Source organism: Mixophyes fleayi, chromosome 2 (assembly GCF_038048845.1).
Source record: "Mixophyes fleayi isolate aMixFle1 chromosome 2, aMixFle1.hap1, whole genome shotgun sequence".
Lineage (NCBI taxonomy): Eukaryota > Metazoa > Chordata > Amphibia > Anura > Limnodynastidae > Mixophyes > Mixophyes fleayi.
The window spans coordinates 360517924-360806281 of NC_134403.1; the positions used below are offsets into that span (position 1 = coordinate 360517924).

Below are 288358 nucleotides of genomic sequence, written 5' to 3' on the forward strand. Positions count from 1 at the left end.
CAGAGGAGAGTCTTATTGTGCAAGGGAGAGAAGTAGAGTGGGTGCAGCCCAAAAAAAGTCCTGTAACTGGGAATGGGAGGATGTAATGAGGGTGGATGAGAGACGCATTGCGCAGAACGGAGTTGCAGAGTTTGGAGATATTTTGAGACAAGAGAGGAGATGTATGTTGGTGCGGCTTTGTTGATGGCCTTGTAGGTTAGTAAAAGTATTTTATATTGGATTCTGTAGAAAACAGGCAACCAGTGTAGAGACATACAGAGTGATTCAGCAGAGGACTAACGATTTGCAAGGAAAATCAATCTTGCCGCTGCGTGCAAAATAGATTGCAGGGGTTTGAGTCTGTTTTCGGGAAGACCAGTAAGGAGGGAATTGCAATAGTCAATGCGGGAGATGAGAAGTGCAAGGTTTTTGCAGTGTCTTGTGTGAGCTATGTGCGAATTCTGGAAATGTTTTTTAGATGTATATAACATGATTTAGATATAGAGTCAATGTGGGGAACAAAGGATAGGTGTGGGTCAAGGATTACACCTAGGCAGCGAGCTTGTGGGGTGGGATTTATGGTCATGTTATCAACAGAAATATAATTGTCAGGTATGCTCTTGTTGGTGGGTGGGAATATTATTAACTGTTTTAGAAAGATTGAGTTTGAGTTGGCGAGAGGACATCCAAGATGAAATGGCAGGCAGACAGTCAGTTACACGGGACAGCACAGATGTCGAGAGATCAGGAGAGGATAGATAAATTTGGGTATTATCCGCATAGAGATGATACTGAAATCCAAAGGAACTTATTAGATTTCCTAGAGAAGCGGTATAGATAGAGAACAGCAGAGGACCTAGCACTGAGCCTTGCAGTACTCCAAATGATAAGGGAAGCGGAGCAGAGGTGGCTCCAGAGAAATTAACACTGAAAGAGCGATTAGAAAGGTAGGATGAGAACCAGGATAGAACAGTGTCTTGAAGTCCTAGGGATTACAGTGTTTGTATGAGAAGAGAGTGGTCAACGGTGTCAAATGCAGCCGAGAGATCCAGGAGAATAAGGAGAGAGTAATGGCGTTTAGTTTTAGCAGTGATCTGATCATTGACAACCTTAGTCAACGCAGTCTCTGTGGAATGTTGAGAATGAAAGCCAGACTGAAGAGGATCCAACAGGTTGTTTGCAGAAAGGAAGTGTGTGAGGCGAGTGTAGGCAATTCTCTGTAGAAGCTTGGAGGGGCATGGGAGCTACAGACTGTACCTTGCTACAGGTCAGATGATTTCCCCGTAATCAATTCCGGACCTTTGAGTAAATCCCTATGCAACAAGACGAGCCTTGTAACGGGCAATCGATCCATCTGTATTTAGCTTTTTACAGAAAACCCATTTGTTTTTAATTGTTTTACGGTGCCTTGGCCTATTGACAACAATCCAGGTTTCTTTTTTTATCTAAAGACGTCATCTCCTTATCTTCAGCTGATTTCCAGAGTAGTGAGGTGAGGCTCCTGCACTGACATTTGGCATGGGAAAACTGTGGTGTGAGACACACTGCTATATGATATAAAGTTTATATATATATGTATGGTTTGTTCATCCTGCAATTGGGATTCAAACACATCAGGGTCAAGTTTTGATTTGCACCTATGTGGCTCAATCTTTAAGCAGATCCCCCATATACCTCCCTGTCACCCATCACTGCTTCTCTCCAGCATGATCTATACTGACTCATGAGGAACTATGCAGTGATCGATCAGCAAATAATCCGATCACCACAGGCTTCCTCCTGCATCAGTTTATTAAGAGCTGTACGGTTAGGGTAGAAAAAGGGTTATTGATGAGATATCATTCTCCACCCTCACTTCTACATATATTTACATGATCCACATAGGCTGATGCAGGAGAAAGGGTGCATTAAAATATCACTGTGTGCTTCCTCCATCACTATAGTCCTCTAATGATAGGCAGCAAATGAGGTGGAATCGATTAAGGCCAGGCGTTGGGACAAATTCCAGCCAAAAAAAAAAAGTTTAAAAACGGAAGAAAAATGTAAAAAAATAAGTTCTGCCCCCTATGGGTTAGGGACAGTGTGGACTGACCCACAGGGTCCTTGGTGGACCCACTGTTGCAGACCACCCCATGGCTGTGGACTATGGATGCATTGTTGAGATGTTATTGTGTTGTTTTTCATCCACAATAATTCAATATCCAGCTACAGTGGAACTACATGTACTAGCATACCATACCAGCGGCTGTTATGGAGCGCTGGGTAATGTATATCTAAGACAAGGACATTTCTTTTACTATATTTTAACTTTTTTAACTCTCCATCCATACAATAATAGTAATCCTATAGTCAGTATTTATAAATTGTATCTATAGCTGCCAATATTTTATCTGAAAATAAATGCATTTTAATCGCTAATCCCAGCTTGTGTGTGCTGACCACACTCCCTCCCCAGACTGATCAAATTCTGCATGCTATTATGTGGGCCCCTGCCATTGGGTACCTTGGTAGCTCTCCATGCCCAATATATAAGAAGACATAGACATTTTGCTGTAACAGGGAAATTTGCCCGTTATAAGTTAAAGGCAGTAAAGGTGGATGTGCTAGGGTGATCAGACGTGAGGCATGGTTCCTGGATTGCTGTTGTGAAAGGTACGTGTGTCTCATAGTTGTCCTCATGATCGGGTGAGTACCTGGGGTGTCGAGAAGGGGTTACGATGTGTGTGTTGCCCTTGTCCCCTAGACCCCATTACAATAGCCGTGCCTTGTTTTCGGTGTCTTAGGCTCAGTTGCTACTTGGCTGGATCCTGGAATGTTGGAGACCTGTTTGGAAAAGACATAGATGCTATTCACCTCCTGGAAAGCCGAACAATAAGTAAACACTCCAGGCCTCCCTCCCCAACATGCCCTAAAATCAAATTAATAGCAGTTTATAAATAAATAGGTCTCCTTCCCCAAAACAGCCCTAAAGTGAAATTAATACCATTAACATTTAATAAATATGCCTATTTCTCCCCAACCATTAAATTATTACTACCCACGTATAATACTTAGGCCTCCTTCCTCCCAATCTGTCCGATATTAAATTAATATTTTTTACGTTTAATATATAAGCCTCTTTCCCCCAACCAGCCCCAAAATTAAATTAAAACCATTTCCATTTAATAATTACACCCATTGTTCCCCATCAACCCTGACATGAAATTAATAGCATTCCTTTGTAATAAAAAAAACTATTCCATGGTTCTCTCCGGAGCAGGGCCGTCATCAGGGGGGTACGGGGGGTACTGTTGTACCGGGCCCGGGCTCACCAGGGGGCCCGGTACAACAGCTCAGCACAGACTTACCTGGGGCCCGCCGCTGGTCTCCGCTATTCTGTCTTCAGCCTGGCTGTAACCGTGACAGCCAGGCACCAGGATCCGATCGCAGGGGTGGAGGATTCATTCCCCCTGAGATCATGTGCTCTGCCTGTGACAGATCACATGATCGCAGGGGGAATGATTCCTTCACCCCTGCGATCGGATCGTGGTGCCTGGCTGTCACGGTGACAGCCAGGCTGAAGACAGAATAGCGGAGACCAGCGGCGGGCCCCCAGGTAAGTATGAAAGTATGTGTTGCTCATGGGGGGGGGGCGCTCATGAGGGGGGGGGGGGGGGGCGGGTGGTGGGCGGGGCCTGGGTGGCACGGGGGGCTCGTACTGGGCCCGATTTTTTCTGCAGGCGGCCCTGCTCCAGAGCCCCCACCCATAAGCAAAACTGTATAGTGTACCAAGGCATTCCACCTGACAATTTAAAAAATATATACACTTTAATAATTTAACACCACCTGCGCCAATCCTTTATATACACAGGAATACACAAGAACGGATAGGACCTAGCTGTGTATTACACATTTTAATGAAATACTAGAAAAAAAAATGAGACGTAATAAAACATTTTGAGATAAAAATCATATAATATCTGGCAGAATTCATGAGCAAAGAAATGGCTCCACTTATCAAAAAAAAGGATCTTTTATTAAATTTACAGAACAATAAAAAGTTAGACCACTGGTAAATGACTAAAACAAAAAAAAAAATGGATAATAAAATGATTTGGGGAGTATGAGAAACTACCGCGAATGTTACACTAGCGGCTGGAGCTCTGCAGCCTCAGACTCATTCATTTTTTCGTCAGCTGGATTCCTGGGCGTTTAATGAATACAGTGGGTCTGTGTGCAACAGTGATGACTGGGCCCCTACACACACCCCAAAAATATCTTGTATGTGTTTCAGTAGACTTGTCTCCAATACTGATGTTCTCTACAGCTGCACTAGTACCTTCTGGAATGTCTCCAGCTCTTCTAGAATCCTTTGGAACTCGGAACTAGGAGAGAGAACACTTCCATTGTCATCAGTATTGCTGTTAAGCTGCCTGGCTGCATCTGTGTTGATGCAAGAGTTTTAGTATGAGGCTTGTAGTTCAGCTAAAATAGAACTTTTTAACGCTAATAAGTAATTGGTTGCCATAGGCTAAAGCCTACAGGTCGGATTCATGTTCAGACATAAGTCCCTTTGTGTGAAACTTTGCATGCTCAGAAACTGACCTTACGCCAATGAACGCAGTTGCATGCAATTCACGCCTAGACACAAGTGATACGGCTGCATTTGACTTGAGAGATGAAACTGGGGTGGGAAGGGATGGCTGAATGTATGCAATGTACACTAAGAGCGTGCAAAAGCAGATGCGGCCAGTACAAGTCCTGGGTTTCTCTAAAGTACAGGTTTTTTTAGCAGCATCATTTGCGCCAGCTACAAGGTAGGTGCAAGTATCGACTGATAGTGATGACTGTCATGGCATCGTCTTTGTATTAAAGACTACATGCATGGATGACTAGATTTGTATGCAGGTAAAAGAGAATATAAAAATGTATTGTATGTACAGTATGGTCTTCCTCTCTCATCGCTCCACATCTGCTACACTGACTATCTGTGTCCTCCATAATCAAATTCAAATTACTCACCCTTACCTACAAAGCCAACAACACTACCCCTGCATACATCTCAAATCTCATATCAAAATACTCTCCCTCCCGCCCTCTTAGATCTAATTCTGACCTGGGCCTTGTCTCCTCTCTGGTAACCACCTCTCACTCCCATCTACAAGACTTCTCCCCTGCTGCTCCCCACTTATGGAATTCCCTACCATGGCCAGTCAGACTTTCCCACAGACTGCAAATCTTTAGACGCTCTTTGAAAACCCATCTCTTCTTTTAGAGGTGACCTTATCCTCAGTAACACTATTGACACGAATGCACCCTCACAACTGTCCCAATCTCCACTCTGAGTCACACTCGCTCCTCTTGTCTCAGCTGTGAGCAGGGTCCTCCACACCCTTTGTTTTCATGTCTGTGAAATACTGAAGAATGCTATTCGCACGTCAATTCCTTGTAGAGATACTGCAACAGACTCAGACTGTATGCTTGCTTGAGCGATTATACTGGAGGGACTGCAGGTGGCGCTGTTCCTTAATATGTTACTGTGCTGTCGCTTTGCTATACAAAGAATGTTCTCAAGTTTGTATTAGTTACACAATGTGTCATGTCTGTATGCAGAGATAAATACACTGATTAATACAAAAGTTATTCCACAAAGAAGTCCCCAGTGTGTGCCTATTGACTGAATGAAAGAAGCATAATCTGCAACATTTCAAACCCTGCAGCAGCACTTGCAGTACTTTCATCATCATCATCTACTTTCTCAGTGTAACGTTAGCAATACATATTGCACCCCCCAACTGTTCTGATTTCAGCAGGACAGTCCCGATTTTAGGGCTCTGCCTTGCTGTCAGGTACATGTTTGTCCCACGGGTGGGAATGTTGGGAGAAAGGAGGTAAGTAATGGGCAGCCTAGCACCTTACAAAGCTAGGCGACCCTCTGGATGCATGGCCACGCCCCCGGCACGCCGTGGCAACACTCTCTTTCAACCTGGCCACGCCCCTGTGCTGCCGCTAGGGACAGACATATAGGACATATACTGTATGTAGTTATAATGTGACATATACATAGAATGGGTTTTGGGCGATGGAAAAAGTAGATTCCCCCATGTGAAATTCTGCGACTGCTCCTGTTGCCTCTGCTCCTTGTAATGTTCCTCTACTTTCAGTTTATTTTTTATTTTTGTGGGCTTTTTTAAGGTTTATAAGCCCCAGCTATCTGTTTATGCAGCCAAAACATGTCCACATATTGAACCCTGACATATGACAATCATTGGTTTTATGCATGTGTAACACCCCCTATGGCATGTTATTCATGCCTCCTGGTGACTGAATGTGTGGTCCCGGCACTATTATCCAGAGGGGACACACTAGGAATGGTTGCTTAGCAACATATGGCTGGTATGAGCTGATCAGAAGTGTGTGGTGAGACCATAGTTGCCAATTCCACTTATAACAAGGGGAATTGGGCTTGTTTTTTTTTTCAGAGTTGCGGGTTTTTCTGGTGGTCGCGGGTTGCAGGTTTATGGGCTTCACATTTTTTATTTTTTATTTAAAACTTTATTGCCTTGTGTATAATAACGCTTTAGTCAGTGTAAGGACGCTGCTGGTCTCTTACGTGGGTGTGACCTCAAGTGTTGGTAGGTAAACTTCAGTGTTGGCACCTCCTGGGGGAGCCTGTCTGTGTTGTACGCAGTAGATATGGAGAGTATATAGACCAGACAGAACATGATGTGTGTAATTATAGTGTAAAGCTCGGCATATATTGTAGTGTACACAGGGGCGCACGGTGGATTCCTAGAGACCTGCCGCTGTATACAATACAGCACCGCCGCGGACGCTTCTTAGACAGCGCCGCGGCTGCTGTATACTACAGTGCCGATATGTAGGGCACTTTTTAGCGGAGGGGGGGTGGGTTCTGAAGACCCAGAAACCCCCCCTGCGTGCGCCACTGGTACAGGGAAAGCAAACCCCCTAAAGTGCAGCTATAACTCCTAAATCTTCATCTTTAGTCACTTTAACTGCAGAAACTGCTGCAGATCCCAGTACTATTAATATTATATTGATAGTTGTTTTGGGCTTGTTTTTCACTTAGCGGTTGCTTGTTTTTCATTCCAGAGTTGGCAACCTTGGGTGAGAGAGTGACAGCCAAGTACCTGGGACAGAGGGGAGGAGGATACACCCCCCCCCCCTCCCCGGCAATCTGTGAAGCAGGTCCTTGGCCTGCTGCCACATGGGGCCAAAGTACATGACAGAGAGAATACAAGTGAAATGGGACAGATTTGAGGGGAAATTATCTTAGAATGTGGCTGTATGGTAGAGAGGAGAGGTCGGTCATGGGGAAAATAATGCATTACCTCAGAATATAACGGTATGACTGAGAGACATAGCATCTGAGTGAGTGAGCCTGGATACATCCTACGGGGATCCCAAGAGCCAGCCAGGGCCGAGGTGAGGGGGTGCATTACCTATCCATGCGCACTCCGTCTTCCATACAGGGTGACAGGGGGTTACACACGCAATGCAAAATAAAATAAATAACAGCCAGCCACATTTATGTTGATGATTTTATTGGTTTAGATAATTGAATTACTTAAATAATAATTAGTACTGCTGTTTTAGACAAAGTTTTATTTTTATTCTCTGAAACATCTAAAAAGCTGCCGTAATTGCAACAAATCTCTGATTAGTGTTAGGTCTCGGTTAAAAACTTAACGAACCCTTGTTACATAGTACGTACAAATGTAGTGGTCCATAAAAACAAAGAAGGTACACTTTGTTTTTTTTTTCAATACACAGTGGGTCTCATTTACAAACCGGGGGGAAAAAAATGCACCCCTGCAGCGCTTTTTATTGAATGTGCCAATTTCTCTGCCTCGCGCACAGGTGAGTTCTCACATATCAGCTTCTGGAATGGGGTAAATGCGCCTGCTTGGTTCACAGAATTCAGGTTCCAGAAATGTGCATGGGGGGAGGAGCAAAAACTTTAAAGCCCGCCCTACTAACACTTTAGGCCCACCCCCTTCTCTAACTTAATATAAATTTTACCATTTTTGTTGGTTTTGCCTCATGTATGTCTTAAATTAACCGTGAGATTGGGATTGCCTTTCTTACATGTGTCACTATGTACATTTCAATACTTTTAATACATTGGTCAAATTGCAGCTAAAATGCACTTTCCGTATAAGTGAGCCTGGGACATTGAAACTATAGGATGAGGCTGAATCTTTGCCACATCCAAAGACATGTAAAAACCAAATTATTTTGTTCTAAGTAATCTAAACAATGAACGGTCTCCTTAAGCTACTTTCCTTGAATCTCTTTTAAATAGTCCCTGCCAAATAAAATAAAATCTTGTTTTTACATGTGATAGCAAAAAAATTTGGAGCGCCATTGTGCCTAGCTTAACCCTGGTGACTCCCATAAAGCCAGACGCGTCAAAAAACATGAAATGCGCTGCGGGCCGCATTTTTGGCGCCTTTGTGAATGAACTTTATTGTGTCCGGGGTGAAAGGCACAAATTCTTTTCATACATTACAATATACAGAAGGAGCATAACTTAGTTGGGCAAATGGCACTATCCGTTTGACCCCGAGATCGAGCTGTAAAACGCGCCAGGTGCAAGGTAAAACGCAAACATTGTGATCGGCACAACACAAGACACCCCATCTCTGTGTACAGCTATCTCTCAGGCTGTCCAACTGATAACACCGGCCAAGTAGGACATAACGTAAGACATTGTGTGAGCTGAGATCCTCATAGGCTTAATGCAATATTGCAATAATTTGGTCCCAACTAGTGGGCTTAAACAATTATACAAAGTAAACGACAATTGCACAAAATTAATTGTTAGTTCAATCATTGATTAAAATGTGTAAAAAGTACTACATATTTGTCCTAGGGATTGGACCTGTTTGGTACTTATTTTACAAACAAGGCAAAAATACATGGTAAACTTATGCTATTCGTTGAACTGTGCGTTGTAAGTTAATTTACATAAAACAAACCATTCACTGTTATTGGGCAGATGTGTTATCGATATATAATGTTATAAGGCTGGTAACAGGAATGGCTTCTGTTATAACAGCTAGCTTTGCACCAAACCATTTCCTCATAATCCCCTAGGAAATATAATTTATAGACATTTGTGACTATCTGGTCCCGTTGTTTAAAATTAAAACAATAATACTAATAAATTCATTAGGATTCATTTCCAAGCATTGCATTTAGGTGCAAAATGTGCACTGATCCGTAGCAGCCAATTAGACGCAAGCTTTCACTGTCTAACTTGCACTAGGCAGATAAAAGCTAATTGCTGATTGGTTGCTGTGGTTCACTGTTAAATTCAGTGTCAGTAATATGAGCACTAATGTGTGTTTTTGTTTTTCTTTCTAAATAACATTTATCTAAAGAAGTAACGTTTAGATTAATTTATACTTTTAAAAACACAGTTTCACCAATCAGTGTAGGGCCGTTTATATAGAATATGTGGGCCATCTGTTGCAACCGGGTTGAAAAATGGATAAAAAGGGATAAAGTAAATGCTGTCAATTACAATTTTTTGGGCATTTGAGAACAATTTGAAGACAAACAATCTTAACCAAGTTACACATTTCGGCCAATGGCTAATCAGAAGCCTTGTTTTTTAAATACCATACCTCCCAACCATCTCAATCAGGACAGCTTTGTCCAGCGGGTGGGAAAGTATCTCCGGTGCGCAATGAAAGTGTTTGGAGCGGAGGGGAAAACGGTACAGATTATCGCTTAAAAAGCGTTAGGCACACCCCCGAGGTGTGGCCACAACCACATAATGGTGTGGTCCCACCCCCGAGGGGCCGTAGCATGCCCCCTGTCCTGAGGTAACCTACCAAAATGCTAGGAGGTATGTAATACTATAATAGTACACCCGTCTTCAAGTTTATACAAACCTTGAAACCCTCAGTGCTTCAAATAAACAAATACTTTTAGTTCCCTTTCTATACAGAGGGAACTTCTATTTACCTATTGAAGCTTCCTATAAATATATAGGAAACATTTTGCCAAAGCTTACTTGTGCTAGGTATTCAAATATGGCTGCCCCATCGTTCTTAATACGTATGAAGACGGAGCCTGAGTTTGGACCTAGAGGTAATGAAAACAATTGTACTTTAGTTTCTTAACTATTTTTGATGAACATGGCTTAACATTTATCTTTGAAATAAATTTATGATATAAGAGAAACGCAACATCAGTTTTGGGGGCTCCTATAATTTGCTAAAAGTGGATTTAGGCAAAAAAAAAAAAAGAGTAAAAAAAAATCTGATCTCAAATACCCAAATGCCACAGATACGTGTTTAAGAGAATTGAGGTGCTAGTCACATATAAAAATGCATAATGCTGACAACTATCTAAATCTGAATTGCCATGCTAGGCCAAGCTTAATGTATTGCATGCAAACTGCATCCTAAGTTCTAATAGTTGATACTGTAAACTTAAAGCATACAGAGTTTAAATTCAAGGCCACAATATGTTTGTTTTCTATTTTTTTTTGTTTCATTTTTTTGTTTTTTTTTTAAATGTCCCTTCTTTGTTTCTGTTGTTTGGCCGAGCTCAACTCGTAGTGTATAAATGCATAAGTTATATAATTATATAAAAATGAAAAATACCATTGACTTGTATACTTCAACCTGACGAACGCACAGCGTTCGCGACTCAAATAAAACTGGCGCCTGCTTATAAGAAAAACACACAGTAGAAAAACCAATAGATTTCAGATTTTTAACAAGGAGGGAACTTATTTTATATTCAATCCAATCTCCCTCTAGTAGATAAAAGCATCGTGTATAAATTCCACCCTGAGAGCATTAGCAGTGAAATTGGAGAAGGCCTCTGTAGGATCCCACCAAGTATTGCTTAAAACATCAGTGCCAGATTAAATTCTTAATGTTGCCATGTGCAACACATTAGAAAATACGGTACACTTAGCAATAGTTCCACGTGAACTATAATACAGCTTTCTTCAGTAAAATTGTATCAAAATTCTGCATTCTATATGAGTATGAATGTGATTGGTCCTAAATATTACATAGATGTATATAAAAAAATGAGATTTAAGATTCCCCCTTCTCTAACATCAGCCACTGCATCTCTGAAGAAAATGTAGGGTGTTGTATACTGCACTTTATAAGTGAGGTCCTGAATATTCCTTTAAATATCAGACAATTCCAGTTTTATATTGTTACAGATAATTATTCTAATCTATACTATATCCCTTTGATCATGGTTTTTCCTTCGATAACACTGGTTGTGATATTATATAATACTGTTAACATATCTCAAGCAAGTCTCATAACATGTTTGTTAATTCCCCGTATTGTCAAATCTTCCATCGTTTCAATAGCTTTTAACGCGAAACAGAACCTTTCTTCTGTGCGCCACACGCGTTTCTCTTTCTGTATTTGCCATCTAAACCTTCCAGTATAAAATTCCTTCCAAACACGTTCTTGGTTCCACAAAATGGCTCAAACTTCTTGTTCAAATACATCAAGGAATGTAGGAAGTTTTCACAGTTTTCCGACAATTTTTTTTCCCCCCACCAAGTGAAATGTTGTCAAATTTTAGCCATGATATTGCGTCATTGACACTATTTATTTTTTCAGTTCAATGATCCTGTTTCTTTGGTTTTTTTATACTTAAATACAGGTAGTTTGTTCTACAAAATATATGCTGGTAGCCTGTGTTGTTTTTGTATATAGTTTTTGTTTTTTTTGTTTCTATAAAAGTTTATTATTCACCACTGTTTTAAGTCATTCCTTCAAAGGCTTCAACTAATAGCCTAAAACACGTATTGGTCCAATGCGTTGATGACATCCTATATTGCATCATTAGCATCTGAACTTCGTTAGTAAATTTTTTTCATCCCTAACCTCTACAAAAAAGTATTTTTTTGGCACATTTCCCTTTTTCATGCACCTATTATAAAAGGCACGGGTAACTCGTCATGATCTCCTAGAAGAGTTGCTTGCAAATGATATTCCATAGTGAAGTCTTTTCTTAAGAGTTAGTAGTAACTTCCAAGATGAGAAGACATATGGCTGGCCGGAAGCCGCGTGTTTGGATAAATACTTCCGGTTGGCGAATTCCAGTAGGGGTTTGGAGCTGCAAAGAAGCTGGATGACGTCACAGGTAAAGCCGGAGGGTGAGGGGCGACAAAGTTCATCTTCTGGGGGTGTGCATGATAAGAACCCATATAGGGAAGTTCAGAGGGGTATTTGTACATTGATGATTCTGGTGGGTGAGGTTGGAGGGCCTGAGCAATCCCGTGAAAGTCAAACTTATAAGCATAGCGCTTGCCATGGACTTTAGTCATAATATTTTTGTCGTAGTAGTAACGCAGTGCACGGCTGAGCTTGTCGTAGTTCATGTTGGGTTTGCTCTTCCTTTCTCCCCAACGTCTCGCTACTTCATCCGGGTCGGTCATCTTAAACTCTCCGTTGGTTCCTTCCCAAGTGATGCAATTAGAGTTTGAACTGTCTGAGAGAAGTTCCAGGAGAAACTGCCAGAGCTGAATTTGTCCACTACCTAAAAAGAGAATGGGTGCACAGTAAAGAAAAAGAAACGTTTGAGATTTTTAAAATTCATGTTAATATTGACCTAAGAGCGGACCTAATGTTGCTTTCATCGAATGAGACATCATGCCAGATGATGTTTTTCATATTTCCCTCCCTCTCAATGTGTAAGGAATTACTTTGATATTTGCACCTCCGACTACTAGAGGTCTCTGCATTGGTAACTTGCCTTTAGATTTGCCCTTATCCAAGATGGCCAGAATAGCATCAAGGGGAAACCATCTTGGATCCTGTTTCCTGTTTGGACCTATAATAGGCACTTCCTGGATCAGACATGTGCTTCAGTATTCTGCCTGCTCAGCTCATTCTACTTGCTGCACTTCCTTGCATTCGGGACTACCCTGCTTGTGTACCAACCTGGCAAACGTCTGACTACCCGCTTGTGTACCACCCTGTCAAACGTCTGACTACCCTGCTTGTGTACCGACCCGACAAAAGTCTGACTACCCTGCTTGTGTACCAACCCAACAAACGTCTGACTACCCTGCTTGTGTACCAACCTAGCAAACGTCTGACTACCCTGCTTGTGTACCGACCCGACAAACGTCTGACTAACCTGCTTGTGTACCGACCTGGCAAACGTCTGACTACCCTGCTTGTGTACCAACTCTGCAAACGTCTGACTACCCTGCTTGTGTACCGACTCTGCAAACGTCTGACTACCCTGCTTGTGTACCGACCCGGCAAACGCCTGACTACCCTCTTGTGTACCGACCTGGCAAACGCCTGACCATCCTCTTGTGTACCGACCCGGCAAATGTCTGACTACCTGCTGGATATCAACTCGGCTATTGGGCTTCAAATAATACCACCAGTATCGTTACACAATGACTGATAGCCCACTTCTATTAGTCAAGCAATGTTAACAATTTCTATTGACATTCTTTTACTGACTCCAAGGCATGTAGAGTTTTGGTTATAGGCTTCGCCATGGGAGAAATGGATATGAGGGAGCTCTTAAACATGGAGTATCCACTCTGAATATCCAACATTGTTGACTGGAGAAATGTATAGGAAATATTTAAATTTATAGTACACTGAATGTTTAGGTAACCAGGAGGGAGGAGGAGCCTGCAGGGATGTACAGGTATAGGATTATGTTTCCAGAGGAACACAAACAGAGTTACGGGAAGAGAGTCAGCTAATATAGATGGAACGTTGTCAGTCTGGAGAAGCACATAGTGTTGCCAAGGAGGTGGGATGGTCAACAGAGTAGAAGGGTACAGGTCTAATAATGAGCCACAGCAGTTGTTATCTGTAGTGAAGCTAGGTGTTGTGATCATTGGGTTGGACATATTATTTGAGGAAGTGGAAACAATGGTAGTGTTTGGAAAGAGACGTGTCAAGCAGCCTATCAGGAAGAATAAGAATTGCAAGGAGAGAGTTGACCAGGCCAGAAAAGGGAGTGTAACACAGGTAAAAGGTAGTAGGCTGTAGTAAAAGAGGGTAGCAGGGTGGCATCATACTGGAGGGGAATGTCCTTAGGGCTACATGACTAGATACAAATGCAGTCTCAGAAAAGTAGATTGCAAAGTAATGTATGAATTGAGGAAGAGGAACGTTGCTTGTGGAGATAGTGGAATGCGGAATCATCACAGAAAGGAGGTATAAGTTTGTGAGGGAGAAGGTAAGTGAGCAGAACAGTGTAGAGAATAGAGTACAGGTACTGATGTGGTAAAGTCCACCTGAGTGAGCAGAGTCTGTGTGTGATTGTAATTGGCCATCAGAGGTTGAGGTTACGAGTGCAAGTAGAGGAGCAAAGGAGAATGATTCTACTGGTGGAGGATGTCAAGGTGAGCACAGGATTGGAGGAATAATGGGTGTAAAATGAAGGTTACCAAGGAAGAAGGTCAGTGAACGTACAGTAGTTTGAGGACTGAGTGTGGAGAAGGCTCACTTAAATGTACAGTGTTTTCCTGAGTTAGTACGAGTATGTTGGAGTGATAAAAGCAAACACACAAACCTAATACATAAAAAATGTCAGAATGCAACATTTACATAAACACAAAATGCAATTATTAAATATATAAAGACATCTAAAGTTTTTAGTAGCTGTATTCTTCAGCTCTTCCATTTCCTTTATAGGCAACTATCCCCGAAATCAGGGAACTAATATATAATACAAGATTTGGGCAGAGGCTGCTCTAGCCTCCTAAAAGCAGCATGGAGCCTCTTCTGAGCATGCAAGGTCCAGAAGATCATCCCACTCTGCTCTTTTGCACCCCCTGCTTCCCCTGTCATACTTGTATAAATGCTCTAGATTTGTTTTGTCTCCTTACCTGGATTTGCAAGACGACTACTTGTTGGCCCGAGAATTTGATAAGGATCTAAAATCAGAAAGAAATAGAATTAATGGATATTTTACTTTATATGGTGGCTCAAGAGCTTGATAAATAATTGTCCTGCACTACAATAAAAAAACAATATCATACAACAACAAAAAAACAGAAAAACATACAGCAACTTCTAATCTAGTCCAAAGGCTACATTGAATAGGATCCAAGGTAGTCACCTGGCTTCTCTGTGTTACCAGTGGTCTATAAGGAGGAACTAATAGAAATGAATTGAGCAAGTGGGGATTGGATGAAATCATTTTAAATGGATTTGAGGTGGTACAAGTACAAAGGAAATAAATCTGAGACTTGAGACTATTGATAGAAAATGCTTTTTAAGATTGTAGATTAACTCTTGTTATCACATATATATATGTTTAAAAGAAGAGAGAATATTTTTGGTTGCTATGGGTTACATTACATGTCCTGGTGACACGTTATTAAATAAACTTTATAATATAGGGCTTTAGACAATTAGAACTGTGTTATTTACTTTCAGTAATTTAAGAAGGAAAACAGGTGGCAAGTTAACATTGCTACAGTGTGGGATTATTTCAATGCAGGGCACTAGATTCTACCTGTATTGACTGTTTCCAGGTGCCCTGGTTTCCTCAAAGACAGGTAGGTCGGTTGGTTCCCGACTATACTCGCCCTTAATGTTTGTGTACCTGGCTTACGGAACTTAAATTGTAAGCTCCACAGGTGCAAGGTCCGATGGCCCTGACTTTGGGGTATATTTACTAAACTGCGGGATTGAAAAAGTGGAGATGTTGCCTATGGCAACCAATCAGATTCTAGCTGTCAATTTGTAGAATGCACTAATTAAATGACAGCTAGAATCTGATTGGTTGCTATAGGCAACATCTCCACTTTTTCAAACCCGCAGTTTAGTAAATCTAGCCTTTTGTCTCACTGTACAGTTCTGAGGACAATGTTGATGATATATAATTTCATATCACATGACAGTGTATACCTACCTAGTTGGGGTCTCGGGTCCTCCGTTTTGGGCACTGCAGTAGGTGGTTGAGAGGCTGAAAGGCATAAATTTTTATTGAATCATAAACAAGTTACCCAAGTAAAATTAATAGTCAGTGAACACCATGAGGTTGTCTGATGAACACATTTTTCTTTCAACTGCATGTGTAAGTACAATGAGAGGAAGGCAGCAATGCTCTTTATGGGAACATCTTACAGGGACACTCTACAAAGCAAATCATTTTTTTTACCTAACAAACCCCTCCATCCCCCATCTAGTAGAACTGTGTAAGTTCAATGTCAATTTCTGGGAGAACTCTCCCTTACCAGGGCTGTGACGGCTTTTCTATAACTAGGAACAGATCTAATGTAAACACACTGGGGCTGGAGCAGGGTCGGTTGCTACGTGGAGTGTTTCCGCATATACAGAGCCGTACACATCTCGAGCATCAGCGGCATATGCGCCTCATTATGACAATCATCAGTGAGTATCTGTGCTGGTGTCCACGATACGCCTCCTGTTTCTGCATGAGCTGCATTAGCGTCAACACGCCTTTATTGTACTCTGCCTGCTTTCGAACACCACTTCTTATCGCCTACTTACTCTCAAGGTGCAACAGGCGGGCGTAAGTGTCAGAATTATGCAAATCTACATAGGCGCACATGTCTGCACCCATTTTCGGGACACGCACAGAACGGTTTAGTGTAAGAAACGCTGAGCAAACTGGCGTATATCCCCCTCTGCACCAGGTCCAGTGTATATAAGAACCGACTGGGCCGAGGTGCAGTTAGTGACTGACACAGCGCTGTATGAACCTCCCATTCTGCTGGTTGTGGATGCAGGGAGACCTCCAAGTTTCTGTTAGTTGGGGGTGGGGGGGCAAACTAGATTTTTTTTTAGACATTTATTCTTCATATTAACAAACATCTAATATAACATTTAATAATATCAAAACAAAAAAGTGATATTTAAAATGGGTGAAGCTGAAAATGACCGTCAGATCTGCCACATTGTGAATACGTTGAACAGTCATATAAGCAGTTTTGTGAGTAAAATTTGTTATTTTTAAAAGAGATGTTGACCTATATTGAATATTTAAAGATAAACCTGCCCCCCTCCCACACTCAACTAACAAGGCTTAGTTTGCCTCCACTTTCTGCTTCCTCCACTTTATTATAGTTCCTCTCTATGAATTGAGATTTATGGTGTATTTAACAGAGTTCTCATACGTGGCTTTCATAGAATGAGCAGACCACATATGAGAGGACAGTCTCACAGCTGGATGATATCACTTACCTTTTGACTGGGGTGTGGGGTGATTTGTCCATGCAGATCTCCTTGTTGGTTCATATGGTAAATCTGCAGAGGGAATATATATTTATATATATTCATTTGAAATTTGTACCAATTATACTGCCAGAAAGCAAAGACTGATACATTGAAAGGATATATCTACAAAGAAAACAGAGAGTGCATCCTATCCATTCACTAGGAACCAGTGACATCACTGAGAATGCAGCCTGTCCATTCACTAGGAACTAGTGACATCACTGGGAATGAAGCCTATTTATTCACTACAAAATAGTGACATCACTTAGAATGCAGCCTATCCATTTACTAGGAACCAGTGACACCACTCAGAATACAGCCTGTCCATTCACTAGGAACCAGTGACATCACTGAGAATGCAGCCTATCCAGTCACTAGGAACCAGTGACATCACTGAGAATGCAGCCTATCCATTCACTAGGAACCAGTGACATCACTGAGAGTGCAGCCTATCCATTCACTAGGAACCAGTGACATCACTGAGAGTGCAGCCTATCCATTCACTAGGAACCAGCGACATCACTGAGAATGCAGCCTATCCAATCACTAGGAACCAGTGACATCACTGAGAAAGCATCCTATCCATTCACTACAAAACAGTGACATCACTGAGAATGCAGCCTATCCATTCACTAGGAACCAGTGACATCACTGAGAATGCAGCCTATCCATTCACTAGGAACCAGTGACATCACCGAGAATGCAGCCTATCCATTTACTAGGAACCAGTGACATCACCGAGAATGCAGCCTATCCATTTACTAGGAACCAGTGACATCACTGAGAATGCAGCCTATCCATTTACTAAGACATCATTAAGAACGCGACCTAACCATTTAGTGGGGACCAGTGACATTATTATTATTATTATTATCCCATATTTATAGGGTGCCACAAGATTTCCGCAATGCCGTACAGAAGACAGACAGTGGACCATACAGGGTAAAACAGTACAGAACAGTAAAAAAAAATGCCAGTATTTCAATAGCTCCAAACTTAGCTTGCACAGTGGAGTTGGAGGAGAACAATAGGTAGAGAGACAGGAGGGAAGAGGGCCCTGGTCGTTAGAGCTTACATCCTAATGGGAGGTCATACAGACAGCAGGCACAAGGGCATCAATCGAAAGAGGAGAGAGAAGCGGGACAGGGGAACAGAGGTGATGAGATCAAGCATAGAGAAAAGGTTAGGTGGATGGCTGGTAGGCTTTGAGGAATGGATGAGTTTTAAGTGCCCTTTGAAGAAGCACAGATTAGGTGACAGTCGGATGCAGCGTGGGAGGTCGTTCCAGTGGAGGGGGGCAGCCAGGGAGAAGTTTTGGATTCTTGAGTGGGATGAGGTGATCAGAGTGGAGGAGAGGCGACGTTCATTGGCCGATCACAGGGAACGGGATGGAGTGTGAATGGAGTGGAGGTCGGAGATATCTGGGGCAGTGGATTGAGAGAGGGTCTTGTAGGAGAGGGTGAGCAGTTTGTAGTGCTAACCACTAAGCACAGTGGCTTAGTGGTTACCACTTCTGCCTCACAGCACCGGGGTCATGAATTTGATTCCTGACCATGGTCTTATCTGTGTGGATTTTGTATATTCTCCTCGTGTTTGCGTTGGTTTCCTCCGGGTGCTCCAGTTTTCTCCCACACTCCAAAAACATACTGGTAGGTTAACTGGCTGCTATCAAATTGACACTAGTCTGTGTGTGTATGTGTTAGGGAATTTAGACTGCACGCTCCAATGGGGCAGGAACTGATGTGAATGAGTTCTCTGTACAGCGCTGCAGAATTTGTGGCGCTACATAAATAGCTGCTGCTGCTAGGGGAAGGGGAGCCAGTGTAAGGTGAGGGAGAAGAGGAGCGGCGGGAGAGAAAGATGAGTCTTACAGCTGCATTGATTATAGACTTGAGGGGGGCAAGTGGGTGAGAGGGAGGCTGGTGAGGAGAAGGTAACAGTATTCAAGTTGGATAATGCATGCATAATGGTTTTAGTGACATTGTGAGATAGGAAGGGCCGAAGGCGAAGTTGTGCAGTTGGAAGCAGAGATTGGGCGAGAGATTGAATGTGGGGGGCAATGGAGAGGGAGGAGTCGAAGGTAATGCCCAGGCAGCAGAGAGACATCACTGAGAATGTAGCCTATCCATTCACTAGGAACAAGTAACATCACTGGGAATGCAGCCTATCCATTCACTAGGAACCAGTGACATCACTGAGAATGCAGCCTATCCATTAACTAGGAACCAATGGCATCACTGAGAATGCAGCCTATCCATTAACTAGGAACCAATGGCATTACTGAGAATGCAGCCTATCCATTCACTAGGAACCAATGGCATCACTGAGAATGCAGCCTGTTCATTCACTAGGAACCAATGGCATCACTGAGAATGCAGCCTATCCATTCACTAGGAACCAGTGACATCACTGAGAATGCAGCCTATCCATTCACTAGGAACCAATGGCATCACTGAGAATGCAGCCTGTTCATTCACTAGGAACCAATGGCATCACTGAGAATGCAGCCTATCCATTTAGTAGGAACCAGTGACATCACTGAGAATACAGCCTATCCATTCACCAGGAACCAATGGCATCACTGAGAATGCAGCCTATCCATTCACTAGGAACCAATGGCATCACTGAGAATGCAGCCTGTTCATTCACTAGGAACCAGTGACATCACTGAGAATGCAGCCTATCCATTTAGTAGGAGCCAGTGACATCACTGAGAATACAGCCTATCAATCCACTCGGAACCAGCAAAATTACTGAGCAAGCAGCCTGCATATTCACAAAATAGAAAACACTACATGTGGCTGCCGGCCAAGATATGTTCTTTAAATTCTGTTGCTGTGATTAATGAAGGCATAAAGTTGTGGGACATATTTATCAGCTAAAATTAGATAGGTCAGAAACAACTTTAATATATATATATATATATATTTTCATTAGAAGGCATCATATGAATTCAAAATACAACATGGAGTTTCCTTGTCAACATTTTTCTTTACAGTCATATATAGAAAAATGTTGACAAGGAAACTCAATGTGGTATTTTGAAATCATAAGATGCCTTTCTAATGAAAAAAAATATATGTTAAAGAAGTTTGTTTGACAGGTTAGTTGTCTTCTGTCAAAGTTGACCGACTCGCGTGTGTTTGTGTGTTAGAGAAATGTGACTGTAGGCTCCACTGTGGCAAGGACTGATGCGAATGATTAAACATAGTGCTGTGTAATATGTTGGCGATATATGAATAGTATTAATAATCTGATATATGTTTGTATAGAAGAGAGTTTGATGTTTACAATAATGCGACTATTTGTTTCTCTGATTGACCTTTTTAAAAACTGTACCATACACAATTCTCATACACCTATAACATAAACATGTAATCCATACCTGGTCTGTTGGTGATCCTCTGGGTGGCTTCAGGATAAACAGATGTGTTTGGGAATATAAAAGTTGCACCTCCTACAGAAAATTACAACATTACCAACATGAGCCATCTACTTTACATGCAACACTGTAGCTTTCAAACAATGTATTGGTTTGCAAAGTCTTATACATATATGTCATTATTTAATCACCATATTATGGGTTTATAGCCGATTCATAATGTGTTTGCCCAAGGAGTCCTAGGATAATATTAATGTATATTGGAAAAACTAATTATGTAGCAAGCTTGTTTTAAGTGGACCTACATTTTATTAACTAACTTATTTACAAAACACAAAAATACTGATAAAGATTTTTTGCAGCCAACGTATGAAATTTACTAACAGACACCATTTTTACTGACAAATGTTTAGAATTTCTTCAAAAGTGAACGCAGTGCCTATATCTAGAGGAGACAAAGGATGAGGGATGGTAAGACAGTATAACAAGATTGATTTATGGATGCGGAAAAATGTAGAATCGCAAAGCCAAGGTCTTCCTATTATGTTAAGCCACGCAGTTACACCAGTTTTATTGGGACGTATGTCCATTGCCGTGGTATGATGGTGTTGATTGCACTTTTCTCCATAGAATGGGAGGATCTGCTATAAATGAGTTAATAGGGACTCTATATGGAAAATGAGTGTTATATGTAGTCAGGATCTGTGCTGAAAGCTCTGGCTCCCCCCGGCCTGTAGTTGGTGCATGTGCGTGAAGCCTCTTGGGCACCGTACGATACATGCTCAAAAGTGGTTTCACTGCGCACGCGAAACTTCCTAATACCACTGTGCTTTTTCCGATGCCTGCTCTGCTACCTACAGGGTAGAGACCTGGTAATTACGATGTCCTCCTGCCGCGTTTACTGGGCTTATCATGTATTGCCGGCCTTGGGTGTATTAATGCATGGGGATTCTGCAGGGAAGGTAGAGACAAGGGGCCTGATTCATTAGTGATTTTATCTTGTGCAAAGGTTAAGATGCTTATTTTAAGAAGAAGCGGGGAGATAAGAGTGAAGTTAAGATGGATTTTCATCTTAACTTAAGAAATTCTTCACTTACGCAGTGGATTTTGCTTCTCATCTCCCTTTTCTGGGCATGCACAGAGTGGATTTGCTTAAGATAAGCAAAAAATGGCAGAAAAGATCACTAATGAATCAGACCCAAGATTTTTGGTGGAGATTGGACGTTGTTAAACCTTTCCTTGTTCAGGAGGTGTGCTGAGAGCCTATTTCATCATACAAAGTAGCCAGACTTCTACACAACCTCAGACAAGGTGGTAATTGGGCAATTTTCTTTCATTTCTTAGCATAAACACTTTGACATTCCTCCCAACATTTAGAATCCGGAAAGCAGGACAAAATAAGCCACAACCCCATTACACCCTAACCCCACCCCTAAAAGTACATATTGTAAAGCTCCACTCACTTTTCTGTTAAGCCCCCACCCCCCTTTGAGGCCAGCAAATCAGGGTGTCCTACCGAAAACAGGCAGTTGGGAATTAGCTTTAATATGTGCATATTAAAAAATTTAAATAATATATTGAAATGTAAAGTTGCTTGAAACAAATGGTACTCCAATGTTCCCTTAATGTATGAGTTATTTAAAATATATAAGGCTCCAATTTGCAGTATTTGTAGGTAAAAAAAAAGTTGCAATAAGGTGACATAATAAAAGTGTTTGTAAACAGTAAACGTTGTGCTCCATATTATATGTTTTGGTGCGGAAGCGATTCCTCTGGAATGTCTCTGTTATTAAATTACCCCATACTTATTTATTTATAATTTTACTTTCAGTGGCATTGCTCCGTTAAAGAGTGCTTTTATTACCACTAAAGAGATTAAAATATACATATTAAGTCAAGAACAATAGGTGTTCACTTCTAACAGAGAATGAAAATATTCAGATATATTTATTGTTAAAAGGAATAGATTAATTTATGACACACTACATTTGGCAATTAAATAAATCATTTCAAAAAAAAGTTATTTTATTATGCCTTTTGATAGTTAAGCAAATGTAAGAGCATTTTTTATTTATTGGTGTCTTGAAATTGTACCAAAATTCAGGCAAAATTTTGAAAACTATGTTTAAATAACACATGAAATTGTAACAGCAACAATGCAACAATTCTAAATTTTCTTTTTTAATCCAACAGACTCACAGAACTGGCGATGGTGCCTGTATTACCTGTATTTCTAGCATGCATTAATCGTGGCGAGTTTTGTAAGGCCTTATCAACATCATCTGAAGTCAAATGTGGAAGAGGAGCTACAAAACAAAACAAAGCAACACCAAATTGAAAAAAAAATGGAAAATTGAGAGGTCTTAAAGGTCAGCTAGAACTTTGAAAAACGATGATTTGTTCTTAGAATTATTTTTTAGGCAGATTTTTAGAGATCATCACTTCAGCCTATGCTATGAATTCTATACTGGGATAGAAAAGTGTTGGAAAATCCAACATATATTACATAGTAAAGAGTTATGTGAATGATATGCTCCTCGAGATTAATAAATCTTAATTATTGCTATTCTCATTATAACATTAGGATAGCTAGAATTTCTCTATACACTATATTATTATTATTATTATTATTATTATTATTATTATTATTATTATTTATATTGTTACTAATATTCACATATTCATGACCATAATAATATAATATAGCTTAGAAAAAATTATTTGTTCACCAAAAATAATTGATACCTTTTATTTATTTTATTATTTTACCTTTGCAATACGGTGACTTTGCAAATTCAGATAATATTAGTTTTTAATACTTGTAATTAATACCTAACAAACTATCTTCAACTTTTAAGAAAATAGATAAATTAATGACATGAAAAATATCCATAATTATCATTGATATAATGATAGTCAATGCCTATATGATATATTACATTATTTACAAAATGTTATTTGAAGACATATTATAGGGACAAAATAACTCAATAATAATCAGTAATCACTAACTACTGTACTGCTATTTAAATATGGCCTTTGTGAAACTAATGCTATAACTTGATTTTTAATTATAAAAAAAAGAAACCTTCTGAGACCTCTGTTCAAAAAATTGTTATTCAACAGCTGAAATCTATATTCACCAAAATAGTGTTGTTTTTCTAAAGTAACATTTTAATGTTTTGCTTCTAGACTCTACAAATAAAATATTTTATTAATTTATTTTTATCAAAAGTTAGCTGATTAATCGGTCTTTGGTATATGCATTGATTTATGTATGCAGATCCTCAACCATTTAAAAGCAAACAACTAATATAATATGGTATTAAATAATGTTACATATAAAAGTTGCACAAAACTACTTACTATTACCAAAACAAAGTCAGAGAAAACATAAAGTACCCAGATAGAATACAATGACATACATGTATTTATAAATATTTTAAAGCATTAAAAAAGTAGTAACTTTGCACCTGGGCAAAACCATGTTGCATTGGAGGGGGGAGGTAAATTTATAATCTGGGGATAGATTTATAGTTGGGGTAGGGGATGTCCTAGATCAGTGATGGCTAACCTGTGACACTCCAGGTGTTGTGAAACTACAAGTCCCAGCATGCTTTGCCAGTAGATAACTAGCTGGTAGCTGGCAAAGCATGCTGGGGCTTGTAGTTTCACAACACCTGGAGTGTCACAGGTTAGCCATCACTGTCCTAGATCAACCTTACATTTCAGTATAAAAATAAAGCTATCAAGTATTTGTGTGCTGGACGAAAAAACAGCCAGTATTTATCTTATGTGCAAAACAATAAACTAATTTGCACCCCTTGCATTGTAACATGGTTTTGTCCAGGATCAAATTCACTCCTTTTTTTGCCTTACTTTCCTGAATGACTCAGGCCCAGTATGGGTATATATATATATATATATATATATATATATATATATATATATATATATAAATTAATATTTATGAAAAGATTATGTAATATAGCAGCAGCTTTTTTATGGTAAATGTAATGTGATACAGTGCGTTACTCCCTTACTTTCTCTGAGGTAGTGTAGATGTGAGAGAAGGATATCTGCATTGTAGCTTGGGGTTAGTCTATGGAAATCCTCTTTGGTCATTTTGCATAGCTCTTTCCCATCAACGTTTTGGAACAGCATTACATCGACATCTGGGAGCCCATACTCTTTTATTGCCCATTCCAGCCACTGCCGTACATGATCCGTGCTCCACAAGGTGGGGTCTAAAATTGAATAAAAAAAATGAGTAATAACACCAATACTTAAGTTAAATGTATCCACTTACTTCCATATAGGGACATGTTTGGCACACATTAGTATGTAATGTTCTGATTGGCTGCAGGGTGATTTAGAACTGTGAATATTCTAATAGGCTTTAGGCTGGGACTGTTGTAAAGCTCTGATTGGCTACAGGCTGGTCTAGCTCTGTGAAGAGTCATTTTCACTGATTGACTATAGGTGGACTTGTGGCCTTTATAATTTCCTAGCTATAGTAAGTATAGCGTTATGAACATTATAATGCATTAATTGGCTGCAGGTTAGTTCTAACTCCACCCAAAATTGCTTACGCCTGAGTGAAAGTTTCCTAAGAATTCATGTAAAGTTTAATAAAATTATACAGTATTCAGTTTAAATACAGAAAATTTTAATGTTAATGGGGCTTTGTTCAATGTTTTTCAATATGTCAAGAGCACCTCCATTCTCTCCTTTGAAAATCTGCAGAGGAAGTCTCATTCTTTCTGGTTTCCTTCAGGACGTCCTGTTACAGAAACATATGTTTTTTTGTTTTTTCTTCTTTAGTTTTCTCTATAGACTAGAATGGCCGGCACATACAGATTAGTTCTCTCATGTTTCTGCCAATAACTCTCCGCAAACTTCCCAGTAATTGTATATTACTGTCATTTCTTATGACATTTGTAAGTTGAGTCTAAAATACCAACATGGACATTATTTGGATCAGCGTTGGCAGGTCTACACCCGATTGTAGCGGCAGGGGGCGAGTGGCTAGACTCATTCTCAGCAGGCACCCTATCACAACTGGAATACCCATATAGTATAAAGTCTGCTCAGTCACCAATGCCCCCCTCCACCTTTGATTTTATTTATAGGAACCTCATTCCATTAATCCAGCAAATCCAGGTCTAACCGGGTGTCCAGATTACAGAAAAATAATTAGTCCAAGTTACAGAATTCTAGTGGCACAAACTGTTTTGATAGCCCTATTCTCAGCAGCTTCAGTTGGTGTCACACTAGTATTTTCAGAAATGGTGGTGTGACACCAGCCTTAGAGAGTGAACTTGCTGTTCCCTTGGATTTTTGTCTAAAAGAACCAGCAACAGTCCCAGATCCATTGCCCAGTCTTCTGACATCCAAACTAACACCCGTATTCTGGACACCCCTGAAGGCCGACCATACTTAGCAGGGTTTGGGGTTAGCCAATCAGTCACTACATCTAGCTACCACTGAATATGTTGAAACTGTCACCAGGACAATTTACAATGTTTAATGTTGCTTAAATAAATGTTGCTTCATTAAAAATGTATTTTATTATGCTTATTAATATGTTGCATTTTTGTTTTTAATTTAACCTGCAAGTGCCACTGTTATTATGACTATCCTTGAAGAGATTTAGCCATTGACTAAAAGCTTTTCCCAGATATGAAAATATTAATAGAGGAAAAGTCTCACAGATAACAAAACTATACATTTATCTAATGAAATAAATATTAGGATTAAAATTATTAGAGTCCTCTACATAAACGCACCCTTGCGCTCCTATGCAAAAATCGAAACACTGTAATTCATAACAGCCAATCAGATGCTAGCAGGGCATGCTTAGATTTGTAGTTGTATTCGCAGCTAGATAGCCTACCACTGGTCTGGTGCAAGGTGGAATAATGTAAGCAAATACATTTTTTGATTAAGTAGCATTGCTTAAATCACATTTAATTTAGCTGCCTTTAGCTAGCAGAGCATCCTGGGACTTATAGTTCCCCAACAGCTGAAGAGCCAGAAGTTGCCTAAGCCTGGTCTTCTGGAAAGCAGTCCAGTGAAAACAAACGTAATCTGTGATATATTGTAATTAGTGACAGCACATTTGTTCTATTCGCAGCCTGTTTTTAAATAAGCCTTATGGTGTTACTATATTATATAATTGCATTCATGGCGCTAAAGATGTTTGCTAAAGCTCTTGCATCTGCAAGTGCTATTTACAGTTCGGGCTAACTTCCTAACTGCCAAACTTCATAATATTGCTCCTGCAGCCTTGAAATGATTAGTTATGTGTATTTACAGAGTTTAGAGACTTTAAAGACAATCTGGACAATTAGCTATTCAGGAAAGTATGCACTTGGCTTTGCCGGTGATCCCGTCCTTTGCTGAGCAAGCAAGTCTAGGCTTCGAACCACTGCAAACTTTAAAACACCTGGACATCAGACAGCTGCCTAGCTGCGCCCAAGTGTTGCTAGAACATTTATCACAAAATGTCCTGTTTTCATTAGCAAAAAAATAAATATCTCTAACACGCTGAAAACCTCCCAGAGCAATAGCATTTCACAACGGTATGTAATAATGTTGGAATCCTTCTCTGTTTTTGACATACAATTAACTTTTATCTTAATTGATAGAACTCTTTCTGGCGCAGTTATACTATACAAACAGAGAAGCCAAAAAGAAGTGCCATAGGCAACTCCCAGCGTGGCGGGTTCCAAGAGGACTGGAGGTAATATAAATTCATCATGAATTCTTCCTGCCAAAGTGTCTGCAAAGCAGCTCGACCTAGAAAAACAATCAAATCCTAAAATATATGTTTACAAAGTTTCTGGGGTCAATATTTTCTACACGGCGAGGTTGTTTAAATCAAAAATCTATTTCTGATTCCTGTTTCTGATTAGGAAAGTATCTGAACACAGAATGCGGCGTTTGGTAGAGGTGAAATGCGTTGGGGGAGAAAAAAAGAGCATTTGCAATTCACTGTCATTACTGTTACTCAGCAACTGGGGTGTCAATGGGATGTCAAGTCTGAGTTCTCCGGCTTCTTATTATATAATGTAAAATGTGTAATAGCTTTGTATAAACTTGTCTATTATATAATTCACACTCCGTTCACACTCCTGCTCGCTCCCTGCGCTCAGCCAATGATCGCCGTCTCCCCTCCACTCTTATCACCTCTTCCCACTCCAGAATCCAAGACTTTTCCCGTGCCGCCCCCCTTCACTGCAATGACCTCCCTCGTTCCATCCGTCTCTCTCCTACTCTGTGCTCCTTCAAACGTGCACTAAAAAACCCAACTCTTCCTTAAAGCCTACCAACCACCCGCATAACCCCTTCATCTGCTCCACTCGCTATCTCCCCTTGCCACATCTGGCTCCCCTTATGCCTGTTCTGTTTTCCCTCCCTTAGGATGTAAGCTCACAGGAGCAGGGCCCTCTTCCCTCCTGTCCCCCTACCTGTTCTTCTGCTCCGTGCTTATTGCATTAACCAGCCTGGTGTTTCTGAAGAACTGGGATTTTTGTTTATTGTTTTGTACTGTTTAACCCTGTATAGTCTACTGTTTGTACAGTGTACGGCGCTGCGGAAACCTTGTTGCGCCTAACAAATAAAGAATAATAATAATAATAATAATACAAATCTTTCTTCAATATTTTATACCAATGCGGGCTTCTTTCCTAACATTTCAAATATTTATGTGTCTTAAGGAACAGAAACATATTCTTTGTACTAGGAAAACCAATGGACATTCCAGAGGGTTTCGTATGCAAGGATCATACATTCAAAGAGCTGATTATTACAACAAGATTTGTCAGAAAGTTCAGTCTATATCAGGTACCCCTTGTGACGGCATTGGAAAAGAATCTGATTTAATTAATGGGAGATCAAAAGATATTTATTGAAATTGCAGGAAGTCTGGAAATATAACACTCCAAACCAAAGTTCTTTATATTTGTACAGTTCTTATATGTAGTTTTTTTTAATGTATTCATATTTAATCCTTTGTTGATAAGCGTATCATGTGTAATTAGATTTTCTTATAAATATAAAGCCGCTTGCAACCTCCTTTTTTTCTACCACTTGTGTTTAATTAACTTAAGAGTACAATATTGATAAGTTGTCAGAGCGCTGTTTAGGTTTTTGTATTTTTGAATTTGTTTTATTTGTAAACACAATGTTCTTATATTGTGAATGTCTCATGCGGGTTCTTTAATGTGGACAAAAGTAGGCCGATTGGTATTAGAGAAAAAAATAAAAACCAACAAAACATATATACACTTGGGTAGCACTGGCTGTGACACAGTGGTTAGCACTGTTGTCTCACAGCGCTGGGGTCATAAGTGGGATTCTTAGCCCTATTTATGTGAAGTTTGAATGTCCTTCCTATGCCTGCGTGCGTTTACTCCCACAGTCCTAAAACATAAGTACTCTTAGGTAAATTGGCTTCTGATAAAATGTACCATAGTCTGCGTGTGGGAGGGAATTTAGATTGTAAGCTCCAATGGGGCAAGGACTGATGTGAATGACTACACACAACATAAAGAGAATTATATTGTACCGTGGCAAATCTTTAGGAGATTTTGATGCTGGGTCCAAATGAGATTGTTTTATTAGTCTGGTGTGCTATAACCAAAGCTTAAGGAATGGAAAACAATAGGTGAACTCCAACCGTCCAACATCTATTAGTATTTCTGAGATGCTGTAACAGTGGAAAGTGGTCTTACCAGCTGGGACAATTACTCTTCGTTCATTGGTTGTCATATTGGGGGGTGGGATATGCTTTTCTTCTATGTAGCTGCTGTAGTTCATTCCAATAGTCTCTGACCCGCTGCCCATTTTTCCTCCTTTGGCGATGCTGCAGTCATCCGGAGAATTCCTAAAACACAACAATTCTTTTTATAGAAGGAATAAGCTTAAGCTCTCTGGCTAAATCCCTGTGTCCAAATTTCTCTGCGCTATCACAGAGCAGGACACAGTGGCACAGGGTAACACACATCACAGGACAGCCCCTAGGTCATCTCAAAAGTGGATATCAAGTTCTTAAAGTTACTGTTCACCATAACTGTTCTTTCTGAGCTAGGTTATCTGGTAGGCGGCTCTACAAAACACAAGCTCCCTTGCTGTGAGCCTAGCAGGTGCTTACTAATCACCCCCAGTATGTGCTCTTTACAAGCTTGAGGAGAAAGTTTTAGTGCTCTGGATTTTAACTCAAGAGGACTGAAACATCGGGGAAAGGCATAGGTGAGAACATTGAATGTGATGCCTGATTGGACAGGTACCACTGACGACCAATCAGCTCCTGCCTTCACTGCAGACACGTCCGGTCCCTAGATTTTATTCCACGTCAACACTGAAATAAGGAGCCCTGCAGCTTTCTCCAAATATGAGGTGGACCAGTGGCGATTATTAGGTAAAAGTGGATGGGCCATCCCTGACCTGCTACACATAGGGTAGGGGCGGAACACTACATCAATGGGACCAATAGCAACATTTGTGGGGGGTTGGCAATGTGGTCCGTTCTCCCGTGGCCTTCGATCTGTTTTTCTGTGCGGCTAGTGGGCACAGGCAGTGGTAGAATTACCGCTATTGTAGCAGGTCAGAGGCTACCTACCTTTAATCCTGACATCTACACAAAGCAACGTGCCCCCCAACATCTGCTACAGTGAGGGGAGGCCGACCTTATTCTTTGCTGTGTTGTCGATGAGGCTACCACGACAGGAGTGCCGAGAGTACCCCATATCTGCCCTGGTCCATTAATGCTCTCCGAACTCCTGCCTTGGCATATACACTTGTTTTGTCCATCGACACTGGCAGCAAGATTGAGCACAGTCTTCCCCAACAGTGGCAGATGGATGGATGGACAGACCCCCAGTAAGTATTATTCTGCACTTATGTTTAACTTATAGAATTCCATCCAAAACTGAATTTGAGAAGAACAAGCCTTTCATGCTTCCTACAGAACTGCTTTTTAAAATGTTATTAAAAGTAATTAGTAATTTGATTATCAAGGTTTACTACGAATCAACATAAGATACAAATTGTCTTATATAAAATTGCTGTTTAGTAACAATCACAGATGTTTATATAAAAATTCAGTAAGAACTGTTTAAAAGTTTAACAGAACTGAAGATATCTGAGATAAAGCTATTTTCCTACACACTGTAGACTGCCTGTCAATAATCACATTGAAGGATTTTGCCTCTTTTAGCCACATTTTGCTGAAAAATAGCTGATAACGGAGAACAACAGCATGCATTCCACTACAAAGTAAAAACAGAATGTCAATCATTTCAAGTTCTGTCCAGGTAAAAACTAACTTATGTTGTTATGTCTCTTTCATAAAGGGCAATTTAATTTGGAGTTCAGTGGTCATTTTAGGAGAGTTACAATATGTTCCCTTCTAAAACAATATTGTCACTCTAAAAAACAACACAGAGCTCAATTGTTTTCAAGAGAAAGCAGCCTATTAAAAGAACACAACATATTGAAGCATGATTTAAGCAAATGTCCTGTGTCAGTTCCGATGTTTGGGCTATGCTCACCCTGAGAACTGGGGTTATATTTACTAAACTGCGGGTTAGAAAAAGTGGAGATGTTGCCTATAGAAACCAATCAGAATCTACTTATCATTTTCTAGAATGTACTAAATAAATGATAGCTGGAATCTTATTGGTTGCTATGGGCAACACCTCCACTTTTCCTTATTAGAAGGTTTGATTAATCCACCCCTTTCCTGAGTGAAGGGAGTATGGGGACCGGTTAAGGCAAAACATACTTTTTTGCATATCTTACCCATCCTCATTAACTAGATAAACAAGTTACTTTTATCTCTATAGAAGCCGAGTTCAGAACATAACGGCCCGGCCCTTTGGCTCCGTCTGTAGCTCCTCGCAGCTCTCCGCCTTGCCAGGTAATAGCAGAAATGTTTTAGTGCCAGTTTGTGGTGAGCAAAGTATATTTAAGCTTATTCATATAAAGAGTTGTAGATTTATGACTTTTCATGCGTTGCTCCTTTTATGTATCAAGTAACATGATGGTGCAGACATATTTTTCTTTCTTCTTGAAATATTTTTGTTGGTGTCATTTCAGAATTTCTAAGCAGGGTGCTCGGAATGTGTAACCGATGCTGCTTGTGTGGAGTTAGCGTGCAAAGTGGAGTCGTCTCAGGAGTGCAAAGCTTAACATGTACTGAGGGTAATTCTTAACTAAATGCAGACGTGTTGCACACATGTTCCTCGTTTTTATCCTACGTGCATAAATTAATTTATTTAAATGAGATTTGAGCATCGTCTTGCCCTGTGAAGTGGGGAGGGGAAAGGGGGGGGGGGGAGTCAGGTGCATTTTACACTTTATATGAGAAATAGGATTTATAGGTTACTACATCCAATGTAAAAAGAAGATGCCGTTTTTTCCTAGATTTAAAAGTTAACGCCAGTTAACTACCAGTAAGTTTTAGGAACTTGCAATTTATAATGTATTTACCGCTACAAAATTAAATCGGGCTGAGGAATCTTACTGTGCCCGGAACACATGGAGAGACTGTCAGTACCCTGCTCGTAAGAGCTTACATCCTAAAGGGAGGGTAAACAGACAGGAAGCACAATGGAAAGTCAGAGGGAATAATCACAAGGGGCATGATTCATTAAGGATCTTAACTTGAGAAACTTCTTATTTCAGTCTCCTGGACAAAACCATGTTACAATGCAAGGGGTGCAAATTAGTATTCTGTTTTGCACATAAGTTAACTACTGACTGTTTTTTCATGTCGCACACAAATACTTGATAGCTTATTTGTACACTGACATTTAAAGTTGATATTTGTGTGCTACATGAACAAACAGTCAGTATTTAACTTATGTGCAAAACAGAATACTAATTTGCACCCCTTGCATTGTAACATGGTTTTGTCCAGGAGACTGAAATAAGAAGTTTCTCAAGTTAAGATCCTAAATGAATCAGGCCCAAGAAGAGCGAGTAGCAGGACAGGGGAGGAGAGGTGCGGGAGAGAAGGTTAGGTGGATGGCTGGAAGGCTTTGAGGAACAGATGAGTTTTAAGTGATCGTTTGAAGTTGCACAGATTAGGGGACAGTTGGATGGAGCGTGGGCGGTCGTTCCAGCGGAGGGGGGCGGCCTGGGGGAAAAATTGGATTATAAACTATTGAACGCCTTAAGAATGTGTCATGTGACTGAAGTGGGAGGTACTAACAAATGACAAAGACAAGTTCAGGCAAGAACAAATGGCGCTAAAACTTAACCATTAAGAACAAAAAGAGAAGATTCAGGAAATAACAAGCGCATAAATGTAGCGTGCACGAAATGAAAGGAGCGTTGTAGCCTGTTCTTAAAATAATGAACGGCACAAGTGAGAAAGACATAATGTTATGAACCAGAGAATGTTAGCAGTATATTACTACATGAATGAGGCATTACTCTTGACTCCCCGTCATAACATTCAGCAGACTTTATCCAGCGTACAGTCGCCTCACAGGTCTTACTTTGACTTATTGCCTGCTCGCCCATAGAAAAACACTTCTTTTCTCTTTTTTTTTTCCTCCACATATCTCATGAATTTTATGCCTTAAATTAGCAGCGATGATTGGCACACGCACAATCTGTCGGCTTTCTTTACCGCCACATCAAACCAGACGTGAATGCCAAGGACAGGAACGTAACTGAGTTCTCTGCTAAATAAAACTACTAAGCCCAGATCAAAGTATGAAAACATTCATATTTACAGCACCTTTTCCACTCCAGTGTTTATTTTACAGCTGAGCAGCCGCTTGACAAAATAAATACCTGGAATGAGAAATGTATGCTGCTAAAACTGGGAACCATGCAGAATTCAGCCTGTGAAACATGGAACGTTCGTATTAAAGGGGACAGTCAGTGCTATGACCTAAAATAACATAGATGATTATATAGTCATTATATGAGTTAGCATGTTCAGTGCTGGATGTTATATTAACTGTGTGTTACAGTTTCTCCTATACAGTTATTATTGTTTATTATTGTTTATTTGTATAATTTATGAACGGGCAAGGCCACGTACCGGCAGAAGCATGCTTAGCTTATTGTGACCTTAGTAAGAAGTGATGAGCTTAAAATCACAGCTTATAACACATGCTCTTGATAGGCTCTGAGTGATCATATGAAATTACACAGCCCACAGGACTGTCCCTACCAAACAGCTTTCTCCAAGTACTTCATCCTAAGTCATTTTGAGGGGCATTGCTCAAGAAGGTGATGAAGAGGGGAATGCAGAGGTGATCACAGAGCTCATCCTTCTACAGTCACCGTGGGAAGTGCTGCTATGTCATGATAACTGAAGTCTTCCTACAGTCACTGTGAGGAGCAGTGCTACACCAGGTAATGAGGAGGGCAATATTATACACACAGAAGTAACCACAGAATTCCTCCTCCTACAGTCACTACAGGTAGTGCTGCTATATAAGGTAATAAGGCAGAGGATGTCACACACACAGACATAATAACTGAGCTCCTCCTACAGTCACTGTGAGGAGCACTGCTACACACGGTAATGAGGAGGGCAATGTAATACATAGACAGGATTGCTGAGCGTCTTCCTCTGGCAGGAGGGAAAGTGTTGTATTTCAAGTCCAACCCCCCCAGTTCATCCTGTTCTCTTACCTGGATCCGTTCACCTGATTGGGGTTACACTCCATCTTGATGGTGACTCTGGATGGAGGTTGCGATAGCCAGTCTTGCTGTGGGACGCGTGGACTCATTTTCGAAGTTTGCCCATACTCACTGGAGGATGAAGCAGTCATCTCCACCTTGGTGAGGTGTGGCGTTCCGTAGGCGCACTCGAATAATGATTGATCGTCACTTACCACTGATAACGCTTCCTGTAAACATACAAGGAGAAGACAAAAGATGACATTATTTATAAGTACAGGAAACCGCGTGTCACAGTAAAATAAACATGTTTTATAGATCCAGATAAAACAATCTCCAAATACACAGTGCATGTTAATCAGGATCCTGGCAATGATATACAGTGTTGGGATTAAATACTGAGGATAAGAAGCAAACTCCGGTCACTCAGCACAATCATAAGGGAACTTTACAATTTTTGATATTAATATTTACTGTTATTGACTTTTCCGCTGGCTTCTGCTACAAAAATAATTAGCTATTACTTGTGAGCTCGAGAATCCATGTGACATATATCAAGAGAGTCTGAAAAGATTGTTGTCTGGTCTCCCATATCCCCCTCCCTTAAATATTCACAGGCAATCACGGCTACTGTTACCTTGTTTTCTTTTGTGGAACAAAGCATTCGATCTCTATATACAATGTAACATTAAGGGGTATATTTATTAAACTGCGGGTTTGAAAAAGTGGAAATGTTGCCTATAGCAACCAGATTCTAACTGTCATTTTGTAGAATTCACTAAATAAATGACAGCTAGAATCTGATTGGTTGCTATAGGCAACATCTCCACTTTTTCAAACCCGCAGTTTAGTAAATCTAGCCCTAAATGTTGTTTTTGAACCATAAAGCAGCAGAACAATGTTTGCAAATCATCATATTCGAAATTGGGTAATATAATTAAACAAAATGTGTGGTCCTTTAGAAAGACAGAAAATATCTTCAGTTTTTTGTTTTCTTCACAAGGATTGGCTTAATGTTTATAGAATAAAAAGAAATGTCCAAATTGCAAAATAACATCACCTCGATGAAGTATGCACTTAAAATCAGCACAATCATTTACAGTACACACAGTTGAACCTAAACGGTCCCCTCTGTGTACACCGATGTGTACACAGAGCTCTCTGCTCTTGGGACGCTGCGTCTAAATAAGGAGAGGCGGAGAAGTCTAAAGTGGCACAATGCGCAAAAGTTTCAACGGCGCAGCAAATAGCCTTATTTTTGTCTTACAGAGTGATAAGACCGTCTGTCTTATTGCCTTTGTTTAAAGCCTTATTTCTATATTGGCCAGAAAGCCTAGAGATGGGCTTCTTCACTGGGGATCCATTATAAGCATAGACCGGATCTCTGCCAACTCACAGCTGGTGCAAATCGGTCGTCCTCTGGCGGAGTGGAAATGGCTGTGCACCCTTCTGCAAACCAATGAACCCCCCTAAATATGCCCCCTCTCCAACCCTTTTATTTTAATAAGCTTGCTCTGTAGAATGAAACGTCCTTTTTTCACTGCTCCGCAAAACTAGGCGCAAGTGCTGTGGCAGAAATTGAAGCACATGGTACTGCCAAGAAGATTGGCAGCTATGACCTTTGCACTTCCTAAATTCAGTCCTCTATAGTTAAAAGGGGTTGTCTATAAACATCAATTAAACATGTCTACTCTATAAAGTAAATAGGGGTACGCTACCAAGGAACCCCAACTTTTAGAATAGTCTTGCACTGCTGCTTTCGGCTCTGGCAGACTAAGTTTGTCCATAACTCTGCAATAGAGGGGTATGGAACCAATTCCATAGAGCTCTATTGAAGAATTCTGGATGTCTTGCTCACTCAGAAAATTAGCAGCATCCGTCACAATGGATGCTGCTAATCTAACCTCCCGTCTTCAGGTAAGTAGGGGATTCCCAGCTGTATGGGGGGTACATGATTTATAACCAACCCTTTTAATAAATTTCAATACCACTGATTTTAGCAGAAATCTATGTTGAGTGTAACAGCTAATACATCAACTTCTGCTGAATTTTGCCCAGTTAATCAAGTGACGGCAACGTAAAATAAAAGCATCAACAATCCATCTAATAATAAAGGCCCTGAAGCAGTAATATATAATCCTGAGGCTTGTTTTTTTATTTATTCAGTAACAGCAATGCAAATCTGATCCGGTTTTGTGAAAGCATCTTCTATTATTCACAAATATTAATGCAAAGCTTTGAATATATTGAAAAACTTGACACGTTTGTCATTGTATTTACATCAGCTTTGCAGCTGGAGTTTGCTTCAATAGACTTAAAAACAGGAAGTTTGATCTGCATAGGAAAAATATAACTCCCCCATGACCAAAATTTTACTTGCAATTAACATGTATTATAATTTGCACAGTGGCTCAGTGGTTAGCACTTCTGCCTGACAGCACTGGGGTGATGAGTTTGCTTCCCGACCATGGCCTTATCTGTGTGGAGTTTGTATGTTCTACCCATGTTTGTGTGGGTTTCCTGCGGCACTCTGGTTTCTTCCCACACACCAAGAACATAATAGTAGGTTAATTGGATGCTATCAAAATTAACACTAGTTTCTGTGTGTGTATGTGTGTGTGTGTATGTTAGGGAATTTAGACTGTAAGCTCCAATGGGGCAGGGACTGATGTTAGTGAGTTCTCTGTACAGCGCTGCGGAATCAGTGGCACTATATAAATAAATGGTGATGATGATTTATGTAGCTAGTAGCTCTATATACTTGTAAGTATTTTCATCTTGAGATAAAAAAAACTTTCGGATGCCAGTAATGGCTTCTTGCCTCAGAAGGACTCGATCCCTTATACAGTAATCACCTGCTCTATTGTCATTTCTACATTCATTTATTGGGAGTACAAGAACTATTGTTGGAGTAAGACAGACAGGCTGCTGAAGACTCGGTACAAGATGAAGATGAATAGATGGAGTTTCTCAATGTGGCCGTCTGTCATATCGTACTTATAAACCACAATCCCTCACATGGCGACACAGCTTTGTGTATTGTGGTTTGTTCCACGGTTTACTAACTTCCCTAATTCCATTTCACCCTCCACAAAGCATATGTTACACAACGACCGATGACCTCCTGTCTCTCTGCAGCCCAAATTACACACGTCCAGCAGCATTATGTCCCTATATAGACCTCCGTGACCTTAAGCATGTTTGTCCCCCCTAGCCCAGCTCCTACCCCCCTTGCTCATTCTCCATACCTCCCTGCTCCATGCTCTTCCCCTGTACACTCTACCCAAAGCTAAGCCACTCATGGCACCCAATCACATCTATATCCTTATTGTCGGGGGCTGGCTGCCAAATTTTACCCCATACTTGCCAAGTCTCCCTGAATGTCAGGGAGACTCCCTGAAATAGGGGTGATCTCTCACTCCCTGAAGAGTCTGGCATTCTCCCTGATGCTGAGCCAGTACAAGACGTGGTTGGCTTCACCATCTGTGGCGTGATGACACAGTTCGGAAATTGTGTCCTATGTCCATGTATTTGATGCCTATGAAGGTGGCCATTTTCATGGAGACCAAGATTTAATCAAAGACTGACAGGTAAGACAACATGACTTCAGTAATGGAGACAGAAATGTAAAAGACACTTCAGTCTCTAGAGATTCATTAGCTGCTTTTCTTTAACGCATAGTTGCCTACTCTCCCAGAATGTCCAGGAGACTCCCGCATTTCTGGGAGACCTCCCGAGCACCCAGGAGAGGAGGGCAACCTCCAGATTCTCGACCCCGCAATAGAAAAGTGGCAGGGGTCGGGGCTTAATGACGTAAATATTGCGTCATCTTAGCCCCGCTCCCTGCTGTAATTCTCCAAAATTGTGACAATTGTTTAGGGGCGGGGCCAAAATGATGCAATTTGTCAAGCCCCCCCACACCCATCTCCCCCAGGATCTCCCTGAAGTCAACGATGGAAAAGTTGTCAAGTATGCTTTACCCCGGGGAGGCAAGACTCAGCTTAGCAGCCTATTAGGAACATTTTAAGAAAATAAAATGCAGATAGCTCAGTGCCCAAAGTAGCCCACGATGGGACTGGCCTAGAGGGCAGATCCCGCCCAGCCCCCCCCCCCCAGTCCCACCCAACCCGTCCCTGCTTATCGTTACAATGATATCAGGATCACCTTTCCCATTTGGCACTTATCACACTTCACCCTTAATTGGCCAATGTTACTGCAGTGCTTATTGGTTCAAGAGTATAAGAGAAGTGGCCTATACAACATTATGACAGTTACATACTATTATTATTTTTATTTCTCAAAACAGTATCCTTCTGCCTTATAAGGATCTCCTGGGCAACTTAAGTTGAGCGAATGATTTTATTAAAAAAAAACAAAAACCCTTTAGTAGCAAGAGATTTATTTTCCAGGTTGCACTGTGCAGCAGATTTGCTGAACAGCATTCCTGAAATCTTGGGGGCAAATTAAATCTTATTTCCAGATCACTGACATAGCAAAAATGGCCCTGGAGGCATTTGCCCCGTGTCTCCCTTGTTGGCCCTCCATTGTGTAGTCATCGATAAGCAGAAAGGAGAGGACACAACTCAATTACTGGGAAAAAATAATATAAGCTAAATAATCAGCAAATATTTCTGTAAAGTTTTCAAGTTGCTGTGCAGAATGTAATTAACAAACTATGTAGAATAGCACATCGTACCCTTACAGAAAACACTGAGCTCGTGGGGAATGTGGATTCAAAGTATTTACATTTTATATAACAGCAGGTCATTTTTTTAAAATATTTTTAAACAAGTCAATCAAAGTACTGAAATCTGCTGATTATAATATTGAGCGTAGGAGGAAAGGAATCTGAGTAGTGTCTGAACCGGTCGGCTGTCTAGGTTCTCAGTGAGGACATTGACAGAGGGGTGTTTTGGAAGGTGTGCGCTCTCACCAGAAATCAGAGGCAACTATAATGATCTGAAACTACTGCCTGGTACTGTCTTCAGATGTGCGGGCAACCGGGCAAATCCCTTCATTGCCCTACGATGCCTCTCAATCTTAAACCAAGTATGTCCATATTGTAGATATGGCGGGTTTATGGGATAAACATGTGTACTAGATAATATATATTACTGGTGGTCCTACAGAGGGACCATGTTACTAATGGGCCCGGCATACATCACTACGGCATTAACTTGACCTAGGTGCTGAAAGTTGCCATCCTTTATCCACCGACCATATTAACATCCAATCCACTATTCACCCCCATTAAACCATAACCCAATTCCTCATTTCCACCTCCATCCATCATTGTCTTCCTTTCTCATGTGTCCTATATGCCCAGATGGGCATCATTATAACTGTCATCATCATCATCACAATCACTATCATCCTCCTCATCATGATCATTCACCATCATCACCTCCACCATCATCATCATCATCATCATAACCATCATCATCATAATCATAGCCTCCATCATCATCATCATCATAGCCTCCATCATCATCATCACCATCATCACCTCCACCATCATCATAACCATCATCATCATCATCACCTCCACCATCATCATCATCATAGCCTCCATCGTCATCATCATCACCATCATCACCTCCACCATCATCATCATCATCATCATCATAGCCTCCATCGTCATCATCATCACCATCATCACCTCCACCATCATAACCATCATCATCATCATCATAACCACCACCATCATCATCATCATCATAACCACCATCATCATCATCATAACCACCATCATCATCATCATCATAACCACCACCATCATCATCATAACCACCATCATCATCCCCATTATCATCATTCGTCATCAACATCATCATAACCACCATCATCACCTCCACCATCATCATCATCATAAGCACCATTATCATCATCATCAACCATCATCACCATTATAACCACCATCATCATCCCCATCATCATCATTCATCATCATCATCATAACCACATCATCATCATTATAACCACCATCATCAACACCATCATCCTCATCATTATCACCATCATCATCATAACCACCAACATCATCATCATCCTCATCATTCACCATCATCATTATCATTATCATCATCACCATCATTCACCATCATCATCATCACCATTATCATCCTCATCATCATAACCATCATCATCATAATCATCATCATCATCACCATTATTCCCATCATCATTCACCATACTCATCATCACCATTATCACCACCATCATCCTCAACAGAATGAGTTCATAAATATGTTTATGCAGAGCCGTGGGCCCCAGTACAGGGAGGTGGGGAGGAGGGAACTGGGGCCCCCGACCCTCTGTATCTACCACGCAGCGGGCCCCATTATCTCCATGGGCCCCGGTGCTCAGCACCTGTCGCCCCAATGGTAGTTCCACCGCTGTGCCCATGGTGTGACTGTGTGGTGTTTCCTATAGTAAATGATGATGGTACAGTAGATTTACACACAATACAAACCTGGTTTATCTTTACAGAAATATGGTCCTTTCACACAGATAAATCAGGAAAATGCCATTGTAAACCATAGAGAACCAATGTCCAGCGTAACCGAGCTTTAACCTATGATGAAGGTTGTTCCCACGGAAGTTCCAGGGTAAGAAGGTTACCTGTTCTGCACAATAAACAACCACTGAGAACCCAGACTAAAGTTCAACACTAGAAAGCAGGAAATTCACAGAAATAAGTAACAAAAGGAAATGTACTTAATGTGACTGTTAGTATAATACACGAGTGATGCTTGTGGCTGTATAAACTGCTGTAAACAAATACTGTACAAACTGTGAGTAGCGATGTCATCATTTCAATATGCCTTACAATTATTTGTGTATTATTACAAATAACATCACTCATATCCCTTAATGGAAATCATAGACCTATCTTTAATTATAGCTGGCGTCAACACAACCTCTCTTCATTGTGAATTCGAGAGGGGACCTGAAAGATGAATTTGTGTCATCAGGTCCTGGCTACATTGTGCAAGACCACAATTCACGTCCCTTGCTGCGTGATGGCCAAAATCACCCACCACTCGGCACTTGTTGGGCATCATGGCATAGATCCGGTCCACTGTGTGTAGGCATCAAACACACTTTAGTCCCCCTATGTGCCTTTTATTATTTTTAGTATACTATTTTTATTTATTTCTTTTCTATGCCACAGCACTGTGCAGTCAGGGCGATACATGTAAATATACAATGAGGAAATGAGGAATTCGGGTGAAACAGAAGGTGAGAGATCACTAATGACATAATTGCTTTATAGGATAGGTGCACTTAGATCGCTACTTAACTCCTTGGTGACTAGAAGCTAGAAGCTCGCACATCATTCAGTCACAGACTAACACAAGCTAAGGGGTATATTTACTAAACTGCGAGTTTGAAAAAGTGGAGAAGTTGCCTATAGCAACCAATCAGATTCTAGTTATCATTTATTTAGTGCATTCTACAAAATGACAGGTAGAATCTGATTGGTTGCTATAGGCAACATCTCCACTTTTTCAAACCCGCAGTTTAGTAAATATACCCTTAACTGTTAAATACAAACATGAGTGACAATAAAATGAAATTATTGCAGCAAATTACACGATATGTGCTACATATTATTCCGCATCATCATCATCATCATCATTTATTTATATAGCGCCACTGATTCCGCAGCGCTGTACAGAGAACTCACTCACATCAGTCCCTGCCCCATTGGAGCTTACAGTCTAAGTTCCCTAACATACACACACAGACGACAGAGAGAGAGACTAGGGTCAATTTTGATAGCAGCCAATTCACCTACCAGTATGTTTTTGGAGTGTGGGAGGAAACCGGAGCACCCGGAGGAAACCCACGCAAACACAGGGAGAACATACAAACTCCAAACAGATAAGGCCATGGTCGGGAATTGAACTCATGACCCCAGTGCTGTAAGGCAGAAATGCTAACCACTTAGCCACCGTGCTGCCCCAGTGGACTGAGTGGACGTATTAATGATACAGTGATTCCTGCACACTCACCTAAAGATCAGGATGAGTTGAGTATGTTATCAAATAATGTTTATTTATTGTGTAATTACAGATCCAAGTATCCCACATTGCTGATAACGTAGATACTGGGACATTACGTTAACGCTGAAGGTCCATTCAAAAGACAATAGTAAGTTGTCAAGGGAATTGAAAGCCACACAATATACCTGGAGGGCCGTATAGCTTGCAGACCACTAGCTGGACAGTCCTGCATTATACAATGTATACGGTACGTCACACATCTCACCAATTACCGTATTTAATGATGAATTACAAGTTCTAAAGCTTAATTTATACCTGTTTGAAAAACCACACATTAAATATTAAACAAACATCAAAATGAAATTCACAATGCAGTATATATATATATATATATATATATATATATATATCAGTAAGCTTCAAGAATATTTTTGGTGCTGTTTGTTACAAATATTTCTATTTACTGAAAATACTTCTCCCTAGTTTTGTGTCCTGCAAGAAAAAGAACAGGACGGTTCCTTAAAAAGAGGAACGGGAAGTTATTTGCACAGAGAAATTCATTCTATCATTCTAAAAATACACCCAGAAAATGTTGTTTCAACAACAGACTGCAGCAAGTCTGTTCTGCTCGAGTGAACACAAAATCATAAACGATTTACTAATTTGTTCATAGCAATACAGTACTGAATGTAGACGCACTTGAGTTCAAATGATGCTTTCTAGCACTGCAAGGAGAATCTAAACTATATTAGAAACACTGATTATATCACAATATAGATGAGATTTTATAGGAGTATTTCTTGCCTGGGTTAAAAGCTTAGATGATGAAACAATAGGACTGTATCAAACAAAGAGGGCTCACAAAAAGGACCAAATCACGTTTTAACTATACTAGGGCTTAAAGGACCATTGGACATTTTTACCTCGAAGTTCTGCCTTTCCCTATGGAACAGTGAGAGGATAAAGCATTCCATCTCAGTAACGGGGGTGGCTTAGGGGAACGGACGGTAACCCTCTTTAAATGTAGGGGGGGGGGATTCACAGCTTGGAGATAAAAAATGTCCATAAGATATGATGATAAAAAAGGAGAAATAGACACTTACATGGGAATAGTCCTCATAAACTGGTATGAACTGTGTTTGTAGCATCTTTCCAGGTTCAATGACGAACAAATTATCATAGCTTTCTTTGGATTCCTTCCAGTAAAAACGTCCAGCAAGAATATATATATATATTTTAAAGACGAGTAATTTCTGGAGTCCAAGTATCGGTGTCTAGTAACCAGTGGCCATAGTTGTATCCCAAGGCATTGTCCACGCTCTAGAAACGTAATTGTCTGGAAGGTCGTCCTTCACAAGCGGAATGTTGGTGAAGAAACAGGCGGGTTCCATAAGTGAGGATCATTCCAGGCTCATATTACTCTATAGACACCAGCAGGCAGCGACTGTTCCTGCCAGGGCCACGGAGATGTGTTCATACCTCCCGGAGATTCTGTGGCTATTGTGTGCAGAGGATATTGTGAAACTCCGTGGGGATGTGTGTATGTCCTAGTGATTGACGTGTCCACATCAGGAGTGTGGGGTTTTGTTTAATCTAATACACAACATCTCAAGTTCCTGTTTTACTTCCTTTGGGCCCCTCTGCTCACTTGTCCCACTCACCCATAAACCATTCATGTCATAGGAGTTAATATAATGCTCTACAACTAGGGGCTATATTCAAGAAGTCAGTTTTTCACCAGTGATAAAGTGCGTTATTGTATTTGTGTACAATCAGCAGTATCACAACGATTATAGTGTGCATAACATGAAAGCAGTGTTGTGTCAACTGGCCATAATATATGAATTTGCATAGATGTGGATCAGGATTGATGGCTTTTTTTTGGGGGGGGGTTATACAATGCTGCAATTTGCTACCTGTTAGGTCTAAAATGGCCTAATGCGGGTTTTACAAGTAAGTTAAAACAAAGTAACAAACCAAATTTGGAACAACATGCCTAAAATATATCAAATTACATTTAACATTTACTCCATCTTTCTCCACACTGCCTATGTATTATTAGGGTTATTTTTTCCCTTTCTGATTTTCAGAAATATCTGTATATTGTGCTTCTGGACAAACGATCCCACGCCTGTAAAAATATGGATTAAACTATGTCCATACATATTAATATGAGAGGTCATAAACCATTATCCCTACCTAACCCTGTCTTAGACCAACTGTACACGCAAGCTGTGCTTGGATTGTGTTCCCCCCCTTTACTAAAACCAACAGTCCCCAGTACCCCCTCTAGTAAAATTGGTACAGTCCAAGATGGAGCAGGTTGCCCTTCTCTGGACTCCTCCTTCTCCCTCTTACTTGAGGGACCACAGTAAGATCCGAGTCGTCTGGACAAATCCATATTAATATTTTTAGAGACAACTGTGTGATTTCGTCTGAGGAAGACAGGTCAACTTTAAAGTGTATCCATCAAAACACACAGTGGAGGCAGCCATTACCTATGACAAAGCAGCCTTTCTGATAAGCAGAGTATAGGTTCAGCTCATAAAATGGCTGCCTCCACTGTGTGGTACATTTCAAAGTGGACCTAGTTTAAAAGAAAACTAGATACTCATAAAGTCTCTCCATGTTCCAGCAGCAGTGGCTCTATGCAATGATTTACTTGTCTTTATTGTGTGTATTAGTCCTTTTTAAGACAACTTAGTTATACGGCAGCTTCACTGTTATTTACTGCAGGATACTCAGCTAATGGTTTTCACATTGAGGTTATATCTCCCTCCTGGCTGCACTTGTACATTTTAACCTTAGCCAACTGGAACTGAATAACAGAGTCTAGCATGGAACGTTCTCGTATAACTTGTGGTCATCAGAGTGCTTTGGAGTTGGCGTATTTTGCAAAAATATTTTGTGCTTCTTTTTTTTCCTCTCTCTCTTTCGTCTTTCTCTTATTTTTCCCCCTTCACCGGCTCAGAGCTGGCATCACTTGGACGACTGACATATTACATTGCCGCATACATGAAAATAATCAAGTTAATCCCTTGATGTAGGCCTATGGCTTTGTTTATTGTTCTAAAATAGAGCAACAGCATGCGGTTTTACTTAGTCTAAAATGTCTCGAGAAGCTCAAAGGATCTCGCTGCACCTATTTTTCTAAAAATGGATCAGGATTCAGCTTTGTGGTCTGTTCCGTCGACGTATTCAGACAGCATGGAAAGTTCCTGGTGTAATTATGTTGGATAGGAAAACATCCACTTATACAATGGTGTATTCAATACTTTAGAGACGTGGGTATCAAACGATGGGTGTGTTTTATCATCATCATCATTTATTTATATAGCGCCACTAATTCCGCAGCGCTGTACAGAGAACTCATTCACATCAGTCCCTGCCCCATTAGAGCTTACAGTCTAAATTCCCTACTATAGACACACACACACACACACACACACACACACACACACACAGACAGACAGACAGAGAGGGAGATACTAGGGTCAATATTATAATATAATATAATAATATTATATTCTGGGCTTGGATGTGGGCTGCTCCCATGGGTAGTTTATTAGTTGCAGTTGGAGTTTCCCTTTAAAATCTCCTCTGACTATTTGAGAATGATTAGGAACACAGTCCACATGCTAAATTTATAGGTTCAAGGCCAGGATTATCTACTGCACAATACCATATTATCGGTGGACCCATCTGTAGGCAGACTTTAATATATCTCAGTTTAGATTACAACACTCCACAGATCTGGAGCAATCCACAGCCGCGTGTCCCCATCACCCAGGGGCCAGATCTCTGTTTTTGCAAACCGATAAATGCTGCAATTTCTGTCCAGTTAAGTTTAAAATGGCCTAATTGGTTGGCAAAATTAGAGCATGTAAAGATAATTTAATCCTACATCTAAAAATGTCTGTCCTAATTTATATGAATCTATATCAACCAATAAATACATTGGGACATATTTCTGTTTTATTGGTGTAATATAGGCATTTTATGCAGCACATGAATGTTAAAAGTGTGTATGCATATGCCCATATATTCATTTTTGCATCTCCATATGGATGGAGAAGAGGACCTGGGGTAAGTCTAGGTCAGGTACATTAAGAGGTTTTTCACATAATTGCTACACAATCAGACATGTGAATGATATATACTATATATGGCAGTGTTTAGCCGCTTCTAATTGGCTGATTGCTTATTGCACACTCCAGCTAATAGTACTTAAACTTACCATTGTGGTTATATTATATAAAATCAAGACCGTCTATTCCCATTACTTGACATTCACGTTTGAACTGCTGAAGAAGATTTCCATTTGATTTTTAAATGAGAAAGGAAATATGTTTTTATTTAATTTAACAACTGTCAAGACAATAATCTCCCTTGTGTACATGTCACTCCATTATATTATTATATCACGTACAAATAGGATAATGTGACTTTAGCATTGCTTGCTCTAGCGCGTGTCTTTTCCTTTGACTCTAAACGGTCACTTTTAGGGGAGAGCAAGTTCAAGACATTTGAAAAACTGCTTCCCATTTCTCACACAGTAGATGACTACTATATGAACCTGTCAGGCAGCAGCTACAGTTGGTTTGTTACTTTGTTGCAACAATGTTGCAGCACTCAGCAGAATGGTGAAAGCTTTGTTCTGCAGAGAAGTTGATAGGTTAAAACGTTGTTTTTTCAAACCACTTCTATGCCCGGCAAAAATCATCTATAACTGTAAGGGGCTTGTTAAAATAACAAACATGATTTAAAAAAAAAAAAACTTATGTCTAAAATATAACTTCTTTTATTTATTTATGTTAAAAAAAAAAAAAGATCAATTGTGACCGTATTTGGCATAGCCTACCCTAATGCAATGCCACAAAACGTGCTTATTTAATTAACATTGGCCACCATGGCATCACAAATGGCAACCTGTGCGCAAATAATTCACTTATATAGAAAGGAAATAGTAACCAACTTTATTACCAAAATAATCTAGGCATGATTATCGAAATAGGAAAAGAAGAAAAAAAAATTGGGTTAAAAATTGCTAAACAAATCAAATCCTTATTTAATCCAAAAGGTTGGTTAGATCCTCAACTAATTATCAATTCCATTACCCTTTGTAAAAATAGTCAAACATCGTCGCCACCTATACTATTACAATTAACTCTTTGTTGGCCGATTATTCGCGGCCCCTTGGCTTGTGTCGACTTTTAAACCTCCGAGCTACAACTCAAAGAGCTAAACGCCGCTTTTCAAAAAGGAAGGAGAAATAACTTTATTATAACCTGGGATATGTGATAAAACAATAATATAAATAGAGGTGTTCCCCTTTAACTATCATTGGGTTTTATAGACATTACAGACAAATCTATTTGCAATGTCCCCTCGGCCTTCAATGCCCCATATGTTAAATAAATCCAATTACAGGGAAAAATAAATAAGTGTCCATTGTCTGAGTGTTTTCTTTAAACAAAGCCCAGTGCTCGCATGCCATTCCCATATCTCCTACACCATGTCCAACTTCCTAGAGGAACAACAGGAAAACAAAGTGCAAACTCAGAATAACTCCGTCCGCAGAACAATACACTCCGTCTGGCCACTGCCAGGGGACTTGATGAACAGAGGAAGGAGTAAACTTGAGAGATTGGCTTGAGGAAGGTTTTGTAGTTGGACTCAGCAAATCGCAGCAGCAGGAACGTGTCAGATCAAGGTCCGAGCTGGAGGTTATCACAAGGAACGTGGAAATAAAGTCTAAGTCAATGTAACAATGTCATGTTTACCCTTATAGTAAATCTATCGTCAAAACACATTGTTTCAAACTTGAACTTTGTAATAGATTTAATAAAAAAAATTTTTAAAAAAAGAGCATCACAATCAGGCGAAGTCACAAACTTCTACTCCTAAAGAATTCTAAAATGTACCCTTAAACTTGTATTCCCGTGATATTCAAAGTTATTTACACTTATATGTAAATTCACGTTTATATAATAAGAGTTTAAAAACAGCACTTTTAGGAAGGAAGTTACATTTGTCAATTTGGGATGTGAATAAAGAATATTCTAATGACCTATTCACAAAAATATTAATTTGAGTAATTTGGCCATGCTCGCTATTAATGAATACATTTCTAAAGATAGATTGGTTATTTGTGATTTTGTTTTGTTTCAAACAAACATGAATACGCACATAATAGCTTTATGAAGTCCAGGATCATTTTCACTATATTAATGATATTTTTTGTTGTGATGAGTCTCCTTTTCAGTAGATCGCTGTTTCAGTAATTGTATTATTGTAAGAGGTTTAAATGTGGCTAAAACTCCATTGCATAAGTATATTGGAATGTAGCCTATCCGTTCACTAGGAACCAACGACATAACTTAGATATGAAGAACAGCTATTGTGTGATATGTATTAATACTAATGAGAATACTGCCCATCTATCCATTCACTAGGAACCAACAACATCCCTTAGACATGAAGTACAGCCATTGTGTGACATGAATCAATACTAATGAGATCACTGCCCATCTATCCATTCACTAGGAACCAACATCACTTAGACATGAAGTACAGCCATTGTGTGATATATATCAATACTAATGAGATCACTGCCCATCTATCCATTCACTAGGAACCAACAACATCCCTTAGACATGAAGTACAGTCATTGTGTGACATGTATCAATACTGATGATAATACTGCCCATCTGTCCATTCACTAGGAACCAACGACATCACTTAGACATGAAGTACAGCCATTGTGTGACATGTATCAATACTGATGATAATACTGCCCATCTGTCCATTCACTAGGAACCAACAATATCACTTAGGTATGAAGTACAGCCATTGTGTGGCATGTATCAATACTGATGATAATACTGCCCATCTGTCCATTCACTAGGAACCAACGACATCACTTAGACATGAAGTACAGTCATTGTGTGACATGTATCAATACTGATGATAATACTGCCCATCTATCCATTCACTAGGAACCAACAACATCCCTTAGACATGAAGTACAGTCATTGTGTGACATGTATCAATACTGATGATAATACTGCCCATCTGTCCATTCACTAGGAACCAACAACATCCCTTAGACATGAAGTACAGTCATTGTGTGACATGTATCAATACTAATGAGATCACTGCCCATCTATCCATTCACTAGGAACCAACAACATCCCTTAGACATGAAGTACAGTCATTGTGTGACATGTATCAATACTGATGATAATACTGCCCATCTGTCCATTCACTAGGAACCAACGACATCACTTAGACATGAAGTACAGCCATTGTGTGACATGTATCAATACTGATGATAATACTGCCCATCTGTCCATTCACTAGGAACCAACAATATCACTTAGGTATGAAGTACAGCCATTGTGTGGCATGTATCAATACTGATGATAATACTGCCCATCTATCCATTCACTAGGAACCAACAACATCCCTTAGACATGAAGTACAGTCATTGTGTGACATGTATCAATACTGATGATAATACTGCCCATCTGTCCATTCACTAGGAACCAACAACATCCCTTAGACATGAAGTACAGTCATTGTGTGACATGTATCAATACTAATGAGATCACTGCCCATCTATCCATTCACTAGGAACCAACATCACTTAGACATGAAGTACAGCCATTGTGTGATATATATCAATACTGATGATAATACTGCCCATCTATCCATTCACTAGGAACCAACAACATCACTTAGACATGAAGTACAGCCATTGTGTGATATATATCAATACTGATGATAATACTGCCCATCTATCCATTCACTAGGAACCAACATCACTTAGACATGAAGTACAGCCATTGTGTGATATATATCAATACTGATGATAATACTGCCCATCTATCCATTCACTAGGAACCAACAACATCACTTAGACATGAAGTACAGCCATTGTGTGACATGTATCAATACTAAGGAGAATACTGCCCATCTATCCATTCACTAGAAACCAACAACAATGAGGCATGATCAGCTATCATTTTGTGAAAGCGCAGCCAATCAAAGCCAAGGTGCCTCATGCCTCACTAGGAACACAAGTTCCTAGTGAATTAGTAGACTGTATTCTCCAAAAAATTGGTACAGCCCACAAAATAGCTGCCTCCACTTTGTTGTAAACGACAGGGTCACTATAGCATATAGCTAATCAAAAACAGTAGATATAATAAGAACTAAATATATCAATTGTTTCTTTAGCATTAAATGAAAAGCATTATTTTAGTTTACTGGATTTGATTTAACATAGAGCAAACTACTAGTTTCCTAACCTTATCTGGTCATACATGTTCTGAGCGCATGAACATAACCATAAAGTCTTAGACACCACTTCCATTCAATCTCGCCAGTAAATAAGATGATCTTATCTTGTTGGAAATCTGCCAAAGCTAGAAGGTGTCTCGACAACACCAGACATCTCCGAATATTGTTAGCATCATGGCCAGGATGTATGAAAATCAACACTGTCCTACACTTAAAACAACAAAGGAAACTTTGAGATATATTCAGTGCTAAAACAACCGTGGACAGTCAAGATAGAGTTTCACCTCCAGCTAGGAGGCAAAGGCAAGAGGTTAGTATAAGGTGATGTTTAGACAGGACTTTGTGGCAAAACACCATAATGAAACAGAAGGGGGCGCTGTTACTGAAAAATGTATTTTGTCTTGTATGCACTTTTTTTGATAGAATAATGTCAAGTAGTCCCTATATTTTTCCTCTGTGTGTCTTTACAAGAGTCCCCTGCCTCAATAGGAGAGATCCACTTAACCATAATCAGCCACCAGCATTCTCAGTATACACAATGGCTTACAAATGTCAACATATTTACCGATATCCATTAAAAAATATACATCTTTTGTCTCTTAGCAACTAAAAAGACCAATCAGTAAAATGATCCTTACATTTCTAAGCTACAACTAACATTCCTGTGAAAAAGTCCCAATTTTTCGCAGGACAGCCAGCATTTTTCTAAGGCCAAAACGGGGTGTGGCATAAAAGAACAGGGTGTGGCCTCTGAGATGGAAGGACCACATTCGTTTTCTCCTAATTTGCTGATTTTTCAATCCATTATGCCAATCATTTTGGCATCAATTGGGTTAAAACTTTATTTATTTTATTTTAATGCTCTAAATTGCTCCTCATTTCAATGAAAAAAATCATAAACTGAACTGATGGTCATTAAAAGTTTATAAAATTGATAGCAAAGAATATTTTTAAGGGTTTGCAATGTTGTAATGTAACTATCTATTGTCCGCATGCAGAAAAGGTACAGAGATATGAACTGCAGTTATTAAGATATTAAATTTAGGAATTTACATGTTTTTACCCACAATTCCTAGAGCTTTGCTAAATCTTCAGTCACTGGCACAGTGAGATAATAATTTTCCCATGGGCGTCAAAATCAGTACAACCTTTACCGTACAACGGGCTCTATACCTCATATACAAAATGAATGGGTTAGTTATTATTATTAATCTTTATTTATAAGGCACCACAAGATTTCCGCAGCGCCGTACAGAAAACAGACAGTGGACCATACAGGGTAAAACAGTACAGAACAGTGAACAAAAATACCACTACTTCAATAGTTCCAAACATAACTAGCACAGTGGAGTTGGAGGAGAAGAATAGGTAGCTAGACTGGAGGGAAGAGGGCCCTGCTTGTCAGAGCTTACACAGGGCCACCTTAACTACTTTATGGGCCCCCGGGCAATGCAGTGTACCGGGCCCCTAAAAAAAAAAAATATATATATATATATATATATATATATATATAAATAGTGTGTGTGTGTAAAAAAAATATATATGTATGTAAAAAAAAACGTGATTATATATATATAATAACTTTTTTTTACATATATATATATATATATATATATATATAGGGGCCCCCTTAACTTATCTTAAGTCCGATCCTCTTCTTTTTTCCGTGCTGCCGAGTCTCTTCTGCCCTCTTCCGTGCTGTGGTTGCAGTGAATGCTGGGCGTGACATCACGCCCAGCATTCACTGCGAGCACAGCACGGAAGAGGGGACCAGGGAGGGAGTCGGATCACCGCTGATGTGACTGCAAGGTAAGTATTTAAAAAAAAAATAAAAAAAAAATACATTTTTTTTTTATTTTTATTAGGATTCGGATGGGCCCCCCTTGCCTGCAGGGCCCCAGGGCACCTGCCCATTGTGCCCAATGGAAGAGACGGCCCTGAGCTTACATCCTAAAGGGAGTGGAAACAGACCAGAGGCACAAAGGGAGTCAGTGGACGGGATCACGCGCAAGAAGTGGCGCTGATCAAAGCAATCGCCCCACCCCTAGCAGCACAAGCATACATTTTAAATTGCCAAGATGCCGATCAAAGAGGGTGGGTCAACTGGGACAAGAGGTGGAGCCAACTGGGACCAGCCAAGCAGAATAAAGGGGGCGTGACTATGCTAAATCACCCCTTCCCCCCCAAAAAATATAGTCTAGGTCCACCCCTGCGCAAAAGAAGAGCTCAAGCATGGAAGAGGGGGGTGAGGAGATCAAGCATGGAGAGGTTAGATGAATGGGTGCTAGGCTTTGATGAACAGATGAGTTTTAAGTGCCCGTTTAAAGGTGCACAAATTAGAGGACAATTAAATGGAGTGAGGGAGGTCGTTCCAGTGAAAGGGGGCAGCAGACGCAAGTTAAGTACGACCTTTTGAGATGCGTCTTATTTCAGGTAACACTTGAAACACGTTCCTTGCCTGTGCCAAGTAAATTCTGCGTTTCCATAATACATTTGTAGTTTTTCGAGTTGTTGATGGTAATGATTGACGCATATTTGCTTAAGTGGAATTGATATGCTAAATTTAAGGCTGCACGTATGTTAAGGTGCAACACAAAATACTGCCCTGTAAATGAACAGAAGCACATTTGTACATACACAAACGGGAACCCTGTACGCTCAACTTTATACCACCCCCAATGCATATAACTTGTTAAGAAAAGAAATAATTGATTGTGGAATTTCTGAATAGAGGTCAGTTATAACAAGATAACTGTATGTCATGTTTCACCGTGATCGTGCAAGGTTTGTCTGCACATCCTGTCAGCCGAGAATACAAAGGAATAAAACGTGACTAAGGATTCCTGCCCTTCCTGAGTTGCTTGTTCAATACATCTATCTTGGAAGAAACAACTCGAAAAAACTCATGTTTTCTTTGTTTGGGAGGAAATAACAACTTGAAATTATTTCCATTATCTCCCATCTTCAGGTGAGCTGAGAGCACACAAATTATATATATATATATTTATTCATTCAATGTATGGAATTGTTTATCCACAGGGTTTACAAACTTATCTTGGGTGAAAACTATGACCTTAACAGATACAAAACGTCAAAACTGTTCCTGAAGTTACCGGATTACAAAACATGACACAAGTTCTCTGAATAATATTTAGAATTGAATCTTTCTACGACAATCAAGCTGTAGAATACAAGCTGTGTTAAATTATAAAGAAAAAAAATAGAGACAGTCCTTTGTTATGTTAACGAATGCATTAGGACCAATCATTAAATGATTAAACATAGGCAGCTTCAATTAACCTTTATAGCTCAATAAAACTAACTTTAAAAGTATGTCCATGCCGATGTTTTCAGAGCCGCTCTTAGGGGCATATTCAATACTCGGCGGAAACGCCGAAAATCTCGCGGTCCGTGCACGATTACCGTCATTACGGTAATCGTGCGCGTAAAAAACGTTAATACGGTAATTTTCTCGCTGGATTTCAGCTCACAGCTCCCTGAACCGCGAGCTGAAATCCAGCTAACTATTACCGTATTAACGGTAATAGTTTTTCCTGCAGCGCGGAGAAAAAAGAATTGAATATGCCCCTTAAAATGCCTTTCCATTCATTGCCTTGCGTGTAATTTTCATATGGGATTTTATTTTCCTTTCACTGAAATATTATTGTCTCTATAGTCTAGAAATCTGGCGTTTATACTACAATAATAAATTAAAAATGTTGTAAAAATGTTGTAAATTTGCTGTAATTTCGCATTTAAAACAGTCTAGTATTCAATATTTCTAATCTGGGTAGGCAGCTCTTTTAATCATTCAAGTCAGTGACTTGGGACGTGGGACATACTTTCACAGAAATGTGGCAGCATAATGTGAGCAACTTCTAGTTGATGTTCTAAACAGAGCTGTACAACTCTTTGGGGTTTAGCTCCACGTAAAGGAGTTGACATTTTATTTTTTGGTACCTCCGTTCCAAAACAAATAGTTAAAAGGTCAGCCTCATTTGTTTTGCAGATCTTTGCACTACAATATCACAATATTTTGCCACATCTTCTTGGGCAAAACATTTCTGAAGTTTTTCAATTCTTATCATTCATTCATTCATCGTGTGGAAAGCTTGAAGGACATACTTTACCCAAATCACAGACATGCACTTTCTTACATTTTCCTCGTCATTCAAACACAACTGTATTAATCTGTTAATTTTTCATACAAAGGATATGACCACCAAACCAACAGATAACCGTATTGTACACCAGAGAGCAGGACCACATGTCAAACAGTTCAGTTGTTCACTGTTCAATTATTTTGTCTGGAAAAAAAGAATCACCCCACACACATGATTTTGTCATTGTGTTTTATTGAGTTGGGTAAAGTCTTAAGTAGCTGGTGACAAAATACACACACACACACACACACACACACACACACACACACACACACACACACACACACACACACACACACACACACACACACTTCCAACAGGAATAACCAAGTATTGTTTGCAGATTTTACACAATAAATGATCTTTTATTGGTTTATGAAACATTTCTTGGCCGAGATGCCAAAAAATTACCGTGACTTACCTAATAAGTGAGGACATTGAATGGAGCTGTATACTGGTCATCAAAAACACTAGAATGACGTTCAGTATACTTGACACTAGAGTGAGCATATATACATTGTATACTGGTCACTAGAATGAGCATCTATGCATTGTATAATGGTAACTAGAATGAGCATCTATACATTGTATAGTGGTTACTAGAATGAGCATCTATACATTGTATACTGGTCACTAGAATGAGCATCTATACATTGTATACTGATCACTAGAATGAGCATCTATACATGGTATACTGGTCACTAGAATGAGCATCTATACATTGTATACTGGTCACTAGAATGAGCATCTATACATTGTATACTGGTCACTAGAATGAGCATCTATGCATTGTATAATGGTAACTAGAATGAGCATCTATACATTGTATACTGGTCACTAGAATGAGCATCTATGAATTGTATACTGGTCACTAGAATGAGCATCTATACATTATATACTGGTCACTAGAATGAGCATCTATACATTGTATACTGGTCACTAGAATGAGCATCTATACATTGTATACTGGTCACTAGAATGAGCATCTATACATTGTATACTGGTCACTAGAATGAGCATCTATACATTGTATACTGGTCACTAGAATGAGCAATTATACATTGTATACTGGTCACTAGAATGAGCATCTATACATTGCATAATGGTCACTAGTATGAGCATCTATGCATTATATACTGGTCACGAGAATGAGAATCTATGCATTGTATATTGGTAACTAGAATGAGCATCCATACATTGTATACTGATCACTAGAATGAGCATCTATACATTGTATACTGGTCACTAGAATGAGCATCTATACATTGTATACTGGTCACTAGAATGAGCATCTATACATTGTATACTGGTCACTAGAATAAGCATCCATACATTGTATAGTGGTCACTAGAATGAGCATCTATACATTGTTTGCTGGTCACTAGAATGAGCATCTATACATTGTTTGCTGGTCACTAGAATGAGCATCTATACATTATATACTGGTCACTAGAATGAGCATCTATGCATTGTATACTGGTCACTAGAATGAGCATCTATACATTATATACTGGTCACTAGAATGAGAATCTATACATTGTATACTGGTCACTATAATGAGCATCTATACATTGTATACTGGTCACTAGAATGAGCATCTATACATTGTATACTGGTCACTAGAATGAGCATCTATACATTGTATACTGGTCACTAGAATGAGCTTCTATACATTGTATACTGGTCACTAGAATGAGCATCTATGCATTGTATACTGCTCACTAGAATGGATCCCTGATGCATTGTATACTGGTCACTAGAATGGATCCCTGATGCATTGTGTATTGGTCACCTACTATACGTAAAACTTCACCTGCAAAGAGAGAACCAAACTCATAACATTTGTCAACGTCTACCAAAAGCCTCCTAAACCATTTGTAATTATCGGCTAACGCGAGACATATCAGATTATAATTATGGTCGCACTATAGTGAAAAATAATTTGTAGGAGCAAGTAAATTTATATAAACAATATCAATAATGCTTCATTGATTTGAACGAGATCTACACTGAGCTGGTCTATTCAATGTAATCCAAAGCTATAATTAGTCTGAAATCTTATACAATAAGTTTGGCTAGTTACAGCTGCTCACTGGCAAAGATTGAGACCTTATTGATCACCACAATTTAAATTACCCTCTGGCAACACAAATTAAACCAGATTAAATTTAATACAATTTGCTCACGTATGGTAGAGCATTTTTGGTTAAACACCGCACAACAATAAATTATGACAATAGTTCTGTTTCGTAACTGACTCAGTATGTCAAGTATGAAATATATATGGGAAGAACGCCACGGAGCGTGATCTGCAAAGCATCTGGGCTTGGCCTGAAGAAACCACAAATGACATGATTTGTACAAACCACAGGACAACAATCCCAACAGAATTTCATACTAAGCACCTGCCATCAACTGTAGGTCTCTGGGTTCAAACAACGTCTTAGATAACTTTAGTTTTAACAAATTAAGCATCAATCCCAAGATAATTTTCTTCTCTTTTCATGCTTAAAGTCACATTTTAAGCATGCATCTGGTAGTCATATTCCTTAGCTATCAGCCTACAGATCATTATTTCCTTTTCAAAAGCTCTCTGATTGGCAAACAAAAATGGCTGCCAGATACAGCGGTCTGCTACACAGACAGAGGCTCACAGGTCTCAGCATGTCATGTGATACCAGGTGGGGGAGAAGGATGGTGTCACAGTTCAAACAGAGCTCACTACTTTTGTTGCCATGTGACTGTGGTTGCCATGGTAGTCCAGAATCATAAATCATTAATAGCAGCCTGAAGAAAAAAAACAAGGTAAAAGGTAAATACCAAAATCCTTCCGCCACAGTGATTTCTTCATGGGACTGCTGCTTTAACGTTAGTAAAACACAGTAAGTGGATATGACACTATAAACTGTTTATAGTGTCACCATAGATACAATCACTATTCATGGCATTTGCTAGCATTGCAGTAGTATTCCGGGACTCAGAACACATCCTGTTCTATCTACATGGGGGGGTAATGCATTATGGATGCCTACAGCGATCTCCAAATGATAGTAACAATGCTAATAACAAACACATGTCAAAAAACCAAATTTGTCCAGTATTTCCACCTACGTTTTTACTAATGAGAAAAGACGCTAACGGAACGCCAGTGGATACCTGGCCTTACGGTCGATTTTAAATGTCATCGATCCAGTAGCTGACAGTGTGTGGCTTTCGATACCTGCCATCTTGAAGGAGGGGGCACCGTATAAGTTCAAAAATATTAATTTGATAGGAGTTCGTTAAATATAGATTATTTATTACTTAGATGCCATATGTTTGTTGATATTATAAACAAGCTATTTATGTTTAGTTGGTATCAGTGTGGAGCACACAAAAATCCACAAAGCAATAATACACAAATATAAACATTTCTGTAAAGATCAAACGCATATTCAATAAACAAAAGCTGCGTATAAACCAGTAAATAAATGATATTTTTAAATGGATATCTAATTACTTAAACTTGCGGGTAGATCAGCGGGGGGTAGGGCAACAGATGGCCAGCCAAACCATCACCTGCGAACCCCGCCTAATACATTCTAGGAAATGAGGAAATGATAGCTAGAATCTGATTGGTTGCTATTAGTAACACTTCCACTTTTCCTTTATATACATCTACTCCTTGGTCTGCTGGCAAATACCAATGAATCCTGGTATTGGCTGATCTCTAAATATTATATGCTGCTGTTGACATTCTTCTGATTGGCTACGGGTTATCATGGCCCGCCCACTACATCTCCTCCGTATCCACGTGTAACCAGCTTCGAAGAATGATTGCAAGTGCTCTGACCGTCGTCTAACATACCTAAAAATAGTTTTGCAATTAGCGTTGTTACAATACTAACAAAATATTTCTAAAGTGACATTACTACATAACTGTCCCCAGTTACTGGGTTATACAGGAAATGATAGAACTGTTTGTACCAGCTGAAAAAATTGGGAAACTTCCTTGGTACAATGTGCAATCGGCAACTGTCCTTTGCTTCACAATCTTTTAAAAGGGTGGGGTGGGGGGGCTTGAAACAAGTCAAAAAGAAGTGTATTAATATATGATTATATTCACAATCTACATATTACTGCAATGAGTACATTTTTAATAAGAAGATTTGTACTACTTCTCAGTGCTTATGATGTAAAGTAAATAGTGTAGAATTGGGAATAAAATTAACTTTAGACAAAAAAACATTTTTCACAAGTTTGAAACTTGCAGTTCGGGTAGGAGATTAAGTTGCAGATTAAGTCAAACCTTCTAAGAAGGAAAAGACCATAGAAACCAATCAGATTCCAGCTAGCATGTTTCTGGTGCATTCCAGAGAATAATAGCTAAAATCTGATTGGTTGCGATGGGGAACATCTCCACTTTTCGTTTTTGGGATTGTTCTGCCCTTAAGGTAGGTTACCCACTGTGATGCAGTGAATATTAGGGGGTGTCATGGGGTGACATGAATACCGGGGGCGGGGCATAAACACATCATTAAGCCCCACCCCCTCTATTCAAGACTAGCATACACCATTGTGCATATAGTATATGCAATGTTTACTATACTGACTAGAAATCACTATATTGCATCCTCTAGAAAGTCAAAATTAAATATAATAGGCACCAATGGAACAGTGACCCCCCTCCCCGTCCATCTGATTCATGAAATCCTCAAATATGACCCTTATGGGTTCTGAGGACCAGGGCTGGGTATATTATTATAGGATTATGATGATTATAAGGACACCAGTACAATTTCTACAAAATGTTTATTTGTTATGTGGATCTTTTTACCTAGTCCGCCATTTTGTGGTCTGAACCTATATTTGTGAGAGTGCAGCCAATCACATTGCTAGAAATGAGTGACATCACTGAAGCACTCCATCGCCATGGAGACACTGGTGCCTAATTAAAGGATAGGCTGCATCACTATCGCTTAGGCCCACAAAATGGCTGCCTTAATTGTCTGTAGGTCACAGATGCACTTTAAGCCGTCATTCTGAATAAAAATAAGTAAATTACGGGTGACATTTTGAATTTTTAGTTTGGTCCAATTTAAAGAAATCCAAAAAAATAAGAATTCAGGGGAAAATACCCCATGTGGTCAAATTCTCAAATACAATTGGCGAGTTAAAAAAATAATATTTTTAGTTCAAACGTGACAACAAATGATCTAATTTTACATATTTTTGTTAAGTGTCCTACAAATATGAAATACTATTTTTTTTTCCCAAAAAAAAAATATTCAGTTCCCTTAATTATAACATTCAAATAACAGGTCAAAAACTGTATACATAACTCAAAAGGCACTATACATTTTTTTGCTAAAAAAACAACACCACCCTGGCGCCAAACTTACAGATCCGTGATCTGTTCATACACGGTTTGAGTGTTTTATTTATTTTACACTAATTTTAGGAAGCTCTATCTAAAGCACTATAGCACTTCCTGCATTTGATACATTGTGGGAAAGGATCCAGAATTTTTCCCACAAATTCTGCTCTGTGAGATTCTCACATCACAACACTTGTTTTATATTCTTTGTGATGGGTAAATTTACTATATAATGTTACCAAATAAAAGAGGAAACAATAAAAAAAACGTATATATATTGCAACGTGCACCAAATATGTAAATGTTTTTAGGTTGATGTAAAAGATAGAGCAGAAAAAGAATGCATAGGATCATTAATGATTTTACCATTGACTGAAAGTCCCGGTCAGCAGCCGATCCCTGTGTGCACACTACAGACAGTTTACAAGATTTAGCGTCAGATCTGTGCTCTTCATCTGTCATAACCATCTGCTGAAAACATTGTGACTCTGAACACTCCATAGAGATCTGTGGACACTGCCGGTCCTGAGTATATACACATTGCAGGATTGGAACGACATTGTTCCATCGTTGAACGAGGTTTTTAGTCCGTTTATAAAATCAAATGAAACGATACGATGAGCTTTGGAATGATAATAATTTTTCGCTGTAGCGTACACACTAATGCGTTATCGGGGCTGAATGGTCATTTATCGTGTGATTGATCCAATAATTGGGTGAAAGAGCCGCCGAGAGAGGGTGGGTACTTATTACCCGGGCCCGGACAAGCCAGGGGGCCCGACCTGGGTCTTCACTCGCTTCATTGGTGGGGAGGAGCAGAGTACATAAAAAACAAACAAACAAAAAAACAAATACTCACCATGATCGCGCCGTCGGCGTCTCTCTTCACTGCTCTGTTCGCACTGAATGTCGGGCGTGGGCGGGGGGAAAGGCACAGTTTGGCACCGAGTGATGAAGAAGTGGGGTAGAGAGAAAGGCACAGTGATAAAGAAGGGGGGAGGCACCAGTGTGATGAAGGAGAAGGGGGGAGCAGCATGGCACAGTGATGAAGCATCGGGTGCAGCATGGCACAGTGATGAAGGATGGGGCGCAGCAAGGCACAGTGATGAAGGATGGGGGGCAGCATGGCACAGTGATGAAGCATCGGGGGCAGCATGGCACAGTGATGAAGGATGGGGGGCAGCATGGCACAGTGATGAAGCATCGGGGGCAGCATGGCACAGTGATGAAGGATGGGGGGCATCATGGCACAGTGATGAAGGATGGGGGCAGCATGGCACAGTGATGAAGGATGGGGGGCAGCATGGCACAGTGATGAAGGGGAGGGGGGAGCATGGCACAGTGATGAAGCATCGGGGGCAGCATGGCACAGTGATGAAGGATGGGGGCAGCATGGCACAGTGATGAAGGATGGGGGCAGCAGCATGGCACAGTGATGAAGGATGGGGGGCAGCATGGCACAGTGATGAAGGATGGGGGGCAGCATGGCACAGTGATGAAGGATGGGGGGCAGCATGGCACAGTGATGAAGGGGAGGGGGGAGCATGGCACAGTGATGAAGGATTGGGGGCAGCATGGAACAAGGATGAAGGGGAGGGGGGAGCAGCATGGCACAGAGTGATGAAGGAGTGATGAAGGAGACGGGGTGGGGCAGCATGGCACCCTGATAGAGATTAATACTACTGTTATTTCTAAATATCAGGATCCTGTATACAATTCTGGCTAAATAAAATGTTCCCTACTATACGTCACAAAATGCAAAACTTATAAGTTAGACCACTCCCTGATCCATCCAAAACACGTCCAATTTGTAATTCTGCAGTCACATTCTACTGTGTTATATAGGTTACACACAAAGAGGAGAGCTGCATTGCTTCATTGCTAATTATTATTGCTGAAATACAAATACTTGGGTTGGCAGGCTTGTCTTCTGAATTTGCAGTCAAAGTGTACAGTGTTATCAAAATGGATTCACAGCAGTACACGGAAGAGCAGGAACACTAAGCAGCTGCTGGCACCAGTCATGATGATAATAATCCCTCTACGTCATCTGGTAAAGGCCTATGTAAAAGTGCACAGTGTTAATAAGTCAGGGTAACAAAAATGTAAAAAAAAAACACCTTTTACCATGGTCCAAAAATAAAGACCTGTAATCCAGGCAAAGTTATCTGCAGAAAAAAATAAAATTGCCAACATGCCATTCTACACACGCAGCGGCAAAGAAAGAATGAGGCCTTCGCCTTTCTCTAGGAGTCCGAGTTCTGCAACTGTCACTGAGGCATCTTCTTATAAGGTCACTCGTGACCAAGAAAGACCTTGTCAGTCGGACTCCAAAAATGGTGTCCAAATACTTTTACGTGTCAAAGCCGAGCTGGAAGAAAACTGTAAGGCATTAGAGGGAAATGTATGTTCAGATTCAGAGATGACACAAATCCCTGAGTAGAGTCTATCCATGACTGCTATGTGTAATTCTGACTATTCTGATAGTGTAAACATAAAGAAGGCCCCTTTCAGCATTTTTGCAGATGTGTGCCTGAACAACCCAAGTGTAGCCGGTGATACACAAATTGAGGATGCCACTTTGAAATTGCAACAGGATGAGGGGGATATTTGTGTAGCCGACGAAGGCGCTAATGAGGATGTTGATGAGGATGATGTTGCTTGTTTAAGTGCCAGAACTGGAATCAGTTCTGGCACGTCATAAGAAGAAGGCCATTGTCATGCCTGGACATAAGACCAAAAAATCCACCTCTTATGTGTGGAATTATTTTTATCCAAATCCTGACAACAGATGTCTAGCCATTTGTAGCGTTTGTAAAGCAACATTCAGTAGAGGTAGAGACCTTAACCATCTAGGAACTTCATCCATGTTACGCCATTTGAAGCGAGTTCATGGCAAGCTGTTGGGAAAATCAGAAACTTATGCTAAAAAAATAACAAGAAGCAGACCACCATCATCTCTCACCTACATCCCGACGCCTGCAATCTACACCCACAACACCGTCCTCATCAATATCCTCTGTAGCGATGGGAGTTAGTCCTGCATCCAAGTTGGTAAGGGTAGATGACTCCTCCACTATCTTGGATTCCTCAGAAGAATTCTTGAGCGTTAATCCTACCGCTGCTGCTGGGGGTGAATCTTCATCCCAGAAGCAGACCAAGAAGAAGACTACTAGTAGTTTACAACAATTGACTGTTAAACAATTCTTTGCAAGAAGAAGCAAGTATGAAAGCTGTCACCCAGTCGCAAAGTGGATCACAGATGCCATGGCTATGTGGACAAGCGGAACTGGGCAAACTAAAGATTATATGACTGTGACAGCCCACTGGGTTGGTGATTCACCTTCACCAGCAGGAACCTCAGCAGCATGTACCCAAGTATGTCACATTTGTCAGAGGCAGGCTACTCTGTGTATCACCGGCTTCACTAAGAGACATACAGCTGACAATCTGTTACAAAAACTAAGGGATGTCATTGCAACATGGCTTATCCCACTTGGACTCTCCTCAGGATATGTCATTTCTGATAACGCCACCAATATTGTGAGTGCATTACAGCTGTGTGAATTCCATCACATTCCCTGTTTTGTTCACACAATAAACTTGGTGGTGCAGAGCTCTTTTTAAAAAATCACAGGGACGTGCAGGAGAGGCTGTCTGTGGCCTGTAAAATATCTGGACATTTCCGGCATTCGGCAACAGCGTGTAGGAGATTGCAGCAGCTGCAAGAGCAATTTAATTTGCCCTGCCACCAACTGAAGCAAGAGGTGGTGACAAGGTGGAATTCCACCCTGGATATGCGTCTGCGGATGGAGGAACAGCAAAAAGCCATCCAAGCTTACTCCACAAGGAGGGGGAATGCAAATTTAGTCAAGCGCAGTGGAGAATACTTTCTGTGTTGTCCAAGGTGCTGAAACCATTCGACGTAGTCACCTGTGAAGTAAGTTCAGACACTACTAGCTTGAGTCAAGTGATTCCCTTAATTAGACTTTTGGAAAAGAAACTTGAGAAACTGAAGGAGGAGATGAAACAAAGCAATTACGGACTTGTAGATCAAGTACTTTATTCGGTTCACCAGGATTCAAGAGTTATCAAAATCTTGAAATCGAATCACTACAGTTTGGTGACTGTGCATGATCCTCGATTTAAGAGCTATGTCTTCTCTTTGTTTCCAACTGACCCAGATCTGAAGAGATGCAAGGAGCTCCTGGATGACAAGATAACAGCACAAGTGTTACGTGCCAGGACGGCATCTCCTCCTTCAGTTTCTCACTCAATTGCTGCTAGAAAAAACTTAGCTTTCCCAAGAGACCCAGGGATGATGCAGATGACTCTGCACCAAATTTTGACATCTGGTCTGATCTAAAAGAATTGACCAAAAAACGTGACACCTCTGCCCTAACTCCACCTGATCCTACTATCAACATCCAAAGGATGGTGGAGGATTATTTTCATGACAGCATAGAAATAGACACATCAGACAGTCCCTTCACATACTGGGAGGAAAAAAAGGGAATTTGGAGACAGTTGTACCAACTCGGTTTGCACTGCCTAAGCTGCCCACCCTCCAGTGTGTGCTCAGAAAGAGTTTTCAGCACAGCTGGGAACCTTGTCAGCGATCGGCATAGGAGGCTACTTCCTCAAAATGTGGAAAAGATGATGTTCATAAAAATGAACTTCAAGTTCCACGAGGAAGGCTTTTCCCGCCAATTACATAAAAAACACTAAGGGGGGTATTCAATTGTCCGCGGGTTCGAGCGCAGAAAAACTATTACCGTTAATATGGTAATCTCTTGCTGGATTTCAGCTCCCAGCTCCCTGAGCTGGGAGCTGAAATCCAGCGAGTAAATTACCGTATTAACAGTTTTTCCATGCAGGATTACCATAATAACGGTAATCCTGCACGGACCGCGGGATTTTTGGCAATCCCGCGGACAATTGAATATGTCCCTAAGACTTTTGTAATGGTGGATTCCAGTGGTGATGAATTAATAATCTGTGAGGATGATGTACACACTGATGAGGGTGAGGATGAGGATGAGGCTGAGGATGATGACAACAACATCTTGCCACAGTAGAGTTCATTAACAGCACTGTTACCTTAGGTGCCTTAAGCCCATTGTTACCTTGTTTTGTGGGGGCCCAAACAAACCAAGCCCTTCAGCCACACGGAGTGGCACTTTTGTGGCTGAAGTGCTTAGTTTGTTAAAGTGTGCATGTCCTTTTTATGATCCAACATAAGGGTGGGTGGGAGGACAGGCGGGCCCAAGGACAATTCCATTTTGCACCACTTTTCTTTTCTGCCACTTCTGTGTGCCAATGTGTCCTAGATGTGCTAGGAACTACTGTGTGTTTGAGTCACTGCTCTGTCGCTTACCATCCAGCCAGGTCGCTGCAGTATTTGTCCGAAAGTGTATGAAAATAACATTGTGACCTGTGAGGTGGTCAAAATTGACTGCAAATGACTTGAAATTAGTGTTATTGAGGTTAATAATGTAGGAACAAAAAAAAGAGCAAAATTATGTGATTTTAGCATATTTTAGCAATTTCTCAAAAAAATACAGATCCAAAACCAAAACACACGAGGTCGGTTTTGCCAAATCCAAAACACGAAGCTAATCCAGATCCAAAACCGAAACAAAAACCAGTTCACGGGGGGTCAGTGAGCATCTCTAATTTATAGTACTGGGCAGCATGGTGGCTCAGTGGTTAGCACTTCTGCCTCACAGCTCTGCAGTCATGAGTTCAATTCCATGGCCTTATCTGCATGGAGTTTGTATGTTCTCCCCCTGTTTGCGTGGGTTTCCTCCGGGTGCTCCTGTTTTCTCCCACACTCCAAAACATACTAGTAGGTTAATTGGCTGCTATCAAAATTGACCCTAGTCTCTCTCTCTCTGTGTATGTGTTAGGGAATTTAGACTGTAAGCTCCAATGGGGCAGGGACTGATGTGAATGAGTTCTCTGTACAGCACTGAGGAATCAGTGGCGCTATATAAATAAATGGTGTGATTATGATGATAGTACACTAGCTTTCAAGTTACTGCAAGTGTTAAACAACGATGCACTAGAATGATTTGCCTCTATATCGCCAACTTAAGGGCAGAAGTGGTACTGCAGCAACAGTATTTGTTTTACATAGCAATGTCACCTCTGTTTTGTAAAAGCCTTTAACATGTCCTTGGAATTCCTCAATGTTTTCTAATAAACATATCATTTACTCTCAGGGGAATATTATTATTGAAAAATACACACAAAATCCAGCCACTGCAAAAGCGTTAATCACGGTAACAAAGAACATTAGTCATTTATTTCCTTTGTACTGATGTAGCAGCCATTAGTACAGAACTAATTGTAACAATCCTAATTAGACCTTGAGTTCTTTAAGCAACTTCCTTTGAGTGTGACTGTGATGCCCCAGTGCTTGGTCACTGCTATGCCAGGAATCTGGGTGAGGCTGAAAGTCATGATGGGAACTGCTTTGAAACAAAAGCTCCAATGATTCTGATACTTATGATTCTGATACTTCTGATTGAATGGTAATAAATGGGGGATTCTGTGAGATACATATATCCTATATGTTTCTCTACACGCTGTACCCAATTACAGGCAGTGTTGATTTAGAATTGATTCACGTTTCAGCAACCTTTGGCTTTCACGCCTGTGGCAGAACTACAAGTGCCAGCAGGCTGTGAATGGCTTCTGTGTGGTCTGCTGGGACTTGTAGTTCCCGCGCAGGTGGCATAGCTGTCGGTACATTGCGTGTTTGCATTTATTAAAGTTAGGTGAGCTGCAGCATTTGAGCACGCTGCCTAAGGGGGAAGCAATAAAATCTTATTAAGGTGCAGTGCAGGGTGCAAAATAATGCATGCCCCATTTACAAAAGCAATGCTCCCAGATCAATTTCCGAAAACATTTGGGGTCCCCTAGGACTATCCTTCCCTGTAATTTTAGATGGCCCCGCGGGGGAGCCCCTGATTACGCACACGCGGGCTTCACAAAGATGTTACCGCACAATAGCACGAGCAGTCTGTGACGTCTCCGCAGCTCAGCTTTACCGTGGAGACGTCCAGGGGCCCGGCAGTCCCGCAAGAGTTTGCTTACAGAGCAGAGCTATGAGCTGTAAGGGACTCTCGATGCCCGGCATCGTGCTCCTGTTGGCACTGATGCTCGGGGCGGAGGGAGCACCGCTCTACAGAGAGCCTATGAACAAGGAGAAGATTTCGGACTTTGCACTTGACAATGGACATAACAATTCTTCAGTTGATGACAATGACTTTGAGAATGATGTACTTCATGACACCGGCCAAAACAGTTCTGTACTTCATGACACCGGCCAAAACAATAATCTACTTGATGACACCGGTCTTAATTCTACACTTGGTGACAACAGCCTTGAGAATCAAGGAATTGATGACACCGGCACTGGTAATGATTATCAGAATATTCACGATACTGGATCAGAGGCACCAAAGACTGCGATAATGCAGAATTTAAATGAGAAAAATGCAAACACGGAGATTGCCAATACCAAAAAAGCCAAGATGAAGAATGACAAAATGCAAGTGAGGAGCAAGCCATTAACCTTGAAGAACCAGGCTCCGGCAAGAATGCCCCATAACAACATTACCCTGGTGTGCCTCACGGCTTCAACGCTTCTCCTTGTATTCTTTATGGTGGTAATATTCCTCATTATCAATTTAAAAACCCTTAGGGGTATGTTTGGCAATGCTGTGACAGAAGGCAGGGTCGACAAAGGAGTCCCCTGATGCCTTTGCCTCAAAAAAAATTAAACAAACTGCAGATGATCGATGCAGACAAAAAAAAAAAAAACTTAAGAAAAAAAATGTATGTATTAAGTAACCCTACATGAACTGTAAATATTTTGTGGAATTTGTCATAGAACAGATAAGAACAATGTTATAGGTAAAATTGTTAATAAAGTTGTTAATTGTTAGCTACTGGGTCATATCCTCCATAGTCCAGACCAGGATTGGCCAACCTGTGACTCTCCAGGGGTTGTGAAACTACAAGTCCCATCATGCCCTGACAGCGCTATCAGCTGTCTATCTACTTGCAAAGCATGTTTGGGCTTGTAGTTTCACAACAACTGGAGAAGCACAGGTTGGCCAGGTCTGGTCCAGACCATGACCCTAGCCGTCATTAGGCCAAGCTTCTAAATCACTATGTCACTGACAGTTTTTGCTAGGTTAAGAGGGGACTTTTTTGCAACTCATCAAATTGCAACTGATTGAGCTAATTCTTTATACTTATATTTATAAGTCAAACTCATAAAATCTCTACATCCAAACTCACTATATTCTATGATCACCCAAAACCAATTCTCTACCACGTACCCGCCTGACATTTTATAGTAAATTAAGATTTTTTTAAAATTAAGTTTATAGAGCAGGGGCCAGGGTTTCACTGAGGATTGTTTTACTTTAGAGCTTTGTTTGGAAAGAGGGTTTTATTATGCTTTGACTTGGGGCTCAATTATCCTGTCCCTAACCCTAAGAGAAACCCCGGGCATCCAGGTGTACCAGTGCAAAAAAACAGGTGTTGTGGAATGCATCAAGTGCAAGACGATATTGGAAGAAAAGGGGCTGCGGCTGCCCGGGGAACCAGCTGAAGGAGCGTCTACACACCTGGGGCTACAGAATGCCATTCTCCAGGAACCCAGCAAAACCAGAACATAAGAGTGCCATACCCAGCACTGGAATATATTCAAGTATCTTAATTATATTCACAACTCGTAGTCCTGTAAGTATAGAAGAGTAGGACGAAAACAGACAATGAGAACATCAGCTTACCGGCAGGGCACACAAGTGTTGGGTACTGTTGTGTACTGAATGGTATGATCGGTGGAAAAGTCACTCTTCGTCGTAGGCACCAAAAACTAAATTGTTAGCTTAATTGTGCTACATAAAATGATAGAACCTTGTAGGCTTTATATAAAAATACTCTACATAACATAATAAATAAATAAAACTACTTCCATATTGCTAGCCTCTGAAACACAAGAATACTTTGGATCCACATTGGCTGTAGTGTATAAATAGAGGTGTGGGATCTATTATCTGGAATCCCTAGGGTTCAGGTTTTCTATATAAAGGGTTTTTTCCCTAATTTGGAGAACATACCTAAAACATTCTAAATGACATTTAAAAAACGACCTGTGTCTTTCGCCGTATTTCCCCTGGCATTACCCTGCTCATGAAAAGGCTCGCACTACACCCAGCTGATCGTATCATGTGACACTCACATCCAATCACATGCCATCTTCTTCTGCCAGTAATGCCAGTCACTCTCAACAAATGGCATCAACTAAAGGTAGTGTAACACTTTAAATTGTTTACCATTCCTCCTCTCAGTGATTGTAGGAGTAGCTTATATACCCCGATTGGGACTAATCTATTTCCTATAAAGTAAGGTCTGGTTTTCCAGTGTTGGGAATTGTTCCAGGTATGCAGTGAAACTTTCCACTTTAACTCACTACACTTATAGAATCTGTACAATCACAGACCTCAAACCACTGGGACAGAATGGCAGACAGGTAAGTCAGACAGGCAGAAGATGCTACAGAATCTGAATCCAAAATAATGGAGGTAATCCAGGGGCCAATCACAGAGGAAAAGAAGATTCCACACCAGTAGACAAACGCATAAACATAAAATCAGACAATCGCAGGTTAAACGCATCCAAAAAACTACATAGAAAACTTTTACTCCAGGAATGTGTAAAGCTAGGCCTGAACCTTAAATGCAAATATACCCATTGGCTGCCAGTAAAAAGATAATCAATAAGCACACAGCACTTTATAGAATGAATTTACTGAAATGAAAAAGCTAATGGCACGTTTATATACACATCAGACCTGATTACAATTGTGTATTGATGGTCGATCAGTTTGGTATACCACCGTTGACTGGTGTAAGTTGGATGATTTAATAACACAGCACCATGCAATATTAAAGTATCTACTGATCTGTACTTTCTAAGGGTAGGGGTGACTAGGCAGTAATCTTAGGCCTCATCTTCAGATGGGACTCTTGAGTCACAATATATAGCGGTTACAGGGTCCATTCTGTATTGTGAGAACTATACTTTTGACCATTTTAGATTTTTCCATTACACTGATAGGGGCTTGAGAAGCCTCCCTTTAATTGTGGCCCTGGACACCCCGTTTCTGTACTCCATAGCTATTGTGTGGGCTTCAGTTAAGTGGTAACGGCACAAAACAAAACACAGTAAAACATCTAAAAAAAAAAATGAAACACTGCCTACAAAGAGGAAAATAAAATGTTCAAAGGAATGTGAAAACAATGGGAATGCATTAGGAACCCCATTGAAAAAATAAAACGTTTGTGCTTGTTAATGGTGAGGTCTCATTAAAACCACTAATGATTGTTTCAGTTGTTTATAAATCACAACCTTTCAAATGGAGCTGAAATTGACTCAAATTTAAAGATGTTCCTTTGCGATAGGATACGCTCTCTTTATTGTTTCACAGAGCAAAAGGTTTTAATAGGCCCCTGGTAATCCAGCCTGCTCCCAACGGCCGATGACAGGTCAAATGGCTGAGTAGAATCAGTTGAGGGAAAAGGAAGTCTTGTCGGAAATGAGATTAATCTTGTAACCAGTGTTCAGGGCTGATAACCCGTCTGGGCTCAAAACTGCTTTAACTAGAGCGCTATTAACCTTCACCTGACAATCGGCACTCAACTGTTATAAACAACATTAAAAGGGGCAGGATCTCTTTTTCCATGTAGACTAAACACTGATGGATGAATTCCATGAGGATCATTGCCATATGCAATGTGGAGATTAAGAATTCCATTCCGGGTGATGGAGAAAAAGAATATTACATAGGGAAAATAATTATTCCATTGAGAAAACTATCAGATGTGACATGTAATTTGTATTGTGCAAAGTATTTCATGGTCATTTTTTTTCAGTACTTCTGCCTGTAAACTGGCATGAAATGGTCATGATTTCAAATTGAAGGGAATTTCCACCTATGGAGGGAATTTTACAGTTCCCTGGACAAAGACATCCGTAAGGGTATTTCCACTTAGACGCAGGTGTCCTCCTATTGGGAGCATTCCACGAGAGCTTTCATACTGAAATGAGAAGCCGCATCTGATTGGACAACAGTCACAGTCATCCAATCAGAATGAATCTTTAATTTCAGCCACAGTGATAAGCCTTTAGAATTCTTTCTTAACCTGTCTAAAAACAAGTTAGTTTCAGCGTCAGAGAAACAGTCCATGGAGGACGACAAGGGCAATGGTATTATTAGAGCCTGTTCATCCACTAGTGCAGGCCGGGCCAACCAATGGCTCTCCAAGTGTTGTGAACTACAAGTCCCAGCATTCCCTGACAGCTATCGACTGGATATCTGCTAGCAAAACATGCTGGGACTAGTCTCCCATCTAGGACCCAATGGTCAGATTACCCTAACCCCTTTATATGTTTTTCTGCTATAAAGGGAGGAGGGAGAAAAGGGCCCAAACCAGCATCTTGACAAAGGCAAGAATATTATTTTAATTGTATTTTATTTATGAAGTCACACTTGCCTGTCACCATGGCCTCCATCATCTGGGCAGAGTAATGTAATAAATTAAGTAGGTGTGTGTAGTGCATGTGTCACCTGATTGGATACTGCATGCAAGAGCATATCCTCCAGTGTAGAGACACGTATTGTTCTCTTCTCATTCTAAATCAAAGTAGATTGTCAGAAATTACTAAATAGTTGTGGTTGAGCCAGAGAATCACCTACACTATGTCATATAGCGCAAAGGTGTGCAACCACAAATGTGATTCCGGAATAGGTTTGTTTGGGTCCCCTGATTGCCATACATGTTATTGGAAGCCATCTCTTTTCATATCCCAGAAGGCTGCAATGGCACACTGAATATTGGGACAGAGTGTAGCAGGTGATTTCCGAAAACAAAACAAAAAATCTGCGTAAGTACAGAACAAATGCCACCCCCCCCACATTGTCTTACATATTTATATATATATATATATATATATATATATATATATATATATATATATATATGTAGTTATTATATAAAATGAGGATTTAAGAGGTGCTACAAAAAGATAAAAATCTTATAATCTGCAAAAATATCCTAATGAATGTAGAGGCTGAGTGTAGGCGTAGCTCACAAAATGGCTGCCTCCGCTATAGGAGACAGGCACACTTTAAATATCAGCAAACAGTGGACCATACATATTTTTATATCACTAGTTTAGTTTAGAAGAGAATATGACCAGGTTTCATTATTAGGTTACTGTTCTTTACATAATTCTTTTCCAGAGGGGCTTAAATACAGTCCTCAAGAGCTACCAACAGGTCATGCTTACAGGATTACTTTAATCACGCACAGGTGAGTTAATCTATTTTTCTGGGTTCAGTAATTATTCCCCTGGTTGCTACAGACAGATATCCCAAAAACATGACCTGCCGGTAGCTCTTGAGGACTGAGTTTGAGCACCTCTGCTCTATGCTGTTAAACTTTCAGAGCCCAGGGAAAGCTCTGCCAGTCTGTGGATGGTGAATTTCACGTAGGCATTGCCCAGCAGAGCTGTTCAGCTCATTAATCTGAGCAGAACATAACAACGCTTTCGTCCTGTGCACTCCAGATAATGTAAGACAAATATTATGTACAGAAGCTCACAAAGTGGTTATTTTACTTACTCTTGTGCTGCACATAATTACAGCGGAGAGTGTTCCAAGTTAAATATATTAGGCATCTGTGAGCCAAAACCGTATTGGGACAGAGCCAGACTAAAATGTCTTGTGGAACAAACCCCAACCGCACAGAGCTCCACAAGATCGTGCAGATGTCACTATCACTTACACGCAGCCGTCCTCTCTGTAATAATAATAATAATGGACCAGAAACGTTATGTGAGCATAAATCTGGCTCCGGCATCTCTCCATCTACTAGTCGTAAGTCTTGAAAGTGGACAAATCCACTACACGCAGCTATGTATTAATCCCAACAGAGAACACATAAACATAAGTTATATTTGCTGTGTTTATGCTCTTCTTCCAAATGCACCTTGTTATTGGTCTACATGAAGATGGTCAGCTTCTGAACAAGTAAAAGAGAGATTACTCATTACTGCTGTGTATGGGCCCTAACATCTGCTATGGTGGACCCGCCTTTTAAAAGGGACTCACCCTCTTTCTCCGCACCGCACTGTCTGTTACTATAAAGAAGGCAGCGAATGGCCCTTTAAACAGCAAGGTTCCCGGCTCCGCCCTCTATCTCTGCTCAGGTGTGTGGTACATTTAACTTTTTCATCATCCCACTCCTGACCCTTCCACTTCCTCCCCCACCATGTTTTCATGTCTTGTTCGTTGCCCCCCCCCCCATGTGCCTGTACCCCCCTCTCTCTCTGTTATTGAAATATTTTTTGAAATACAATTATTTTAAAATATTTAAAACATTTTTAAAAGAATAAAGTTGATTTTTTTAAAAAAATATATACTAATCTAACAGGTTCGGTGGCAAACATTTGACCCGTCAATCCCTCCCCACCCTCTGGAAGCCCTGTGTGGTTACACAAAAGAACAAATACTGTAAGCAATGTACAATAAACAAGACCCTATCAAGGAACATTAGCAATCTGGCCCTCCCTAGTGAACAATGGTAGTGTGGTACTGTAGGCTGAACACGCCTAGTACACAAGAAAATGGTTTGACGGGGTCTAATCACAAACACTGGCACTTCGGGATGTCTGCTACCCCCCCCAAACAAACACAATGACACCCACACTTATGCATTTAAACCATAAGTAATTAAATATATATTTTTAATTTACAGTTTTTGAGATACCGATGGAGCTCATAATGGTGCAAATCGCGTCACTGCCTACTCCTTGCATCGCAAACCCGTGAATCAAAGCAGGGGGTGGGGCTACAGTGGCGTAATGGCTAACCAAGCCCCTCCCACACTGGCCACCCCACCTATAAGTTGGCCAGCATGGGCGGCATACATAAGTCTCTCTCACATATATGGTGTAAATGAACTGGTACTGCTGCGCACATGTCAATTATATTTATGTGTCACTTGAACCAGTATTTATCCAAAACTATTTATATTTCTGATGGCTGTAAACATATGACAAGAAAAATAATGTCTTTAGTTACTTTTGGTGCCTCACGGTGCCTCACTGTGTGACAGCTTTAGTACACACTCAACCACCAATCAAAGCCATTAGTGGTCAGTGGTCAGCAACAGGCAGCCAATCGCTAGGCTGCCTGTTGGTGTATGGGCATCCACAATGCTGTGCAGCAGACAGGAAGTCTTCACTTCCTGTCTACTGATCTGAGGAGCGAAGCTGGCCAGCACAACTACAGGTAAGTGAGGGGGCTGCCATACAAATCTACAGGAAGGGAGGGGGGACAGCCATACAAATCTATAGGGAGGAAGAAGGGGGCTGTCAGAAAAATCTACAGGGAGGGAGAGGGGGTCTGCCATACAAATCTATAGGGAGGGAGAAACGTTGATATGTGTGAAGGAGGGCAGAGGTAGGGGGCAGATATATGTGGCTGGGGGAATTTTGATGTGACTGAGGGGGGATAGCTGCAGAGGGCAGGTAAGGAAAATGGCTGCAGAGGTGGGAGGTGAGGAAAATAGCTACAGGGGGGAGGTAAGGAAAATGGCTGCGGGGGGGATGGATGCAGGGTGGGAGGTAAGGAAAATGGCTGTAGGGGGGAAAGGTGAGGAAAATGGCTGCAAGGAGGGGGGAAAGGAAAATTGCTGCAGGGGGGGTTAAGGAAAATGGCTGCGGGGGGAATGGGTGCAGTGTGGGAGGTAATGAAAATGGCTGCAGGGGACAATGGCTGTAGGAGGGGGTAAGGAAAATGGCTGCAGGGGGTATTTAAAAAATAGAGCAGCTTTGGGGGGGCATAATCTCATGATTGTGTGGCGGTTACATGGATGCTCTCTGTGGTCTCAGCAATCATTAGAATACTAAATATTAGTGAGATGGGGCTGGTAGAGGTTTGTATTTGATTGACCCCAAATGTTCAGATATTGTTTATATATGCCTGTACAATGGGGTACCTTTAGCTGGCCATAATCAAATGTTTTGTGTTATTTAAAGGGCCTAATCATTCAGGGTTTGTTAACATTTTGCATTATAATACATTTTTGCATTTTCAAAACAGGACGCCAACTTTCCAGAAGCCAGCGAGAGGATAACAAAGCTGCAAGAGAGAAGAGCAGGAACAGGTAAGAGACAATGGCACAATCTGTCTAAATTTGAATGCTGGAGAATACACCTGAACATTCATATTCAGGAGTATTCCTATACACCTATATAGGTGGGGGGAGGGGGGGGGGGTCGTCGCTGCAGCCGTATTAGGCTAGGGCGGCCAGAACCCTTAATCAAGGTCTGCTGGTGCATGTAGTTCAGATGGCAACCCGCACTGCCTACTCAACATTTTAGCAGGAAGTAAAAGGGGGCGAAGGAGGGGCACAGTAGTATAGCTGATTTTCTCAAGAATGGTAGGTGTAGTGATGTGTAAAGAGACCCTAAGTTAAAATTATTATGAATATAAGGAAGAAAGGACAGGAATTTAAATGTTAACGTTACACAGATCCATCATTGTTTCATCATCATCATTTATTATATAAGAAGCCGTACAGCAAGGATATAACAATACAAAGCAAAATACATTCAGCAATAATACATAAATACAATAATAATACCGAAACCAGATAATACCTAGGTGCAAATTATTATTAAAGCACCGAGTGATGAAGGAGAGAGGGGGGAGGAGGCAGGATGGCACAATGATGAAGGAGGGGGGCAGGATGGCACAGTGTGATAAAGGGGGGGAGTAGTATGGCACAGTGATGAAGGAGCGGGGGGCAGGATGGCACAGTGATAAAAAGGGAGAGCAGCATGGCACAGTGTGATGAAGGGGGGCCAGGTGAAGGGGGAAAAGCAGCATGGAGGGTGCAGTGGGATCATAAGGGGGCACCGCGTGGTGATGATGAAGGGGAACAGTAATGTGTGTGTTATGGCACAAGGGGCTTGTGGTAATGTGTGTGTGTGATGGCGCAGGGGGCTTGTGGTAGTGTGTGCGATGGCACAGGGGTCTTGTGGTAATGTGTGTGTGTGATGGCACAGGGGACTTGTGATAATATGTGTGTAGGATGGCACAGGGGGCTTTTGGTAATGTGTGTGTGTGATGGCACAGGGGGCTTGTGGTAGTGTGTGCGATGGCACAGGGGTCTTGTGGTAATGTGTGTGTGTGATGGCACAGGGGACTTGTGATAATATGTGTGTGTGTGATGGCACAGGGGACTTGTGATAATATGTGTGTAGGATGGCACAGGGGGCTTTTGGTAATGTGTGTGAGTGATGGCACAGGGGGCTTGTTGCAACGTAGTGTGTGTGAGGTAGGTGGTGGCTAATTAATGGGTGCTATTTTGTTGGTGGGGTGATGGGGGGCAATTTAATAGTGGGGACTATTAATTTAAGGTGGAGTGGTTTGGGGACTATTGAATGTGGGAGTGAGTTTGTGGAGAATGAGGTCTCTTTATTTAATGTGACTATGAATTATTTAATGGCAGTAATAGTTGCGGGAAATTGGTATATATATGAAATGTAAATACTATTAATTTATTGCTGGGGTTGTTTTCAGGGAGGGAAATAGATTTATTTATAAAATGGCAATACTATTATTTTAATGTTGGGGCTGGAGGAAGGCCTAATTATTACTTGTGGGTGCTATTGATTTAACTTCGGGGCTGGTTGAAATTTTCTAAATGTACCCATTTTTTTTCCAAATAGGGCCCCCAACATTCCAGGATCCAGACAAGCTGCAACTAAAGAAACCAGCAGCCACAGGTGGTGAAAGTGACAAGAACAGGTAGGAGAGAGTAGGAGAGTCTGTGAAATGTTGTGATTCTAGTGGGACAATCCCAATTTTTGGTGACTGTTCTGCCCAATGTAAGGGGCAGGACAAGATTGTGAACTCTTTATATACACACTGCATTCTTTATATACTACACTATGGTGCTAGATGTCCTGAAAGTCAGGAGTGCTGGGACATGTGTCACGCTCCGGTGAGCAGGCACTGCACCCTTGTGCCAAAGGTGTAAACAACAATGCAGGGGTTTTTTTCTGTAGGAAGGTGGCCTAGCGCTTTTCACCTGCTAGCTACGCCCCAATAATGCATAGCCACGCCCCCAATTGTATGAACACACCTACTACCACTTTTTTCAATGCTCAACTATAAGGGGGGCCCCATGAAGTTGTTGTACCGGAGCCCTGAATTCCTCTTGGCAGCCCTGCATGTGATACAAGGCGACATAGTGCCGTGGGGGACAGGGCTAAATTGACGCAATTCACTGTGAATTGCGGAGACCTACACGGAATTCCGGAGTCCCTTGGACATTCAGGGAGAGTTGGTAAGTATAATATTATCGTGGTTTAGAACAACTTGTACTTTAATCTGTTGTGAGCGTCTGCATCTTACTAATGGAAATCTCAGAAATATCAGCCAGGAGTAAGGACATTTGAGCTTCACGTTTAACATTGTTACACTCACACATCTTTGACTGGATTACTGATGTGACCAGTGTGTGGGGAAAGAGATGCCATTTAAATGATTCTACATTTTATTAGTGTGACTTTTAGCCAAGACCACACAAATAAAGGAAATAGATGCTTTAGAGATTACAGCCTGTCTAAGATATATAGTGTTCCCTGTATATAGCTCCTCTTTATAACACCACCCTCACTTACCATTAGGTACAGATATAACCAGCATTGTCACAAAGTGATAATTAACTCTTACACCGTTTGTTAAGATGTATTCCTTGTAACATTAGAGTATCATGGCTCATGGCAAAAAAAAATATTTATAAGGCTAGAAATGATCTGTCAGTAATGTGGCTCATGACAAAATAATAATATTTTGGGATAACTTTTGCTCTATGACAAAATAATAATATTTTGGGATAACTTTTGCTCTATGACAAAATAATAATATTTTGGGATAACTTTTGCTCTATGACAAAATAATAATATTTTGGGATAACTTTTGCTCTATGACAAAATAATAATATTTTGGGATAACTTTTGCTCTATGACAAAATAATAATATCTTGGGATAACTTTTGCTCTATGACAAAATAATAATCGCAGCAGATATCGGAGACACATCACTGTCTCCGTACTCAAAAGCAGACCCCGTTAATTAATAAATACACCCCTATAACACTGGATTGTCCCTCTGTTTTAAGCTGGTGTTGAAAAGAGGGAGGACTGCTGGGTGTTACCATAGGGGGGGGAAAGCAAAGGGACTCGAAGGTGAGGGGGCTTGCGCATTGCCGCGTCGCTCCCACCCCTCAGAGTAGCCAGGTCCCACTGCGGCCCCTCACCATCAGTAGAGGAAATTGAAGATCGCCTCTGGGCCGTGCGCGCTCAGACTCTTAACAGAGCAGAGCATGAGGTCTAGGGTGCGAGATCGGGCCCCTTCCCAAATCTTGCTTTAGTATAGTATATAGTATAGACCTTTCATTTATCTCTCATGTCAGTAATGTATTAACAAGAGCATGACAGCAATGATTGTTAGAAATGAAACGTTCGGACGCTTTACAGAATTCTGCCACTGGTTTGGAATGATCACAGATCGCTGGAACCTGGCACAATCCAGGAAGGACAGGAGCAGTAATGGGTTATGAGAGCAGGAAATAAACGGAGAGAATCATCAATTCTGCTAACAATGCAGGAAACACTTGTATTCTGCGGCTGCAGGATGTTACCCACCCTACACACTGCCTGCAGGATAAGTACAGGACTGAATGAAAAGGCAGCAGGGATGATAGTGGATGTGAAAGATCCAAACTATAAGTCCAATAAAACAGATTATCTGCTAAGTGACTACCGCCTGAAGGGCCTAAAATACAGGGAGATTCCCTCTTTTAACATCTTTCCCTGTGTATTATAAATAGCAATATCCAGTATATGTAAAAGTTCTCTAATATAGAGGTGGACAAGACATTGATGCCAGCTCCTGTAGAACTACAACTCCCAGCAGGTAGTGAGAATTATTTTGCACAAGTCATCATTTGTCTATGTACAATTTGATTTATAATCACAACATTACCATTCAGTTCCTAATTATCTCCATTATTATTCACTTAAACAACAACAACTTAGCCCTCCACAGCTATTACATCATTTTGACTTGGCACCCTACGATAAATATTGGTTAATTAATACATGGAAGTTGCAGTACTTTACTGCCTTATTTAAACTCACCGTATTTGTAAATGCATCTTACGAGAAGCCATCATACTTGTCTCTCTAACAGAGTGTCCGGGAGGCTCCCGAATTTCCGGTAGTCCTCCTGAAACAGCTGACACCCTCCAAGATCTCCAGATGGAGACGGGGCTCAATGACACAAAAAGTTGTCAAGCTGCCAAGTATGTAAGTCACTGAGACATACTGAAGGGGGCACTCGGCAGAACGGGCGTGTGCCCCTTACTTTGTGCAGGGATCTTGGATTGTGAAGCAAGACGGCAGCGTTTGTCTAGGAGAAGGCTGATGGGGCAGATGGGTAGAGTCAGGGCGTTCCTTGCTAAGTGCTGAATAGGAACACCTAATTTCGTGGAGCAGTACAAAATCGAGAGTTCACTTTGTAATATTGGAATCAGGAAAAGGGATGGAGGGGGTGCATTTTTAGTGATGCTCCTTTCTGCACAAGCTCAGGGATGGGTAAGATCAGGGGGTAGATGTATCAAGTTGAGAGTTTTCCGGTGGGATTGAAAAACCAATCAGATTCTAGCTATCATTTATTTGGTACATTCTACAAAATGACAGCTAGAATCTGATTGGTTGCTATAGGCAACATCTCCACTTTTCAAACCCGCCAGAAATCTCTCAGCTTGATACATTTACCCCCCAGATCTCATTCTATACTAATGAGGCATATCTTGCACTTCCAGTTTCATGTCGACAAGCTCATTCCTAGTTGCACGTTGACCAATGTAGCAAAGAAAAAAAAACCTCAAACACACAATTGTCACATTTAAATCATAAATGAGTTTTTTTTAACAGAACCACTAAAACTTTAATTTAACAAAAGAGGTGGTTCTAAAGTGGTAGAAGGTTGAACATTGATGTGACATTTACACCTTTATACACAGACAGACGCGTTTCACACCTTCCAAGAGCAGAGCGTAGGAACAACTTGAAGACCATCCGTGATCCAGTGATGGGTAAAAGGTGCCCACCGGGCCTTCACTTGTGGCCCCAGCTCCTTCCTGCTTTATTGTCAGATTTGTTTGTTATAGTTTGTAACACTTGATTATATTGCATTAAAATATCTGCTGATACTATGACCGATAGGTGTCTTTTTCTTTCATTAAATGTATTGTTTCATTTATTAATGAGATTAAGGGTAATGTGGGTCCCTATTGAATGTTGGGCGGCCCCTGAAGTGTATCAGGTTGCCCTTCACTGATCTACCGGAATACTGTAATACCCATCCCTTCTGCAGCAAACATCCAGCATACTTTGTTTTTATGTGTATAACTATTAGGATTGCACTTTGTAACGTTGGAAAATCAGGACTCACTTGGCCAAGTCTGATTCGCCCAAACCACACCCACGCTGCTTTAACCTTTAAAAACTGGGAGCTGGGAGGTAAGAGTTACCTTTAGACATATCTTTATTTATAGCAAGGAAGATAATTCTGCAACTCCTAGATTATTTTTTCCTACAGATGAAGAATTAAGGTCACTTACTAATTATAGACTTTGCGAACGCACTGCACAATTTATTTTGCGCAAAGCATCTCGATAGAAATGCGTGAGTAAAATAATAAAATTAATTTCAACTTTTCCTTTATTTTCATAAAATACCAGCGTATTAGCCTTATTTATCTCTTAAATCATCAGAGTGAGGGGACACCTATTATTATTATTATTTATTTATACCCTAGATAGTCTTTATTATGAATATGCCCATTGGTACTATATAAACCTCAGTTAATTAGATCTTTCTAACTATGTGTTCTAAAAAGCTGAGGCTCAGAGCAGTTTATGAATGAAGAACCGAAAGCCAATAGCAATCTTCCTGTGGGATTTTCCCTATTGGCTGAGAATTTCACATTTACACCATTGCTCACAGCCACACCCCCGAGCAGCTGAACATTGTCTTGGACTAGAATTTGTTTTCAAAACCAACAAAATTCCTAGGAGCAAAAGAATAATATATATATATATAAAATCTAACAGACATAACAGAAAGGAGCTAAATAAATAGTATGCAGAGTCTGAACTGTAAAGTAATAATTATAACGAAAATAACTATTTGCAGCACATAAGTTAAATTACATTAATTGATATCGACATAAACATCTTATTATATGTTTTACTATTATTTTGCCCACAGTGGTCGTAACAGATTATTTTACCTCTTAAAAAAAAACATCTTTTGATGTGCAGGCTGCAGTCTATACACAGTGGAGTTAGCCATTTTGTGGGCGGTACCCATGGATATAAGAATGCAGCCTATCAATTCACTTAGAATCAATGACATCACTGAAGCACGAAATGCGTGATATCCCTGCTTTATTGTCAACTCACAGACTGCAAGTCATGTAGCTGTATCCCTACGATGGTGAAGAGTAACTGAGTGGCTAAGGATATTGACTGATATTGAGAAACGTGTTGGGTATCTCCTCTTTGAGTCCAAGTTAAAGCAAACAAAATAAACTTAACACAGTAAAATTGAGAGGATGCATTTTAATTAAAAAAAACTATTACACTCACAAAATGGCGGCTTCCATTGTTGTTACTTGGATATTTGGTACTGTTTTTATAACATAATTAAATAACTAGGAAATTTTCCTTGCTGGGGCTCAAACACTTATCAGCTATCAGAAAAAAACGAGTTCTACTGCAGCCGTGTCCAACAATTAAACTATGACCGAGTTTTATGATTTATAGTAAAACGTGAAGGTCTTGCTGTGTTAAATGATAAGTATTTTTGGAATGCGGTCAAATATCTGGCAGCATGAGATAAAGCAGTCTGTGCACTAAGCTCGCTCTTTGGATGCTGCATAATGTGCATGACAATTCCATCCAAGACTGCTGGCACCGTATGTGACACGCTAAGGGTCATATGACTAGTTGTGCAAGGTGTTAGGTCACAGCACAGATTTGCGTCAAAGACTTTTCAGTCTTATATAATAAGGTTATATAATAAGGCAACGGAAAAGCGGAAATTTTCAGCTTTGATCTCAGGAACGAAGGACAATTCTGCAACAGCTGCAAAAGTTTGTTAAATTTACCACATTTAACACCAACTTTACTTTGGCTTATCAATGCTTCTATTTCAATTGGCCATAGTTGCTGTTGGTGGCTGTCTTGTGACTTTTGGAAAAATGCTAATCAGTATATTCACTAAGTTTGTAGTTTTGCACCATTTGGCGCCAAAACAGAAAAAAAAGACACGTCGCAAACTTGCTCTTTTCGTGGCTTAGTTGTTTTGTTTTTGCTCTGGACGGTGGTTGGATCTGGGCAGATTATGGTGTTATTTGTGTGCGGCAAACTAGCAAGTCTTCCACAATCTGCGTGCCATCGCTGATCTTATTCACACTGACTTTTAATACCAGCTCGAAGACATACCCCCTAACTTTACCCCTGGTCTAAGTCAGGGCAGTGGCGGATACAGGGGGGGGGGGGGGGCGATCGGTGCGATCGCCCCCCCTACCAGGGGCTTGCTGCCGACAGCTGCACACTGTGCAGATCCGTTCAGCAGTGAAAGTGTGCTGTCCCGCTGCTCTGATTGTGTTTTAAACACAATCAGAGCGGCGGGACAGCACACTTTCACTGCTGAACGGACCTGCACATACTGTGCAGCCGCCGGCAGCCTTAGAACACAGAAAGGGGGCGGGGCCTAAGTCGGCCCCCCTAAAATCGCCCGGGGTAGGACAAATGTCTGGGTCCGCCCCTGAGTCAGGGCAAGGTGTTGCGGCTGTGCATACATAAAGTGATAGCAGTCACACCACCTTGGGGAATAGGGGCAGATTCTAAGGAACATCGCGGCTGCGCACTTTTACCGTCACTATGGTAGAAATATCCATTTTTCCTCGCACCTCTATGGGGATAGTATCCCCCGCAAACTGTCTCCGGAATGATCGCAAGACACTTCACGTCTAATTGAATCTGCCCCTCAGCCACGTTCCCCGGGGGTGTTCCTTGCACTTTAAAAGTGCTAGACCAATATCACCTGACTTTTGACTACTGTTTTTTTTATTTTGCTTTGCGCCCCATTGCATTTTGAAAGCACAAAATTAACAGCGGACAGACCGTGGGAAAAAGGTGCAAAATCACGGAAAAGCCTCCAAGTATTGCTCTTTGGGGACTAAAGCTAATAGTGCACTGTGCTGCTATAGAAAAAAGACTCACTAATTAGCCATCCGCGGTCCAGTCATAAATGGCCCACAAAAAACATTTTGATCACACAATTTGCACATTCTCCAAAGGTTAACACTTAATAGTACCAAGCAAGCACTCATTTCATTTACCAAGATAGTTTAACCGCAAAAGGCTGCTAGTCTGTGATGAGTATGCATTACAAACTGGCAGCTCCTATATATAGATAGATAGATAGATAGATAGATAGATAGATAGATAGATAGATCTTGCCTGGAGCCCTATGTCATCTTAATTATGCTCTGCAACCCCTTCTTAATTAATTAGACCCTTATCTATCCCCTAGCTATCAGCGTGGGAATAATCAGTCCATCCATGGCACTTTAGTAGAGCTCTATACATGCTTGATGGTCCACTCTCAGAATGTCTGGGAAACTCCCGACTTTCGAGTAGGTCTTCCAGACTCTCGGGTGAGCGGGCCATTCTCCCGCATTGTTACCACTTACTAGCAAAGTGGGCGGGATGGGGGTCTCCATGACGCAATTCACTGCAAATCATATCATTATGTCTCGAAATTATGCAATTGCCTCATTGTGGGCAGAGTCAAAATAACGGTCATGATGCCCCAGGCATCAAGTATCTGCTTATGCATTGATTGATTATTCGATTGAGCGATGGACAGCTTGCATTATGGGAAAAGGACAACAAGTGCCAGTGAGCTGGCATTCTGATTTAGGTAATGCCCCCCCCCCCCCCCCCCACCTTCCCTCATTTGTTATATGTACTGGATGGAAATCACATGACGTGAAGATTGTTCACTCTATCAAACACCTCATTCTTTCCTCTTGGTAAACGCAATATTGCTGATGTCACACCAGTGTTTTCCGGTCAGAGAAGTGCCGTGTTCTGAACAACTTATAGAGACACAAGAGTATTGGGAAACATTGTTTCCATGTCCCCGGGAAGCAGCTTTAGCTGTAAATACAGGCGTCATCTTATATATTTATGTGTGTATTCATATGCTGTGAAATCTGAACAGTACAATGGGCCAGTTTTGGTTTGAGAAATCACAATGATGACAATACATGAACGATTTGCAGTAAACTGTGCCAGAACCACATCAAAATGTAAATGTAAATACAATATACAAAATGTGACATGATTCACTGATGAATACTAATGTGAAACAGATAATGGGTGAGTTACAGGATAGGATTGTATCCTGGTATAATTACTCATATAAGTGGCATTTGCAGGTTTGGTTTGCTTTATATGGAATGCAGATGGCTTGTGGATTAATATACAGATAAAGTCACCTGGACACAGATATAAATGATATGAGTCCTACCCCCATTACATTATAATCGGCATCTCACCTGCTTTGTTCATGGATGCTTCAGTTGTCCTCCAGTTCTCTCAATTCTGCCCCTTATTACTTGCCTGCCCCTCCCTCCTTCCCCTTCTGCCACCTGAGCTGGTTCTTGTACCCTGCTGCCCCTATCACTGGTGACTGAGAGGGTGACTGGAGTTGAGGTAGGACAAGGAGAATACTCACCCCCCCCCCCCCCCCACTGTCCCTGTTACTCTCAAGCTGTCAGTCACAGCACAATTGCAGAGCGTCCGGTGACCAGAGCACACGGGAGGGGGAGAGAGGTATCTTATGGACTAGAAGCCAAGGTGAGATCTTAGTTTCTTGCTGCCGCCTGAGACAAGATTCTCGCCTCGCCCCTGGCGCTGCCTTATTATGCCACCTGCCCTGGCCCACATAACGTTTTGGGCCACGTAACGGCTGCTACACCTATTGTTACATTACTGTAAATGCCAAGTCCCAGGACTCTGGAGTGGGCTACTGGCTCTATAAGAGCAGTGGTGGAAGTGGGGGGGTATACGGGAGTATGTCACACAGCCACCTCTCCTACTGCCTTCATTGTAACACTATCGCATTCCAGTCACTTACATTATGTATATATATATATATATATATATATATATGTATTTATATATGGGAGGTATACGGTGGCATGGTCGGACTGGCCAGCCCATGAACCGGGGTCTCCCCCGGGAGGACCCAAAACCTGAAGGCTCCCCTTTTCATTGGTGGGGGGAGCGGGTACTTTAAAAAAAATACTCACGTCTTTGCGACGCCGATGCCCCTCCTCTCTCCTCTCTTCGCACTGAATGTTGGGCGTGACGTCATCGTGTCACGCCCGGCATTCAGAGAGGAGAGACACAAAGAGGAGAAAGCAAGAAAGAAGATAGAAGGCAAGAAGAGAAGAAATGAGAAGAGAAGAAAGAAGCCGATAGAAAAGGTAAGTGAAGGAGCGGAAGTAAGGGGGCAGCATGGAAGAGTGCGAAGAGGGGCAAAAGCAGCATGGCAGAGTGTGAAGGGTGGCAAAGCAGCATGGCAGAGTGTGAAGGGGGGCAAAAGTAGCATGGCACAGGGTGATGAAGGGGGCCAGGAGAAGGGGGGAGCAAAAGAAGCATATAGGGCGCAGTGTGATCATAAGGAGGCACAGCAGGGTGATGAAGGGGCACAGTAATGTGTGTGTGATGGCACATCGGGCTTGTGGCAATGTAATGTGTGTGTCGTAGGTGGTGGCTAACTAATGGGTGCTATTTTGTTTGTGGGGTGATGGCGGGGCAATTTAATTTTATAGTGAGGACCATTAATTTAAGATGGGGTGATTTGGGGGCTATTAATTGAATGTAGGTCTGAGATTGAGATGCATGAGATCTATTTATTAAATGTGAATTATTTAATGGCAGTTGCGGGAAATAGGTATATTTATTATATGTAAATGCTATTAATTTATTGCTGGGGTTGTTTGGAGGAAGGGAAATCGTTTTATGTATTAAATGGGAATACTATTACTTTAATGTTAGGGCTGGAGGAAGGCCTAAGTGTTGATCGTGGGTCCTATTGATTTAACGCAAGGGCTGGTAGGAGTTTTCTAAATGTACCCATTTTCTTTTCCAAATAGGGCCCCCAACATTCCAGGATCCAGACCAGCCGCAACTAAAGAACCCAGCAGCCACAGGTGGTGAAAGTGACAAGAATAGGTAGGAGAGAGCAGGAGAGTCTGTAAAATGTTCTGATTCTAGTGGGACAATCCCGATTTTTGGTGACTGTTCTGCCTAATCTAAGGGGCAGGTCACAACTGTGTACTCTTTATGTACACACTGCATTCTTTATATACTACACTTTGGTGCTAGCTGTCCTTCGTGGGCTTACCATACCCTCTCTAGTGGCTGGCCACACCCTCTCTGGTGGGCCTCTACCATTGTATTCCCCCTGTGGGCCCTTCATGCCCCAGTCCGACACTGTACGGTGGTATGTCATACCGCCACTTCTCCCACTGCCTTCATTGTAACACTATCACATTCCAGTCACTTACATTTTCCATCCCGCCACTTCTAAATTTCCACTTTAACCATTGTCTATAAGGAATTCATCTCTTTCTATCTCAGCTGACCAAGCAAAATAGTTGCTTTCCCTTGTGTTAAAATTTGTAAATCTAAAATATATTACTCACTTATCCCTGCGTTAATCACTAAATTATTACATTGTAAAGTATACTTTTCTGTTTCTGCCTATCAGTATTTTAATCCTTCATTTATGTTTCATATGGGAACATAAAACTGGGTTTCTTTAGACCTCCCTACCCACTGATTAGGTAATCATGTGTCCACTTACAGTCCTCGATTAGGTTTTAGCACAGAGTGATCACGATGAGTTACCTTTATCACAAGTCATGGACAGAATTCTATTAGACAGGAAGCTGCAAACACTTCCTTTATTGGTCCTCCTTGATTTGGCTCGTTATCTGCATGGGAAATTGACAGAGGAAGTATCTGTCTACAGACATTTTATCATAGGATTTTATGCTGTGGTCGCAGTTTGGTGGGATCCAGCTACAAAACACGTCCTGGCACCTTAAATACTAATCATCTTTGTTCAAATCTCTATCCCAAATCAAATAATGAATGGAATATGGTGAACAGATTGATTCACGTGTGTACACTATGTGTATATATATATATTATTATGCTATTAATATGCTGGAATCACAAATGTATATTCTACATGTTTGGATAAATATTTGCATATTATTTACATAATACATGTTTGTCCCAAATTTCCATTTACCCAGATTTGTACCTAAAAATGTTTTTTTTTTCACAATCGACCAAATGCACAATAAAATTCCTATGTTAGATACAATTCCTATGTTAGATACAATTCATATTTTAGGTGCAATTCTTACCATCATCCTGTTGCTCTAGACTTAAGAAGGTAAGGCCTTATTCATTAAGGAACTTAAATTAAGAAGTTTCTTATTTAAGTCTCCTGGACAAAACCATGTTACAATGCAAGGGGTCCAAATTAGTTTTCTATTTTGCACATATGTTAAATACTAATATACAATACTTATCATGTAGCACACAAATGTCAACTTTAAATTTCAGTGTACAAATAAGCTATCAAGTATTTGTGTGCTACATGCAGGCCCGGCGCTCCCATTAAGCAAGGTTAGGCACTTGCCTAGGGCGCCGGGCTCTGGAGGGCGCCTGGAGGGCGCCACAGAACTGGAAATTAATTTTAAAACTGTGCGGCGACCGCTGACCATACCTGTCACGGCCGCCGCACAGCATTCAGATGCATGGGGAGGTGGGGAAGAGGCTATTGCTCACCACCGCCGCCTCTCTGCTCCGTCTCCTCCCCTCCACTCACTAGTGTCAGTGAGTGGAGGGGAGGAGACGGAGCAGAGAGGCGGCGGTGGTGAGACAAGGTAAGAAAAGACGGGGTGAGGGGGGAGGAGGGAGGAGGGAGGAGGGCGCCGATTTTGCGTAGGGCGCCATGGACCCTAGCACCAGCCCTGGCTACATGAAAAAACAGACACTATTTAACTTATGTGCAAAACAGAAAACTAATTTTCACCCCTTGCATTGTAACATGGTTTTGTCCAGGAGACTTAAATAAGAAACGTCTTAATTTAAGTACCTTAATGAATCAGGCCCGTAATATGTATTTCAGAAGTCAGAATAAAGCAGTAAAATAAACATCCCAATTTAGAGGATTCAAGTGGGAAACAGGCACTTAGATATTTAACATATCTTTTGTACTGTAGAAACTACAGTTGCAATTTGCAACAGTTTGTTACAATTTAGACCACATTTTTGGAGACAATCCATGAACTGCTAACTACCTGCTCCATTGTGCAAATACAAGTTTTGGGTAATCAGTTTGCACAACTTTTTTTAATAATAGTATTTTGGTTAACAAGTGTCAGACCATACACTACCCATCTAAGTACAATTTGTGTAACACGTGTAGTGATTCTACAGTGTCTCTAAGCACTATAAGTACAGTGTGCTCCTTAAAGCACGATGTTGCTTCTTTCTCCCCAGGCATTGCAGTGGTTTAGATGCATCCATTGCTGGAGGTGCAGACATCCTTTCAGCTGCTCTTTGCACTGTGACTGCGGCGGGGGTCAGTTACAGCACTCACAATGATTGCCCTCAGTCACGGGGAGGAAATATTACAGAGCAGCGTAATGACCACAAACCGCAAGTGTCACAGACACATGAGTTAGCACTTTATAAGGGCAACATCTGCTCAACAGAAAACAAGGCAGTTTGCACTGCGCAATCATTTCTCCTACGGAGCCGTAGGTGGCAGAACTACCAGCAGGAACAATACAAAAAGGTGATTTAGATAAGGGACGAGTTAAATACAAACAGAAGGTAGATTGTGGGAAAACAGTTTAGTAACAAAATAAATCAAGGGGGTCTGTTTAATAGCATGGCATAAGAGGAATGTCTTGTAACCCATTAAAACCAGCCTGTACACCCCCCGCACACCCTATTGCTAGGCCCCTGCCCAGTGAAACAAATGTAAACAGCTCTGCCTAATCAAATAAAGTCATGGCTGAAAAGCACAGACAGAAGCCGGAAAGAGAAAACAGTTAAAGCTGCAGGCAGACATGAACCAGACAATAAATGAAAGTAATCTGAAGATGGGCAAACCTTTTAAATAAGCCCCAATATATTAATTTATTTAAAAGTTCAACATAAGTTTCTTTTATTTACGTTACACCAAGAGAGTTAAGAAAAATGTCTTGTGTTTACTTTTTATATCGCACCACTATGTGGTTTAGCAAAACAAGATCAGATTAATGCTACTGTTAACACAGTAAAGTGAGACATTTATATAACCATGTAATTTGATGAAGGATAAAGTTATAGAGGTAGATTTATTACACCTTATAAAAAGGAAAAGTGGAGGTGTTGCCCATAGCAACCAATCAGATTCTAGCTGTCATTTTCTAGAATGTTGGAGATAAACGATAGCTAGAATCTGATTGGTTTATATGGACAACACCTCCACTTTTCATTGTTAGATAGTGTGATAAATCTACCCCATAGGGTGTTTTTAAAATAGTTCTTAAAATATATCTTGCTATAGAAATAGAGGTAAATATGCTTTGTAGCAGCTCTGTGTCTAGCCTGGGTTTATACCAAATATTATTATTCCAAGATGGTTGAAGAAACTAAATATTTTGTATCTTTGATATGTCAGAAAACAATGACCCTAAGCCTCAAGTATTGTAAATCTGGTGGAAAATCAATACTAACACATATGATTATCAATCAAGAAATGAAAACCAACATAAGTCATCATCCTTTACAAGTGATAAGACCCCTCCCTTTTATTTACATTGGAGATTTCAAGAAGGAAAGAAGAATAATCTACACATACATTTGGATAGGTATTGAACACAGGACTTTAATGTATTATTACAGGTGGGTGTACTGAACAAGAAAACACTATGACAGACCAAGAAACTCCAGGGATATGGTGATAAAAGACAGGGACTGACAGAGCTCTCTGTTATTTAAGCTAAATTATAAAGTGTTTTTAATATAACACAGTGAGTGCTGATGTCATCTCTTATAATCAGTGAGTTGTGATGTCATCAACTATAACCAGTGAGTTCTGATGTCATCACTTATAATCAGTGGGTTCTGATGTCATCTCTTATAATCAGTGAGTTCTGATGTCATCACTTATAATCAGTGAGTTCTGATGTCATCTCTTATAATCAGTGAGTTGTGATGTCATCAACTATAATCAGTGAGTTCTGATGTCATCTCTTATAATCAGTGAGTTGTGATGTCATCAACTATAACCAGTGAGTTCTGATGTCATCACTTATAATCAGTGGGTTCTGATGTCATCTCTTATAATCAGTGAGTTCTGATGTCATCTCTTATAATCAGTGAGTTCTGATGTCATCTCTTATAATCAGTGAGTTGTGATGTCATCAACTATAATCAGTGAGTTCTGATGTCATCTCTTATAATCAGTGAGTTCTGATGTCATCTCTTATAATCAGTGAGTTCTGATGTCATCATTAGGAACACTTGAATATTATAAGGAATAACGCATCCCTCACTGTAAATTATAGCAGATATTAGACGTCACCTTGGAGATGACCTGTGCTTTTATATGGTCCCAGAACTCGTATGTGACTTATAATATATTTATAATTGACAGTTTAGTGTACATTATCACATATTTAATACAATGTTTACATTCTCTATTATTTCTTTAATCTCAGCAGTTACATTGGATACATTATATTTCAAAACGATATATATTTCAAAACGATATATATAATCTAGGAACTTGTTTGACTAAAAGGCAGATAAGCAGTCAAGGAAGGGGAAGTCAAGGAAGGGGAAGACTCGGGGAATTTTAAAAGTGCCCCCCCCCCCCTTCCCCCCATAAAATAAATATTTTTAAATTAAAGTAAGACACCAGCAATATTTTTTAGGACTTCATGACCACCTATACCATCATGTATTATATTTAATATTTAATCCCTCTGGCATAAAACAAACACAAATTACATATTAAGAATCAGTCTAAAGAAGTTCCATTGATCAATAGCAATACTTAAATGTAGGTTAGCTATGCAATGAAGTCAGTATATACCCATTGTATATTTCAGCAGGTATTACATAGATATACAGTGGTATCTGTCAGCAGTTTTCGTACGGCGTCAGTCATGTGATACGCCAGCTGTGTTATTTGGTAGTAGGATTTAAATATATGCTACATATGTCATCAATATATCTTGCGCTACTCAGTAAAAGTTTGTAAACAAAATGATACAAGATAATCATACCAGTAATTTGTATTTTTTATAGTTAAAATGCCATTTGTAATATTATCAGTGGTTGGCTGGGACGGGGGTTAGGGGTGCATGTGCCCCCTGGCTGGTCCCCTATTGGGCTACCTTGGGCTGGTTCACGTGCATTTTTTTATTTTTTTTTAAATGTTCCTATTAGGCCGCTGAGTCGAGCCTTGTCCCCTAGGCTAATATGTGCCAGCCCCCCCCCCTTCCCCCGTGCATATGATCGTTGTTTGTCATCATAGCTGAGGCCAAATTTAATTTATTAATTCATTAATCTATTGACTTGTTCATCAACGAATGTATTTTTGAATGAGGTAAAACACATAAACCAAAATCTCACACGAGAGAATTATTCCCAACACATACAGCTTATTGTCAAAGATACTTCAAATAACAGCTTATGGTGACCAAGGAACCAAACTGGCTTCATGGATCAATCATGGTCGAAAAGATTGAGACATGAGGAAGAAATTCATTGGGATCACTTACGCAACCTCTCTCCAAATGACACAATGTAAGGAGTCACTAAACGTTGGGTATATATACATCTACTTATTGTGCCAATGTACTTATGTGTGACAATGGATTTGTTAAAAGTCTCACCACCTTTCACAGTAGACGTATATATATATATATATATATATATATATATATATATATATATATACTTGAAATACAACAACATTAGAAGTTCTCAATTACGCCTCATAGTTAAAGTGATGAAAGTGGAGAATTCTGAACACAAGTTGAGCAGAGAGTGGTAGGTAAATTATCCTTAAAATAATGGAAAAATAACCCCATATTTTATTCTATTACCTGTTATTTATATTTATACCCACTGTATGGTTCTCAACTGGCTGTAAAATTCCTTCCATTATATCTATTTCTCACCCTTATTGGACACATTTTTCTCCTTACATGCATCATTTTCCACATCCTTTTGTTAACTTAGAACACTATAATGTCTTATCAAGCCCGACCAGGCACTGAGAAGCGATATAAATATTATGCTGTGCATCCTCATTGTTCCTGAAAGTATATACTGGATGTTCAACGCAGCTGTAAGTACTAACGGCTGTGTCCGCCTCTCATTACATCCACAATAAATGTATATTATCATTATCCATTAGTATCTGACACATTATTGAATATGCAGTGTATAATTGTGCAAATCAATTGACAAAACCGTATATCTTTGGTAACTAATATTATTAAGATATCTTTAAATAAGTACTCAAATTATAACTTTGGTATCTTTTGATATCTTTGGTAACTAATATTATTAAGATATATTTAAATAACTACTCAATGGAGATAAAATGCAATTACATCTATATTTTTTTTATGTCAATGTGACATGTTTTCCAATAAATCCTCAAAATACTGTAAAAACTTCTACTGTGTTTTTTTTTTAAATAAAAATGACCGTTTATTGTGGTTAAGTTTTAGGCAATTATCTGTACTTCCCAAAAATAAATCTTTCCGCACCTATGAAATACAACATTCCAAAGCTCTTTGAAAGTAACAAGATAAAAAAACAACAAATGGGAAATATAAAATTTTCATTTCATTCATACTTATCTTATAAAATATTAATACATCAAACTATACATATATAACAGCGTTAATACAAATTTAAATCATACATGCATAAATAAGGACGAATAAAAGAAAAACAAGCTTTTTTGTTTACCTACCGGTATACAAGCTATATGTAAAAATATTATACTGTATTTCAAACAATATAGTCATACTATAAGAGGCTTAAGAAATCCAAATTTTCTAATATTTCCAGGAGAATATTAAGTGTCTTTAGTTTATAGTCACTTGAAAAACAACTATCTTCTGATACCAAATATTCAAGAAATAAAACGTTTGTTCAATATAATTATTTTACCAATGCCTTTCTATAAAAACTCCAACATGCACCATCCGATTAACAGCGAAACACATTAGTATCCCTAAATATACAGTGTGATAAACTGTATCGATTAAAAAGTAAATGAAAAAAAAATCAATGAACTAAAAAAAAAAAAATTAGCCGTACAGAAGGTCCCCAACATGTACCATGAAATAAAAAAAATACAGTAAATAAATTTTTGCAGAGATTCACGGTTTTAAAGCTTGCGGATGGTTGAAATAGGAAAAAGGAAATTTACTAAGCGTTGCAGAGGAAATCTTGTTGCCTTCTATTGTGGTAGTGGGGGGTGTTACTTGCCCAACCCAAACTTAGCTCTCTTGATAAAAAAAAAATAATAATAGTATAAAACAAAAAGTACAACTTTGTGATAGGAAGTTATTGAGAGATCATAGAGAAGAGGGATGTCTCACCTTGATTGTACTTGCCATCCTGCTGATCAGTTTTATTGATTCTATATTATTAGTAAAATAATTAATATAGCTTCGTGCTGACCAGAAAGTAGACTTTGATGGGGTTGTTTGGAGCGGATGAGATTGTGCTAGCTTCGGGAAATGAAGTCAGCTAGTGGCAGGAAGAGAGTCCTATTGGTGCTGGCCAATGTTACTCTAAGAAACAGGATATTTGGGAGCACCAAGATAAGAGAGCTTGAAAACAATGATGTTTTTCTTGATGATACGTGCTAGGAGAGAGATATATATATATAATTTATTATTTATTTTTTTTCAAAAATGTCATGTGCCCATGTCTGCCTAAGGCAGGTGTGACAGAGGGCAATGCACAGCGATCTGCGAGTTCAGGCAGGATACAGATGCTTGGAATTACCGGCCAAATTTTCGCCTCAGCTTATTGTAGCCTCTCCCTGGAGGATGGGAACATGTTTTGTTTTCAAAAATGCGACATTTTAATTTGTCATTTTCAGGCTTAGGACACATTGCTCATAAAGATGTTCTAAGCTTTAAAATCACACGTTACGCTGTCCTATTTACCGGTGTCGATGGCGTAGTGAAAAAACTTGTCATGGAAGTTGCACTCACGATCGGGGGCCTGATTATCCAATAGGCTGACTAGGCTGCAGCCCCAGGGTGTGAGGGCTTTGGGTGTGCAAAGTTGTGACAAGGGGAGGTATAAAACTGAAATTAATTTTAAAATATAAGAGAATAGTTGTTCTCCAAAGTAAAAAGAAGACATGAAGGCTAAGTAAAAATAAATAAAATGAATAAAAAATAATAATAATAATAATAATAAGTGGTTAGCACTTCTGCCTTACAGCACTGGAGTCATGAGTTCAATTCCCAACCATGGCCTTATCTGTGAGGAGTTTCTATGTTCTCCCCGTGTTTGCGTGGGTTTCCTCCTGGTGCTCCGGTTTCCTCCAACACTCCAAAAACATACTGGTAGGTTAATTGGCTGCTAACAAATTGACCCTAGTCGATCTGTCTGTCTGTGCGTGTGTGTGTGTTAGGGAATTTAGACTGTAAGCTCCAATGGGGCAGGGACTGATGTGAGTGAGTTCTCTGTACAACGCAGCGGAATTAGTGGCGCTATATAAATAAATGGTGATGATGATGATGATGATGAAAGGAAAATGTAAGCCTGAAGACAATGGGTCATCCTTGGACGGTACTTGAGGATTAAACGTGTAGCAGAGACAAGGAATGCGCAGGTGTGATAGCCCCCTCCCCATCACATTTTCACACTCGGTGGCGCCTATTCATGACTCCGCTATAGAGCCGTGACCTTTTTCAAAAACCAAGTAGAACTGAGTTTCAAGAACAAGGGAACATGAACATTGGTGTGTGTTGGGGTATTGTTAAGGAAGTCAGCTTTCAAATTAAGGATGAGATAGTTTTTAACCTACCGTGTATTAGTCTGGCGTCGAAGGCCATCGTGTGCTACGAGTATATTATCCTAATCAGGACCTGCCTTTGAGGAGCAGTCGCTTACTAACCATCAGTAAATTTACTGCTCAGTACAAAATAAGTCACTTTTTTTGCCGATCAGTAAAAAAAATAAAAATAAAGTAAATGAGTAAACCTATAAAACCCCATAACCTGCACTACATTAAGTGGCTTGGAGTTATGAACCCTTATATTTAATCCCTCCACATCTTCTCTATATGGTAATATGTTGACTTTTTGGACACCTCTAACAGTTATATTACATCCATTTGTTTGTTTTTTCCTCTTCTGCCCGTTCCACTTTTTGTGTTCTGAGATGTTTTTGTTGGAAAATGTCCAAAATTTGTACAAAGTTGTTATTAAAAAGTATTTTTGACAGCTGGCTCCACCAGATGGTTATATTGTTTGCTGGTTATGTCTGATTGGACACATTTCTATATGTAACATAGATCTGTTTGACCATTGACTGTATTTGATATATTGTATTGCATTTTCTGCATCAATAAAAATTTATTTAGAAAAAAAAAACAAAAAAAGTATTTTTGGGAGGCAAACCTGAGGGCTATTTGAGGATTCACATGCAGAGGGACGCAGATATATATTCTTTGTGCTCACAGGCAGATTGCACCAAATAAAATGTCATACAACAGAGTTTACTAGAAGTGTCCAGGATGTTCAGAGCCACAATAAATCCCTTTAGAAAGCCGCACCTAGCCTATTGTTTATTTGGATGTAGTAAAATGAGATTATTACTTAAAGGCATTAATAGGACAATGCCCCCAGTGGTCAAATAATACCAACCAACAAAAGTTACTAATGTTATCGGTGTAAAAGAAATATCCGTATTCTACTAACTAAAAAATGATCCTTACTTTTTGTGTCATCTTTATTTAAACATTTACAACAAAAAAAATCCTTAGAATACCTTGATAAAGATTGTTTTAATCGAAACACATCGGCGGCTGGGGATAACACACGCCCAAGGTTGATGGTATTTTTACTAAAATGTGGGTTTGAAAAACTGGAGATGTTGCCTATAGCAACCAATCAGATTCTAGCTGTTATTTTGTAGAATGTACTAAATAAATGACAGCTAGAATCTGATTGGTTGGTATAGACAACAGCTCCACTTTTTCAAACCCGCAGTTTATTAAATATACCCCTATATGTTATTGAGACATCTTGTTAGTGGACCCACAGAGGGATGTGGGGAGAATTTCTGATTCATATGTGGTGTGCGATGCAAATGTCACTGGCGAGGAATAGACTTACCACTTTAAACACTCAAATCACATGAAGGTGGTTCAACAACATATTGATAGATGAATCACATATATTTATCTTTTCACTTTAAGAGGTAGCAAGTTTAATCATACTGTATTACACCATGAGGCATCTATTTGGGGGTTTTTAATATACACTGTTTGGGGGAGAAAATCTGAAAAAGAATCAGAGAACATTTTCAAGCACTTTTTGTATTTTGGCATGAGATAGAAAGTCCGCCTACAGGATTGTAGAGATCTGAGAACCATCACTCATTGGATGTACTGTTGCCATTTAAAAACTTGTAGTGATAGAAGAGATTCTAGAAGAGTCCTTCACAAAACATAACACGGTTTCTCATGAACATTATTGTTTTGTATGTTTAATAGCTATTGCTTACTGCAACACTGCACATTTTGAGACGTTAGGAGAGATCACTTACAAGATATATACACAATTGTATATGTTTATTTTTGTATTAGTTATGGTCAATCACTAGGGCATTTTCTGTTACTGTTTTTTGTTGTAATACTCAGGGTGCAGGATTTTAAAGTCTGTCAACTACCCTGAGTCTGGTGGGACTGTCCCAATTTTGGGTGACTGTGGCACTCAGTCAAGACTGTGTCTCCCACTGCAAGGTCAATTGGGAGATATGTCCTGCTGCACACTGGAGAGCTGTGTGCACCTTAATAGTGCATGCAGCATTGCCCGTGTATATGAAGGGGGATGGGAAGCGTTTGGAGAGCAGCCTAGCACTCTTTAAAATGATATCCACTACCCTTGTATGATGGTCATGCCCGTTCTGGAGGCATGGCAACTCTCTAGAAATCCTGCGTTTGTCCCTGAACAATAATTGCAGAATTTGTATTAATTTATTTTCAAAAGCCAAGTGTTTCTGTGAGGGGCTGAGAGGAGGATATTGGGGGAGCAGGGATGGAGGCTGAAATTTTGCCTATGGTGCTAACAAGCTTTGCACCAGGCCTGCCATCACCTACAATGCCCTTAACAACACCACCCCTTCATACATACCTTCAAATCACATATCAAACTACCTCTGAGCTGCACCTTGTCATGTCTCTGGTAACCACCTCTCATTCCTGTCTACAAGACTTCTCCTGTGCTGCTCCCCACTTATGGAATTCCCTACCACACTCAATCAGACCTTGCCACAGCCTTCAAATCTTTAGACGCTCATTACACACTAATACACCTTCACACCTACCCTACTCCAGGGGCGGATTGGGAACTTAAAGTGGCCCTGGAAAAACTTCTTGAAGTGGTCTTATGTGGGCGGGACCAAATCAACTGTGGGTGGGGCCAACACAAAAGTAGGCGGGGTTTAGAATTACTGGAATTTGGTTGTAGTAACATTCAGGCAAACCTAGATATGATGACTTAAGACACAGACGGTCATTTCTAAAGCAATGCAGAGAAAAAAAGCTGCCAGTCCTGTGTTATAGAAATACATGAATATTTTACATTATCTGCGACTGGTTTATGTCTCTGTGCTCAAACTTGTTTAGTTGCCTATTAACACATCCTTCCAATATCCCCTTCATAGAAACATATCTGACTTTGTTTAATAAGTTTAATTATTACAAAACATAGAGCAGCATATGAGCACCTCACTGCACTGCTGCATCTTCCCCTGATGTTATAAGATGCAAACTACCAGCCAAACTTCTCTCTTTAATATATAAAAATGTGTACTGTGTGTTTCAAAAAGTGCATTAAAAATAATCCTTATAATAAATGGCTATCCAGTGTGATCACCAGAAAGGTGAAATGCTTCAAGCATCTGCAAGAAAACACTTATTTTGCAACAATTGGGTATGAGCCCTAAATTTGGGGGCGGTGGTTTGAATTAATAACAGAGCAGGGAGGGTTGGCAGACAATGGCATAAATGAAGGGGAGAGATATTCCAAGTGCTTAATGATATTGTCAGTGCAATGGTAGAAGGCAGGCAATGGAATCAATGCAACAACCACTAAAGTATCACCAGAGCTGGAATAAGGCTCTAGGGGTCTTAAGACAGGGAGTTATCATTTTAGATACATTTTAGACAAATACACAGGCAAAACTGTGTGTACTACTGTTAGGTACATGCAGCTTTGCCTCCACGAGCAGTACAGTATGAAGCAGGACATACCTCCCACCTTTCCTTTTTGTCAGACCAAATCCTGACTTAGCAAGACAGTCGCCCAAATTCGGGGCTGCCCCACCAGATTCCGGACAGTTGGCAGACTGTCCTGCTCTCTCCTACCTGTTCTTCTTCCTTTCACTACCTGTGGCTCCTGGTTTCTTTAGATTGGTTGCTGCTTGTCTGGATCCTGGAATGTTGGGGGCCCTATTTCGAAAAGAAAATGGGTACATGTAATTTAGAAAACTCAAACCAACCCCGGCATTAAATTAATAGCACCCACATTTAATAATTAGTCCACGCTCCAGCCCCAACATTAAAATAATGCCCTTCGTAACACATAACAGCCCTCACTGCCCTCCTTCACACATAATAGCCCTCCTGCCCTCCTTCACACATAACAGCCCCCCTGCCCTCCTTCACACATAACAGACCCTCCCCTGTCTTCTTTTCTCACATAACAGCCCCCCTGCCCTCCTTCACACATAACAGCCCCCACTGCCCTCCTTCACACATAACAGCCCCCCTGCCCTCCTTCACACATAACAGCCCCCACTGCCCTCCTTCACACATAACAGCCCCCCTGCCCTCCTTCACACATAACAGCCCCCACTGCCCTCCTTCACACATAACAGCCCCCCTGCCCTCCTTCACACATAACAGCCCCCCTGCCCTCCATCACACATAACAGCCCCCACTCTGCCCTCCATCACACATAACAGCCCCCACTGCCCTCCATCACACATAACAGCCCCCTGCCCTCCTTCACACATAACAGCCCCCACTCTGCCCTCCTTCACACATAACAGCCCCCCTGCCCTCCTTCACACATAACAGCCCCCCTGCCCTCCATCACACATAACAGCCCCCACTCTGCCCTCCATCACACATAACAGCCCCCACTCTGCCCTCCTTCACACATAACAGCCCCCACTGCCCTCCTTCACACATAACAGCCCCCACTGCCCTCCATCACACATAACAGCCCCCCCTGCCCTCCATCACACTCACCTTCTTACAGCTGCTGTTGAGACTCCTCTCTGTACACATAGGACGGCAGCTGTCATGTGACACGTCCCATGTGACGTCTGTATGGAGACTGCAGCCGGCCACAGAGGTAAGGGGAGGAGGGAGGAAAGGAAACATATCCGCGGACGGCCACATTAAGGATGGTGGCTGGTCCAAGAGGAGAGGCCAGGCACCCACTGCACCCCCCCCCCTATCACTGGCACCCGTTCTGGGGGGGGGGGCGCTCCACATAATTTTTTATTAATTATTTTTTATGTTTTGACCTTAGAAAAGACATTAGGCGGCCTCCTCAGGCCACTGTTCTATCAGGAAAAGTCCCAGAAGTTTATATGGCCAATCTGCCCTTCCCCTACTCCCACCTATACTACCCTCGCTAATGCACCCTCACACCTACCCTACTCCCACCTATACTACCCGCGCTAATACACCCTCACACCTACCCTACTCCCACCTATACTACCCGCGCTAATGCACCCTCACACCTACTCTACTCCCACCTATACTACCCGCGCTAATGCACCCTCACACCTACCCTACTCCCACCTATACTACCCGCACTAATGCACCCTCACACCTACCCTACTTCCACCTATTCAACTCACACTAATGCACTCTCACAACTGTCCCAATCTCCTCTCTTAGTCACGCTCGCTCCTCTTGTTTCAGCTGTGCCCTCTTCCACTTATTATGTAAGCTCTCTAATGAGTAGGGTCATCCATACCCTTTGTTTTCATGTTTGCAGTTATTTTATCTACCTTGTATGTCTCTGTTTTATGTATGTACTGTTTTCCCTACTGTACAGCGCTTCAGAGCACTGTGGCGCCTTTCTAACCTATGATAATAATAATTTAAATTTGTCAAATATATTAGAATACAAATATGTTTTTCTACACAATTTACCCTCTATTATTTATGTATTATATTGGTTAAGGATACAACTTTCTGTTGCATTAAAACTGTGGCTAAGTCCATAAAGATTTTAGGTTTTAAAAATAACCGTGGCAATAAAAGGCTGTGTTTGAAGTGTCCCTACCTGTAGTAGGTCCAACTCATTGGGGTAGATTTATCAAACCATCTAAAAAGAAAAGTGAAAGTGTTGCCCATAGCAACCAATCAGATTCTACCTATGATTTATCTAGGACATTCTAGAACATGATAGCTAGATTCTGATTGGTTGCTATGGGCAACACCTCCACTCTTCTTTTTAGAAAGTTTTAGTAAATCTCCCCCAATAATTCTTATTTAATAGGTAATTGTACCAGGAACAGAAACAAATTAATATCCTCATAAGTTTTACTGAACAACTGTATACCAAATAAATGTGAGACAATAAAGAACACACAGGGATAGGGATGTGTAGGCAGATGAGCATGTATGTGGTTTGGGAAGTCTTGTCCTTTTTATCTGCAAGATTTAAATAGCAAAGCAGAGGCTCCTCTACAGAGGACACATCCTGTCCCTGGGGGCACAGTGCGGTGAGATAACACAGTATTGTTTTCTTATCGTTTCCCTCACACAGACACAAGAAAGACATGTAGTTTCTGCTGAGTGCGACCATGCCAGAACTGAAAGGGTTAAATGCACAAATATGTCTCAAAGTTCCGGTTCTCAAGCACCTAGGGCAGTACTCCCAGCAGGCCATGTTTCAAGGAAAGCCCTGTCTGTGGAAACTATTATTTTCCATATTTTATTTCCTTAGTAATGGTTCTGGAATATATAGTATTATGGGATAGGTCAGTGATGGCTAACCCGTGACACTCCATGTGTTGTGAAACTACAAGTCCCAGAATGCTCTGCCAGGTATCAGCTAGTTATCTACTGGCAGGGCAGAGCATGCTGGGATTGTAGTTTCACAGCACCAGGAGTGTCACAGGTTAGCCACTACTGGTATAGGTCAGCAGAATAAAACAGTTATATGCATGGTTTTACATGGGTGGAGGAGGGGGCGGCACGCATTTCTTTGCAGGCCTGATCCCATACTTGCCAATGCTCCCGGAATGTCCAGAAGACTCCCGGATTCCGGGTAGGTCTCCCGGACTCCCGGGAGTGTATGGCAGCCTCCCGCATCTGCCCAGTTCACTAAGAAGTGGGCAGAATTAGATACAAAGTGCTGCGATTGTCAGGGGATTGCGGCATTTGGCCCCACCCCCCACTGTAAAATGCCGCATTTGCTTCATTACGTAGTGGGGCAGGGCCAAAATGATCATATTTGCTTAGCCCACCCCCCCACCCACTTCCTCCAGGCAGCACCCACACGCCGACTTTAGAAAGGCGGCAAGTATGCCTGATCCCCCTCAGTCCTTGCTGAATGGCCTAGGGCTGGTTGTGGGTTTCCCTGGTACAGTGGCGCAAGCCCACCATGTCATAGGCTAGTGTCGGTATTGGCATTTTGGAAGGACCAGCCAAGGCTAAGAGATGATGACAGTGTGTGTGTGTGCGTCACACATGCTTCTTTTTAACTACTATTTGTTTCCAAGATAAATTCACACAACAGTATAATACTCTCACGGCCTATCCTACACTTTAAGCGGAACTTACTCAGACATCCGCATGTCACGTATTGCGACCTCATAAGATACCTGCAGCTCTGCATATTACATAAAATGCTATTTTTTTTTCCGATGCAATTTACAACTACATTTTTTGCATAAATTTTGTCCATCTTTGTTCCACCGTCTCTATATACCCAGCAGACATGTTAATCCCTGGTCTTGCTTGTTGATATTTCATATTGGATTAAAAAGATTGACAATCCGAGCAATGAATCACCATGGAATGTCCTTGATTCTAGCGCACACATCTGATAGATATCACGGCCGTCTCCAGGATGTAACTCAGAATGTATAATCTATTTATAACCTTTACGGTAAACTATGATTCTTACATAAACGTCACAATTTTTATTCAGATCCACTTTAAGTATTGCAAAATAAATCTGCAAAATTATATATAACTAGAAGACTCAAGGAGACATCACTCGTTGTTTGAATTCACATTGTGAAATTAATCATAGAAAATATGCAAACATCTTTATTGTACTTTTCTGCTCCCTTTATTGAAGAACAACATATAAACTTGGCAGGTTGACGGTGTCTGTCTGCTAGATTAAGGTTGTGCGAGAGCTTCTATCTGTTTTTAACTCACTTGATACATGCCAAATTAAATTTCCAGCTCACAAGTAGGTTGGCTAGAAACAACATGTAATATATGCTTCTTTTTCTACTAGTAGAGTTGCAGAAACACAATTAAAAATCACCATCATCTTATTTTCAAATGGGAGATAAGAATTTTTAAAAAGATGTGTGGAGTTTTTGATTGGCTGGCTGTAAATACCCACTACCAAGACTTACACCGCTACTGTGGGTCTGTTATTTCATTTACAAAAAATACTTTTATTTATTTTTATTAGTTTTAGTAGTTAGTAGTTTATTTTTATTAGTTATTCATTTTGTGTAAATATTCACTGATGACATGAACAGAGAGTCTTCAGCTTCTGAGATCTCACTATTAGCATTTAAAATGACTGCTACTAAAAATATTTAACCAGTTCAACGTCCTTTAAAACTAATAAGTTGTGTAAAATTTAAAATAAAATATTTTTTTTGTTATAATAGTTTTGCTGACATATAATATATCTCTACAGACAGCATGTTTTGTCCTTGTAAGAACTCCTTAGTGCAGGAAGGGATGTTCTGGTCAGATTGTGAAACACTATAGAGACAGCCTCAATAAAACAATAAAATATAAACATTTAATAATGCATCCAGTCCAAAGTAGCTTACAATCTCGGTGATGGAGAGCAGGAACAGAGTAATTGTCTTATTCACAATAATAAAATAACCAGTTAGTTCACAGAATTCAGGAATGATCACATAACATAAAATACTGCCCTTATAATCTATTGACAACTCAATATTGCTAATGATTAGCAGAATGTTTATAGATTAAGTGCGTCATTTAACTCCTCAAAGAGTCGTCACATCAAAGTGAAATACTCAGGAGACAGAGAAAAGAATAACTTGGCATGTCAGTGATCTCAATGGGAGTGAAAAACACAGGAAGCGCAATTATACTCAAACTTAACATCACGGACATCCTGGCTGAATGTAATCAATATATATCAGCGGTACCAGTCAGTGTTATAGATACAAGTGGATCCAGCCCTGAATACTTTACTTTGGTTTAGTATTGACCATGCCCCCTTAGTATAATAGATGTAGAAATGTGCCCCCTTACCATTATAAATAACCATCTATGCCCCTTGTAAATAGAGATCTGTGCCCCTTAGTATCATAAATAGCGATCTGTGCCCCTTAGTATAATAAATAGCAATCTGTGCCCCATGAGTATTATAAATAGAGATCTGTGCCCCTTAGTATCATAAAAAGCGATCTGTGCGCAATGAGTATTATAAATAGAGATCTGTGCCCCATGAGTATTATAAATAGAGATCTGTGCCCCATGAGTATTATAAATAGCGATCTGTGCCCCTTAGTATCATAAATAGCGATCTGTGCCCCATGAGTATTATAAATAGAGATCTGTGCCCCATGAGTATTATAAATAGCAATCTGTGCCCCTTAGTATCATAAATAGCGATCTGTGCCCCATGAGTATTATAAATAGCGATCTGTGCCCCATGAGTATTATAAATAACCATCTGCGCCCCCTTAGTATAATAGATGTAGAAATGTGCCCCCTTAGCACTATAAATAGCGATCTGTGCCCCATGAGTATTAGAAATAGAGATCTGTGGCCCATGAGTATTAGAAATAGCGAAATATACCCCAGCAGTATTATAAATAGTGATCTGTGCCCCATGTGTATTATAAATAGCGAAATGTACCCCAGTAGTATTATAAACGGGGGGTCCTCCTGGCCCGAAGATCAGAAGATTTTTTTCAAGCATGGACGTGTGGAATTACAAATATTCATGGACATGGGTTTCAAGCCATTTTGGATTAAGAGCTGCTGACAAGACATCACATTGATGAGTATATGGGTTTTTATTATTTTTAATAAATAGATGTGGTATTAAACAGGGTGTTTTGTGTTTTTATTGTTTTTTTAAATTTTTATCAAAATGTTGTGTTTTTCATGAGGGAGTAGTAGATTATTTAAAATGTTTGTGGAACTACAGGTCACAGCAAGGTATGGGTGTCAGGCCATGTTGGCACTTGTTGTTCTCTAACTGCTAGCATGACCTGGCTGCCATGGGTATGCTGGAGCTTGTAGTTCTACAAGCACCAGCATGCCCAGACTGTTTAGGGCAGCCCGGCCTAGCTGGGACTTGTAGTTCCATAAACAAAAATGGTGTCTGTTTGTTTTTTCTCATACTATCGCCATTATTACCTTACACCCACCACCAGGGGTGTAGGAAGAGCCCTAGTGCTTTCAGCACTGGGCTGGTTATTCCTAGAGTAGGGGGGGTGCATGTTTTTTATTTGCGAATCCTACTCCAATCATGAGCGATCTCTCATCTGCTGGTGATGTGTCGCGGCTTCACAACCGCCAAAATAAAAAAAAAAATTGTAAATTTCCCCCTTGGTGTTATGGACCATGGTATGAAAGACAAAGTACGAAACCGGTGAAACACTAACGTAATATTTTATTACATTAAATGGGAAATGCTGTTTCCCACATGTTACTATGGGAGCTTTCTACAGCTTCAGAACATCCTATTTGCCTGGCTGTGATCTAATCAGGTACGGTTGGGCTGCAATAGAGGATGGATAGATAGAAAGCACAAGTACGTGATGGTTCATGCAGGACTACACATCACAAGGGACACACAGGTCAGTATGCAAATATATTCAAATTAGTGGCAGCGATCAGCAGCATAATGAGTGTGCAGCAGGAGGCATTTTAGGCTCTGCAGAGATCTTCAATAAGGTTATTGATACTAACACTGGCTGCATATGGGCCACTGTTGCCAGCAATGCCGTAACTAGACATTTCAGTGCTCTGGGCGAGACAGGGCACCGGCGCCCCCCATCGAAGTGGGAGTGACATTTGCCAAGTGGGTGTGGCCAACCTGATGTAGGGGTGTGGCTAGCACTTTACTGAAATAATTCTGCTACACATATTTGCAAATGCATGATATATATATATATCTATATACATATAGCTATATACATATAGCTATATATATATATATATATATATATATATATATATATATATATATATATATATACACACACACACACACACACACACACACAGTACAAATACAATGCCTGCGCCCACATGCACACACACACAATACAAATGCAATGCCTGCGCCCACACAATACAAATACAATGCTTGCCCACACACACGTAATATAAATACAATGAACATTACAGCTGGGCGCTAATTAGACCTATAGAGTGTATACCAGCAGCTCTAGATAGGCTCCAGACCTATATAAATGTATACAATCACAAAAGGAAATAAAGCGCTAGGTATAACACTCAAGTCGTACTTATTCAAAAAATGTGCACTTATTAACATACACAATGATTATGGCCATAAACATCCCCAAGGTACATTTAAAGTATATAAAAAGCATTCAGCATAAAATACATAAAATAACATACAATATCAGAGAACTCCTTAGTTGCAAATGATCAATACAAATTAAATAATGAAGATAAGACTCCTTGCCCAAGCTATTGGGTCTCCTATAGATGATTAGTCACAATATAGATCTTAGGTGACTTGGTAGGATAATGAACAATGTCAGTCTTCAGAGAATAAACACAGCCCACGTATAAACAGATAAAAGCGGTAATACAGTCGGTCCGGCTTCCCATACAGATCGCCTGTAAATGGAATAGGGATACCTGGTGCAGATATAGCTCCAATAAATGGGTACCTTACTTAGGAGTCCAAAGCTGTGCTGCTAATCAAGCCCTTGTAGCCAGCATAGACCAGACGATATATTGACCGATATTCCGCCTGTAGTTCCTTGCCTCTGAGGAAACGGCTTATGCCGAGCAGTGCTCCTCGCCGAATCCTCACTGAAAATGACGTCGGGTCTGATGACGTCACGCCCGACATTAAGTGGGAGCGAGGAGACTGCCGGGAGCCGCCACAAGATCAGGTGACTGGTTTTTGGGTTTTTTTGTTTTCTTTTTTTTTCTTTATTAACACGGCCGATTTTTTTTTTACTGTGCCACAGAGGGGAAGGTAGCGGGCGGCTGCTGCGCCTCCTTAGGCTTGCGCCCTGGGCGATGGCACCGCCAGCACCACCCTAGTTACGGGTCTGGTTGCCAGAATGTGTAATTCAAAGAGGACAGATCTGGGTGGGGAGGTGGACTGATGCTACAGGCTATGCCATACTTGCCAACTTTGACAAGATTGAATCCGGGAGATCCAGGGGGAGGTGGGCGTGTGGGGGCGGAGCTCGGCGAATCGCGTCACATAGCCCCGCCCGCCCCCCACCACTTAACTAATGAAGGGCCAGAAACCAGGAGGTTTCCTTGCTCTCCTGGCAGTCTGGGAGGACTCCCAGAAATTCGGGAGTCTCCTGGATATTCCGGGAGAGTAGGCAACTATGGGTCATGCACAAGGTATGCCAGATCCGCAAAAACAAGATTTTTCTTTATAGAACAAGATATCTACATGATGCCCCAGAAACAAGAAGGAAAAGGAATTAAAAACACTCATTACTTCAAAAAGACATCAGCACTATTGGAAATCAAAAGTAATTTTTATATAAAATGATTGGAACAATGTTAGGCACATCAGCTGGTGTACAACATCCCTCATGTAGGCACAATGGTAATAAGCACTAGCCCTTATAAGCGCAGACACTCGGGGCCTGCACGTAACTTGTGGTTTAAAAGAAGATCACGGAACTAGAGCGCAGTTCTCACCGTATTCAGATCCAAGCGATCTCAAGATACGTGTCACTCACCGGACCGTGAGTGCCTCTTCCCGGACATTTAGGAACCGTGGCCGTCCTCCATCCTGAGGGTCTGCGCATGCGCAGCCCTTTCCTATACTTCAGTGTATGTCCCTTTAACTCAATTGGCAGATCAGGCAACACTCCCTATATTAAGCACCTGTGGTCAACACCACGTTGCCTGATCTTGGAGTCTCATTCCCCATGAGTCTCTGAAGGTGTTCCTGTGTTTCCTCGTGTATTCAGCGCTGCTGATTCCTGTGGTGTCCAAACCACTTCTACTACTGTGGTTCCCATACCACTTCTACCTCTGTGGTTTCCAAACCACTTCTACTACTGTGGTTCCCATACCACTTCTACCATCAACTGTATCATCGTGACTGTGAGCTGATTCCTATCCGCTGCCTCCGTGCACTACAGTCTGCTATACCACTTCAACGCTATTATATTCCATTGTGACTGTTTGCTGATTCCTATCCGCTGCCTCCGTGCACTACAGTCTCCTATACCACTTCAACGCTATTATATTTCATAGTGACTGTTTGCTGATTCCTATCCGCTGCCTCCGTGCACTACAGCCTTCTCTCCTTATCCACTCACCTGTTCATCATCAAGTCTGTGAGCTGATTCCTAGCCGCTGCCTCCGTGCACTACAGTCTCCAGCTTGCAACTCGCCTGTGTTCATCATCGTGACTGTGAGCTGATTCCTATCCGCTGCCTCCGTGCACTACAGCCTCCAGCTGGCAACTCGCCTGTGTTCATCATCGTGACTGTGAGCTGATTCCTATCCGCTGCCTCCGTGCACTACAGCCTCCAGCTGGCAACTCGCCTGTGTTCATCATCGTGACTGTGAGCTGATTTCTATCCGCTGCCTCCGTGCACTACAGCCTCCAGCTGGCAACTCGCCTGTGTTCATCATCGTGACTGTGAGCTGATTCCTATCCGCTGCCTCCGTGCACTACAGCCTCCAGCTGGCAACTCGCCTGTGTCCATCTTCGTGACTGCTAGCTGATTCCTATCCGCTGCTCCTGTGCACCTCAGCCTCATCTCATCTCTCCCGTGGGTCCGCAGAGTCCTGCTGCCGCTGCCAGCGCTATCGTCCATCTACTGCTGATCCGCTCTCCACGCCTTCCTGTTTCCCGCTGGTCCCTACCCTCCTGTCAGCATTGGATTCGTATCTCATCAGCTACTCCTCTGCTAGATCATCTCCATTCTCCTGGGTCCTCCATGAGTCCAGTTCCATGTTTTACTGATTCCTGTGGATTCGTGTCCCTGTTGGTCTACTTACCTGTGCGCTGCACCTACTAGACCCCTGCCTCTTACATCCAGGGACTTCTCATCCTGTCGGCCTCCTGCCGCCCAGGTATCACTGCACTCCTATCTGACTGCCTTCTGAACCACGGTATGCATACTTCTCATTGACTGTGCTGGTGTATTGCATATCTTGCTGGACTGTGTTGGTTCTCCTCTGGAGTCTGCAATCCGCTGAGTCTTTTGCCATCATTGACTGTGTTACCTTGTGCTGGATTACTTCAGAGACTTCCTACATTTGCAGACCTGTTCAGTCATTTATATATATTGTGCATATTACTGTGGATCGTGTTTAATGTGCCCGTGTACATCCTGTGTTGCAGTCTCTCCCCGTACACCTCCTCACATATATATTCAGTGGTACAACTTGCTGAAGGCAGACCACTGATTCCTGTTCCGGTATCACCTGTTCCATTCCTCTCACATAGCAGTGGTACAACTTGCTACCGCAGACCACTGACTTCCCGGATACCTCCACTTGGATTCCATTCCTTCACTCAGACAGCGGTACCACTTGCTATCCGCAGACCGCTGACTCTCATCACTTCCTCGTTTCTGTTGGACATTCCTCCTCACTATAGCAGTGGTACAACTTGCTATCGCAGACCACTGACTACCTCCACTTGCCCTTGTCCATACAGTTCCTCGTGTATTATTACCTCCATATTACCAGTGCTGCTAGTCATAGACTTTCCTGAGCATCTCATCATCTACTATTGCCTGTTCCGTGATCACCCTGCTACCAGAGCACACTATTACCATTTACATTGCTCTGGTAAGCTTACCACCTGGTGATCCCTGGGTAAAGACTCCTAGTGCCCGTGACAATACGTTTCCATTTGAATCTGGGCGGAAATACTCTCTGCCTAAACTTTGTGGAAAGAGGACAGAGTAGTGTCTGTTCAATAAAAGGTTAGAACAAATAAAAAAAAATGTAAATGATAAAATAAACAAACAACTCTTAATGGTATAATCATTAATAAAAATATGGATTTAAAGTCAGAGCCGCCAACTCCACGAATCCCAGCGCTATCGGTAGATTGTCGAATAAGGCTCCAAACACGCTGTTGGGCTGGTTCAGCCAATGTTTTACTAGGTAGACCACCCAGATGAAGCTCAGTCTCTCGTTCGCATTACAGGGTACAGTGTGTAGGTTAGTATAAGCGTCTAAGAGCTGATGACGATGACATACTGTAGGTGTAATTCAGGTGAGGTAAGTCATATCCTAAATACTTTATATGTTTTTATTTATACAGCCTTTGTACACATGCTGTTGATTATCTTTATACATGTGATTTTCCCAACTCATAAAGTATTGGAACAAATATCACCTGAGAACATTCACCTGTTGAACGTAATCATTATATCTATGTCTCACTCGCCATCAGGCTTAGCAGGAGATAATAATTTCAAAATTGCGCCTTCCAGCTGGATTAATTCCTAACTCTACGGGGCAGACCTCGTCTAAGGGGGTAATGGATCAAGCGGACTGTTGCCTGGTTGCTGTCCTGACCACTTGTTACCAACCCAGCCTGTTACTGGCCATCCCTGTCTGCCCGTGACCCTCACCGTTGGCTGCATGCACTGACCTTTAGCCAGTTTCCTTTGATGGAGTCTCATCCTTTGTCTCCAGTACCCAGCTGATGGCTAGCAGGGCACACCTTGGGGCAGCAATCTGTGGGTGTGTCCCTATGGAATCTCCACCCCCCCCCCCCTTCAAGGGAGACAGCACCAACTACTGGTTCACGCCTCTGCATACTTTTCTGCCAATGAATTTCATGTTGGGAGGTATAGTGATGGGGTGGCCGAAATTACTGGACCCCACAGGGATTTTTATAACTAATCACCAAAATGGTAATGTTCGTTCTGAATTTAGACCAGAAAATGCCCAATGGGCATCAAGGCATAATATATGGGACCAAAAACAGCAATGTAATATACAAGTTTTAATTTGAAATGAAACAATTTACTGGTGATCCTTATATCCAGGTGTGTTTTACTTTCACTGACACTTATACAATTCATCACTGCTTAATTTCTATATAATAAGAGAATACCATATAAAAATGTATCACACATCATGGGAGCATATTTAAAATAACCTTGAAACATTAAAGGCTATGGGTCTGATGCAGGGTGGTCACAAGATTGGAGTAAATTACTCTTATAAAAAGAGCATGGAAAACCAGTGTAATTCCTCCTGTATGCAGAGCCGCGCACATCTAGAGCCGCGTCTGCCGCTGCATTAGTAACATATGCGCCTGGTTTATTATAAGTCATCATCATCATCTGTGAGTATTTACACCTGCCCCATAGCAGGTGCAAGACACGCTCCTCCTGACAGGCGTATATGACATACTTGCCTACTTTCGGCAAGTGTAGTCCAGGAGAGGGGCGTGACTAGAGGGTGGGATGGGGCGGGGCACGACCAAACGCATAGTTTTGGCCTCACCCCACAACAAAAATGATGTTTTGTTGTGGGTGGTGGGGGCAAAATTACGCAATCCATTGCGAATTGCGTCATTTAGGCTAGGCAGTTGCGGGATGCGGGAGTCTTGTTTGCTCTCCCAGGAGTCCGTGAGACCGACCCGAATTTCGGGAGTCTCCCGGACATTCTGGGAGAGTTGGCAAGTATGGTATATGAGAGTTTGTGCAGCTCTGCATGACCCACATGTGCGTACACACGACATTACTGTACTCGGCCAAAGTTAGAACGACCCTTCCCTCCCCCGTCCCGCCTCTCCAGGGGCAGCCAGGCGTGAGTCAGCGTAGGTTGACATGCATGTGCCCATTTCCTGGGCATGCGCTGAGTAATTTTACACAAGATGTGCTTCACAAACCGACGCACATACCACTATTCATAAGAAATGCGTTCCTGTGCATTCTAGCATTTCATAATGAGTGATAGCATACAAATGACATCACTACTCTCTCTCTCTCTCTCTCTTTATATATATATATATATATATATATATATATATATATATATATATACAAACGAGAAAAAGAAGCGCCAGAACATAGTGTGATATTGCCAAATTAGAGCAGTGATCAGATTAATTATCAAATTAGCCTCGTACCAGATAAATAATATAATTTCGCTTATCTGAGACAATATCCCTCTGCGAACTCCAGATCCTTCTTATGCAGATTAGGGTATTCCAAACTAGAACTCAGATAGAAAATAGCAAACAATAGAGTAGTGCGTTTTTAACAAAAGTGAAACATCATTTAATTCATAAAATTGTATCCATGGACAACAAATCAATGCCCGTACATTAAATAAAATCAATTCAAGCTTATCTGTGCACTAAGATCATCCACTGTCCAGTTAAGATCTCGCCAAACACCGATAATCCTGGCTCCTTGACATCAATATACCGACAGGGGATATGATTCCTCAGCCCTCTCAGGCAAGTAATATATATACATACACATAAAAACATATATTATATATATATATATATATATATCATACTTGACCACTCTCCCTTGAGAGCAGGCAAGTCACCCGCATCCTGCAAATTGGTAGCCAAAATGAAGAGCATTGCAGTTAATTGCGGCATTTGGGCCGCACCCCACGACAAAATATTGATTCTGTCAAGGGGACTGCAGCCAAAATTGCGCAATCCACCACACCCCGCCCCCTGCCGTGCTCCCACCACACCCACTCTCCAGGATATTCCAGATGCCAACTAAAGAAAGTTGGCAAGTATGATATATACTGTATATCCATCCAGTGTGTGTAATATCTAAAAAAATGTATCTGTTTTCATACACCTTATTTCTTTGTCTTAAAATATAAGGCTATAAGGATAGCTAGCATGGTAATCATGCTACTCATATTTGGTTTTACTACCTATAAGAGTCAAATAATCATTGTGCTCAAAAATGCATAAAAAAGAATATATCCATCATTAAATGTTTTCGTTTTGCAGTGTAAACGGTCTCCTGGCCCTGAGAACACTAGAGGGCGCTCCTGCTTTTGTAATGATATTGACATCTTGTCCTGCTTTGTGTGATTTGAGCTGAAGTCTGAGTACAAAAAAAAAACAAGAGTCCCCTCTAAGTGGCAGATTCTTTCATATTATGGACATCTTTCTATTTTTCTGCGTTATATATCTTTCTTTTTTTTTCTTCTTATTTTACTGCCAGATGGCAATTAAAAGCAGCTTTCTTTAATCCAAGGTCTAACTAGACACAGAAGTGGAGAATCAGTAACCCCGACAATCGTCTTATCAAAGATTTCTCTCCCATATTGAGCAAAGTTATTCTGCGTTTTCATCACTTCTCATTAAAGATGGAAAGTCTTGTGGTGTTTTCTCCATTGGCCTGCCTTATGGTAATGTGTTGTCAGTATGATCACATCTGCATAGCATCCCCTGTACGCAAAGCTTCCAAATTCTCCTTCTAGATGTGTGGTTCCAAGCTGTATCCTCAGTGAACTCCTGATTAAGATTTGGGGATAGCCCACCAACTACGTCAATCAAATCTCATGCCTCCCCCTTGTGCTTGCTAATTAATCCTGATCCGGACACGGGTGTTTTCTAAGAAATATTAGGAGTGGTCTCTTGGTATAAATAGCATCTGTTGACGTCAATGTTGCGGTGATGTACAGTTGTCATATAGAGTACTGGCACACGATGCTGGAACAGGTGAGAATCCTTCCTTGGCTGCTGTGTTCTCATCTGCTTTCGATATGTTGTTTAGACAAAAAGCTTGAAGGTATTATGTGGTCTATTTATGACCAAACTGAAATTGCTCACAGTAATTTTCATTTCTTATCGCAATGATAAGAAATGTATTAATGTGGAATTTATTAAAATTGATTAGCTGGGACAGCGACTCCGATAGGGAATTTAAAAAGCCAAGTGGAGTTGAGTTTCGAAAACACGGGAACATAAACACCGTTGGAGGGAAGGGGGGTGATGGAAGCAAGATTTAAAATTAAGGACATGTTCATTTTTACCAAACACGTACTGCGAGGGGGTGATATGAGCGTATTAGCCTGGGGCTACCTGAACCCTTAATCAGGCCCTGGCACCAAGCCAAAGAATAAGGGGTACATTTACTAAACCTTCTGAGAAGGAAAAATGGAAGTGTTGCCCATAGCAACCAATCAGACTCTAGGGGTATATGTATCAAATAGCGATTTTTGCAAATCGCCGACATCCGGTGACTTTGCATGGTAAATTTAAAGGCAAGTTGCCTTTAAAGCTATTGCTGCTTTAAATTTACCATGCAAATGACCTGTCTGTCATTTATGAAATGTAAGCATTAATTTAAGGGTTAGGTTTAGGGTTAGAGTTACCCTAACCCTAACCTTAACTCCTAACCCTAATACCCCTAACTCGGAAATGAATACTTAACAGCGGAACAGAGTGGAACAGAGCCCTAAAATCAGGACTGTCCCTCTCAAATCAGGACAGTTAGGAGATAAGCATTATTCCACTCAGTTTGCACAGCACTCATTCTCTAAACCTATTCTAAGATTGACTTAAAATCCTCCCTTCCTACTCACTCCAAACTCTAAGCAAGATTTCTCGGTCTCATCGCTGTAGCGCCAAGCAAAATGTCCACAGTATTTATCTTGTAGAGTTTCTTAGAAGAGGAGGCACCCAGTCAGGTATAATAACTAAACATCACATTTGCTGCAATTCCTGCAACTCAGACTCAAGTTAAAAGTTCAGAGTAGAAAAATCATTTAAATCCTAACATTTGGGACCATTTTTTTCCATGCTTTTTGCAAGTCCAAAACCAATAGAGTATGTGCCGAAAACGAAATATTCAGCAATCTAAACACAGAGCTTAAAGAACCCACTGGGCACATAAAGTAGCATTTACTACGTAAACACATGCTTTGTGTCAGTATCGCTGTTAATGTTCTTACCACATCCAAACCCCTGATTTGTCTATTTAGGACTCATTATCTGCCAAGTAACACAGCCTTTTACATTCATTTTATTTACTAAACATTTTTTTTAAACCATGGCAACTCCCCTTTTTCTCAAAAAACTGTTATGTTATAGGGGAGGGTAAAGTCTCCCTTACCTTTCCTTATACATCAAAACTGCTGTGTTTAGATACAGTTTAGAGAAGTTGCTCCCTTGCCACTGCCATATTTCTGTAACAGTCCCAACTAATACACCAGCTACTGATGAACAAAAGCCCCACCATGTTAGAAGCTATATATGTTTTAGCATAGTCTCTTTTGCCTGCACACACGTAGCAAACCCTTGGATGGGTTATTGTGTGATTCTATATTTTTGAAGGCTTATAATGTTTTTTTTCATTTCCCAGTAAACGGTTGTTGTCTTGGGGGTTCTATTGCTAAGCAGTGCGTAACATGGACAAACTGCAATTGGCGAGCCAGGCCTAAATACTATTTGATCACATTGAGCCTGATTCATTAAGGAAAGTTAAGCAAATGTAGGTAAGTAAGGCAAAACCATGTTGCATTGGAGGGGGAGATAAATGTTAAAATGTGATGGCAGATTTATAGTTGGGGTAGGGCATGTCCTAGATCAACTTTACATTTCAGTGTACAAATAAGCTATCAGGTATATGTGTGCTACATGAAAAAACAGCCAGTGTTTTCCTTATGTGCAAAATAATAAACTAATTTGCACCCCTTGCATTGTAACATGGTTTTGTGCAGAAACCTTGAGTAAGAAAACTTACTCAATTTTTTTGCTTAACTTTTCTTAATGAATCAGGCCCATTATTACTTAAATATTACATGTCATTTTGTTGTAATTGGTATATTAGAACTTGTAGTGGGTATTTAGCTCTAATATTTGTATATTCTTTTTCTATATGGGTAATGTAAAGAATAAATGATGAATGTACAGAATATTCTTAATTTAGGACTTTACCTAGTTACTATGATGTTGTTAGTAAGTCTGTTTGTACCATTCAGTACAGTTTCATTGCTTGTTTTCACTTACCCAAAATCCATTTATCTCCTCCCAGAGTTCTCCTAGCAATCTAACTGAGGTGTTATAATCCTCTCACAATATAATAGTTTAAAGACATGGCCTACCAGCATGAGACATATTTGACATTATTGGGGTGGTGGACTGCATAATCGGATCATCGGAGTTTGGTCAGCTAAGGAATGGTTAAAAAATATGACAGACAGAAGGCAAAGAGGTAGCCGACAACCCCCACCCCTAAATTTGCTTCCACAGAGGCCCAAGATAAAACTATATCTAGCATATAAATTAATTTGCGCTAGACACAATTAAGCAAAGAAAAGTTTGGAGGTTAATGCCCCTTTAATACACTTTGGCAGAACTGTAGAAAGTTTCCATTTTCTCTCTTATTAATTATTTTGATAAACAAGTTGACATAACCGTGCTAAACTAGTGGGAGAATTTGGAATATTGAAACATTTTGGCTTTTGTAATCTGTACCTCCCACACACATGAAAAACCTGTTGTAGCTGAAATATTTTTAACTCAATAAAACAATACCAAACCAATGTGATCTCGGTCGCTTAGAAACTTGTTTTATCACTTGACGCTTATTCATGAATTTAGTTTATATGCCAACTGGAGCATGCTATCCGTTACAATAACCCACAGTGGCTTCCATATACATGGTCAAGATCACATGACTCAAGGGGCTAGATTTACTAAACTGCGGGTTTGAAAAAGTGGAGATGTTGCCTATAGCAACCAATCAGATTCTAGTTATCATTTACTTAGTACATTCTACAAAATGACAGCTAGAATCTGATTGGTTGCTATAGGCAACATCTCCACTTTTTAAAACCCGCAGTTTAGTAAATATACCCCAATGTCTTATATTTATTAATTGTTTTATCATTTATTAACAGGTTTTATATAGTGCCTACATATTATGCAGCACTATACAGAGAATATTTAATCACAGACATCAGTCCCTGCCACAGCGGAGCTTACAATCTATATTCCCTATCACACAGGCTAGAGTTAATTTATTTAGAACTAATTTAAACTGTAAGTATGTTTTTGGACTGTGGGAGGAAACCAGAGCACCCGAAAGACACCCACACAAACACAGGGAGACCATACAAACTCTACACATATAGGGTCCTGAACCACTGACCCCAGTCCCTTGAGGCAGCAATGCTAACCACTCTGCCACTGTCTATTTTCTTTTCTCAAAGAAACAAAATAACGTTTACCAAAAGTTTTATGATTCATGCAAACTTCCATTAGATGACATCTACTTAGGAAATATTGCAACAGTTTGCGACAAAATGTTTTCCCAGTGAAAAAAAAATAGAAATGTTCAGAAGAAAGAATAGTTATATAACACTTTTAACAGGATATCCCCCCCAAAAAATGCACACTGGAGATAGGGATTGTGCTCCTAATCTGATCAGAATCTTCTGAAACATAGAGATGGTTTTGAAGCAGCTTGCCAGGAGAACATTGTGCCTCAAAGCTATAGTATCAGAAAAAAGCACATTCAATTTAAAATTAATATACTTGGCCAGACAGCTATATTAAAATTCTTTTTTTTTTCCTCCTGCCGTGATGGTAGCTTGTGGTATGACAGCGAGTCCTCTGCAAATATCTGGAGAGTTATTGCCTTTGTGTTGCCTTGGGGTGCGACCATATGTTTTAGATTTCAGCTTTTATGCCATCTCCCTCAGTCCTCATAGGTAACAGCCGGGATCTCACATGTATGGTCACAGAGCGGGCTTAACCCCTTCCGCGCCAGGGATTTAAAGGGCATATAATTTTATACCAAAAATAAATACAGTCAGTCTTATTTATTGTTTATTTCCTAACTAAGGGTGAACATAAAGTGTGGCATGAAACTGGTCCGGTGGTAAAGAGCCTCTTACCCGCTGATGTTTAGTAAATGCATATCAAACACAATCAGGTTTGAGATGTGTTTATATTGGCGTTTTAGACATCATTGAATGCTTTCCAATGCATTTAAATGAGGCAAGCAGACGAAATGGAACAAGTGGCTTTCTGGGAAAAGAAGCGGACGCCAGTAAAAATGCCAATTGGTATGGTAACGCTTGGAACAAAGATTTCTAGTGTCAGGTATTATTTATATGTGTTTTATATGCATTAAAAACACATGTAAAACATATGATTCAAAAACCAGTGCATATAAGACCCTAGAGCACCTAATTCCAGTGTCAGTGGGTATAAGACCCTACTGCTCACAATTCCAATGTCAGTGGGTATAAGACCTTACTGCTCACAATTCCAATGTCAGTGGGTAGAAGACCCTATTGCTCACAATTCCAATGCCAGTGGGTATAAGACCTTACTGCTCACAATTCCAATGCCAGTGGGTATAAGACCTTACTGCTCACAATTCCAATGTCAGTGGGTAGAAGACCCTATTGCTCACAATTCCAATGCCAGTGGGTATAAGACCTTACTGCTCACAATTCCAATGTCAGTGGGTAGAAGACCTTACTGCTCACAATTCCAATGTCAGTGGGTATAAGACCTTAGTGCTCACAATTTCAATGTCAGTGGGTAGAAGACCCTACTGCTCACAATTCCAATGCCAGTGGGTATAAGACCTTACTGCTCACAATTCCAATGCCAGTGGGTATAAGACCTTACTGCTCACAATTCCAATGCCAGTGGGTATAAGACCTTACTGCTCACAATTCCAATGCCAGTGGGTAGAAGACCTTACTGCTCACAACTCCAATTCCAGTGGATATAAGACTTTAGTGCTCACAACTCCAATGTTAGTGAGAATAAGACTTCCCTGCTCACAATTCCAATGCCAGTGGGTATAAGACCCTACTGCTCCCAATTCCAATGCCAGTGGGTATAAGACCTTACTGCTCACAATTCCAATGCCAGTGGGTATAAGACCCTACTGCTCACAATTACAATGCCAGTGAGTATAAGACCTTACTGCTCACAATTCCGATGCCAGTGGGTATAAGACTTTACTGCTCACAATTCCGATGCCAGTGGGTATAAGACTTCCCTGCTCACAATTCCAATGCCAGTGGGTATAAGACCCTACTGCTCCCAATTCCAATGCCAGTGGGTATAAGACCCTACTGCTCACAATTACAATGCCAGTGAGTATAAGACCTTACTGCTCACAATTCCGATGCCAGTGGGTATAAGACCTTACTGCTCACAATTCCAATGCCAGTGGGTAGAAGACCTTACTGCTCACAATTCCAATGTCAGTGGGTATAAGACCTTAGTGCTCACAATTTCAATGTCAGTGGGTAGAAGACCTTACTGCTCACAATTCCAATGTTAATGGGTATAAGACCCTACTGCTCCCAATTACAATGCCAGTGGGTATAAGACCTTACTGCTCACAATTCCAATGCCAGTGGGTATAAGACCTTACTGCTCACAATTCCAATGCCAGTGGGTAGAAGACCTTACTGCTCACAACTCCAATTCCAGTGGATATAAGACTTTAGTGCTCACAACTCCAATGTTAGTGAGAATAAGACTTCCCTGCTCACAATTCCAATGCCAGTGGGTATAAGACCCTACTGCTCCCAATTCCAATGCCAGTGGGTATAAGACCTTACTGCTCACAATTCCAATGCCAGTGGGTATAAGACCCTACTGCTCACAATTACAATGCCAGTGAGTATAAGACCTTACTGCTCACAATTCCGATGCCAGTGGGTATAAGACTTTAGTGCTCACAATTCCAATGCCAGTGGGTATAAGACTTTAGTGCTCACAATTCCAATGCCAGTAGGTATAAGACCATACTGCTCACAATTCCAATGCCAGTGGGTATAAGACTTTAGTGCTCACAACTCCAATGTCAGTGAGAATAAGACTTCACTGCTCACAATTCCAATGCCAGTGGGTATAAGACCTTACTGCTCCCAATTCCAATGCCAGACGAAATGGAACAAGTGGCTTTCTGGGAAAAGAAGCGGACGCCAGTAAAAATGCCAATTGGTATGGTAACGCTTGGAACAAAGATTTCTAGTGTCAGGTAATATTTATATGTGTTTTATATGCATTAAAAACACATGTAAAACATATGATTCAAAAACCAGTGCATATAAGACCCTAGAGCACATAATTCCAGTGTCAGTGGATATAAGACCCTACTGCTCACAATTCCAATGTCAGTGGGTATAAGACTTTACTGCTCACAATTCCAATGTCAGGGGATATAAGACCATACTGCTCACAACTCCAATTCCAGTGGATATAAGACTTTAGTGCTCACAACTCCAATGTTAGTGAGAATAAGACTTCACTGCTCACAATTCCAATGCCAGTGGGTATAAGACCCTACTGCTCCCAATTCCAATGCCAGTGGGTATAAGACCTTACTGCTCACAATTCCAATGCCAGTGGGTATAAGACCCTACTGCTCACAATTACAATGCCAGTGAGTATAAGACCTTACTGCTCACAATTCCGATGCCAGTGGGTATAAGACTTTAGTGCTCACAATTCCAATGTCAGGGGATATAAGACCATACTGCTCACAATTCCAATGCCAGTGAGTATAAGACCTTACTGCTCACAATTCCGATGCCAGTGGGATATAAGACCTTACTGCTCCCAATTCCAATGCCCTGCGCCTTCCTCTGGAGGATGAAGAGGAAAACATGTAAATATTTCATATACAATTAGGACGTTGAATCAAATGATTTGGAATGATGAGGTTTAACGAAGGAAGTCCCCATAGACGTATGATCTAGGAGTAGGCAATGTATGACAGTACTGTAGATTAGGGGGAGGATGTAACAGAGACACCTAATAGAATTTAGAATGTTTGAGCATTACAGACAGGATAACTGACTGCTGACCAGGCGCCATAGGAGTCAATATTACACAAATGGCAAACCCCAACATCTTGCAGATTTTTTACAACATAATTTCAGTTCTGCTGAAGTGCTTTAAGTTTATTAAGTATTTTTTGTCAATGAGCGGAACAAGAAATTACTTGTGTTCCGTATAGTCGGATTTTACTGAACTGTTGCCAAAATGCTTCACTTTCTGTGCTTCCTTCCGTATACCTTCTGAAAATGTGCTTAATATCAAAACCTTGCTGCTAGGTTTAGATAAAACTCAGGACCTCTGTGAGAGTAGAGAGGAAATAGACGGTCAGCGGTAGACAGACATCTTAGCTTATAACAAATTGCTGTCTTCAGTTACAACCACTTCACTAATGAGATGGAGAAAGAAACAATTTAATTCAAGCCAAATAAGTCGCACTTCTGGCTGGGTGTTCATTTTCCTGCAGCCGGCAAGCCAAAACCAGCACCGTGAGCATGGCTTCTGAAACCGTTCAATAAAAGCCTTGTTGTTTAATTAAGCCTAACGCATATTTTTTTTTTATCACAGAGCAATGAAATATCACAGCCAAGTCATACCCTCAGGTTCTAATATTAGCTCAGCCTTTATAATGTAAATAAAGGTACGTAGAAAGTTTCCGAGAGTCGGTGTGATGATTGTTTGACTAAGGAGGCTGCAGAAGACACCGATGACCAGGTCTAGGATAAGGATTAGGCAGAAAAAGCAGCTGCCTTAGGAGAATGTGGGATAGGGATACAGGTGCAACACTAGACTTCTACTCTGCTGTAATTTGCTTCTCCCTTCTCTTTTCGACTTTAAAGGGGGAATTCAATTGGCCACGTTACTGTAAAAAGTAACACGGCCTGCGTACGTACTATTACTGTTATTACGGTAATAGTGCGCTTAAATACCATTATTACAGTAGTTTCAATGCTGGCTTTTTGCTCGCAGCTCCCTGAGCCCAGTTAATGTTACCGTAATAACGGTAATACGTTTTATGCGGCGGTACTTCGGGGGAATTGAATTCCCCCTTAAGGCTTTCAATTTGAGAGGCTACATTGGAATTTCAATGCTAAAGAGAGAGGCCTCAGCTGGTCCCTAAGAGGTAGATTTATTTAACCGTCTATAAAGGAAATGTAGGTGTTGCCCATAGCAACCAATCACATTTTAGCTATCAGTTATCTAGTACTTACTAGAAAATGATAATAAAAACCGGGTCGGTTGCTATGGGCAACACCTTCACGTTTCCATTTTTAGAAGATGTGATAAATCTGACATTAGTTATCTAAAGAAAAAATAAATTTGATTTCTTTTAAAATTCTGAAATAATTTATATATATCTATATCTATATCTATATATATATATATATATATATATATATATATATTTATATATACACATTTATATAAATGTATATATATATATTATTATCTAATATATATAAGCCTAGCGGCGTGTGTTAGTGTGTGTGTGTGTGTGTGAAAAAAACTATTTTCTCAGAAAGGGCTCATCCAATTGACCTGAAATTTGGTATACTGACATTATTTGACAAAAAAATGATAATAGTGAAGTCAGTTAACTTCCATCATCCCCTCTTCCCCCCGTGGGAGGGGTAGTAAAGGCTAAATTTACCAGTTGAGGGCTCAAACTCTTGACCGTGTGGGTATTTATTTACCAGAGCCTGTGTTTGGTCATGGACAATTGTATGTCGCATTTTCACGAGTACGGAGAAGCAGTGATGCGAAAGTGCAGGTTATGAATACTGCCCTTCAAGGAAGACTGATTGAGCACAGCGATAAGGTGTTTAGCAGAAACGTTGTGTATCGAGAGGTTTTAGAACAGTAAGACGATAGAGATTAAGGATGTGGCGATGAAGATGAAGGATGAGGTGATGGAGAAGAATGATGAGGTGGTGACATGTGGACAAAACCATGTTAAAAGAGGGCGCTTACGTCGGTAAGTAACGCTCTTCCCCTGAGGAGGCCTGGCCTAGCCCCAAATGCATGACAAGAACCTTTTTAACACCGTAAGTAGCTTGATTTGACTAGAATGCATGAGTATGCTATAGGCAACATCTCCACTTTTTCAAACCCGCAGCTTGATAAATTTACCCCAAATACTTTATTGATCATCCCAATAGTATTAGGCCAGGTTTATTTACCTCAGTTTACACTTGTCTAGAAGTAAGCTAATGCAAGGCAGTAATGCATATTTGTAGCCTTCCTACAAAATAGCTTTAGATCCCTCCAGTTCACAAAGATTTTCGTCAGGGCTGGAAAGCTGCCTAGTTGTGCGTGCTTATCACATAATTATAGAAAGCCCTTATAATAACAGACAGACATCAGGAATTGCCTTTTAGACAAAGCCAAAGAATTTCACAATCCGTGTTTGTCAGATAACTTTAGCAGCATTGAAAGGTCTGGTTAAAATTGATTAAATAACAAATATGGGGTCAATTATCAGTGCTATTTGATAATGTGGACACAATGTAAAGGCCGCTCTTTGAATTTCTTCACACACATAGTTTGCTTTAAGATTTGTGTTCGAGGACTGGATTAAATAATTTATGGAGTGTGACAATAACTAATGTATTTAGAAATTTATATTTTTGGGCATCACTGATAAAAAGATCCTAAATTGAACAGATGGCGGACATTTCTATCTCTGTTGATAACATGACCATAAATCCCACCCCACAAGCTCGCTGCCTAGGTGTAATCCTTGATTCACGCCTATCCTTTGTTCCCCACATTGACTCTATATCTAAATCATGTTACATACATCTAAAGAACATTTCCAGAATCCGCACATATCTCACACAAGACACTGCTAAAACCTTAATTCATGCACTAATCATCTCCCGCATTGACTATTGCAATTCCCTCCTTACTGGTCTTCCCAAAAACAGACTCAAACCCCTAAAATCTATTTTACATGCTTCGGCAAGACTGATTTTCCTTGCAAATAGCTATTCCTCTGTTGAATCACTCTGTATGTCTCTACACTGGCTGCCTGTCTTCTACCGAATCCAATATAAAATACTTTTACTAACCTACAAGGCCATCAACAAAGCTGCACCAACATACATCTCCTCTCTTGTCTCAAAATATCTCCCAACTCGGCAACTCCGTTCTGCAAAAGATCTGCGTCTCTCATCCACCCTCATTACATCCTCCCATTCCCGGTTACAGGACTTTTTTCGGGCTGCACCCACTCTATGGAACTCTCTCCCTCGCACAATAAGACTCTCCTCTGTTCTACAAACTTTCAAGCGTTCTCTGAAAACCTACCTATTCAGACAAGCTTATAATATTCCTCAACCACCATCTTAACCTCACTACCTTTAGCCTGTTACACAATTTCACACAAGACAACTACCCCCGGAATAACATTGTTGTGTGACAGGATCATTTAGCTTATGAGTCACCCTACCTTTGCAGTCTGGCTGGGCCAAGATGCAAAATGTATACTTAACCTCATGTGTCAATCTCCCATTGTCCCATAGATTGTAAGCTTGCGAGCAGGGCCTTCTCACCTCTTTGTCTGTTTTACCCAGTTTGTTTATTAGTTTATTACGTTTGTCCCCAATTGTAAAGCGCTACGGAATATGTTGGCGCTATATAAATAAATGATGATGATGATGATGATGATTACTTTTATATCATTTTATGCTTTTGGTTGACAGATGCTTCATCATCATCATCACCATTTATTTATATAGCGCCACTAATACTTAAATCCCAAAATAGGCATACATGTAAGTCTTGACATTGTTAGTTGTAAATGCTAAAGTCGTATTACCCAATTTGTGTGCAATATAATAATATAATAAAGTGCCGTATACACCACAGACAATAATGTCTTGACAGTTATTCATAAATTTGAAAGTTTAATTTTCAATGTAAAATATAATAAATGCAAACACAAAATACAAATTCAATTAAAAACAAACATATGTTGTTTTCTCCTCTAAAAATCCAATGGGAATTTTGTTGCCTGCACTAGTCCATATGGAAATGTCAATTAAATAATGCGAATGGACGGCCGCGGATTCATCTCGTGAAGCCATTAAAGAACAATCAGCTGGAGGGTCAATGCACAATCAGCCAATCAGAAGCGGCTAGTCATCATCATCATTATATATTATTGCACCAGCCCTCCAGCACTCGTAAGAGATATACCTGTAAAAAAGCATCTAATTGTGTCTCAGTTACGTGACTGCGCTCTTCCTGTTCTTGGCCTATGCTTGCCCGCCATTGCCCGATCCCATCCCGCGTCTCCAGACACAAGTTACTGATACTCAAAAAAACTATATGTGAATGTATGAGTTTTTGGTGCTGAAATGCATATCTTACACAACAAGAGAAACAGAATCTAAATGAGCCCCTCTATTGTCAGGATCTGCTTTCCCTTTTATTGCATCTGCATTCTGCTTTGTATTGGTAGCTCCTGCCTCCAAGACTATATTGGACTTTACATGGAACGTAGTAATCGGCAGTACCTCTAATTCACCAGAGGTGCTGCTATTGTGCCTTGCTTCCTCTTACTACTAGGGGTTAACCTGCTGCACTAATAATCACCTGCACCTGGTGGCTCCCTATTTATTCCCAATAAACAGAGGAAGACAGGAAGTGTGTGTATTAAGGGCACTCAATTACTTATTTTTTTACATCAATTAATCTAAAATATGCATTGCTGCTTTATTGGTATACATTAAAATGAAGAATCATCAACAATTTAATTCCCCACATATTTTCTAAACTAGCGAGATATTAAAATAAAGATTTATGAAAATACCATAAGTTAGTAAGGTGTTCACTGTTTAAATGGCAGTATATTGCTACCAAGCCACCTGGCAATATATGGAACATATGTAGTTCATAGACAGCATGTGACTAAAAGCACTGCACAATGAAAATCTAATACTAATAAACAACATATAAAATCAAGTATTGTACTAGTAAGAACTATAGCATTACTAAGACTTTTGCATTGCTTTGGAATTGAGTGGACGTGAAAATATTTTATTCCATATATATTTATTTAGGATAATTCATTGGCTATAAAATCATAAAAGAAACACACACACATGGCTAAAAGAAACTTTATTAATACTTAGGGCTAGATTTACTAAGCTGCGGGTTTGAAAAAGTGGGGATGTTGCCTATAGCAACCAATCAGATTCTAGCTTTCATTTATTTAGTACCTTCTACAAAATGACAGCTAGAATCTGATTGGTTGCTATAGGCAACATCCCCACTTTTTCAAACCCGCAGCTTAGTAAATCTAGCCCTTAGGGTGTTGTAACTGAATAAAGAAACTTTATTAAGAAACAAAGTTTGAACAACATTTATATACATCTATGTGAGTAGCGAGGTGGCTTACTAGCAATATGCTGCCATTTTAACAGTGAACACCTTACTAACTTATAGTATTTTCATAATTCTTTATTTTAATATTTCGCTAGTTTAGAATATATTTGGGGAATTAAATTGTTGATAATTCTCCATTTTAATCTATACCAATAAAGCAGCAATGCATACTTTAGATTAACTGATGTAAAAAAAATAAGCCACTGAGTGCCCTGAATACAGACACTTCCTTTCTTCCTCTGTCTATTGTGAATTTCAAAACTGTGTGGGTGCACTTCCCTTGGCATAATTAGGTACATATAATAATAGTATACTAATCAGAAGAAGTAGAGGGGCCTATTGGTTTTCCCCAGTGTGGTGTGAAATTTCTTGGCTCCCTAATTATACCTGACTCTCTCAGTTATGTGTGCTGGTCATTGTTGTTATGTTGCTTTTCCTTATTGTTGCATTCTCCTGCTTCTCCTGTGCTCTGGGACTTTTACATGCAGCTGCTGACATCTCTGTACCGTGTTTCTCTCCACTCAACCATTCCATCTGCGTCAGCTGTATTTCTTTTTGCTACCAATTTTCAGCTTCACTCAGAAATCCTTTTCAGTATCTGCAATATTTGGTTCGTACCATTTCCTGTATTCTCTGATTTATACCTGTTCAATAAACATCTTATGCTTTCTTCATATCCCAGGCTCCATAGCTGTGATTTCCAGCTTTCTGCATTGAAGCGTGACATCTATGTTCTAAACTGCGACTTTGCTGTGGCAGTATGACTAAACCAAAATTAATAAGTTATCTTTTATGCTTGTGAACTTTATTTGCTGCATTGAAGATTTTGGTGCAGATTCGTCTTCGGACATAATCTGAACACAGCTTGCACTTAAACATAAAACGCACAAAACCTGTGTGCCCACGTACACCCATATTCAAATCCAAGCGGATCTCAAGATAGCTTTCCATTTGAATCTGGGTGTAAGTACACTCGGGCTAAACAGCACTTGCCGTATGCAGACAGGCAGAACAGAGTGCAGGATACGCACATGCATATGTGCAATGTAAAGTCCCATCAGAATGCACGCAAAAAAAACATTCTATAAAATAAAGTAACAACTTTTAATACTATAATAATAATATATAAAAATGTTTTTTTTTGTTTTTTAAAACAATTATAATAGTTTTTTTGTATTTTTTTTTTACAGTAAACAAATAAGGATCTTTAATGCATACTGTACATAAAATGCATAAATGCCTTCTTATCCTTTCTCTTGTGCTATCTAGTATCTAGTGGCGGGTTGGGTACGCTTTAACTATTACCACTATTCCGACAACTTTAAACCCTACAAATAAAATCCGAAATGATGAGAAACTGATGTGAAAATAAACAGACTTACCTTCGACCCGACGCTGGACATCTCTGATGAAAGCACCATGATGACAGCAAGTGATTTAGATTCAACAAGTGTTCGGCACTGCAGGCTGACGTCATTGCGACGTCTGTCAATAGAAATTTAAAGCGGCAATGTCGGGTTAAGTGTTTAAACACTAAACCTTAAGGGTCCCCACATTGCCGTTTTAAATTTCCCTTTGGGGTCTACTTTGCACCTTTACCCCCTAAAAAAGTTCCTTAGTAGTAGCTGATATGTATTGCCCTATAGAGCACTATTTCAAAATGTATGATGTCACGTGGATAGTTCCTGCTTCAAGTGAAGTACAAATGACCGCAAATACGAAAAGTACATTTTTTTTGCCGTTGGCAAAAATGACCTGAAGACTCAAGATATCGAATAGCCCATAAAAACAAATGACTAACATTTAGTTTACATGCAGCCATTTCCGTTCCCATCGTCAATGCATTGCTTGTTTTCTCTTCCTGGCAAAACGTGCACACTTGTCACACTCTCTGGTTAGTTTTGGGCTCAACGCCGGTTGTGGAAAAAGTTATAGAAGAACGGAGCAATGTTATTGGGCAATGAAGTTTTCGGAATTCATCTATGAAATGAGGTGGAAAGAATATCTCATTGCTTAATTGAAAGGGCGTTTTAAGGTTAGAGCTATATTTAGACACATTTAACGTGTAAATGTGACCTTATTCTGTTTTAAAAAAAAAGAAAAAGAAATACCCCTCCTAAAACATAACTATGAGATAGTCCTCAAAACCCCCCAAGGAATATGAATCGTATGATGTGAATCATTGATGGCCAACCTCGATGGAGGCTCTCCTGTCGCCCGTTACTGATGTATATAATATTATTATTATACACAAGTGATGCTAATATATTTATAATCTGCTGTAAATAATATCTCTATAAATAGTGCCTTCTAATGTCATGGTTTATATTAGTTATATTATATTGTTTATATTAGTGGTTTATATTAGTATTATATCTAGTGAGCTCTGATGTCAGCACTTCAGTGCTCACAAGGACAACTTGCATATTATAAAATATAATGTACCTCAAATAAATTATTGCAAATATTATGTCACCTGGGAGACCCGTGACCTACATTAAAGAATTCGGCCTGCTGTCTTTGTCTTTATAACATACTTGCCAACTGTCCAGGGAATGCACGGGAGACTCCCAAATTCCAGGTAGGTCTCCCGAACTCCCAGTAGAGATGACAATTCTTCCGCATCTGCCCATTTCCTAGTAAAGTGGGCAGATTTGAAGCCTCCATGCATCATATTGGCCCGCCCCGTGTTAAAAAGACGTCATTACGTTACAGGAGCGGGGCCCCCTCCCGTCCACCTCTACACCGAGACTCCTGGAGGCCAATCGTTAAAGGTTGGCAACTATGCTTTATAAGGTCTCAAAACTCCTTGATGACGTATAATATTCTAATAATCAACAATAGAAGGTGCATTATACCATATAATATCCTTCTCATCAGATATTAGCTTTCATTAGTCTACCTGCACTAGACTGCTAAAAGCTGGCATCTGATTGGTTGATATGGGTTCTGTCACATGACTGATCTTTGTAACCTTCTAGTAAATATGACCCAAGATGTCTTAAGTAGAAAACAAATGGAAAATCTAAAATTTTATTTACATTTTGACTCCACTTTTGCATGTCACCAATGGCTTATTAGTGAGTAATGAAAAGCTTTTAAATAAATAATCACCGTGTTCTAAATGTGTTTGTATATTGTGTTTAGTGGCAGTAAAACGGTCCCATGAAAAAAAAAAAAAAAGTATTAAATAAATGTCTGGAGCCTCATTACCTCCCCTAAACACATATAAGGATACAGCAAGCACAGCACAAGGGCCGGTGGAAGGGTACAAGCTGAGATTTACTCTTTACACTTAAAATAACTCTTATTACCATTCAGTGAAAGTATAAATGGTAATAGTTAGTAATCTGATAACGGCTCTATTAACGGTCCTGTCTATTAGGGAACGATTTACCAAATGTAGTATTTTTAAAGTTATTGTTTAATGCGAAATTCACAAATGCTTTCTAAATAATTTATAGGCTTGATCGTAAGTTTTTTTTAAAAAAAGAGTAATAAAAATTTTCTTTTTAGAAATCTTACATTTAAAAGTTCATTTTTAACATATTATTATTATTATTATTATTATTATTATTATTATTATTGTTAATTATCCAGTGCCATAGGCAAACCGAGGGGCGGTTTTCCTAGTGCCTGGAAACCCCCCTCCAAGCCTGGGGCACTGTATAATTGAGCTGGCTGGACCATGCTCCCACTTTACACAGCTCTGCTTGAAAAGGGAGAGCTGCCTGCACCAAACAGTAGTGCACGCAGCATTGCCCATGTGTATTATGGGGATAGGAAGAGATGGAGAGCAGCCAAGCACTGTCTAATATTATAGCTACCACCCCATGCATGCTGGTCACGCCCACTGGCGGCATGGTGTGGAAACCCCCCTCTACAAATCCTGCGTTTGCCCCTGAGTGCCAGTGTTCTCTGTAGCACTTTACCATTGAAAAAACAAACACAGTAATAAGACGAGACGGGGTATTACAGACAGATAGAAAGGTAAGAGGATCCTGCACGCACACATACATATAGGACAACAGGGGCTTGATTCATCTTTGGACATAAGTCACGTTGCGTGTCGTAGCTTGCGTGAAATTGCTCTGCATATGCTCAGTGACAATTGCATACACTATACCTCCAAGCACAAGTAACACTTCCGACCGCCTATGACTTGAAGGGGCGGGATAGAGGGGAGAAGGGGAGGATGCATTTAGATAATGTACAGTAAGGTGCTGAGGTCGAGTGCCCGCACATTCCTCCAATTTAAGCTCTGGGCATCTCTTAGGTATGCGTTTTTAGTCATACCACTTGTACCAGCTACAGGGCAGGTGTCAGTGCCGACTGATAGTAATGACTACACCAGTGTTCCCTCTAAACTGAGCAATCTGGAAAGGAAAGAGTTAAAAGGTCACTCTAATGAGGGCTCCACCCGAAAGGTTTGCATTCACAATCTGCAGGATGTTTCCTAGTAAGATACAGGTTTAACTCTATCATTTCCAGATTGCTCAGCTTAGAGAGAACACTGGACTACACGTATGTGTGCAAGTAAGAGAGATTCTAAAAATGCAATTTATATACAGTGCGTATTAAGAACATCCTGAGTTTTATATTTTACGTACAATTTTCTTTTATTAGTGATTATACTATTAAGAGTTATTAATTTTTTTTGGTTATGTCCTGTCTGTCTGCATACAGCGAGTTAGGTATAGATCGTACTTATTCCCATATTCAAACGTAAACATTTCTTGAGATCCTGTTGTACTTGAGCACAGGTGCAGATGTGCGTGGACTTAACGTCCGATTATTTTAAACGCAAACTACGTTCACATTGCGTCCAATTAGGAACTAGGAGCTCGTTACATGCTACATGTTACATATTGGTCCAGCCAGGTTGCATTGGTAGAAAGTGCTTAGTCGGCTATAGTCACACGGCAATGTTGGGGGTTAGTAGGTTGTTTAAGCCCAGAAAGAGAGCACAAGTAAACATTGTGTGAACTGTGTAGAGGAGTGGTAATCTGATGGAGCAGCCTAGGGAGGTTACAACGGTAGTTTGGGAATTCGATATGCTTGTCTGAAGAGCTGACATTTTTACCTTAAGGTTTGAAGCTAGAAGAAAGTCTTGTGCAAGGAGGAAATTCCACAGAGTGGGTGCAGCCCGAAAAAAGTTCTGTATCCAGAAATCAGATCAGATAATGAGAGTGTGGATGAGGGGGCGCAGATCTTGCACAAAGCGGAGGGGTCTAGTTGGGAAATATTTTTAAACAAGATGAAAAGATGTATATCTGTGCAGTTTTGCACCAACACTAAACTTAAGTCTTTTAAATATAGATTTTTTTTTTAGCATAACACAACCTCCAAAGCCTGGTTATTAAACTTCTACGTACAGAGACACTTTTACCCTTTATACCCCACAGATAGGAGTACAAAAATAGGGAAAAGCTAAATGTTACTGGGACTTTACTGTGGGCCAGTGTTTATAGATTACGGTGGCGATTGTTCAACGATATCCGTCCATCCATCCACCACCACACCTAATCAGATTATAGGTGAGAGAAAGTTACTGTGCAAACCAATATATCTATATGTGTTGGGTGCGCACATCTGGCTAATGGTGTGCACAATGATTCAGCAGCTAAAAAAGGGGGAGAGTCCAATCTCCCTCAACAGTTATTGCAAAGTATTCAGTGCTCAAATCAAACTTGGAGTTAAACATGAGGATGTAACTTGATAAAACCTTGAAAAAGTCACGTTTAGTGACGAAACGCGTTGCAAAATTACATCCACTTCCGGGATTGTCCTTTCCGTCATATTCCACTTGCGTTCCAGGCTGGAACACACGCCTACTTGGCTTCCATCTACATTGCTACCACCCTCTTCAGCGATTTTCCATCACCCTGGATTGCCCCCACGTTCGGCACAGGTTATCGCCGATACTACTGAAGGAACCAACCGCAAGTATTTTTCTATACACCACCAGATCAGTACTTACTGACTTTATCTTCTCGTATATCGGATACATCCTATTGGACTGGTTCCTCCCCTTTCCCTTTGCAAAAATAGTAGACTGTTTTCCTCCAAGATCTGTATTATCTGGATTCTTTATATACTGTATTATGTGTTTGATAGGCCTACAGTAGTACATTCCATGTAGGATTTGTGTACATATTTATGTCTGTTTTCCGTGGGTACATATTTTTAATTTTATTAAACAAGGTTTTATCAAGTTACATCCTTGTGTTTAACTCCAAGTATGATTTGAGCGCTGAATACTTTGCAATAACTGTGCAAAACAATAGCTTCCGATTGGTTTGAGCGGTCAGCCCCCTTGCCCTGGGCTGTGTGTGCAGCGCCGTCAGCCATCCCGCGGACCAAGAGAAGCTGCCGTTCCGCGGCCCAAGGTTTCTCTCAACGTCCCTGGCCATAGAGCCCAGGAGAAGACAAGAGAGGTAGGAGCATATGCAACAATTATTCATCATCCTTTAAAAATAAAAAATATTACAGCAAAGTTTTTGTTTGTTTATGACTTTGCCGGCAATTAGATCATTTCTGAGACCAGTTGTGTTTGGGTTTTGTTGGCAAGAAAATCACCCCTTTAGAGAGTTTGGCCCTAAGTTTATAAAACCAATCATCAGCTTTAATACATTTACTATCTTGAATAATTTAATACATTTACTATCTTGAAGCAATAATACTTATTTCCAATTTATTTCCAATATAAATATATATTTCCCTAATGGCAAATTTATAACATTTTATTTTAAGTGTAATGAACAAATGCTGGCATTTTTTGCAGCCTTAGCGCATTCTTTATTGAGGTCCATAGTTATTATTTTTTTCCATTTTTATTAGTGGGTTGTCCCAGAATTTACTTGCAGTGGAGCAAAGTTTGGACCTTGGTGTATTTGCTAAACAGATGTCTGAATACTCCTTTAAAAAGTGTCTATAAGCTGAGTCAGCAACACGTGCATAGACAGAATACCGGCTTGTTTGCAGAACGTTTAGAACACATTTCATTGAGAATTCCTCAGACGCTTTCCATGCAATGTCCAGACCATACAAAGCCTCACAATAAAGGCAATGTCAACGCGAAAATGTGCCCTTAAACAAACTAAAACATTGCATGGGCCAAAGGTAATATATCAACTTTTACACCGCTCGGCTACAAAAAGAAAAAAAAAAAAGCCTCAAACTTTCCATAAATTTTAAAATGTGTGTCTTTCGTACTTAATCTAAATGTGCTATATTTGTTTTATTGCATATGTGTCACCACGGGCGGGTGGCAATTTATCAGTATGTCTAAGCTGCTATATTTGGAGAAAGATTTGTAAAACGCGTTGTAAACTTCACAAAGGAACGCTGTGTGAGTGCACAAGTGGTAAAGTCCTTTTTTCCAAGCTCAGACTTATAATACGAGTCTAGAACTTGCTTTTGACAATACCAGCTATATGAGCCTACTGCAGAAAAGCCTTGGGCAGCCTGTGACGCTACAGCTCTAGTGGGACTGCAAGTACCAGCATGCCCTGCCAAGCAAGGATTAGCAGAGCATGAAGGGAAGTAGAATTCACCGTAGCTGGAGTCTGTAAAAATTATGACATCACTCTCTGCTGCTGACATCATCAGGCTATTTTGCCGAGATTGTATCCGCAGATACATCCGCTGCAAAACCACAGATAAAAATATTGACTGAAGCGTATATATAACTCTCCAAACAGTCCCAATTTTAGCAGGACAGTCCTTGTTTTTAGAGCTGGCATTGGTGGATCAGCCTGTGGCTGGGGTGCATATTGGGTGTAACCTAATTTGTCCCGATTTTCCACTTGATAATGAGCTAAGATTTAACAGATAATCTTTACTTTCAATGTATGGATTTAGTTGCATTTACTTATTTGTGCAACCTGGTATATCTCTGACTCAACGGGGTGCTGTCCAAGAAGTCCACAGAGGTTCAGATTTCAGATGCTCAAAATTCTTTCAAAGTCGTTCTTGTGCTTTGTCTATAGTTCAAAAATTTGGGATAAATTATTGAACCTTAGATAGTCTAAAACATCTGTCCTAAATCCAAGCACAGTCAATAGGTCCGACCATGTTTGAGCCCCATACAGAGTGAGTAGTGATCACACAGGCAAGGCACATGGGGCCTGATTCATTAAGGATCTTAACTTGAGAAACTTCTTATTTCAGTCTCCTGGGCAAAACCATGTTACAATGCAAGGGATGCAAATTAGTATTCTGTTTTGCACATAAGTTAAATACTGACTGTTTTTTCATGTAGCACACAAATATCAACTTTAAATTTTAGTGTACAAATAAGCTATTAGGTATTTGTGTGCTACATGAAAAAACAGTCAGTATTTAACTTATGTGCAAAACAGAATACTAATTTGCACCCCTTGCATTGTAACATGGTTTTGTCCAGGAGACTGAAATAAGACGTTTCTCAAGTTAAGATCCTTAATGAATCAGGCCCAAGGTTATATATATTTTTTTAAACAAAAAACATGACTTTGGTCATGTAAGTTATTACTAGCCATACAGCACTATAGTAGCCCCAATTCTCCATGCATTTTAAGCAAATTTTCACTATACAGCTAACCTTTGGAATCATGTATATTGTACATAATTTGTATTATCTGTAGTTGTCCACATATTTGAGCTCGCATCTCGAGATGCGTACGGTTTGGAATACGGGTGTAAATACCCTACTTTTGCTCGCCCTTTTTTTTAAAACCGCAATTTACACCCATCTTGCGACCAATGCACCATAGGGCCCAGCGTTCAGTATTTGTAACCGTTTCTCTTGTGGAGGAGGAATTTGAACTCAAATACATTAATGTTCGCTATTCAAATAACAAAACTAGACAACAATATAGCAAAAAACGTAAGCACTTAAAATCTTCGTAGCTATCATTATTTAAGCACAAAGATTTTTTATTATATATAAAAAAAAATTAACACCATAAAAAAAAAGAAGCTTGTGTCTTCTGTCCTGAAGAGACAGTTCCAGTAACAGATCAGTCCATATGAGTAATGTCTTCTCTGTTCTATTTTCCACTTTTAAAGTGCTGAAATTTTGGAGATCAAAACACTTCTTGGATATTCTCCTCCAGGTCTCTGACTGTGATGCGCAGAGACGCAGATGGCTCCTTGACGTGGGCTGTTTGTCAGTGTTGTAAGAAAGAACGGCCAAGTCACTGAAAATACACTTTCTAGCGATGACCATGAAGTGCAAGTAAGAGCAGACCCGAGATCATAAAAATAAAGATGATACTTTGTATATTTCAGAAACATTTTTAGCGGTTACTCCAGCTCACGCTGACTCGGATTATAACTTTTATTGGTATATAAAATTATAGGTTTAGTTAAATCTTCGCTCCAGGCCACATTCGTGCTGTACATCTGGCCGGCAGAATCTGCTGATAAAGATGAGAAGTGAGTAAGTCTTGGACATCTGTCGATGCTCCCAACGTTATGCCCTCTCTCTATTGTTTCATAGAAGGTTGAGCAGGAAATCAGATGCTGTCCACACGTTTTTGCCCTTTCTTCCCCTCTACTTTGGATGGCTACCAAGATGCTCGGCATTCAAAGCTTCGGAGCCTTATGAGATCCAGTGAAACATCTGGAATTGTCTGTGGATGGGAGGTATGCTGTGGAACAAAGGAAGAGAACCTGCAGATTTCCAGCTGCTATGACACTAAGAATCCCGTATTCCCTGCCCCCTCCCCTGGGATTTGTAGTTCTACCACAGCCGGGGAGTCAAATAGTTGCCTATTTCAATCATTGAGGGTCTTGGTTCGGCACTGCGGAGAATTGCTTTGACTTGTAGTTCCACCACATCAGAAGAGCTACAGGTTACCTAAGTTTGCTGAAGAACTTAGGTGAAATACTTTTTTAAATATGGAACTAAACAAAATTAAGGCAGCAACGTTGGTTTAGAAAGGACACTTTTGATGTACAGGACACCGGCAAGCTTCCAAATTCGTAGAGTTCCAGTCACTCAGTGTCGCACAGATTGGAGGTCACAGCAATACCAAATGCAACTGGGTCCATGGTTCTGTAGCAAGTCGGTGCCCCCATATGCCATCCCCACCCAAGTGCTGCAATGTCCATGTGTTTCTTTTTACTCATAGCTCCGCATGAACTCTCGCCACCCATCTGCCAATATTCTCGTTGTCACTGCTGCTCATTGTAGCTGGTCCTGGCTCAGTCACACTTCCAAGCAACCAGTGTTTCTATTATTGTTACAATTATGTATATATATATATATATATATATATATATATATATATATATATAAGGCTAACGTTGCTCCTCACCTTTCTAAATACACACACAAAACACTGAAACAAATTTGGTAAAATGTTTGCAAATGAATTTTGTGTACTTGACGATTCCTACTGACTAGACTTTGCTCATTTCTTGGGCTTATTTTGGTTGGCTTATTTTGTTTCTTTTGTGTGTCAGTTACCATTTATAACGACCTTTGTGGTTCCAAATTGACTCGATTTTCTATCCATTCGTTCTATTTGCACTTAGTGTTAAATTCATAGGAATATACTAATTAATTTAAGCAGCAAAGTGTAGCTGTGATGCCACCTAAAACGCAATTGTCTGCTGTGGGAGTAACTGTGCAGCAAGAAGCAGCAAGAAGACAAAGGGCGCAGCAGGATAAAGCCAACGACAAATTATGACTGATGACCAAAGAGGACGTGATCGCCATCGCCATGGAAATCTGACTCCTCAGCAAATTGCCCGTCACAGAGAAAACAATCGAAGAGGGAACAGAACAGAGGTAATATCACGTCAACGCCTACAAAGTCAGTGAACAAGATGCCACGCCATTCTTGATGTCGGTAACTTGGATGAAATAAATATCAATGCTCCTAATTGTGGTCTCATGATCTTACTCTTATATTTTGCCGTCATTTGGCCGGACTTTTAACTAGTTAGATATAAAGGAGTATGTGCTTGAGGGGTGAGGGATTCACATATTACACCTCCTACATAGTCTGATTTGCAGTGGGACAGTCCCGATTCACAGATCCCTAAATGGATGAGGCTTATGTGGAGATAGCTGGGACTTCATTGGAGATTGTGGTTAATTGGGTGAGTTGGGTAGATTGGTGCATATGTTGTGTGAGAAGGGGAGTGTCTTATACAGATAAGGAAGGGATATATTTTGTCCCAGCTTTGCCTGGGTAAATGTTGGCGGGTATGCATTAGAGTTCAGGGACTTCTGGGTATGTCACTGCCATGATCCAACCTCTACAACTGTGCAGCATAACATACACCATGAATGTGAAAGATCAATTAAAGTGATCATTGCTGTTTCTATGATGCCAGGTCTACATAAGAAAAACAAAAGTGATAATATGATAAAACAAGTACCGCTTACTTGTCATGACCGTAAACCAGCCCTTTGGGAGATACCGAACAATGAATTTATACACATATCAGCATATCCCATTCAGATTGGCCCAGCAGGTATTGTGGGGGGACAGGAACCTTCTTATCCGAAGGGAGCGTTGCCATTTCCACAGATCTCCGCCAAGAGGAAGCGCAGCCCTCGTCCTTCTATATATGAATCGGCAGGTTGCTTATTACAGCTATTTGGGGGAACAATAGTGTGACATTAAGTACCCAATCAAAAAAGCATGGCGAACATTAGACATGGTGACTCATGGGGTTAGTAAATTGTAAGATCCCATTTTAGGCTTAGTCTATCACTGGTGTAGGAAATAGAGAGGACAGGATTTATCTTAAAGATGTTGTGATCCTGTCACTCAACCAGGGAGCCAAGACACAGGATCGCTGTCCAAATTGCCTATACAAATGGCTGTCCAAACTGGACAAGACCCAGCTACTCAGAGCTCAGACAGAGCATCTGTAACATTTTATGTAGAACCAGAGCCTGTTATTGTGAACACACATGGACGCTAGCAGCTATGAACCTCCAACCTCCCTCCAAGCCCAATAATGGTGCTATCAATTTCCAGAGGACTAATATTGGGCATTATGATCAACAGGGCAATATAAGGTCAATTGTTTAATATGCAAAATCGCATATGTGTGAAGCCATCACAGTGTTGTGGAATGAAGGACACATCATCTCTGTGTCCATTTGTAAGGTCCCATATGTTCTGGGATTTTTATGGCAAATTAGGTAATTTCAGACCTAACTGGCCACATATTGCAGTAATTTAGAGGTCCAAAAAGACCTTAGCACCCGACTAACATCCAGATGTTGATGGAACACCATGTATGTGACCATCTAAAAGATGTGGCTAAACAAGTGTATGTACGGCCAGATCGCCATGTGTACGGCCACCTATAGGCTGCTCAGAAAAGTGAAAGGGCATCAACCTCCGTTAGATCATGAAATGTTATAAAGCAGGGGTCAGGGAACTTTTTTACCTTTTACCGCAAAATATATTTAGATACGCCGACATTACCCCCTTGATTCGAAAGGAATGAAATCATATATTATTATTTTTCGGAATTAAAAATTTCTTTGAAAGCTTCAACTTCAAAACTTCAGGTTTTGGAGAAATGATGTTGCTTCATTTTTGATACGAGAGCATCAATATTGGGGCATTTTGATGTTTGGGTACAGTCTTCAGCGTCCAATCGATTTCTCTGCTTTGTTTTTATGTTCGTTAGAGTGGAAAATCCGTGTTAGCAAAGGTAGGTTGTTGCAAAAGGCAGCAACTTTTTGACTGCTTCCTCATGTGCAATATTGATGCCTTTGCAGCTGTTGACATCCAATAATATGACAGATCTGCTCTGTTTTCAAATGCAATATGTGCTTCATTATTGCATCGAAGCTTAAGAAGTGCCTCTGCCAACCCTTGAGGATCTTCTGGTACAACAGCAATATCACATTTAAAGGGGTCTACAATCCAACTGACAGCATGTGAAGTGGCAGTATTACCCCCAGGAATTTAATTTTTACCCCATTTGGGGTAATTTACCCCTGTTCCCTGACCACTGTTATAAAGCCTCTATCTAGCTCTGAGGCACATTCCAAATGAGGCGGGTGTCAAATGGTATGGACAGCAGCGTCATGGCCTTATCTGTGTGGAGTTTGTATGTTCTCCCCGTGTTTGCGTGGGTTTCCTCCGGGTGCTCCGGTTTCCTCCCACACTCCAAAAACATACTGGTAGGTTAATTGACTGCTATCAAATTGACCCTATTCTCTCTCAGTCTGTGTATGTATGTGTATGTGTTAGGGGATTTAGACTGTAAGTTCCAATGGGGCAGGGACTGATGTGAGTGAGTTCTCTGTACAGCGCTGCGGAATTAGTGGCGCTATATAAATAAATACATGATGGTGATGATTATATATACACATACAGTGGTGGAAGTGGTGGGTGTACGGGGTATGTCATACCGCCACTTCTCTTACTGCCTTCATTGTAACACTATCACATTCCAGTCACGTACATTATATATATATATATATATATATATATATATATATATATATATTTATATATACACACAATCAGTGGTGGAAGTGGGGGGTATATGGGGGTATGTCATACCGCCACTTCTCTTACTGCCTTCATTGTAACACTATCACATTCCAGTCACTTACAGTTTCCATACAGCCACTTTTAAATGTCCACTTTGACCACTGTGTATGTCAACACTAATATTTTTTTCCATTGCTCTTTTTATTCCCATCTTGCCAGTTTTCGCTGTGTCTGCTGTGTGGCAGCATAAAAATAAAGACAAATCATAGTTTAACTGTAGGTCTTTTCCTTTAAAGTCTCTTGGTGGTTGAATAGGACGACTGGATTATGTAAATTGCCCAGATATCCAGCTGTCATCTCGGAGTCTTCTTTACTGCTTACTGTCACCACCGCCAATATACATCATACTCGTTATAACATTGTACTTAAAGACTACACATGTGGACCCAATGGACGTGATCGTAACTGTATCAGCTACATCTGGTCCACACTACTTTCTGATTAACTGTGTTTTATTTTTTTCTTGATCTTAATGATGGGGTCAATCTGGAACTAAAGAAGACTTTGAAAATTAAAATTCTTATATTAAAATGATATCTATGAAATGGCTGAAAATGTAGTAAACGTTACTAGATGTATAAGCTAATTAAATGAGGTTACCTGAAGGTGCAGAAGCCCTCTGACATATGCTACATTTCTAACAGTTAAAACCAAGGATGTTTGCTAAATTCTAAATCTATTGGGCATATTCAATTGTCCGGTTCCTGCGGCGCGTTAAAACTATTACCGTTATTACGGTAATAGTTGGCTGGATTTCAGCTCGCAGCTCCCTGAGCCGCGAGCTGAAATCCAGCGAGAAAACGACCATAATAACGTTTTTGCCGCGCACTATAACCGTTAGTACGGTAATAGTGCGCGGAGCGCGAGATTTTCGTAGTTTCCGCCGACAATTGAATATGCCCCTAAATGTCTAAGATCTACAATATTTAGGTTGACTACAATGTTGGTGATTGTGTTAAAAGCATTTTAAAATCACACTGGTGTTATCAATGGGTAAAATGATTCTGCATACAGTGAAGCTGCAAGTAGGGCAGATTATATGCTAACATGTCAGGGATGTAAGTGGGGTGGACTTACACTGACCTGACTGCCATCAGTGAGCAAAAAGTAAAATACCTTTTAACAACAAACCGCTTAGGTCAGTGGATTCCAAACTTTTTCAGTTCAAGGCACCCTTAGGGTCTCCAAAAAATTTTCAAGCCACCCCTAAGCCAAAATAATTACCAAGTAGTCCCCGCCTTGCTTACCACTTGCCCTGGCCTAGGCACCCCTGTGAGATCTCCAAGGCACCCCAGGGAGCCTAGGCGCACAGTTTGGGAACCACTGGCTTAGGTAAAGAGTGCACTATATAATGACTGTAGATTACTTTGCTTTGAGAAACCACCACAGTGCTAAGGACATTCCTCACGATCTAGGCGGGACAGTCCCATGGTTCAGGACTTTTATCCTGATTCCAGGACAGCTGGGAGATTTGACTCTTCAATGCTGCGTGCACCGGTGGCAGCTGCATGTGGCGTTGGAGAAGTGTTGTTAGAGAAGTGAAAGGAGGTTGAGGGGTCACCATGCTTCTGTGCAGCATTACCCCGCCTCCTTTCTGATGTGCGGTGGCGCATGCACACTGTCCTAATTTTGGAAATCCGAAAGTTGGAAAGAATTCCAAAGAGCCTATTTATCAAAGGGTGGCATTGTTTTTTCATTTACCTTAATCATTAAGGGGAGTAATAACCCCTTTATCACCAGTTATAATACTGCCAACATTAACGAGCAAGTGGTCCCCCAGCTTTTATATAGGGCAGCCTATTGATCAAGTATTGGGGCACCCTCTCATATTTCTTCTGTTAACACCACGTCAGGGTAATGTTAACAGCAGTAAATTAATAATGAATTGATTAAGTAAATTATTTTATCCATAGGCACCTTTTGATAAAGAATAAGGTTATTCCCTGTAAAAGCTTTTTTTTCTTTTTTTTTAACGCTTTTATTTATTTTATTTATTTGTATATATGTAGTTATGGCAACTGGAGGATAAACGTTGTTGGCTGGTGTATGAACATTACATCTGAGCATTAATTTGAAAGCGATTGGCTGACTGTACCCCGTTATGAAAGAAGGGTGTGCACACTTTTGCAACAGGGGTATCATAGGTTTTGTATTCTCACTTTGTTTTCTTATAAACTGTATACTTGGATTTTGTTGGTTTCAAGGTCATATTAAAGATTGACAAGAGTCTGACATGATTTTTCTTTGTTTTAGGCAGCGTCTGGCTGGCAAATTTTAGCCCGGGGGGCGAGACTCAGCTCAGCAGCCTATTAGAAACATTTTAAAAGAATAAAATGGGACCTATGGGACCAACCCAGGGAACAGATGCCCCCCTACCCCCTGCCCCCCAGCCCCTGGTGTCAGATGTCACATCATAAACATCTGCAATTGCAATAAGAGTTTAGTTTTATATCCACTGTATTTACATTATATCATAATTGCCAACATTTAGTTTTGTCCTCCGGGAGGAGGGGCAGGTGGTGGCAAATCGAGTCATTTGGCCCCGCCCCCATGTCAAAAGCAGCATTTTGTCACGGAGCAGGTCCAAAATGACGCGATTCACCACGAGTTGCGTAATTGAGGCTCCCATCACTAGGAAGTGAGCAGGATGCGGGAGAATTGCCTGCTCTCCCGGGAGTCCGGAAGACCTACCCGGTATTTGGGAGTTTCACGGACATTCCTGGAGAGTGGGCAAGTGTGCATTATATATGTGCATGTATTTTGCTAGGTAGTTAAACATATAATAAATGAATGGTGTGTACACTCATATAAAGACGAAGATAACAATATATTTCCCATTTGTTCAGGCAGTGTGTTTCCTACCAGTATAATCACTCCCCCAGGTACAACCTTCATGCACATAAAAAGCCACAAACATTATAAACAGTTCAATTATAGCTTTCCTTCAAATAAAAAAAACAACAAAACAGAAAAAAAAAATCAGAAACACAATAACTGGACAGGTAAAGAAACATAATATTATATAATGTCATTCAAATACTAACCAATTTCTGTTCTATGTGTAAAACTACTATCCATGTATCATAATGCATAACAAACGTTGAAATATAAGGGTGTTAGAAGTCTTCCTGGAGTTCCCTGACCTGTGTAACATCCCTTGTCCTGTGGCCCTTTGCTTTTATATGATCGCATAACTAATTGGTGACTTCTAATACCCTTATATTTCATAGTATGTCTGTATTATCTCATATATACCCCTTATGCAGAGACCAGCAAACCGGGGGCCTGCCTAGCAATCAGTCTCTTTGGAAAGCTTTCATCCTAGCAGCTGAGCGATACCACGACAATAAAATATTGTTAGATAGCGCCAAAATTACCAGGATGTCCCTACATCAATGGGACAGGACCCGGTCCTCACTAAACACACGAGTGGACAGGTCACTGCCATCCATCTGCTGTGAGCATTCCAATGATCTGATTGGCTATAACGCCAACATTCCGATGAAACGATTGTCTATAATGCCAACATTCCGATGAAACGATTGGCTAATGAACACAGTACACACAGACAAGCAGGAAATGAGGACTGAATGCAATAAAGTGGTTAGAACCTTGCTAAACACACCTTAAAAAGAAGGTTAATTCTACATAGGAATATCTGCATTTAAAATGAAATAAAATCCTAAAATGAAATAATATAAAAAAAAATAAAGGTTTAACTGAGCTGTACTAGGTTGTGATACAATTATAAGTAAGTAAAGCTGTTGTCATCGCTACACTAGGGCAAAATGAAAGAAAAATTGCAACATTCCAAAACACTGAGAAGGTGCAAGTCTGGAATTATTACAAGTCAACAAAGAATACATGAAGTGATTTGGGCACCTTGTCTCAAGCGGCAGAATGAGGTGACGGGAGGAATTTATAAACATTTATAAAAAGAAGAAAAAAGTGTGATGTCAAACTGGATAAAGTCAGGGACTCATAATTGCAGAACGGACAGAAAAAAAGTTCTCTAAAGAGTTTTTTTAGGTCATAATAAAATATAACTGAATAGGAAGAAAGGGATTGTGCACCATATTGGTTATAAACACAACCAGCTGCAGCCTATGGGGACTGAATCTTGAAGGCCCAACATGATTAGCAACTTGAAACCAAGGTTATGCTAATTATTACCTATTCATAGCTGTTTTTTTTATTAGTGTAGCATATAGCCAGGTTGCTACCAGAGTTAATTTGTAATAGGTGTGTAAATGCCACTGAGAGTTACCTGTTCCAGATATAGTTATCATGTATCTAGTACAGTCTAGAAAATGACAGCTAGAATCTGATTGGTTGCTATGGGCAACATCTCCACTCTTTCTTTCTACCCCATTGTGTAGGTAACATTTGTATAAACGGGCATTTAAAATTTGATCAATATCTCCATATTTTTTCCACATACTATATTGCAATGCAATTTTGTAAAGTTTTTTATACATACAGTATATTTCGTGCCATTCTAACCTGCTGTATCAGGTCATTGTATATACATTGTTTGTATCATAGCTCGTCAATGTACAGAACAATGTAAATTATTGGCGTCTTATGATAACTAATTTCCGATTGCGTTTACTATGTAAGTGCTTAAAAAAGATGATTTTCACATATTCCTTATTCATTATTCTGTTAGCTTTTCATGGAGAAATACATTTTTGTAAATGCTTTCGCTGTGGGAGTCATTGTGTTAATGTCCCTGGCGGCGCTGGCAGTCTTGGCCAAAACTCCACCTTCTGACCTTTCAGTGGGATGTACTACACTCCCAAATCACGTCCATTCCAATTGTAAAGCGCTACAGAATTTGCTGGCGCTATATAAATAAATGATGATGATGATTCTCTTGCTCTTGGCCTGGCTAAAAGTGCCTGGTGTGTGTTCTCTAGCTGGTAATCTGTGACTACTATTCAGTGTCTACAAGGTAAGCAAGATGTGTGTCTAGGCCTGGCTAACCTTGTAGTGAAACTACAAGTCCTATCATGCCCTGACAGCTATCAGCTAGTTATGTACCGGCAAGGCATGCTGGGGTTTGTAGTTTCACAACATTTGGAGAGACACAGGTTGGCCAAGCCTGGTCTAGGTATTCAAACAGCTAATTTCAAGATTTCCCCATAGTTGCCTACACTCACGGAATGTCCGGGAGACTCCCGAATTTCTGGGAGTCCTCCTGGACTCCCGGGAGAGCAGGCAATTCTCCCGGATCTTGGCCAGCTCTGTGAATTAAATGGAGGGGGCGGGACTTAGTGATGCCGTGCATGTATCATCGTGGCCCTCTGTTATTATTTGTCCAAAATAGTGATGACAGTTTTGGGGGCGGGACTAATGACACATTTATTCGAGCCCCGCCCCCACGCACCCACCTGCCCCCCGGACCTCCCGAGAAGCAATTTGCCTACACTGCCAAGTATGGATTTACCTCACCTGCAGACAAGGCATAAAAGTTCAGCCTGTTGGGCAGCACAGTGGCCTAGTGGTTAGCACGTCTGCCTCACAGCACTGGGGTCATGAGTTCGATTCCCGACCATGGCCTTATCTGTGTGGAGTTTGTATGTTCTCCCTGTGTTTGCGTGGGTTTCCTCCGGGTGCTCCGGTTTCCTCCCACACCCCAAAAACATACTGGTAGGGTAATTGGCTGCAATCAAAAAAATTGACCCTAGTCTCTCCCTGTCTGTCTCTGTGTGTGAGTGTGTGTCTATAGTAGGGAATTTAGATTGTAAGCTCCAATGGGGCAGGGACTGATGTGAATGAGTTCTCTGTACAGCGCTGCGGAATTAGTGGCGCTATATAAATAAATGATGATGATGATGATGATGTTGCACATTATAAAAGACATCAGGGGGTAAATGTGTCAATCTGTGAATTACTGCAGGAACGTTTTGCCTGTAAAGACATTGCCGTTTTATATCTGCCCTGCAAAGTCGCTGAATATCGGCTGATGATATATTTACCCCCAGGACTGTCCTTATGTTGCACTTTTGTGAGTTGTTTTTTTCTTTGTTTTTACATAGCTGATTATGTACCTACAAATGTTCTTTCCAAAATGCATCCCACTAAACAGAGCCAGATTTAGACCTCATGGGGCCCTAGGCAAGATACTGGTGTGGGGCCCCCTCCCTGAAAAAATCCATAGCACTATAGTTTTTAGCATAACATATACCCCTATTCAGGGGCTGGCAGACTTTAGCCCAGGGGGGCAAGCACATAGCACTGGCCCATAAGTAGCGGCCCATTTTTAAAGGTTGGTCTCACCACCGGCCCTTGGAGGGCCCTCTGGGGACCGCTGGGCCCTAGGCAATTGCCTAGGTTGCCTAGTGGTAAATCCGGCCCTGCCACTAAATATATATGATGAGACCCTATCTCCGGCAACGCTGTGCTGCTGCATATATCAAGGGGTATATTTACTAAACTGCGGGTTTGAAAAAGTGGAGATGTTGTCTATGGCAACCAATCAGATTCTAGCTGTCATTTTGTAGAATCTGATTGGTTGCCATAGGCAACATCTCCACTTTTTCAAACCCGCCGTTTAGTAAATCTAGCCCCAAGTCTTTTTGCAGAGTGTGCTTCTTTGGTAATAGAGAGGAACACCTCTAATAAAGCACCATCTCCACCTCTTTATCTCATTCCAATCATCTCGCTCTGCAAATCAAGATCTCGTTGTCCACTGTCATACCAGACATAACAAGGGACACCTCACTCCACACATCTCCTCCCGCCTGCAAATGCACAGAAATCTATGCACACCGGATCAGAGACTGAAGACACACTGATATATGTCACCGTTCTGTGCATTGTAAGTGAGTGGACCGAAAGCCACACCAGTCTATCCAAGGACAGGTCATCCTGTGCAATCTTCAAAACAATATGCATATAAATGCCAAACTGGGGCACAGATCTGAATGCAAATGCAGAGTGATGTCACAAACGTACAATCTCTGGATCTACACTGCAATCCGCCAACACTGCACAAATAACAGCCAAGCATTATTTAAAGTCTGTTCTTTCAGTATTACCCCAGGTAGGGAGAATAAATGTATTTTTAACAAACAGCACTTGATCAGTGAGAGCAAAGGCTTCAAGTGAAACTGTTACAATAATGTTGCATTTGCCTGAACTCTTCAACAAAGTTCACAGGAAATTGCTGGTATTGAACTAATTTCACACTTTCTTTTAGTGCTAAGCAAATAGTTTGGCTTAAACACACATCCAAATCTTTTATTCTTCATTTGTTTTAAGTTAGTCCAGATTTTTTTTCGTCTGAAAAATAACAGATGCTCACTTTCAAATATGACAATTTCTGTGCGGGGCTCTGCCACGGAGAGAACGTAACCCCAAGACATTGTATATTTGTGCAGAGTGTGACTTCTACAGGAGAACTATGCAAACTAAACTCATTTTATATTTACTTGGAAAACCGATCACATTAAAAAGTAATATTAGTTCTCCGCGGGCTGCATATTTCTACATAATCAGGCACCAATCCAAAGATTTGGTGGGGGGAGTAAAAAAACTAACTTTCAAACCATGTAAGACAAAATGATTTTGAAGTTTCCCCATAACCATAAATATATATATATATTTATGTGATGTCATCCTAGAAGTTGTTTTAATGTGTTTATAATACATTGAATTGTGTGTAAAACCACAATCTTTATTATTTGTATATATCTATAGACATACAAACATACAGCCATGCATCTGTGCATATTCTACATAGCTCTAAATAATCCTGACTTTGGTGGTCCCACTTCACCAGGAAGAGGAAAGTATTTACATAAATGTGGGTGTGGCTATGTAGATTTGGGGGGCTCAGAGGCGGTGCTTATTTTAGCCAGGTTTTGGTTTTCTTTTGATAATTTTGAGATATATGTTTCTGTAAGACGCTGGGCCTGATGCAGAGTTAAACATACACCCCTTAGCGTAGCGTAAATTGATGATTTCATTCTGCAGCTGCCCACAAAAAACCTTCAAGTACCTACCTATACAGAATTGCATGCATCCGCACTTGCCCCTGCCTGAGCTCGTAGAGGTATGATCATACTTGCCAATTGTCCCGGAATGCCCGGGAGACTCCCGAATTCCGTGCAGGTCTCCCGGACTCCCAGGAGACAAGGTAATTCTCCCGCATCCTGCCCCCGACAATCCTCAATGAAGCGATTCACCACAAATCGCGCCATTTTAGCCCCTCCCTGCCCTATGACAAAATGTCAATTTCTTCATGGTGGCGGGGCCAAAATGATGCTAATCACCCTGCCCTACTGTAAGGGCATTTTTGCAGAATTGCGAGACGATACACCCCTGAACACAGTCGCAGATATGCCTTTTACACATGAATTATTTGATGACGATGATCATGATGTTCGCCAGCACTAGCTAACAGCTTCTGATTGGCTGGGTGCAATTTCACCTTTGATGCTGCTGGGTGCTTCCTTCATTGATCATGCACATGTTATAGGATTCTGTGTGTGTAAGTTATATCTGCTGGATTATATGAAGCTTAATAGAATTTGTCCCTTTCCCAATGAAAATGTTATTGTTCTTACCACCTGGTTCTGTGTGGATGACTCTTGTGATGCAAATGGGCCGATATACACTTATTTTGCTTTCATTTGACTGGGCCTTAAACGTCGCTCAAGTTGAAGTCTGCTCTGCACAAGGCCTTCCGTCTGCACGTATAAACATAACTGTCTTCTCTCCCGGAATGTCTGGGAAATTCTTGGATTATCAACAGATCTCCTGGACTCCCTGGAGAGTAAACAATTGTCCCTGAAAGCCACTGACAAACGGGCGGGGACTTGTGGTAATGACGCAAATCGCATCATCAAACCCAGACAGCTGAGTGATCTGAGGCGCGATGATGCAATTTGTGGCGTCATACACCTTTCCCCGCTCACTTGATGATCCACGGCCACTTCTCATATCTTTTCCCGGAAGAAAGTTTGAAAAGTAGGCAAGTATGCACATAAATCGTTTTGTGACACATCTGTCATAGACAAACATGCGATGGGGATGATTGTAAAACAAGATAGATATTATTTCTTTAGTTTTCCCTTTGGTAGTGTGGAACCTGATTAGTCCCGAATATTAAGCTGGAATCTGTCCCAGATACAAAGGGTAAAGCCGGCATTTAAAAAAAAAAAATATTCAAATCAGCTTTGCAAGTTTTGCAAGTTTTGGGTACATTCATGTATCACCAACCCAAGTGCCAATGAGACGTCACAAATCGCCTCCATTTTATAGCACTGTAAACCAACATGTGCGATAAGATAATTTGCATTATAAATATTAGGACATAATGGTGAGCAGACAGTGCTGGACGTAAGAGGGTCAGGACTTCTTTTATGGAATTGGGCAAGGGCAAACGCAGGATTTGTAGAGGGGGGTTTCCACACCCGCCGCCAGTGGGCGTGGCCAGCATGCATCAGGGCGTGGTTATAGTTTTAGACAGTGCTTGGCTGCTCTCCAACTCTTCCTACCCCCATAATATACATGGGCAATGCTGCATGCACTACTGTTAGGTTTCAAGCAGAGCTGTGTGAAGCGGGAGCAGGGTCCAGCCACCTCAATTATACAGTGCCTCAGGCTTGAAAGGGAGTATCCAGGTACTAGGAACCCCCCCCTCCCTTGGTTTGCCTGTGTTGGGATATCTGCAATCATTACTTTTCCTGGGCTGGCATATTAAAATGGCCTGTTAGCGGTGCTAATTACATATTTTGTGACTAAGCTAGTGACTAAGCCATACCTATTTTCCTGATCGGCTACAATGGCACCGCCCAACTGTCCTGATGTAGGTGGGATCAGGATTTTTGTCCCGATTCCAGGACACTTTGTAGAAGACAGGTGCCACTTTAATGCTTTGCCTACTGGCAGGTGTACGCGGCATTGTAACCACTCCTTGGCTGGGACACATACCGCTATACTTCGATCAGTCAAAACCCATTACATACTTGCTGACTTTTAAGGTGACAATGAGGGGGCGTGGTGAAGCTTGGCTTCACCATGGCCCCGCCCCTTCCTATGAAATTACGAAATTCACAGCACTTCATATTTTATGGCGCAAATAGCGTTGAAATTTGGGAACATCCTGGAAATTCCGGGGGAGAAGATTGACCGCGCCCCATGTAACAAAAGGGACAACAAAACATTGGAACGTATTTACAAACCTTTCTTATAGGTTGCTCTCCACCCATCCAGTTCAACAATGTGGACACATAAATGGCAAGAGCTTAAGCATGATAAGACTTGGACCATCCGTTTGCTTTTTCTTACTGAAGTAATGTGGTTTTGTACTTTTATACAGTTTGAAAATAAAAAGTTAAAAAGAAAAAAAAAAGAATAAGACTTTAGTCAAACGCTCCTTACAAAGGTAAAATAGCGACATTTTAATTAAAGGCGGATGGAAAGGTTGGTACCAGGGGCGGGCTGACCCGGGGGGCAGGGGGGCAACGGCCCCCCGGACCGCTGGGTCAGACGGCTATTAGGGCCGGGGGGTAGGCCGCCGGCCGTCCCCCGGATGCAAAAAACATAGGTTCCCCCCCCGCGGCCGCATCTGATGACATCAGATGCGGCCGTGTCAGCGCACAGGCGGCCGCATCACATGACAGGGGATGCGGCCGCGTCATCAATGGTGCGGCCGCATCCCCTGTCATATGATGCGGCCGCCTGTGTGTTCCCCGGCCATCCCTCTCCCAGCCCGTGCCTGGTTGGTACTCTTCTTCCAGAAAAGATGGCAACCCGCTGTATAAAACCCATTTATAATTTACATAGATAATTAAAAGTGTATGGATAGATTTAGTAATCCTGCCTTATATTATGGCTTCCCTTCCCCCCCCCCCCCCGCTCTGTATTGAAAGTCTGCTGTGAGATAACAGCACTGTATTCTATCATACTCATCATCATCAGTAATTTATATTGCGCCACTGATTCCGCAGCGCTGTACAGAGAACTCACTCACATCAGTCCCTGCCCCATTGGAGCTTACAGTCTAAATTCCCTAATATAGTCACACACAGACACACAGACTAGGGTCAATTTTGTTAGCAGCGAATTAACCTACCAGTATGTTTTTGGAGTGTGGTAGGAAACTGGAGCACCGGGAGGAAACCCTCACAGACACAGGGAGAACATACAAACTCCTCACAGATCTATGCAATGATACACTGTGACCGGACCACATGACGCTGCGCTTTGATCAATTAGACCTTTATTTTATTATTGTATTTCATGACCATCTAAGTTTTCATCTCGACCAGCTGAGATTCCGAAAATGAAAACATAATATACTAGCTGTATATTAACAGTATACAGATGTGGCGTGCACCATCCCGATGTCTGTCTGTAACACGACCCTTAGCCATCAAAGCGCCGGTGTTTCTGTTTAAGCTGATGGATAACACAGGTAGAGGGCATCACTGAATCACAATATAATGTTGTAATGTTTTTGCATTGAGAGATTCACTGAGCAGACCTGCACTGATGAGCACCACAGTCCTGCAAAATATTAAAGGACAACACAGTGGCTCAGTGGTTAGCCCTTCTGTCTCACAGCACTGGGGTCACGAGTTCAATTTCTGACCATAGCGCCACTAATTCCGCAGCACTGTACAGAGAACTCACATCAGTCCCTGCCCCATTGGAGCTTACAGTCTAAATTCCCTAATACAGACACAGCCAGAGAGAGAGAGACTAGGGTCAATTTTATAGCAGCCAATTAACCTACCAGTATGTTTTTGGAGTGTGGGAGGAAACCGGAGCACCCGGAGGAAACCCACGCAAACACGGGGAGAACATACAAACCCCCGCAAAACTGAAAACCAAACGGTATTTCTAGGCTGTGTCATCTATGGAGTGTATTTCAATGCGGCTTGTCTCCCTTTAAGGAAGGCTTAGGCAAAATGTGCCTCTTTTGATCTTGCTAAACTATATTTCCCAGCAGGCACTGCCAACCAAATGCTTCTGTGACTCATCGTTCAACAACAGCTATAAAAAACACAGGTTGGCTAATCCATACGTAGTGGGAAACACAACCAAAAACTTTTAGATGCCAGAAATGTCTAGTCAATATACTGCATTTCCCATCTAACCTGAATACTCACTGACTTACAAAATAGATTGAAAACAAAACAAAAAAAAAGTTTGTCTGTTGCAAATCAAACTCAAGTCTTCAAAGCTGTTATTTCCATATCAAAGGAAGTGTCCTATATCCAACTTCTAGAGCGAAATATTCAAATATTTCATCATCAATCAGGAGCCGTGCTCTGCAGTGGAAGCGTGGGATGTAATGATACCGTACTGCTGCTTTGTGCAGCTCTGGCTTCATAACGGTGTAAACAAACACAAAATAACTTGGGCCCTGGCACCGGTGTATTCCTGGAACGGCTCCGCTCCAAGAAAACCCATTAGGACTTAATCTGGAATTGCTCCTTCTCCAAGCAAAGTATGCAACGCTTTCCAAACAAAATCTCTCCAAGTGATATCGTAAGGATGCAGAAATGTGTGCAAAAAATACATCAAATCGGCCTCCTTGCAGGTGGTGGTATTTTGCTGGACTTCTTGAATTACCGACATGACTGGGGTTTCACTTCATGCCGTTGTTATATAAATATTATCTGTTCTCCAATAAGAAGCGTGTAGGAAGAAAAGTTCCTTGGTTGCTGTGGAAAATGGACTTTCATGTAGTTACAGATGTAGTTACTTTCTATAGCGTATTCCAGGCAAGTTGCTGAATTTGCGTGGGCATATGCCACAGGTGCTGCTCTGCGGTTCTTAACTGGGGAGATGCCGTGACCAGCGGATGTTAGTTGCCAGTACCAGTTTTCACCCACTACTTGTGGTTCTAGGGGTATAAGTTCCCCAAAGAGGCTTATTTAAGCCTTAAAGAAAAAATATATGCAAGTGTTTTCCTACCCTGGTATGGTTTAATATGTTTGACGTTGTCTGTAACCATATCGCACTGCAAGCTATTGTACTCTGTTATCGACCATTTTTGAATATAATACTCCAAGATGGTTTTAATAGTAAAAATTCGGCTGTCAGTCAGGAAAATGCCCTTGTAATAGAAATGATAATAAAGATTTTGGATCGTGTAAGTGGTGTCTGCTGAAACCTGCCCTTCCATCTATTAAACTCGTTACCCTAGTGGATTAGTTGGTGCCCAGACTGGTGGCATCATTAGCATGGTGAAACCAGTGGTATAATCAATAAGGGGAAATGGTGGCATAATCAATATGGGTCCATTGGTCGCACGCTCTGTACTGGGCACTAGTAGAATAATGTATATGGGTGCACTGGCGGTATAATTAATACTGGGCGCTGGTGGTATAATCTGCATTGGTAAATCACTATATTTTTTGGTGCGACTAATATGAGGGCACAAGTTACATATCAATAGTGATATTGCTAATGTGCTAATGTGGGGACGCTACTTGTAAAATCCACAGTGACGCACTGGTGGCTTAATCAATATGGAGTCACTGACGGTATAACCCAGGGTTTCCCAAGTACAGTCCTCAACAGTGCGGGTTTTCCAGGTCACAAGTGAAATAATTACGACCACCTGTGGAGGTGTTACCATGTATCAGTCAGTAATGAGTACACCTGTGCTATAACAAGGAGATATGGAAATCCTGCCCTGTTACATACCTCCCAACAGTCCCCATTTCAGCGGGACAGTTCCCGAATCTAGGGCTCTCTCCGCCAAAGGCCATGTTTGTCTTGCAGGTCCGAATGTTGAAAGAAAGGAGATAGCCAACAGGCAGCCTAGCGCTTTACACGAAGTTCTCTGGGAGTGTGACCACGCCCCCATCATGATGTGACCACCCCCCCAAAAGAACGGGCATCTGTCCTGCTGTTGGGGACTTGCATGTTGGGAGCTATGCTGTAAGGGGGGCTCAGAGGACTGAGTTTAGGAAACCCTGGTATAACCAGTATAAGGCTACTGGCTGCATAACCACTAAGGTGAATTAGGCTGGTGTAAAGAGACATAAGGTTAGCAGCATTAACGTTGGGGCAGAATGTGTCACGGGATAGAATGGGGGACATAACTAAACTTTAGCACTCAAGCTACTGATATATATCAATTTTAAACGGTTGCTTCTTACAGTGAATAATATACATACCGTTGTGTTTTATGGATCATCTAAGCAAACCTATAAACTGCTGGTATACTTTGACTTAGACACAGGCCTGAGAACATATGTGATGTCCCATCTGTATCACATTGCCAGAATGTTTTTATTTGGATGAGAAGATACAAGTCTATCTGTGGCGGATTTTAGGATTTCATTTGGATACAGATGTGGGTGAAATCAGTTCCAGATAGCACTGGCCGGCCACCCTTCCGAAGCTTATCTGTGCTACCTTGTTTGGTGCAGGGGTGAATTCTTTAGGGATAAACCTTAATACAAAACAGTAACGGAATGCCGCTCATTCTTGCATATACTCGTCATGTTCAAGTGAGGTGGCCGTCACTGAAAATGACAATTTTCATGCGTTCAGCGAGCCAGTATTGACCTAAAAGTGTTGGTTTCGAGTATATAACAATGTTATATCCAGATCTTAAAACTAGGCTGACGAAATGTGTTTTATGAACTGTAACATGTCATTTACTCTGGAAATCACACCTATTACTTTACCTGTTCCATTGAATTTTATACTGCTTTTTATATTTATTTTTACAAACAAATAAAGCTCTATTTCCCTGGCATATTGGACATTACAGGCAAGACCGAGGGCTACCATTAAGTAAACCTAGGCATCTGCCTAAGGCGCTAATGTTTAGTGGGATTCTAAAACACTGAATGAGTGACAGCACTGGTCGCTGACGTGTCAGTGATAGGCTATGATGTCACACTCCCAATCTGACATGGGCCAAAGCCCTGCTATGGTTAATTGCGAGGGGGCAGGGGTTCGGTCCCTGAGGGAGGGACACCATCGACCACCCATGGAAATTTCATCTCCCCTATTTATAGAAAGAAATAGGAAGAAAATGCACACATACAGGGTTCTAGTCTTTGTTCAACACCACAAAATTATAAAGAAATTGAATATTGTATATTAATATTACCAGAGGTTTGGTTTACCTATGTGGGCCATATTAAAGTTCACCCAAGGTCTCTTCTTCCCTCTCACAATTGAAATAGCTATTGGCCAGTGCCCTGGAAGCAAAAGCTTTGGCTATCAGTCTGGTTCCAGTGTAGGACACCAGTACTAAAAGTACACTGTCCAGTCCCGCAACCACTCAGGACCTATGTATACCCGTACATATACCACCAGCAGTGTGCCAGCACTCACTTCTATCTGCTAAAGAAAAACAGCTGTCTAAAGACGAAAAAGTGGAGGTGTTGCCTATAGCAACCAATCAAATTCTAGCTATCATTTTCTAGAATGTAGTCGATAAACTAAAGCTAGACTCTGATTGGTTGCTATGGGCAACACCTCCATTTTTGTTTTTTTAGAAGGTTTGTTAAATATACCCCTGTAGGTGCACAAAGCCTTAACCTATGCCTCCACTGAATATATTTTGAAACATAAAGGGTAATGGACCCCACTTCCCCATCACAAGTTGCTAAAAAGTTGCATATATCAGACAAAAAAGGTTATGTCATTTATGATTGTTTTGACATCACTGGCCATGTGAATCTACCAATGTTTACATAGCATAGGAAATATATTAGTCACATAAGTATAAACACTGCCGTTATTACATATATCTTGTACTGCTCACTACTATGCCAAGTTTCATGTTTCTAAATAGAAAAAAATATGCTAAAACAAATAAAACAAAACAGAAAATGTTGCTAAAACCTTAATTACCCCACCCCAAAGATTATTTTCACATTTTATTTGTATAGCAATAACATAAATCAATAAATAGGAAAGTGACATATATAATTAAAAAAGCTGAGAAAATAAGGTAATGATGGCCCTGTCCCCAGAGAGTTTGCAATCAGATGACATCAGACATAAAATGGCATGTATAAATTACATAATTAAAAGTGTTTTCGCTAATGTTGCATAAAATATTCCAAACATTATACATGACATCACCAGGCCCTGACATCGCACAGCAGGCCCTGTATCAGCAATTACATCTGCAGCTAAGATTATGGCAACGCATTAAGGATCAGAAATATATACTGAATACATTCTAGAATGAAAGATGGCAGCAGACTAATCTGTCAGGATGATGAAAACATTCCAACATGATAACTGAGCATATATGTTTAGTCCCAAAGCCTCCAAATATTATTTGCACACAGTAGGGCACACAATGGGGGCAGAAATGTATGTGGGCTGCACCAATATTTAGCTTGTTAATACAATCTTATATTATTTCTGCCACATGCAATAATGGGAATACATCTACTTTATTTGTTTCAGTGCAGTTTAGAACATGAATGCTATCATCTGATAGGCTGTTATGGACCATATCACCCCCTGCCTCATCCACCAATCTGGATAATAGAGGCTAATTGGCATATAAGCGCCCACCCGGTCCCTTATTCTTGATCATTATGTTGAGTTGTTTAATTTCAATTTCAGATGGGTCTTTGTGTGGCGGAAAAGCAGGTCAATCAGCAGCCATAAATCATGCATTCGGGTGGCGGCGGAGTGCTCTCCCTCTAAGGGGAGGTTCCTGGTTAGTAACACTCCACCTCGGGCACTACCTCTTCGGGCGGGTCCCAGCTACTGAGCCAAACGGTAGTTTGGTTACCAGAATTTAGTGTAGGAATGGCTGGTAGCTGATTGGTCGTGCTTTTATTCGCCACCACTTTAATAAATTTATCTTCAATTACTTTTGTGACCTTTTTCTTCCCCAGGTATGCCTCACGTGTCTTTATTGATTTGTTATAACACTTGAAAAGGGCATTTATGTAACAGCTAAAGTAGCATCAACCGCTTGGCGACTTCAATGTTTTCCAAAAAATACAACCCTTCGTTTCTTGTAATAATCATATACATAACATAATCACAAACATAAAAAGATAGCAAATACTTGCGACATGCACTGAAAAACCATAAGTAAATTATAATACATTTCTGTAATGCACATAAGCAAAAATTCAATGTGATACAACATGCAAAATATATAAAAGCAGCAAAAACATTTGATCCTTGGCACAAGATTTCAGCACTGTCATGGAGAAGATAACAGTTACAATTACTTTGTGTAACAAAATAAAGTGCCTTCCATAGAATATTCCATACACCTTGAATCAATCAAAGCCTGTTTTATATATATATATATATATATATATATATCTATAATATAAATGTCTAGTGGCGTGTGTTAGTCTGTCTGTGTGTGTGTGGAAAAAATAAAACCAAGCTGCAGCGCCACTTGCTGGGCGGAGTTATACATTGACCTACTAAATTCTTAGTGTGTGTGTGTGGGGAAAAAAAATTCAGAAAGGGCTGAAATTTGGTATACTAAGATGTTTTTAATTTGTTAATTTAATTTGTTAATTGTTAAAAGTGTTTATAAAGATTTAAAAAAAAAAAAAATATATATATATATATATATATATATATATATATATATTTCTTGAAGGAGAAGTGACAGTGGGGAGTGGTTGGTGGTTGCCGGGGGTGACAGAGTGAGAGGAGTGTGATACTCAGGACCGCTGAGAGAGATCCCTGTGTCTGGATAGACATCTGGATAGATGTGGCGATGAAAATGAAGGATGAGGTGATGGAGAAAAATAATGAGGTGGTGATATGTGGACAAAACCACGTTAAAAAAGGGCGCTTACGTCGGGAAGTAACGCTCTTCCCCTGAGGAGGCCTGGGCTAGGCCCAAATGCATGACAAGAACCTTTTTAAGACCTTAAGTAGCTTGATTTGACTAGAATGCATGAGTATCATGCACGGGTTAACTTGTATATATATATATATATATATTATATTGATTGGTAGTACAAACCAATACCAATTGTTCAATTCATCATGCACGAGGCTAAGTGAGAAAATCTAGAATAAGGTACCAGTGCAAAAAGAATTTGCGTCAGTTTGCTGTTCACCGTTGTACAATGCATGGATGAATCGACTAGACAAAAATGAAAGCAATGTTGTTCATTCAGAGTCAGGCGTAACTCCAGCTAGACGGTGCAATTTTATAACTTGATCCCACCATGCAGAGGTACTAAAAGAAAATCTGGTGCCAAGCGGAAATATTGGAAGTCACTTAATCTGACTCTTGTAAATGACACCCTCTTGTGTAACCCCTGAACCAGCTTATAGTATAATAATATCATTTGCCACTTACTTTAATATGAGCTGATGGATCTGGAACAGTCTGAATCATGTCCTTACTGCAGTCTGGCTAACGTACCACGCATTCAGTCCTGGGAGCACTGTGCGGAGAGAAACACCGGTTTAATGTCTCAGAACTCCGCAAATAGGCAACAAAAAGATAAACCTTCAGCAGTCGGTGCTAACTAGTATTCATACGGATTAATTCACTTGTAGTTATACTTCCACTTCCGTATACCAGCAGCTAACATTGCGCACCTACAGTGTAAGATGTTGGTTACCAAGAGACACATTACATCCGATTGCTTCACAAGTTAAATAATAACAGCATCCGCATTATGTTCTGTTATACGGCAGTCCATATTATATAACATTATATGGGGGGAAATTCAAATGGCTGCGTTACTCATGCAAGTGACGCGACCCATACACTATTACTGCTACTACGGTAATACTGCGCATTGTTACTGTTAGTACGGTAATTTCAATGTTAATTTTTGAGCCGTGAGCAGAAATCAGCGTTAGAATTATCTTACTATTGGTAATAGTTTGCGGGCCACGTTACTTTTATGAGTAACGCGGTCAATTTAATTCCCCCTATAGGTCTACAGTATAATCAAGCTTACTTGGACTAGCCGCTCGTTCACTTATCTGGGGATTCAGTTACTTAAAAGTGCCCATAATCTATATTCCTTAAATATTAGTAACACTATCAAAGCATTTATTGGTCACCTTTCCCTCTCCTACTTGAGTCGTGCTAAATCATTAAAATGATTATTTTTCCGAAACTCTTATCCCCCGTACAAGTGTTGTCGGATTCTACTCAGAGCAAGCGACTCAGAATCAGTCTTCTCAAACTCCCAACAACTGCCTTAGAGCTGCGGCATTAATTTCCCCAATTTGAATCTGTATAAATATTCTGGAATCCTCAGGTATGTTAGGGATTGGCTGCATCCACATAATGTTGATGTTAATTTGGGGGCTCATAGCTCTTTCCTACAGAATTGTAATGTAACCTCTTTTGCTGCATATGCCCCACCAGAGTATTTTGGATGAATGGATTGATAATTCCTTGTTGATTACCGCTGGGAAGGTGTGTCGGGCTTCCTGCGTCAAACATGACCTCAATTGTACTCATTCACTTTCATTGCCGTTAGTGAGTAACCCAGATTTCCAGCATGGCCGGACTTTGTATCCATATACTCTCTGGTAGTGGAGGGGTGTTGATAGCATCAGGTCATTGGTGGACTTGCAAGTTAAGAAACCGCTCACTGTCCCTCATATTTGCAATTCACCAAGTCCAACACTACGTATCTACTACTCTTAAAGTCCTTTCCCCTTGAGATTGGGCTAATGAACTGGATTTAGTGGTTTTTAAACCGCTGGTGGGCCGTAAAGCTACCACCGTTCACTACAGATTATTACAGATGGCTACTGGTTATACTACAATACGTAGTGGTCTTTCCTACCGGGCTGTGGTCTTTCCGCATGTGACGCTAGACGCTATTTTTAAGACTTTCACTTTTTCAATTAAGAAATTAACTTCCAGCATATACAGGGAAATGTTTTATAACATATTTAACAGAGGATACTTATCTCCACAATGTAAATATACCCTTGGTTTATCTTATTATTGGCCAAAATGCCATGCCTCCTTCTTCCATTGCATGTGGGAATACCCATACATTTAGCGGTTCTGGCGACAAGTTCATCAATACGGGTCTACATACCGTCTTAACTATGTCCCTCTCTCGCCTGAATGGGCCTTACTGGGTATTACAGTGATGTCTTCACGTTTGACGAAAGGTAGCAGGAAACTAATTTTAACAATCTCTGCTGCTGCTCGGAAGATCATATTGCAAATGTGGATACAGGACCGGCCACCAACTATAGATATCTTTCATGGTTTTTGCATTTAGAATGGACTGGCTCGAATATTCCTTGCATTAGGAACAACGAGTCAAAAATTTCTTTGAAGTATGGGAAAGTGTCATTGTCTGATACTTTTAAATCTCACATTTTGACCTGTTTTAAACTTACAACATGGTACGAGACCAGAATATCACATTCTAGAGTATCTGGTCTACGTGTGAACCACTTTAGCTACTCTTTATACCAGGTTTATTTCTGCCCACACATGGGATTAGTTCTGTCTTGATTTGATTGTATTCTGATTACTTTGATTGATAATGTTTTGATATTTTATGTTCATTTATATTGTTGTACTGTTTTTTTTATCTTATTCAATGAAACAGATAAAAAAAGAAAAGAATATATAGGTCTATGTGATATTTGGGACTAAAGTGATTTTATGACTCACTGTTAACTAACCCTTTAGCGGATAAGTCAGAACATTATCCAGATATGTTATAGTTAAAGTATTTTATTGAAGAGAAAAACTTACATTCACTTTTTTACATTGCAGCAACAAACATCTCACCTAATGTCCCCTTATAGTTGTCTGTCTTCTATACCTTTTCATCAACTCCATAAAACTCATACAGTTCAGTAACATGAACCATTTTCTAAGAATTGTATCTCATAATGTCAACGTATATGAAAGATAAAGTAGATCTGCTTGAACAATCTGCTGCTTAGAATAATATACAGCCCAGTGAGATTATAGGATAACTTTGTAAAGATGTGCTCTTACACACAAGTTAAATAACCTCAAGACTGATTGATGGTATATTTTGCTGGACAAACTAAACCCATTTCTCAGTCCCAATCCCATGATAGAAATCAGCTGTGTTTTTATTATACCATACACAACTGTGACAGGATACAAGGAGAATGTTGGTATTTGTCATTTTCCCTTGTTTTATATTTTCTTCAGGCTGCTATAATGATTTATGATTCTGGAATACCATGGCAACCACAGTCACATGGCACATGATGTTGTGAGCAGAGATACTTCGGAACACCCCTCTGAGCTCTGTCTGCACTGTGACATCCTCCTTCTCCCCCCCCCCCCGCTGCCATCACATGACATGCTGAGAGCTGTGAGCCTGTGTCTGTGTAGCAGATTGACTGTGTCTGCGTCTGGCAACCAGAGAGCGTTTGAAAAGTAGATAATGATTTGTAGGATAGCTAAAAAAAAAAATCAGATAGATGCTTAAGAAGGTAATTAATTTGCTATTTACATTTCGTACATTTTCTGCATCTACAATTTTTCCCTAAATTCAATAGTCATAGAGCACAAACGTCCACTGTCTCTGACTTATACACACAGTCCCTGGTAATGTCCCAGGTTCTTAATAATGGCCAATTGCCTAGTCAATTCAAATCTTATGGGCTGTAAAATATACTTTACTAAATTTCCTTTTAGACACTATAATACAGAATAAGATAAAGACCACCAAGGCACTTATTAATAGGCATTAGCGGACTTTTCATATGGTAATGATCCCTGCCCATTCCCCCTGGGCGCCAGATGTACCAAATAAAATATGGTCAGTTGATATTCTTGGCAAATGTTGAGTTCTCACTCAACTTTCCACACATATCACTTGCCAAACATATATCAATGGAGCAATAAATGATCCTGCAGATTTCTGTTGAGCATAATGTTATCATACGACCTCTTAAGAAATATAATGAAAACTTTATATGACTAAAAAACCCATTACTAGATTAGGTTCATAAAATCACAAGACTTTCCTTCCCATCATTACTATGGCGTACAAGGGAGACACATAGACGTGCACCTTCCATTCTTTTCTAGGACTAATGTGGTATATGAGAGATCACGTGACCTTCATTGGCTCTAGAGGCAAATAACTGCAAGAGGGAAAAAGATAAGACTGAGTATATTTAATATGAAGGTAACTCTCAGGATTGTCATGGCATTGCCGGATTGAGCTTAAAAATGTCCCTGATCCTTTCCCATAGCACAGAATAAAATTGTCACTCTGCAAGTACAAGAGAGTCCCTATAGACGAACACCATTAAATAGTGACAGTGTTTGCTTCTGAGCTTACACTTATCTTGAAGGGGTTAATAGTAGTTTCAGGTCCGACCAATGACTGTATCATGGGAGGGTCTTGGGTTCATTTATAGGTCTATTCCAGTGGTTCCCAAACTGTGTGCCTAGGGTGCCTTGGCAATCTCACAGGGGTGCCTCAGCCAGGGTAAGTGGTAAGCAAGGTGGGTGACCACTTAGTAATTATTTTGGCTCAATGCTGCCTTGTAAAAATTATGGAGACCCTAAGGGTACCTTGAACTGAAAAAGTTTGGGATCCACTGGTCTATTCACTTCCTGGTGCCTCATTCAGCTTTGCAAGATCCCACCCACCCACGCAAGGTGTCGGTTTGATAGTTAGTGCATGTTTTAACCTATTTTCCCCTTGCCACAGAGCAGGCACAGTTGGTAGGAAGGCACTGCGTTCAGCGGCTGACATATTTACGGCGTTATCGCTGATTGACCGCAGGTCTCTGTCCCATTTGAGGCGACGGTAAGTCTTTGATCCTTCAGATACGAGGGTCCCTTGTGCGCCTCAGTGAGGGAGGGCATTCTGAGTTTAGAGGGGGTTCAGTCACTCTGACGCCAGGATAGCGCTGACTTGGCATTTGGGGACTAGTTCCGTTTAAGTGGATGCACGGCAGTTCGCCATTTCACGCTTGGTTTTGGGTATCAGTCTGGTAGCTATCCCGCGGTGCTCTTTCTCCGCCACCAAATTTAATTAAATAAAACTGTGACCTTCTTAAGCCACCTTATAAATGTCTCTGTGTCTTTATAGATAAGTTAAAGTATGTAAAGGTCTTGTGAAGGCAAAGATAGGCATACACAGTGAGCTATTTATAGCTACCAGATGCTACTTTTTCAGCAACAACATTTTAAAAGAACCAGCAAAAGTTATTTGAATGTGGACATTAACCTGTCTATTTCATTGGAGATTAAGGGCTTGATTCATCTTTGGACATATGTTACTATGTTACTATGTAACACTTACAGCTGCCTACACCCTGAAGGATGGAACTGGGGAGGGAAAGGACAGTTGAACGTAGGCTATGTACAGAAAAAGTGTGCAGAGAGGGGGTCATCATCATCATCATTTATTTATGTAGCGCCACTAATTCCGCAGCGCTGTACAGAGAACTCACTCACATCAGTCCCTGCGCCATAGGAGCTTACAGTCTAAATTCCCTAATATAGACACACAGACAGACAGAGAGAGACAGACTAGGGTCAATTTTTGATTGCAGCCAATTAACCTACTTGATTTTGGAGTGTGGGAGGAAACTGGAGCACCCGGAGGAAACCCACACAAACACAGGGAGAACATACAAACTCCACACAGATAAGGCCATGGTCAGGAATTGGGTCAATGCAGATGCGGCTGATTCAAGCCTTGGGTTTCTCTTAAGTACGTGTATTTTAGCCATATCATCTGCACCGGCTACAGGTGTAAGTGTCCACGGATAGTGATAACTGTCATGGCATAGCCTTGGGTGCCACTAGCCATCAAAGAATATGTGTATGCAAAATAAATTCTAAAATCGCATTGTATATATAGTACACGTTAAAAGTATCCTGATTTATGTTTTCATTACTAATAATAAAAGATTAAACAAATTAACAATTATTTTGCATTAATTATAGAATTAAGAGGTGTTCGTTTATTTTATAAAATGTTTTTTGTGCCTTTATACTGCACATATACATATGCGTGTATACTGCAGCCTGTTCTGTCTACGTACGGCAAGTAACGGTTAAGCAGACTGTACTTATACCATGGGGTATATTTACTAAACTGCGGGGTTGAAAAATTGGAGATGTTGCCTATAGCAACCAATCAGATTCTAGCTGTCATTTATTTAGTACATTCTACAAAATGACAGCTAGAATCTGATTGGTTGCTATAGGCAACATCTCCACTCTTTCAATTCCGCAGTTTAGTAAATATACCCCCTAGATTGGAATGGAAACATATATTGTGCTTGATCCGCTTGTATTTGAGTATGGTTGAAACTACGCTCAAGTTCCGTGCTCGTTTTTTATTTAAACGCAAGTTCCGTGCAGATTGCGTCCCAAGATTAATCAAATGTAAATGTTAAATGTATCATTTTTATCCCCTGGTCATAGTTAATAAGACACATCACGTCCGAAACCATAGTAGATCAGAAAGTAAAAACATTTGCCTGTCCCTTTGAGTGGTTACCCACTGGGGCTAAGAATAGGCCAGAGACACTGCAGATGAAATGCGATCGCAGTGTAACCTGTAGAAATGAGTGGTTTGGATTCAGGTTAATCTGACAAATCCGAATTTTACATATCCCAGCTGTGCCTCCGATTGATTCGAATTAGTCGGTGGTCATCGAATTTGAAAGTAGAGGCAAAAAAAGCATTTTTACCTCATCAGATTTCAGATCTCGCCCGGGCGATGAAGTTCTGCTCAAGTCTAATCCAAAAAGTGGGAGGTACATATAGAAACCGTTGTAATTCCTACACCGTTCACCTGATTTGAATCTAAATACCCTCAAATTAAAGCTGAAAGTCTGCAGTTAAAGCACATCTTGTTAGTTTCATTTCAAATCCATTGTGGTGGTGTATAGAGGCCAAAATATGAGAATTGTGTTGATGTCCCAATATTTATGGACTTGACTGTATATTGATATAATCTCACAGGTACATTAAAGGGTTGCACAGGTAGAAATAGCAGGATAAAAATGCAAAAAAACTAAGATACTTCGCAAACATTTGCCAGGGGTTTCATTACATATATATATATAAATATCCTTAAAAAAAGTAACAATAGTTTTGTTTTTATCCCATTGTGCCCTTAATCGCTAATACGTTGAGTAATGTATACATTACGCTTCCACATGATACATTATTTTCAAGGTGCTGGGAATATTATGACAGCGGATTGGCCTCTGCAGGAATCTCAGGCACAAGGCAGTGATTTATGAAGGAGTGAACTGGTATTTTGGAAGGAAAGAGGCCTGCGGAGTATTAATTATAAGATCTTCCAGACTTTTGCTGAAGTAGCCCCTCAGTGATGTCATCCTCCAGGAAACGTAACCACTTTTTTTTTTACTTTTCAGACTTAAAAACCACTGATAACAACATAATAGAAGTTTTGGTTTATTTCGAAACCAGTGAACATTATGGAAGACAAGATCTGTGACATTGTCAGATATCAGCCTCTTTGTAGTGCAATGTCCAACTTATAATAAGGTATGTTTATTATTTAAAGTATGTCATTTGTCATATTTTTAAGCATCATACATTTATTTAAATATACAGTATTTTATCACTAGTTGCATCATAGACATGATTACTGAAAAAATCAGAAAACACATCACCCCAGAAAGTTCACCCATGTTTTTTTTTTTGTATGGAACCAAAAGCGATACCATCAGAACTTGTTGCCCGTTTGCAAGCCACGCCCCCAAGATGTGTTGTTATTGGCTTACACATGAATAAGAGTAACAGGAGGTCTCTGGGAGGGGATAAGGGATTATGGAACAGAGACTAAAACAAGGGATCTTTATGGACGGTAAGCTCTTCAATTAGACTAACACTTTTTTATACCCTACAACAGGGATTTTGCTATACGTTGATCTTTTAATATTTCCATTAGCCAAAAATAGAGGCAAAACAATAAAACATAGCATTAGTACGGCTTTCACACACATCTGAATTCTAGATAGATATGTTAAAGATTTTCAGTTGCACAATTCAGACGATGGGAAATATCTGAACAATGTGCCCAGTCACTAATTCTGTGTTGTTTAATAAACATTTGACAATCATTATATAATAGAGTATTTAACACTCAGACATAACTACTAATATACTATATATACTAATAATATAATAATAAAATGTTATTATTACTAATTACAGTTTATTATATAATATATTACATTGCATCAGCTCAATAACAAGCTGCAACATTACTGTTAAAAACAGACATACAGTAAAGTAAACTACAACATAAAATCCACTACTAATAACACTGTACAAAATAAAAGATGGTATGGTGCCAGCCTAATGGGCAACCAAGCCCAAAAAGTTAAAGGGCATCAGATACAGAGCATATTTGTTGCATCTAAGACTTGGCCTAGGTTTCAATTAATCCTTTTGTGTTGATTAGATATCTAATCTAAGTTTAAAAACAGAGAGCAGGCAGGGGTGGAAGGCCAATGATAATCATCCAGTGATTATTACAACCAGGACCATATAATGTATCACAAGTAAGTCCCCGAATGCGGTAAAAAATACAGGGACTGCTATAAGTTTGATAGCAGACAAGTCAGAGTTATACACATTTATTTAAAGGAAAAGTTGAGGTGTTGTCCATATCAACCAATCATATTCTATCTATCATTTTATAGACTCCACTAGATAAATGATAGCCTGATTGGTTGCTTTAGGCAACACCTACACTGTCCATTTTTAGAAGGTTTATAAATCTACCCCTAGGTTACTTCCTAGGTTACGGTTGTATCCCCTGGGGATGCTGCAGTTGGACTTGAGCACCCAGGGGCTACTAACCCTATTTGCATCAGTAAAGAAAGACATTGTCATTTACCAGTCCAGGAGCAAAAACTACATCTCCCAAAAGGCTACGGTGCAAAGGGGGCGGAGCCTAGCATGTCTGTGGGTGGGAAGACTGAACAACACGGGAGCAGAGGGAAAGAGAGAAGGAAGAGCATCCTGAGAGAGGCTGAGCTGTGTGATAAGTGCAGACAAGGTGACTGGATTGGTGGTCTGGGAGAGAGAACAGACAGTCTGCAGGAGAAGGTTTGCATGCACCCCTGAAGAAGGACATTTTGCAAGTCAGCCATTTTGGAGATAATCAAGTTCACATCCTGGGACCCACACTGGTGAAGATAAGTAACTGGTTAATTTATCCCATACATGCCAACTTTTAAAATTTCCTGGGGGAGAAGTCATGTGACAAGGTGTAGGAGGGGGCGGGGTGACATTGTCGCGTCACCATAGCCCCGTCCCCACTAAAAAATGCAGTGAATAGGGGGGGCGCAGCTTGATGACGTGATTAAACCCCACCCTTACCATTCAATACTGTGAATTTTGGCAAATGCGGAAGGTTAGCCTACTCTTCCTGGGAGTCCGGGAGCCTCCCGGGAATTCCGGGAGAGTAGGTAAGTATGATTTACCTGTCTGTTATTAGTCAAGTGGGGTTTGGACTATATCTGGCCACAAGGGCTGAAAAGTCAGGGATAGATGGGTGGGCAGGTAAATGTGCACCAAGTGTTTGTTTTATCAGCATTGGAGTTTATACCACAACGTGATCCCTCTGGTGTAAACTTAAAGTTGTGGAACTACAAGTCCCAGGAATAAGCAAGGATACAAGCTGAGGATTTTACAGTTGTTGCTATGGGGAGGTTTGCATACTGTGACTGCTGTACCTCACTGCAAGTGATTTACTGACCTCTAAAAACGGCAAACTATGCACATGCTGCTTCCATGTCACGCTGGCATCCATACAAAAGGGCCCCAACTTGCAGTGCACATCTGTGTGGTATGTTTGGGTGTTGCGAGTGTGTGTGTTTGGCAGTGTAGGGTAAAGATATAAGTAAATATATATACATTCACCCCTTGAAATAATTCCCAGTATCAGGAGCCAGTACAGTTAACATATGATGTATTGGCCTGGTGTATAATGTTGTGACACTAGGGGCTAGATTTACTAAGCTGCGGGTTTTAAAAAGTGGGGATAATGCCTATAGCAACCAATCAGATTCTAGCTTTCATTTATTTAGTGCTTTCTACAAAATGACAGCTAGAATCTGATTGGTTGCTATAGGCAACATCCCCACTTTTTCAAATCCGCAGCTTAGTAAATCTAGCCCTAAATGTTTATGTCTTATGCTGTTGATATTATTGATTTATTGAGATTTTGTGTTAACCTACTGTTCATAGTAAGAGTCGGTGCTCTACATCCATCCACACTGTATTGTATTGTTCACACTTTTACTTCAGACTATACCAAAGTATATTTTTCTATAAAATCACAAAAGCTGCATTTAGTGGTTCCAGTTCAAGAAATGTGCCGGATTGGCTTCTGCAGCACACAGTGTTAGTACTGGGCAGGGGGTACCGAAAAAAAAAACATTTCCACAGTCGGGAAGACCAGCTCTGTCGCTCTCTAGATTAGTGTTTTTTTATTGAGCCTAAAACGAGGACATTCCTTGAACAACAGTTATTGTTTTGTAATCATTAAAAGTCCTTAATACGTCATTGATTCACATCATACTTGCCAACTCTCCCTGAATGTCCTGGAGACTCCCTGAAATAGGGGTGATCTCCCTCACTCCCTGAAGAGTCTGGCATTCTCCCTGATGCTGAGCCAGTACAAGACGTGGTTGGCTTCGCCATCTGTGGCATACAGAGACAGTTCAGAAATTGTGTCCTATGTCCATGTATTGATGCCTATGGAGGTGGCCATTTTCATGGAGACCAAGACTGACAGGTAAGAAAACATGACTTCAGTAATGGAGACAGAAATGTAAAAGACACTTCAGTCTCTAGAGATTCATTAGCTGCTTTTCTTAAACGCATAGTTGCCTGCTCCCCCGGACTGTCGGGAGACTCCCGCATTTCTGGGAGACCTCCCGGGAGAGCAGGGCAACCTCCCGGTTCTCGCCCATGCAATAGATAAGTGTTGGGGGGTGGGACTTAATGATGCAAATATCGAGTCATCCTAACCCCACCGGGGTCAAAATAATGCAATTTGTCAAGCCCCGCCCCTGCACGCCCACCTCCCCCGGGATCTCCCTGAAGCCAACGAGGAAAAGTTGGCAAGTATGATTCACATGTTAACATGCACAAACTATTCACACAAGTGTCTCTACAATATGGGCGAGGGACTAAAATAGAGGCTGTTTATTTACTGGGAAGAAATCACTTCAGCAATGTCACTATTTCCAACTGAATTGATTGGCTGCATTCTCATGACTTCATTCCACATAATGGCTGCCTCCGTGGTGTTTAGGCGTCCATACACTATAGTCGTATGTTTCAGAACAAGCTCCATACGAGGGCAATGGTGAATAACAGGTGTTTTAAAGAATGTATTTGAGATCATCTTTCCCTGGTAGGTTCAGTTATTAAGAAGAAAAAGGGCTCTTGTTTAGTCAGTATCATCATCATCATCTATTTATATAGCGCCACTAATTCCACAGCGCTGTACAGAGAACTCACTCACATCAGTCCCTGCCCCATTGGGATTTACAGTCTAAATTCCCTAACATACACACACACACAGACACACAGAGAAACTTGGGTTAATATTGATAGCACCAATTAACCTACAAGTATGTTTTTGGAGTGTGGGAGGAAACCGGAGCACCCGGAGGAAACCCACGCAAACACGGGGAGAACATACAAACTCCACACAGATAAGACCATGGTCGGGAATTGAACTCATGACCACAGTGCTGTGAGGCAGAAGTGCTAACCACTAAGCCACCGTGCTGCCCATATTCTAATTTCTGACTTATTCCACAATGATTTCGGTCACCTATTTTACCTCCTAAATTATCCTGTGCACTTCTAGCTCTGGTCTCATGCTTTAGCTGTTAGTCGACTATTTTGCCATTTCTAGTCAGTTTTTTTCTTTTTAAATGTCTTCTACAGATAATGTGCTAAAATAATGTGCTAAACACACTACAGACCACTGCTTTGAACTGTTAAAATCGAAACAACATTTTCCTGACTGCAAGCAGCTCGCCCACCCAACGTGTCTTTATGTACTAGCGATTTAAACAGCTCTGGATGCAGTAAAATGGATAAAAACTGTGGCCCAGTTTCAAGGAAATGAAAAAGGGGTGTTCTGGGCCAAGTGCGTGACATATTAGATCTGACAGGATTTTGGCTGGGCGTTATTGGTCCAGCTACCCCTCTCGCCCACCTTCGCACGTAGTAGCCCCCTCTGTCCTTTAGCCACAGCTGGGAATGATGACAAAAAGTGTTCTACCACAGACAGAAGGATAAAAATATGGAACCCTTAATCTGACTGGCTTCCAGAGAGCGTGTGTATTAAAGTGTACATTCGATTAAATAAGTCACTCAGTAAAAAGTCACAGACACTACATAAATCTGTTCCTGCAGTGCCATGTGTACTTAATCACAAGCTTTTCTTTTCTTTCCACTGAGCCAGACAGTACAGAAACTTCAAACTACCGGGTAGATTTACTAAGCTTTCTAAAAGGAACAGTGGAGGTGTTGCCCATAGCAACCAATCAGATTCTAGCTATCAATTATCCAGACATTCTAGAACACGATAGCTAGAATTTGATTGGTTGCTACAGGCAACACCTGCACTTTTCCTTTTTTAAAAGGTTTAGTATATCCATCCTTACGTTCTGCACCATTCTATACATGTCGTTGTGTATTTTTCTGCAATAATTATAAGCTTTGGACTACATGTTTCTGAAAGTCTGCAGCTGTAAGCAAAACTGTAATATTTAGGAAAATGTACCTTGAATAGCAAGGCTGGTTTAATGTGTATTCATCGCCTTGTACATGGAGGCAGCCATTTTGCAAGCTGAACCATATCCATGAAAATGCAGCAATTCGCTAGGAACCGGTGGCAACGCTGAGGCAGAAGTTTTCCATAGTGTTACAGTAGAACGTAAATGTATATGTTATTCTGCACAGTGGACGTTATTCCCATGCATATTATCATTTATTAAAGAGTACCTGCCACAGACATTTTGTCCCAGTGATGTTACTGGTTCCTGGTGAAGCGATAGTGTCACAAATCGGGATCTTAGCCGCACTTACCTCATCCGCCGCTGTCATATCACGGCTACCTGGGTCCCTTCTGGTCATCTGCAGCATTCCCGTTCTCCACACCTCCATTTGTAAACAAACACATACTGTTTGTTCTGCTGCATGGGCGTGGCCATCTTGGATGCAGTCAGGTGATCATTCCAAAACAACCAAATTCAGAAGCTGTGATCACATGAACTGATCAGCCAATAGTTGTTTGGGACATCCTATTTAAACCTGCTGCTGTGATCTGTTCATTGCCAGAACAACACACTTCTCTCCAGAGGATAGTTCTTGGCTCCTGGTTCCAGTGTTCCTGTCTGCATAACTAAAGTGCAGTGCGCCTGTCTGCATAACTAAAGTGCAGTGCGCCTGTCTGCATAACTAAAGTGCAGTGCTCCTGTCTGCATAACTAAAGTGCAGTGCTCCTGTCTGCATAACTAAAGTGCAGTGCTCCTGTCTGCATAACTAAAGTGCAGTGCGCCTGTCTGCATAACTAAAGTGCAGTGCTCCTGTCTGCATTTCCAGACTGCTTATTCCTCTGCTATATTTTACATTCAGCAAGAACATGAGCAGGAAGATTGTCCAGGCTGCTAGTTTCTGTTTCAGTCCTGCTCCAGCTAGGCCCAAGGGTCCCGAATCGGATCAAGAAATTCAGACGACCGTGACAGATAGGTTGTATTATGATGAATAATCGCTCAGCTTACATAATGGCTGTCCTTGGTGTGTGTTGGCATTGTGTACACTTTAACAACTTGATGCAAACATTACACAGCCCAAAAAAAAATCTATATTTTTTCTGGTCACTAAGGATATTTAGGGTATTTTTGCAGTTGATGAAGTCAAAAATGAAAGTGTTTTTTCAAATTGTCTCTACTTCTTGAGATAATGGATACCCTCAATTAATAGGGAACTTAGTCATAACACGTGCATATGGGAATCTACCAGAACATTCTAGAAGGTGAGACACGCAAATATTATCAGTGTTCACTCCAGTAACATTCTAGAATTTTCCCCTCCGTATATAAGCGATCGGTCATCCAACCAGCAGGCAGTTGAGCGGGTCGCGCTGTCTATTGTGTTTTTCTTATTTCTTGTTCAAATAATATATTTGTATACCTGTAATTAGTGTAAATAAGTCAAGTTGTATATGGAGTGGTTGTAGTGACAATTTTGTATATACAGAGTGTTTCAAAATCCTTCCCCCACCACTCCATATCAAGTTGGGACTAATGAAACAATTTGTTGAGGCCTTGGACAAAGATGGTGATTGCTTCAAATATATTTGTAGATCATTCCCTATACTAAGTATGGAAAAATTCATAAACTTATCAAGGATTCTAATTTCACAGAATTTATGAATACTGTTGAAGCTTCTGCCTGGTGCAGTTACGTCTCAATTGTCAAGAACTTCTTGGGTAGCCACAAAGCAGACAATTATGAAGAACTGCTGCAAAACATGATCACAAACTTTAAAAATGTTGGTACTAATATGAGTATAAAGGTACTTTCTCCATAGCCACTTACACTGATTTCCAGATAAACTTGGTGATTCTATTGAGGAACAAGGGGAGAGGTTTCATCAAGATAGAAAGGTGATGGAGGAAAGGTATCCAGGCAGATGGGACAGACACATGATGGCTGACTATTGCTGGAGCTTCCAACGTGATTGCCCTGATAACTCACAAGAAAATCGCACAAACAGCGTTTTACTATGCGTTAATTGTAATTATCTGAATCAGCTTATTATGTTTATCTGTCATTATAATGAATAAAATGCCATTATGTATTTCATGTGTTTACTTTTGTATGATTTGAGACAACTGCAAGACGATTTGTAAGTAGGCTCTACCTGACCATTGCATTTTTTGCATTTTTATGTCTTTCAATTATCTAAAAAATTAGAGCCAATCTAGCAAAACCGATGTCATATTCGGAATCAGCACCACAAAGTTACCCCAAATTCACACTATTATGGTTCTCAATAAAAGGAGTGTTCAGCAGTGTTATGAATGAGCTATAAAGCATCCAATCACATTTTGTTTTATTAACTACACCAATCAAAGCTAACATCTGATTGGCTGCTGCGGCATAAGTCACATCTAAGTATCTGCATTTGCTTTATATGAGCTACTGACTTGCTAACAATAGTGAACGGAAAAATAGAATTTTGGAAACTAGTTGCCAAAAGCATCACTTTCATTTTTGGCTAAGACCCGTGTAAAAATATTTACAGCTAAAGCAAATAAATTTTTTACTTACTGCAAAGACACATATACCACACGTAACATCTCCATGTAATTTCTGCCAGTGCCACATGGCATGTGATAGCTTCCATTGGTGCCCTGTACTTACGCTGGGCCAGCACACAAAAGGGTGTTTAAGTCACATTATTAATCAGCTTGCTGGAAAGTAGCACAAAGATTGATGGCTCTCTGTTGGTATTTTAGAACAAGTGACTTTTGAAGTGGTGCTGTCACCATGAATTACGTTTTTTGGCCGACAGGCTCTGGCATCATAGCAGATTGCTCAAAAAAAATAAAATAAAATACAAAACAGATTTTGTGTTGTAAAACACGCAGTCTGGTATCTGCATAGAGAACTCTATAAAGGTCTATTCCACTCAAAACTGAAAATTCCGTTATAGGTGAATATCCTACGTCAACGCCGTCCCAGATTCTTATCTGTAGTCTGGCGTTCATGACTGGTGCACACCCAACAAGTTGGCTGGAACGAGAGGAGTGCGGCAGGCATCTATTAATATCCAATTTGGTCACATGCGGCCCGTGCACCAATTCTGCTCGCGGCTTTCAGGACTGCAAGCAAAAATCAGCCAATTAAATTCCTCCCAAAGGATCAGACAGCAGTCATCATCCAATCTTAGTTTCCTCCAGTCCTATTCGATCTCTACATGTTGCAGATCAGATATTAACTGGCACTGGTGGCCTTTATGTTCCTATATAATTTGGCATTTGCAGCCAATTAGGTCTAAAGCTGCCAAATTAGCTGCCAAAATCAAAGCTTGTACGGCCAACTTTAGTCAAAGCTTAATACAATCTGCTGCGATTCTATGAAAAATTGATCGATTTTGTTAAGTTTTTATTTTATGTATGTTTATATAATAGTTTTTCATGTGCCTTATTGTTGGCACAAAGTCAACATCATCTACAACATCTTTACCGTGTGTTTCATATCATTGTATATAGTTTGTTTCATGATCCCCGCAATGTATAGTGCTAAGAACTATGTCAGCACATAATAATATACAAAATAAGAAGTAATTCAAATAATATTAATATATAAAATAGGAAGTAATTATCCTCACATCCAGAAAAAGTTTCCACATATCAGTAATAGATTTGGCTCAAATATTTTCAGTGTTTCTCAAACTGGTTCATGGAATTGGCTTTACAGTCTGAAAATTTGCTGTAAATTCTGAAACTTTAGACAACACTAAAAAAATTGCCGCTAAATTCAAGCAAAGTAAAGAGGTTTCAGCTGTTCAAAGATGACCCAGCTTAAATAACTACATACGTACATTATTTTTAACGGTTTTCCATGACAATAGAAAATTCAAACAGTAATGTTTGATGATCAGATAAAAAATATATTCAAAATATTATAAAATGTAGCTATTTAAGATCCAACAGTAAATATTTTATAGTTTGTCTTAACGTCTTTTAGCTGTGAATACAAAATTTGAACTCCAACACGTTAGTGATCGCTGTTCATATATATTTTTTTTAAAAAAAAACTTTAAAAATACCATCAAATGTAGCCATTTACACCCAAACAGGAAACAGTTTAAAGTTTATTTTAACAAATTTAAACTCTGAATTCAAACTTCCAACCACAAATTTGAATTTGAAATTCACCACTCGAAGGCAGGGTGGTCGCGGCTGTCAAATCAAGTCGAAGCGGATACAAAAATCACCATCGTATTGAGAATTTGAAATTCAATCGACCAACCGGTTTGAACAATTTGACCATTTCTCATCATAATCATCACCATCTAATATATAAAAGCCTAGCGGCGTGTGTTAGTGTGTGTGTGTGTAAAAAACTATTTTCTCAGAAAGGGCTCATCCAATTGACCTGAAATTTGGTATACTGACATTATTTGACAAAATAATTATAATAGTGAAGTCAGTTAACTTCCATTTTCGTGAGGTAATTTTACCTCATGAACACACATGCTGTGTTAGTGTGTGTGTGTGTGTGTGTGCGTGTAAAAAACTACCAGTTGACAGAGTGCTCAAGCTGCAGCGCCACCTGCTGGGCGGAGTTATATACTACACTGACCTACTAAATTCTTAGCATTATCTAATATATAAAAGCCTAGCGGCGTGTGTGTGTGTGTGTGTGTGGCGATGAAGATGACAAGAACCTTTTTAACACCTTACGTAGCTTGATATGACTAGAATGCATGAGTATCATGCACGGGTTAACTTGTTTATTTATATAGCGCCACTGATTCTGCAGCGCTGTACAGCGCTTTACATTACAATCTCACAAAGGCTTTTAATGTTATTGTAAAAGTCAAATAATTGGATGAAAGAAAGTATATTGATTAATATTGTTTTACCGTGGGACTGAAATCAGTACGCCATGTGTTATGACGCAATCACACGATAAATCATACATGCACACACTCGCACTTACACATTCACTTGGGGCAGCACGGTGGCTTAGTGGTTAACACTTCTGCCTCACAGCACTGGGGTCATGTGTCAGGCGCCGTCCGCACGGCCGCCTGACTGCCTGACCGCGCGTCTGGTTGCTATGCAACCAGACGCATCACTTCCGGATTCCCCCTGCCTGACCCCTTGCTGTATGACGCGCCCCGTTGCTAGGCAACGGGACGCTATGTAGGATTCCCGGCGGCAGGTATGACAGCGCTGCAGCGCTGATGCTGATTGGACCTCCACACTATTTAAACCTCTTCCTGCCCTCTAATCAGTGCCAGAGTATCAGGTCTTCCTGTCTCCAGCGTTTGTGTGTTCCAGTTGCTGTATTTGTCCCTGTCATTCCTCGTGCTGCTTGTGACCCTTTTGACCCGGACCGTTTGACCACCCCTATCTGGATTCTGCCTTTGTACTGCACTCCCTGAACGTTACCGACCCGGCTTGCCTCACCATTCTTCTGGATTTCCCTTTGTACCTCCTCTACCTGAACGTTGCTGAACCGGCCTGTCTGACAACCCCTTGTATCTCGCTGTGGACTCTAGGAAGGACCGCGACCTGCGTGTCCCTGCAGCGGAGTCCATACTTCCTTGCGGGGGTTCCTGGTGAATACCAGGGGCACGTTAGACTCCGCGCCTTCCTCTGAGTTGCGCCAACAACAGCAGGTACTTTCTACCAGTCATACACCCACTATCAGTCGTGACAGTATACTCTGGCCATGACAACGGAGGGGTCTGGTGAACCGTCTGCTCGTGACCTACTCCTGCATTTGGCTCAACGAGTGGAGCAACAAGAAGCAGCCCAAGCGCATCTTCTACAATGTGTCCAAGGGATTGCTTCCCGCTTCGATACATTTCAGAATGCTGCACCCGCTACACCAGCCATAACCTCTGCGGCATCCACAGCATCCAGTGTGGTTACGGTCTCTACAGCGGCCTCCGGTGTACGCATCCCGACACCCGAAAAGTTTGACGGTGATCCCAAGAAGTGCAGGGGCTTTTTGAACCAATGTGCCATTCAATTTGAGTGCAACCCAGGGGCCTTTTCTTCAGAACGCACCAAAGTAGCCTTTCTCATCTCCCTCCTCAGTGGTCAAGCCCTTGCCTGGGCCTCACCTTTATGGGAACAAGGGGGTCCACTTCTTAATAACTCCAACTCTTTCATTGAAGCTTTCAGGAAAGTCTTCGATGATCCCGGAAGAGTTGCTTCTGCAGCTACCAGCTTGTTAAACCTCCGCCAAGGTGACCTGTCCGTGGGGCAATACGCAGTTCAATTTCGAACCCTGGCTTCCGAGTTAAAATGGAATAACGAAGCACTGGTGGCAACCTTTTGGCAAGGTCTGGTGGACCGGATTAAGGATGAGCTAATTTCCAGAGAACTCCCGGCTGAGTTAGATTCTCTCATCTCCATGTGCATCAAGGTGGATTTGCGCTACCAAGAGCGCACGCAAGAACGCTCTCCCGGCAAACGGTTCATACCACGGCTAGCACCCCAGTTCCAAAATCCCATCCTGCCAGTGGACGAGCCAATGCAAGTAGGCCGCTCTAAATTATCCCTTGAAGAGAGGGAGAGACGCTTCAAACAACGCCTGTGTCTGTATTGCGGAGATCCGGGACACCTGCTAAGAGTTTGTCCCAAGAAACCGGGAAACTCTTCCTCCTAAACGGTGGCGGGGAGGCCGTTTTAGGAGAATCCACAGTTGCTCCCTATTCTAAAGAAAATTCCCCAGAATTTCAGATGGCTGTCATCCTGAGCACCCCCAAGGGTACCTTTTCCACCACGGCCTTTGTGGACTCCGGCTCCTCCGGGAACTTCATTTCGGCAGATCTAGCTTCGCAGCTCCAAATACCTCTAAACCCATTGCCCCAACCGTTATCTCTGACGGCAGTCGACGGAAGTCGTGTCACTCACGGCTCCATCTCCTCCGTGACGTCTCCTGTTCGGTTGAGGGTAGGAGTACTTCATAGCGAAATGATCCAACTTTTGGTGTTGCCGAGGTCCATTAATCCCCTCATCTTGGGGCTACCGTGGCTGAGAAAACATTCTCCTCAGATGGATTGGGACCACGCTCAAGTCATGTCGTGGGGTTCAGGATGTCGCTTTGAATGTCTGTCTAGAGTCTTGCCTCCAAAATGTCAAGTAATGGCTCATTCCGAGCTAACCCACCTTCCTGAGGCCTATATAGAATTCCAAGATGTATTCAGTAAAGTGGAAGCGGAGATCTTGCCTCCTCATCGTCCCTGGGATTGTGCTATTGTTTTATCTCCTGACCAACCCATCCCCAAAGGAAGGACCTACCCTTTATCTCGTCCAGAGACGTCAGCCATGTCTCAATATATTTCAGAAAACCTGAGACGGGGATTTATCCGCAAATCCACTTCCCCAGCGGGTGCAGGGTTTTTTTTTGTTAAGAAGAAGGATGGGTCTCTTCGGCCTTGTATTGATTATCGTCCTCTCAACCGCATCACTGTCAAGAATCGATATCCACTACCCCTCATCTCCGACCTCTTTGACAAACTCAGTGGATCTCAAATCTTTTCCAAACTAGATCTCCGTGGGGCCTATAATTTGATTCGCATCAAAGAAGGAGACGAATGGAAAACGGCCTTTAACACCAGAGATGGACATTTCGAGTACCTGGTGATGCCCTTCGGCCTCTGCAACGCCCCAGCCATCTTCCAAACCTTTGTTAACGATATCTTCCATGACCTGTTGTACACTTCTGTGGTAGTGTATTTAGACGATATATTAATATTTTCTAAAGATCTGAAGACTCATCGGGAACAAGTAAAGGAGGTCTTACGTAGACTCCGGAAACATCACCTCTACTGCAAGCTGGAGAAATGTGTGTTTGAGATTAGCCAGGTACCTTTTCTTGGTTTCATTGTGTCGGGTCAAGGTCTTTGTATGGATCCCACCAAGGTGTCAGCTATTCTGGACTGGCCTCAGCCACAAGGCCTTAAAGCTATTCAAAGGTTCATCGGCTTTGCAAACTATTATCGCCAATTTATTCAGGGATTCTCCACCATTATAGCCCCCATTACAGCTTTAACCAGGAAGACTGCCAACCCCAGGGTTTGGTCCTCGGAAGCCATGTCTGCCTTCATAATGTTAAAGAAAGCATTTTCTTCAGCCCCAGTTCTGTCCCAGCCAGACCAAGAACGACCTTTCTTCTTAGAGGTAGATGCATCCTCTGTAGGCATTGGGGCGGTGCTTTTTCAAGAGTCTCCGGCTGGCTCACACAACCCGTGTGGGTTTTTCTCCAGACGATTTCTTCCTAGTGAATGTAATTATGGAATAGGGGACAAGGAGTTACTGGCCATCAAGGCGGCTCTGGAGGAATGGCGACATCTGTTGGAGGGGGCTATATTTCCTGTTACTGTGTTTACCGACCATCGGAACCTAGTGTTCATTCAAGAGGCTCGTTGCCTTAATCCTCGGCAAGCCCGCTGGGCATCCTTCTTCGCTCGATTTAACATGAAGCTCACATTCTGCCCGGGAGCCAAGAACGGACGTGCCGATGCATTATCTCGCTCATTTGACGATTCCGATCGTTTAAGACCGTTGGTTCCTCAGCATATTATTGATCCTGCTAATATCGTAGCCCTTACTAGGACCAAAACGTCCTCTCCTCCTCCAGGCCGGTCATTCGTGGAACCCCATCTCCGGCTCAAGACCCTGCAGTGGGCTCATTCATCCTGCATTGCCGGCCATGCTGGAATAAAGAAGACAACATCGCTGCTTTGCCGACGCTTCTGGTGGCCTAATGTACGTGCCGATATTGGTAAATTTATTGCTTCCTGCACTACTTGTGCTCAACACAAAACTTGTAGAAGAGTTCCGGCAGGCCTTCTTCGTCCACTCCCTATCCCCGATGCTCCTTGGGAAAGTGTGGCCATGGATTTTATCACGGACCTACCCCTCAGTGCAGGGTTTACCACTATCTGGGTGGTTATTGATCGATTTTCGAAGATGGCACATTTTATTTCTCTAACTGGACTGCCCACGGCCAGTCGTTTGGCAGATATCTTCATCAAAGAGATATTCAGATTACATGGTTGCCCGAAGGAGATCATTTCGGACCGTGGAGTCCAATTCACATCCCATTTCTGGAGAACCTTTTGTAAGAGATTGAACATAGAATTGAAATTCTCTTCGGGATATCATCCGCAAACCAACGGACAAACGGAGCGAATCAATCAAGATCTCGAGACATTCCTCCGCTGTTTTACCTCCGACAACCAGAATAAATGGTCTCAATTCCTTCCTTGGGCGGAGTTCTCCCATAATCAACACATTCATGAGTCTACCGGATTCTCCCCTTTCTTTATTGTATATGGAAGTCATCCTGTGTTTCCGGATCCTTTTCCAGTGTCCTCTTCACCGGTTCCAGCCGTAGATACTCTTTATCGGGAGTTTTCTCTCATTTGGGCTAAGACTAAGATGGCTTTACTCAAGGCTACTCAGCATCACAAAATCTTTGCAGATCGTCATCGGAGGGCCACTCCTCTCTTAAAGGTGGGAGACCAAGTATGGCTATCCACCCGGGACCTAAGACTAAAGGTTCCTTCTATGAAGATGGCTCCTCGATTTATTGGCCCGTACACCATCATGCAAGTCATTAATCCTGTATGCTTTAAATTGAAACTTCCTCCTTCTCTGAGATGTCATAATACTTTTCATGTCTCATTACTACGACCAGTGGTACTCAATAAATTCTATCGACCTCCCTGTCGTCCCCCACCAATACAAACCTCTTCTGGAACTGAATTCGAAGTCAATCGGATCTTGGCCTCTCGCATTCTTCGTGGCAAACAGCAATTTCTTGTCCATTGGAAAGGATTTGGCCCAGAGGAGAGATCATGGGTGGACAAGCAGGACCTTCACGCTCCTAGAATTCTCAAAAAGTTCCTTCAAACAGGAGGAAGAAGAGGAGGGTATACTGTCAGGCACCGTCCGCACGGCCGCCTGACTGCCTGACCGCGCGTCTGGTTGCTATGCAACCAGACGCATCACTTCCGGATTCCCCCTGCCTGACCCCTTGCTGTATGACGCGCCTCGTTGCTAGGCAACGAGACGCTATGTAGGATTCCCGGCGGCAGGTATGACAGCGCTGCAGCGCTGATGCTGATTGGACCTCCACACTATTTAAACCTCTTCCTGCCCTCTAATCAGTGCCAGAGTATCAGGTCTTCCTGTCTCCAGCGTTTGTGTGTTCCAGTTGCTGTATTTGTCCCTGTCATTCCTCGTGCTGCTTGTGACCCTTTTGACCCGGACCGTTTGACCACCCCTATCTGGATTCTGCCTTTGTACTGCACTCCCTGAACGTTACCGACCCGGCTTGCCTCACCATTCTTCTGGATTTCCCTTTGTACCTCCTCTACCTGAACGTTGCTGAACCGGCCTGTCTGACAACCCCTTGTATCTCGCTGTGGACTCTAGGAAGGACCGCGACCTGCGTGTCCCTGCAGCGGAGTCCATACTTCCTTGCGGGGGTTCCTGGTGAATACCAGGGGCACGTTAGACTCCGCGCCTTCCTCTGAGTTGCGCCAACAACAGCAGGTACTTTCTACCAGTCATACACCCACTATCAGTCGTGACATCATGACTTCGATTCCCGACCATGGTCTTATCTGTGTGGAGTTAGTATGTTCTCCCCGTTTTTGCATTGGTTTCCTCTGGGTGCTCTGGTTTCCTCCCACACTCCAAAAACATACTGGTAGGTTAATTGTCTGCTAACAAAATTTACCCTAGTCTGTGCGTCTGTCTGTCTGTGTGTGTGTCTTAGGGAAATTAGGCTGTAAGCCCCAATGGGGCAGAGACTGATGTGAGTGAGTTCTCTGTTCAGCACTGCGGAATTAGTGGCGCTATATAAATAAATGGTGATGATGATGAAAGTTCATTTTTATAATAGTTCCAATCCACAGTCGTTTATGAACAATTGTTATTTAGTTTATAGTTAAATATTGTAATGTTATATGCACTTTAGTGATATTTAGAGTTCAGGTCACAGGAAGCATATCATGTTTGGTAGCATTCTAATCCCCTATTTATCCGCAGATGCCCGATTAATTCGCCAAAAGGATCGCACATTGCTTATGCTAGTTATGGATGATAGGGAATAAATGATTAGAATGATATTGTCTGTTCAATGCCAATAGACCAGTTTAAACTAGTCCTTGGCGGGAAAATTAGTATTCATCCTCTTGAGAGCTGACCCCCACCCTTTGAAAATAAACCTCCACCCTTGGAGGGTGTCGTTTGAACTGACCTATGGACTGCAATACACTGGATCCTCCTGAAGCCTGAACCTATGTATCACTGAGTGTATATAACAGGGGCTCTGGGACCAACAGGCAGTCACATTGACCACAGACTTCAGGACTGAATGACTGTATGTTGGAGCCAGCATTGCGCAGCAGACGGAGCATATATATCAGCTGTACTGTAGTTGTTTATTTGAACTGCTATACTTTTGCTTTTGCTAAATAAGTTGCTTGTGCTTTGGAACCACACAAGTCGCATAGACAATGCTTATTGGAAAATGATGAAATTACTTTAATACTATCCTGACCCTCCAGTCAACCAGACCCTTGGTTGTGACCTTGTCTACATGTTACATTGATCCCTGGATTACCATCTTGACTGAACATCATAGTTATTGCATTGATTATCTTCGCGCCCTGTTCCGGGGCATTACCGCGATTCCAGGACCTAATTGAATATACCCCCAAGTGTCCATTCCGAGATCCTGCTATTAAACATCAGTTGCTATCAACTATCCTCCAAGTTACAAGCCGCTCAACCCAGTGGTATGAATTATTACAGTCAGGATTAACGCAGTGGCATCATTCTACAGGGCTGCGGAATCAATCAGTTCTCTATAAATAAAGCACATGTGTGTATGACTTGTCCTGTCCACAGATGCATGGAATCACCCTCAGGATAATGTCCTAGAATGATCTACCAATACCTCACAAGACAATATTATATCTCAATTCAGATGAAAGTCTTATTCTTGTCTTGTTTTCACTATTGCAATAACAAGTTTTCCCCTCTGCAGGTCGCCTTGTGCCTCACTGAGTTATACAGCATTTTGGATTATTTTGCAGAATGGAATGTAATGGAGCCATTCCTAACGCTGACATCTGTTTAGAAAGGAGCCTAGAATCCCCCTAACGCAGCCTTTACAATCTAAGTCATTTACAAATGTGGTTAGAGTAAACAAAATAATTCCTATAGATGGAAAGGAGACGTGAGTCATGTCTGACACATTGCAAGAAAGAAACTGTTTCTCCCTCCTTTCAGTGGCTGCACAGTCTTTATTTGTTTATTTTCCACTCAGGATCCAAAAACTACTTGTGAATGTGAAGCCAACAAGTTCTAATCCTGAATACTGACATGATGTACAGCAAGGCGGCGTACTGAGTCATTGTTCCTCCAGTTCTGTCTATATGTAGGCTTTCCGGGTCTCAGTGTTAATCGTTTAGTGAATTCAATGTTTATTAATCATGTTTGGTGTTTTTTATTCACATGACAAATGAAGTAAATATATATATATATATATATATATATATATATATATATATATATATATATATTATATCATATAATATCGTGTTTATCTTGCATCTTTTTAAACATGCCAGGGAAAAGAGTGAGGAAGCCTTAGGATATGATCCTGGGGGAGGGTACTTGGTGCCAAGGGGTATGATACCACAACAATGGACTGAATCCCAGGTGACATGATGCCCGGGTAGTAGGTGTCAGGGAACAGGGTGCAGGGAATAGAGGGAAGTGTACTGGGGGATATGATTCCAGTTGAGAACACAAAATCCCAGGTTACATATCCCAGGGGACAAATGAGAAGGTTCTAAGGGACAGGATTCCTGATAAAGGTGTGCCAGGGAACAGAAGCAGAAGCGAGAGTGTGAGAGTCCAGGGAAGGAGAGAGGATGTGAGGTCAGAGTCCCTGTGGATATGGTAAAGTACATGTAGTTCCAATGAATCTCTATCTACCTATGTAATTTTTCAGCCTCTGTGTCACTCCCTTCTCTATTTCCAACTCAGTTTTTCTCTCTCAGTCTCCCTCCCTGTCAGGATCTGCCTGCGCTCCTACTGCAACTACCTCGGCATTCTGCTTCTCTTGGCAGCTCCTGTCATTGGACTATATTGGACTTGTTACTATTGTTTCCTGCAGTACCTCTAATCCACCAGAGGTGCGGCTATTGTGCCTTGTCTCTTTTTCACTGCCAGGGGTTAATTTGCTGCACTAAGCCAATCATCCCCATCTGATTGTCTCCTATTTATACCTGCCTCTCCCAGTTACCTGTGCTGGTCATTGTTGTTATGTTGCTGTTCCTTATTGTTTTGTTCACTTGTCTCTCTTGTTTTCTGGGACTTCTCATGCAGCGCTGACATCTCTGTACCGGATTTCTCTCAACTCAGTCATTCCACCTGCATCAGTTGTATTCCTTTTTGCTACCAGCTTTCAGCTTCACTCAGAAATCCTTGTTCACTGTCTGCAATTCTTGGTACGTACCCTTTCCTGTATTCTCTGTTTTATACCTGTTCAATAAACATCTTATGCTTTTATCATATTCCGGGCTACATAGCTGTTATTTCCAGTTTTCTGCATTGAAGCGTGACACTCCGTCTCTCTCTATCAGTCTCATTCCCTGTCTCTCGCAGGCAACTATTTATCATCTCAGTCTCCCAATACATCAATCGGTTACAGCTGGCAAAGAGATTTGCCCAGTTTCTCCAGCAAAAGCTTCCCCGTGCATAGCAGCCAAATAGGCCACTGTTCATGTCTAGCTGTGGTTTGTTTTCACTGACTGTTATAAATTCCATCATAGAAGGCTTTCAAAATGAGTGATGGCACACAATTATTGGAGGCCTGTTTCTTGACACATACAAATGACCAAAGCCCTGGCTAAACACAAAGGGTCTTAATCAACCAATCAGAATCAGTGTAATTTTGAAGTATAGTTTAGAAACTAAAATCAAACGTCTGATTAGTTGCTAGGAGTTTTCTGATTTCATACATAGTATGTGTGTGAGCATACAAGCCTTAGCTGGTACAATGGTTACCCTCTGTGGGATTAAACTCACTCAATCTGGAACTTCTAACCTAATTACCTCCTAGATTACCTGTTGCCTAGATCACTAACTTGGGCTGCAAGATAGCTATATTAACAGTCACTCAGACATTGGTCTGATTACTGACAGTCCAGACCTCATAACAATGGACATTTGAGACAAATGGTAATTACCTTAGCTAACTCAACTTTCCATCCTGTCATGCAATATGGCAGGTAATAGCTAGGGCAAAATGTACCTAATAACATGATATAACGATACACATAATACGCAGATGCTCTGGTGTATATTCTTAGACTGGGTCAAGGATTAACAAGTTCATTAAACTGTGAGAAATGGGTGATGAATAAAAAGTCCCCAGCCCAGTGGGACCCCGTTTCATCACAATACATCACATCTTTAAAGAATCAGAAAAGTAATGTCTTTGCAGCATTAACAGTATTCTTTCCACAGTCATAGCTGAGTATGATGTCAGAAGCTTTCTTACATTGTAAAGGAATATGGGGCTTATTTATCTTTAGGCCCCAGATTGCAGCAATAAGGATGATTTTTACCAGCTCGCCAGATACACGTTTAATTATAAACAAAATGTTCACAAATAGATAAAATGTATTAAATTATAAAGAAAAATGCAAAAAGCTTTTTGTTAATGATTTGAACTATCTCAGGCCAGGTACTGCAGCAAGCTTATTAAATAGTGTTCCCCTGAAAGGCAGCAAATCTTACCCCCAGCAGGGTTATCATCAGCAATAGCAGGTTATCTCAATAACTCTTTGATAGGGTGAATCGAAAAAGTATGTTAGATCATGTGACTCTATGTAACCCTAAACTAGACCACTGTTTGCCTATGAGTTTTTGGCAAGTAGTGTGACCAGTATGCTAACACCTGAGCTGCGTGACGCTCTGTGCCGTCGGTGACTGTAGACCACCTAGAAGTGGTAGTGCTGGTGGGGATTAGAGTGGTCGGTGGCTTAGTGGTTAGCACTTCTGCCTCACAGCAATGGGGTCACAAGTTCGATTCCCGACCATGGCCTTATTTGTGTGGAGTTTGTATGTTCTCCCCGTGTTTGCGTGGGTTTCCTCCGGGTGCTCCAATTGGCTGCTATTAAATTGACCCTAGTCTCTCTCTCTCTCTCTCTCTCTGTGTATGTTAGGGAATTTAGACTGTAAGCTCCAATGGGGCAGGGACTGATGTGAGTGAGTTCTCTGTACAGCGCTGCGGAATTAGTGTCGCTATATAAATAAATGGTGATAATGATGGTGGAGAGAGAGCTGCCGAGCTATTAGCTTTCTACGTCCTGTACCCTCTCCTGGGCCAAATCAGAGAGGGTATTTTGTTTTGCAGAACATTTGTGTTATCTTATGCTTAATTTTAAATTATTATCATTATCTTTAATGTATATAGGATGATGTAAACTCTAGTTCCAATGGTTAAATGACGGACGACAAAAAAATCCCAATCCATAGTGATCAGTACAATAACAGCCTAAAAGTGCAGTAATCTACAAGTGACAATATTGGGCACTGCACTGTGCACCCCTGTAACTTACTCTAACCCCAGCCCTCATCAGCACAGGATAAGCTCGACAACGTCAGATGGAACTTGGCCAATATCATCTATTGGGGGTTTATCAGATGACAACAGAGGTGGTTTGTGTGCTTACAAAGACATCATTTAAATTTAGGAGACCTCCAGCTGGTCTGCAGCTTGCACTCCCTGACTCTATATGAAGGTTTACTTGGAATTACGACAAAAAGCGCAGAGTAACAGAGGCCAAAACCAGCTATTTCACTATAGACACTTTCTAAGAGAAATCTCTTGGCATCTTGTGAATCCAACTTAAGAAAGTCAGTTTGGAGGGGTCCCCACACTTCACTCCTGCCATGAGCCTTTGGCACTAATTCATGCACCAATATTGACTAAGTAGTGGTTGGACCCCTTACACTTACATTAAATTACATGTTTTTTGGGCAATTCGTTCCAGGAGTTTGTAAGAAGAATTGTAACCGTAAATTATACAGAATGTGTGTGATGTTCTTAGACACTTAGAAAATAGAGGGGATTTATGTGGTGCTGTAACCCGTAGTAACCAATCAGATGTTTGCTTTCATTTTCTAAACTGTACTAGATAATGATAGTTAGCTTATGATTGCTTTGTTTGGGGTACAGCACATTTGTCCAACTCCTGTGCCTTCCCAATCTGTTTGCTTTTGTAGGGTGTGTTTTGCTAACTGTATTAAGCCCTTTTTGTGTTTACACAGTATTGTTGTCATTTTTATGTATCAAGAATAAAAATGACTCATATAAAGGGGCAACTGTGGGTGGTGTGACAATGCAGGCGGGGTCATCACCATCCCGACCCTGGTCGTTCAATGACGCGATTTGTGTTCTCGCGCAGCGAGGGTCCTTGCCGTGATGATACCATTTGCAGCAAATCGCATAATCACAGCCCTGTCCGCTTTGCAAGAAGTATGGCTGGGGTCCAGGAGGGTGGTCTACTCTTCCAGGAGTCCAGGAAAACTGCCCCGAAATTTGTGACTCTCCCGGACATTTCATGACAAGTAGACATGTATGACCTACATTGGCTTGAAAATGCCCTAATTGAATTAGGCTTGCTCTTAAATTGCCATTAATGGCCCATATAATTCCTCCCTATTGGAGTGTTCATACGAACAAATTTGTGGGGTGGAAAAGAGAACTTTATAAAATATTTTTGATGTTTATCTATTTCTTTCTCTTTTGCTATCAAATTCTGATTTTATATTTACTGTAATAGACCGCCATGCAGTGCCGAGGAGTATGCTGACTACCCAATGTAAATAATCACAAACGAAACGTGTGTATATACTGTGAAATAGGAGAATTGAGTCTGCCTAATGTGAGGTATTTTTTTACTTTTTTTGTTGAATTTAACAGGGAGTAATACTCTCTATACAGTCATTTATTAGGCATTTACTAGGAAAACATTGTGAATTTAGAGTGGTTTTCAGTGATGTAAACAAAGCAATAGTAATATGTTTAAATGATTCATTAAAATGGGTAAAACCTTATTTTCTTGCCAGCTACAAGGACCCTACCACTATGAAGAATTAGAAATATACCATAATATTGTTCCAGAACTGAAAGCCAAACAGGGATTCCCATAAGAGCAGAGATTTATCATTATAAAATAGAAATAGACTTTTTGTTGACCCTGTACTTTCCAATCATCTGCAATTCCTAAAAGTGTACCTTTTGCCTACACACACACTGGAGGCGGCCATTTTAAAAATGGTCAAACCCCGGCCATGAAAATACAGCCTGTTCACTAGGTAGCAGGGACATAACTGAGTTACTATCAGCCTATATTGTATTGCACATTCCTTTAAACATCTCCCGTGCTACTAAACACAGAGATACCTACCGCATTATATCTCAGGCTCAGCAGCTTGTATGACGATACATATTGGCCCTGGCAAAATGATCCGCACTCCTCATCATTATATAAACGTCCATACATAATGCAGTTGTAGCTTTTCAAATACATCCTCTGGCCAAATACCTCTCGCCAAGCAATTTATTTTATAAATCTACTATAAAAAACTATAAAAAAAAGACTATACAAAAATAGAACGGCCAGAGATGCGTCACTTCAACAAGCAGATTCCCAGGATATAAGTCATGCCTCTCGCCTCTTTGATATCTGACATTAAACTTTTAGTTTTTTAAGAGCATTGGACTTTCACGAGATGAGTAATGTAAAAACTCTCTCTGCGTTTAGCAAGAGAAGTTTGTGGGAGGAAATAGTTTGTATAACTTCTGCAAGAGATATTCAATATGCAAATAAATACTCATAGCTTACACATAAATCAGGGACAGTAAATGAGAGGACAGATTCAATCATTTCAAGAAAAATCGTAACCAAATAAGCCATAAGAAAACAATTGCCATGTCTGTCTGCTAGTTGCAAATTCTAGTTACTAAGATGCAGAGCTTTCTGATGGTGCCATTATTCTGTACGACAACTATTAGGGGTACTGCGATTGTTTTGTTTTTTCACCAAATCCAACCTACCCCTAGAGCAAAATGCTTACACTTAAAAAAAGAGCTGCAAACAGCGCCTATAGTAGGTATAATAATTGAAGAAGAGACTTATACTGAACACTGTGTATATGAAGTAGGTGCCTGAAAACCAAAAGCAAAGAAAACTCAACAATATATATATAATATATTGCACTGTGGCACTGTGGTTAGCATTGCCTCCTCACAGCGCTGCGGTCATGAATTTGATTTCGACCAGGACTTATCTGTGTGATTTTCTTATGTTCTCCCCCTATATGAGTGGGTTTAATTCAGGTGCTCCAGTTTCCTCCCACAGTCCAAAAATGTACTAGCAGGGGAAGGTGGGCGTGTAGGGGGCGGGGCTCTGAAAATTGAGCCATTTTGTCCCTGCGCCATGACGGAATGATGCAAAATGCATCATTTTACAGCAAGGGCGGGGCCAAATGTCACGATTCACCGGGAACTGCGGAATTTGGCCCCGCCCCCGCTGTAAAATGAACCGAATTCTGCCCACTTCCCAGTGAAGTGGGCAGAATTCAGGGAAATTGCCTCACTCTCCCGGGAGTCCGGGAGACTGCCGCGAAATGCGGGAGTCTCCCGCATATTCCGGGAGAGTTGGCAAGTATGGTTAATTAGCATCTGACAAAATGGACCCTAGCTGTGTGTCTATGTGGTAGGGAATTTAGATTGTAAGCTCCGATGGAGCAGGGACTGATGTGAATGGCTACATATTCTCTGTACAGCGCTGCATAATATTGGCATTATATAAATAAACAATAATAATCAGTGGCTGGAGATGCACCAAATAGAATCTTTCAGAAATATGTCAGAATCAAGTGAGCAACTATTAAATGAGAGAATTGACTGATCCTGACCACTTTTGGTGCCCGCCTACTTGTCGAACCATGCAACGAGAACCACCAAACAACCAAATCATTCAGCAAGAACCTTACTCATGTCCCTCGATCCTAGTGAACTGATGACTGTGTTCCTATGAATATTGGTTCATCGCACAAAATGGCTGCCTCCTTTGTGTGTAAACGCCAGTTTACGTAGCGTATCTGGCATGCAATGGTTATTCTCATGCTTATTTCTGGTCTGCCTGCACCTGGGGAGGTGGGACTGGGGAGCGAAGGGCCGTTCTAGCGTTGGAAGAGCCAGTAAAGGCATGATTACATTACTCTTGAATAATTTTTGTTCTGCTTATTTAACTAAAATTATATTATTATTATTATTATTATTATCAATTTGTAAGAGCCAATCTGTGCTTTTTATGCTGATGCTAGGTCTAATGAGTTTCCTGCATCCCCTAACTTACAGTGTATGTTTATCTATGTTACCAAACATTCCACTGTAATATCTCCACCCAGCCAAAGAATCCGCGGAATACCTTCATCTCTCAAACATTAACTAACCCAGGTTCCGAAACCGTTGCTTATTTGTGGTTTGTTTCCTTACACAAAATCATCAGCTCTCTGTCCTTCTAGAGTCCTGTTAAGTGTAAGATCCCGGATAACTTCATATGCCCTCAATAAAGAATTCAGAGCCCGTGGATAGTTGAACTCAAACTGCGTTTTAGACGTATAATACACTGTTTTACTTCTGTGCAAGCATACAAATCATTATTTCTGAAACTAGCGCTTTGTGCACATGCTCATAAGTAAAAAAGCGTATTATATGCTAAAAAACGCAGTTAGCGTTCCACATAACGTGACCCCCTCATTCTCCAAGGAATCCAGTTATATTGTCAACCCTCAACATCTTTTTAATTGACAATAAACACAATTTACTGATGACACTAATTTGTTACTGACAGAATTTTTATGCATTATGAACATTTATCCAAAATTGAAATTACCAGCACTAAAGGACAAACCATCTCAGCCATAAGGGACAGTCCTCTGGTGAATTGCATTTACAAGTGTATGCTATACATTATACTACTGGCTCACCATAACCTCCAGAACCCAATTTAAGCTGCTCGCCCTCACCTTCAAAGCCCTCATCACTACCCCACAATACATTGCTAACTTTATCCTGAGATAATCCACCTCACGCTCACTTCGATCTGCCTCTGATTACCACCTCTCATTATCGTCTCCAAGACTTCTCCCGTGCTGCTCCCGATGCCTGACCAGACTCTCCCCCAGCCTTCAATCTTCCAAGCACTCTCACAACCCCAAACTCTTCGCTATAGGCCATGCTTTCCTATCATTTTCATGGATCTCATGGCATACATTGTATTATCTAGTAAAGCTGATCTCACAGGAATTTGACCAGACATAATTAGTTTTATAATTTTCCATTCCCTTTCCAACTCTTCCCCCCTTTTGCGCCCTCTCCCCAGAACCATATATCTTTATCATAAATTATATGCAACCATGAGAAATGTTTGGAATAAATTATTCCTTTAAATGCATCTTTTCAATGATTGTATTTGATAAAATGCATAATTTTCGTAGAGGAATTTCAGAAAGTCAAGGGGGTATATTTACTAAACTGCGGGTTTTAAAAAGTGGAGATGTTGCTTATAGCAACCAATCAGATTCTAGCTGTCATGTTCTAGAGTGTACTAGATAACTTAAAGCAAGGATCTGATTGGTTTCTATGGGCAACATCTCCACTTTTCCCTTTTAGAAGAGTTTATAAATCTACCTCAAAGAGGTATATTTACTAAACTGCGGGTTTTAAAGAGTGGAGATGTTGCCTATAGCAACCAATCAGATTCTAGCTGTCATTTTGTTGAATGCACTAAATAAATGATATCTAGAATCTGATTGGTTGCTATAGGCAACAACTCCACTTTTTCAAACCCGCAGTTTAGTAAATATACTCCAAGGTGTTTATTAAAACCTAAATAAAATACATTTATCGTTTTGCCTTTGAAATTATATATAGTTCTTTTAAACATACAAAAATAAATTGTTTCACAAAAAAGTATTTCTATGTTGATACTGATCCACTAATCATTCTTATAGAAGTGCATAAACTTGTACTCTACTCACTGTTTTCAGCTCAATGTCATTCATACTCTGACATTGCTACAGACCAGCAATGTGATTTGCTTGAGAAACCAGCCAGCATGAATACTAATGAACCTGGTATTACTTAACCAAAGATACACTGATCCCTGCAGATTTCACATTTTCACTCTTGAATGCTTAAAACTGAATGATTTGCATAGTTCATCTCCCCAGACACCGAGAATCCGCCAGTTTCCAGCTTGTCCAACTTATTTCACTGACAAACAATATTAAAGTCAGATTGAGTGAATGGGTCCTGTGTAAAGCACCTCAGTTTGAACGGTACAATATAGCACTGTATTCCTTCATTATTAGGCACACTCACATCTGCGTGGTAAAGCACACACACCAGCTACTCACTATTCAGCCTGACATATCAGGGATCATTTGTGAAATCAGCTCGACAGATAAATGTATAGAAAGGGAGTTGTGGACCATATCAACCAATCAGATTCTAGCTGTTATTTTTCTAGTACAGTTTAGATAATGAAAACTAACAAATGATTGGCTACTATATGCGACACCAACTTTTCTTCTATTGCATCACTGAAATTGGATTTTTTAAAATTAAATATCAACAGTTCATTATAGGAGCAGCTGAATGCTTTGAATTAATTAAATTATTACTGGTAAGGACTAGGGGCCTGATTCATTAAGGATCTTAACTTGAGAAACGTCTTATTTCAGTCTCCTGGACACAATGCAAGGGGTGCAAATTAGTATTTTGTTTTGCACATAAGTTATATACTGACTGTTTTTTCATGTAGCACACAAATACTTGATAGCTTATTTGTACACTGAAATTTAAAGTTGATATTTGTGTGCTACATGAAAAAACAGTCAGTATTTAACTTATGTGCAAAACAGAATACTAATTTGCACCCCTTGCATTGTAACATGGTTTTGCCCAGGAGACTGAAATAATAAGTTTCTCAAGTTAAGATCCTTAATGAATCAGGCCCAAGATTATGAACCATTTAGATACAGGACTATGTGGACACTGCAAAGGCATGAAATATAATATTGCACCAATCAGACACGACATACATTAAAAATATAGTTTGCGACTATATACATTAAAACTAAAGATTTGCACTGCAAATGCTGTTACGTGGTGAGCTGGACCTATCTTTGTACAAATGCACTGGTTCTTGTGGGTACAGTCCAGGGATTTATGAGACAAGTTGGTGACGACTGCAGTGGTGCACAAAATATGCACGCATGTACAAAAGTATAATGGGATGACTTCGACTAACCGGGGATGTTCCCTGGTAGGTGAGGATTAGGCGCACAAATATACCTACATTTTCAGTGAAGTGAAAATAAAGATTTCATTTTGCAGGATGGGAATATTTACATGACCTGGTGGGGGTGCGGTAGAGAAAGCACATTAAAGGAGGTGTTCCACAGTTTGCAAACACACAATGGTAGATTTATCAAACGTGGAGGTGTTGCCCATAGCAACCAATCAGATTCTAGCTATCGTGTTGTATCAGATAAATGATAGCTAGAATCTGATTGGTTGCTATGGGCAACACCTCCACTTTTCCTTTTTATAAGGTTTGATAAATCTACCCCACAGCACTTGAATTCTTCAGCTGGTCTGTGGTGCGGAACCCCGACCTCATCCCTAATATTTTAATAGAACACATTTACCCTTTCCTGTTGCACTTTTTCTGCGAAGGACATTCCTGTTGTCCCCTTACTCTCATGATTACTTTCAGCCATAAGGCTAAACCAAGCAGTATCTTAGGACAACATCAGACAATATGAGATTAATGAAGAGATAGTCCTAATGTAGTAGAAGTTTGGACATCATAGTCATGTTTATACTGTTTCCACCAAGCAAATTTCCCAAAGTATGTGCAAATTGGGTGTTTCCAACGTATGGAAAATGGGTGTGCGTCTTGAAAGACAATTTCATAAATGACCATATTTTTTGGGTAATCCATAACACTATACCACTTTCATTTTTTATTATTTAATTTGTACGTTTAAGGTTATTTTATTGAGAGAAGTGCTATAATCTTCTGAAAAGCAAAAATTTCCTTCTGTTGCCATGGTGATGGCGATGTCACTGGCCGTCACTGATTGACAGATAAGCCAGAGATCATTACGCGAGGTGTTCCTAGCACCATCATTTAAATCCTTCAATTGATTTGTTATACACTACAAGCAATAACCCTGAAGACAGGCAATTTGAAATATAGCCAATTCAACATGGTGCAATCACACATGATCGTTGTAGCGTACACACTCTTGCAATATCTGACCAAACAGACATTTATCCTGTGATCGGCACAATAATAGCATCAGTGTGTGCTCAGCTTAACTGTGACACTTACAACAATGGAATAGAATAGTTGCCAGAGTGTAACAGTCAGTGTAACTCACTGAATGACTATTACATACATAGTGCAACAAAACTATTGCCATTGTGACTTTAATTCAGTGACTGTTGTACAGAGAAAGTAGCCTTCTGCTATAAAGAAAATAAAGGATTCACTAGAACTGCAGCCAAATTCTTTGTACTGACATATCCAGTGTGATGAACCACCTGGCTACTAAAATCTACGACAGAATACACAAAAATGACTTTCTATCACAGACTGTTAAGTAATAAAACACAACCTCGCAGCAGCCAAGTGTAAAACACATTAAGTGAAATAACTGAAACTTAGGAGGAGATTCACTAACGTGGGGTTTTCATCTGCACTGATGTGCAATTTGTAGACTATGCAAATTACTCCAGGCCCGCACCACACATCAAAGTGCAGGAATCAAAACCACAATCCCTATTTTTTTTTTAAATGGGATTCATACAGATTGGGCAATGTTTTAAGCGTCAGTTTGCATTGAAAATGACCATTGGCTAGATTTACTAAACTGCGGGTTTGAAAAAGTGGAGATGTTGCCTATAGCAACCAATCAGATTCTAACTGTCATTTATTTAGTACATTCTACAAAATGATAACTAGAATCTGATTGGTTGCTACAGGCAACATCTCCACTTTTTCAAACCCGCAGTTTAGTAAATATACCCCAATGAGTGTTCCCACATAATGACGCTTGTAGAACTGCATGCACATGGCCACTAATACATACCCCCCATTAAAAACGGTTGTCCCATCAGAAATTAACTAAATATTGCCCCCAATATTAAATAAATAAATATCACTGTTTATTTATTTACTTGATATTGGAGGCAATATTTATTCAATTTCTGATGGGGACAATTTTTTAAAATTTGATAGGGGGTCAATGCTTGTAGTGCACACTTGCAGCACTGGCAGTCACAAGCACTAGCATGCAAGAACACTCACGACCTGTCAGTGCATGCTGGCACTTGTAGTGACACAAATGCTTTTACTATATTTTGACAAAATTATCCTGGTAACCTATGGCCTGGGGTACCAGAAAGGGCCCAGGTGCTTTTCAAAATTGGGCTAGTACTCCATAGGTGTCCTGATCATTTTGTTAGGTCACAGCAACCTAGAGGACCAGGAACGATGCTGGGTGAGCTGGGATCTTACCGAACAGTCAATTAGCCTATAATGTTTAATATAAATAGACTAATTGTAAAGGTCAGCATTGTTATATAAATCCTTGTGATGCATAGGACAGGGCCTTGTGTTACCCCATACAGGGGCAAACGCAAGATTTGTAAAGGGGGGTTTCCACACCACACCACCAGTGGGCGTGACCAGCATGCATGGGGGTGTGGCTATAATATTAGACAGTGCTTGGCTGCTCTCCAACTCTTCCCATCCCTATAATATACATGGGCAATGCTGCATGTACTACTGTTAGGTGCACGCAGCTCTCCCTTTTCAAGCAGAGTCGGGTGAAGCGGGGGCAGGGTCCAGCCACCTCAATTATACAGTGCCCCAGACTTGGAGGGGGGGTTTCCAGCCTTAGAAGCCCCCCTCGGTTTGCCTATGCCATACAATGTCATCACGGAGCGCTGACAGCTGCAACGTTCACCATAAAGGACCTGGATGCCTGTAGTTGGTGCACACAGAATTACCAGGGTACATTATGCACACAACGCAGAAGACAGGGGGGTTTCATGTTCACAAATGTCCAGGACTCTGGTGATCTTATCTCCCACGCCTTTGGACATACGGTGCATTGGATTAATTTTCTACTTTAAACTGTTTACACAAGTGCTTGCATATGCCCAAAACACATTCTGGACCCCATCTGCCCATCTTACTACATCTCCACTATACTTCCCTCCACCAGGAGACCAGTCTATGGATCCACTTTGCTTTCTGGCCAGTCACAGTTTTTCCCTATAACCGTTCGCCCCTGAAAAGCACACTGAGCTCTTGCAGATGTGGAATATATTTATGAGCCTCAGATTCACATTTCAATTCATTGGACAATTCAGCGTTTGAAACATTTGGGAAGAACGCCCAAGGGTTTAAGCCAATCAGATTACCCGAAGTCAAACAAAACATTCAATTGTAACTTGTAATTCATTTTCTTAAGCCCGGAGGAGCATGTTTTCTTTACCGACTCTACAGTGAAACATGAGCTACTGTTCTCTGGAAGCATGACGGGAATGTGTAAGATTTTCCTTGGCTTGTAATTTTTTCGACTACATTTTGTTTTGTGTTTACAGAAAGCGTGGAAACTAATGCAGTGTTTCCATAAGAGGCATGTAGGTACGATCATTACACTTTTGGTGGGCCAGAGTACTCATGTTTCAGCTGAAATTTCTGCACCCTCCCCTCAGAAAAAAAAGGTAGAAGAAAAAATATTCCAGTCACGTATTCGAATTTCCAAAATGAGATTTCGAGTAAAGTTGTTTTCCGTTTGTTTTAATCTTGCGGTGGTCCTGAAATTCTGCTTTTTTCATCCAGAGAATTTACTTAATCCTAGTTTTACTTTCATGAACAAGTGGAATTTATAGCAAAGGATTATGGAGGTAATTTAAAAAACAGGAAAAAATGGCGGAGGATCACACTTTTTTTTTTCAGTGCGCAAATGCGTTACTGGTCAAATGCTTCTTTCTACTTTTCGATCATTGTCTGCACAGACATTTTCACAACATTTTTATGGCTTGTGATCCATGAGAGAATTGCGCACATTAGCAACAGTAAAAATGTTACCTCAAAATATTGTCAACCAAGGCATTTTCCCCCATTGCCCCCCCTCCCCACCTCCCAATACGTTCCTTATAATCCTTATTAGAGTCTCATTTCTGTCTCAAATAAATAAAAGCAGACATCAAAGCTACCTTTATTTCCAACGTCACAGTCTTGTAAATGAATGGTTTATTAAGCCGTGTGTGTGCGCCTATTATTGTGCTTCCGCAGTGACGCGCCCCATCGCACTGGGAAGTAGCGGCTTCTCTCCAGTTATTCTCACCCCAGTTTTGGTACCTAGCACACAACTCATACAATACATTGTTAGGAAGGCACACCTAATTATATAGGTATCATCATACAGAAAGCCTTCCACCTCTCAAACACATACAGGGCCTGATTCATCTTTGAAAGCAAGCTGAACGCAACTTGCATTTAAATATAAAGCACGTAACTTACACGCACGTCCGCCCGTATCCAAGTACAAGCGGGTCTGAAGAAACGTGTCCATATAAATCTGGGTGTAAGCAGCGCCATCTTAACAACATTATGGGCCCCCTGGGCAAAGCAGTGCAACGGGTCCCCTAAATATATATATATTTTTTTTTTTTGTTTGTTTGTTTTGTTTTTCTTACAGGATTTTTTATTTTCATTGAGAGTCTTGCCTCGGGCCCCTTTGCCCGCTGGGCCCCCGGGCACTTGCCCATTGTGCCCAGTCGGAAAGACGGCCCTGGGTGTAAGTACTCTCTGGCTATGCGGTACTTGCCGTATGTAGACTGACAGAACAGAGTGCAGGATACACATTCAATATAAAGTCCTCTCAGAACGCATGCAAATAAGGTTTTATAAAAGAAATGTAAAATGATTAATACTATAATATGAATAAAAATATAAAATATTTTTAATGTTTTACATGGAAGACATATATTAGGACGTTCTTAAGGCCTACTGTACATAAAACAGTCAACTCTTACACCTGCTCTACAACTGGTGCATATGATACGGCAAAACATCACGTACCTCAGTGATGTCCAGAGCTTGAATTGGACAAATGTGTGTCTGTGCTTTCTCCCTCAGTACGTCCCTTACTGTACGTCACCTATGTTAGTCCACCCGTTCCCGCCCCCGTTCACAGTGCACCGACTACAGTTATGCAGCAAAACATTAAATATACAGATAACTAATATATGACAATCACCAATGAGTACACAATATTATGCATGTAAGATAACATATACACATAGCAAATAACATAGAACAAACGTGCAGGGGTAGATTTATCAAATATTCTAAAAAGGAAAAGTGGAGGTGTTGCCCATAGCAACCAATCAGATTGCAGCTATCCTTTTCTAGCATGACCAGATAAATGAAAGCCAGAATCTGATTGGTTGCTATGGGCAACACCTCCACTTTTTCTTTTTAGGAGGTTTGATAAAGCGACCCTGCAGGGTTTAAATGAGTGAAGGTAACAATATAGACCTACAAACCCATTTATCAAGATCTCTCCCTTGTTTGTAGTTTCACAAACATTATCTTAAATACAGTTGGCACCAGTGAATGAACTTAATGCATGTCTTTCCATTAAAATTGTGTGCACACTGGTGACTTATATGATAGATAGATCGATAGATAGATAGATAGATAGATAGGATAGATACACAGACAGACAGACAGACAGACAGACAGATAGATAGATAGATATGAGATAGATATGGGATAGATATGAGATAGATAGATAGATAGATAGATAGATAGATAGATAGATAGATAGATAGATAGATCATAAGATAGATAGATATCAGATAGATAGATAGATAGATAGATAGATAGATAGATATGGGATAGATAGATAGATTTGAGATAGATAGATAGATAGATAGATAGATAGATAGATAGATAGATAGATATGAGATAGATAGATAGATAGATAGATAGATAGATAGATAGATATGGGATAGATTTGAGATAGACAGACAGACAGATAGATAGATAGATAGATAGATAGATAGATAGATAGATAGATATGAGATAGATAGATAGATAGATAGATAGATATGGGATAGACAGACAGACAGACAGACAGACAGATAGATAGATAGATAGATAGATAGATAGATAGATATGGGATAGATTTGAGATAGACAGACAGATAGATAGATAGATAGATAGATATGAGATAGATAGATAGATAGATAGATAGATAGATAGATATTAGATAGATAGATAGATAGATAGATAGATAGATAGATATTAGATAGGTAGATAGATATGAGATAAATAGATAGATAGATAAATAGATAGATAGATATGCGATAAATAAATAGATAGATAGATAGATAGATAGATATGAGATAAATAGATAGATAGATAGATACATAGATAGATAGATATGAGATAGATAGATAGATAGTTAGATAGATAGATAGATATGAGATAGATAGATAGATAGATAGATAGATAGATAGTGATAGATAGATAGCTAGATAGATATATAGATAGATAGACAGACAGACAGATAGATAGATAGATAGATAGATAGATAGATAGATAGATAGATATGAGATAGATAGATAGATAGATAGATAGATAGATAGATAGATAGATAGATATGGGATAGATATGAGATAGATAGATACATAGATAGATAGATAGATAGATAGATAGATCATCAGATAGATAGATATCAGATAGATAGATAGATAGAAAGATTTGAGATAGATAGATAGATAGATAGATATACAGATAGATAGATAGATAGATAGATAGATAGACAGACAGACAGACAGACAGACAGACAGACAGATAGATAGATAGATAGATAGATAGATAGATATGAGATAGATAGATAGATAGATAGATAGATAGATAGATAGATAGATAGGTTAATAAATTAGTTGCTGTGCTATTATACATTATACTGGCATACAGTTCACCACTGTGACCTGCAGACCACAATACACAAATCAAATTCAAATTCCTCGATTCTGGTAGTTAGTGTACAGTAAAACAAACCCCAATTCTGGTGGATAGTATACAACACGGATGCCGCTTCTGGTGGCTAATACCAACACCATATTATGGTGGCTAATAAATAATACAAACTTGGAGATTAGAGTATATTGCAATCTCCAATTCCAGTTGCTAGTCGCTTTGGGTGGTAACCAATGGACACTTCTGACAGCCTAAGATTTCAGGGGCGGAGCAGGGAGGGGAATAGGTGTCTGTACTCAATACAGCAAGTTCTGTGTATGCAGAGAGTACCTAGACCTGTATTCAACAAGAGACACTATGTGATCTACCATCAGACATTATATGCATGCATTGAAAAGCAGCACCAAACACTATCTGTCTCTACCCTGTGACATCATCACCAAGCTGCCTGCAGCATCGCTAGCGCAGGCAGAGTTTGAACCATGCGCGGGAGAAAATTTTGTATAGTGTGTACCCAACCTATCTCTCATTCCAGCCCAACTTGCCACTAATTGCATTACTTTAAGAGCATCTGAATTCTAGGACAATATACAGTTTTGCAATGGCAAAAACAGTTTCAGTCCTGGAAAAGCCAGGTGCTTTTGTTTAGGTTCATTTAAGTTTACTTGGTAGAGGAAGGATTTATTGTATTGGTAGCAAAGCTGGTGTCAAATGTTCCACTCTATCAGCTCGATTTACTGACACATCCCCTTGTTAAGAGGTTTCCTCCTTTGTGAACAAGACGTGTTAATTAAATGAAATGAATGAATTAGATCTGAAGTACTGAAAGGGTTAAGTACGCATACGGACTGCGATCAGCATCCACCATCTGTAATCCCCTCCACTTGTCAGTTTATCCAGATTAATTATATCCACATGCTATTTGTATACACAGAGCCAACACTTAAAAAAAAAAAACATTGATTAATAAGCATGAAATGCTTGACTCACAGACCAAACTCACTGAAGAATTGGAAACTCATAGGGTCTGAATGCATGAAATACAAGTATACGGTAAAAACAGGAGCGTTCACATGGCACCGAAAACTGCTTCACCCTGAACATACTCTGCTTGGCCCGAGACAGGTTCAGTCACCATGCAACTGGTAGCAATCAAGCAAGACACTGTAGAGGCAGGAAATCTAAATTTAGGTTTTACTGCCTATAATGGAGGATTTATGGAATGGTTTAATTGGCAGTCTTGGGACTTAAACCTTTGCCGAGGAATAAAAGAATCATTCTGGACAAGTTATATGAACCTTTCCTTTAGTGGTCTGAAAAAAAACAAAAAAAAAAAGCAAACTAGGAATGAACTTTAACGATGTAATATCCCCTTTCTGAAAAGTTGCGCTTAGTTGTCAAAGCTTTTTCAAAATGTGCAATTTTATCCTCGCCTCCTCCGAAAGCCCCTGGGACAATGTAATTGTTTTCATATTTTCAATAGTTTTATTTATAATTTCATACTTTGGACCCACAGTTGCATTAATACAATTGTGTAAGAGATGTAGGGACGCTTTTTCCAAATTTTTACAAAGAGTGTTTTTAAAGGATAATGCCGCTCAAAAATGAAAAATTCAGAATTTAAGTCAAACACAGTAGCAAAAGATTACATAGCCGAATTCTTGTGTGAGCCCCCAGCTGCCCAGCCCAGCTCGTTACTGTATGATCCGCTAGCAGCGCACTGTTGGTGGGAACATTGGTCCAGAATCATTAAGATAAGTAAGGCAAAAAAAGGAGTAAGTTTTCTCCTGGACAAAGCCATGTTACAATGCAAGGGGTGCAAATTAGTTTATTATTTTGCACATAAGATAAATACTGGCTGATTTTTCTTGTAGGACACAAATACTTGATAGCTTTATTTTACAGTGAAAAATAAAGTTGATCTAGGACATGTCCTACCCCAACTATAAATCTGTCCCTGCATTTTAAATTTACCTCCCCCTTCCAATGCAACATGGTTTTGCCAAGGTGCAAAGTTACTCTTTTTTTTTGCTTTACTTTGCTTAATGAATCATGCCCACTGCCTGTCTGAAAAAGTGTGGAGGGTGTATTAGTCACTGACAACACATTGCTAGCACCACACAGGAGCAGAGCGTTTACCCAGTTTGTTTATTAGTTTACTATGTTTGTCCCCAATTGTAAAGCGCTATGGAATATGTTGGCGCTATATAAATAAATGATGATGATGATGATGCAAGGCCTGGCAGACTGCATCAACGTCAGATCCAGGTAAGAAATCTTTTGGGACTGTAGGATATACCACAAAAAATTAAATTGGCCTTTAGTGAGTCTTTAAGTTGTAAATGGAACAATGGACAATGGTGTACAATCTAAAATGTAAAGATGTTTACTTAAATGAAATAAATAATACATAAAAGTGAAAAATTTCCTCCTAAATGTAATGTTAATAAATAAGACCTAGTTGCTTGAAGAACTATAAAAAGGCCTCAGAATATGTCTCTTTGAACGAGCCCAGAATGTGGCAACATTGGTTCACAGGTAAATTATCACCATCATCCTCATTATTTACTTATATGGTGTTGCTGATTCCGTAGCGCTGGACAAATATGACAAACATAATAAACATAGTAACTGGCAACAACTGAGCAAAATAATAACATTCAGCATCATACATGACAAAAGGCATACAACACATAACTGTATGGATGAAACTGACAGAACAAATCTCGTGGCATACATAAAAAAGTCAGAATCAGACATGACAAGGGACATACGAAGTAGATGGAAAGTAGACTACCATGGGACATAAGTAGAGGACCCTTCCCATGACATCTTACATTCTAGAGGGGGGTGAAGAGAGACAGTAGGACAGCTTAGTTTTGGGTATGGACCTGGTGATAAGGCAGTGTGGGGGGACTTGGAAAGCAATCAGTGAAGTAGATATAGAGGGAGCATTGAAGCACTAGGTGTAAGGTCTATGATGGTGTGGTGGCAGGTGGTTCAGAGGGTGTTGGGGCAAGGTTAAGGTTTTGGGAGGTGAAGAGTTCCAGGAAGGACCAGACCTTGGTAGTTTAGAGGCCTAGGTGGTAAAGAGGCGTAGATGGTGGAGAGGCCATTCCAAATTGAGGTGGAAGCCACTAACACATTAATTCTAGAGATAAGCAATATTATTTGGAACAGTTTTGGAAAGACAAAAAAAAGTATCCAGTGGTTCAACATCCAGCCTCAGATTTTAGGAACTCCTCCTCGCCTAGACTCTATTCGCCAATCCAATTTATCCAAATGGCCGAGAAGTTTTGTTCTGTTTCTTTGTTACAAATGTGACTTTGTTTCCGATCGACCTCTTACAGCCTGGACAAAGAAAATCTTTTATTAGGTTCAATACACTTCAAGACCACGATGAGAAGAGTATCAGACCATCCAACGCAAATACAGCCAACCGCTCACCGGAATCTGGACCCTGTGGCTGTGCTGCCGCATAGCCCGCTGCGAGCGTGGTCAATCTTGACATACTGTGACATGGGTTATGCACTTAAGAAGTCCGGGGCAAACTTTATATTTGTATTATGTTCTTGTTCTTGTTACTTGCTGTTTTTTGGTATTAGTATTTTTGGTTTTCTGTTATTTGGACCCTGCCTAATTCCTGTTATCACCTGTTATCTGTCGGCATGACCATGGCTTTGGATTATTCTCCTGGACACCGATTTGGTGCTGTGTCTGCCTAATTGAGGCTGAACCTGACCTTGACTTCTGTGTGTCTGAATTTGGATCTTGTTTTATTCTTGTTGTTTCTTTGGTCTGCTACACGGGGCCCCTTGCATAAGTTCTCTGCAGAACTGAATAGCATTAAGCACAATATGCTTTGATGCAGGAACATGGGTGCTAGAGAAGAACATGGTAGGTTGGTATTGGTGTTAAATGACAGGCAGTGAACATGACCACTTCACGGGCCAAGAAATTTAACAGCATGGACCAACGTACATTCTTGGGGCACAGCTTGGAATTCTGACCTAGATGGTTCAGGAACTTTTCATTCGGGTGGTTAATCTAGGAGCCAGAGCTAGTCAGGTTCTTCTAAATCCACCTTCTCAAATTTGACCTTAACCAAAACTTAATTTTACCAAATGATTCTCTGAAGATTGCAAGTCCTTCAAGAGGCACCAAGAGACACCATTAGTAAAACCTTACGATGTGATCACCTGCAGACCTGGACTTTTGTTCTGTGCTCACAGTTAAGGCCTTCTTTAAGCTCTAGGGATACTTTACGATGATCTGGATCCCTACACTTCTGCTGGGAAGGTCCTGTGAAACCTTAAACAAGGTTAGCGATCAGCCAAGGAATGCTGCTGAGAATACTGTCGGTGGTAAGTAAATACTGAATGAAAAAATGATGCCTTGAAATTTCTCTCTGGCTTGTAAGAATACATTAAGGACACCTTGTTAAATTTTCCTGTTCCTGAGACACTAGATGCCTGCATGATTTTAGCTATTAAAATTGATAGCCACATCAGGAAGAGCTGCCAAAAGAGACCCCCATCTATACCCTCCACTCCTTTTCCATTAGTTTTGTCCAGCTTATCACATTCTACAGGCTTAAAGGAACCTATACAAGAAGTATTTTCAAAACTATCACTACAGAAAACTGTGGTCCTGGAAGGACTATGTCTATGTAACCTGGGGATCCTCACCAAGGCAATCAGGTAAATTCTCCTCAATAGAAATTAGAGAATGCAAATCTCTGTAACAGAACTTCCTAGTATTTATTTTAGATGTTTCATTGAACAGGAGAATGGGTGGTGATAAAACTCAATGCACATTTGTGAATCATTAAAAAGTCAGCTATTTTCTAAAGAGATACTTTCTTATGTTATATCCCTTACCATTCATTTCTGATTTTTTTTTTAATCACGTGTTAGACCTCAGAGGGGTTGATAATTTAATACATATCCAGGAAGGAGATGAATAGAAAGCAAGGTTCAAGACATCCAATGGACATTGCGAATATCTGGTGATGCCGTATGGTTTGTGCAATGTTCCAGTTGTCCTCCGAGGCTTTGTCTATTATATATTCAGAGAATATTTAGACAGACCTGTTGTATTTTCCGTATTTGGCTTTTTAATTTTTGACTTTTCTAATACTGAGGACTGACAACTGAAAGAGAACTCTCTACTTGCCAAAATATAGATATACATTGTCGAGACAAAATCCTTTTCCATGGTCATATTATTTTAAGAGAGGGGTTTTTCATTGATCTTTCTAAGATATTATTATTATTATAATTTATTTGTTAGGCGCCACAAGATTTCCGCAGCGCAGTACACAGTACAAACAGTAGACTTTACAGGGTGAAACAGTACAGAACAATAAACAAAAATAACAATACTTCAGAAACTCCAGGCAGGCTGATGCAATAAGCACGGAGCAGAAGAACAGGTGAGGAGACAGGAGGGAAGAGGGCCCTGCTCATGTGAGCTTACATCCTAAAGGATAGTAAACAGAACAGGCACCGGGGGAGCCAGAAGAGAGAAGGGAGAGCGAGTGGAGGAGGTGAGGTGGTTAAGTAGATAGTTGGTAGGCTTTGCGGAAGAGGTGAGTTTTCAGTGCACGTTTGAAGGAGCACAAAGTAGGAGAGAGACGGATGGAACAAGGGAGGTCATTCCAGTGAAGGGGGGCTGCACGGGAAAAGTCTTGGATTCGGGAGTGGGAAGAGGTGATAAGAGTGGAGGAGAGGCGGCGATCATTGGCCGAGCGCAGGGAGCGGGACGGAGTGTGAATGTAGAGGAGGTTAGAGATGTAGGGGGCAGTACAGTGGGAGAGAGCCTTGTACGTGGTGGTGGATATAGATATAGAATATCTCTAAATTGCTTGAAGATTAGCTGGTTGAGTCTAATCTAATAGTTTGCGGTTTCACCAACTACTATTGTCAATTTATTTAAGAAACATACATTCCATAGTAGTTGTCATCTCAGCCCTTTCTTGGAAGGGAGCAAATCCTCAAGAATGATCTCCAGAAGCAGTCCAGGCCTTCCAAACATTACAGGAGAATTCACTACATCCCTGTGCTTATCTCTTCTAAACATAACCCCCCCCCCCCCCCCCCTCAGCTCCCTGAATCCAATTATGACATAGGGGGCATGATTCATTATGGAAAGCAAAGTAAAGGAAATAAGTAACTTTGCACCTGGGCAAAACCATGTTGCATTGGAGGGGGAGGTAAATTTAAAATGTGTGGATAGATTTATAGTTGGGGTAGGGCATGTCCCAGATAAACTTTACATTTCAGTGTACAAATAAAGCTATCAAGTATATGTGTGCTACATGAAAAAAACAGCCATTATTTAACTTATGTGCAAAGTAATAAACTAATTCGGACCCCCTTGTATTGTAACATGGTTTTGTCCAGGAGAAAACTCACTCAATTTTTATTGCCTTACTTTCCTTAATGAATCAGGCGCAGGAAGTACGGAACTATTCAGAAAATGGATTTTTGATGAATGGAGACATTGACCGAAGGGGGCATTCAATTATTTTTCAGCTATGGGTCATAAGAACCTAGAATTAATCGAAAAAGCAAAAACACTGAATCAGCATCAAGCCAGATTGACTCTTTATTTACTGGTTTGTTCCTTAATTTTATTATTACATCTTCCCGATACCAAGAATTTAAAGCTGATGCCTTGTGTCATAACATTTCACAAGAACTCTATGATTCTCTTGAACCTATGAAGCTAATTACTATAAAACAACTCCAGACTGTTTTAAGCCCAGACCTTTCTACAAACCGTGTTGCTAATTCTTCATAATGTTCCAACCAAAGTTCCTCTCATATATCTGTTTCCATCAATGTACGACAAGCAGTCATGTTCAAGGCCCTGGATTCAAAACTGGCAGGATATACAGGTATTAAGAAGACCAATCAGTTCTTAGCTGATCGGTTTGGTGGTCTACTGTTCAAACAGATGTTAAAGACCTTTCTATATTCTTGTGTCATTTGCGGCAGATCCAAGTCTTTAAGGATGCCCTCTTCACTGATTACTTTGCCCATTCCAAACAAGCCCTTAACTCATATTAGGTGGTCCGCACCTGAACACCAGTTTGTGTGGACAAATTTCCTGCTTTAGGGCGAGTTTGCATATAATAATATTCCTTATTCATCTAATGGTAATTTATCATTCACATGTGTTTAAATCTGGCATCCAAAGTCTTATTTTCTTTTAGCAAGATCAACCAAAAGCAACATGTGCCACATTTCATTTTACTAACATCTGAAAAGAGGTACAAACATTTTTAAAAAGCAGCATCCTTTCTGTGGGGGGTGGGGGGTTGGATGCTCAACCCATGGCCCATTAAAATAATATTTGGAGTAGTGTGTGGCTTTATACCAAGGAAACTTTCAATACTTCTTGCACAAATTGGGTCCCATTTATTGGATCTTGTAAGGTTGTTCAAACCATTTGCCCAATCACTGTATGATTCCAACCTTCCTCCCCATTGAGAATTCCATATTTCTTTCATGCCTCTCTTCTAAAACAAGATAAAAAGATAAAATATTTTTCCCGTGAAAGACTTAAAGCCATCAACTGCTCTGGTGCACAGACATGTGAAGTCTGAGAAATCATGGCCTCTCATCTTCATCAAGGCCTCTTCAATATTAGGCCCGCTGGAAGGGTTATGGTTTCAGAAGAATCGTTCCAGGATATCAGCTTACAATTTCGGCTGGCCCCTTTTTGAAAAACTACATTTACCAACTAGCCTAGCTTTTTGGAGCTTGTGCTCGGTGGGTATTCATTCTGTCCTTTGGAGAGAGCATGTGTTTCATAGTTTAGAAAAATCATCCCCGGGACAGCCTTATATTGGATGCGCTGTCCCAGCATGATTTCTTAATAAATGGCCGCAAAATATCATCCCTTATTCTTGTGATAATTCTCATTCATAAATATGTCCCAAAGTCCAATAAATGTATCACAATGAGAATTGTAGCACACCAAGGTCCATCTAAACAGTACTGATGACAATGTGCTTTGGGCAGCTTCCCTGGAAATTATTTTAAAATGTTGCCTACTATGCTTAAAAGGGTTCTCCACCTTCAGACAAATTGCATTTATTGGTTTATGAAGGCATTCCTGTAACTTTTACTAAATCATCATCATCAGTTATTTATATAGCGCCACTAAATCCGCAGCGCTGTACAGAGAACTCACATCAGCCCCTGTCCTATTGGAGCTTACAGTCTAAATTCCCAAATATACACACACAGACAGAGAGAGAGAGAGAGAGAGAGAGAGAGAGAGACTAGGGTCAATCTTGATAGCAGCCAATTAACCTACCAGTATGTTTTTGGTGTATGGGAGGAAACTGGAGCACCCAGAGGAAACCCAGGCAAACACGGGGAGAACATACAAACTCCACACAGATAAGGCCGGGAATCGAACTCATGACCCCAGAGCTGTGAGACAGAAGTGCTAACCACTAAGCCACCGTGCTGCCCACGTTACCTTTCAGATTCTCTTTTGTGATTTTCAAGTGATATCTTTAAAGCATCAGGCAGAGGTGCATTGTATCATTGCCGTTGGATACAACACAACTACTCTCTGGATACCACAGCTCTCTTGTTTCCCACGGCAACGACACAACAACAATTCTGCCTGGTGATATAAAGAAATAACTGAAAGGAGCAGACTGCAGACTTTAAAATAAAGTTATACATTTAGAAAACCTCCTGCTGTTGCGGAACTACAATTCCCAGCATCCTCTACCAGCCACAGGTCTGGAATTGTAGTTCTTTCTAACACATTAATTTCCATAGTGACAGAGTCAGTTGTCCCGGTCTAATGGGAGCTTAAGAAGAAGAAAGGAAAAGGAGTCAGCTTATTGGATAGAAACTCCGTGGCTGTAAATAAACTTGGCACACTTTGTATGAACAGGTCACCAGATGTATGAAGCTTTACACACAATGTGCTTTTAATGTGCTTCTCCGTGTGTTTTCACCTCTGCAACCTCAAATCTCTCTTCTGGGTTAGAAGCAAACTGTTCGAATGAAAACCAGCCATAATGAGCCCAGACCCTGCCATGTTGTGTGGAAAATAGAAGTGAGTAATCCGATGTGGTTGCAAAGGGACTTGCAGCGACCACAGAGCAACCGAGTCACTTAAAATAACTTTTTCTTTTTCCTTTTTTTTTCATTAAAAACAGTCACAGGCAAATTACTTTTTTTTTCAGGAACCCAAACTCATGGCTTTAGCAGTTGTTGTTGGAGCCTCAGGGTCAGGATGTTTAAGAAGACATTCCAAAAATGACAGGGGAAAAAAAACACTTTTGAAATAAATAAGATAAAAAATTATTTTAAAGCCGCACTACCACCTAGGAAAATATTTTACTCCTGTTCCCCGGAGCTATAGGCAAGATACAAAACCAGCAAACCAATTAAGCGGGCCGTCTTTAAAAGGTGGTTGAGGCGGGAGAACCAATCACAAGCCGCAGTCTCTTGATTGTGGCTTGTGATTGGTCTTCTTACTTAGATTCCTCTGCTGACAGTCTTCAGTTGGGTGTTATTACAATATCTGTAATGACAGCGTTGAATGAGTGATACATGTATTTCTGATTCTCATATATCAGGTATATTACCCTGCACTGAAATTATCTTCTTGTACACAGGTGGATGACCAATAACAATGAGGCCATCTATCATCATATCAAACAGTAAATCCATGTTAAGTCATACTTGTATCTGCCAAGGGTTGTGATGTTAAATTTGCCTGTGCCAGTATTTGTGAGGTGAACATCTTTAGGACGTTAAATTGGAACTACTTCAGTCAAGAATTTATTAGCAAAGCAGTTGTCCACTTTGGACAACCCCTTATTAATCAAATCTAACCCCTGGGTGTCTCACTCCATCTATTGTAATAAGGTTCTATTGGAGCGCTATAGAGTACAGAATAAACGAGGACAAGTCAGCTAACTCCCAGATACAGGTAACGGCAGGTTCCTTGGGGGAGGTTGGGGGTGGTCATTTAAGCAAGGGACAACTCTTTTAACGATAGCTGTATGTTAGGGTCTAAAGAAACAAAATGGAGCCAGAGCTGCTCTTACTACAACCATCATGAAGGGTGGTGTCAAAAAGGCATTTGGAAGCCATGTTCCTCTAGTCACACTTTACATAGAATTTGACGGCAGATAAGAACCGCTTGGCCCACCTGCCCTCAAACCCTATTTGATACTTAGTTCCATGTAAGGATATCCTTATGTCTATCCCAAGCATGTTAAATTGCTCTACTGTATTAGCCTCTACCACCTCTGATGGGAGGCTATTCCACTTATCCACTACCTTTTCTGTGATGTAGTTTTCACTCAGATTTCCTCTGAACCTACTTCCTCCAGTGTCAATGCATGTCCTCATGTTCTAATACTTCTCTTCCCCCCAGTGTCAGTATATGTCCTCGTGTTCTAATACTTCTCTTCCCCCCAGTGTCAGTACATGTCCTCGTGTTCTAATACTTCTCTTCCCCCCAGTGTCAGTGCATGTCCTCGTGTTCTAATACTTCTCTTCCCCCCAGTGTCAGTACATGTCCTCGTGTTCTAATACTTCTCTTCCCCCCAGTGTCAGTGCATGTCCTCGTGTTCTAATACTTCTCTTCCCCCCAGTGTCAGTACATGTCCTCGTGTTCTAATACTTCTCTTCCCCCCAGTGTCAGTACATGCCCTCGTGTTCTAATACTTCTCTTCCCCCCAGCGTCAGTACATGTCCTCGTGTTCTAATACTTCTCTTCCCCCCAGTGTCAGTGCATGTCCTCGTGTTCTAATACTTCTCTTCCCCCCAGTGTCAGTACATGTCCTCGTGTTCTAATACTTCTCTTCCCCCCAGTGTCAGTACATGTCCTCGTGTTCTAATACTTCTCTTCCCCCCAGCGTCAGTACATGTCCTCGTGTTCTAATACTTCTCTTCCCCCCAGTGTCAGTGCATGTCCTCGTGTTCTAATACTTCTCTTCCCCCCAGTGTCAGTACATGTCCTCGTGTTCTAATACTTCTCTTCCCCCCAGTGTCAGTACATGTCCTCGTGTTCTAATACTTCTCTTCCTCTCCAGTGTCAGTACATGTCCTCGTGTTCTAATACTTCTCTTCCCCCCAGCGTCAGTACATGTCCTCGTGTTCTAATACTTCTCTTCCCCCCAGTGTCAGTGCATGTCCTCGTGTTCTAATACTTCTCTTCCCCCCAGTGTCAGTACATGTCCTCGTGTTCTAATACTTCTCTTCCCCCCAGTGTCAGTACATGTCCTCGTGTTCTAATACTTCTCTTCCCCCCAGTGTCAGTACATGTCCTCGTGTTCTAATACTTCTCTTCCCCCCAGTGTCAGTACATGTCCTCGTGTTCTAATACTTCTCTTCCCCCCCAGTGTCAGTACATGTCCTCGTGTTCTAATACTTCTCTTCCCCCCAGTGTCAGTGCATGTCCTCGTGTTCTAATACTTCTGTTCCCCCCAGTGTCAGTGCATGTCCTCATGTTCTAATACTTCTCTTCCCCCCAGTGTCAGTACATGTCCTCGTGTTCTAATACTTCTCTTCCCCCCCAGTGTCAGTACATGTCCTCGTGTTCTAATACTTCTCTTCCCCCCAGTGTCAGTACATGTCCTCGTGTTCTAATACTTCTCTTCCCCCCAGTGTCAGTGCATGTCCTCATGTTCTAATACTTCTCTTCCCTCCAGTGTCAGTACATGTCCTCGTGTTCTAATACTTCTCTTCCCCCCAGCGTCAGTACATGTGCTCGTGTTCTAATACTTCTCTTCCCCCCAGTGTCAGTACATGTCCTCGTGTTCTTATACTTCTCTTCCCCCCAGCGTCAGTACATGTCCTCGTGTTCTAATACTACTCTTCCCCCCAGCGTCAGTGCATGTGCTCGAGTTCTAATACTTCTCTTCCCCCCAGTGTCAGTACATGTCCTCGTGTTCTTATACTTCTCTTCCCCCCAGCGTCAGTACATGTCCTCGTGTTCTAATACTACTCTTCCCCCAAGTGTCAGTGCATGTCCTCGTGTTCTAATACTTTTCTTCCCCCCAGTGTCAGTACATGTCCTCGTGTTCTAATACTTCTCTTCCCCCCAGCGTCAGTACATGTCCTCGTGTTCTTATACTTCTCTTCCCCTCCAGTGTCAGTACATGTCCTCGTGTTCTAATACTTCTCTTCCCCCCAGTGTCAGTGCATGTCCTCGTGTTCTAATACTTCTCTTCCCTGCAGTGTCAGTACATGTCCTTGTGTTCTAATACTTCTCTTCCCCCCCAGTGTCAGTACATGTCCTCGTGTTCTAATACTTCTCTTCCCCTCCAGTGTCAGTACATGTCCTCATGTTCTAATACTTCTCTTCCCCCCAGTGTCAGTACATGTCCTCATGTTCTAATACTTCTCTTCCCCCCAGTGTCAGTACATGTCCTTGTGTTCTAATACTTCTCTTCCCCCCCAGTGTCAGTACATGTCCTCGTGTTCTAATACTTCTCTTCCCCTCCAGTGTCAGTACATGTCCCCGTGTTCTAATACTTCTCTTCCCCCCCAGTGTCAGTACATGTCCTCGTGTTCTAATACTTCTCTTCCCCCCAGTGTCAGTGCATGTCCTCGTGTTCTAATACTTCTCTTCCCCCCAGTGTCAGTACATGTCCTTGTGTTCTAATACTTCTCTTCCCCCCCAGTGTCAGTACATGTCCTCGTGTTCTAATACTTCTCTTCCCCTCCAGTGTCAGTACATGTCCCCGTGTTCTAATACTTCTCTTCCCCCCCAGTGTCAGTACATGTCCTCGTGTTCTAATACTTCTCTTCCCCCCAGTGTCAGTGCATGTCCTCGTGTTCTAATACTTCTCTTCCCCCCAGTGTCAGTACATGTCCTCGTGTTCTAATACTTCTCTTCCCCCCAGTGTCAGTACATGTCCTCGTGTTCTAATACTTCTCTTCCCCCAGTGTCAGTACATGTCCTCGTGTTCTAATACTTCTCTTCCCCCCAGTGTCAGTACATGTCCTCGTGTTCTAATACTTCTCTTCCCCCCAGTGTCAGTACATGTCCTCGTGTTCTAATACTTCTGTTCCCCCCAGTGTCAGTGCATGTCCTCATGTTCTAATACTTCTCTTCCCCCCAGTGTCAGTACATGTCCTCGTGTTCTAATACTTCTCTTCCCCCCCAGTGTCAGTACATGTCCTCATGTTCTAATACTTCTCTTCCCTCCAGTGTCAGTACATGTCCTCGTGTTCTAATACTTCTCTTCCCCCCAGCGTCAGTACATGTGCTCGTGTTCTAATACTTCTCTTCCCCCCCAGTGTCAGTACATGTCCTCATGTTCTAATACTTCTCTTCCCCCCCAGTGTCAGTACATGTCCTCATGTTCTAATACTTCTCTTCCCCCCCAGTGTCAGTACATGTCCTCATGTTCTAATACTTCTCTTCCCCCCAGTGTCAGTACATGTCCTCGTGTTCTAATACTTCTCTTCCCCCCCAGTGTCAGTACATGTCCTCATGTTCTAATACTTCTCTTCCCTCCAGTGTCAGTACATGTCCTCGTGTTCTTATACTTCTCTTCCCCCCAGCGTCAGTACATGTCCTCGTGTTCTAATACTTCTCTGTCTTTGTAGAACATTCGTAACAGTTATTTATATAGCAGCAACATATTAGGAAACACTTTACAGAGAATATATAATCTTTCACACCAGTCCCTGTCACTATTGAGCTTACAATCCATATTCAGGGTTATTTTGGCCATGTCCAATTAACCTACTAGTGTATCGTTTGATTGTTGAAGGAAACCCACACACACATGGGGAGAAGATAGAGACACTACACAGATAGGGTCCTAGTAGGAACTGAACCCATGACAGCAATGCTAACCATAGTGCTGCCTTATAGTGCACAGAGGAAAACAGTGTTGCCCATTGTCTAATATGGGCCTCATTTAAGAATAACACTGAAGGCTTGATTCATTAAGAAACGTAAATGCTGTTACGTGCTGTATTAAAGCTATCAAGTATTTGTGTGTTTCTTGAAAAAACTGCCAGTATTTTCCTTATGTGCAAAATAATAAACTAATTTGCACCCCTTACATTGTAACATGGCTTTGCCATGGTGCAAAATTACTCATTTTTTTTGCTATCCTTTCCTTATCGAATCAGGCCCTATATTATTAACAGGTGACATGAATTGATTTTTTTATGTATGTTCTTTTGTATTTTTATTTAATGGGATTTATACAGGGAAAATGTCAACTAAAGGTTGGGGGTGGAGGGGGGAGGTGCAATATGTGACCCCGTCACAACAATAGGACCAGTTCCAGGGCTATTGAACCACTGACATTTTAATGGGCATCATGTGTCTGAACCATACTTGCCTACTTGTCCGAGATTCATGGGAGGCTCCCAAATTTTGGGGAGTCCTCCAGGACTCCCGGAAGAGTGTGCAAACCTCTCGGATTCGCCAAAATTCACGGCATTGAATGGTGGGGGCGGGGCTCAATCGTGTCATTGAGCGACACCCCCCACTATTCAATGCCGTAAATGTTGGAATTTTATAGTGGGGGCGGGGCTATTTTGATGTATGCTTCGACGTCACCACGTTAAATCGGTCGCATATGCGCAGGCTCACCGTTGGCACACCCTAGGCACACTCTCATTATACATTGCCTATGTCCATACGCCCAACCCACCCCTGTTCCGCCCTTCAAGCTCAGACATGAATTGCATTCAATAGCGGTCACTGGTGTAAGTTCCTGGTGGATGCACAGAGCTTTCCACACCATGCAAACGGACTTACGTTCAAATATAAACCAGGCCCACAATCTTTAAACCCAAAGAGCGTTTCTAAGTCATTGACTTTAATGGAAAGGTAATTGTGCGTTGAGCGTCTGTGAACAGGACTTGCTCCATGCCAGGAGACGTAACGCAGTGCAAAGCAATTGAAATACGTGTAAAAACACCCGTACTACCTAATACTTGTCCATGTACTTATCAGACAAGTGCCGAAACGCATTTCCAACCTTGAAGGGACAATCCCTAAACACAAAAAATGAACGCCCGCGTGCAGGAGCTCACAGAATAGCAGCTCACCGAATAGTAGCGTAGTCTTCTTTATTGTCTGTGCTTCCGTTTTAACTTATTCTGAGGTCAGGAGAACAGTTAAGTACTGTATTTAGGACATAATAAGTATACTGCCATGAGTGGAACCATGCCTAACACTGGGGCAAAACTTGTATCAGCCAGTAGGTTGCTACAATGCTGCAAGGGTCCAACCGTGAAATAAATATCACTCAGATTGGGACCCATTTGAAGAAACTAGACTTTCACAACTCGTTATCGGAGAGCAAACATTCTCTATACAAATAACATCCGATTAGGCTGAACTAGTGGCTGGTAATTTACATTTCCTACCACTCCCTCTGCCCCATTTACTACAAGGATGATGGGGACCCTGCATTCTACATTCTAAGCAAGACCCAGTTCCTGGCCGGTTCTTGTGAAGCAGAGATGTTGGGTCAGATCATGGTATTCATAGGTGTAGGTGATCAGTCCAGACGCTTGGGCTGAGAGTTTATACCCAAGAAAACAAATCTCTCAAAGTGCAAAAATATTAAAATTGTGCATATACTAGATTTAGTGGGTGTCCTTTTTCAGACGGACCGGGAGCTGCATCCATCACAGGAGAACGTGTGTCAACCTACACTAAACTCAAGTTTACATTGCATTCTAAACTCAAGGTACATTCTAAACACCCATAGATTGTAAGCTTGCGAGCAGGGTCCTCTTACCTCTCTGTCTCTCTGTATTACCCAGTATTATTTTATTACTGTTTGCTTTCAATTCTAAAGCGCTACGGAATTTGCTGGCACTGTATAAATAAAACTTGATGATAATGATGATGATGATGATGATGATGGTAAATGAATTAAATTGCTATTAAACTACACCTGCGGAGGGCTAATACACAACTCCTTCAACATGATACATGAGCTGTACACATGGCAAGTACTGTACATAAAAGTAAGAATATAATTTGCCATCTAATACCTTAATAACCCTGCAGAACACCATCCTTCGATGTCATAAACACACTAAGCACACAATCCTACACAAATGTAATGGGTATACCCAGTACTGACAAATCATTTCATTAGGTATGTCTCACATTGCCTGTACACCATTACTGCCACAATAGCTGGAATTCCAGATAAAAACTCCAGAAACCAAAATAAAATAAATATAGAAAAATAAGTTTTGACTTTTGAAAATGGGGCAAACGAAAAGACGAATTATTATTATTATTATTATTAATTTTTATTTATAGGGCGCCACAAAGTATCCTTAGCGCCGTACAAGGACAAACAATGGCACAGTACAAGGTGAAACAGCACAGTACAAGTAACAGTAAGCACTATAACTCTGGGGGCTCAGGCACAGCATGAAAGAGAGGGAGGGAGGGGAAAAGTGAGTACAGGCAGGTAACTATGGCCCAAGAGGGTGGGCACGGATGACAGGTTGAGAGTCACTGAGGGGAGCGGAGAGAAGCGAGAGGAGACAGGGGGCAGAGGGACTGAGAGGAGGTGAGCTGAGTAGCTGGAGAGCGCAGTTAAAAGTGATGGAAACAGAAGGTAGGAGAGCCCTGCTCAAATTAGCGAACAATCTAAAGGAATGAGAAAGATTAAACATAACAGTGAAGGAACATATCGAAGAGTATAAAGAGAGTAACTCTGGTAATTATGACTCAGTTTTGATTTTCTAAAGCAATGTGTAGAATTTTGAGGATGCTGTTTGTAAAGCAAAAATGTCATGCAGCGTGATCTGGGAAAATGGGCCTTATTTACACAGACTTAGGGGGGAGAGGGGCAAAGTGAGATTGCCTTTTGGGAAATTAGATACAAGAAAGGAGTGGGGGCTTATTAAAGTTGCTCCTTGCCAGATGCCTTGTTTGGCACCTGTGCGCTGATAAATGATTTTGATCATTAATTTTAATTTATTATATAGTTAGCTTGACTAAGGTATTATTGCGTCATTCAATTTTGCTCCTGTGTATTTACATTATTACTCCCACCCATCACTTGTAACCTTTCCCACCAACTTGTCCCTGTTATTATCCCTATATCCCCAAGTAAAAGTTATTTAGACTACTGCAACCTCCTCCTTACTGGCATCCCCCGCTCTCATCTCGCCCCCCTTCGCTCCGTTCTCAATGCTGCCGCTCGGCTTATTTTCCTTTCTCGCCGCTCCTCCTCTGTCTCCCCCCTCTACCAATCCCTTCACTGGCTCCCCTTCCCCTACAGAATCGTGTTCAAGCTCCTTACACTTACCTTCAAGGCCCTCTCCAACTCCACCGCCCCCTACATCTCCAGCCTCATCTCCATCCATGCTCCATCCCGCCCTCTGCGTTCGGCCAATGACCGTCGCCTCTCTTCCCCCCTGGTCACCTCCTCCCACGCTCGCATCCAAGACTTCTCCCGTGCTGCCCCACTCCACTGGAACCAGCTCCCCCGCTCCATCAGAACTTCACCCAACTTGTCCAGCTTCAAACGGGCCTTAAAAACCCACCTCTTCCTTATAGCCTTCCAGTCCCCCACTTAACTGCCCTCCTTCCTGTCTCCCACCTACCTTCCTCCTCGTCGCTCTCCTCTCCCCCCTTCCCCTCCGTCTTTGCCTCCACTCTCCCCCTCTCCTCCTCCTACCCTTGCGTCTCTGTCCGTCCTACCCTCCCCTTAGATTGTACGCTCCTTCGAGCAGGGCCTCCTCTCCTCCTGTTCTCCACCACCTTAACTCTGCTCTCCAGCTCCTTGTCTCTTCCGTGAGGCCCTTCTACCCCTCTAGCTACCCCGCTGGGGCTCTCGCCTGTCATCTAGCTGTACTTTGAGCTTCTGAGTTACTGTGCTTTTTGTTAACTGTTCCGTGATGTCTCACCCTGTACTGTATTTCTGTCTGTCCCTGTACGGCGCTACGGATACCTAGTGGCGCCCTATAAATAAATAATAATAATAATAATAATAATCTGGTTCTAGTTGGGGCCTGGCATCTCTCCATGTCAGATTAGACTAGAGAGGTAACCACAGACTAACATCCGACTAGAACTTGGTAACCTCATACATGTATCGGGAGTTATTCTAAAACCATTGACCTTTGCCATTATACCAATGTCAACAACTGAGCAGTGGAATCAGGTACCGATCCCAGTTTAACCTGTTCCGGTCCTGGCTCTCCTATTTTCCACTATGTCCAATCCATGTTCAATGGGCAGCACCGTGGCTCAGTGGTTAGCACTTCTGCCTCACAGCACTGGGGTCATGAGTTTGATTCCTGACCGTGGTCTTATCTGTGTGAAGTTTGAAATATTCTCCCTGTGTTTGCGTGGGTTTCCTCTGGGTGCTCCGGTTTCCTCCCACACTTCAAAAACATACTAGTAGGTTAATTGGCTGCTATCAAAATTGACCCTAGTCTCTCTCTGTCTGTGTGTGAATGTTAGGGAATTTAGATAGTAAGCTCCAATGGGGCAGGGACTGATGTGAGTGAGTTTTCTGTACAGCGCTGCGGAATTAGTGGCGCTATATAAATAACTGATGATGATGATGATGAATCCATTACCTGAGCTAGTACAGTCACAGCACAATAGGTCATGTGTATAATTGCGTAAGGTGCTCTGAGTAATCAACATTCTATGTCAAGTCAGATTACATTGACAATTATGGAGCGAAGAAAATGTATTTACCACATCTGTATATTAACATATATAATGGAAATAGCTGTTTAATTGCTCAAATGATTTCCTCACAAGTGTTCTTACATAATTGCACTATACTGTTTGGTATTGAGAACACAAGTGGTTTTTCTATACATAAAACTAGTTGCTATTTTTCAAGAACCAAGATGAAAATGTATTTATTGTAGTTTTTTAGGCATACGAAATAGTGATGATAATTCAGTTACCGCTGAATCAATTCGCAAATCTCCCGCAGAAAAAAAATTAACGCAGAAAAGACTGTTAAAACCAACATCTTGGGGATAAAAAAGTTATTTAGAAACTTATTTTTTATCTTTTTAAAAACACCACAAGCATCCATCTCCCCTCACATCGTGTTCAGGAACGTGTTCCTCACCTGTACCAGGATTTTTATAAATGCTCATAGGCACTTATAAGCCTTTCAATTACCCTGCCAAAATGCACTGAATAAATGACTTCATGTAAATTTGCTACATTTGTTTATATTTCATCTACAATTTGTGGTTCAAGAGTATATTTTTAAAACACAGTTTTCAGCATTTACACTCTATGCTCGAACTTTATACATTTTGTTTTACAAGGTTTCTGCTGAAACATTCCGATTTGTTTGTTCATTTTTAATAACCTAGCACAGCACAAAAACAACATTCAGTAAGTCAGATATATAAAGCCAGTATAATGCAGGTCAGGCTTGCATAAACCTAGCAATAAGTCTATATACAGTATTCGAGTGTATTAGTATTATATTGGGAAACTCAGATTATGGTGCAGGAGTAGGGAAAAGGTTCTAACATACAATGGAGTAGTTTGTATTTACAAGTTTTGTAAATTTGAGATGTTAAGACACAGTGGGAGCTATAACAGGGGTCAAAAGTTTCCGGAGGGTCAAGTGTGTCTGTAATTGGTTTTGTTGGCTCTAAATATCTTAAAGACAGAGTTCCTTTAAGCACTGAACTTACAGAGCAACTTTATTAATGGAGATGTGGTTCTGTCTTGGGAATATTAAGTTAAAGACAGTCTCACGGGAAACGGTAATATAAAGAAAAAGGTTCTGTATACAGCATGGCAAACATGAAATCCCACTTTGTGTAGTTTGTTCAAAATGAGTCCCATATTTTTACAAATAATGGCAATTTATGAATTATTCATATACTACTAATTGACTGGAGGGTTAAATCAAACACAAGTGGGGCTTCTAGAAGCAATTATTAAGGACATTTGCGAGATACAAGTCAGCCATTAAGCCAGACCTGATAGATCCAATATTGTTCTATACTTCATTGTTTAATATTAACAGTAACAAAGACAATATATGCACAAGCTTTCCTATAAAGGTCACTTATCAAAAATATATATTATTATAAAATAGGGATACACTTGCACGCTGCACAATTCCATGTGCACACAAATTATACAAATTCCACACAAACTATACAAACAACGAGCTTACACATAAACACAGTTTCACACTCACAATTGTTTTTTAGTTTTAACTCTTTCAGATAATAGCGCACAGTGAGCAGCAACAGAGTCACTTATATTACAATTAAAGTATAAATTTAAAGGAAGATAAAAAAAATACAACCAAAGCTAACAATACAGTTTCAATACACAAAGAGAATGAAAGTAGTATTGCAAGGAGAAAGGAATAAAGAAACAATTTAAAAACACTTTTCTCTCGTAATGTGATTTGCACGTTTGTGAAACGACTGAAGGGAAAGCACTGGACGTGTACAATTTATGAAGCAATGCATCTGCAACAAGTTAAGTATTCCATCCCCTACAGTGAGCTTCTTGTTATAGAAGGCACCAAAGCACAAACTATAAGGGAAATCTGAACTCTTCTCCCCAGCGACTGATCCGCATGTTTTCTTAATAAACCAGCTCTGGAAATGACCTTCCTGTGTTGCTTCTCTGGCAGAAAACTTTTAAGTGACCAATCTTCTTTCATAGGCTTCTTGTGAGACTATTCCTAAAGGTGTGATGTGTACAGTACATGACAGACACTTTATAGGAGCTGCCTGCTAACTAACACAAATTGTGTGGAGAACTACAAGCCTCAGCAAACCTAACTCCACACATACTGCAAACTGCAATAATGTTTACCCGTCAAGACTCGCATTCCCAGGCAGCCATATTTGTGGGCTGGACCAAAATTCATGAGTATGCAGCCTATCGATTCCCTGGGAAGTAGCGAGATCCATGAGGCACCTTGTGCCTCCCGCCTCGGTGGCATCACTGAAATTCCCACAAAATAACTTGCCACTTTAACAGTAGCAACAAATCAGACAAATGTTCTATTCTTATGTACTAACCTGACAGACATTTTACGTGAGGTAAATACCTTTGCCAATTAAAGTAATCTATACTGTTTTTCATAGAAATGTGTCATTTCACGATACTAATTTTTTTAAATGTTGAATAAAATAGAAGCAGGCAGAATCTTATTCTTATTTTTCTGGGGTAATTGTTTTACAAACACTAGTAGGAGCTGCCATGTTGTTTAGCCAGCCAATGTAAAATAAAATACACCTGATAGACCCCGACCAATCGTGCCCCCAGTGGGCAAATCCAGTTTATCATGAAAAGAGGATAAACAGTGGATTTACCAAACTGTCACTCTTATATCTTTCTCTCTCTGACATGAGGTTACTCTTGTCTTACTGTTATATAAGAAGTATATTTTATTGTAAAATTAGTACAAATGTCAGTATAGTGTCTCTTTAAGCCAATGGTCACTGTTTTACAAATAGCAAAAAAAAGTCAATTTTGCAATAAAAGTTCATGAATGATGTAATTTGAGAAACTAATGGATATTAACTATTCTGCTTGGATAGATTACAAATGACTTGTCTATACAACCTGTGACGAGTCGCTTACTAAGTCTCTCTCTGTTTTACACATCACCATTCATCCTGATCACTGACCTCACTTTAAAAAAAAAAAAAAAACATGCATGAAAATAATATATAATCCCATCTGGATGATACAACCAGGAGTCATTTAACAAACATCGGATCTTTTCCTCCCCTTAGAGCCATATTAAACCAAAGGACAGGCTATCATCTGTCAAAATAAACTGCTCGGAACCTTAACTTCTCGAGACGGAATCTTAACTTCTCGAGACGGAATCTTGAGCTTTCTGGGACATCATTTGTTGCTAAATGACAAAACAGTCATCAACTTTCCCTGAAATCTAGGTTAATACATTAAAATGATCTGAAAATCTCTGCACGCAGAAGGAGGAAAACCTTGCCAAAGACACTAGGTACAAAATATTTTTGGGGAAAAAGACAGACGACAGACTATTCGCATACAGGACAGTTTTTGACATTGATAAACAACAAGCAACATGTGTCCTAAAACTATTTGGGTTGCAAGGAATTGGCGTTGTGGAAATGAGGACAGATAAACGTCAAACTTTTACTCTTGGGGAGGGTGATAAACTTACAAAAACTTCATTCTAAACCAGCATCAGAGTAAAGGTTGAAAAAGTGTTTAAAACTTACCGAGCCTACGGAATTGGGGAAGATCATAGATCCGTGGATGGGGACTTTCTCACAGCAGCAGCAGAGGGAGGAGGTTGGATACAAGGAAAAAGCTGGATTGGAGGTTTCGCTAGCTGAAGCAACAGCAGCCAGGCTGAATGTGTATGTGTAATATCTCCTTGTGAGTGAGTGGCTAATGTGTACACTGCAAGCACTGTGCTTGTGGATGGATCAACGTGCACTGACTCAGTCACTGGCAGTAGTCTCAGCCCAGTGTATGAGTCTGTGTGAGTCTTACTTTCTCCAATCATGGATCAGTGAAAAAACCGACTACAGTCCTACCAGACTGCAACTTCCACAACTGCAGCAACATACCCACAGACCACCAGACACAAACCTAGAAAACATACCAGCAAGACGTCACAGGTACTACAGGTACAGCAGATGAAGTCATGAGCCGAAAAGACAAGCAAACAACAAAGACAGAAAAACTAACAAAAACACTGAAACAAAATATTAAACTATTTATAATAAAAAAAAAAAAAAAAAAATATACATAATTTATAATACTTTTTCACAGACGGAACTGATACAAATGTGAAACAATATATTAATCAATGCTTATTTTAACTCTACATTCTTACAAACCCCAATGAATAAAAAAAATGAGAACCCGCAACAAATTACGTTAAACCACAATTTCATTCATGATTTTGATAATCATCTCATTCATGATTTATGTGGACATTAAAATAGTGATAGTTTTCTGCTTCTCGGGCTGATTTATAAACACATTGAATTTCAGTTTATATTTGCAGAAAACCATCACAACCAATCTTCACCTGACAGCCGCAGAGTCTCAAAAATCAAATATTAAAAAAAAAAAAAAAAAAGTTTAAAGTGCACCAATTGTCTACAGCGGAGGCTGCCATTTTGTGGGTTGGGCCAATAGTGTTCAAAAGGCTGCATTCTTATAAATATTGGTTCTGCCCATAAAATCGCTGCCACAGGCATGTGACAATGAGATGGGTGGCCTTTAAAAAGAACATTAAAAATGTTTTTCATTTTAGTCGAGGGTGACGTACAGCAAGAGTAAAATAAGTTCATGAAATATTATTTCAACTTGAAATTAAATGACCATGGGCCTGATTCATTAAGGATCTTAACTTAAGAAACTCAGTCTCCTGGACAAAACCATGTTACAATGCAAGGGGTGCAAATAAGTATTCTGTTTTGCACATAAGTTAAATACTGACTGTTTTTTATGTAGCACACAAATATCAACTTTAAATTTCAGTGTACAAATAAGCTATCAAGTATTTCTGTGCTACATGAAAAAACAGTCAGTATTTAACTTATGTGCAAAACAGAATACTAATTTGCACCCCTTGCATTGTAACATGGTTTTGTCCAGGAGACTGAAATAAGAAGTTTCTTAAGTTAAGATCTTTAATGAATCAGGCCCCAGATCCTCAAAAGTAGAATTATAAACGAACCGGGCTATCCACTGGCTCTGAGGCAGAATGTTTTACGTGGCCGATGGCTGCTGTAACTTAAGCAGAAGTACACAGAGCTCTTGCAGGGCGGCACTTAGAAAAAGAATTGAGCCAGCCTGGGGTCCTGGAGCTCTCGCTGCATAATCTATTAATTGGTGGCCGTTAAGGTGCTGTTTGACTGCGTGATGCACACAGAAGTCTGATTGTGACTGAGCTGTGTTTCCAATGAAAGTGGAGTTATTTTAGCTGCAGACATGTTTACATTACTGTGGTTTAGTCTATAACTTTCTCTTTTTCTCGCTCAGGATTTTGCTCCATGAAGCAAAGCCCTCAGCTCCTAGACATTCCAAAAAGTCTGCCAAAATAATAGAAAAAAAATTGCAGAAATATTTTTTTTTTTATAAAAAAAAATAAAAAAAATAAATTGCAAAAAAAAAGTATATAGCGAGACCCCCATGTCTGAGTCAGTCCGGGGGCTGAGTGGATAGAATTCTTACCCCCCGTATACTGCAATACCTGGATCCGCTCCCACTGACTCTCAATTCTCTCTTTCTCCAGCTCTCGGTTTTTTTTCCCCTTCTTTGATTCAGTATTAAATCCTTCAGGATTCCATTTCCTGTTTGTAAGAGAAAATGATCCCAGCGCAGAACTTGGAACCTACCTCGTGCAGGCGCTCTTGTGAATATGTTGCTTTAGTATTCTACAACACAATGAGAATCTGGGTTATGAATGTAAAACGTCCGTTGATTGACCCCTCTATTGTCAAACTTATTTAAAGTGGACAACCCCTTCTCAAAAAACCATGCCCCCTATGTACAGAAAACAGAGGAGGGGGGTTCCCCACCACAATGAATCCTAATTACTAGAAATTATGGAGTCAGTTTGCACGTTAAACAGCCTCTTTTAGGGCCATAAGCAGCGCTATCTACGCGCTTCTGGTCGCGTATTGACCCCTCCAGCTGATAGATAATCATTAACGTTGTAGCTATATTATATGCAGTCAAGCCCATCTATTCTCATTACTTACGTGGACAACTGCAGTAAGGAAGAGTCTCATTTGATTTTTGAAAGGGGAAAACAACAGAGAATTGTATTTATTTTCATTTGTATTTTGTGTTGGAATTTCATGACATTTTATATGGAACGTGCAACTTTCACATTTATTAATAACTGTGAAGACACTATTCTCTACTGTGTGTGTAACACTTCACATAGTATGACGTTGTGTAGAAATAGATTAATGCAATATTAGCAAGTACTAGTTACACTGTGAAAGCGTATCTCTGTGCTATTGTTAGGCATAAGTATGTATACTTGTAGGCCCGATGGACGCCTGGCCTGCTGGTTTTGACATGGACGTTTCTTGAGATTCGCCTGACACAATGTACACACATAAGTACACTTTTTCTGGCATATTTACTTTTCTGCAGTAATTGCGTCCACAGCCCCAATCCTCCCAGGCCATGCCTATGATTTACTATAAATCCACCTACCCAATCCTCCGTTTGACCATGACCACACCCACAATTTACTGGCCATACCGGGAAACACCGAAGCAAAACAACCACTGTAGATCACCGAAGTCATCAAAATTCAAAGCCAAAAACTCAGTGGTATCGGCAAAAGCCCCGGAACCCCATTGCACTAATTCTAATAACACCAACCACATATATAGACACCATGGACAATTTACCAGTACTGATTGCCAATCTGGGGGCTCTATGAACTCTATCATTTATTTTCTATATCCCTCTCTCAAGTTTGTTTCCCCACCACCACTAATTCCTGTCTCCCCCCCTTATGTCTTGTTTATCTTCCTGCCTTGAGCCCATATAGCACATAGGGTAACACCTGGGCCCCCAGGCCCCTTAGGGTTAGCGACAGCTGCTATCCTTAATGCTATGCCGTGAAGTGCGGTACCGCTGTGGTTATCAGATTGTGACATCTCCTCTTGTTTGAGAGGTTATCTGTTACAATTAGACATATATAGACTTAGGGGAGATTCAATTCAGCGGAATGTGTCTCTAGAACGTCCATGGAGACAAATCACGCCAATTTTAAAATTTTTCCTTGCACCCCATAGAGGTGCACAGAGAAATGAGTTTGGCTGAGTTGAGACTGGCAACGTGCGCAGTTGGACATTGGCACATCGCCAGCAGAGCGGAACTCTATGTATTATTTAGTTATTACATATTACAGAGCTGTGTTCAAAAATGTAACAGAACTGGCTTTGGCGCATGGAGGAGAGTTTATGATTAATCTCATTATTATACATGCACAGAGTAGCTCCGCCCCAACCACGGGCACGCCTCCCGGGAACAGCCACGCAAAGAGACAGAGAGGTAGCAAATATGGGGGAAAGTGCTGTTCTTTCTACCATATTTGCCTTAGTACATAGACCCCTTAGAATGCATGTTTTCTTATATACATTTATAGGTTTAATGCCTTGCAACGATAAAAGACACTAAGGGGTAAATGTATCAAGCTGAGAGTTTTCCGGCGGGTTTGAAAAGTGGAGATGTTGCCTATAGCGACCAATTAGATTCTAGCTATCATTTTGTAGAATGTACTAAATAAATGATAGCTAGAATCTGATTGGTTTTTCAAACCCGCTGGAAAACTCTGTTTGATACATTTACCCCCTAGACCATTTTACTACATGAAGATTAGTATGTGCTACAGGTAAAAGTACAGTATTTGGACAGACCTGTTGGTGGATACAATGACATTAGATAGAGGTGAGACTTTGTTGTTGTCTTAATGGCAATGAGTGTGTTATCCCAGGTGAGAAAAGTTTATCATAACCAACTTATACAGCACAGATAAGAAGTATCATCTTACAACGAGTGTTACTCTAATTACACAAAGAAAGCTGAAATCATCATTATCACCATTTATTTATATAGCGCCACTGATTCCGCAGTGCTGTACAGAGAACTCATTCACATCAGTCCCTGCCCCATTGGAGCTTACAGTCTAAATTCCCTAACATACACACATACATACACACACACACAGACTAGGGACAATTTGTTAGCAGCCAATTAACCTACCAGTATGTTTTTGGAGTGTGGGAGGAAACCGGAGCACCCTAAAGAAACCCACGCAAACACGGGGAGAACATACAAACTCCACACAGATAAGGCCATGGTCGGGAATTGAACTCATGACCCCAGTGCTGTGAGGCAGAAGTACTAACCACTTAGCCACCATACATATTCTGTCCAAACGTGATGGCATGTGCAGGCTTAAAGCTGCATTAACACCTTACGTGTAGAACATTTCCATTAGCCACATTACAATGGCTGCAGAGGGAGGGTTTAAGCTGGAGGACCAATCAGATGCCACAATACATGATGCCCGGACCTTTGTGTGGAATGCTGGGAGCTCCAGAGTCTATAACAGGGGTAACCCAGATATAGGTTCCTTGGACAATAGCGACTGTGCTCCTTCCGTCTGTGCGACAAGGCTCGCTTACATGCACTGGACCTCCTTTATCAAGCACACTGGATGTCCACTGCATAGCGGCATGGTTCACACTGCTAGGTCAAGATGGTCCACAGAGCGAACTTTCAATTACACACCGGCTCTCCACTCTCGGGAGATGCTTCCATGAACTACAAGTGTGGGCAGGCAGAAGGACCTGAAGAGATGCACTGTCCAAAAGTGTAAATGTTACATCAAAATCCAACTTCCTGTCACACTTTAGGACAACCAATTTCATTAAATTAAGCCATTTTTTCTCCTAAAACACTGCTCAGTTTAGCCTAATTTATTACTTACGTTACTCATGAGTGAGGAGACCCTGAGGCTGTTCGTCTTACATGGGTCAATTTTGTGTGTTTAAACCTTTTTCTTACATTGTTCGAAGAGCATCTAGAAATGTGCAAAATGGATTCTATCAAAAGCAAAGCACAATACCTAATCTCAGCCAGTTTTGAGCTCTTGCAAAGTCCTTTTGTGGAATGGAATAGGCCAAGAACCCACGGCCCACACACAGTAAGTAACGGTCCTACAAACGCACCCTTTCCACCATCTTGTACTGTTCCACAAAACCCTGCTCCGAGGACAGTGGCAGGTGGGGAGTTTGACTGGGGCGGTACACCTGTCAAACTGTAATGCGGGTGTTATGAGTCAAGCTCAGGGAGGACAGAACCCTCCCGTGCAGCAAAAGGGCCCCTACACCTACTTAGCAATAAAAACCTTCACTCCATCTAACCCTTTCCATCGGCCAAGCCAAACTTTTGCTCATCTGCAAACACTACCATCCTTTCCTAAATACCCTAGCAGTTGGAGAAAATCTACACAAAACCGCGCAAAGGTTACAACTAAGCTAGAGAGAAAAATAGCGTAGGTTACCCCCCGAAAAAAAACCCTCCAGTAGCCCTACTTTATCTGGGAGACCTGGAGCCTAGGGTTACTCTGACATCGTAGGAATCAGCCCCAATCTGGTCAGGATGGGGCTGAATTTCCAAGAGAAATCAGACCATGAAAAATATGTGATACCCTCCCTAGGGAAAGCCAGAGTCCTGCTGTTAGCGGTAGGTTATTGGTTCAACCCTCCCTAGGCGCACAGTATGTGAATAACGATTTTAGCTAGATGGAAGGTACCAAAATCAGACCATATAGATAATTTATAGTATACAGACCAGTAATTAGTATTAGTGCAGCAGATATAAACTTTACTTATGAAATATAGTAATAGAAACCAGGTATGTGTGCACAGAAAATCTTCATAAGAGTAGAAAGTAGCAATAAAGTAATTGATGATGGTCCGAATATAATTGTTTTAGTGTTTATATAACTAATTATGTCCTCAGTTATTGGTTTTTATGCAAAACACGATACGGTTAAGTGTTTAAATACAGTTCTAACGTTATGAAAGTAATATTCATTTCTAAAGAATAAATAGTGTTTCCGCCCCTTTCAGTACACTCAACTGTATGTTGCGGGAGCTGCAGCCTCTGTGGATATCCTTGTTACGATTCTGAATGTTCTGTGGAAAAACTTCTGTCTTCCCTCCTTTAAAGGGAGGTCCTGGGCCAGGAGGTTTCACAAACCCCTGCTGTTAGCGCTGGGGATCATATCAAGCCCCTGGCCGGTGGGGGTTGGGGTAATAAATTAAAGTTTGAAAAATATTATGGAGATGACCAATGGAGGCTCCCAATATTGAATTACATATAACCGATGAATATCTTACATTCAGCCAATACACATACCAGATTAAGCACTTGATAATGGTCTATATATATGCAGGACATTTGTCCCACTGCATTAGCTGTAACCAGCCCAGGCTATGAGGTGCTGTTGCAAGTGTCACTTTTGGGGGTAGAGGGCCACAACATGTTTTTCATTTTTTATTTATTAATAATTTTTTTACCAGTCATTATCATAAATTGGATGACGCTAATTTCTGTTAGCAATCAATGGCTGGAACTCAGCTGCAAAGCAAGTGTACATACAGTATGTGGGGCTCATTCAGAAGTGAAACATGTATGTATATGAAGGGTATCTACATGCATATGTTCAGTCGAATGCATCTCAAGATGTGTCCAGCACAAGAAAAATACAATTTGTGCCAGGCGTCTGTCAGGCCACACAATAACATAGTGTTAGGAATCTGATACTAATTTGTATCTGGCCTGCAGTACCTTGATGCCGCCAGAGGTGCTGTTATTTTGCCACTGGACATATTCACCTCTCCTGCAGGAGTTAACCTCCTTCCCTGATCATTACCTGCACCTGTCCACTGCTTCTGGTCCCTGACAGTATCCTTGTGAATTGTGTCTGTTGTTCTCCTGATTATCTGACTTCTGCGTCCTTCACCATTTTGCACCTTTGTCTATGACCCAGATCCTCACTTTATTTGACTTTGCTCCTGTCTACTCCCTGGTATTGTTTGTGGATTTTCCTGACTTCTGACCCTGGCTTGCCTGACTCTCCTTTATCCTGATTCTCCCATGAATCATCAGGTGCCTCTAGGCTTCCAATATCTGCAGTCCACTGCCTAATTTGGAAAACCAGAGTCTCCAGCTTCTCAGCCTTATCTGGCGATCCAGACAACCAATAACTGCAGTAACCTGTCAAATTTGGAAAAAAAGAGTATTCAGCTTCCCAGCTGAATCTGGCAATCCAGACATTCCTGCAAACCATCTACTATACCTGGGCACCAGTACCTCCTGCTCCACTCCTATAGCTAACCAGGCAATCCAGCCTGCTTGTACCTGAACGCCCTCTGTTATATCTGGATACCATTATTACCAATTCTTTAGATCCTGTTTGATACAGTGTGCTTTTCTATTGTGACCTGATTCTGCGAAATACAATATGGTTGCTCACTACCTGCTACTGTGAGCTGTTCACTCAATCAGAAAAGTGCCAGACTATTCTGTATTAACTCCTGCCTGTCTGACTCTGAGTTCTGAAATACATCTTACCAACATTACCTGTTGTGCCTATGGATTTGTATTATTATCTGCATTTTGATTTTACCTATGTGCCCTGTGTTTGAAATAAAGACATTCTGTTTGCAGCAATTACCAATACTTTTGCTTTTGAACTAGGGTTCCTAGTGTGTTTGACCATGAGTGAAAGGCCTCAATTTCAAATGCATCAAATTGACATGCAACATCTCTGCAATCAATTAACACAGGTGTATATATTATTAAAAGAGGTTGCTTAAACAGCTTCCTGTTTCCGTCCTGTGTGGTTACTGCTCAAATACCAGTTCTGGAGCAATAAATTCCATTTTCAGAGAAAACGTGCTGACCGCAATACATCCTCCAGAAACATTACTTTGTCATAAGTGCCATAAGAGTGCTGCACCTGTTCCAATGCCTGTGACCCTGCCACTGAGGATTCCAAACCAGCAGGTCACCCATATCCCTCTTTGTCTTAGGAGGAACGCAAGCACAGAGGGGTCAACCATCTATGCTTCTACTGTGCCATCCCAGAACAATTCCTGGTGCAATGCCCGCTGCGCACACCCAAGTCACCTCCCAGTTACCCAAAGGGTTCTCTGGAACCTGGAAACCAATGTTACTTGGGATTGCTTTCTAAACTCGCTTCAAAGACAGCTACCCTTCAGCCGGCTCCAGGGAGGGCCCTGTCCCTCCAGCCTGTTCCAGAGAGGTTCCTGTCCCTCCAGACTGTTCAGCCAGAGATGCCTCATAGAGCTGTTCAGCCATAGATGCCTCATGGCACTATCTAGCCATAGGTGCCTCAAAGTACTGTTCGGTCAGAGGTACCTCACAGTGCTGTTCGGTAAAAGGTGCCTCATAGTACTGCTCTGTCTAAGGTGCCTCACGGCGCTGCCCAGTCCGACCCTTCCAAGTAGTTTGACCAGTCCGACCTTCCCAGTTGTATGCCCAGTCTGGGTCTTCTGCCAAGTGTGCCCAGTCCGGGCCTTCCGAGTTATGTTCTCAACTGAGCCTTCTGAGTGGTGTGCCCAGTTCGGACCTTCTTCTGAGTTATGTGCTCAACCCGAGTCTTTCGAATTGTGTGTCCAGTCCGGGCCTTCTGTCAAATGTGCCCAGTCCGGGCCTTCTGCAAAGTGTGCTCAACCCAAGGCTTCCGAGTTGTGTGCCCATGCCAGGCCATCTGAGTTAAGTACTCTCTCTGAGCCCCCAGAGATACGTGCTCAACCCGAGCCAACAGAGAAAATGCTCAGCCCAAGTTCTCTAGATTATGTGCTCAACCCGAGCTCTCTAAGTTATATACTCAGCCAGAGCCTTCTATGATGCGTGCTCCTGCTTTCCCAGTCGGGGACTCCTGTCTGGCTCTCCCAGTGGAGAACTCTAGACTTCCTGTCATCCCAGTCAGGGACACCAGCTCTCCTGTCGTCCTAGTAGGGTATTCCTGTCCTTTTGCCCAGCCAGAGTATCCAGAGACAGCTGCCCAGCCTGAGGTGCCATCGACTACTGTTGATAAATCCTGCAAGGACCAATTAATCATTTTTGATGGAGACATTTCTCAATTTTTAGCATGATGTATCAGTGTGCGAGTCTATTTGAAGATTCTCCTGACACCACTCAATAGGACTTTATTGACTCTATAATCATGTTCTTTAGGGGAGTGTCGCTAAGGTGGACATAATCCCTCATAGACTCCAAAGATCCCATACTACAAGATCTAGTTGCCTTTAATGCTGTGGACCTAAAGGAGTCTTGTCCGTCACCAGTCCTTGCATTGCTTGAGGAAACTTCCTACCTTGTGCCCATATCAGATCATAAGGTGCTTTTAGTAAAGAACAAATGAAAAAAAGAAGAAAAGATAAAGCCTGAATTTTGAGACGTTGAGAGCTTCTGGAATCCACTCCTTAAAGGGTGACTATGTTAGGAATCTGATCCTTATTTGTATCTGGCTTGCAGTACCTCTGTGTTACCAGAGGTGCTGCTGTTTTGCCATTGGCCATTTTCACCTCACTTGCAGGAGTTAACCTCCTTCCCTGATCATCATTTGCACTTGTTTCACTGCCTTAGATACCCACACCAAACATTGCTTCTTGCAGTTCATCGATTGTTCGCAGCTTATGGACCCTGTCAGTACCCCTGTGAATTGTGCCCGTTGTTCTCCTGGTTAAGTTAAGGAAAGTAAGGCAAAAAAAGGAATAAATGGTCTCTGGGACAAACCATGTTACAATGCAAGGGGTGCAAATGAGTTTATTATTTTGCACACAAGTTAAATACTGGTTGTTTTTTTTATCTAGCACACAAATACTTGATAGCTTTATTTTTACACTGAAATTTAAAGTTCAATTAGGACATGCCCTACCCCAACTTTAAAAATCTGTCCCACATTTTAAATTTACCTCCCCCTCCAATGCAACATGGTTTTGCCCAGGGGCAAAGTTACTCCTTCTTTATGCTTTGCTCTCCTTAATGACTCAGGCCCAATAACTCTATTTGTGTAGCAGTAATGTGAACATTTCCTTATTGTACTCGGCTCCGTCCTCGTTCCGCCTCTCCTGGTGTAAATAGATGCAAGTCAACGATACGCGTCGCAAACCATCCTCAAGCAGTTCTCCGCCTGTGCTACTCATACAGGGGATCAATTCCTACTTTGCTTTCCTGCCACTAATGTTACACATATGTGATACTGTTTTTGTATTAACAAATCTCTAGTATAGCAGCATTTGTTAAAGGCGGTGGTAATCATTTTAACGATTACCAAAAATCCGACAACAACAAGCCAACAAATAAAATTTGAATGTATCAAAAAACGGATTGCAAAATAAACAGACTTACCCCAAACCTGAGGCTGCAGATCTCCGATGGCACCAGCATGCTGAAAGCAGGTTATTCCGAATGGACAGGTCTTCGCCACTACAGCTTGACGTCATCTCTTTAAACACTTAACCTGAGGGGTCCCCATATTGCCGCATTTCGTCCCGATTTTGACACATTCAGATTTTATTTGTAGGGCTTGTCGTTGTCTGGTTTGTGGTCATCGTTCAAGCGTACCCAACCCGCTAAAGGGATAACGTGCGTTCAGGGATTCTGCAGATTGTCAAACTTGAAATATTAAATTTTGTCAAAATATGGAACTTTAATATACCGGTATGTCTATTGATGTTTAAAAATATATTTTCCTATTGTATCAACATGTACATTAGTTTTAGTAGCTCTATAAGGAGGAAACTGCTAAGGTACCGTGAATAAAAACGAAACTCTTTCCTTCTTTTCATCTCAGGGCCTGAGTCATTAAAGAGAGCAAAATAAGGCGTAACTTTGCCCCTTGGCAAAACCATTTTGCATTGAAAGGGGAGGTAAATTTAAAATGTGGGGACAGATTTAAAGTTGGGGTATAGCATGTCCTTGATCAACTTTAAATGTCAATGTAAAAATAAAGCTATCAGGTATATGTGTGCTACATGAAAAAGCAACCAGTATTTTCCTTATGTGCAAAATAATAAACTAATTTGCACCCCTTGCATCTTAACATGGTTTGTCCAGGTGCAAACTTACTCCTTTTTTTGCCTTGCTTCTCTTAATGACTCAGGCCCTCAATGTCTAAACTTTACAATAGGTTTTGGTAACCCATGGTGTTTTAAACAGTAGTGGAACTGGAAAATCTTGAGGCTCACAGGGCATGGTGGATCTTGTAGTCCTCTGCTCTATAACATTGGAAATAAATGTATAGTAAGATATCTCTTCCGTCCCTTAGAAAGATAATTTGGATTAGACTTCATTGAAAATCACAGGGCTTGATGCAGAGATATCCTACAGCAGGTCCACAAGTAAACCTCCTTCTCTGTGTGAACACGCCTTTACATGCGTTGTCTTTGTGGACAGGCGAATTTGCACAGTTTACGATAGGTAAACGGGCGAACGTTCAACTCTGCATCTGGCACAGAATCTTTGGAGATCTAATTCTGTGTAAGAACTTTTGTAATAACCGCTTTACAGATTACATAACAGTATGTTAAGAGTTCCTTCTTCCTAAAACATAACTCAATGGTTTAAAACCATTCAAAATGAGAAACAGAGACACTACGCGTTTGGGGATTTCAGTGTGTCAGACAACACTATCGGCTAATTATTGTTTATTGTTATAGGATAATTCCACTTTCAAACATGTGGCTTCCATTAAATATATTAAACCCAAACAGTCATATTTTCAAGTTGAACTCTCACAAATCTACCGACTTGTTGAGTTATCAGAACCCATCTGAATAAGAGCTTCGCCTATAGCAACCCCCGTTCCCATGTAACTAGAAACCTTTTCCGATACTTATCCTCAAGTAATGATAGCTTAACAAGAGGAGGTTGGCGTAAAATAAATTTACTAGCAGAAAACAGACTGACCTGAGAGTACCACTCTGAATGATATACCGATAGGACACTGGTGATGTAGATATGCTGGATTTAATGCCAATGTTGACCAGGAGCACGATAGTTGAGGCAGGTGGTTTTCCAAAAGAGACTTTGGTGTAAAAGATGTGCAGGTTGCAATACCAAGGATGACCAGTACTGAGATGGTAATGTAGAGCACTACAAGAAGATCGAGCATGGGTAGAAGTAGGCAAACCAGGAACAATAGGAAAACCACTCATGCCAGTTAGCAGCGCCGGTGCTAGGGTTCACGGCGCCCTAGGCAAAATGTTTCCGCCCCCGCCGCGAACACACTAAAAAAATAAGTAGATATTACTTACCTTTTCTTTCTTTTCTTGATTGGAAAATCTAGTCAGCGGCGCCCTGCAGGTCCCGGCGCCCTAGGCAACTGACTAAGGTTGCCTAATGGGAGCGCCGGGCCTGCCAGTTAGATATGCTCTGGAGTGCAGGAGAGAGCTATTAACCTAGAAGACAGTTCAGTGGGAATAGACAGTACTATCACAATCACTAACATGATATACAGCAGATAGCTCGGAATACTGTACCAATAGGTGTTTAACACTCATACTCAGAAAGCAATTACCTGCTGTCCCTAAAAACAACAATTCCTTGACTCCTGTGCAGGTGAAAAGACACTGCTATGCACCCTTTGGACAGTCTGACCAGCCGGCTGCCACTCCAAACTTTATTTTGTGTTACCCTCTGTAAATGACGTAACTTTTAAACCCAACAGCATTATTTGTGGACTTAAAGGCATAATTTAAGGAGGTGCTGCCTCTATAATTTAAAAGCCTTACTAAAATACATTGTGAACCCAGCGCCTCCTTAAATTATCCCTTTAAGAGCATAAATAATACTGTCGGGTTTAAAAGTAATGTCATTTACAGCTGTTATATGATCGCAATTCTTGCAAATCACTATACTAAACATTCGGCTTCACAAGTATGTATGAAAAGGGACGGTCAGGTTATCCTTGTCGGGGTAAGTAATATCGGCTGTATCATGCTCGGTTTAATCTACCGCACCCGGTTCATCAAGGAATGTAAATTCCGATTTTGTATGCATAATCCACATAGTTGAGTGCACGCAGCCACATCCAATTAAAGCTTTGGGCATCTAAAAGGTTTTCTGTCGTATCTCTTGCTCCAGTTACAGGGCTAGTCTAAGTCCTGATCGGTAGTGATGACAGTCTCGTAGGCATGCTATAACATGTGTTTGCAAGCAGGAGCAACTGTAAAAATATATTTTATGTTCAGTAGACATCAAGAACATCCTAATAACAACACACTTTTCTTTTAACAGTTTTGTCATTATTGACTATAATATTAGAAGGTGACATCAATGGAATATTTGCAAAACTTTTTGCAAAATGATATTCCTCATAAGCATTGGATGTATCCTGCAGTGTATTAGAGCTGTGCAGATCTATACCTGAATATATCAGAGCACAGTTCATCAGATCCGCTCCTTGTTGCATATTCCTGAATTGTGTGCGTTTTTCAAATATACGCACATTGCGCTCAGTATCCGTGCCTTGGTAAATCAGGACCAACAACATTGGACATTTATTACTGGGTAATATATTTGGTCTTTATAGTGGTTGGTTTCAAGGGTACACACACACACACACACACACACACACACACACACACACACACACACACACACACACCAGTTCTGTGGGTTAGAGGGTAGAAAAGCATTAAATAAGTTACATTGCTTTGTCTGCTAAGACTCATTTTTTAATGAAATCCGCACATGTTTTTAATGAACTTCAACTTCAGCAAAATGGCTGCTGTTGCTGTTCTTGCTTCATATTTTACTTTAGGGTAAAGTATTATATTCATTTGGTAAGATGTCGAGATGGAATTATGCAAATGAGGTTCATATTAATGTGGGGTTATAAATTTATGTACAGCTTACTCTATGCCTCATTCCTTTTTCATTTAATTTAAAATATGTTATCACAGTTGTGTACATCAGGCCTGTCCAACCTGCGGCCCTCCAGATGTTGTGAAACTACAAGTCCCAGCATGCCCTTCCAGCTATCAACTGATTGTCTACCTGCAAAGCATGCTGGGACTTGTAGTTTCACAACATCTGGAGGGCCGCAGGTTAGACAGGCCTGGTGTACATTGTACATTTCTAATTCTGTTATTATTGCGGCAAATGTGTTTTTTATTTGCTTTGTTAAGAAATAGAGCATTTTGAAACCCCCTCTAGACAGGGCCATCTTAACAACATTATGGGCCCCCGGGCAAAGCAGTGCACCGGGGCCCCTAGATATAGATATAGATATATAGATGTATACAGATATAGATATATAGAGATAGAGATAGATAGATGTACTTGCTCAGTGACCCTTAAAGGTGTTTTTTTTGCAGGTTTTTGCATTATTTATTCTCATTAAGAGCCGTGCCTATGGGGCCCCTTGCCCATGGGGCCCCCGGGCACCTGCCCATCGTGCCCAATGGAAAAGATGGCCCTGCCTCTAGAAATTCAGTGTTTGCCCCTAGGTTTGGAGGTGGTCCATGCTGGGTAGCCGCAGTATTGGGTCACATGATGAAAGCGATGGTAGGTGGGCACTTTGCTGACATTATTTTTGTTCACAGATCATGGGAGTGTGGTCCAATCTGGCGGCATAGTGAAAAGTGGGCACAATTGTATATAAGAAGTGCTAAGCCATTTTTCTTTTTTTTGTGTGACTCATTTTGCACAGAAATTGTAAGTGTTAACAGTTTTATTGTTAGCTTATTTAATGGTTCTTCCCTTCCTTGTTCCTGTCACTATTCACTATGATCATTAATTAGCTATTATTATTATTACCATTTATTTATATAGCGCCACTAATTCCGCAGCGCTGTACAGAGAACTCACTTACATCAGTCCCTGTCCCATTGGGGCTTACAGTCTAAATTCCCTAACACACACACACAGACAGACAGACAGAGAGACTAGGGTCAATTTGTTAGCAGCCAATTAACCTACCAGTATGTTTTTGAAGTGTGGGAGGAAACCGGAGCACCCGGAGGAAACCCACGCAAACACGGGGAGAACATACAAACTCCACACAGATAAGGCCATGGTCGGGAATTGAACTCATGACCCCAGTGCTGTGAGGCAGAAGTGCTAACCCCTTAGCCACCGTGCTGCCCTATCAAAGCTTATAGCGTTGGTAGCCTTATACAGGCTACATCACTGCCCACAGATGGGCGTACCCTCCAGCTCAGACCTAGCGGACAGCAACAAAATCTGCCGCTAATCCGGCCACGCATGTGTCTTATCAAATTGGATAGATTAGGAGGCCAGATCACACTGCACCCACAGTCTAACAGCAGTTGTCCGGCAACCAGATTGGTTGGCATGCACGAAACAAATCATATGATGACGATTTCAATCAGACGTTCGTCGCCAATAACGAGATAAGATAAAGTGAGACCTAATTGCTCTTGCAGAAATGTAGCGATTCCAAATCAATAAAGCGGGTATAAAATAATTAACTTGAAATGTAATTTATGTAATAAATGCATAAAAAAATAAAATAATTATTTTTGTGATTTTATCCCCTTAAGTAAAAGTTGGTAACCTGTAAAGTAGTTTTCTGCAGGCATGTAATGTACAACATGACTTCTCTAATCTACTGCTGCATACTCCTAACATTACATCCCACCAGGGAGTAGGAAATTACTTAAAATCAACATCAAGTCAGAAAGATGAATGGCTTTGGCTACTTCTACTATCGAGTCTGAAATTCTCAATGTATTTTCATAGGATCCAATCATTAATTGCTTTGCTAACCGTTTCCTCTCGTTATAGATGAGGTTATATATATCAATTAACCTAATTGTTCAGCTATATTTTTCAATCAATATATGTCTGTACCAATCCTAAATTATTTATTTACCCAATGATACTCTGCACGGAATTATTGAAATATTTTTTAGTTAATAATAACCGAGCCTCAAAATAACCTAACGGGCTATGATACTGTTATTAAATGTGATACACAATAAGGTCAGCCTCTGATAAAGGAGTTATCACATCAAAGCACAAGTCCGCAGGGTCAGAGCATTTATTTCGGTCACGGAACGCTGAGGGAACGTCTGATATCTTAATATTTCACATTTGGGGATGCAACACTCCTTATAATACTCCAAGTATGGAAACATTTTAATGTTTGACTTACTAGTTTGTTCTATTATATCTTGGTATACTTAGTTTTTTGTGCAATTATGTGTTTTCTTTTATTAATGAAGGAAAGAAAAGCTGTCTCACGGCAATGTCAGGTGATTCTATTGGTGACAAGATGGTGGATGGAGGAGGGGCCAGGTGGATGGGTGGTGCTGTGTCAATTATTAGGAGCACAATGTCGCCCTGAGGTAAATTTGATGAAGGGAGTAAGCGCTTCATCTGAGAAGCAGCAGGTAATGTTGATGTTGCATAAATAAATCAGAAATATAGTTGTGTTTGTCCATCTCTGGAATGCATGAGATACGTCCTAACATGGCCAACATAGTAGGAAGTTATAATATTTCATGACTAGTGATGTCAGAGGGCAATGAAGGAAAACCGTGGAGACAAAAGCAACTCTATATAAAATAGGCGTCTTTCATCCAGCTTGCTTATTATATTAATGGCTTGTTCTGACACTACGGGCCTGAGTCATTAAGAAATATAAGGCAAAAAAAAGGAGTACATTTTCACCTGGACAAACAATGCAAGGGACGCAAATTAGTTTATTATTTTGCACATAAGTTAAATACTGGCTGTTTTTCCATCTAGCACAGATATAGTTGATAGCTTTATTTTTACACTGAAATGTAAAATTGATCGATGACATGCGCTACCCCAAGTATGAATCTGCGCCCACATTTTAAATTTACCTCCCCCTCCAATGCAACATGGTTTTGCCCAGGTGCAAAGTTACTAATGCTTTGCTCTCCTTAATGAATCACGCCTATTTAATAAGGATGTTTCCACATGGTTTAGGTATATTTTAGCATTAGAGCTATTTAACAAAAGCCTAACGATATCAGAGATATCTCCTGGGTTAGGTTAACTATTGCAGGATACAGCAGTCCCCACATTTCTCGATGGGCACTTGTGTCTGGACCAATTTATATATCTTCGTAAAGCTTAGATTTTCAGAGTTTGACTCCGCAGCTAACGCCATCTGAAGATGGCATTACCAAGTATAACCCATACTTGCCAACTCTCCCGGAATGTCCGGGAGACTCACGCCAAATGCGGGAGTCTCCCGGACATCCCGGGAGAGTGTGGCAATCTCCCTGATCTGCCCACTTCCTAGTGAAGTGGGCAGAATTCGGTTCAAACGCCGCGATTCAACGGGAATCGCGGCGTTTGGCCCCGCCCGCTCTGTAAAATGACGCAATTTGCGTCATTACGTCACGGGGGCGGGGCTAAATGACAGTTTTCGGGGCCCCGCCCCCTACACGCCCACCTACCCCTGGCAGCTCCCGGAATAAAAATATCAAGTGTTGGCAAGTATGGTATAGCCTATGGGGAGAATATCGCCTGATATTCTGATCCCTCCCACCAGGCATCAGGCTCCTCCCCTCCCTCCTACCACTAATTGCTTTCTGAGCGTGTGCAGCCTGATGGTGCATAGGCCAGATCAGAAGCTGGAAATAAAGTGATTTTGACTGCTATCACTTTACTATAGGGAGAGGAATCAGTAGGTCATTGGCACTGCCTCATCTATAATCATGAGAATGACACAAGTATTGGTTTTCACAAAGTTTGCTGCTTCAGTGTTTTTAGACCTTTTTTGTCAGATGTTGCTATGGTATACTGAAGTAACATTACACGCATTTCATAAGTGTCAAAGGCTTTTAGTGACAATTACATTAAGTTTATGCAAAGAGTCAATATTTGCAGTGTTGACCCTTCTTTTTGAAGAGCTCTGCAATTCGCCCTGGCATGCTGTCAATCAACTTCTGGGCCACATACTGACTGATGGCCGCCCATTCTTGTCTAATCAATGCTTGGAGTTTGTCAGAATTTGTGGGTTTTTATATGTCTACCCGCCTCTTGAGGATTTACCACAAGTTCTCAATGGGATTAAGGTCTGGGGAGTTTCCTGGCTATGGACCCAAAATGTCCATGTTTTGATCCCTGAGCCACTTAGTTATCACTTTTGCCTTATGGCAAGGAGCTCCCTGATACTGGAAAAGGCATTGTTCATCACCAAACTGTTCTTGGATGGTTGGGAGATTTGCTCTTGGAGGATGATTTGGTGCCATTCTCTATTCATGGCTGTGTTCTTAGGCAAAACTGTGAGTGATCCCACTCCCTTGGCTGGGAAGTAACCCCACACATGAATGGTCTCAGGATACTTTACTGTTGGCATGACACAGGACTGATGGTAGCGCTCACCTGTCCTTCTCCGGACAAGCGTTTTTCCAGATGCCCCAAACAATCTGACAGGGGTTTCATCAGAGAAAATAACTTTTTCCCAGAATCCTAAGCAGTCTAATCCCTGTACCTTTTTCAGAATATCAGTCTGTCACTGATGTTTTTCCTGGAGAGAAATGGCTTCTTTGCTGGCCTTCTTGACACCAGGCCATCCTCCAAAAGACTTCGCCTCACTGTGTGTACAGATGCACTCACACCTGCCTGCTGCCATTCCTGAGCAAGCTCTGTACTTGTCGTGCCCAATCCCATAGCTGAATCAACTTTAGAAGACGTCCTGGCGCTTGCTGGACGTTCTTGGGCGCCCTGGAGCCTTCTTCATAAATACTGAACTCTCTCCTTGAAGTTCTTGATGATCCGACAAATGGTTGATTTAGGTGCACTCTTACTAGCAGTAATATCCTTGCCTGTGAAGGCCTTTTTGTGCAAAGCAATGATGACTGCACGTGTTTTCTTTCAGATAACCATGGTTAACAGAGGAAGAACAATGATTTTAAACACCACCCTCCAATTAAAGCTTCCAATCTGTTATTCTACCTTAATCAGCATGACAGAGTGATCTCCGGTCTTGTCCTCGTCAACACTCTCACCTGTGTTAACGAGTGAATCACTGACCTGATGTCAGCTGGTCCTTTTGTGGCAGGGCTGAAATGCATTGGAAATGTTGTTTTTGGGATACAGTTGATTGTCATGGCAAAGGACTTTTATATTAATTGCAATTCATCTAATCACTTCATGACATTCTGGAGTATATGCAAATTGCAATCATAAAAACTGAGGCAGCAGACTTTGTGAAAAATAATATTTGTGTCATTCTCAAAAATTTGGGCTATGACTGTAGAATACTGTGTTCAGTTCTGGAGGCCATATCTCCAGAAGTATTATAAATACAGTAGAGACTGTACAAAGGACAACTAAAATGGTGCATGGCATACATCACAAAATTTACCCAGAAAGACTAAAAGATCTTAATATGTATAGTTTGGAGTAGAGAAGGGAAGAGGGGACATGATAGAAACTTTCAAATATATCCAGGGTTTTAACAAGGCGCAGGAGGGAAGTATTAGAACATGAGGACATGTACTGACACTGGAGGGAAGAGAAGTATTAGAACAGGAGGACATGTACTGACACTGGAGGGAAGAGAAGTATTAGAACATGAGGACATGTACTGACACTGGAGGGAAGAGAAGTATTAGAACAGGAGGACATGCACTGACACTGGGGGGAAGAGAAGTATTAGAACACGAGGACATGCACTGACACTGGGGGAAGAGAAGTATTAGAACAGGAGGACATGCACTGACACTGGGGGGAAGAGAAGTATTAGAACACGAGGACATGCACTGACACTGGGGGGAAGAGAAGTATTAGAACATGAGGACATGCACTGACACTGGAGGGAAGAGAAGTATTAGAACATGAGGACATGCACTGACACTGGGGGGAAGAGAAGTATTAGAACACGAGGACATGCACTGACACTGGGGGGAAGAGAAGTATTAGAACAGGAGGACATGTACTGACACTGGAGGGAAGAGAAGTATTAGAACATGAGGACATGCACTGACACTGGGGGGAAGAGAAGTATTAGAACACGAGGACATGCACTGACACTGGAGGGAAGAGAAGTATTAGAACATGAGGACATGCACTGACACTGGGGGGAAGAGAAGTATTAGAACACGAGGACATGCACTGACACTGGAGGGAAGAGAAGTATTAGAACATGAGGACATGCACTGACACTGGGGGGAAGTAGATTCAGAAGAAATGTGAGGAAAAACTACTTCACAGAAAGGATAGTGGATAAGTGGAATATCCTCCCATCAGAGGTGGTAGAGGCTAATACAGTAGAGCAATTTAAACATGCTTGGGATAGACATAAGGATATCCTTATAAAGATTAAAGGACCAAATAGGGTTTGAGGTTGACATAGGTCAATAAAACAATGTGCAGACTAGATGGGCCAAGTGGTTCTTATCTGCCATCAAATTCTATAGACTCCATTACGAAGTTATAAATAGGATTTATACAAAACGATCCGATTTGACAAATACGCTTTTACAAGGCAACCTGTATTATTAATTTAAGTACTGAATCAAAATTAGGCCACCTGCGGCTCTCCAGAGATTGTTGGAACTAGAAGTCCCAGCATTTCCCCGGAGCATATGTAGTAACACCTGTTAATCATCTCGGTTAACTCCGCTCTCTCCATATTTAAGTTGACATCATTCAATTTAAGAATCCACTTCAATTCCAGGATAATGCTAAGTTCAAGGGAGTCACGCCAAGAGGGAAAAAAAAAAACACAGGAAAATGAAATATCTCACTTTCGGTTCCAAACTGATACTTTTGCAAGTCATAAAGTTCACATTTTGCGTTTTGTTTTATTTTTTTTTTCATTCTCACTCACAGGTGGAGACATTCTGTGTTCCGTGTTTTATGAGCTGCCGCCTGCGAGAATTACATGTGAAAGTAGCGGGCTGTCTCCCTTTGGTAAAAACACACTAGAGAGGAAGTCACTGATTCTGTTTTATATAAGGTAATGGCATCGGATTATTCACACTAATGCACCTAAATCTTCAAAGGACATAAATCTAGGAAAGAGTGGGTAAAGATTAGAAGAAATCTCATTGAAGGAAATTAAAGAAATACAAATATTACCATGGTTATTACAGACGAGATCTTTGGGGCCAGGTATTATTGTCCAGATGGTGCCGCAGTTCACGGCGGACGGAGCAAGGGTTATGAGGATCTGGAATAAAATAAGACATACGATACTTTAACGGGGAGAGATTGACAGGTCATTTTCATAGACTAAAAATATTTCAACATATGCAATAAATCTTACAGTAAGCCACCTCTGTGATAACGTATTCCATAGGCAAGGGCAGGATTCTGGAGTGAGGGGGGAGGTAAAGAATATGGCTGAATGTAATTATCATAGAAGCAAGCAGCATATTCATGGACTCAATTCCACCTCTATAGTTTGTCAAATGTCATATCCCATATTTATATATTCATGGTCTACATCAGGGTTGTCCAACCCGCGGCCCGCAGGCCGCATGCGGCCCAGCCCGCCTGTAAATGTGGCCCAGTGGTTGTGACAAGGGGGCAGCGCTGTTGATGAAAAAAATATCCTGCAAAAAAAAAAGAGAATACTTACCTTGCGGTCACGTCAGCTGGTGCTCCGGCTCCCTCCCTGGTCTCCTCCTCTGTGCGGCGCTCGCAGTGAATGTCGGGGGTGACGTCATCACTCCCGACATCCATTGCGTAGCGCAGCACAGAGGAGTCACCCGCGCAAACTATCAGCAGCAGTGACAGATTATCCAGTATCTTATTGTTGTTACTCTGAATTTGGACTTTCTGCACCATGCAATTATGAACTAGCTGTGTTCTCTGTATGTATCTAATATAAATATTAAGAGATAATTGTATTTTTAATATTTTAAACCATTTTAAATGTGCAGTGCTGAGTAGGGTGAAATTATCACCCACTGTTCCCCTCATCGGAGGCTGCTCCATGAACCATTTTCCCGCCACCCTATCTTTAAATCTCTGTAGATTTCTATTAGTCCTCCTGATGCTACCTATATCCGTGACCATTTCAAACTGGTCAATAAAAAAAATGATTCATGGGCGCAGAAAGAGAGGAAAAAAAAGTTTTTGGCATTAAATTCCCCGAACCCCACTAAGGGGCAGATGCAGGTAAGTTAAATTGTAGCTGGTAATGGGACTACTGCTTTAATCATGATTCTGCAACAGGTTTCCTAACTCTTACTAACTTCATTTCCAAGTAAGTTTAATATGTTAACTATGTTTTCTATGGTTTTTTGGATGATCAGCTATCGTTAGGGTTAGTGTATTTTATGTGCGGCCCAAACCAACTCGTCGTCTTCCAATGTGGCCCAGGGAAGCTAAAAGGTTGGACACCCCTGGTCTACATAGAGGGTCCGATTCATCTTTGAACATAAGTCATTTGCGAGCCGTATCTTGGGTGAAATCGGTGGTAGTCATATTAATGACTACCACAATACCGACAAAAATTAAACCTCCCAAAAAATTCCGATTTGAAGAATGCCTAAGAAAAGAAAATAATGACTTACAATAAAAATGACAGTTTAGATAGACAAGATCCTTACGCTACATCCCGATTGCTGTAAATTCCGGCAATTTAAATTCACTGCTCATAACCACGCTGACATCTATGTATTTAAAGCGCCAATTCCATGACCCTATCACTTTAATATTTCATTTGCAACTTAAGGTCCTGGCATTGGCGCTTTAAATACAGAGATATCAGCGCGGCTATGAGCAGGGAATTTAAATTGCCGGAATTTACAGCAATCGGGATGTAGCGTAAGGATCTCGGCTATCTAAACTGTCATTTTTATTGTAAGTCATTATTTTCTTTTCTTAGGTATTCTTCCAATCAGAATTTTTTGGGAGGTTTCACCGATATCGGTATTACCGCCATCGTAAAATGGTACCCAACCTGGGTGAAATAGCTCAGTGCCGGCGCCAGGGCCGCCATCAGGGGGGTACGGGGTGTACTGTTGTACCGGGCCGGGGCTCACCAGGGGGCCCGGTACAACAGCTCAGCACAGACTTACCTGGGGCCCGCCGCTGGTCTCCGCTATTCTGTCTTCAGCCTGGCTGTCACCGTGACAGTCAGGCGCCAGGATCCGATCGCAGGGGTGGAGGATTCATTCCCCCTGCGATCATGTGCTCTGCCTGTGACAGATCACATGATCGCAGGGGGAATGATTCCTCCACCCCTGCGATCGGATCGTGAGGCCAGGCTGAAGACAGAATAGCGGAGACCAGCGGCGGGCCCCCAGGTAAATATGAAAGTATGTGTTGCTCATGATGGGGGGGGCGCTCATGAGGGGGGGGGGGGGGGGCCCGGGTGGCACAGATGGCCCGTACTGGGCCCGATTTTTTCTGAAGGCGGCACTGGCCGGCACCAGAACGGGACTTACCCCAATCAATGCAATTGTATGCAATTCATGTCTGAACACAGATGACACTTAGGAATGCCTACGACTTGTAGGGTGGGCGGAGGTAGGCCATGTACAGTGAGGGCGTGCCGGTGCTGATGCGGCTGATTCAAGTTCAGGGCATCTCATAAGTATGTATTTTTTTTAGGCGTATGATTTGCACCAGCTACAGAGCAGGTGTCAATGCCGACTGATAGTGATGACAGAACACGTGTTTACAAGGAAGAGATACTATAAAAATGCATTTTATGTACAGTGAGCATTAAGAACATCCAGATTTATGTATTTCATGTACAAAAAAAAGTAAAAAAAAAATTAAACACATATTTATATAGGATTATAGTATTTGTTGTTTATTTATTTTATAGAATATTTTTTTGGGGCATGCGTTCTGATGGGACTTTATACTGCCCATATGGATCATTGTATCCTGCAGTGTGATCTGTCTGTATACATACAGATTCAAATGGAAACGTGTCTTGAGCTCCACCTGGATTTGAATACGGGCGTATGTGTGTACAAGTTATTTTAAACGCAAGTTGCTTTCAGGTGATGCCTGAAGATGAATCGGGCCCATAAAGTGCACAACATTTTGGTAAATATTAAGTCAATACCCCTGGTGGCCATAAATGGTACTGCATGCACTTGTAGAATTCTCGCTCCTGGTACACATGGATTGAAGGACCAGTCATTAGACTTCTTATCCCCAGGGAAGGCTGGTAACAGCAGACAATAGCTTGCACTCAGCATCATAGCATATGTAAATACACTGCCAAACATGTTTTCTAAATATATGAAAATGCTTCCTATACAGTACACAGGATCAGCGATATAACTAGAGACTGGAACCTGGGGAATCAAGGGGCATTTGTTTATTGTTTGAGCAGTTTACAGATTATTAATTGAAGCTAATGGGTCTAAGTATAAAAGCACATGAAGTTAATTAATTCAATTCTTTTTAATCCTGAGGTGCCTGCTCCAAATCCCCCAGTGTGGTGCTAAAACTGTGCTGGGGGCTTGTGGACCCTTCCCTAAAGGGAAAGGACCCTGTTCCATCCCATCCCCCATGAGCCAAAAGTCCCCAGAGAGTCTTCAGGTCCTTCTTCGCCAAGGCTAGAGAGGGCCCCTTGACATGCCCGACCATCGGGGCCAAAAGACTCCTTAGGACGTAAGGGTCTTCGAGTCCACCTCCGCCGCAAAGCTCTGGACAGGACCTTTCTTCCACAGATAGGTCAAAGCTTTCCCCAGGGTAACTGATTCTTCAGCTACCCCCATAAGGAGGGAGCCTCAGAAAACTTGAGAAGAAGGTCACCCATAAGGGTCTATACCAAAACCCCTCGAAAAACATGAAGACAAGACAAACCAACAAAGACCATACAAAAAGGGCTAGGTGCTATGTGCTGGTGTCAATAAATATATAATTAGAGCCAAATAAGGCCCTAGGTTTTTGGCCGTAAATCTAAAAATTATCCTTGCACCCGGCCAAAAGTCTAGGGCAAAGGAAAGTGGTGCCGCTTAAAAATCCAGGTGCTGTAGTGCTAATTGCCGTTCTCAGCACAGGTGTCCCCCATCACCATGGGCATTTTTAGGCAGCCCGGGCTCAGGCAGCACCGGGGGCACATAGTGCTTCGGAGTTCAAGTAGCCGACCTCTTGGCCAGAGGACCAGGTGACATCCCATTGCCTACAGGGGGCGCCTTTAAGCCCCACTGTATACATGGGCATCTACACCTGATCTTAGCCAAAAGTCCAAAAAAGCGATACGTAGTTAATCCAGTGATGTAACACCTCCGTTGTTTCCACCAGCTTCCCCTCTGCTCCTCTAACCATCTGATGGCGAATCTCTGAGGGTCTATTTATCAAAGGGAGAAAAGCCCTAAATCTGGAGAAGAAAAGGGAGTTTTCACTGGGTTTAGGACTTCTCCCTATTTAACAAAGCCTCCCTGGCTGGTAAGGACCATCACCGGGTATCACTAGCGACAAGGACAGCAGCTGTACAAGTACCACCATTCTCCTCCTTCTGCTATATCAGGATGGTGATAGCGGAGGCTACCTACAGGAAAACAATATTTATCTAAATAAAAATAATAAGCATTTTTTCTTTAGTAAAACGAATTATTATTTATTTAACTTTGTTATTTTAATTTTTGCCGCAAGTGGAACTGGGCAATACCGGGTCACGCAGCCCTTATCGGCAGGGAGTTCAGCATCGTTCAGCTGCTCCGGCAAATAGACCCCATAATGTGTTAATCCTTATATGGAGCATGCAGTCAAAATCCCACCAGGGGATCATTGTTGGTTACGTTATGCACTGGTCAGATGGGATTATTATATACTGGTCATCAGACTACATCACTCTTTATACTGCTCATTGAGTTGTTTTACATCATCATCGTCTATTTATATAACGCTACCAATTCCTCTGAGCTGTACAGAGAAAATTTGTCACTTACATTAACCTACCAGTATGTTTTTGGAGTGTGGGAGGAACATACAAACTCCACACAGATAAGGCCATGATTGGGGATTGAACTCATGACCCCAGTGCTGGGAGACAGAAGTGCTAACCACCGAGCCACCGTGCTGCCCATTAATGAGAGCAATGACTAATAAAGATTTGTAATTAGGCAAAGTCCTTACTTGGTGTGGTCAGACACTGTACAGGATCTCTTATCCGACTCTTATGGCCTGACAGGTACGGGCAAAGCACTCTTATCTCTAATTGAGCCCCATACCAGAACAGTTAAGTTGCCCATTTCATTTTCATATCGTTCTTTTACATTTAGAAACTGAAAGAAAATTGAATCCCAGCACAAATGCTATTTTTGTATCTCCTGTGATGCTGCTGTCATCATCATCATGAACATTTATTTATATAATGCCAGCACATTCCATATTGATTTACAATTGGGAAGAAACACAGTAATATAACAATACTGGGTAATACATACAGAGAGGCGAGAGGGCTGGGCCTGCGAGCTTACAATCTACGCTATGTTTGCGTACAAGAGTAGGCAAATGGAATAACGTCGCTGGCAGGAGGGCAACAATGTGCTGCTTCTGATGAGAGGAGCTGGAGGTATCAGGGACGTTCCTTAGGTGTTGGGTCTTTCAGGTTTTAGGGACATTGCTTTTCTGTGCTCCAGCTTACGTACCAAGACCTTAGTTTACTCTCTGAGCCACGTCCAACTTTGCTTTGAAAAATCAGAGTTTTCTACTTCATGTGAGCAGGAATAAGAAGCCAAACTGGGTGCAGACCCCAATGTGTGGAGAGACCCCATACTGTAGGTCTAGTGCAGCAGTGAAAGGGTTGCAGTATAAAAGATCAATAAGAATTTCAATCACTGGTAGAATACATTTATTTATTTTATAGACCATGGTGTGAGGATCATGGCAGAGGTTAGAGGCCAGAGATCCGCCTGTTACTGAGAAGACCTGTGGCAGCTTTCCCACCAACGCTCACCTCCAAATTGCTCCAGTCAACTCCAAGTTTTCCCTTTAAAGTCATCATTTTATATTTGCACTTTGTGCCGCACTAGATGTAGAAAGTCACCCTACTTGCATGGCCAGTAGTGGCTCCAAGAGGGGTGTGAGGCGGATACTAAGTACCGGCCCTGAACAGGACAGGGGGCACAAACCCTGCCCTGGGGCGCTCTTTTTTTTTTTTTTTGTGCAATCTGTATTTTTTTTATTAAACCTGTGTTATGAATTCATGATTTTTATATGCAGAAGGGAACAGATGATTGGGCCATCAATGTGGATCTTGATGACCAGGCTTTGTGGTTGTGGACGTCTTCCACCGTGGAGATCTTGGTCTTGCGAGACGGCATAAGCATTATCTCATGAGACTCTGTCTGATATTATCTCCTCCAGTCTGCTGTGTACCAGCCGCTTCCACTCTTAAACTAAGCGCTAAGTGAGTATAAGTAGTTGGTAAACGCATATGTCTGTACAGAGACCTTTAGTCAATATCATCACTGGGTCAACTTGTCATGAGGAGAAGCTAGAGCCACCTGGCGGACTTGGTTATACAATAAGACCTGCCTCAATTCATCTATTTCCCTGTTACATTTTGTGCACGGCTACAAAGTCAACATCTTTTAAAAACTTGCAGCCAATCAGATCATCTGAACAGCGCTAGGGTCATGAGTTCAATTCCCAACCATGGCCTTATCTTAGTGGAGTTTGTATGTTCTCCCCGTGTTTGCGTGGGTTTCTCTTGGGTGCTCCGGTTTCCTCCCACACTCCAAAAACATACTGGTAGGTTAATTGGCTACTATCAAAAATGACCCTAGTCCCTGTCTGTGTGTGTATATTAGGGAATTTAGACTGTAAGCTCCAATGGGGCAGGGACTTATGTGAATGAGTTCTCTGTACAGCACTGCGGAATCAGTGGCGCTATATAAATGATATATAAATGATGATGATGATTAGCAAAGCGCAATGACATCACACACACACTCCACTACAGATTGTTTTGTCTCACGCTGATTACTCTCCGTAAATAACGCCTAAATTTCAAACTCTATTGAGCGCATATAGATAAAACCACTTCAGAGAAAATCTTTATTTCACTTGCTGAATCTTTCCAGCCAAAAAAAAAGTTTGAAATTTCATTAACAGCATTATAATCCCACCGGCCGCAGCAGTAGTGCGATGCCACGGTAAATACAGTATGTTATTTTTACAGACACTTTTAGTCAATTAAGATATTTTTCGCTAATTGACTCTCTCTGTGCGCACAGAGGTTTTTAATAACATACTGCAACCACAAATTGCTCTGTAAAATTTCACAGCGCGTAATTCCTATCAAGCCAGAGAGCGCTCACACAATAGGATGTAAAACACAGAAGGTCGAGCAGCTGTCTACGGATCCAATTGACAGATATGGTTAAATAGTTCACTGAGGACAAGAACATTTTTAAGTTATTGTGTAAATATTTGCCTTTTAGGAGTCATACTGAAAGTGATATTGCTTATATACATTGTAAATAATAAATCAGTGTAACATTGTATGCAAAACGCTATAGTACATGTGATAAACCCAAGCTGTATAAAAGATTTGCATTAAAAACATCTTTGTATAGAACATTTCCAAGAAAGGCATCACACGGGGGAATGTCACCTAAAATGTATTTTCTCTATTCCATCCCAACATAATTTAACCCTTGAGACCAGCCTTATCATCAGCTATATAGCACCACTAATTCTGCAGCGCTGTACAGAGAACTCACTCACATCAGTCTCTGCCCCATTGGAGCTTATGGTCTAAATGCCCTAACACACACACACACAGACTAGGGTCAATTTAGTAGCAACCAATTAACCTACCAGTATGTTTTTGGAGTCTGGGAGGAAACCGGAGCACCCGGAGGAAACCCACGCAAACACAGGGAGAACATACAAACTCCACACAGATAAGGCCATGGTTGGGAATCGAACTCCTGACTCCAGTGCTGTGAGGTAGAAGTGCTAACCACTGAGCCACCGTGCTGCCCTTATTTCCACTATCCGCACTGTTCCTAAGTCCTTGCTGTCAGCTGGTATAATTACAGCTCTGTTCCAGCTTTTAGGACCTGATTCATTAAGGATCTTAACTTGAGAAACTTCTTATTTAAGTCTCCTGGACAAAACCATGTTACAATGCAAGGGGTGCAAATTAGTATTCTGTTTTGCACATAAGTTATATAAAGACTGTTTTTTCTTTTCCTTGGCTGCCGTTTCAAATGATTTTATACACTTGTACACATTTCATTAATTTAAAGAAGCGCCCTTTTTTTTCTTTCACTATTTTCTAGTTTTTTGGGAGTTGACCACTCCCTACAAAGGTGCTGCAGGCTTTATAAGATGGAGGTTCAGGGGAAGGTTTTAAATGGAACACCCTGAATGTAAATTTGTATCACTAGCTTAGGGACTCACCTACAGGAGATGCCTTGACGTCCGGCAGGTGAGCTTAACCCCAATATAGCTATATTGTGCACAAAATTCTCCTTTATGTTTATGCTGACACAATGAGTTTTAAATTCTGTTTGTTTCTGAGCGCCGGACAACATTTTTCTTTTATTTGCACTTGAGAAACTTCTTATTTAAGTCTCCTGGACAAAACCATGTTACAATGCAAAGGGTGCAAATTAGTATTCTGTTTTGCACATAAGTTATATAAAGACTGTTTTTTCATGTAGCACACAAATATCAACTTTAAATTTCAGTGTACAAATAAGCTATCAAGTATTTGTGTGCTATATGAAAAAACAGTCAGTATTTAACTTATGTGCAAAACAGAATACTTATTTGCACCCCTTGCATTGTAACATGGTTTTGTCCAGGAGACTGAAGTAAGAAGTTTCTCAAGTTAAGATCCTTAATGAATCAGGCCCTTATTAGTCATTACTGAAACCCACCAGCTCATTATAATACATAAGGTATGCTAGTATATGTATAAACTGCTGTATATAATATTTGTATAATCAGTGTGTTCTGATATAATCAGTTCCTTAGGGAAACATGTGTATTATAAGGAATAATGTATCCCCCAAAGTAAATTATTACGGATTACTCTGAAGTGGTGCCTTCCCCACCCATAAAATCCCTGCCTTCACAGTGACAGGTACTTTTTGACTAGATGTAAACATAATTCTTCACATTCACATTACCCCCACTTCTATATAATGTCCGGCTATCAAAAAAAAATCTAACGCTTACCATTTTACCCAAGCAGACATTTGGCAGCAAAGGGCACATGCAATTTTAACAGCAAAACTTGTCACCCACGAAAGTCAAGTTATATGTTGAGAATACATTTTTTTTAATTAAAACTACACAGAACAACACTCAATGGACTCAACGATATTTTAGCAACAATTTGCACTACATATTGTACTATTATTAATCTAGTTAATGTTGTTATTTTCTTATTATGCTACTTATAAAGAGCCAGTATATTCCACAGGTGCATGAAAGTCTGGCATAAACATACAGAGACAATAGGCATCAGGAATCTGCAAGTCCGCTTGTATCATCATCATCAGCTATTTATACAGCTGCTACTAATTCTGTTCGCTGTACAGAGAACTCACTCTCATCAGTCCATGCCCCATTGGAGCTTACAGTCTAAATTCCCTAACACACAAACACAGACAGATTAGGGACAATTTAATAGCAGCCAATTAACCTACCAGTATGTTTTTGGAGTGTGGGAGGAAACAGGAGCACCGGGAGGAAACCCACACAAACACAGGAAGTCAGGAATTGAACTCATGACCCCAGCGCTGTGAGGCAGAAGTGCTAACCACTAAGCCACCGTGCTGCCCACTAAGCCAATGTGCTGCCCATATCCCTACTTTCTCTGACGTCCCTCTCCCTCTAGACTGTAAGCTCTCAGTGTAGTGTCTGTGTATGTGCTCATTCATACAAGCAGAACATAGAGACCAGGAGCTGTGCTATGCAGGCTGTAAAACACTTCTTACTAAACTGAAGAACAAACATAAAGCAACACTTTTACAGCAGACCGCAAAACAGCACAACACAGTGGTGAAACATGGTATTGCAGGTATGAACAGCAATGTGGATCTGGCAGAGCCAGATCACAATAGCTAACACTCAGGACAAGAGCCCTCTCTATCATATGTTTTATGAACGCAACTTCTTTGTATATCCGTTACGTCTTTATGTTTATTTTTTATTTGCATGATTGTTTTTGTTAAAAAAAGACAATTGAGTAGCGCCCTTGACGAGCATGGGTATATTAAGTAAGAGGGTTAGTAAATCTTCATCTTCTAAACCTACTCTTCAATGTGATTACAGTGTTATTTTCAGGGCTGCCGAAAGGGGCAGGGCTGCGGGTATTAATTACCCGAGCCCGGACATGCCAGGTGGGGCCGTCCAAGGCCCTCACTTCCGTGTGTGTGTGTGTGATGGCACACGGGGCTTGTGGTAGTGTGAGTGTGTGATGGCACAGGGGGCTTGTGGTAGTGTGTGTGGGATGGCACAGGGGGCTTGTGGTAGTGTGTGTGTGATGGCACAGGGGGCTTGTGGTAGTGTGTGTGTGTGTGTGTGTGATGGCACAGGGGGCTTGTGGTAGTGAGTGTGTGATGGCACAGGGGGCTTGTGGTAGTGTGTGTGGGATGGCACAGGGGGCTTGTGGTAGTGTTTGTGTGTGATGGCACAGGGGGCTTGTGGTAGTGTGTGTGTGTGATGGCACAGGGGGCTTGTGGTAGTGTGTGTGGGATGGCACAGGGGGCTTGTGGTAGTGTGTGTGTGTGATAGCACAGGGGGCTTGTGGTAGTGTGTGTGTGATGGCACAGGGGGCTTGTGGTAGTGTGTGTGTGTGTGTGTGTGTGATGGCACAGGGGGGTTGTGGTAGTGTGTGTGTGTGTGTGTGATGGCACAGGGGGCTTGTGGTAGTGTGTGTGGGATGGCACAGGGGGGTTGTGGTAGTGTGTGTGTGTGATGGCACAAGGGGCTTGTGGTAGTGTGTGTGTGATGGCACAAGGGGCTTGTGGTAGTGTGTGTGTGTGATGCAGGGCCATATCTAGGGCTGTGCGATAGGGGTGACCGCCCGGGGCGCAACGCTGAAGGGGGGCGCAGTTTAGGAATATTTTAGGTTCATTTGATTAAAATTGAGGGCTAGGGGGGCGGCATTTGTCTTTCTCACCCCAGGCGCTAGAATTCTAAGCTACGGCTCTGGTGTGATGGCACAGGGGGCTTGTGGTAGTGTGCATGTGTGATGGCACAGGGGGCTTGTGGTAGTGTGTGTGTGATGGCACAGGGGGCTTGTGGTAGTGTGTATGTGGGATGGCACAGGGTACTTGTGGCAAGTTAGTGTGTGAGGTAGGTGGTGGCTAATTAATGGCTGCTATTTTGTTTGTGGGGTGATGGTGGAGCAATTTATAATGGGGACTATTCATTAAAGATGGGGTGGTTTGGGGACTATTGAATGTGGGGGTGAGTTTGGGGAGAATGAGGTCTCTATTAAATGTGACTATGAATTATTTAATGGCAATGATGTTTGCGGGGAAATAGGTATATTTATGAAATGTAAATACTATTAATTTATTGCTAGGGCTGTTTGGAGGGAGGGAAATAGGTGTATTTATTAAATGGGAATACTATTATTTTAATGTTGGGGCTGGAGGAAGGCCTAATTATTACTCATGGGTGCTATTGATTTAACGCCGGGGCTGGTGGAAATTTTCTAAATGTACCCATTTTTTTTTCAAATAGGGCCCCCAACATTCCAGCATCGAGACAAGCTGCAACTAAAGCAACCAGCAGCCACAGGTGGTGAAAATGACAAGAACAGGTAGGAGAGAGTAGGACAGTCTGTGAAATGTTGTGATTCTAATGGGACAATCCCAATTTTTGGTGAGTGTTCTGCCCATTGTAAGGGGCAGGCCAGGACTGTGAACTCTTTATGTACACACTGCATTCTTTATATACTACACTATGGTGCTAGATGTCCTGAAAGTCAGGAGTGCTGGGACATATGTCACGCTCCAGTGAGCGGGCACTACACCCTTGTGCCAAAGGTGTACACAACAATGCAGGGTTTTTTCTGTAGAAGAGTGTTCCAGCGCTTTTCACCTGCTAGCCCCACCCCAATGATGCATAGCCACACCCCCAATTGTATGAACACAGCCACTCCCACTTTTTTACCATGTTCAACTATAAGGGAGGCCCCATAAAGTATTTGTACAGGGGCCCTGAATTCCTCTTGACAGCCCTGGTTATTCTATCTATACCCTGTTCTTTTCACATGAATGGATCTGGAACTGAGTCCAATGTGACTCAGGGTGGGTACGATTCTTTTGGAAGAGATTGTTTTCTTACCTACCTGCTCGATAAAGGGGTATATCAGTGAACGTGAGATCTGGGGACTATTGACTTCTGATTAATTTGAACAATAATGCTAAATTCCTTGTATATTAAAGAAATGTCTATCATTTAGGAATCTAGATAAATAGAAACCTATCGCAGCACAAAACCAAACTACGGTCGCTGAACATATTTGCAATGTTTGTGCTACATGTCATAAGTTTGGCATTTTGCAACTTCTTATATTATATATTAGATTATATATGGTATTTTTATATTATTACATTGTGGTTTCTTGTATCTCTGTGCAACTTTTTAATCTTTGTGTATATAACCTCAATGTATTTATTGGTTTTCTCACTACTGACCTATTTAAGAACGGGAGAAAATCCCTTTCTCCTCCCACAGTGGGTGTTCGTCTGAGTTATGGCGTCTCCCTACCTATGAGAAGCCCTCTTAGTCAAACAGATTGGGAAACCCTATTTAGAAAGTACAGTGGACGTAATACCGCCACTCTCCTCCTATCCCCTCTATCACTATCGCAGGAGAAAAACAAAAATAGCTTTTGTTTTTTCATTTACATTTTTATTACTTTTGTATTTTGGATTTGTATTAGAATATTTATTATTGTTTTTGTTTTTTATATTTTTATTTTTTTTGCTATTTTACTATTTTTGATGAGAATGAAGCTGCACATGTTGAATTTGTGGTGATACAAGATTTTACATCGCTGCAATAGAAAGTCTCTGTTATCACTACATACTGGTAAATAGACCCCGGCAGTACGTCCTCCCTTCAATGATTGTAAATATATTCTATTTAAGGAATTATGCAAAATTAGCAGAACTGAACTGAGAAACAGTAATTATTTATATATACTGTAAGATTTAATATATGCATAACTGTAAATAACTTATATAAAAAAAAAAATTTTTAACCACAAAAAAATAAATATTGCCTTTGACATATTTACACGCTTTACTCATCAAATTTAATTTTTTTTTATTTATTTTTTAAAAAAAACAAACAAACTATCTAATTACATATGTTTTGTTTGCATATTTATTAGTTTGTTTTTTTGGTGAAAATATAACCCATTTACATGTTGAGCTCATTACAGTGGAGGCAGCCATTTTGTGGGATGAACCCATATGACATTCGAGGGCAGCCTATCCTGTCACTAGAAACCAGTGTCATCATCGCAAAATGGCTGCCTCCACTGTTTGTGTGAGCAATGAGTACACTTTTAAACGTGATGATTAAGCCAAATGCTGTCGGAGGGATTTGGTAACTCCACAGAATGTTTAATTATTAGCAGAGAGCACTGGATGAAAACATCACTAAATAATCACCCACGAATGCCAAAACATTCGACTTCTCTTGGCCGTACACAAACGGCGGACTGGACCACTTTCACGGCCCTGGAGCTATGGGGGGAGTGTGATCATTTAAAGGTGGACCAACTCCAGTTGTTTAGCAGATGACAATTCCACAGGGTACAACAAGAATATAAACACTGCAAAGATAAAAAAATGAATGTGGTCCTACCTCAGCGCTACTCTGTACACAAATTAAAACATGCTGAATATTTGCTGTCAGGGGTGTTAGTGTCATAGCGGGTATTACGTAAAGTGCGGCTAAAATACAATCTTACATCTTTATGTGAGAGAAACACACACACACACTTCTGTTTTTGGCATTCCATGTCGGAGACTGTTTTAAGCTCGGAGGGGAAAAAAATAGCAACGTAGAGTCTAGACAGAGAAGATTGGATTGAAATCTGGAAGTTATTCAGAGAAACTGCTGCATATGGCTGCAGAGTGGGATCACGTTACATGGCCCTAATTACACATGAAAAATGTACACATCACTTTGCTTAAATGCTTGGAAAATAGATGCTCAGATGGCAATTGTGAAGTTATTTGGTCGGTGGTTCGTGATTGGAACATTTTAGGAGATGGTGAATACGGGTCCCTCCGTCCCGTGGGTGCTTAAAACGACAGTACAGGAGGATTCTGGGAAATGCAGACCATCATTCATCACTGTGACGGATCCATATTTCCACTATGTTTTATTTATATTTATGATGGTGGATATGTTTAAGTCAAATGTTTTAAGATCGAGACTGTAATTTAAATGGGAAAACATTGTGAGCTTGTTTAACTCTTTTTTTGCGATTCCAGAGATCCGGAATTTATCACATAAACGAAGTAAAAAAATAGAAAGCTGAAATTTTTTGTACATGTTGACGGCGTTATTCTTACATTTTTACATGTATTAAATATAAAAGGCAACTGAAAAGGGAGTCAGTCAACTGCTTCCTATTGAATTGATAGGGTAGATTTCTTATAAATAGTGATTCAGGCCACAAAATGGCTACCTCCACTGTATGTAGAATTTAACACCCTATATTTTAAATTGTAGCCGGGTTTTCTCTGTGCAAGTTTCCTTTTGTGATTTGTACATACCAAAAAAAGTTTTTAATATTTCATTTTTTTTATTTAAATTTAATTTTTCTGTCATTATAATTATCACGGAGGGCCTAAGTCATTAAGGAGAGCAAAGCATAAAAAATTAGTAACTTTGCACCTTGGAAAAACCATGTTGCATTGGAGGGGGAGGTATATTTAAAATGTTGGGGACAGATTTATAGTTGGGCCGAGCATGTCCTAGATCAACTTTACATTTCAGTGTAAAAATAAAACTATCAAGTATTTGTTTGCTACATGAAAAATGCAGCCAGTATGTTCTTTACTTGCAATATAATAAACTAGGTTGCACCCATTGTATTGTAACATGGTTTGTCCAGGATCAAATTTACTCCTTTTATTGCTTTGCTCTCCTTAATGTCACAGGCCCTAAAAGTGTATATTATCCATTTATCCCCTATTTTATGGGGTTTCAATTAGAGACGCTCACTGACCCCCGTGAACTGGTTTTGGTTTTGGATCTGGATTAGCTTTATATTTTGGTTTTGGCAAAACCGCCATTGTGTGTTTTGGTTTTGGTTTTTTTTAGAAAAAATCCTAAAATATGCTAAAATCACATAATTTTGCTCTTTTTTTGTTCCTACATTATTATTAACCTCAATAACACTAATTTCAAGTCATTTGCAGTCAATTTTGACCACCTCACAGATCACAATATTATTTTCATACACTTTCAAACAAATACTGCAGCGACCTGGCTGGATGGTAAGTGACAGAGCAATGACACAAACACACGGCAGTTCCTAGCACATCTAGGACACATTGGCACACAGCAGTGGCAGAAAAGATAAATGGGGGTCCGCCCTCCCTCCCACCCTCCGTGATGTTGGACCTTTAAAAGAAATCCAAAACTCCCGAGATCCGACGACGTCACAATGACGTTTTGCCTCGTTTTCAATTCCAAGGGTGCGCGACAGTACCGAGTCGGCTCGGCTCGGTACTGTCGCTCGGCACGGTACTCTGATCCCCTAGGTTCGGGTGTGTTCGGTTCTCCAGGAACCGAGCCTGAGCATCTCTAGTTTCAATGTAAGTATCATAATTTTTTAGTGTTTAAATGTATTCTTTTTTTATTACGTATTGAAAAATGTGACTAAACCAAGCAAGAGGCAGCTTAAATGTCTAATCATATAATCCAGGAAAGGCATAAACAGATCTATTCAGTATATTGCAAGGGCAGCCCCTCTAATGTGACCACTTGCTCTGCTCCCAAACTCCCCACTTAATTTACTATTACAACCATCTGGAATTAATAAATTCATTGATGCAAAGGGTGTTGTACAACATTGATTACATTGATTAATGAATTCAGCTCAGGTAATTGCACTAGTGTTTATCTACATACCACCATACAAGTGTATAATGAGAAGCAGTGCGTTTTGTACTGGGTATTAGGGGGTCATTTTGGAGGGTCCAACATTCAATCCCACCTGCAAGGAATTTACTTCCAGCCAACGGATGCCAGATTTACTACCATAATACGCACCATAAATATTGTATTTAAAATATCTTCTATTATAGAAATAAATGTATATATATTTACTGCAATTAACTACACATTGCTATGGCTTCAGTGCAAGTCCCGACCTGATTTATTTTAGCCAGGACAAGCTAGCGACACATGAACGCTGATGCACAGGTCATTCAAAGCGACCAATCAGATTCTAGCTGTCATTTTTCTATAACAGATTAGAAAATGATTAGTTTCTATTGGCTAATGCACTTTTTTGCACAATTGCCTGAGCATTTTTTTAATTTATTTTTTTATAAACGACTTCTGCTCTGATTTTTACTACCAATTTCCAACTGAGTTAACCCGACCTCAATTAAATGATTGCCGTTACAAATCACCTTCAATTATTTAATTCAGCCCAAGTTATTCCAATTGGAAATAATTGGGGAAAACCAGAGCAGAACATCATGGTTGAAATGGCTCATGGATAGGTTTTCTGTAAGAGAAAGTCTACTGAGCTTTATAATAAATTAGTAATGTGGGACATGCCTCTTTGTATAGATAGGCTTATACTATGTGTAGCCAAGATCAGGATTCATATAATCAAAAAAACATTTTCCTAATTACAAGCTGGGTGGGCAGCTGGAAGCCATTAAATACATCACGTTCAACTCAATAGGTACCTTTCTGAGTGGACGTAACGCAAGTTGACTTCATTACAGGGATGAGTAGAAAAGCAGATCACATAATTGCCTATTAATCGGCAATATCCACCAAACCACCTGCAACAACCACAGATGGGAAGATCTCTGGCTGTGTTTTACGTGTGTCAAGTATGACTTAGCGGATAACATTGTTGCCTCACAGCACTGGGGTCATGGGTTCAATTCCAACCATGGTCTTATCTGTGTAGAGTTAGTATGTTCTCCCCGTGTTTGTGTGTTTTTTCCTCCGGGTGCTCCGGTTTCCTCCCACACTTCAAAAACATATTGGTAGGTTAATTGGCTTCTTAAAGAATGGACCCTAGTTGCCACACGCCGGCCCCGCAAGCGGGAACCGGCGCCCTTACCTTCATCCTGCAGGCGGTGATCCCGGCGTCTCGGCCGCATCCATCCGATGGTAGGCGCCATCTTGCAGTCGGGTCTGCGCATATCCGCTCTTCCTCCTTCAGACCTCCCACTCGCTCCTCATTGACAACAGAATCATGGAGGGGTATTTAAACCACCTGATTTCTCCTGTCAGATGCCTACTCTGTGTGCTCACTCCCTGCAGCAGTAAGGACCTGGCTCTTGCTCTCTCTCTGTGCCTATATTAAACTACCGCTGTTCCAGTGACTCCAGTGCTACTATCCTGAGTTACCACCATTGTGTCAGCTACAGCTCTACATCTCCACTCCGCTGCCTATATTGAACTACCGTTGTTCCATTGCTACTATCATTATTATTATTTATTATTATTAATATTTATTTATAAGGCGCCACAAGGCATCCACAGCGCCGTACAGAGACAAACAAAATCACAATACAATGGGAGACAGCACAGTACAGTAAACACAGCAACTCAGTACGCTCAATGCACAGCTAGAGAGGGCGGGGAAGGGGGAGGGAGGATCCGCAAACGACGGGGCCCAAGAAGGAGGGCGCGGAAATATCATCATCATCCTCATTTATTTATATAGCGCCAACATATACCGTAGCGCTTTACAATTGGGGACAAACACAGTAAACTAATAAACAAACTGGGTAAAACAGACAAAGAGGTGAGAAGGCCCTGCTTGCATGCTTACAATCTATGGGACAATGGGAGTTTGATACATGAGGTTAAGTCTACACTTTGCATTTCGGCCCAGCCAGACTGCAAAGGTAAAAGTGACTCATAAGCTAAATGATCCTGTCACACAACAATGTTGGTCAAGGGGTAGTTGTCTTGTGTGAAATTGTGTAATGGGTGGTAATAGGGTAATGTAGTGAGGTTAAGAGGGTGGTTGAGGAATATTATAAGCTTGTCTGAAGAGGTGGGTTTTCAGAGAACGCTTGAAAGTTTGTAGACCAGAGAGACTCTTATTGTGCGAGGGAGAGAATTCCATAGACTGGGTGCAGCCCGAAAAAAGTCCTGTAATCGGGAATGGGAGGATGTAATGAGTGTGGATGAGAGACGCAGATCTTGTGCAGAACGGAGTTGCCGAGTTGGGAGATATTTTGAGACAAGAGAGGATATGTATGTTGGTGCAGCTTTGTTGATGGCCTTGTAGGTTAGTAAGAGTATTTTATAGTGGATTCGGTACAAAACAGGCAGCCAGTGTACAGACATACAGAGTGATTCAACAGAGGAATAACGATTTGCAAGGAAAATCAATCTTGCCGCTGCATGCAAAATAGATTGTAGGGGTTTGAGTCTGACTTTGGGAAGACCAGTAAGGAAGGAATTGCAATAGTCAATGCGGGAAATGATAAGTGCATGAATTAAGGTTTTTGCAGTGTTTTGTGTGAGATATGTGCGTATTCTGGAAATGTTTTTTTAGATGTATGCAACATGATTTAGATATAGAGTCAATGTGGGGAACAAAAGATAGGTGTGAGTCAAGGATTACACCTAGGCAGCGAGCTTGTGGGGTGGGATTTATGGTCATGTTATCAAGAGATAGAAATGTCAGGTATGCACCATTGTGTCAGCAACATCTCCACTCCGCTGCCTATATTGAACTACCGTTGTTCCAGTGTCTCCATTGCCCATTGCTACTATCCAGTGCTACCTCCTTGTGTCCAGCTCTCGCCTGTTTCCTCTGTTCCTGGCTCCTCAAAACCACTCTGCCTGGTGCTCACTCAAGGGAGCGCAACCTGCGGGATAGGGGCTGCTAAGACCATACCTCCTTGCGGTGGTTCCTGGTGAAAACCACCTACCCGTTAGACTCCGCCCCCTTGAGTGAGTCATGTCAAATCTGGCAGATTCAGGGGATCCCTAGATCATCCTTGAAAATTGTTACACTAATGTGCTTGTGATTGGGTAAGGAATTTAAATTGTAATCTCCAATAGGGCAGGGACTGATGTAAATGACATAAATGTATGTATAGCTGTCATTTACATACTGTAAATGACTAACGTATATTTCTGAAAATTAGCAGCATATTAGAAGTTACAGAGGAGTTCTGTGATCATAAAGAACAATGCTTTTATACAGATCTATCATGGATCTATTAGGTAAAGTCTAATATCCGTAATCATTTAAAGTAGGGAGATACAGCATTCTTATAAGTGAAAAGGTTTTATAAAAAAAAATATGAAAAATATGTTCCTTAAGACAAATCCAGACTGACACAGACTTGCATTCACACACAATGACTACAACACACTCACAATGACAGCGGCTGACAAACAGACTCATGTCTACACAAACAATAACAGTTACTGACACATAGACTTGCAATGTTAATAACTGACACACAGACTGACAATTACAGACTCACACACACTCACAATGTCAATAACTGTCACACAGACTCACAATGAAAGTGACTGACACACAGACTCACACACACTCACAATGTCAATAACTGACACACAGACTCACAATGAAAGTGACTGACACACAGACTCACACACACTCACAATGTCAATAACTGACACACAGACTCACAATGAAAGTGGCTGACACACAGACTCACAATGTTAATGACTCACACACAGACTCCTAATAACAGACTCACAATGTCAATAACTGACACACAGACTCACAATGAAAGTGACTGACACACAGACTCACACACACTCACAAGGTCAATAACTGACACAGGCTTACAATGAAAGTGGCTGACACACAGACTTACAATGAAAGTGACTGACACACAGACTCACACACACTCACAATGTCAATAACTGACACACAGACTCACAATGAAAGTGACTGACACACAGACTCACACACACTCACAATGTCAATAACTGACACACAGACTCACAATGAAAGTGGCTGACACACAGACTCACAATGTTAATGACTCACACACAGACTCCTAATAACAGACTCACAATGTCAATAACTGACACACAGACTCACAATGAAAGTGACTAACACACACTCACAATGTCAATAACTGTCACACAGACTCACAATGAAAGTGGCTGACACACAGACTCACAATGAAAGTGACTGACACACAGACTCACACACACTCACAAGGTCAATAACTGACACACAGACTCACAATGAAAGTGGCTAACACACAGACTCACAATGTTAATGACTCACACACAGACTCCTAATAACAGACTCACAATGTCAATAACTGTCACACAGACTCACAATGAAAGTGACTGACACACAGACTCGCACACACTCACAAGGTCAATAACTGACACAGGCTCACAATGAAAGTGGCTGACACACAGACTCACAATGAAAGTGACTGACACACAGACTCACACACACTCACAAGGTCAATAACTGACACAGACTCACAATGAAACTGGCTGACTCACACACTCACAATGTCAATGACTCACACACAGACTCCTAATAACAGACTCACAATGTCAATAACTGACACAGACTAAAAATGATAATGGATGACACACAGACTCACATTGTCACAGCCTCACAATGATACACTGTCTATGATCCTGCCGCTGTTGCTTGCTCTCTGTTAGGGCTGCAGTAATACAAAGATGAGGCCTACAGGAAGTCGCATCCTTGGGCTTGAGGGATGATATAGCTGTAAACAGAGATAAAGACTTCAAGTCCCTCACACGGGGAAAAGATAAGTGAAACATCTTTTTATATTATTTACAGAAACATCCGCTGAGATTGATGCGTATTATATGAATGTGATGTATTTATCAGAAGTGTCCGGTAATATGGCAGAAGTGGACAGAAAAAGGTGGAATTCTTCCCATGGAAATTATTTATTTTTTCCCTGAATCATGAACATTGCTAAATTTAGAAGCCCTCTTTGAAGAATCCTCTTGATCTCTGCCAGGAAAGAATATTAATAATCATGGGATGACTGCCTGTCAGATGGAGATGATAAAAAAGTCCTGTTTGGATCTCAGTGATTCTGCTTTGGAAAAGAGCATCTATTTCTAATTCCCATTCTGGCCCTAAATCTCTGAAATTTCAGGCTAAACCAGATCATATCATGTGACAAACTCAGGGCCTATATATGAGGGTTAGACACATTGAGTATCTACGTTCACTACTATTCAGCCTTTTGCCCCCAAACTACTTATCTCATTTTCCTTATTTAATAAAAAAAATCTAAAATCTAAAATCCCCCACAATCAACTGAAATAGTTAATATCTTCCACTGAATTCTGCTGAAGTCTTTTACAGGCAGATTCTGATGACATAAACTAAACAAAAAAACAGCAAAAAATGAGGTGAGATTAGTTCCCTGTTTCTAAAAATCAAACAATCCCAGAAAACAATTGGTTAAAGAAAAAAATATTATTACAGGGAAAAAAAAAGGGAAACAAATGACATTGGCCAAAAATGTGAATTCACAAAACTTCCCAGATTATATTTCCAGTTGGCCCATTGACGTCAATGACAGTACTTTCCCTACTGACTTCAGTGAAAGTAGTTTCCCTCTAGTAGTTTTCTTAGGAACAATATCTGGCCTGAGTGGGGATAAACTAGTTACAAAGTGGCAGCACATCAGTCCTTAAAGAGATAAAAAAAATGAGCAAATTATAGCTGAAAATCCTTGATGCCGTATTCAGGTAACAGCAGTAAACTTATAGATGGCCCAATACTCATCTAAACCCCTATACAATGGCATATGTCCAGGATATGTCATCCTAACTGTCACGAGGTGCTGCTGTTCTGTTCCTGAACTTTTCACCATGTCTGTAGGAGTTAATCCCGTTGCCTGATTAGAACTGCACCTGTCCCACAGCTTGAAATACCTGCCTTAAGCTGTGCTCTGTGCAGTTCATCTTTAATACCTGGCTGCTGCTCAGGGGCGGGCTGATTCCTGTACCCTGCTTGTTTGCCTGTTGCCCTGACCACAGCTTGATTACTGGACTATGCTATTTCGCTTGTTACCCTGACCTTCACCCGGCTATTGGATTCTGCTTAACCTGATATCTGCTTGATCACTGGACTCAGTTTGTTTGCTTCCCTGGACAGCCTTGTGCCTCCTGGACTGGGGTAACTCATAATACTTGTCCCTGCTATTTATCTGTATCAGTCATTACTTGGAACCTGTTGCTCTGTGGACTTTTTCTGCCATTGATCTCACCTGTTCATATCTGTGGATTTGAGTTATACCTGTTTATACTGCAACCAGGAAATCTGCATATCCCACGTACTGAATCCTTGTTTATGTATTTTGCCAGAATAAAGACACTTGCTTTATTATACTTCTGTTGCTGCTTCCTCAGTTTTCTAGGAATCATAACAAGAACTAGATGTTTCTGATCCTTTTATCTTCCTACTTGATGTCCCTTGTACAATTTTGGATTGTCTGACTTTCACCTCTGATTTGACTGTTTGGCTTTCACTCAACGTTATCCAGCAATTGGGATCTTCCTGCCCATAGCTGAAATTTCCAAATTGTGTTGTCTCTATCATAAGCAAACGAGTAGTGGCTTAGTAAGTCTAGGTTTAAGGGAAACAGGAAAAGAGACGAACGTGACCAAAATTTTACAATCGCTTATCCACCGTTCACACATTGCTGCCTTTAAGCATCTATTAATTATTATTTTAATTTCTTGATTAAATTAGGGACACTGATCTTGCATCCAATGTAATTCAGTGCAAGTGAAGAGATTTTGACACCAAACTCTGATTTAAAAAATCTATTTATTATTATTATTATTATTATCATTTATTAGTTAGCGCCGCACACAGTACTAACAGTAGACTATACAGGGTGAAACCATACAGAACAATGAACAGAAAGTACCAATACTTCAGAAACTCCGACCAGTCAAATGCAGTAAAGACGGAGCGGAAGAACAGGTATGGAGAAAGGAGGGGAGGGGGCCCTGCTCATACGAGCTTACATCCTAAGGGAGGGTACAAAGACCAGGCACAAGAGAAGCCAGTTGAGGCAAGAGGAGAGAAGGGAGGATGAGCTAAAGGGAGGAGATGGGGGTTAAGTAGATGGTTGGTAGGCTTTGAGGAAGAGGTGAGTTTTGAGTGCACGTTTGAAGGAGCACAGAGTAGGAGAGTGACGGATGGAATGAGGGAGGTCGTTCCAGAGAAGGGGGGCTGCTCGGGAAAAATCTTGGATTCTGGAGTGGGAAGAGGTGATAAGAGTGGAGGATTGATTCATGCAAGCTGATATAATTTCTCTGTTTTACACTTTTGGTGCAATTTCCACAAACATTATAACAACTCAACATTAAGATCTATCAAAGCTTAGTCTCCCCATTTTACTTGTTTGCCAACTCAAAGAAAAAAGTTAAGCTGGGTACACACTATTGAAAACTACTACTTCAGGGGGTAAATGTATCAAGCTGTGATTTCGAAAATCCCGCAATTTTCTCGGGAGAGTTGAAACTCGCCGATGTATTAACTAGATGTTTGATGTAAAATCGCCGGAGATGAGTTGGTTTTTTTTAAAAAAAATTGCTGGTTTCAAACTCGTAGCAAATTGCTGTCCCGATTTTTCCCCACTCTAGAAATACAAATCTCTAAATGTATGAAGCTGCAATTTTGCTAACACGACACAGTTTCAAATACAAATCGACAGATACAACATGCTGCTTTGTAGATGCGAGATTGGCAAACACATCATTGTTACACTGCCCTGCCTATAGAGCCGCAGGTCCCAGGGACTGTCAAAGGTTTAAAAATAGATGAATGTTTTGGTTTTTTTTAAAAAGCGTGGGTTCCCCCCCGTCCAAGCATTATTAACCCTAGTGCTGCCAGCCTGCTGCTGGTTGCGCGGAAATTAGGATAAAATTTGCATGGGGTCCCCCCCCCCCCCCGATTTTCACATAGCCAGCACTAGGCAAACCAGCCGGGGTAGTTGGCACTATAGCAGGGGGACATGCGGCAGAACAGGGGTCCCCCTGCCATAATGACATACCATTCCCAGGCTGTTCAGCACTGAGCTGGATTCCCTAGGCTGTGGGGTCCGCAAAAAAAACAAGTGGCCCTCCCTCTAGGAATAACCAACCCAATGCTGAAAGCACCAGGGCTCTTCCTACACCCCTGGGCAGTGGGTGTAAGGTAATAACAGAGATGAAAGTGTTAAAAAAACAGACGCCGATTTTGTTTGTGGAACTACAAGTCCCAGCCAGGCCTAAACAGTCTGGGCGTGCTGATGCTTGTAGAACTACAAGCACCAGCATACCCATGGCAGCCAGGTCATGCTGGCACTTAGAGAACCACAAGTGCCAACATGGTCTGACACCCATGCCTGGCTGCGACTTGTACTTTCAAAACAAAAATGTTAAAAAAAAAACACCTTTTGGATATACAAATATTTTGGGGACATCTTCATGGACCTTATTTTGGAATACAAATATTTGTGGACATGGTTTACAAACATTTTTGGAGCTGCTGACAAAAGAAGAAGACATTATATTGGTGAGTATATGGGGTTTTATTATTTTTATTAGAATGTTGTGGTTTAAAACAGGGTGTTGTGGTTTTTTTTTTAACATTTTTGTTTTGGAAGTACAGATCTCAGCCATGCATGGGGATATAGGGGTATATTTACTAAACTGCGGGTTTGAAAAAGTCAAGATGTTGCCTATAGCAACCAATCAGATTCTAGCTGTCATTTTGTAGAATGTACTAAATAAATGATAACTAGAATCTGATTGGTTGCTATAGGCAACATCTCCACGTTTTCAAACCTGCAGTTTAGTAAATATACCCCTTATTCTTTCCTGGAATAATCTTCATGTTCTCTAAGGCTGGGCACACAATACTGTGTTTTCAACCGATTATCAAGCCAATGAGATGATAAACAATCGTTCGGTCCGATATCACAGTAAAAAATTGGGTATGTTGGAAGGTCAGGATGAACCCATATTTTGTACCAGAAGTACCCAGTCTGCCATGTGGTATAGAAATTATTTTAAAAGCTGTATTTTAAGTATAGATCATGCTATACACACTAGATGAGAGGAGCACTGTATGGACGCTCAATCCCAGCGACCTCAACCGCCCTCTGACCATTTCAGGTTTTCAAAAGCAGCAGCATTGTGTAGGTAGTCCGGATGGGGAGAGGCGAGCTGAAGCATTGTGTAGGTCAGTGTTGGCTAACCTGTGACACTCCAGGTGTTGTTAAACTACAAGTCCCAGCATGCTTTGCCAATATATAGCAGCTTATTGCTGGAAGGGTATGCTGGGACTTGTAGTTTCACAAACACCTGGAGTGTCACAGGTTAGCCAACACTGGTGTAGGTAGTCCGGCTGGGGAGAGGAGAGCAGCAGCATTGTGTAAGTAGTCCGGATGCGGAGAGGAGAGCAGCAGCAGAGTGGGATTGACAGGCTTGCAGACCTGTGCAGTATGGACCAGTAGATTCATACACAGGGTAGGGGCCTCTGATGTCACAGCCACTATGAATATATTTTCAGCTTTTTGATCTTCAGATCCCATTAATCTAGGAAAACACTTAAAGATCAATTTGGTTTATGTCGCTTTATGACAACAGCAATTTTTTCACATTTTGTTGCTGCAAATTTTAGATTTCTTATTCCACCCATTGTTTTATATTTTTGTGCAGGACAGATGGGCTTTGTTGTGTAGCACATTGGTATAATTACCCTTTTATGTAGAGGAAACTAAACTAGGGCAAAATACACATTTCTATAACTCTTCCCATAGTTATATTCCCATTCAAAGTACAACCAAAGATATTTACCTCAAAATGTAAACAACTCGTTCTCTAGGGCACAGGGGTGATATATATGTGTATGGTGTACAAGGTTCGGGCCCAGATAGTGACTTGTACATTTTACTTATAAATGTATTTTTCCCCTTCATGGGAGAAAGAGGTGGTAGAGGGGTGGAATTAGAAACAAATGTTGGGGAGACGGTATAATTCCAGGGTTAGGGGGACCTTTATTCAGTGACATTCACATATTTCTGCAAGAATGCAAAAGATTGGTGCTAGATGTACCAGTATCTCACATAACTGATCTCATTTCTGAAAGGCAGCCAATGCCCTCTGCAAAATGCCTCGATTTTGCCCCAGTGCATCTCAAAGGAGCGCCAAGCACACGCAAAGGTACACGCCTACCCTCCAATCACAGGAGATGTCTTGTAAATGTTAGGAACCCCTCCAGCCGGCACAACACAACCCGGAGTCTACTCTGCCAGTCAGGTGTTCACTGGAGCCCCTGATGGTGGGGACAGACTGGGCTGCAGACTGACAGAGGGTCGTGAAGTGTGTACCGGCTGGGGAGAACCCAGGCAAGAAGAGTCAGGTCCACGCAGAGGTCAAAGGCCGGCAGCAGGTAACAGTAATGATGAACAAGCTGAGGTCAGAGGTCACAGGCAAAGTAGCAGAACGGGTAAACAAGCCAAGGATCAGGGTCACAGGAAACACAAGCGAAGTCCAATACGAAGCCAAGGGTCATACACGGGAAGTCAAACGTAGATACAGGATACAGGAACTGGAACAAGCAGGTCAGCAGACTGGAGCACAGAAGCTATAACCGGCAATGAGGCAGCAGACCTCATTGCCTTAAATACCCAGCTGAACCAATCACAGGTTGAACACACTCCTGCAGGTTAATAGAGCAGTCACTAATAGAGCCAATCAGGGCTTGCCCCTGGCCTGCACAGTTGCAGGCTAATGCCTGTAATTGCCTCCTATGATCTGCCCCTATTAATTAGCCCACAGGCTGTAGAATCGCTGCGCCTGGCTTCCTCCTATTGCCGGGACGCAGCTCTGAAGCGTCTGCTGGTTGCCCCGGCAACGGCCGGGTTATGGCCGGAAATGACGTCCCGGTCGCCATGGCGACGGCCGGGACGCGGGTGAGTGAGTCGCGGCGGCTGGGCACTGCCGCGGCTCGTAACAGTACCCCCCCCTTGAGGAGGGGTCGAGGGACCCCGACATCCTGGTTTCCTAGGGAATTTTTTGAAGAACTCCTTCAGTTTCTTTGGGGCATGGAGTTGTCTCCGCGGAACCCAAGATCGCTCTTCTAATCCGCGATTCCTCCATTGTATAAGGAAATGCACCTGTCCTTGAACATTTTTAGAATCAAGGACCTTTTGAATCACGAATTTTTGTGGCCCACTGGAACCTCTCCCAGGCACACTTGAAGACTGGGCTTGACCAGGATAAAGCACTGGCTTCAATAGAGAACAATGAAAGGTGTTTGGAATTCTTAACGAGCCTGGAATTTTTAACCTAAATGCGACGGAGTTCACCTGCTTGATGATAAGAAACGGCCCGATGAACTTAGGGCCCAATTTCTTGCAAGGTTGTCTGAGCCTGATATTTTTTGTAGACAGCCAGACTTTCTGGCCAACCTTAAGGGAGCAGGGGGTACGGTGTCGGTCCGAATTTTTTTTTTGCAATAAGTGAGGCTTGTTTTAAAGATGAATGTACTTTCTTCCAGACAACTCTGAGATCCCTGGCAGTGGAACGGATCTCCTGGATACCAACGGACTGGAGTGAATACAAAGAGTTAGATCTGGGGTGGAAACCATAATTGCAAAAGAACGGAGAGGTTTTCGTGGATGAGTGACAGGAGTTGTTACAGGCAAATTCTGCCCAGGGCAACAAGGAGGACCAGTTGTCATGGAACTCTGATATGTAGCATCGCAAGAACTTCTCCAAGGACTGGTTAACCCTTTCAGTCTGCCCATTTGACTGAGGGTGGTATGCAGATGATAAACTGACCTTGATTCCCAGGAGGGTACAGAATGATCTCCAGAACTGCGCTATGAACTGGGAACCCCGATCGGAGACGATGTCTGTAGGGAGTCCATGGAGGCGGAAAATGTGTTGAATGAACAAAACTGCCAAATCTCGAGCAGTAGGCAGCCTAGTGAGTGGAATGAAATGTGCCATCTTGCTGAACCGGTCTACCACGACCCAAATGGTATTGTGTCCCGCAGAGGGTGGCAGATCGACTATAAAGTCCATGGACAGATGGGTCCAGGGTTTACCAGGGGCGGCCAACGGAACTAACTGACCTACCGGGCGAGTCCTGGGAACTTTGTTCCTGGCACAAACTTCACAGGACCGGACGTGACTCTTGACGTCAGCAGACAGAGACGGCCACCATACAGTACGGGAAAGGATTTCCAGTGTTTTGTAGACTCCAGGATGCCCAGCAGTCCGACTGTTGTGTGCCTCAGCAAGGACTGTCTTCCTTAGATGAACTGGGACAAACAAACATCCTGCCGGAGTGTTATCAGGAGCCAACCTCTGGAACCTTTGTAAGGTACAGCTCAAATCTTGAGTTAATCCGGCATGAATCATAGACACAGGAACAATAGGCTCTGAGCAGGTGACCGGAGCATGATGTGCCAGGAAACTTCTAGACAGGGCGTCCGCTTGAATATTTTTGGAACCAGGACGATAGGTGATAATAAAGTTGAACCGAGTGAAGAACAGCGACCACCGAGCCTGTCGGGGGTTCAGACGTTTGGCTGACTGTATATACTGTAAGTTCTTATGATCCGTTATAACGGAGATCTGGTGTGCAGCGCCTTCCAACCAGTGTCGCCATTCCTCAAAGGCCCATTTAATTGCCAGCAATTCTCGGTTTCCCACGTCATAGTTGGTTTCCGCTGATGAGAACTGACGGGAAAAAAAGGCACATGGATGTAAGCGGTGGGTCTGGGGGTCCTTTTGTGACAAGACAGCCCCAGCACCGACGTCAGAAGCATCTACCTCAAGAACAAACGGTACCCTAGGATCCGGATGTCTGAGAACCTGAGCAGACACAAAAGCTTTCTTCAGGGTTTTGAATGCATTTATTGCCTGTTGTGACCAAACAGTTGGATCACCTCCTTTGCGGGTCAAGGTGACAATAGGAGCCACGATATCAGCAAAGCCGCCAATAAACCTCCTGTAGTAATTGGCGAATCCCAGGAATCTCTGGACCGCCTTGAGGTTATTCGGTTGAATCCAATCCAGAATTGCTTGGACCTTGGTTGGGTCCATGGAGAAACCTTCTGAGGAGATTAGATAACCGAGGAAGGATACCTTCTGGACCTCGAACTCGCATTTCTCGAGTTTCGCGTAGAGGTGATGTTCCCGTAATTTCTGTAGGATTTGTCTGACATGACCCTGGTGCGCAGACAACGATTTTGAATATATGAGGATGTCATCAAGGTAAACAACAACAAAGTGTCCCAGGAACTCACGTAACACCTCATTAATCAAATCCTGAAATACGGCAGGAGCATTACTCAGGCCAAACGGCATGACCAGGTATTCGTAATGGCCCGAGAGCGTGTTGAACGCCGTCTTCCACTCATCACCTGCTCTAATACGTATGAGATTATAGGCTCCACGAAGATCAATTTTTGTGAAGATAGTGGCTCCTCTTAATTGATCAAAAAGAACGGAGATGAGGGGAAGGGGGTAGGTGTTCTTAACCGTAATAAGGTTCAGCCCTCGATAGTCGATACAGGGTCTGAGTCCACCGTCCTTCTTGGGTACAAAGAAACACCCTGCTCCTACTGGGGACTTGGATGGCCTGATGAAGCCCTTCTCCAAGTTTTCGTCAATATACTCCTGCATGGATTTGGTCTCTGGACCGGAGAGAGGATACAAGCGTCCCTTGGGTAATTTAGAGCCCGGAATGAGCTCAATGGCACAGTCGAAATTGCGGTGCGGTGGTAGTGTGTCAGCAGCCTTTTTGGAGAAAACATCCCAGTAGTCATGATACTGAGAAGGGAGCTGCTCCGGAATAGACTGAATAATACGTAGAGGTAGTGTCAAGCAAGACTGTGTACAATGGGGGCTCCACTGGACAATTTCTCCTTTTGCCCAATCCATGACGGGGTTATGGCAGGATAGCCAAGGGTGGCCCAGAATTAAAGGAACCGATGGACATTCGATAAGACGTAAGACTATGGATTCCGAATGGAGAGCGCCAACGTTCAACTGTAGTGGTGGGGTCTCCCAAGTAATCTTGCCTCCTGGCAACGGACTACCATCTAAGCCACATACCGTAATGGCAGATTGGAGTTTAATCCGCGGAATCCCAGCAGAGCGGGCAAACTCGATGTCAAGGAAGTTGCCAGCAGCTCCACTGTCAATGAAGGCTGATAGTTTCGTAGAACGAGCACTGAACGTGAGCTGTGCAGGGACCAATAGTGCATTTTTCTGGGAGACAATTTGTAGACCTAAGTGAACTCTCCCCTCGTTCCTTAGGCATGCTCGTTTCCCGACTTGTTTGGGCAAGAACGGGAGAAGTGGCCTCTTGCGCCACAATATAAACATAAGCCTTGTGACCGTCTCCTGTCTCTCTCCTCAGAGGAAAGACGGTATGCTCCCAATTGCATTGGTTCCTCACCATCCTGGGAGATAGGAACGAAGGCGGATGAAGGTGATGACGTTTCCTTTTCAGTTTTCCGCTCTTTATATCTCCTGTCAATTTTAATGGAGAGGTGCATCAGATCCTCCAGAGAGCTAGGAGACGGGTATTGCACTAGCGAATCTTTAATCTGTTCAGATAGGCCGACACGGAACTGACTACGTAAGGCAGGGTCGTTCCATCCACTGTCAGGTGACCATCTACGGAATTCCGCGCAGTATTCTTCTGCCGACCGTCTGCCTTGTTTCAAGGACCGTAGGTGAGCTTCCGCGGAGGCCACTCGATCCGGGTCATCGTACAGTAAACCCAATGCCTCAAAGAAGGAGTCTACGGACTGCATGGCCGGACTGGTCTGTGGCAAAGAAAACGCCCAAGACTGGGGGTCACCCTGTAGAAGGGAAATAATAATCCCAACTCGTTGCTGCTCTGAACCGGAGGAGCGGGGTCTCATCCGAAAATAGAGCTTGCAGCTCTCCCTGAAGTTCCGAAACAAGGTTCTATTTCCGGAGAACCGATCCGGTAAATTCATTTTGGGCTCACAGATGGGATCTGGAGGAGATTGTGAAGCTTTTGTGGCTTCTTCTTGAACAGACATACGCTCAGCCAATCCCTGCATCATCTGATACAAAGACTCAACATGGCCTGCTAGGGTTTGTGCCGGAGACGGTGTGGATCCACTTGCATCCATCCTAATCTTGTCTCCGTGAGTGGGCCGGTTATAATGTTAGGAACCCCTCCAGCCGGCACAACACAACCCGGAGTCTACTCTGCCAGTCAGGTGTTCACTGGAGCCCCTGATGGTGGGGACAGACTGGGCTGCAGACTGACAGAGGGTCGTGAAGTGTGTACCGGCTGGGGAGAACCCAGGCAAGAAGAGTCAGGTCCACGCAGAGGTCAAAGGCCGGCAGCAGGTAACAGTAATGATGAACAAGCTGAGGTCAGAGGTCACAGGCAAAGTAGCAGAACGGGTAAACAAGCCAAGGATCAGGGTCACAGGAAACACAAGCGAAGTCCAATACGAAGCCAAGGGTCATACACGGGAAGTCAAACGTAGATACAGGATACAGGAACTGGAACAAGCAGGTCAGCAGACTGGAGCACAGAAGCTATAACCGGCAATGAGGCAGCAGACCTCATTGCCTTAAATACCCAGCTGAACCAATCACAGGTTGAACACACTCCTGCAGGTTAATAGAGCAGTCACTAATAGAGCCAATCAGGGCTTGCCCCTGGCCTGCACAGTTGCAGGCTAATGCCTGTAATTGCCTCCTATGATCTGCCCCTATTAATTAGCCCACAGGCTGTAGAATCGCTGCGCCTGGCTTCCTCCTATTGCCGGGACGCAGCTCTGAAGCGTCTGCTGGTTGCCCCGGCAACGGCCGGGTTATGGCCGGAAATGACGTCCCGGTCGCCATGGCGACGGCCGGGACGCGGGTGAGTGAGTCGCGGCGGCTGGGCACTGCCGCGGCTCGTAACAGTAAACGTAAATTTTCTCCTATAACTGCTAGGTTTACCCTCATGTATGACCTAAATCAATTATTGTATGTAGCAATTGTGCATTAACCTTTATTACACTGCTCAGAGTCCAAGTCTGGTGATGGCAGAGCGCAGCAAATATACTCTGGGTTACAGATATAGAACCTCCAGCCTGCTATATATGGAACATAATCATCAGTAGCTGATTGAACCATATATATATATATCCATCTCAGATATTGGCGATACCCACTTGGTGGGAAGCTCTCACTCATTTCTGGTGGTTTAGTTCTTTTTCTGGTTTGGTTCACCTGGCTCCATTGACTTGCCATATTACACTATTGTGCGCCTCCTCTCATTTACTTTTAGATTTTTTCCTGCTACACCGCTTGCTACGGAGGATTGGCAGCCGCCCGCACGGGGGAAGTGTTACATAAGAAGGAACAATTACAAGATTTTGGACTATAATATTTACATACTGGTGTTAGTATCTTAGCGCCTTCTGTATCAAATCTGTGATATATATATATATATATATATATATATATATATATATATATATATATATATATATATATATATGGAATACAAATAGACAGGGGGCGCCAACATAGCGCATTATAAGACATAAAACAATGCAAAAAAATCCTCCAAAGATAGGTTTTCTCCGTACCATATAATAGTAGAATTAGAGCCAATAGGATGAAATCTCATTGGAAATACTGGAACTTGTACCAGGCCTGGGTAGCAGATGGATCCTTCCAATATAGACAGAGTAATATCCAGATACATCTATGGACTTAAATATAGCCAAAATAGTGAGATACCATAATGATGGAGACCAGAAATCTCAAGGCAAATACAAATTTAATTAGCAGCATTAGAAGCACAGCTTCTTAAGTAAAATCAATGCCCGTACATAAAATCAATGTAAAGTAAGCTTATCTGCGCCCGTTTACACAGCCGTAGAGGGTTCCAGCCGGCGACACCTCCAATATCCGACAGTGATCACAGGAAACAGAATGGTAAGAACTCTCCGACGCGTTTCGTCTTAACAGTAAGACTTTTTCAAGGAGTAATAACATCGACATAACTGTGGACTCCTAAATACTCAAGTCCTCTTTCACCAGAGCCAATCCAAGTGCGGTGGGCGGCGATTTCCTGATACCGATACATCACATCCGGTAAAACACTTCCGGTTTCAAAAGATGGTATAACAACCGGACACGGATAATCTTAGAAGTCCGATATGTCACATCCGGTTAGGTACATCCGAAAAAAGATCAGTATAACTCAATATTCCTATATTAAACATCAGAGCCAAAAAAAGACAATAAAAACAGGACACAGTGTCCAGGCTAGACAAAGACAATCTATCCCATTATGAGAGTGTACCAGTGGATTTGCACTGAAAATACCATATAGAGGTTGTATTAATAGGCTGTCTAATACATCAAGACACTAACTAAATGTATAGACACAAAAACATACAAATATATATATATATTCCTAAAACATCAAAAAAGAAGGGGCGCTTCCATGGTGTGTTATCCAAGTTAAAAGTTTTATTCAAAACAATAAAATTGCACGTACCAAATGGTAAAAATATTCAGGCATAGATAATACAACAGCTCAATTCTGATATCCACATACGAACGGCTCTATCTGAAGCAGCTCGAAATCAGAGAGTCCTCACGATCACCTCTACGCGTTTCATCACTCAGGACTTCATCAGGAGGCGTGGATTATTACATCACAGCTCACCTATTTCTACATCCAAATGTCTTCACTTTTCATTGATCCAAATGATCCTTGCTTGGTAAAAAAAATAATTACATCCATGAGTCTTTATCTGTCATATATCCAAGCGATCCTTGTTTGGCAAAATGCAAACTTCAGTTACACAAGCTCCCGGCGCCGGGAAAAACTTTTTAAAACTTTTAACTTGGATAACACACCATGGAAGCGCCCCTTCTTTTTTGATGTTTTAGGAGTGTTGGTTATTCCCCCGTGGAGATCGGGAGATAGAAGGGAAGGACGCGCAGATTTCATCCTGCTGGTGTTTTGAAATACAGTGAAACAAAGACTGTTCACGGAAAAGCACGCTGAGATCTATTATTCATATTATTGGACTTGTGCGCACCGATTGTTGGTATTGAAATATATATATATATATATATATATATATATATATATATATATATATATATATATATATATATGAATATACATCTAACCAGGGCTACCTAGGAGAAAAAGAGACCAATGTTAATGAACATAAACAGTACACTTTAAACCAAAAAAGAGGCCATCTCAAACGCTTCATTGAGGCCTTTCGGTGCCATAGTGTCCAATCTACACACCCAATACATTTCTCTACAGGTGAGTCTTTTGGCTAAATCGCCACCTCGTGAACCCAGCACCACATGTTCAATCCCTTTAAATTTAAGACCACTCGGGTCAGCATTGTGACAAAGCATAAAATGTCTGGAAACTGTATGTAAATCTGATCTGTTTTTTTATCGCCTTCACGTGCTCCTGATGGCGAAACTTAAGAGCTCTCTAAGTCTTGCCTATATAAATCTTGCCACAAGGGCATTCAAGTTGGTAAATTACTGATGTTGTAAGGCAAATAATACGATCATTAATTTTAGATTCCTTCTGATGTAATGAATCGTAAAACACTTTATTCAACGGAGAAGTGAATCTACACATATTGCAGCTATTGCATTTAAAGAAACCTCTTCCCAGGTTCTTTAAAAACGTACCCTTATTTACCTTAACCTCTTTCAATAAACTAGGTGCCAACATAGATTTCAGATTTCTAGTTTTCTTAAAAACAATATCTGGTTTAGACGGTACCACAGATCCCAAAATAGGATCCATACGGATCAACTTCCAATGTTTATTTAAAACAGATTTTATTTTCCTCTCATCTTTACTGTATTCCGTAATAAACGGGACAATGTCTTTACGTCCCTCCTGATTTTTACTTTTATAAGCTAATATTTCTTTTCTATCCATATCAGTTATTTTAGTTAGTGCATCTGTAATAATCGGATCAGGGTAACCTCTCTCCCTAAATCTATCAGCAAAAATAAGAGATTGTTCCTTAAAAGAGTTGTTATCTTAACAATTACGTTTAATACGATTGAACTGTGATTTAGGAATATTATCCTTCCATTTCATGAGATGACAACTATCATAATGCAAATAGCTATTTATGTAAACTTCTTTAATGAAGGTTTTTGTATGAATCTGAGAATCTTTACTTTCAAGGACCAGATCTAAATATTCTATATTAGTGTCATATATATATATATATATATATACACACACATACTACCTTCCGTCTTCGTATCTGCACACTACCACTTTTACAAAATACCATTTCAGATGACTATTTTACACAATGTTTACCCTCAAAATTCACTTTTCAACTTTTTTTTTTTAAAATTCCAAAGTTACTTTTAAACCACTTTTTAAATGACTTCCTAGCGATCTCATTAACAATGTTTTAACAGCACTCTGTAGGATTAATTTAATGACATTGATTGATCTATAAACATTTATAATATAGAACTGCACAGTCCCTCTTTTGAAAAACGTTCACTTGTTCTGGTAATCATTTAAGACTTTACTAATTTCTAGAGATTTGCAGAATGTCGCCCTGTCCCAGAAAATGTTTGATGTTTAAAGATGTATTTTACGCAGCATCGGATCCTGAAAACCAGGAACGGCCCTAGAAACGAATCTATCAGAGTTCCATCCTTGCCGAACATCCTCTCATTGTACAAGTTCATAGATCAATCGATGTCACTAAATTTGTTCTAAAATGTAGTGTTAAAAATCATCAGCTCTGTCTAAATTATGAATGATTATATCTTCATCATTATGAAGATATACTTATACTTATTGTCAGGCCGATAATGAGTAGTGGAAGGTTGTCTCATCGCATCAGTATACAAACTATAGACTGTAACAGTACCATGGACAGGGAATTTCAAAGACTAGTAACCTCATTTTAAACATTAAAGTACCTAGGATAGGAATTATTATTATTATTATTATTATTATTATTATTACCATTAATTTATATAGTCCCTGCCCCATTGGAGCTTATAATCTAAATCCCCTAACATACACACACACACAGAGAGACTAAGAGCAATTTAATAGCAGCCTACCAGTATGTTTTTGGAGCGTGTGAGGAAATCGGAGCACCCGGAGAAAACCCACGCAAACACGGGGAGAACATACAAACTCCTCACAGATAAGGCCATGGTCGGGAATTGAACTCATGACCCCAGTGCTGTAAGGCAGAAGTGCTAACTACTTAGCCACCATGCTGCCAACTTTGGGGGTGTACGAGGAATTAGCAAAATTGACAGGAGACAAAGTCTGCATCTTGGAGTTTCACTTCGACAGAGAAGCACATTTCTAGGTGCCCAAAGTATAAAAGGGAGCTTTAAACAGAGTAAGGTGACTCATGTTATAAACACCGTCCCAATGTCCCATCAGTCACATGACTAATTTAAGCCACAAATGAAGCTGAACTATAATTGTGACCGTTTAATGAAAGGGACGGCTCTAAAGCAGGGGTTCCCAAACTGTGTGCCACGGCGATCTCACAGGGGTGTCGCGACCAGGGCCGGTGGTAAGCAAGACGGGGGACAACTTGGTAAATATTTTGGCTTAGGGGTACCTTGAAAAAATTACAATTAGGGTGCCTCGAACTAAGAAAATTTGGGATCCACTGCTCTAAAGTGTTGGACCTGGGTATGATGTTTACACTTTCCCACAATGCATCTCTCCTCTTTTCTTCTCCCTTCTGGTTTGTAGAGGCCTCTCCCGAAAGTGGACAATATTCATGAACCTTGACACCTGATAGGCCGACCATACAGAGCTATCGGGTCAAAGGGCAAGGAGAATTACAGTTCTCATCCAGAACTCTGTGAGACAAACACTGTTACAGATCCAGCCACAGAGACAGTGAGCCTTACTCGTGTCCAAATACACCGTAGGTTGCGTTTTAAAAAAAAAGAGCAACAAAATTGAGCGCAGTACCAGCCGTACACAAATTCAAGTTTCAGTTTAAATCTGGGTGGAAATACGCTCTAAACAGTACTTGCCGTATGTAGATACAGAACAGACTTGTTTAAGTACAATAAAAAGTCACATCGGAACACATAAAAAAATGTTTTTATTATAAAATAAAATAAATACTCTTAACAGTATAATCATTTATGTAAATAAATATATATTTACTCAAATTATATGAGAAGACTGTACAATACATTTTTATAGTCTTATCTTAGTTGCATACAGTTCTATGATAACTAGTGGCATGCATAATTTTTCATCAATGACTACGCCGTGTCAGTCATCACTCTCAGTAGGCATTTATACCTGTAGTGGGTGCAAAAGATACGTCTGAAATCCCCTTAATCTAGCCCGTCTCTTCCCTCACCGGGTCTGCCTCTCAAATCATAGGCAGCGATAAGTAATTTGCATTTAGACATGAATTGCATAAAACTGCCTTTGTTGGGGTCATGTCCACCAATTAATAGGCTACGCTACACAAGCGGTCGGACAGATGGACATGAATCGAGCCCAATGTCTCTTCCTGTAAAGTAGGAACAATCAAAATGCTGTTACCCATAGCAACCATTTAGGCTATCAGGGTTACCGAATATTAATATTCCTGTGGCATCAAAAGGGGTTCCTTTTCTCTTTTAAATAAATATACAATATGTAACACGGGTAAAATGTCTGTGGGATATTATTAAACAGGCAGATAATAAAGCCGGGCATCTAATTGATATAGAATGTGGGTCAGGGTCTTTAAGAACGGGCGTAGACATGACCTCATTGCTAATAATAGGGTTAATGGGCTGTAATGTTCTTTAAAATATATTTCAACATAAACATGAGTCAATGTTTTAAGCTGTGAGCCAGTCTTAGATGTTACTGTTATACTGTATTACAGGAAAAATATTGTACAACAGTAAAATAAGTCTTAGCTATCCTGCTGATTCATCTATTCAAGTCCTTTTCCCCTTACTTTGTTATGAATTTCCCATGAGCTAGCTGTATAACCACGTTCATCACGCAGCTTGGAGGGCGCCATTTCCTAATTTGACCACAAGATGGTGCAACTGTAGGGAAAATTTATTTAACTCAATGGAAAGAACCTTGTCAAATACAAAAAATGTGTATCAGCTGGTACAACGCCAAGTTTTACTGAAATGGGATTAAAAGGCTACACTGTGCTGTATTGTCCAACTTTTATCAGACACTTTCAAGTAATTAACATACAAGATATGAAACACCTTCGTTTCAGCCTTTTAGTGAGAGATAATAGGCCCAAAACTTTCAACAAGTGGTTTGTTTTTAACGCACAGCAGATTCCTTACTCCCAATTGTGCCCTGAGCGTTATCTGTGCACCAATGAATATCACATTGTTGGCAAGCTAGCGGACGTAAAATGAAATTCCACTTTAAAGAACTGAAATCCTGGGATTATGTGGATGGCTGTAGTATATCAGAACCCTTTCAGAGCAGTGTGAATGAACTGTGCCGCATTGAAAGCCCTAAACAGCAAAGATTATTTATATCTGTAATATAATTACTCCCATTTTCGGTTACAGGGCTTTATCAGGTTTGCACCCACTCTGTGGAATTCCCTGGCTCATACAACAAGACTTTCCTCTAGTCTTCAAACCTTCAAGCGTCCTCTGAAAACCCACCTCTTCAAGCTTATAATATTCCTCAACCAGCATCTTAATCTCCTAAGGTTACCCTATTACCATCCTCTACACATCTAACACAGGACAACAACCCTCTGACCAACATTGCCACACACACAGCCCACTCAATACTTTTACCTTTGCGTTCTAGCTGGTCCAATGTGCAATATGATGTAGCACGTGCCCTTGTGTTTCAAGTTCCCATTGTCCCATAGAATGTAAGCTTGCGAGCAGGGTTCTCTTACCTCTCTGTCTGTATGTATTACTCAGTATTGTTTTATTAAAGTTTGTTCCCAGTTGTAAAGCGCTACGGAATCTGCTGGCGCTATATAAATAAATGTTGATGATGATGTTGATGGAGGCTATATTGTATACACAGGCATCTATAAGCATTACTTATTTGTCATTTCCATTTGGTCTACTGCAGAATATTAGTTACTCATTTGATGTTAAAGGAGAAATCAACAGATGTTCGTATTTAAAGTTTATTTTGTTTAATTTTATGTCATTCAATTTCATTACATTTTATATGGAATACATTAGCATATATTGCCAATTCTCTGTATACTCTATACTAGTGTATACGACACTTCATTACATTATATTGTGTACAAGTAGGGTAAAACAATTTTAGCATCTACTACTAACACTGTCAAGTCGCAACTCTGTACTTTTGTCAGGTATAAGTACACACACTCGCCTGACGTAGTCTTTGCGCAAATGCTGTTTTTGACCTGGATGCAACTGAAGATTCCTTCGCATTTTCATATATACGTCTTTTCCCTTTATAAGTTATGACCACATAAGCTCTAAATGAGCCCGTCGTTTTATTTAGTTTTGGTTATGTATGACCTGATGTAAAGAATATTTTGGAGAGCTGCTTGCAGAGCGCACGCAGGGGGGTTTCTGGTTCTCCAGAAACCCCTCCCCTCCGTGAAGATCGGGGGCTAAACGGTGCCTACATAGCGGCACTGTACTGTACAGCGGCCGCGGCGCCGTCAAAGAAGCCTCTTTGACAGCGCCGCGGCTGCTGTACAATACAGTGCCGCCGAAATTGAGCTGCTCTCTCCATATTTATTTTTTTCGGGGGGAGGCCCCCCCTTAAAAATCCTACGTACGCCCTTGGCTTTGATATTCCTGATTCTGCTAATATAGGACATATTTACACATGTGACTGAGCAAATACTTATCAAGCCCTCTGGCCAATCCCCTGCACCGTCCCCTAATGCCACAGCACTTGGCCAATCAGAAGCCAGAACACACTAGCAGACTTTTGAACTGTAAAGCGCTAAGTAAATAATCATAGACTCTGCTCACTTACGCTCCCTCATGATTTGCTTCTATATGCGAATGAAGACACACAGAGACGAAAAAGAAGCAAGTTCACAAAATAAATTGTATTTCACTTCTGACACATGATGAGGCTATAGGTTCATAATTACCAACTATTAATTCTTCCCCTCCGAGGGGAATTGGCAGTACGTAGGTGGGGCGTTGTGAATTGTGTTATTTGACCACACCACCCGCTGTAAAATGATGCGGACATGTCATTCCGCCACAGGAGACGGAATGCGACACGATTCGACATCATTTAGGATTGTATAGTCACCAAACCTTCAAGCGTTCTCTGAAAACTCACCTCGTCAGACAAGCCTATAAAATTCCCAAACCATCTCCTCCTTAGGCTTCTCTACCTGATTACTGCCCCTCTACACAATTTATTTAAACTTACATTATTTTATTTTATTTTATATTTATTTTATTTTTTTTTCTACGTTACACCCTCTGACCTACAATTAATATCCCCATTTTTTTGCGTGCTATTGTTTGTTTTGTTTTCCCCATCATCATCATCATTTATTTATATAGCGTCACTAATTACGCAGCGCTGTACAGAGAACTCATTCACATCAGTCCCTGCCCCATTGGAGCTTACACTCTGAATTCCCTAATACACACACACACACACAGAGACTTGGGTCAATTTTGATAACAGCCAATTAACCTACCAGTATGTTTTTGGAGTGTGGGAGGAAACCGGAGGACCCGGAGGAAACCCATGCAAAAACAGGGAGAACATACAAACTCCACACAGGTAAGGCCATGGTCGGGAATTGAACTCATGACCTCAGTGCTGTGAGGCAGAAGTGCTAACCACTTAGCCACCGTGCTGCCCCATAAACCCTTTATCTTCCCCCACAGCGGTGATCGGATGGCTTACTTTGTTACCCTACTGAGAGTTTGGTGTTTCGTTTACCATCAGTAACTTACCGGCCATTCCTACAGGCCAAATAAGCCAAATGCAAGTGTGAACTGCGCACCAACTTGTTGCCCTTAGTTGTAGGAGGATCGCTGCCATCTACAGGCTCTTTTACCGGTAGCTATAAAAGCCTATGGATGGAGCCTGCTGACCACTTACTTGGGATAAGGACTGCTGGTTCGTAGACAGGTCTTGGAGGCTGGATACTGGTCTCAACATAGGACAGCCAGGGGGTGGATTAGAGTGTTAGCTCTTATTCCTTGGTCACAGCATGTATAGGAACCGCACAACAACAGAGGAGGATCTCTAAGAGTAGTGATGTTTCCTGCTCAGAAATAGGTCTTAAATTCAAACCAACACAAAAATGTAGTAAAGACATGATATACTTTATGGTCTACAACACCCTCTTTTATACAGTAAACCAGTTCCCTGTCCCTTTAATCAGGCCAGTATGATTCCCTTATCTTTTACAAGGGATCTATGACCTTATATTCAGTGGTGGGGGGTTTTCTCTGTTCTCCTCTGCACAAAACTGCAAGGGCCAGGGGGGCTAAGCCCACCCTCCACCCTGGTTCCCCCGAATCTGGGCTGGTTCTTATTCTTTAATCCCTCACCCAAACTACATTTCTTCCCAGTGCCTACTACAAACTCTAAGCCAAAATCATCTGCAGGAGCCTGGCCTCCAGATCCTGGGTAAGGGTCCACCTGCTTCAAGCTCTATGGCAAGACTTTTCTTCCTGGGACTCTCAATGTCTCCTGGATTCATGTTAATACAAAGCCAACAGAACCCCATGCTTGAATGCAGGAACAGGGGAGAGCTGTCGGCACTGGTGAACTGAACACAATCCTAAGGAATCAGCTGACTATAACAGGGGAGTACAGTGAACGGAATACGTGATTGGATGACTGCAGCTTCTGTCCAATCAGATGCCGCATTCAATACACACCTCAGGTCCTGGCAGTCATTCTACCAGATACTGTTAAGCCTATTTAAGGCACATTTGGGTGTGGCTCACAAGCTAGCCCTTCCTAGATGTGATCTCCTATCCTTGGGAGATGAGCGCATCAAATTTTAACTGCATTTTAATGGTGTTTGAAGCATATAGGTCAGTGTAGGACCTGCATACAATGAGGTGCCCTTGACGCTGGGATGCAGGCTTAAATATTTTAATCAGAATATGAACCAATATCTCATGTTTTCATTTTGCTAGATACACACAGATATGCAGTGTAAAGCATAAGCGCTGACAATAATACTCTTTTTGCTTTCTATACATATATGGGCATTTATATTGCCATATACTTCTCTGATTCTACCATATACCTCTACAGCAGTAACATTACTCTCCAGTGGCTCAGTTCAGGTAATGGTAGAGGTGCTGGAGAGAGAGTCCCCCCCACACTGATGTGCTATATGTGGGGGCTATTCTGCATAAAGATTTTTTTTTGGGGGGAGGGGTGCCACAATAAACCAAACAGCGTACCTTTCTCACGCTCTGACCAATCAGAGTGAAGACCTGGCCTATGACTCATGTTGGGGCACCACAAGGAATAGGTTGACTAAATAATATGCTCCTCCCCCAGGTGCTGTTTCCCTACCTGTGTGTGTGGGGGGGGGGGGGGGGGGGTAGGGAGGGGCATGCTGGAGATGCCAAAATGGTGTGCACTCAGGCCTCTGACATGCTCCCCTCCCCTGCACCCTCCACCCCTGTCTATGCTGGCTGTCCAGTGGAGGTTGCCTGAGACTGGAGGAGACAATAGTTGAATCACAGACCAAACACAAGCAGGAATGAGGGGTGATCGGGAATGCACAAACACACATTTTCAGGAGAACGCGAGGAGTGTTAAAAAATAAAAATAAAATCTAAAATGAATTTCAAACTATAAAATTCCATTCACTTCCGTTTTCCATACCGCCGCTTCTAAATTTCTACTTTGGATACGTATTTAAAAAATATTCCCCTTATGATAGAATTGGTCTGACTGCCTCTTCCATATTTACCAACTTCTTGTAATGCTCTCTCTCGTGAATGGGGCCCTCCTGTCGTAAGTGCCCCGGGCCCCCCAAAGCCTTAATCCATTTCTGCAGCCAGTGAAGATGACAGAAACATTTCTTACCCTTTAAAGACTTGTGAATGACACGTACAGAGTCACTGTTCACCATATTCTTCCAAACTTCGTGCCGGGATAAGTTATGTTTAAGAAATGTGCACGTTTTTCAAGTGTTTCTTTTACCTTTTTTTTTATTTTTGCCCTGAGTGTTTATGATATGTATACACTACTGTGCCACTGCTCCTGCGTGGCGTTGTCCTGAGATTTCCACCATGCAATAAAATACTATTAATGTTTACATTTGTTACAGCAAGACTAAGATTCTGGACACTCTCCAACATAACTCCCTTCCGGCACAAAGGGCTCTGCTCCAGATAAACACACTTAATTAACTATTACAGTTACCTATTACAGGCTGAATCGAATAAGGCCCATATGATTTATTGTGCAATCTTAAGTTAGTTAGCCATTGATTATTTACGTGTGATTATCCTAACGGATGCAATTAAAGATACATATATATATATATATATATATATATATATATATATATATATATATATATATAGTGCTTTTTTTGTCATAGAACTCACCGGAACTGAGTTCCGGCACCTTTTTTTCGCCGGATTTTCCAAGTTTTAAAAGTAACTTTTGAACGTTTGCTGTTTGGTCCACGTGGACTTGAATCGCCCTGTCGAGAGTAGCAGGTCAGCGGCAAAATCATTATAACGGTGCATGCGGGGTGATTGTGTGTCGAGTCGGATGCCTGTGTACTTCGTACGCACTGCTCGGCTTGTGGGGCTGCTCAGCTTGTGATTGGCTGTGTGGTCGTGCGCTGAGTGCTTACTGCGGGCGGTGACCGTTATGTTTCGTTATACAACTGACGTGTGTGGGTGTGTGTGCACTGTAGGAGATATATATATATATATATATATATATATATAATTTTTTAATTACATTTTACTATAATGGATTTTTTGTTTTTGAATAAAGTGATTGCTTACTAATTGATATGTAAAAATACCCATCTCGTGAATAATAATTTCAGTCCTGCTAAATGCAACTGTAAAGTGGGATATTCTGGAGAAGAGTATTTTATATCGGGTGGGAGAGGTCTGGTTCTTCTGATTTACCAAGTTCTTAAAATCATTATTGGGAAGAACAGAATTTTCATACTGTGGTCAGCAAACTAACATGACCCCTAACCCAGGGATAACTAGCACATGTCATACAAGGAGTAAAAATGATCCAAGGTCTCAAAAATTGGTGTCATTTAATTTCAGTTGCAAAAGTGCAAATTAATTTGCTTTGTTTGGCTGATACCTATAATGTGACGTGTCTGATTACTTCCCCTGCACGTAATGAGTTTGGAACCATTAAATAACAATTTGCATATTCTCCCCCAGCACCTGGGAGCTGTAATGTAACAATGACAGATTCTGTTCCCCAGCCCGAGTGATGAATGCTTCAAGATGTGATACTAATGCGGATTGGAAACCCCCGTATCAAACACATCATTTATACCAGCTCAGCGGTGGGCGGTTTGTACTTTGTTTGTATCAATATGATAATGTATTTATTAGTTTCTGAACTAGTGCAGGATATGTGCCCATTGCTAAAAGCTAAATAATTATAGCCCACCCGTGTGAATTTTATATTGTTTCCTATTTTAAACACTATGTTTTATGTGTAAGTTACACAGCCCTAAGGAGTTCATGTTGAGCTGGATATGTACAACTCAGCAAACTACGTAAACACTACTACTAATCCCAGCAAGCCCCGGGCAGGTTTAACCTGCTTGGATAGGCTGCCCAGGGGAGGGCTGGCAGATTTTAGCTCAGAGGGTGAGACTGGATTCAGCAGCCAATTAGGGACAATTTTAAGGATAAAAAATGCAGGTGACCCAGTGACCCAGCCCA

General features: G+C 41.1%; 1 protein-coding gene across 4 annotated transcripts; it reads right to left on the reverse strand.

Annotated features, from left to right (window-relative positions):
* Positions 1-7506: 7506 nt before the first annotated feature.
* On the reverse strand, positions 7507-222156 carry ERG (ETS transcription factor ERG). Of its 4 annotated transcripts, XM_075197249.1 has the most exons (11): positions 221947-222156; positions 158110-158197; positions 34243-34460; positions 29319-29470; positions 24624-24827; positions 22806-22886; positions 20584-20655; positions 17166-17228; positions 15871-15924; positions 14840-14887; positions 7507-12513 (listed from the first exon to the last, which is right to left on the reverse strand). In XM_075197249.1, exons 2-11 carry the CDS (start codon positions 158146-158148, stop codon positions 11993-11995), a joined length of 1452 nt encoding a protein of 483 aa, XP_075053350.1. In that variant the 5' UTR covers positions 158149-158197; positions 221947-222156; the 3' UTR covers positions 7507-11992. The 4 variants fall into 4 exon arrangements, with proteins under 4 accessions (XP_075053350.1, XP_075053351.1, XP_075053349.1 ...); XM_075197250.1 differs by lacking the exons at positions 158110-158197; positions 221947-222156 and adding an exon at positions 94021-94261; XM_075197248.1 differs by lacking the exons at positions 158110-158197; positions 221947-222156 and adding an exon at positions 43343-43792.
* Positions 222157-288358: the final 66202 nt, after the last annotated feature.

Excerpts from the sequence above, each read along its gene's own strand:
- ERG (XM_075197248.1), bottom strand. The coding sequence starts at position 43,387 with ATGCTACAAACACAGTTCATACCAGTTTATGAGGACTATTCCCAT. Across the intron at positions 20,656-22,805 it reads AATGCATGCTAGAAATACAG|GAGGTGCAACTTTTATATTC; the intron begins GTAATACAGGCA and ends AATTTTCTGTAG. Across the intron at positions 15,925-17,165 it reads CCCCACACCCCAGTCAAAAG|CCTCTCAACCACCTACTGCA; the intron begins GTAAGTGATATC and ends TATGCCTTTCAG.